The 249,445-nt window shown below is 32.5% G+C and overlaps 15 protein-coding genes and 1 long non-coding RNA gene across 27 annotated transcripts; 10 read left to right on the forward strand and 6 right to left on the reverse strand.

Annotated features, from left to right (window-relative positions):
- Window positions 1–12,613: 12,613 nt before the first annotated feature.
- LOC148616030 (alpha-protein kinase 1-like) lies at window positions 12,614–19,371 on the reverse strand. 2 transcript variants are annotated; one of them, XM_088582666.1, is made up of 5 exons: window positions 19,107–19,371; window positions 18,314–18,434; window positions 17,984–18,031; window positions 15,719–15,784; window positions 12,614–14,166 (listed from the first exon to the last, which is right to left on the reverse strand). In XM_088582666.1, exon 5 carries the CDS (start codon window positions 14,160–14,162, stop codon window positions 13,254–13,256), a length of 909 nt encoding a protein of 302 aa, XP_088438792.1. In that variant the 5' UTR covers window positions 14,163–14,166; window positions 15,719–15,784; window positions 17,984–18,031; window positions 18,314–18,434; window positions 19,107–19,371; the 3' UTR covers window positions 12,614–13,253. The 2 variants fall into 2 exon arrangements, with proteins under 2 accessions (XP_088438792.1, XP_088438793.1); XM_088582667.1 differs by having other exon boundaries at window positions 15,719–15,794.
- A 3,574-nt stretch (window positions 19,372–22,945) lies between these two features.
- Window positions 22,946–34,382, forward strand: LOC148616031 (uncharacterized). Of its 3 annotated transcripts, XM_088582665.1 has the most exons (8): window positions 22,946–23,011; window positions 25,738–25,812; window positions 28,427–28,576; window positions 29,334–29,444; window positions 30,058–30,135; window positions 30,619–31,505; window positions 31,611–31,936; window positions 32,508–34,382. In XM_088582665.1, exons 1-8 carry the CDS (start codon window positions 22,969–22,971, stop codon window positions 32,548–32,550), a joined length of 1,713 nt encoding a protein of 570 aa, XP_088438791.1. In that variant the 5' UTR covers window positions 22,946–22,968; the 3' UTR covers window positions 32,551–34,382. The 3 variants fall into 3 exon arrangements, with proteins under 3 accessions (XP_088438791.1, XP_088438788.1, XP_088438789.1); XM_088582662.1 differs by having other exon boundaries at window positions 30,619–31,936; XM_088582663.1 differs by having other exon boundaries at window positions 30,058–30,108; window positions 30,619–31,936.
- A 1,741-nt stretch (window positions 34,383–36,123) lies between these two features.
- On the forward strand, window positions 36,124–50,241 carry LOC148616032 (ATP-binding cassette sub-family G member 4-like). 2 transcript variants are annotated; one of them, XM_088582676.1, is made up of 14 exons: window positions 36,124–36,398; window positions 37,716–37,833; window positions 38,660–38,849; window positions 39,616–39,761; window positions 40,229–40,352; window positions 40,828–40,942; window positions 41,184–41,428; window positions 41,847–41,861; window positions 44,400–44,495; window positions 45,058–45,226; window positions 45,559–45,659; window positions 46,580–46,735; window positions 47,021–47,139; window positions 47,466–50,241. In XM_088582676.1, the coding sequence occupies exons 1-14, from the start codon at window positions 36,188–36,190 to the stop codon at window positions 47,695–47,697; spliced, it is 2,037 nt and encodes a 678-aa protein (XP_088438802.1). In that variant the 5' UTR covers window positions 36,124–36,187; the 3' UTR covers window positions 47,698–50,241. The 2 variants fall into 2 exon arrangements, with proteins under 2 accessions (XP_088438802.1, XP_088438803.1); XM_088582677.1 differs by lacking the exon at window positions 41,847–41,861.
- A 1,765-nt stretch (window positions 50,242–52,006) lies between these two features.
- Window positions 52,007–53,397, reverse strand: LOC148616033 (uncharacterized). The gene is made up of 2 exons (XR_015922095.1): window positions 53,259–53,397; window positions 52,007–52,098 (listed from the first exon to the last, which is right to left on the reverse strand). It is a non-coding gene; the product is annotated as an uncharacterized LOC148616033 (long non-coding RNA).
- Window positions 53,398–53,930: 533 nt separating this feature from the next.
- On the forward strand, window positions 53,931–109,278 carry LOC148616034 (uncharacterized). 7 transcript variants are annotated; one of them, XM_088582668.1, is made up of 39 exons: window positions 53,972–54,085; window positions 59,039–59,163; window positions 65,282–65,389; window positions 66,221–66,386; window positions 66,730–66,826; window positions 67,795–67,934; window positions 68,225–68,304; window positions 68,681–68,757; window positions 69,473–69,579; window positions 70,719–70,781; window positions 71,816–71,870; window positions 72,248–72,483; window positions 78,696–78,762; window positions 80,253–80,285; window positions 81,832–81,903; window positions 82,859–82,963; window positions 86,033–86,179; window positions 86,637–86,717; window positions 87,578–87,687; window positions 88,176–88,299; window positions 89,133–89,255; window positions 89,550–89,651; window positions 90,415–90,504; window positions 90,701–90,771; window positions 91,159–91,304; window positions 92,063–92,178; window positions 92,632–92,747; window positions 93,608–93,736; window positions 94,104–96,168; window positions 100,371–100,510; window positions 101,431–101,499; window positions 103,049–103,145; window positions 103,341–103,444; window positions 104,028–104,130; window positions 104,683–104,835; window positions 105,272–105,549; window positions 106,299–106,434; window positions 107,908–108,147; window positions 108,811–109,278. In XM_088582668.1, the coding sequence occupies exons 2-39, from the start codon at window positions 59,082–59,084 to the stop codon at window positions 108,898–108,900; spliced, it is 6,318 nt and encodes a 2,105-aa protein (XP_088438794.1). In that variant the 5' UTR covers window positions 53,972–54,085; window positions 59,039–59,081; the 3' UTR covers window positions 108,901–109,278. The 7 variants fall into 7 exon arrangements, with proteins under 7 accessions (XP_088438799.1, XP_088438794.1, XP_088438797.1 ...); XM_088582669.1 differs by lacking the exon at window positions 53,972–54,085 and adding an exon at window positions 54,115–54,237; XM_088582673.1 differs by lacking the exon at window positions 59,039–59,163 and having other exon boundaries at window positions 53,931–54,085.
- Window positions 109,279–125,891: 16,613 nt separating this feature from the next.
- LOC148616035 (tyrosinase-like protein) lies at window positions 125,892–132,400 on the forward strand. Its single transcript, XM_088581567.1, has 4 exons — window positions 125,892–126,051; window positions 127,686–128,164; window positions 130,580–130,692; window positions 131,139–132,400. Exons 2-4 carry the CDS (start codon window positions 127,688–127,690, stop codon window positions 132,010–132,012), a joined length of 1,464 nt encoding a protein of 487 aa, XP_088437693.1. The 5' UTR covers window positions 125,892–126,051; window positions 127,686–127,687; the 3' UTR covers window positions 132,013–132,400.
- A 41-nt stretch (window positions 132,401–132,441) lies between these two features.
- Window positions 132,442–141,535, forward strand: LOC148616036 (tyrosinase-like protein). 2 transcript variants are annotated; one of them, XM_088582679.1, is made up of 4 exons: window positions 132,442–134,891; window positions 136,542–137,011; window positions 138,712–138,824; window positions 140,094–141,535. In XM_088582679.1, exons 2-4 carry the CDS (start codon window positions 136,544–136,546, stop codon window positions 140,974–140,976), a joined length of 1,464 nt encoding a protein of 487 aa, XP_088438805.1. In that variant the 5' UTR covers window positions 132,442–134,891; window positions 136,542–136,543; the 3' UTR covers window positions 140,977–141,535. The 2 variants fall into 2 exon arrangements, with proteins under 2 accessions (XP_088438805.1, XP_088438804.1); XM_088582678.1 differs by lacking the exon at window positions 132,442–134,891 and adding an exon at window positions 136,232–136,293.
- A 4,654-nt stretch (window positions 141,536–146,189) lies between these two features.
- On the forward strand, window positions 146,190–150,636 carry LOC148616037 (tyrosinase-like protein). Its single transcript, XM_088582680.1, has 3 exons — window positions 146,190–146,704; window positions 148,285–148,397; window positions 149,663–150,636. The coding sequence occupies exons 1-3, from the start codon at window positions 146,240–146,242 to the stop codon at window positions 150,543–150,545; spliced, it is 1,461 nt and encodes a 486-aa protein (XP_088438806.1). The 5' UTR covers window positions 146,190–146,239; the 3' UTR covers window positions 150,546–150,636.
- A 3,716-nt stretch (window positions 150,637–154,352) lies between these two features.
- Window positions 154,353–158,531, forward strand: LOC148616038 (uncharacterized). The gene is made up of 4 exons (XM_088582681.1): window positions 154,353–154,523; window positions 154,765–155,346; window positions 155,594–155,706; window positions 156,426–158,531. The coding sequence occupies exons 2-4, from the start codon at window positions 154,768–154,770 to the stop codon at window positions 157,801–157,803; spliced, it is 2,070 nt and encodes a 689-aa protein (XP_088438807.1). The 5' UTR covers window positions 154,353–154,523; window positions 154,765–154,767; the 3' UTR covers window positions 157,804–158,531.
- Window positions 158,532–174,436: 15,905 nt separating this feature from the next.
- On the forward strand, window positions 174,437–176,820 carry LOC148616039 (uncharacterized). The gene is made up of 3 exons (XM_088582683.1): window positions 174,437–174,515; window positions 174,753–174,863; window positions 175,893–176,820. The coding sequence occupies exons 2-3, from the start codon at window positions 174,753–174,755 to the stop codon at window positions 176,373–176,375; spliced, it is 594 nt and encodes a 197-aa protein (XP_088438809.1). The 5' UTR covers window positions 174,437–174,515; the 3' UTR covers window positions 176,376–176,820.
- Window positions 176,821–184,602: 7,782 nt separating this feature from the next.
- On the forward strand, window positions 184,603–189,999 carry LOC148616040 (uncharacterized). Its single transcript, XM_088581568.1, has 4 exons — window positions 184,603–184,627; window positions 188,446–188,547; window positions 189,056–189,275; window positions 189,561–189,999. The coding sequence occupies exons 2-4, from the start codon at window positions 188,455–188,457 to the stop codon at window positions 189,614–189,616; spliced, it is 369 nt and encodes a 122-aa protein (XP_088437694.1). The 5' UTR covers window positions 184,603–184,627; window positions 188,446–188,454; the 3' UTR covers window positions 189,617–189,999.
- Window positions 190,000–192,770: 2,771 nt separating this feature from the next.
- On the reverse strand, window positions 192,771–194,034 carry LOC148616041 (thiopurine S-methyltransferase-like). The gene is made up of 2 exons (XM_088582684.1): window positions 193,904–194,034; window positions 192,771–193,586 (listed from the first exon to the last, which is right to left on the reverse strand). Exon 2 carries the CDS (start codon window positions 193,581–193,583, stop codon window positions 192,909–192,911), a length of 675 nt encoding a protein of 224 aa, XP_088438810.1. The 5' UTR covers window positions 193,584–193,586; window positions 193,904–194,034; the 3' UTR covers window positions 192,771–192,908.
- A 1,276-nt stretch (window positions 194,035–195,310) lies between these two features.
- Window positions 195,311–199,775, reverse strand: LOC148616042 (uncharacterized). Its single transcript, XM_088582685.1, has 2 exons — window positions 195,512–199,775; window positions 195,311–195,397 (listed from the first exon to the last, which is right to left on the reverse strand). Exon 1 carries the CDS (start codon window positions 199,773–199,775, stop codon window positions 195,852–195,854), a length of 3,924 nt encoding a protein of 1,307 aa, XP_088438811.1. The 3' UTR covers window positions 195,311–195,397; window positions 195,512–195,851.
- A 41-nt stretch (window positions 199,776–199,816) lies between these two features.
- On the reverse strand, window positions 199,817–203,326 carry LOC148616043 (uncharacterized). The gene is made up of 2 exons (XM_088582686.1): window positions 203,214–203,326; window positions 199,817–203,099 (listed from the first exon to the last, which is right to left on the reverse strand). Exon 2 carries the CDS (start codon window positions 202,204–202,206, stop codon window positions 199,819–199,821), a length of 2,388 nt encoding a protein of 795 aa, XP_088438812.1. The 5' UTR covers window positions 202,207–203,099; window positions 203,214–203,326; the 3' UTR covers window positions 199,817–199,818.
- Window positions 203,327–219,570: 16,244 nt separating this feature from the next.
- LOC148616044 (uncharacterized) lies at window positions 219,571–224,734 on the reverse strand. The gene has a single exon (XM_088582687.1). The coding sequence runs from the start codon at window positions 224,442–224,444 to the stop codon at window positions 221,523–221,525; it is 2,922 nt and encodes a 973-aa protein (XP_088438813.1). The 5' UTR covers window positions 224,445–224,734; the 3' UTR covers window positions 219,571–221,522.
- Window positions 224,735–226,611: 1,877 nt separating this feature from the next.
- On the forward strand, window positions 226,612–246,400 carry LOC148616045 (calcium-activated chloride channel regulator 1-like). Its single transcript, XM_088582688.1, has 13 exons — window positions 226,612–226,835; window positions 227,932–228,220; window positions 234,170–234,296; window positions 235,847–236,015; window positions 236,557–236,689; window positions 237,265–237,374; window positions 237,651–237,872; window positions 238,582–238,869; window positions 239,631–239,849; window positions 241,845–242,118; window positions 242,677–242,835; window positions 243,479–243,685; window positions 245,409–246,400. Exons 1-13 carry the CDS (start codon window positions 226,683–226,685, stop codon window positions 245,870–245,872), a joined length of 2,814 nt encoding a protein of 937 aa, XP_088438814.1. The 5' UTR covers window positions 226,612–226,682; the 3' UTR covers window positions 245,873–246,400.
- Window positions 246,401–249,445: the final 3,045 nt, after the last annotated feature.

Genomic DNA, 249,445 nt, shown 5'->3' on the forward strand with positions numbered 1-249,445 from the left:
TTCTCTACACAAGCGTCTGTAGTTATAAACGTTAAGGAATCAACCCGTGGCCCATGAAAAACGATACGTGCAATGGGTGTCCAAGAGAGTTGATTATAATTGCAAAATATATATAATAAGATTTTGTTCACAATTGGTTACATTGAACTGAATATACGTACAGAAAATAAATACAAAGCGGTCGCTTGGAACAAGAACAGAAGGGCTGTTCAGTCTTGTTGTTTATTGCCTCCACCAAAATTGTTTCAGAAGGAATTTATAGGACATGATTATTTGTGGAAGTTTCCAAACCATATTGTGTGCATGCTTCAGGAGCATGTTTACCTAAAACGGTATATTCTGATATTGGAAATAATGCAATGTCAGAATTCAGTAGAATTATGGGGACACCATGTACGAAGGCATGCGTAAAAAGCGTACTATTTTAGCTTCCCCTTTTTAACTGTATAAATGTAGTATCAAATAAAATACATTACTCTAATCAAACAAAATGTTACCTGCCATTTTTACAAGTCATTATTTTGTTTAACATTCTCTTGAAACAATTGCCGAGAAAAGCAATATGAGAGTTAGATTGATTTGCAACAATTAAAAAAAAGTTTTAATATGATGCAAGTGTTATTGAATTTTAATGCATTTCACTGCTGTACAATTTCCCAGCCTTGTTAGGTGAAAACTGAATCCAAATTACATTGATGAGTATGGTAGACGTGCACAAAGTATTTAATGGCATAACAAACAAGAAAGGTACACAAATTTATAGATGTCCTGAAATAGTCTTTGAAACCTCGTTACAAATTATTAACACAGAACAATAAGTATATTGTAACGAGCATTTTATTAAATGATTAAAATAAATTCATTTTGTCGTTTTTTTTGTTTTTTGTTTTGGCTTATCTTGTTAAGTTGGTGATATAATTACCTACACTCTAAAATAATTCAATTAAAATGGATGTGATTTTTTGTGCGGTATTACATTTCAATCAAGCAATGGCGGTCTGGATCAAGCATGTCAGAAACTGCAAGAGTACCTGTGTTGCCCAAATGAATTTTTACTCTGACCTCTTCTTAAAGAGTTTTGTGTAAGTTGTTACCTGTGTTTGCTGGAGGTACAGGATCCTAACATCATTCATTCACCACTATACCGTGCATAGCTAACAATCATTTGTCCGTTCTAACGTCCTTTGCTTTTTCTGTAATTTGTTTGTGTGGCTCTCCCTTTTATTTATTGAATATCTTAACATCACAAGACCTCTGACAAATCGATATCTGTCAAATGCATAACTTAAGCCTTTCCAAAACTCCTTATTACTTCATAGTGAAAACCTTATATTATCTGGAAGATATGGAATGAAAGACCTACATTAGTTTCTTTCCTCTGGTAATCTTACCAATTTATAGAATAACAACTTCGATTTAGCTGCCGTTTACACAACACTACCGAGTGGTAAGCTTAAGTCAGGTATGTGTGATCTATCCCGGTGTCTTATTCACCAATGTTTCTATACAAAAAATGGCACCAGAAGATATGTTTATAAAAAAAAATTATTTAGTGAATTTCCAGTCGACGATAAATTTGTTAAATTTAGAGGACATGTGCTTCAACGGACCACTGGAATACCTAGGGGAATAAACTGTGCCATAATTGGTCAATCTGTTTCAAAATATGTATGAAGATAAAATACTTCCTAAAGTGAATGAGAAGCGTCTAGCCCATTCTTGAATTTTAGTTTCAGTTCTGTAGACGATGTATTATCCCTGACTAGTTCTAATTTTAAAGATTATTTGCAGTTGATAAACCTACAAGAAGTTAAAAAGGCAAATAAATTGATACATCTTCTTGTGCCTCATATCTATATCTTAAACTTTGCATAGATATTACATTGCGTTTGGAATCAGTGTTCTATGTCAAACACAATGATTTTTACTTTTCAGTTGTAGGTGGGTTATTCCTTTAGGCTATTGTCTATAGTTTATCAGGTCGGTAATTTTATTGTTTGTCTTCATTGAGTAGCAATATACCAACATTTCATGGTAGTATACATTACTGTCGTGATTTGTATATTGCCATTCTACGCAGAACGAGGATGCTCTCAAAAATGCTTCTGAGACAGGGATTTTTTCAGCCTTTGTTGATATCATCATTATTGATTGACCGGTGTGAAGTTTCTTGCTCTGTATATATCAGTTTTTTTTTTTATTTTCCTGTGATTATTATATATAATTTTCTCGGGGAAGCAATGGTAGATAATATTTTAAACAATGTTTTTTTTTCTTTTATAACAAATATTTATGCTTGAACAAATAGAATTGATCAAAACCATGCAATTCCAGTATTCCATTAAACATCGAAATTGGGGGCTCAAATGAATTATATTATTCCTTTACCAACAATACACATGATTTTATCTTTAATGTTTTTTATTCTTTTTTGCGGTGTCTTGCTTTTCTTATTTTTGTTAAATGTAATAGTATTTTATTCTTTTCACTATATTGTGTACTTACGTAGAACATCGTTTTCCTGTTTATCACGTTTAGATTAGATAATTTGAATTCAATGTCTTCTTCTATGTTTTTTTTAAATGGTATTCCAACGAAACAAACCTAAAAGATATTCCTAATAATAAATAAACTTGAATTTCCTGTGTTATTCACATTAGTCCATGGGCTGGGATGGTCCATTAATCAATTTTAATCAACTTTACAGTGGTACTACGAAAGTTGCGGTAATATTTTTAAAGTAGGGTTTTGGAGTAAAGTTAAAAATGTATCCATACCCCACCGAAAAATCGCTTAAATTGACATAATTCTCAATGTCTTGGGGTATTTATGCTTCAGTAAAAAAAAAACACTTTTTAGTATCTTCTGTTTGGTATCTTCACAATTAATACTTCTACGATTCTTTTGATGACATTCCCGTAAACAGCTGCATAAATTCGACTCTAACTGTGCGTGCGAGTTACTGCTCCTAAAAAACGCCTCAAACTTTGTATCATTCGATGAATAATTTAGTTTTCTACATAAATAAACCACGAAAAAAAAATTTATAAGAAAGAATTTTCAAAAAAAAGTGTTAAAATATTACCCCTACTCCTAGAAAACTGGTCTCAGTATAAACTGCATTCTCATTCACAGCATACCGATACAGTAAACCTTATATTTTGAGAATTTATAATTAAGATAATGATGTGCCCAACATATTTAATTGATCTTACAATTGCTATAAAATCATTAAAAATTGAATTTTCAGAATTTCAGAATGTCCTCTATATCACCCGTTATAGTCATTTTTTTTTTATCGAATACTGTAGTTTGAAACAAGCTTTTGTGTGATACAATACATTTATATAGTATCTTAGCCTTAAAATGAGCCCATGTAATAAATACTTGATCTTTTTGAAGTCAAGTCAAGTGAAAAACTGCCCAATGGACAAAAATAAGTTTTTTTAAAAAAAAGCGAAAATTTCGGATTTTCATATTTTCTTCCATTTCACCGGTAATATATTAAAATACAACAAAGTGTAGTAGCTTTCTTATGAGCCCTACCGATGAACAAATACCTCAACATGAACCCAAATGTTAATTTTTAACATATAATCGATATAAAATAAAACACGTTGGGTACTAGTGTTTAATCATCGATGTATTCAGCATATCTGCTTATTTCAGTGGTTTTTTTTCAGTTTCAAGGCGTCATGGTTTTAATGAAAAAAAAAAAAACATCATTGTCACCTAAAAACTGAAAAATAGGCGCATGTAATGAGCAGATATGTTCAATATACCAGTACTGAACATGTCAGATGAGATCAGACAAGCTATAAAGCAGCTGCAAAATGGCAAAGCGTCTAGAACAAAGAGTATTCCAGTGAAGGCATCAAAAGTAGACATTGAAACAACAGTAGATATGCTTTATCCATTCTTCATCCAAATATGGAACAAGAAACAAAAAAGTAAATTAAGATGGTCTAGTGAGTTGTTGATGAGCTTCTCAGTTTTTAGGCAATTTTGACTATATTCTGATGTGGACGTGTTAATTTTTTTTTATATACTTAGATATTTATTGATGGACTATTAAGTTACCATTTTTAGAGAGTTGGATGCACAATTTTTGAAGATATTTAATGCAAAACTTCTTTTCATTGCGAAAAATAGTGAATATAATATAACTGACTACTCATCACAATTCTATAAATTGGACATTATTATCAACAAAAATGCCTTCAGATAGATCAGAGAAGGATAAGCCAAAAGTACAACAATTGCTGACAGCTAAAAAAGGTGGTAAAAACGGTGAACTTGCAAAATCATCCAAGCAGTAAAAAAGAACTCATTCAGAACTCTCTGAAGAAAGCCTTAACCTGTTAAATGGCTAGATTGAGATTAAAGTAAGCCTCAAGGACAATGTGAAAAGATCTGACCTTCAGGAAGCAATTGACTCATTAGTGAAACAACAAGATCTTAACTCAATTATCATTGATGTTATAAGAAAATTATTAGAAACCTTTAAACAATCAATGATAGAAGATCTTGAAGCAAAACGTAGATACAGGACAGGTAAAATGCAAGATCAGCTTGGTTTATTGCTAATGGAAAATGAAATTATGAAAACAAAAATGAGAGATAAAAATAAAACCATGCAATTAATGGAAGAAATATTAACTTATTCGGAAAATTGAGCAAAAGAGGCAATAAAATTGGGAAATTATAATGAACAGTACTCTAGAAAACACAATATCAGAATTGTAAATTTGCCTGAACGAATTGATGAGAACCTAAAAGAGAACTCCCACACAATTGTAACAGATCAATTGAAAATCGACATCGAACCTCAGGATATACTAGCAGTATATAGAATTCCAGGAAAAGACAATGATATTAGACCAGTCATTGTTAAGATGAGAAATACCGAAGTCAAGGTGAAAGTGATGAGCGCTAAAAAGGGACTTCAGAAGGGAGTTAAATTCCATGATGATATAACTTTAAAGAACTTGGGACTGATGACAAGACTAAAGAACACTGAAAACTTTGAAAATGTATGGTTTTATAACTGTAGTGTTTACGCTAAGACTGAAGAAGGGAGAAGAAAGATAAGATTTATTTGACAATATTGAGGAGAAGTTGAGAAAAGTTTAAAACTTTATAAAACTTTCATTCTGAATATGTGTTTAATGACAGTTCAATCAAAATGTAAGGAATGTTTTGTTTTTCAATATATTTTTCTTTTTAGTTACTTTATATTAGAATGCGAAATGTTTAAATGCTTTAAGATAAGTCATTAACAATTCAATTTTTCTATTTAGTAACTTGAATTAACAGCAACTTTACAGATGAATTTGAAATAACAGGTGAATAGTTATTGTCAAAGAAAGTAATTTATGTTAATACGTTTATGATAAAAAATTGCAATTATATACTTTATGAATCAACTGATCATGTGATAAAGCCCCATTTAATTGTGGAGGTCTAAGTCAAAGGGAGATAATCATATTGATAACTTTGGTTTTCTTAAATTTTTGACAACAACCAAAATCAGTGTTTCCTTCTGTTCAATTTATTCTCTTATTTTAATGAGAAAAGGTCTTTACCTCATGGTCAATGGTTATATTAAAGAAAAATGAAAACAACACTTTTAATTCTTCATCTAAGATGTAAAATGCCTACATAAGTAAATAAACTGACTCAATATAACAAACAGTCATATGGTAGAGTTGTGCGAATTGCGACCATCTTTTTGGGTGTGTGTGGGTATATGTGTGTTTGACTTTGTAAGTTATATGTTTTTTTTTTTTTTTTTTTTTTTGTTTTTTTTTTTTAGTTTTTTTTTTATCAACATGTAATAGTGTAGAAAATCCTTTTGCAAATGTGTATACTTTGTTACCTATAATCTATGAGTGTTACTACTACAATTTTATCTATGAATGTTAGGGGTATAATGTCAAACCCTAAGAAGAGAATAGATATTTTTAACTGGGTTAAAAGAAAAAACGCATCTATCTTGTTTACAAGAGACACATAGCACTAGTAAAGTTGAAAAATTATTGGGAAATGAATGGGGAGATAATTGTTATTTTAGTCATTGTAATAGTAGATGTGCTGGTGTTTGTATCTTATTTTAAAAAGGTCTTGATGCAGGAGTACATAAATCTGTAATTGATAGTAATGGTCGGTTTTTATTATTTGATATTTGTTTACATGACCAATATATAACACTTGTTTATATGGTTATAACATACATAAGTCTGACTTTTTTGTTGAAATCCATAAAAAATATTGTCATTAATAAATACTTCAATCATTGTATGCGGAGATTGGAATACTGTCCAAGATTACAGCTTAGATACTTATAATGTACTTCATAATGGAAATCCTAATTCGAAGGAAAAGATAGAAGAGATGTCTGAATCTCTTGAATTAATTGACCCATGGAGAACTTGTTATCCCGATGAAAAAAGTTTACTTGGCGGCATAATAAAATCCTATAAAGCAAAGTAGACTTGATTATTTTTTTAATAAGTGAGGATATGTTTTGCTTTGATGAAAAATACAAAAATAATACTAGGTTATCGAAAGAGTAATCAAGGGAACCAAGGTTATAACGGTAATCAAAAGAATGTAATCCAGGGACAAAGACCAGACATGGAAAACAGACATACAGAATTTATGACATAAAGTAACTAAAATCATACATACAAAGTAACAAAAGTAAATGAGCAACTCGGACTCCACTGAAAACCGGGAGCATGGACCAGGTGCAGTGTAGGGTAATCATCCTCTGCTTTTCTACAAACACCCGCCGAGTTGTTCATAAAAAGTCAAGTCCGGGGTAGACAAACGAAAAAAGGTAAACTATGACCCGTTGAATAAATCGGTTTTCATGGTGCAGATGGATACACCATAACGATCGACGAGTCATTCTGCCATTTGTTTCACCTTTTCTGTAAGTCTTTCAAACAGGGGTAGATGGTATTGGAAATTTAATTCTCAATTACTGAGAGACACATAATATGTTCAAATTAGTAAAGTCTTGTATAACTGATACGGTATCAGAATATTATGATTCTGGATATATTGATGACTACCTTACTGTGAAGCTTAATTGTAATGACCAATTATTTTTTGAAGTTAAAAAGATGAGTTCGTCAATATTTTACAGCATATCAAAATTGAAAAATGAAAAAATTGAGTACAAAATAAATGTGAGAGATATTTTTAATTCAGAAAATATGAATTCTAACCCCTCATAGCAAACATACACATTATTGAACAATGAACAAGATAAATTTGAAAAAAAAGGGAAAAATGGTAGAAGGGTTATTACTTAGATCAAGAGCCACTTGGCATGAGCATGGAGAGAAATGGTCACAATACTTTTATAAATTAGAAATGAAAATTTTTGTTAAAAAAACTATTTCAGATATTATCAACGATAATGGAGAGCATATAACTGATCAGAATAAAATTTTGAAACAGCAGCAAAACTTTTATAAAGCTTTGTATCAAAAGAAAAATATAAATGCTAAGGATAAAACATTCTTTAATCACAATGTTAAACTTACTGATGACCAACGGGATTCATGTGAGGGAAACATAACTTATGTTGATTGTGCTGAAGCTTTAAAAAAATATGACCAGTGGCAATAGCCCAGGGTCGGATGGATATACAGTTGATTTTTTTATAAATTGTTTTTGGAAAAATATTGGACCTTTTGTATATAAATCATTACATTTTGGCTATGAAACTGGAAATCTTTCACATATCCAGTACCAAAGTATCATTACATGTATTCCAAAAGATGGTAAAGATAGAAGATGTATAGCTCAGTGGAGACCAATAAGTCTCCTTAATATAGATAAAAAAAAATAGCATCAGCAGCAATTGCAAATCGAATGAAGTTGGTCTTACCAAACATTATTAGTAATACCCAGAAAGGTTTTATGAAAGGCAGATTTATGGGTGAAAATACTCGGTTGTTATATGACTTAATGCATTATCTAGAGCAACATGATATAACTGGTTTACTACTTTTAGTTGACTTCGAAAAAGCTTTTGATTCCTTAGAATATGATTTTTTGCTTAATGCTTTCAAAAGCTTTAAATTTGGTAACTCCTTTTGTAAATGGTCTGAGACTTTTTATCGTAATGCCCATAGCAGTGTTATAAACAATGGACAGATTTCTAGTTACTTCAAGCTTGAGCGTGGTTGTAGACAGGGGGATTCATTATCCCCCTACTTATTTATTATTGGGGTAGAACTTTTATCCATAAAGATGAAATCTGACCCTAGCATTACGGTCAACTACAAAGAGTCACTCATAAGTCAATACGCTGATGATACATTTCTGGTCTTGGATGGGGGCTTCACATTCCTTAAAATCTACATTACAATGTTTTGATTCTTTCTATAAAGTCTTTGGGTTGAAAATGAATGCATCCAAGACTAGAGCTGTATGGATAAGTAATAAAAATTATTCCGATCAAATAATATGTCCAGAGTTCAATCTTTAATGGTCATATTCTAACTTTAAACTATTAGGCATAGATTTTTCACTTGATCTATAAATATTAGACATAAATTGTACCAAAAAAATAAAAGAGGTATCATCCATCCTTAAGAGGTGGCACCATAGGAAGCTCACTATGTTAGGAAAGATTACAAAAATCAAACGTTTGGCGTTGTCAAAACTTATCCATTTATTCACTGCTTCATCAAATCTGTCAGAGTTAAAACTCAACAAGATTAACTATATATTTTATAATTTCATGTGGGATGGTAAAGCTGAGAAAATTAAGCGAAATACTTTAATAGGTGAATACTTTCAATGTGGTTTAAAAATTGTTCATCTCCAGTCATTCATAACTTATCTAAAGATAAGTTGGATTAAAGAAAAATCCAAATGGAGACTGGCAAAATATTTTACTGTTTGAACTTAAAACAGTTGGAGGAGACTGTGTTCTACATCTCCAAAAAGATAAATTAAAAGAAGTTGCATTCTGTGTAAAAAATCCTTTTTGAAGAGATGTACTTGACGGTTTGTCAAAAGTAAAACCATTGGTAAAAGAGAGCCCAAAAGATGTACTCTCATTAGACATTCTCAATTTTGTTAATATAGATCAGTTCAAACATTTTCTTAACTGGAAGAACTATGGTGTTCAACATATTAAGGATAACTTCAATTTTAAAAATAAGAGTTTTCTTTCATATCCTGGAATCAGGCATTTAACACATACAAACAACTTTTTATATTATTACAGTCTGCTATCCAACATTCCAACATGGATGAAAGGAATGTTGAAAGGATTGACAAATTTTAATGCTAATACTTTTGAACCATGTGATGTTTTTCTTGAAAATATCAAGAAACACAAAAATTTTTGTACAGACAACTTGTTCAAAATGTAGTTAACTTGCCCTCACATTTTTTTAAGTGGGAGCAAACATTGGGAGTTGAGATCATAGACTGGTGTCAATATTACAAGGAATTGCAAAAATCATGTAGATATCCTTATCTGAAAAACTTTCTGTTTAAACTTCATCATAGAGTTATTGCCACAAACTCATGGTTATGCAGAATTAAACTTGTCAATAGTAAGTTTTGCCCTTTTTGTAAAACAAATGAAGAAACCATTGAACATTTATTTTTTTATTGTCCTATTATCCATTTTTGCGTATCGTTTACACATCATCTTCAGTTGTATTATGAAGATTTTACTTTAAAGGAAGAACAAGTGATTCTTGGATATACTGATGATAGATTTTTTAATTTACTGTTTATCATAGCCAAAAACTATATATACAAATATAAATTTGATTTAAGAATGCCTACTATCAGAGAACTGATAAATAGAATTAAGAAATATCATTCCTTTGAGGAATACATAGCATGAAAAACCACACTATACACAAATTAAATAATTTCTGGACCCCGCTACATCATATTTTCCCCCACCCACAATAAGATTATATTTAATTTCATGTATTTCTTTATTATGTCTAATAATTTTTTCTCAAGACACAAAAATAAACAAGAATGAATGTGTGAGCGATAGATGTATGAGAGCAAGTACCCTAATAGATTAAAAATATATTTTTGATATAAAATGAAAACAGTATATATAGCCAAAATATAAGAAATAGTGTATATACTTTGTTAGGTTTCATAAACTACCTTCATATTCATATTTGTAAAATCCTAATACACCTTAGTCATGTGGTTTTGTAGAGGATATTTGTGAAATCCGGACTATTCTTGAAAACAAATAAAAAATAAAAAAATGAACAAAAGCCTATCGAATTGAAACGGCATCTGATCAAACTGCCAGTTAAAAGGAGACTTTAGTAACTGCAACAATTACAGAGAAATTATGGTATTATCAGTCCCGGGAAAAGCTTTCAACAAGATCTTGTTGAACAGAACGAGGGAAAGAGTAGATCGAACATTTAGAGACCAACATGCAACGTAGATTTCCATTGACCAAATTTCAACAATGCAAATAATTTTAGAATCTTCTGAATCGAACTTTTCTCTGATCATTACATCTATTGACTACGGGAAGGCGTTGGACAGTGTTGACAGAGACCATATGGAAACTAATTAGGCATTATGGTGTTCCCAGTAAGATTGTAAACAAAATTGGAAGTTCATGTGAAGGCTTAAACTGTAAAGCTATCCATGGAGGGCAGCTGACAGAACCATTAAATGCCAAAACTTGTGTACGACAAGGCTGCTTACTTTCCCCTTTCTTTTCCTTTGGCAATTGATTGGATTATGAAGACATCAACAAATCGTTCGCAAAATGGTATCCAATGGACACCCTGGACACAACTGGAAGACCTAGACTTCGCAGATGATAGAGCTCCCACTTCGCAAACTCATCACCAAATGCAAAACAAGATCGACACAATATCTTACATATCAGCTCAAACTTGATTGAGAATAAATAAGAAGAAAACCATGCAAGGTTCTAAGGACACACCATACAGAACACATTAAACCAGACGGAGAACTTCTAGAGGATGTCACAAATTTTCTATATCTAGGCAGCATAGTGGATAAGAATATAAAAGACAGAATTCAAAAGGCCAAGATAGCTTTTAAACAACTAAGCAACATCTGGAGCTCCAGAGATCTACAAAGACACACAAAGCTTAAGATCTTTAACAGCAATGTCAAGGCAGTCTTGTTGTATGGTGCAGAACCATGGATAACCAATCGCTACAGTGAGAAGAGTGCAGATATTCATAAATACATGTTTGAGACGCATCCCTCAGGTCTTTTGGCATACAATCAGCAACGCAGAACTATGGGAAACAACAAAACAAAAATATGTTGACCTAAAGCTTCTACAGAGACGCTGGAGGTGGTTAGGGTACTCACTAAGGAAACCACCAAACAACTTTACACGACAGTCCCTAACGTGAAACCATCAAGAAAAAAGGAAACGAGGTAGACCCGGTAACAGCTGGAAAAGGGATTTGGAGACATACATGGAAGGTTTGTGAAAGAAATGCACTGAACTGGAAAGAACAGCTCAGGACAGGGTGATAAAGAGACATCTTGTAGGTAGTCTATGCCCCAGGAGGCATAAAAGCAAGTTAGAGTGACCCAACATGTCTTTTTCACATCGATTATATGCTAAAAATTAACATTTGGGTTCATGTCGATGTATTTTTTTCATAGGCATTGGTGGCAATGTTCTCCCTAACTGGACTTGGGAAAGTTCAGATATTCATAACTTGGGCTCATTAGAAAGCTACTACACTATATAATTGTATTTGAATAAACAAAAGTACGGTATTTGAAAAAAAAATGCCAATTACTCATTATTGTCACTGTGAAACTGAAAAATACGCGCCTGAAATGGGCAGATATAATGAATACATCGATAATTAAAACAATAGTAACCAACGTGTCTATTTTATATCGTTCATTTGCTAAGTTTCGACTAAAATTAAACACGTTGCATATAAAAGTAGATCGAGCGACAATGCTGTTGAAAGTTCAATGGAAAACCTATCAACTAGTTTAAAATAGATTTCAGACATCAGACACACCTTAAAAATGCCTAACTGAACCGAGAATAACTCCTGGAAAAAATATATCTAGAAAGTATTACATAAAATACGATGAATGACTATGAAGATTAACAAGTTTAAAGCTGCAAATAAAACGAAAATAGGTATGGTGTTTATGTCAAAGAGGCAACAGCACAACCGAGATGGAAATGTCAGCCTAATGCCATGCACCCACAAGTCTTCAATGAATGACTAGGAAAACCTCATACCACAAAGCAGACTGTAGCTGGCTCCAAAACATCGTTATACACAGGTACAGCGAAATAGTTGCCCCTTTATACTCTAGTAACATAAAAAGTAAACTAAAGGTGAAAACGAAACAAGACATACAGAGGCAAGGAATTCCTGAATATGGACAGGCGCAAAAATTGCGACGGGGTTAATGTACTTTTGCGTGATCACAACCCTCCCTTTTAAAATCTGGCATTTAAACACCTTTAAATGAAGACAAAGACCATTCAGAAATCCTCATGGCTAATGACCTAGAAACTGTCGGAGGCATTTTACAACAAATCTTAAAAAGTATAATCAACAATATATGTTGTTCTGTGTTTTTATTCTTCTTATTAGTTTTAAATACACAAATGAAGATGACATAAATGGTACAAATAAATGTAATAATGTAATAATGTAATAAATTATAAACAAATATGCGTATACAGTTCAATAAACTATGAATAAAATGAACAATGTAAAAAACAACCAGTAATTGAATTGCACATATCAATTGCACGTGTTATAAGTATCACAGCTATAGCGATTGAGGCCAAGTAACTTACAACGTCAAAAAAAAAATGACTGGAACATATAAACATTGTTAAAATTGGGTGAAGTGTAAAAAGTATGATATTCCTAAACGTCAAGATAATGCTTGGTCAACTGGTTAGGTAAATGAGATAATTAGCGTTTTAAGCGCTTACGAGAATGTCATCAAAACTTGACTACATTTATGAAGTCAGCTGCTTTGCGTATTATATGCATGGAAATGTATGTTTTTAATCTATTTAGATATATGTTATTTGCTTAATGAAAAGGTCAAATTCAGAATAGAACTTCATAAAATTTCAAAATTATAAGTTTGAAAAGAAACATTAAAAAAATTAAAACGACCATTAATGAAGCAAGAAAATCAAACTAATGATGATACGAAATTAAAAGCTAATTGCATGTGTAGTAACTTTAGTTTTTGCCATGAACAAGTGGTCTGTCGTTTGAAATGGGTGTTTTTGACATTTTTGTCAGCTGATCATAAGGTGGTGGTGGGCTTGTGTTATATAACGTACAAAGCTGTTCTACGGAATCTGTGGCTTCAGGCACATTTGAAGGATTTACTTTATTTCCAGATAACACGGGTGCACTTGGAACAAGGCCAAAGGTCGGTGTAGGCCAATTCTTACATAAATCGTTACATTTGTGATTTTGGAAAACATTAAGGATACCCATTTCTCCCTGGTCATGTTGTCCAAAACTTTGTCTTCTCGAATGAATTATTACACTAGACAGTTTGAAGTCATTCGAGCGCTCAATGCCTTCTAACTTCGTGACGACCAAATCGCCATTGCTCTCAACATATGTATAGTGAAGAAAGGCGTCTAAAATGTCGGACTCCGTAACCTGAACACCATCATTGTTTACGAATGTTTTGAAGTCCCCTTCTACTAATTCTTCGATAAGAACATGTTCGCTTTCTGCGAATTGCTTTTCATATCCTTTTATGAAACGAAAAGGTGTGTTAAATACTGAAATGGAATCCATTTCTGCAAGACAAGGCATGACAAAATTGACTTTTTTTAGATTGGGGTATTCTGCTCGGAAACTGTCAGCAAACCATCGCGCTCTTTCAGAACAAGACACTATAGCTTGTAAATTGACCTCAGTTCCTATCTCATTATTGAGCGTTTTGACTGCTGCCTTGGATTGGCTCCAATACCCGTGCTTGTTGTACATACGACCTTCAAACACCGTCATGTTGTCACCAATGGCAAAAGGGTAGAATTCAAAACTGACCCACCATTTATGACCATCTTCACAAGCTGTTTTTGAGAAGAATGTAGAGTTGTTTGTCTTTATTTTTGATAGAATTCCCATTATTCTGAAAATGAAACACTCTCATTTATAAATAATCACATTTACTTTGCGTGTAATTAAAAACGCTTATCTTGTTGGATAAACGGCTTTACGTGCGATGTTGCACAAGTCGATGAAACGCATCTTCGTGTTATTTAAATACCATTCTGCGTAAGAATCAGGCAATGGGGGACACATCATAATTCTCAATTTGGTCTTATTTGTCTCAATACATCTTAGAAAAACAACTGCAAAAATGCAGGAAAATTATCCCGCCGGTTTTCAATAGTATATTTCAACTAAATTTGATCTATCAATACCTCAAAAGGGCAAATTTTACAAACACTCCGATGGTTGTTTCTGGATGTTATGAGACATAAATACTTGGGTAATGCAATTAAATCTCTGTGTTTTTCCCCTTCATGTACCACACCTTATACACATTTTGGCCGATTCTTAGACGAAGTACTTAAATAGGCCACGCCCACAATTAAGTGGACTACTTTTATTTAACACTGTGTATTGCCTACTGTCTATGTATATCTTAAGTAAGATATAAGCATATCAAATGTAATTATAATAATAATTGAATGTTTTTTTTTTTATATTTTTTTAAGTTTCATCCGCGTGTAAAAGCATTGACCGGTCACACATTTTGGACATAAAAGGCTATCGCGCTTCATTGAAAATGTGCTACGGTATAAATTATAAATTCTAGTACACGTTTTGTTTTTTCTGAAAGCTCTATACTAGTATCACCATTTGGGATTTTGTAACAAATGGTTCATTGCCAAGAACTTAATCGTATCAGTTTATAATCCAGCATAAGTTCAAGATCATGACATCAACACTTAGATAAAACTTTAGTTTGGAAGTTCAAGGTGACATATTAAACTCGTGTGACATTCCAAAGAGCAGATGCACAAAAAAAAAAAAAAACAAAACAAAACAAAACAAAACAAAAAACAACAAACAGAAAAAAACGGAGACACCAGGGAATAGAAAATTTTAAGAAACTTGAGCAGCCTGTATTCCACAAAAAAATGGGTTGAAATTTGATGCGATAGATCAATTTAAGAAGAGATAAGAGAGTTCATCGGTAAAATATGTGACGAAACAGTATTCGGTGATCGTAGAAGTATTAACAGAAGGGAATACTCTCTACTCGATCGTCAGTAACTGAACCGATCGTCAACTTTATGACAAGTATCTGTAAATCATAGCAAAATCGTATACAGTGCATTTTTAAGCATTTTCACATTTTATAACGAATGTTTCATTTTGTGAAATGATCAGTAGACTGAATTTTAAATAGATGCTCGATCACGTGAAACAAGTCAGAATTAAATGAACCATAAAAATGGTGAATTACATAAGGTAAAACGGATTCTAATTTTACTGATAAGAAAACATAAGTAACTATTTATAAACCAGTATATATCATACACTAAATTCATATATAGTAATGACGCAAACTTTACACTTGATCGTACTATTGTTGTAGGTAAGTTATCTTTCTAGTGAACTCATTACAAATTATCGGATTCCAGTGATGTGCAAAAGTACTTTTAACTTACATAAAGCTTAGATTCTGGTATATACGTCTCCTCTACTTGAAGTCTATTTCGTCGAATAGTGTTTATCTGGAATAAACTATAACGTGTACGGTTTTGTAGCTGGTAATACAATGATATTTTTTTAAATAGCTAACACTCGCATTGCAATTAGATTAGTGATGCTCATTTTCAAAACTGTTTATTTCTGAAATGAATTCAATATATTAAATTGGTTGAGCATAACTTAAACGTCGAATTTATAACAATAAAAAGGCGGTATAAGCTTTACAACGCTGTTTAATAAATGACATTAAGCACTGGTCCATATAAAATTCAAACACTGTCCATGTTACAGGTGATTCATGGTGTAGAAACCCACCAAACAAACAATGCGTTTACGGTCTTAAGATTCTATAATTTTAGGTAACATTACTTTTTTTTCTCTATTCAGATCTGCACTTTTGAGAAAATCATACATTTATTTTACGCTAAAATCAGCCAAATCAAAGCAAATCAAGAACAATAACTCTTGTAGCGTGCTAATTTCATATACAATCAATATAAATTTCATCTCAAAAGCGCAATACCCAAATTAAAAACCAAGACTAATAATGTGGTCTCTAACTGATTTTGAATAGGAAATAAAAGCAAAGTTGGTGGGGTTTTGACATGCATGAATCTACTGCCTGATTTTTAAGAAGACTGCTACTTAACATAACTAAATTGAGTAGCATTCAGTATCGAAATCAAAGGGTGGAATACCCCTTTTTGAAAAAAATAGATATTGAGCAATATCTTTAGACAAAATTGAGCTAATAATAGTCTGAAACACTTTTTTTGGAACCTCTTTGGACCACTCCCCGCTCTCTTAAAAATCTCCGCCCCTGCATTTAGTGACTATATACATTTCGGTGTGCAGTACATCACTTCAATATTGAGCATTCCTTATTGTCAAATATTACTCGATGCACGTGTCGGTGATTAGAGGGGGATTATGAGCATGTGAATACTCTACCAATAAACATTTTAAGACCAGTGTTATGTAACATTAACAGATGTTGCTGCTAAGTAAATAAATATCAACAATCGATATCTCTCATATGTACTTAGTGGAATACACATTTGCATTCTAAAATCAATTCGAATTAACCTTTAGTACAAAGTTCACAACTTATCGATTGTATGACCGTTACAGCAATTTACTTTATAGCTATATTACGTAGCCGTCAGAGGTTCGATATTGTCCAATGAAAGGCCTTAACCACCACCACCACCCCTTTTAATGTAAAGTGAACAATGAACTGAAAGAACGAAAATTAACTCAATAATACATGATATTAGAAAAAATGAAATATACACTTACAGAACGCACACAGTTACTGATGCTAGCTCAGAACATATTAAAGAACGCTCACAGTTACTGATGCTAGCTCAGAACACATTAAAGAACGCTCACAGTTACTGATGCTAGCTCAGAACACATTAAAGAACGCTCACAGTTACTGATGCTAGCTCAGAACACATTAAAGAATGACAATACCATCAAAATTACCAGCATTAGATGTAACTGGTCATTACAATTACGATGAGTATTTAGCGCAGTAACGTCAAGTGTCAAATAGGCAAGATTTTATAAAGTGGAATATAAACTTAGTTATTCTTAGAAATACAATAAAGGGTCATAATCTTTTTTTTGTCCTAATTTAAAGTGTCCAAAATTTAATTCACTTGAACTTATCGCCACCTTTTAGTTCATTAATTTTCGCTATTGTCGTTAAAATGAAGACGAATTGTTTTCGTATGAAGTTAGGAAATGTGTACATATAATCCAAGGAAATGTAGTTTGATTTAAGAAATTGTACATTTAACATAATTGTTAGTACATAAATGGTTATTGTAAACATACGTGTTTTTTTAGTTTTCTAAACTTTGTTAAAGGGTTCAAACATTCAGTTTTTTTTTATCATTATTTTAACTCAACTTCATCAGATACCTATAGTAAACGCACGGTGGTAAAGATTGAAATCTTCATTTCTTTATGAAACTATCAAACATCGAGATATTTTTGATAAGTGTATCAACAAAATGAGTAAAAGATACATTAATTGTTCATGTTCAGTATGTTGTCTACCAGAATAACAGAGTTCCTTTGTTTTGTACCGACTCATGCTGAAAACGTGTGAAGAGCATGTTTTATCTAAGAGTGGATCATTATCTCTTATGAGAACTCCTGCTTTTACAAAAATGTAATTCTGGTAATTTTAATTAATCAACTTACACCCTTACCTCTCAGATGTTGTAGTTTGTTATCTTATATTACTGCATCTTTTTGTTCTGAAATGTAGATAGATTAAATTGTTAAGCTTGAATTCAAAATATCGCTTTAATGAAACGGATTTTTTTTTTGTGTTTTTTTTCTAAAAATTCAGACTTGTATTTATTACTTTATTTCTCTCTCTTCTTCTTTTTTTATTTTGATTGATGATACTTTAAACTACAAACTTTTATTAACTTTTAACTTCCGTTTCAAATTATGTTTAAAAAATCAACTTGCATACATGATTTTGTTACGTTTGGAAAAATCGAAATAAAATTGTAATGTAGAGATAGGCTTACCACATTTATGATATTCATCCTGTACTCCTAACTTCTTCATGTGTTGCTCTACTCTTATAAAATCTGTTCTTCTTCTGTTTCCTTTCACCTGCCTCTCTGGTCTTAGACTTACGTCTCTGATCTATTGAAACAAACATTAACATTCATCAGTAACGAGGCTGCGCGATCAATCATTACACAAAACAGTGAAACATACATTGATTTGTGTATTGCCTTGACGGATATTGACGTAACACGTCACACACAGAATCATACTATTGGTATTGATTAGGGAGGATATGAAATATACATGATAATCTGGTTTCTTTGTAGTTTAATTATTGGATAATTGATTCACACCAGGTCTATTCAGTTCTGAGCAAGTGGAAGAAATGTTATCTTATTGATGGTATTCCGATATGCTTGAACCAATGCTCCGACCCGCTAATTGACAGTGATGCTGTCCATAAACGTGTTAATATACTAACTTAACTTAAATGAATTAATAATTATAACAGATGACATATGAGTATTCGATTGCGTCTCCACCGCTTTTGTGAAGTTTAAGGACAGCCGAGGTCTCCATCAGTAATTGAATTATGTCATCACCGCGACAATTTTAAATTACCGCTCATGAAAAATATACACTAGCATACTTGTCACCCCTTTTTCCATTATATTCTAAATAAAGTTAAGATATCCGTGAACAAAACTTTCGACAAAATGGCATACACGTCCGCACTGAGTTATAATTCAACTGCGTCGTAATCATCTAAATTTGACCATTTAGACAACAAAAATATTTTTTACTTACCTTTATCCATTTTGTTCTCCATATTCTTTTCAGTTAAAGATCTCGACACGGCATTTGTAAGTTAGTCTACCTTTTTTATGTTAGTTAAGTGGAAGGGACGGGGGTTGTATTATTGATCACTGAAGGGGATATACTTTTACCCAAAATCAAAACCAAAGCAGGGTATATGTGTTTTCCCTTGTGAATTTAGAAAAAAAGAGGAATAAGAACACTGAAGTATTTGAACGCGACCGGGTTGAAGGGACTGGGAGGGGTAATACGTTGTCGTTGGTAACCCTTAACCATCAACGTCATAACTAGACTCTCGATCGTCTCCCTCTCGAAAATCTGGCATGCAGCTAGGTTCGCTAAATTAACGTTCGGCATGACCATCTGTCAAAAAAATGTTCGTTTTCATCTTGTCATTTGTTATCTTGTCCATGCTCCCAGTTTTCACTGGAGTCCGAGTTGCTCATTTACTTTTGCTATTACATTCTTTTGATTACCGCTATAACCTTGGTTCTCTTGATTACTCTTACCACGACTTCCTAAAAACGAAAAAGTATTTATTTGGTGGAATCGATTCTATTTTTTTTAAAAAAAAAAAAAAAAACAAACAAAAAAAAACACAAACAAACAAAAAACTAAATCCATGCAGGGAATACAAAACAGCTGCGTAGACAGTGGGCCTGCATTCGCCTATAGGAATCTTATGAATACTGCATGTCATTACTTGTGAACACAACTTATTTTCATTTAAAAACATATGTGCCGACTGATATTATAACTAAAAACTCTGTCATGTTTGAAGCATTTCAAATAAGGCATTCTCAGGCACGTTACGGCATGCAAAAATCAGCCTTTTTAGAATGATAAAGGTTAATAACACAGAAATGAACAATTGCATGCTAAACCGCTCTTTAAAGTTTGAGGCAAAAACACCATTTCCCACGGCCCTATAAGGAGAGCTCGGTATATCTGAAACTATTTTCTTTTTAATATTCACTCAAAAGTATACATTGACATCTTCATAATTAACATATATTAATATAATGTTCATTGTAATTCAGTACATGCACTGAAGCATATATCCAAGATTCAATATTCAATCTGACATAGATGATACATGTACTACAGATATATACAGTATGTTCAATACTTGTGGGTGTGACTGCCTGTTTCACACCAAAACAGTTGTTTGCATGTACATCCATACTGCTTGGAGAAGCTGAGTCCAATGTTTTTTGACTGCTTAGTCACTTAAAATGTCTTACATTATTTTCTAATTCTAGTTTTTTTTTACTACACTTTAATTTAAAGAAAGTAGGTGGTAAATGTATTCCATATTATTCCAAAAAGCTTTATTAAAGAAAATGGTGTATTTTTACCGATACGTTTTGAGATTCTCAGATTTTTATACTTGTAAGAAGGGGAAAATGTTCATCCTTAAAGTTAATAAGCATTTAAGATGAACAGTTCCTTCATGTGTAAAATGTTTGGGCTTCTGTTTGACTGAGTAGTACAATCTGAATATTATTACACATATGCAGATAGTTTACATCAATCAATACAAGTACATGTACATGTATAGAACAAAAACAATGAAACACAAAACATTGATAAAAACAAAAATTATGATATTAATGTTTTATAGTACAATGAGGTATTGAGTTTTTTTGCCCCCATTAAATGTCTTTTTTTTAATAGATATGAAACATAATTAAACCAAAGATATGTACAACATATAGCCCTAAAGCCAGGTCCTGCTAAGTAAAAAGTAAGTGATTTTGAAAAAGGGTTTACGGAAATTAGACTCATTGGAGAGAATATCAGATTACTTTATGACCTGATGCATTATTTGAAGAATAAAATAAGGAGGAAGGTCTATTGTTACTCGTTGATTTTGAGAAGAGTTTTATTCAACTGAATGGGATTTCATTAAAAAAGCACTTCAAAATTTTAATTCTGGTGAATCTCTTTGCAACTGGGTTAATATTTTATCAAGGGGCAAAAAGTTGTGTGATAAAGAATCATGGACACTTTTTCTTTTGAATTTCTTTGAATTAGAAAGCGGATGTCGTCAATGTGACCCTCTCTCACCTCTCACCTCTTGGTAGGTAGTAAAAAGTTTCAAATTTGATCTTATGCCCTGACATAAAACTTGATTGGTCATTTAAAAACTTTTGGTATCTTAGCATAGATTGTTCATTAGAGTTAAGCTCTATGGTATTATTATACATGTAAGCAGACAGTTCACGGTAAAATCACTGTAATAAAATATCTAGCACTTCCAAAGCTTATACACTTATTTACTGCATTGCCTAGTATAAATCAATCTTTAATTAATGACTTAGATAGAATGTTTTACAGTTTTATATGGAATGGAAAAACAGAAAAGATAAAGCGTAAAACACTCATAGCTGACATATAAGATTGGGGATCAAAGATAGTCCATCTGCATTCTTTTATTATGTAGTTGAAAAATGGGTGGGTGAGAATGCTCTTTTTACAAAAAGAAGGAGAGTGGCAAAGTTTGCTTACTAATGAATTGAAAGACTTTATGTGAGGGGTGAGCCTTTTCTTAACAAAAAGTGAAGTTATTAGAAGTATCAAAAATATTAACAATCCATTTTGGAAAGATGTGTTTTATGCTTTATCATTATCTAAACCAATACAATAAAAAATATGCAGTAGTACTTTAATATTTTGCATACAAAAAGTGACTAATGGTTTTAGATCCCGACTTAGACTAGAGCTTAAAACCTTCTTTATACATGTACATGCACCAAGAATGAATCTTGGATACATGTATGTCATGAATGAAGGGGTTATTTTGATGAATTTACAAAGATAACTCATCACTGGACTTAATACTGTCATATTTTAGAAAATTACAAAAAAAAAAAAAAAAAAAAATTGGCAACCAGTTTGGCTTTAATTTCTGGAAATTGGCGACTAAAACTGGCAGCTGGTGATTTTTCTGGCAACAGAATTTTGAAAGCCACAGCAGCACTTGATTGTTGGCCACCTCCTCCATACCAAATTATTGATATCAATAATTAATCCTAAATATCAATAATTTATTGGTATCAATAAATGGAGAATAAATTCCACAACGGCTTGCCATATTTATGTAACTTCTGTCCTTTCTGTTACTCGAGGTAGATGTTGACAAAAAATCAAACTAGGGAAAAGCACCCGTTCGTACTAAGTCTATAAGGGACTCACTGTCAATACAACATCTACAATTTCTTTTGAACAACGCATGGAATCCTACTTTCCTAACTTAAGTAGTATACGTAGTTAATGGAAGGGGAAATCAGGGGACTTGGGATTCGAACGGTTATCAAAACAATATAATCCAAGGATACCCAAAAATAGCACCTACAAAGAATCAATGGTAAGGATGAAACTGAATACTATGGCAAGCCAAAGTGGACAAAAAATGAGCATTTTCTAATATTAAAAAAATGATTTTTTTAATATTACAAATTAGATTTCTTATATCACAAAACACTTTTTTAGAAAATGGATTTGTGGTATTCGATGACCATTTTCTAATATTAGAAATTCATTTTGTAATATTAAAAAAATGTGACTGATTTTCTAATATTACAAATTCATTTTCTAATATTAGAAAAAAAGTTTTTTTAATATTAGAAATTCATTGTTTTTGTCCACTTTGGCTTGTCATAGAATACCCCTCCTGAAAAACAGGATTATAATAATAAGAAAAAACTGTTTTAGTGTCTATGTATGGTATCCGTAGACAATTGTTTGATCATTATTATAATATTTATATCTTTGTTTTTCGGGTCAACAATTTTAAAATCTAAGAGAGACAATCCAGGTTAAAAAACCACCATTTCCGCGCGACCGACAGATGGCGTTACTAATCAATGTTGACAAGATGGCTTCCCATGCTGGTTTGTTTATAATATTTATACAAAATACAACATAAATCCCATATCGCTGCATAAAATCAATTTATTCTGAATAAGTTATATTAAAAAATGATTACTTGAAGCAACAAACTCCTTGTCAATTATTGTTCAACCCAGGAAAGCATATCTTTACACCTGAATCAGTTTATTAAGTGCCAACTTGACGTTGTTTCTTCTATTTTGTACACTTTTCCTATGCAATGTAAATATTATTCATGTACATGATATGCAACCAGATAGTGTAAGTTTCTAGTGGAGAACACTGCAACATTACACTTAATTTTTTGTAGCATTTGTCTGTGTGTATACAATCAGTTCAAGACCATTATCTGAATATAATAGCATTAAAACCTATCATTTTTCAACACTGTCTACTTCTATTCCCCATACTCAGTTAAAGTCCCAACTTGAAAACATTATACATCGTTGTTTTTCCAAAAAAGATGATACACCTAGGTACAAATATACAATTTTTGATAGAGATTCCTCATACTTTGTAAGAAATAATTCCAAATCATCTTCCAAATATACAGAGGAAGATATTTACAAAATGCTGGAATTTTTAATGAACAAACGTGATGGCTTTTCATTCAGAATTGTCAACTCTCCTTTCATCTGTGGCAACATCCCTTTAGCACCTGCATATGGAGTGTTCATATCACAACTCATACGTTTATGCAAGAGCTTGCAGAAACTATGCAGATTTTTTTTATCGCACTAGAACTCGAACAAATAGGCTTCTGGAACAGGGTTATGTTGCTACAAGATTGAAATCATCACTACAAAAGTTTTATGGTTGTCATCATGAACTTGTGAATCGTAATGGTGTACCCATCTGCACCATAAAAACTGATTTATTCAATGAGTCATAGTTTTCCTTTCCTCGTTTGTCTTCCTCGGACTTGACTTTTTATGAGCAACTCGACGGATGGTTCTAGAAAAGGTGAGGATGCATAGCCTACCGGTGCACCTGGTCCATGCTCCGAGTTTTTAGTGGAGTCTGAGTTGCTCATTTGCTTTTGCTACTTTGTATGTATGATTCTAGTTACTGTACCTTATGTTCTTTGTTGTGTATGTCTGTTTTCCTTGTCTGGTCTTTGTCCCTGGATTACATTCTTTTGTTTACTGCTATAACTTTGGTTCCCTTGATTACCCTCCTTTAAAATCAATATAAACTAAATGATCTTAGACATAGACGTAAAAAACTGTATTTTGATTCGGCATGATTATAACATACAAACATCAGCTCTCCTGAGCTCTTCACCGAAAATGAATAACTTATACACATAACATAAAAACAAATGTTCATGTACAGTACAATGTATATATAGTTAGCATTTTGCATGGCTTGTGTTTCTTAAACCTGTTTATAACTTAGCAGCAACATCTCTATGATGATACATAACATGCATTGTACATGAACAATATTTAATAATAATGTATGTTTGTTAGATTATAGTTTTACAATTCTTGTACATGTACATCTTAACTGACTCTCCTGCTCCAGTGTTGGCTAGTATTATTGCAAGAAAGCAATTTCCAAATATGCTTCACAATATATTTATCTCTTTATAAACAACAGTACAATAACAATGTTAATTGTTTTGTAGTAGTCTTTGTAAGAATAATGCTAAATCTGATATGTGATACACCCCAAAAAGGCTACACATCTTAGTTTTGTTATTAAATTGCGTTATAGGAGAGTTCGGCAATCTCATTAGTGATGTCATATTCACTAATTTTCATATCATTAAGTGTCAGATTGGTTGGCAAGTAAACAAATAAATAATGAACAATTTCATGATTAGAATACCAATTTCCAAAACTTTATAACTTTGTTATTTTATATCCAATTTTAGTTCTGTAAAATGTTTCAATTAGATAAAAGAATTCATATTTTGTATGTGAAATCATAACTTTTTTACTTGAAAAATAAATTTGAAATGATATTTATATGTAAACCTCTATTTTCAAATAAAAATTATTTAAAAAAAATTATGCTTAAATAGTCTAATTACTGAATATTTATTTAAAAATCACATCGATAAAAAGAGTTTTATCGGCAATGTAGGGAACCAAAAGATTTTTCAATTTTCTTTAAAAAATGAAAAAGTTATGACCATTTAAAGTTAATGCTCAATGCCATTCAATGGATTTTTTGCCAATCAAAACCAAATCACAGGTAAGTGATGACATCATGCAGAACTCTCCTATACATGTAAGTATTTATGATGAAATGAATAATTATTCATTACAGTCTGTCTGCTTATAGGAGATAGTCCACATTGAAAATCCAATAGTTTCTATTGTATTTTTAGTGTCATTTGCATAGCTACATGTGTCTCTATTAAATTTAAAATCATACAGTACATTTTATACATTTTTTAGCTCGTATAAACGAGGGTTTTATAAAAAAAAAACACGTTTATTTCTGTTTACTATAACATTTTAAACAAAATATCAAAAATTATAATATATATACATGTAGTATGGGCTTTCCAACCATGAATCACAATTTGCATGTAAAGTAGATGGAGTGCTACATGTACTATAAATAAACTTAACTTCAAATATCATATAGACAAAAAGTACAGAAACTTTTTTTGCGAACTTTGAATTTGTTTTTGTTATTATTTTACTTGTTTACATTTGAAAATAAAGACTCAGTGGAATTTGCAATCATAATTTAATTAACTTTTGTTGTGCAGGTTTTGTACAAGACAGCTCAGACAGAACTTTAGAGAAGACAAGAGCAACAAAGAATGTAATTGAGGTTTTCACAGGTAATGCACCATTAATGTAATTGCATGTAAGAAGTGTGTATCCCCTTCAAATTCTCAACCTTACAAGTCAACATGCTCATTGTTATACACATATGCATATAGGTTACAGTCGAACTTCACTCGGATGGCTTAAACACCCTGGATTTCTCGAACACAATTCAAAGTACCAAAATTTTCTCCTAAATAATCAATATAAATAACCATGGATTTCTCGAACACTCGAACTGACTAGTCGGTACGTTCGGTAGTAAATCTTAGAGAAACTAACTCGAATTCATCAGCCATTTTGTGAGCTTGGATAATAATAGGTGTGAAAAACTGAAACCCTATCATTAGTCCGTGTCATTTTAGTTAATTACAGGTAATACTTAAGTCATCACTAATTAGGTAGTTTTGATCTTTACATAGTACTGATTAAAGTTTGAGAATGTTCTGACGTCGGTATGATGAAAGTATGAAAGAGAATCAGATAAAAACAAATTATTGACCAAGGAACTCGAAATCTGAATGTTTTTAAAAGCGAACACAACATTTTTAATGTCCACAAATTAACATCATCTTCCGAAAGCGAATGAAAAGGATACACAAACTAACACAACTTACTAACTTTCTAACGATAGTCAAACTTGAACAAAATCCGGAAATATTCGAACTTCAATTTCTCCAACTCCTGATAACTCGAACACATTTCAATGGTCCCTTGGAGTTCGAGCTACCGAGGTTTGACTGTACATGTTGTAGTTCATTGTACATTTTTTTATTACTGTAAATTATTAATTTATTATGATGGTATAATGCTATGACACTGTCATCTTTGTCTGTGTTAGTATCCTTGCTGTCCTTTGACACTTGGATTTTGTTTGATAATATGAATATTACTAAATGGGTCTTGATATCATACAATTTTACTACAAGGTTCCAAACCACAAAAGGAGGTTGGTATTGATTTTCAGGTATGTATGGCGCCATCTGTTAGAATCCTAAAAGAGGTCTGTAATAATCATTTCATGACATTTAACTTACTACCCAATTAAAAGCTGATAGATCTGTATGGAAACGTACCACAAGGTGCCATACAACAAAAGAATTTGTGACTTAGTCACTAGAGCTGTTCAAGAATTATAAAAAAAATGGCCCGGAACAAGCATTTTCCAGAGATGTTATTGTATATAAATTCTTATCACGAGGTTCAATACCACCGAAGAAGGCTGGGTTTGATTTTGAGGGTTCTGACTTGCATAGATTTCAGAATTAAGGGCCAAAAAGTGTCCACTGTGATTCTGGCTAACTCAGTCATACAATTTATTGCTATCAAAATTCAGAGCCATATCAAGTTTGAATGGTGTGTGTATATTCTCTCTGCTGTTAAGAGTTTGACCTGTATGGTCATATGAAGCTGTGTCCTATGTAGCATTTTATTGTACCTGTATGTGGTAATAATAAGTTATACCACTGAAAACAGTTTGGGATATACTGTAAAAGTATTAATTTTTGTGGTTGCTAATTTTTCGTGGACTCTGTCAAGTGAACATAATTGCTGGTATAAATTTTTGCGGTATCAAATAATTAGGAGAAGCGTTATATTGTTTCAGAAATCAGTTTGGTGGATACTATTTTTCATGCATTTCTATTTGCAATGAAAATAGTGAAAATAAGTACCCAGCGAAAGTTAATACTTTCACAGTATTGGAGTCAACTTGTCTGTTTACCTGTCCATATTGTAAGCACAACTCCTAAACTGCTTTAAGGATTTTACTGAAAATTTATAGGAAGATTGGGCATCAAAATTATGTAGTTGTGCATATGGAATATAATTACTGTTGTTGGACTCTTAAAAGTTGGTTAATCCAACTCAGGGGGTTTTATATGTTTAAGCCTCTCAAGTGCAACTCCTCCTTAACCACTCAAGGGATTTCTATGAAAATTTAAAGGAAGTTTGAACATCATATGCATTTGTGCATGATGTAATATAATTTTGTTGAAAGACTCCAAAGGGAGGTAATCAAACTTGAGTTTTTATTTAACTCGATTTGAAGCAGGAGTATTCTCTTCTTGGCTACTCTTAGTATCTCTAGTTTTTACCTAATTTTCTAACATGATATTTGGAAAGACAATTGGGAAGTTATATTTTTATTCTTCATAGAAAGGAAAAAATGTAAGTTGAGAATACTATCCACTTTTAGTTACTATCAATTTACAATAAAGATGAACAATTTATTACAAGTTGATTAACTTATTTATTAAACTTGTCTATTTCAAAAGGTTGAAAAGACCATTATACACCATAGAAACATTCCATGATGAATTGAAAAACAATTATTTATTGGAGTTAGACTGGTTTACAGTTCAGTGTAAATACTATTTGATATTCTTGTATTCCACCTTAACTACTTCTGCTTACTTCAACTTCATTTACTAGCTAATGAAGGCAATAAATTTTACGAATAACTATCACATTGTTTCCTGCTATAATTAACACTTTATATTCCCTGAACCAATTGCCACAGCAGCTATTTGTTAGATCAGTTTTAATTGTACACATGAACTATGAACCTGTACACAGAAATATGATTTGCGGGTGAAAAAGTCTGACACTTTGTTCATTATATTATAGGAAACCCACCAAAAGACTATGAGCATATCTATGATGTAAAAACTCTAATAGAAAAGTTTCCACACCCAAATGGTACTTGTAATTCAGCATCAATCCATATACATAGTACAACACCTGTTGGATATGGGGATGTCTGGCAGAAAATGACAGGTAAATATGAGTGTTACAAATGTACTACATGTCATAACTTCGTCAAGTGGCAAATACATGAGTATGTGTATAGTTGGTAAGTCATTCCAGTCAAAATATACCTTCATGTTTCTTTTGGGTTTATTATGAAGACTTTCCTGACATGCAAAATGAATTTTAAATAATGGAATACATGTACAATACCATTAATATCTGTCAGACAAAAATAATATTAACTTGTACAAAAAGAAGCATTGAATCAAAAACTAACTTTATACAAAAATGTATTCTCAGTACAGTATTTTTTATGTCATGAAAAGACCTTTTGGAAATTCACCAACCTGTTAAGATTGGATTAATACTTCTCTCTTTTGACTTACCTATACCTGTTGCCACAAGTCGAAGAAAAAGTCAAACATGATTTTGGCCAAGTTATGAGGATGTATTATTTGTTCACAATGTCATGTATTGTTTTTTTTTTTCATGGAAGAAAGGTTTCTTTTGTTTTTCATGTATTTTGATTTTTGATTATTATGTGCTTTAATACAGCATTATATTGATTGATAATTGGCTGTAAATCCTAGCTCAAAAAGTTTTTTGAACTGAAAACATCTTAATCTTGGAGTAAATTTAAACATGTTTTAAGAGAATGTATTTTTTATGGGAGCCATACACACACTGTATATAAAATATAAATACAATGTAATTGATAGAAAACCTATGACATGCATTTATTTATTTAACCTTCTTTTATTTTGCTGAACCTATTGTATTTTAGACTGGCATCAGTTGTCCGAAGGAGAACAGTGTTCAGTTAAAGCTTTTCTAACGGAGAGGTTTTCAATCGAGGATTTAGAACTTGCATATGACGAGTATTACCCCAAGTTTGGTAAGTTTATGTAGACAATCTGTCTTATTGATAATCCTGACTAAAGATTACTGTAAACCAATGTATTTTCAAGGAATTTTTTTATGATTTAGCATGTATTCTAATTTCATTAATATTTATTTCTTATCTAACACTCCCTCAAGAAGTATTCTAACATAAAGAGATTCATTTGCGACAATAATTTTATGTTCTTTTCTTGTTCAAGAAGTTCTCCAAAATAAATTGCTCAAGAAAATGGGTTGGTTTACAGTGCCTTTATTCCTTACTTTCTTAACTTTTGACTTCGGGGTTAAAAATGTTGTATATGTTTTATGGGGTCTAATATTTTTTAGCCCTTATTTTTCTTATTACATACTTACTGTTTTGAACTAGACAATATGGTTTGGTTATAAACATTATATAAATTTATTACTAAACACTATAGTTGATTTGCGAAGTTGATCTAATTCAAATGTTCATTCTGTCACTATTGTGTATTGATAAAAAATATATGTACATGTACTATGTCAATTAGGTAAGATATATTTTTAGACACAATACTGTTATGCTTAATTGTATTTTTATCTTTATTAACCAACTATGTGTATTATCCAAATTTCAATTTATTATTCAGGGAGACATCCATCTGTTCATGATTTCCGTGTATTTATCCTGAATTGGGAAGGTAGGCGACAAAAGAAACGTTCTTTAGGTACTTCAAACTCACTTCACAAGTATTAGTTTTATGCTCTTTCAAGTAACTACCATCTGATGAATATCTAGAGGGAGAAATTAACAAAAACCTCCTTGTTTGGGCTCACTTCTCCCATTTGTTTTTGACACAGAGACGTTTTGTAATAGATAACATAGACAAAAATGTCAACACAAGTATTTTTATTTTTCTAACAGAATTTACTAAAAATTCTCCTTTAGATTTGACCTTAATGAACTTAAGATGGTATAACATGGCAAATAAAACTGGTTTTAGTTGCTGATAATGCTATGACAAATAAATAAAACAAATAGTCAAGGAAATGTTAAGAGATACTAAATCAAATCTGTATAGATATAATAATATAAAAATTTAAATATAGGAATGATGGTTAGCAGATGAATGTACTACATGTACATATAGTCTGTGTACAATGTCTGATGTATGAAATGATTGTATAACAATTGTGTCATCATGTTTCAGCCCAGATGAAGGCAGACTTAGAAGTGAAGGACACCAACATAGAGCAGCTTGCTAACAGAGAGAACAACCTTAAGATAGCTTTAGACTTTGCTGTAAACAACAGTGTAAACCAACAACAACAAATAGATACTCTAGTCGGGGATGTTGGTACACTTCAGGAGGAGGTTGATCAAGTCAAAGCAATTAATAACCAATTGTGTCAAAGCAATAGACAGTTTGTACAGCATGTTAGGCAGCTAAGTGATGACAATAGCAATAAGGATAGGGTTTTAGCTCAGAAAGGCAGAGTTATTTCTTATTTGAGGAGAGATGTGGAACAGCAAAAGACCATATGTGTTGAATTGAAAACAAAAAATAAGCAATTATGCATTGAAATCACACAGAAAGATGACACCATCAGTACATTACAGACAGAAAACACACAACTCCACACAGAAAACACACAGAAAGATGACACCATCAGTACATTACAGACAGAAAACACACAGAAAGATGACACCATCAGTACATTACAGACAGAAAACACACAGAAAGATGACACCATCAGTACATTACAGACAGAAAACACACAGAAAGATGACACCATCAGTACATTACAGACAGAAAACACACAGAAAGATGACACCATCAGTACATTACAGACAGAAAACACACAGAAAGATGACACCATCAGTACATTACAGACAGAAAACACACAGAAAGATGACACCATCAGTACATTACAGACAGAAAACACACAGAAAGATGACACCATCAGTACATTACAGACAGAAAACACACAGAAAGATGACACCATCAGTACATTACAGACAGAAAACACACAACTCCACACAGAAAACACACAGAAAGATGACACCATCAGTACATTACAGACAGAAAACACACAACTCCACACAGAAAACACACAGAAAGATGACACCATCAGTACATTACAGACAGAAAACACACAGAAAGATGACACCATCAGTACATTACAGACAGAAAACACACACAAAAATAAGAAGGTCAGTAATTTAAAGAAAGACAATGTACTGTTACGTCAAAAGTTAAAAGAAACCACAGAACTTTGTGAACGTAAAGATATGCAGATGAAAATTCAGAAAATGAAAGAGGATGAACTTTTATATCAAATGAGTGAAACCAGTGAGAGAATTGCCCGGTTAGAAAAAGTGAACGAGGACAAATGTGAAGAAAATATGCAACAAGCTCAACATATCAGGGCTCAAGATAAAACAATATCAGATCTCAGGACAAGGTTACAGGAACAGGAAAATATCAATAAAGATCTCTACTCACAGATTGCTGAACTGAGGCAGCTGTAAGTATCAGAATAAATGATTTCATTAGTTTGTGTAAGATGTTAGTTTTAGAATGTCATTCAAACATTACTATACCAAGTATACACATTTTTGTATCTATAAAAATAAGGAGGATACATGTCATCATATGTTGTACTTGCTTTGTTTGAAAAAAAAAAACTACAAAAAAAGAGAATTTATCATGATTGTATCCAAAATAGACAAGGAGGATTGGTCCATCCCAAGATACGTGTATTAAATTATTTTAATGAATTTATGCATGAACACTTTTTTTAGGTAACATTTCAATTCTACATGAACATTGCATTGAATTTTGATGGTTTTGTCTGTATTACATATGTATGCATTGTTTTATTCAGTAGCTGGTATGTTTAAGCCATTTTGTGCTGATAACTGGAAATTACATTGTCCTTTGTTTTTGCTAGTGTTTCTACAGTTTGCCAATTTCAGTATTACATCTATTTCATTGTTTATACTCCGTAAACTGGTTACTTCTAATCTATGTTAGTATTTTTGATAAATGTGAAACATGTTCTGTATTTTTACGCTCAATTTGTTTTATAATTTTAGAGTTTTGCAGCAGATAGAGCATGTAGAGGCAGCAGAAACATAGAATCTTAACCTGACCCATGACTTCATCCATATAAATGGCATTGTACAGAACTTAATCATCCTGTTGAACCAACCTATTATAGATAAAACCAAATGAAATGACTTATTTTATGATTGTTTATATCTATGATGATCAATTTTTATACATGTACTACATTAAGTCTATTTTTCACCATTTTCCTCTTATGATAGTGCTAAAACTTTTTCTGATAACCAACTTTTGCATTTTGTTGTTTCATTGTACATATACACATTTTTAAAATTTCACACTCATTTGTTTTACTACAATGTATTAATTTGTTAAGATATTTATGTTAATGATATTCTTAATGGCCAGCAAGTCAGTGTATTTACATTAGCATAATGATTAGATTCTATCACCTACATATACAAGTACAATTTCTATGTGTTGACATACATGTAAAAGCAAGTTTGATAAATAGGGTGATTCTTGATTTTCTTTTTCAGTGAGGTATTGCTTTTTTTGTAAAAGCATTGATAATAATTTTTATAAAATAGTACATGCACTAATCTTTGTTATCTTAGTCCTACATGTACATGTTTAAATTATTTTACTTTCACTGTGACTGTAAAATTCTACTGCTGTTGTGGTGCTAGGTTAAAGTATTGCACTTATTAATGATTAACTCACTAAAATCATAATTGTTTTTATGATTTTGGATGTAGAGGTAATTTTTAAACCATTACACTCTCTACTTGAGTTTAGAGTCATTTTATAACTGTACTTGAATAAAGACTGTTTTGTTTAGATAAATATATTATCTAACAGGAGTGAAATAGAATATGTTACAGAAGTATATAAGTATTTTTTAAGTCTGCTTTTATTTGTGTCTCTTGACTTTTAAAATATTTTTTCTTCACTATTTGAAGCGATTTCTTATTTTAAATTTATGTGTTTTATGTAAACATTTTGTACATAAAAAAGTATATTTATTTACAGCTTGAATATAGTTGTATTAATAGAAAAAGTCTTTTATTTGTGGCAAATTTACATTACATTTTATACATTATACATATTGTAAATAGACCATATTTAAAGAGAAATCATAATGTAATCGTTCTACATAAATGTAAACTTTGTAAATATGTAAATATGTATATATATTTTAAAATGCAGCAATACATTTACATTCTTAAATACAAAACATAAAATTCCATGTTAAAACCATTTGTTTTAATTACATTACGATGAACAGATCTTAGTGGTGATTCCAGGGGGTTCCAGTATTGACTCTGCTCCATTTGATTGGAAAATTTTAATCATGGAAAATTAGATGTTAAATGAGGTCGGACCCCCCTTTAAGATTTCTGGATCTCTCCTAAATCAAATAGATATATTTTAAGAGTTGATTCCTGGAGTATTCCATATTTTAAGAGTTGATTACTGGAGTATTCCATATTTTAAGAGTTGATTACTGGAGTATTCCATTTTCTTTGATAGTTGGGCAGTGAATGAATTGTTTTTATGTTGTTTTATGAAATAAAACTATTTAGAAAAGTAATTTCTTTAGGAAAAAAATTATATATATAAGTTTTCTAATTTATGGTTGGAAAAATTTACAGAATTTTTCATACATTTTATTACTTTAAAGTGGAAAAAAGTCAGTGTAAAGAATTTCAACTCTACCATTCAGAAACATGTAAAAAGATGTAAGAATAAACAAGCATGAAAACAATATTATATATAAATTAAATGAAGGTTAGAATTCAGGTTGATACACATAAATTGTTTACTGAATATATTTTCATACAAGTGCTACATTTGTTCAAATACTATAATAATAAAGAAATAAAATAACTATTTTATCTTCATGTATTTCTGATTCAATAAGTGTGCCTAGCTCTCACATCAAATTGTCTCCCTTTTTCAATCAATTTAATTTGGTCTTTTAGTTTCTGTCTCGTTAAATTCTGTTTTCTGATTTCTATACTTCTGCACATGTATTGAACATGTTTTGATGTTTCCCATTCATACCACTTTCCTTTATTTCCAGGCTATGAAGTTTCAAGCTTATTTAACAGTTTATCTTTTTCTGATGTGCATGTGATTTTTGCATAGACTTTCTTTGAAGAGTGAGGATACTTTTTATTAGTTTCAAAGACATGGGTATGTTTAGCCTTTGTTGATATCACCACTACAATAGTTTGATGGTGGTCATAAGAATGTGATATGACCTGTATTGAATTTTTATCTCGAAATCGTCTGGTAGATTTCACGTTTTATGGGATTGACAATTTCACCCACAAAACTTGACGCTTACTGGATTTTACTTACTTGAGATGTGACATACTAGTGTCACTGGCAGAGCAGTACATACTTACCCTTCCAGGTCACGGGAGGGGGGGTTATTTTTATGCTTTGGTATTTCTGCCAATGTCACTGGTGTTGTCATTCATAGTCATTAAATTAATTAAGTATAAGTAAGTGAATGGATCGATAGGATGGATACATTATTATACAATAGACAGGCTTTCAAGTGGGCCCTTATTTTCCTAATTTTCCTTATTTTTCAGAAGCAGCCCTAATTATCCTAATAAAAGCAGAAGAATCCTTAAAAAAGCCCTATTTTTGTTGAGAAATTTCTTATTTTGAAATTTTTAGATAGTAATTTCCCTTTAAATTGTTTGTATTAATGAAATCTAGCTTAGTATACATTCAGATAATGAATATTATGATCAAATAAACACCTCAGAAGACATTTTGGTGGTTATTAGCAGTTAGCTGAATACAATTATTGATGGCCACTGACATGATCTTCTTGGTTGGTAAATAGCTTTTATATTGTTGTCTTTAGCCAGTGGTAAGTAACTTGTTTTTCTTTTAGTATAATAATTGAAAAAGAAAGAATGTCATCCCTTATTTTTGTGTCAAAAGCCCTAAAAAATCCTAAATTTAGCCCCTATTTTTTTTTTTAAAGAATTTGGCCCTAAAAATAGCCCTTATTTTTTTTTTACAAAAAAGTCACTTGAAAGCCTGAATAGAATATGACCAGAAAAAATGTTTTAAAATTATTTTCTAAGTAGTGGAGACCAAAATATTTATAATTTTCCTGTCCTTATGAAAACAATGCCAGCCCCCCCCCATCAACATCACATGAGCATCACCCAAGGAACCTATATTATTCACTTGATTTATTTTGATTTATTACAGCTGTTAAAATAAATAAATTAAATTATTTTATTATTAGAAAGCTCAAATAATGAACATGACTAGATAAAGATACAAACGACACGGAAGATGATATAAAAAGGTTTATACACAAAAGATAGCAGATTAAACTATAACTTTACAGTCCATGTGAGACTAATAAACCACAATCCAGTTAATTTATGAGGGTTTAATAATCAAATCTGCATTGTCCATACAATTTTTTTTTCAATTTGATAAAAATCAAAATCTAAAATTATGCTTTGTATGATTTTCAATTCAGAGGAGATGTTATATTTTATTTATTTTGGTTATTGGTTAAAACATATGGTAGAGAGTTATCGTTCTTAACGGCAAATTACGACAACATTCGTCAGAAATCAAAGGTCAAGGGCTCGTAAAATCATAACAAAAATGGCGAAAATACTCATCTGACAAAGAAAAAATACCCTGGTGGAATTTTAACGCAATGGCAGAACTTTTGGCATGTCAATTACACATCCCAGTTCATCCAGATGTCTCCACCGCGAGGTCTAAACATCTGAAATCAGCGTCAGGTGGTAGCACTCCCTCACGAGAATCCAGTCGATTTGAACAATTTTCCAACCTGCCAAGTCGACGGGCTGTCGACATTGAATACAGGGATTTAACGTATAGAGTCAGGGAAGGTCGCCATAAAGGTATTAACATTAATTGACACATCAGCTTATTAAGATTTCTATTTCTGTCAAACTGTTCAGCGTTGAACACCTCAGTGTCTGGATCTGTTTTCTGATTTGGCTACCCCAACAGTGAGGACCAAATCAAAAAACAGTTCCAGACACTGAATCCTAAAAGGGGTTAATCGTACAGAGTAGGAATAACTTATAATTACCACAAGCTGCTCAACATAAACAGACTGTGTACTCTTCATAACCATTTACACACATATTCACAGGCCCATCCCTGGTAAACACAACAAATAATACTTTTCAAGACACCCCAAATATGTGTAGAAGTATAAAAAGTAACCCCTGGAATGTTCTCAGACTTGGATTAATACTGGTATATCAATGCTGATCTGGTGACATTTTCCTTTCATCTTTTATTTTGTCTCTTTATCTTTGAGAATTTTGCCTTATCTTAAACATCTTGACAACTATGTTACCATAAAAAGTAAGAGCCTGGTACCAAAGGGTACTCTTTGTGTCTATAATCACATAAGTACATTTTGTATATGTCCTCTCCTTACTTTGTACCCCGAAAATTGCTCACGATAGAAAAATAAGCTATAAAATATGGTATTCCTCTTCATCTAACTAAAGAAATGGACATAGGAACATTAATTTCAACTTTTGATCTACTCAATGAATGTTAATGTTGACAGTATGACTGAAGTATAAAATTAAGGTACATGTAGTTAACTTGTAATATTAGACAGGTGAAACCTGAAATGATTCGAAGAAACATAAAGTTCATACCCCCAATCAGTCTCAAAGTTGATTGGTTCGATAAAAACTTGACATCATGTAAAGGCAGTAGTTTGAAATAATTTATTTTGCTGTCATTTTGCAGATTTTTTGGGGTCCATGAATTTTGATTGTACAGTTCAAATTCAGTTCCTATGTGGTGAATTTGTTGCTCTCATATATAGCAAGAGAATATTGAACCAATATAATGACCCCTATATTTGAAGAAATGCATGTGTATGGCTTTAAGAGTTTCAGATTCCTTTATATTTATTGATGTCGCTGGTAGAAATAAAAAGGTAGTTTTCAAAGTACTCATTTCATCAAGAAATGTTTCTTACAATATTCTTAACTATGATAACCACATGTGTATTTTTGTGGATATTTGAGAAGGTTTGAGATTTTTATATGTTGAAGCGAGAAAACAAAAAACAAAAAAAAAAGAAAAAAAGCAAAAACTGAGTTTTGAAACCACTGAGGAAAATAAACTTGTCAATGAACCAGCAGATTGAGGTGATGTACTCCTACTTATTTACAACACTTTTTTAGGTGTCAAAGATATACTGAAATGTATCTCAGGAAGTTTCAAGTCAGGACAACTGACTGCCATTATGGGTCCCTCTGGGGCTGGAAAATCATCTCTAATGAACATCCTGGCAGGTTATAGGTAAAACTGAAATAAGTTTATGGTGTCTTAAAATTCAGAAATAGGAAGTACATTTGTATGTGGAGCAATAATATGTGAACATTTTCTTGTATATCTTATTGCTGCCTTCAGGCAGTGACCATTACATATGTAGCATTCATTTTCATTTCTCAAGATGTGCTAAATGTTAAAAAAGCTCTTGTTTTTGTACTTTTGATGTAAAAGAGTAAACTAATGATAGTTTTTATATTAATAAAAACAGCTATGTTCTAAAGTTAATACAACAACTGAATGTTATCCAAGTTAAATGATGAACAAAATGACACATCTTGCTTCTTTCATGTTGTTTGAGACTTGTGTGGGTAATCAATGGAAGTTACAATGTATTTTGTCAACTGGATTTTAAGTAACTTGTGGAATACTTTTCTGATGCTTTTCAACCTGAAAACTCTGTCTGATTTAGTCTCAAACTCATGCAGATCAATTCTGATGAAAAGGCAGTAACAGTACATGTATATTGATAATTTGAATATGAACATTATATGTAAGCCAAAAATTGAAATTGCCAAATACATGTATCCATAATAATGTGGGTATTTTGTCTAGTAAAACTTCATTAACTTGAAAACCTATCAAGGAAATAATTTGAAATTTTGTATGCAAGCTTAACATAATAGAAAAAGACAGACATTTTGTCTTGTTCTTACTTGAACTTTTTGGTAAATGGGTGTTAATTTAAAAACTAAATCATCAGTTAAGTCAAGAGATATTTTGCTATGTTATCCTTATGACTTTAAAAGTCTATTTTACTAATGTGTAAAACGCACTTCCATTCATTATTTTGTAGGACTAAGAACATTTCAGGACAGATATTAGTTAATGGTAGAGAGCGTGATCTGAGATCATTTAGAAAAATATCTTGCTATATAATGCAGGATGACCATCTCCTCCCACATTTGACAGTAGATGAATCCATGATGTGCTCAGCTAATCTAAAGCTTAATGAAAAAATGTCAATGAAAGAAAAACATGAACTAGTATGTACTCATAGCAGTTCTGAAAAGAACTTTTAGTCTGGTGTGTGAAAAATTAGTTAAGTTAAATTACATTATAATATTGTGTTAGTTGAAAACAAATGTGCCCTAAAACAACTATGGGAAAACAGACAAATTACACAATGCATTTACACCAATTCAATAGTGACTTTTATAGAACTAAAGTAAATTTAGATGTACTACTATTTCACAAGATAGTTAATACTAAATATTTAATACTTCAAAAATGTTGAATTAAACCCATCAAGATATTCATTCTAGATCTTGTTTGAAGATTTATTCATGTGTCATTAGTCATCCAGTCTGCTCAGTAATTACCATATTTGGTTGAGGTGAATAGGTGTTTAGAGCAGGCCTTAGCAGTGGATAAATAACTACTTTGGAAACATCAGGAGCCTGTTCCCCACCTATGACCAACTATGATATTCAAACATTACTTATAAAAGCAAATTAAAAATGCCTATCTTCAGAATCAAATATTTACATGAACTGTAAGACCACTACTAAGTACATGTAATTTAAAGTTCTTGATATTGCAAGTAGCCTGTTTTATTCTCAGTGGAACAAGTGAAACAGCTAGGCCCTGATCATCAGTATATAAATTCTAACCACTTTAATCTGCAACCCCATTCTACAACTGAAAGGTTGTTCAGATTTGTTTTAGTGTAAATTCAATATCTGTTCCGCAAAAAATGTTCCTGCCAACAGCATGTTTTCTGCTAGCTACTAAAATACAATATTTTTTTAGGTGGATGATATCCTGTACACTCTGGGTCTATCTGATCATAAGAAGACAAGGACCATCAATTTGTCTGGTGGACAGAGGAAGAGATTATCTATAGCTCTAGAGCTTGTCAATAATCCTCCTATAATGTTCTTTGATGAACCCACTAGGTAGGACTAGGTTCAGACTTGCCAATCATTTTAGAATTGAATAATAATAGAATTGATGCAGCAGTATATGACTAACACAGAACTGTAGCTAAGCTTTTATATTAACTACTACAATGGTACAAAAAGACTTACATTTACAATGTCAATGGAAGACTTAACTGAATCCAAACTTAATCCAGTTATTTAATATTAAGATAGAAAACAACTTTGTTTATTATGGGTGACATTATAGTTTCTCTAAAATTGCACTGCAATAAAAAGCATGTTTGGTTTTTAAAAGGGACCACTTATCAAATTTGTATGATTTTGTTAAAAGCTCTTCTCCTCAGTTTTCATTATCCTTATTTCAAAAGCTTTCCTTGGTGTAGATTTGCTGTATTACTAACATGAATTACAATAAATGGTTATTACTAATGACACAGTCCCCTTGGAAGCAACAGAGTAAATTTAGATATTTTAATTTTCAGTGGGTTAGACAGTTCCTCCTGTTTCCAATGTGTCTCCTTGTTAAAAGCTCTGGCTGCCGGTGGAAGAACAATAATCTGTACTATACATCAACCTAGTGCCAAACTTTTTGAAAAATTTGATCTGGTAAGAGACAATTGTTGTTATTTGCATACACACACTTATTATCATGTCAAATAAACAAAATAATTAAGAGTGCGAAAACTTAATGAATGAAAGAATTACATCCATTAAAAGTGTAACTTTTCAAAATAAGATGAAAGAAGTAAATCTTCCTTGGAATTTTGCCATTGGCATATTTCACCAGATAGATCATGGTTTTAAATTGCAACCACTGATTGTTAGCAATGTGTCCATATGCATGATACATACATTGTATTTTCTTGATTTGTGATATGGACCAATTTCGTCCTCATAAGCAACATTGTGCCGTCACAACTTACTCTTCTTGACCAATCAGGGACAGCATGAAAAATAGCAATCCCAGAATTCCATTTAGTTTCTGAATCGGTCCATTGGTATCAATATGCATATGTCATATTCTTTTAATTGTTTTCTTTTCATTGTGATTTTAATAACCTTTCCTCTGTTTCTTTTGTAGCTGTATTTGCTGGCAGAGGGAAGCTGTGTATATAAAGGATCTATAAGGTCATTGCTGCCATACTTTGAATCCCATGGAATGGCATGTCCTGCTTACCACAATCCAGCTGATTTTGGTACGCTTCCATATTGTTGTACATAAATTCTTGTTAAATGTTTCTTTGTTTGCTATGAAGTCTGAATGATTAAGTATGTGATCTTTTCTTGCTAGATCATTTATATTAACAAGTCTGTGTATGTGTAATATCCATAAAAGGGATCTACTGATTGATCTCTATTTTTTCATAATTAAGACTGAAATATTAAAAAAAAAACAAAAAAAGCAAACAACAAAATTTATTTCATTTGTCTTCCTAGTGATGGAAGTGGCATCTGGGGAGTATGGGGATGAAAAGGTAGAGAAACTAAAGCAGGCCGTCAGGAATGGACAGTGTGACCAGCTTCCTGAAGTAGTACCCAGAACCAATAGTACAGAGTTAGCTACGGTAACTACACCTTACGGTGGATCACATGGTCAATTACAGGCTGTACAGGATGAGGAGGTCCATATAAATTGTTCAACAGAGAAGGGGATGGTTAATGGATCATCAGGGAGTGTCACGGTATGTATAGAGAGAATGATGATGATAATTATATGGATTATGATAACACTCTATTCTAGGAACATTTTCTAATCTGCTGTATTTTATGTTGTGCTATTTAATATGGAACATTTTATGATGGTGGTAGTTTTCACAATGGAGCCGGTATTAATGCTGTGATTTGGCTTAAAAAAATATGATATTGGCATGTATGTTTTGTTTCCTAAAGTGTGTTTGTGTAATAATTTCTGTCAGTTGTTTCACCAGAAATTGAATTACTGGAATTTCAATGATAATTATTACTTTTATTTATTTATTTAATAGCAAAGTATATGGACATGTATGCTATCCTTCAGATACATGTGTCTTGCATAGTTTTGATATTATAACATGTTTTTAAATCAACTTTGTTTGTGATGTATTGATATGCACATTTTAGATTGATCCATATGAGGTAATGTACTAATTAGGGTGATGGTATATGTTCTAACTCACAGCTGTAACTTTTATATCACAGCTAATGGCTTTGATACATAAAGATTGTGTTATATTATATTTACTTTATACATCTACCCTGTGTTATTAGCATATGACATTTTATAGTCTTAAACTAAAATGTAAACTGTTTGAATAATGCATTGGTTACATGGGTTTTTATATCCTTTAACCAGGTTTCCAAACCTTTAAGAAAAATTACTGTGGACTACCAATTTTCATGGTTTTTGCATTTCTGTCAGACCACAAATTCAAATTTCTAATTAGGAGTTAGAAAATTTCGATTGAAAAATGAAAAGGTCTAATAAAATACATGATGTTTATGGATACACAAAATAGTGAATTTTTTATAAACCATGAAAATTGATACTGACAAATGAAATTACACTTACAGCATTGAAGGAAATGTATTGATGCTAATTTTCTATTGCTTTGTAATGTTTTTTTTATATTCATTTACAAACCTGACAACTTAAACAGGATTGATAATATTACTAGAATAGTAATATTTCTACCCACTGTGTTCATGTATCAGAAAATTTTTAGGAAAGTAAAGATTCACTCTGACATGAAAAATAGACTCTTACACTAGTTGAAAATGACCAGTTCCAATTTCAATATAAATTTGGGTATGCTAGTGAGTACTTTAAATAGCTCTCTAGGTAAAAATCCACCCAACATTATACCAATGTGTCCTACTTTTACCACCGAACACCTATGTGATCTTTTTGACACTGTCTTTTTATTTTGAATAGCTGTAAATTATGATGACCTTAATCTTCAAATTTGCCATCCACCATCATATTCGACAGATATTCAAACTTAGAAGACAGTCCCTAAAAGATCACACAGGTGGTCTGTGGTAATTAAGTAGGACACATTGATATAATGTAGAGTAGATTTTTACCTAGAGAGCTGTTTAAATTACTCACTAGCCTAGCTAGATTTGTATTGAGATAGGAACTGGTCTATTTCAACTAGCTGTAAAAGATCCATTTCAGTTTTTTTGTTTGGTTTCATACATTTAATTAGGAAATTAAGAAAACAACCCAGCACCCATCTTGAAATTATACACAAGCATCTTTTAAAGTTCAAGTGGCTTTAAATCACTTAAGCTTAAGCATCACAATATGTATTTGATAGCTCAATAATAGGCTGATGCATAAGCTTGCTTTTAAATGCTTGAAAATAAAGTTTGAAGAAATGACTAAATGTTAGCCATTAAATACAACAGTCATGTAGCTATCACAATTAACTGTGAATATTTGCCATATAGTGATGTTGATTAGAAACTGACAGGAATCCTCATTGATAGTTCTGTACTAATTACAGTGTATATATATACATTTGACCATGTCTAATCTGACTCCTAATAAGTGGTTTCTGTAGACTGGTAAAATGACAAAAATTGACCAACCAAATTGCTGGAGACTTGTTAAATATACATTACTATTCTCTTTTCATCACTTCTGAACAATTTTATCTATCTAATCAAATTTCTAGTCCAAAGGAGTGTCTGAATTGACAAGTTCCACTATGTGTAAAATCAGTGACAAGTTGTAGATGTATTTATAGGCTTGAATTCATATATTCTTACTGAAAACTGTAGTACAAGTTTCACTTGCATTGTTTATTTGTCTGTTGCTGGAGTTCATTATCGGAATAAAAAATAAATTTAGTTTAGTTCGACTGTAAAATGTGTAACAGTCAGTTAACTAAGCTGACTGTATTTCTTTCCAGAAACTTACAAGACATGCAACAAAGAGTTAAATTTGTCAGTGTCATTGAATTTTAAAGTACTTCTTTGTCTAAGAATCGGGCAAAATGTATATAAGACATGGTAATGAAGGAAAAAAATACAGAGATTTTATTGCATTAACCAATTAATTATACCTGATAATCACCAGAAATAACCATCAAAGTGTTTGTAAAATTTGCCTTTTTAAGATATTGATAAGTCAAATTCAGTTGAAATGCACTATGGAAAAATGGCGGGAACCTTTTTCCGCACTCTTTCCTATATAAACAGTAAAAAAAATCTATGTCACAAATGTTTTAGGATAAGCTTAAATACGTTTTTTGGTCGTTTTCTAGATGTACTGAATATATTTTAGGCAAAAATGACTAAATTGGGGAAAATGATGTGCCATTCATTGCCTGATTCTTACACAAAATGGTACATAATACTGTCACAACATGAGGCATATTTTACATTTGGTCTATGAGTTAGGTTGTACTGGTACACAGGAAAAATTGCAACATATGTTTAGGAACAGTATTGCAAAATATGTTTTTCTTGTGCTTTTAAAATACATGAAATATATATGATAAACATATGTTTTTCAGCTGTTTTCAAAATGTATGAAAAACATGTTGCAATTTTTCCTGTGTATTATTTACCTTTAAGTAAGCTAATAAAGTTTATCATACTGATTTACAATGCATACAGAAATTAATGTAGTTCATCGAACAATTGTTTATTATTTTGATATTACAGAGGTACCCAGCAGACCAGAACAGTTTTGCTACCAGTAGTTTTACACAGTTCTGTATTCTCTTTATCAGGACATTTAAGTCTATAATGAGAGACACTGTAAGTTTAAAAGTAGATGTAGGTAAATTCCTCAAGACTTAGGTAAACCTCTCAAGACTTAGGTAAACCCCTAAAGACTTAGGTAAAATCCTCAAGACTTAGGTAAACCCCTCAAAACTTAGGTTAACCCCTAAAGACTTAGGTAAAATCCTCAAGATTAGGTAAGTCCCTCAAGACTTAGGTAAACCCCTAAAGATTAAGGTACAACCCTCACACTATCAACTGAAATTGATATATTGCACACCTTGCATCTGCCTAAGGAGTTCTCTCATGGAACTTGAACTTCCTGGAACTTTTTGGATTCAGCAATAATACATGTATTTGAAAGTTGAAAAATGCATTGAGTATTCATTCATAGCTACAACTTCCTGCGATGAAGCTGGAAGTTGGATAAACTTTTCTGTTAAGATTGGTATACATGTAGTTACTTCTTGCACTACACTTTAGAAAATTCAGACTGTAACATCCTGTATAAATTACCACCTGACTTACATCACCTTTCTTTATTAATACTTTCAACAATGTCTCTGTACCTTGATTTAAACTTTGTTTTAATTTTTAGACACTGACAAAGTTGAGATTGATATCGCACTTAACAGTAGGTATTCTGATTGGTCTGTTGTACCTGGGGATTGGTAACGAAGCGACCAAAGTCATCAACAACACAAGCTTTCTGTTCTTCTGTATACTGTTCCTGATGTTTACAGCTCTCATGCCAACAGTCATGACTTGTAAGTTAATAGAAATACACTAGATATTTGTGTGAATTTATCCCTATAGTACACTTGGATTTTATCATACCATGAGAGTAGAATAGTCTGTGATTAATACAATGCAATGATTGTAATTTAAAAGAGGAAAGTTATTGACAGTATTTACAGATGAGAACTGGAGCTGTTCATTACACAGTGTACATGTACACATATACTCTCACTCACATGCCACCCAAATTGTTTATGTCATTAATTAAAATCTTACTGGTATTATTAAGAGGTTTTATGAATTTTAAAGGATAATTTGGGCAACATTTTTACATTTTTTATTGCTCTATCTCACTTTGTAGTTCCATTAGAGATGGCAGTATTTGTGAGAGAACATCTGAATTACTGGTACAGTGTAAAGGCATATTATCTGGCCAAGACTTTTGCTGATATGCCATTTCAGGTATGCCTTTTAAAACATTTGTTCACTATAAAAAAAAGATTGCTGGATTGATAAGAGATTAAATTATTTTTTTTTATTTTGTCAATTGTGTCCAAACTTAGTCTGTGTAATATTTAGCTGGTAATTTAGTTTTTAAGGCTTTCCTTTGTGAACTTTAGTTAAATGTTATATGTCAGCTGCTTTTTCTTTGTTTATGTTCAGAAAACAATATTTTTTTTTCCTGACCAACTAAAATATCTAAGACAGGAGACTTCGGTTGAACAAAACAGGCTTCTAAATGGAAAGTAATGAATAATAACATTATAGTACCGGTACTTGTTATTGTGTATATTGTATATATCTAAATATAAATGTAATCTTTTTCACAACATTGGTCACACATCATGGAGTAACTCTTGTTTTAGTTAAACCTGTGACATTTTTATCTCCCTTGAAACAATGTAAATACAATTTGAAAGCTTTACTGCTTCAACCATTATTGATGAAAAAGGACAATGTAATCAGATTTTTGAATGACAGTTACCGTGTGTTCACTATGTTTAAGACATACACAATCTGTGGTATAGACATTGTAGACTATTTTGGGGGAAATATTGCAAAATAATAACATTCTGACTGAGAAAGAATTTCCTCTGATTTTATTTTAAACAGTTTTGTATTGAGCAGAGATTTGGAAATATTTAGGTACTAAATTGACTTTAGTTTTACTGTGGTCTTTTTCATAGTAACTATAATATGTTGTTTTTGTCACTTTATTATAGAGAATATCGTAACTACAGTGATAAGCAACCATAGAAATATAAAAATCTGTATTCCAATAAGTTACTATAACATTATATCAGTGTTAACAGTACAGACATATGGTTATGGTTTTCCTAGAAGGGTAATGTATCCTGAACCAGTTACATTTTATAATTTAGATTATTTTTCCACTGATCTATGGGAGTATAGTATATTGGATGACATCCCAACCAGAAGATTTTCTACGATTTATAATGTTTATGACACTAGCAGTTCAGACCTCATTAGTGGCACAATCACTAGGATTGATAATAGGGGCAGCTACCTCATTACAGGTGAGAAAAGAAATCCTTGAGAGGTATTCAATGATATAATGGTATCACAGTAGCCCAGTAGAAAAAGCTTAGTATGAAATATGGCAGTTGAATCTATGTGTAATAATATATGTTACCTAGAAATATTTAAAAAAAAAATATCTTGATTATTTAAAAAAAAAAAAAAAAGGTGCCACTGGTAGATACGATACAGGAAAAATATTGAGTACTTACTTTATAGAATTATACATCATGAAAGTACTTCAAATCTTTTGTAACCTGATTTGTTTGATATTGTATTTTTAGGTAGCAGTATATCTGGGACCAGTCACAGCTATTCCTGTCCTGTTATTTAGTGGATTCTTTGTCAACTTCCAGACAATGCCAGTCTATCTACAGTGGCTGTCTTATATTTCATATTTAAGGTAGTATTAACTCTTCTGAAAGTGCTGTAGTCCCACAATTTCATATAGTTCTGGCGATCTTAGAAAAAGTATAAATTTGATTCTTACATAATTTGAGCAATATAAATTCTTCTTTGTTTTTGAAGAAAATATCTACTGCAAGTTTCATTCAAATGTAATGCTTAAAGATTAATTTCATTTACATGATTGATTTCAAACGTCATGTAAAAAAAAAACATGATTAATGCTACTGTATTAGAAGAAAAAAATGTCTTAATATTCCTTTTTCTTGTTGTTTTTGAAATGAGCGTTGTGTAAATGTATAAGCATTTTAATAATACTTTCAGATACTCATTTGAGGGAGTACTCCATGCTATTTATGGCTTTGACAGAGAAAATTTAGACTGTTCTGAGGACCATCCAATGAAATGTCAGTTCAATGAACCAAAGGATATCCTAGAGCAGTGGGACGTAGAGAATGTGTTTTATGTTGACTTCATTGTTCTCTGTACATTCTTTGTTCTACTGCGGGTTGGCTGTTACTTTGTATTAAGGTGGAGGGTTAAAGCGGAGAGATAAATGGGGGAGATAATTTTTGGTAATAAAGGGAGACAATCTGGAGATGATCTTCATTTAATGTTACTTAATAGGGCACTGTAAAATGTTATCTTGTACTATTTTGAACTAAATGAAGTTTGGACTTTATGATTGATGTTGCTTTATACATGTTTTTGAGACTGATATTAAGTTATATTGTCATTTAAGTTAAGTTTTTTTTTTGTTTTTGTTTTTTTAATAACTCACAAATTGACTCAATTTTACAGATAAAATGTAACAACACATTCACTAAATCTAGTTCACTAAGTGAATATACTTAAGTATTGATTATTGTACCATTCTTTTTCAAATAGGTCTCCGCTAGTGCTTGCAATTTATTACATGTTTTTGTTTGAAAACATGATAGCATACTTTTTCAATTGTATTGAAAATATTTGGCCTAAACCATTTGATTAGAATTTGTAACAAAAATTACACCTTACATAAAATTTTGTGTGGAGACTATAAGTAGTGATAATTGGTTGCATTCATACTGGGTAATTATGGAATTTTAAAATACATATATATACATGCTTTTAAAATTTTTGTTTTTGTGTTGTTGTTATAAATGTAGGGTTTTTGTTTCATTATATATAGTAAATTATTTTTCTGGAGCAGTTTTAATTTAAATGATAAATTAAAGTTGTTCGAAGAGAGGTTGAGGTGGTATTATGGTAATTTTGCTGTCAACTTTTCCACAATGAAAACTGAAATTTTCATATGAGTACAGCAAAACTTCAGGGCTTTTTTGTTATAAAATTGCAAGAATGGATACTGGACACATTCTCTAATCAATTATTTCATTACTTAAAAACATTTTGACAGTATTAGCCATAAGATAGAGAGGCTCATTCTCTTCAATAGACTTAAACACACAATTGTTTCTATTGAGATTATTTTTTTTTGTTTCATGAAATATTCTCACTATTGCTTTATAATTCAAAAGCTCATTCTAAAAAAAAAAAAATGCAATCGCATAACTTTAATAGAAAAAATCTCCAAAATGACTGTTTTAATCTCATTGTTGTTGGTTGGTTGTTCAATGATCAGAGTGCTTAATGAGTTTTTTGTGTGATACTGAGAAGCTGTGATAGAACCATTCCTATGTCAGACCATCATGTTCCAATGTTATTTCTATAATGATTGAAAGGAAATAATGCTGTTTTATGAGAGATAGTTCTTGTTGCACTGTACATAGTATAGCACCTTGTTATCATCGGCCATTAGATGAATGTTTTTTTACATTCTGTAGGATTTTTAGATTGTGTGGATGGAGAGTGCTTTATATGATTTACTACACAACACACATGAAAATATTTTAAACAATTTGTTGACCATGTCTACATGTATGTAGGACCAATTGATTTCATATCTAAATTGATCTAAGTAATGTTTCTATTATATAAAATTATAATATCCACACTTGATGATTTACATGAGCTAAGGGTTTCATGTACATGTATGTCTTATTTTTAAGTATTTTAAGTTTTTTTTCCATTTTTTTTTTATTGTTACTATCTATTTGTTTTATAATCTGTCTCTTTAGATATTGCAAGATTGTTTGATGTAGATAGAGCTCACAAGTTATTGTTAGTGTTTTGCACATTTTAGCCAAGTGGTCATATATGTGTTTTCATGAGGAACAATATTTTGCAGTGTATTGAAATAGATATGATAACATTTACTTTTAAAGTTTATATGAGTGATATTGTTGGGTAGATATACTAAATGGTGTCCAAGTAATCTATGACAAGACAGTATTTTTACATCAGAAGTGCAATATTATCTATAAATGCATATACATGTACTTAAATACAATTTCCAATATCTAGTAGATAGAATTATGGTGAATCACATTGAAATTTAAATATGTTGTTGTCATAGCGACTGCTATGTCTAGTTACATACATGTGGTTACCATAGTGTTAGTCATTTTCAATAGTGTTTGATTGATATTTGGTACAAAATCATTTGTCTTGAATCTTTGACATCAGACATCTACTATTTCATCTGTCTGAAATTTGTCGCAACTATCTCAATTTCCAGTAGTTTGATAGATTTCAAATTGGTACTTTGCTTTATATAGAGAGTATATTGTTAGTGATTTTGGTTGTTGTGTGTTAATATATATCTACTTCCTGTTTCGTGGGACTTTGCCACTGCATGGAAGAGTTGGGTATAATTTCACATTTCTTCATTTTTCTACATGTATGTTATTGATTAACTACATGGAAAATTTTAATCAAATGAAAGGTGTAAAAGCTCAAATTGAAAAAATGGTGATTATGCTGTTAGTTATACTAGAGCTTGTTGATTGGGTACATTTTTCTCTTTTTGTATAATTACTTGCATGTCTTACCAAACTGTTTATTGATATTTAGATGGAATCATATTTTGATGTACAATTGTTAGTGGTGAAGATTGTTATTGTTTGACCTTTTGACCTTATGATTGTTATGACACTGTAACACCTTTAACTTGATTGTATAGGTATATTTTCTCTCATTAATAAAATATTACAACTTGGATCTTATTATTACTCAAGTTGATGAATTGAATGATTGTAATATATCCTTTCAAATTTGATCAATTTTAGGCCACATCAAGTTAATTTGTAGATTCTCATCAACCAGCAACTAAAAAAATAGGGCGGGTGGGAGGATTTTATTATTTATTTTTCCAAGATTTGTAAAATCTTATTCCTGCTGACAAAATGTTGAAGAAATCTTGGAAATGTATACTTTCAGTTATGTTTTTGCCATAACAAGGCTTTATTTCTTCAATTCCTCTTATAATGCAACTAAAAACGAAAACCATCCTGAGATCTGCCAAAGATCAAGATATTATGTAAACACACACCGCATTACTCGTTTTTTGAGCAGAAGTCTATAGTATTGTGTATGAGTAGAGTCGTGATGGATACGGACATAAAAGAAATCTGGAAATATGAACCACCTTTAAAAAATCAAAAATAAAAGGAATTGGGCTGGCCATTTCGAGTAGGGATGGGCGGGGATCTACAAATTAACTTGATGTGGCCTTATAAAGCATACAAAATATACATGTTCATAACTATCTGAGGAAATTCAAAACTGAATTACTTTGAATACTCATGACAATTTCGTGTCTTGTTTTAATTGACTCTATTTCTTATATACTGTGATAACTGCTATATGGAGAGTAAAATGATTCACAAAAAATATATATTAAAATTATACAGTTATATGAACACATGAGTACCTATGTATTGATATAACGGAGTAGGTTCAGAAGGGCCCTATTTTGGCCCCTATATTCAATCTTTTTGAATGAATTGTTTTGGTTTATATCAGTTAATTTATTTGAAAGGATAATGGAAGTAGTAAATACATTTCAGCTGATTTTGGCGATATCATGAATGTGTTTTGACTTAATAGCGGTCAAAATTAACACATTTAAGTGAAATCTTCAATTTTGTTGCCATTTTACACATATTTTTTGATGGTTTTTGTCTAAAACGGGTGTGGCCACATCTGTGTTTATCCAAAATATTGATATATATGTTGTATCTTAAAATACTACAGAAAATATATGAAGATCAAGAATGAAAACGCATGCGGCCACATCCGTTTTTCACAAAAACCATAAAAAATATGCTGAAATATTTAGATTTTATGGATTTTTTATCATGAAGGCAATTTTGTTGGTGCTACAATGACGTATTCTTTTCTGTATTAGCCTAAATCTTATTGAACTAGCTGGTGTAAACACTTTAAGTGTACAAAAACGATAAAAATCTTTGTAATGAACAATTTCAAATTTTGAGGCCAAATTGGCCATAACCGAATCATCTCCTTTGTATCATTCCAAATACGTAGGAGATACAAAGTTGACATAGAGGCAGCGACTTTAATTTGTTGATAATTGTTTGGAAGAATGACAAATGTTAATGGATTTTTATAATTTGACTTAGTATCAATTCTTTCAATCTCCACAGTAGACCTATAACCACTTCCTTATTTCATACTACATATCACTCAACTAGCTTATAGACTCTGCCATATAGGATGTGAAAAATATTCATTAGGCACGAGCTCTACTCATTACAAATTTGTTGTCTCAGTTATACTTAACTAATTTGCATAAAGAGGTGGGGTTAAAGACAGAGTGTGGCAGTGGTGTAAAGCTTTGAAATAGTGAATATACCCTGTGTGTAGGAGGTTGCAATTTCTTCTGTTTTGGAGTCTATACTGGAATTCAACTATGTGTTTCTATTCATAAGAGCAGACAAATAACTTAATAAGGACCAGAATTCACTGTCAAAGACTTTTCCATTGAACACAAATATGGTAACTTCTTTTTATGTTCCCTTCTTGTTGTTCCAACTGATTAGCAATCTTTAATCTACAAAAATCAATAGAATTTTTACAGTTTCTAAGGTTTCTACAGATTGCATTGGCAAATTGGATTCCCCTTAAGCCTATCCTTGATTCATATTTTTTCCCATTATATAGTAAATTAAAGCTTGCATTTTGAAATTTTTAATTTCACCATCTCAAGTGAAGAAATAATTAAAACCACTCAAGAAAAATCTACATTTAAAACCAATATGTCATAGGCACAGACCATTTTGTTCTAGAGGGGAGGCTGGGATTTTATGTTGAGTTAGGAATATTTTTTTCAGTAACAGCCCAAGTTTTAAAAAAAAATATTTGAAAATCTACATTGTTAAGTAATGGAGGATATATTGAATCATATTTTTTTTCTGTCCATGGCTGAGTAAAATAATTTTTTGTTGTTGCTCACATTTGGAATAATTCTTGTTTTTTAGAAATAATCCCAGCCACCCCCACCCCCCAGTATATAAATGTTTGGTGCCTTAGAAATATGATAGTTTTATTGAATTTGCATAGACCAAGTTGACTTCATATAAAAAACAATGGTATTTTACAAAATAGTAACAAAATTATTTAACAGTACTGCTAAAAAGGTTATGTGTATCAGAGATAGATTAATCAAAAAGTTAAATAGAGACAAATTATGTATTATGAAAATAGGCAAAGAGACAACAACACCACCGGGATGATAATGTCAGCCCAAGGTCACCCATTTGTCTTACATAAATAACGAGGAAGTCCTCACACCACTGGACATGCAGCAGCTCTGCCAAAAAGTAGCCTACTTATTGTAACGTAATAAAAAAAAGTGTGTTTTGGCAACCACAAGCCTCTTATGAGTTTGTCTGAACTAACGGTCGTTACCTATACATGTATATTGACGACGAATACAAGTGACACTGACCAAATTAGCAGACAGACAGACGCCAAGTGATACTCTTTCAAGAAATTCCAGCCGAACTAAAAGGTAGCTCTGGAAATTCAAGGTTACAAAAATAGGAATGCACAGTCTGTGTTCCCAGAAAATTGGATCCTCAGTTAAGTCTCAATAGATTTAAATGAAACAAGACAAGAAGTCGTAAATTAAATCAACTTTGTATTAAAGAAAAGTAACAGTTAACAATTTATAAAATGTACATAACACTTCCACTCACTCTAAGTACTTACACTCTCAGGTTCATCTGCACTCGTTCATAATGTTCTCCTTGTCTTCTCTCCTCTCTTTCTAACTAAGGGGGTTTTTAACGTCCTTAACTACCCTGTCGGTTCTCGCATGGATGGTCCTCTCTTTCACTCTCACTTCCCCTTTTATATCCCCCAATATTGCCCTATGACAACATAATTTAAAAATAGTAGAAATATGGTAATGAATCTGATGCAATACACAATATCTGTTATCAGGGCACTAGGGCACCATTGGTAGGGCTCAACAGGGCACCAGATCTTAGATAATGGCTCTTTATTGATAATTAGTGTTCAATATGGGCTAATTAATCTTATGATTTCTGATGAAATGTTTGGAAATACAATAGACCTATTATAATTGGCTTATGTAAAGTGTTTTCAAAATAGGTCCTAATACTAGTAAATAAAATAGTAACAAAAATATACATGATTATTTATCAAAAATCATTACAATATCCTTTAAATATTGTTCATGCTAATTACCTAAATTATACAATATAGCTACAGAATTCCACAGTAAAATTGGCAATTTGATCCTTTACTGGTGGGAAGGTAAATACAATGAAAAATAAATGTGTAATATAACAGTCATGAACTAGTGATAATCACGTGGTGATAATTAACTAAATAAATCCCAAATACGACCGTTGTTGTGATCTATGGGTAAATAAATTGCTAATGGTTTTCGGTTGGATCTGATTATCAGAAACCGCCATTTTGATAACAGTGTAGACATGTGAGAATTTGTTGTCATTTATAGCACAAACAGGAAGAAAAAATATTGAAATCCAGATATATTTAGTTCTTAGGTAATAACATGTTATTATAACAACGATTGTGCGGTGTTACTTAACTGATTTACTAAGGAGCTTGTCATAAAATGCCAGTTGCCAACTGAGTTGGTCACCAAATCACAACAAAAACAGACTATTTAAAGAGAAGAAAGAATATAAAAGAACAAGTAACGAACAAGCTTATAATTATTGTAGTCATTCTAGTTGTAAACAACCATTTCATTTGAATGTGAACATTACAGTATGACTATGAGCTTGCATTTCATTACAGTGACCAAACTTACCTCTAAATTGGAATTGTTGTATACAGTATAAAATGCACTTGTGTGTGTACTTAATAATTTTTAATAATTCCTGCAACATCCAGATCTCAAGTTACTAATTATCACTTAAGTTTTTTTATTTTACTGAATGAAAATTAGTGGACCTACGTAAATTTTCCTTTTTCTGGCCCTTCTTTGTAAAATTCGCACGTAAACAGCAATTGACCAATGTATTTCAACCTTTACATCAGATAATTGAAAACCTATGAAATGCATGTTGCATGGTCACATGGCTAATTAAAATTGGCTTGGTTCATCAGCAGATTTAAACCACTTTTCTTGAAACAGGCAGTTATACTAAAAGTGCATTTTTAACATACATGCATACTGCTTTATCCTCATTCTTATTATAACTAGTTTCATTGTATTAGTAATATCCCTTTTTGTACAGAACTGATTGCATGTGCTTGAATCAGAAGTCAAAGGTTGTGGACACTGTTCCATCAAAACAATAACAAAGGTTAAATTGCCATCATTCAGGCAATTTTTAAGTTTTAAACTCAACATAGAATATTGCCTACTATTCCAAAACCTCTGTTTGCCATATTATTTAATCCCTTTTAAAAATGTTGATAATACACATGGAACTGATCAATCAATATTGATTTATTGCCTGCCATTTGTAAAGCTTCCCAATCAACAATCATGTGCCTCAAATACGTCATTTATCATTAAAAAAAAACTATGGAAAGCCTTCTAACAAATAATGGACATATTTTGAGGATTTGACAAATTAAAATATCAAACATTTTTTCCCTCATCTTAAAAACATTTTTTACTTTAAAAAATTCAGTGGAAATGAATTGATATGCAATATTTAACTGTAGGAATGTTCATAATGGACAAAATTAAGCTCTTTTGGGATAATTATTTACAGATATCTCCAAAATGAAGAGAAAACAGTATGACATTGATGCTTTGAAATCTGCCTTAATGCATTATTTTGTTAATGATATCTCCATTGTTTGACAAATATTTCCAACAATGTAAATTATAAGATATTTTTTTGTTTGACAGGTTTTTTTGTTGTTGGGTTTGTACATGTACAAACTTTTCTTCAGTCTCTGTTGTATCCAATTTGTCTTCCAAAGGAGATCTGCACTCTTCAGTACTGAGGGAACTGTAGTGTTTCTCATTCATATATCATTTCCAAAAATAGCGATTTTACATGCTTTTTTCCCCAATTGCATGGGCCCCAGGCCCCTTCCCAAAAACAGTAGGAAAATCACTGACAAAAAATGGTGTATGAAATATTAGAAAATTACTCTACAGTATATAAATTTTAAGTGATCTAAAAAAAATGTCTCAAGGATTTCAACTCTACATCAATTTCAATCGAATAATTATTTTAAGTAGGAACTGAAATAAGATAAACATAATTTTGAAATAATTTGCCTTAAGTAGCGAAGTGTTTAAATTCAAACATATAAATATTTCTCTTTTAGAAAATAGATTCTATACAGTCATTTTTGTCCAATGCTATATTTTCATCAATAAATCAAATACTAGCATATTTCTGTTGGTTTAGTAGAATTGTTTTGTATCCTATAAGGCTCCCCATACTTGTTTAATCTCTGCACCAGAAGTAGGGTACAACAACAATAATGGTGGGTAGTTGACATCTTATTTTCATTCACTGGTGTAATAATTAAACAAAGACAGAAATATATATGACATAGTATACAGAAGTGGAAAGTAAAATGTCCGAATTTAATTTATATAAATAACATAAGCATTGTCTGGTTAGATTGGTAACTCGATTGGACGAATAACATGTTGGCTACTGGAATGGGAATAACCCATTATACCTTTATATTTCAGTTTATCAAAGTTATTTAATAAAAAGTTATATGATTTTTATGTCTCATTTTAACTGGACATCAGTTCAAGTTGTAATTGATTTAAATAGCTATAGATATGTACATGCAAAATCTGAAAAATGTGATATACCCCAAAAAAGGCTACATATTTTTATTTTTTGGAATTGACTTGTTTTATGGGTCTATATTATGAAATGTATAATTATTCATTCAAATCTGCCTGCTCTAAGGAGATAATCAACATTCAAAATCCAACAGATTCTGTTGTATTTGAGTGACATTTACCAAGTTATCTCCCTTAATTTATAAATGTACAGTGCATTCTTTATAATTTTTATCTCCTAAGAACACAGGTTATATGAAAAACTGAATGTTAATTTCTGTTTACCATGCCAATTTAAACAAAATGTCAAAAATAAAAATATGTAGGCTTTTTTTTTTACCTATGAATCACATTTTGCATGATATGTAGCTGGAGTGCTACTTAAGATTAAGTGTTATCCATTCAACAGTCCTATTTTGGTTGCAAAGTTGTCATTCTTTTGTTATGTTTTGTGTTTCTCCATACATCTATAATTAGATTTCATACCCTTAGTAGAATTCTGTAATTTCTTACAAGAAATCACTTTGTTGTTTTGCTGTTGTAAGCACTGATTGTTGGTAAATATTGATCATTGGATTTTTTTAATTTCTGTGTTGACTAAAATGTTATTTTTCACTATTTTTAAAAGAAACAAACATATGGTAGTAGCACAAACTATCAAAATAATTTTTAGACATGAATTTAGGGGGCAAATTAGGGTTTTGGTCAAATTACCAACAACTTTAAATTGTCTTTGTGACAGAATCATGACATGATTTGACAATGTAAGCATTGTGATACTGGATTGAAATGACATTGGATTTGAATAAATCAAATATTAGGGAGATGTCGTCTTATGATACAGTTGAGCCGTTCGTACAAAATGGTATAAAAATGATAGATTACAGTAAATTTGTAGTATTTTTATTTTTAATTTTAATGGTTTGGACATTATTCAATGCTGTGTATAGTAATTGATAAATGTGCATTTTATAACTATTGTTTATGCTTCTTAAGCATCTTTTGCTAACTTGTCTGCATTTCCATTTCCTCTAAATTTAGATTGTCTTGGTATCAACTCTATATAGACATGAATATCATTTTCTTTCAATCATTTCATTTCTTGTTATAATTTGAAATAAGTTTTTTTTTTATTCTCCTTTTATCAGATTATCTTTTCCCTGTTTTTATGGTATTATTTGCAGGTTGAACTTCTTTTTAAAATTTGTATGTCAAGAAGTATTGAACCAAAATTATTCTTACTTTCAACTTATGGTAGCACAATACAGTTAGGTCATTTCTGAAAATTTGGTCTCATTTTGTTGAAATAAAGCTGTTTTGAGGCTGTCCACACAGAAATTTCTAGTGTTTTGTCATAAAAAAGTACATATTTTTTAAATCCTTGGTGTGTAGAGGTTCAAGTCATTTATAAGTAATTTAGTGATTGTTCTTATAAAATCCAGTAGCGATGGTAACACACTGAAAAAAAAATATTACTGAGTTATACAAATCAGGGGTGCCTTTCCAAAACTAACAGCCAAATACTATGTTTTATAAAATATCAGGCACTTAGACACTACCACAGGATGAAAGCATGCATGGCATAGGTGGAAAAAAGGTAAAAATAATAAGACTCTTTTCGATTCATTCTCTCACAATTTTAGTCCCAAAAGTTGATGCAAAATCAGGTATTTTGAAAATCAGCCATCTGATGCTGAGGAGAGAATCTAATACGGCAGGGGACTGAAACGTTCCAGATACCATTTTTCATTTAAATTACACCTGTTTACCATAACATATATTACATCTGTCTATGTATAAATGCTTATCTAGATTTAAACAATATATCCACCAAATTTCAACTTTTAATTTTAAGTTTTACAAAATTTGACCGGGGCAACTTGGTGTGCGAAACAGTGCGCCTTACTGTAACTGTATAGTGCACCCTATACACACAATGAAGATTTTCACCTTCTATGGAGAAATAAAAAGAAAAGTTTTAGTCTGTTGAACTTTAAGCCATTTTTGTTACTCTTGGTTATGGACAGTATCTTCTTTGTGTTATCTGTAAGTCAAAAAGTAAGGAACCATATTCATAATTTGCACAGTGTTTATTCCATATTTTTTTTAGGATGTGCATGTTCTATTATTGGAAAATATCACATTAATATGTGTTGTAAACCATGTACATGCTATCATAAGAACATACTTACTTAGACTGTAGTGTTAACTTGATTGTATTTTTATAGGTATTGAATATATTTATGCACTGACAAATATACATTTTGTATCATGAGTTACAATGATGCTGGTCTGTGTTTTTTGAAGGGATCTCTATTTTGACTGCTGTTGTCTCTGTTTGTGCTCGCTTTTTCTGGATCTTTGTTTTTTTTTACTTTCAAATTTTGACATTTCTCACTAACCATGGTTGCCCTTGATCTTACCTAGATGTCATCAATTAGCATTTAGCATCCTGTATTGTAAACTTTAAAAAGAAAAAAACTTCTCCTCTGAAGCAAACCTGTTTTTAAATGTAGATCATTTAACTTCAACTTTGACCAAAATCATCTTTTAATGTATTTGGGTAAATTTTAAGTTTTACTGATAAGGCAACAAATATGGCTGCCACGTTTTGCATGCTCATATGTCTTGTATGGCTTGTTCAACATACATGTATCATCTACAAAAGTATGTGTATTCATGGCACATCTTTAGTTTGAAAAATGACTTCTCCCACTTTCAGGCCAAAAAGGGAGAAGTTTCGGCAGTTTAGAATCTGGAGTGTTATGTATGTACGGTTAGGTGGATCTAAAGACAAAACAAAAATCAGTAGATCTGGACAAAATATCAGGTTTTCATCAGAAACTGGTAAGTCAATTTCAGTTCTATAATGTTGTCTGAAGTTGCTGGATTATTTAACATATAATCGTTTTGCTTTGGTGTTCAATTACAAGGTACATATTGTAACTTCTGTTGTATATTTCGTTAGCTTAAATGTTACTTTATAGAAAAAGGAACAGATATGGTGAAATGCAACAAAAGGTTCATTATGACCTTCTGACAAATAAGGGCTCAGTATTACCATGAATTTCTTATTGACTACAGACAAACCTGTGTATCTTGATTTTTTTATGGCATAGCCAGCATGCCTTAGATATGAGAAGTTACAATTATTTTTTTTTTAATTGAATAAAAAATGACCTCACTAAATCAAATCTACAGAAGATGACAAAATAAACATCTGAAATCCTCATGAAAGGTCCACTCATTTATGCAGTTTAAATCACCTATTGTGTATATGTGGCTGTTGCTCTTCAAATAACTTAATTGTGTATTTGAATAGAGTTCCCCTTTAATACATGCCGTATATGGGGAACATTTGAAAACATTATCTCTTGGTTAATTTTGGTATTCTGCAGAATTGATAAAAACAGTACAGCCAAAGTCATTCCAGTTTTTCATTTAATTATACATAAAATTAAGGTAACTTTTGTATGCTATGCCCTAAAATTTTTCTAAATACACAGTAAAAAAGATCCGTTCGATTAAGTCTGTGGTCAGAGGACTGAGCCCATATTTGTCAAAAGGTAATACATTTTAGCTTAAGTGTTCAGTTACGTAATATTATAGTTCAGTTGCATTTTTTGTTAGCTTAATCTTACTTAGATATGCTTAGCTCTGTTGAACAGTGTAACAGGCAGGTCGTATGTCTTTTAACAGGATTGATAGCTGTATTAAGCCTTACAAGCTGATGTGTTGAGGAACAAAATAATCCCACAATGCATTGTGGCAATGATACATGATAATTACCATTTACATCAGCAGCAGTCTGCGGCTTTAGTCTTATGTCCTATGCGCAATCTAGTAGGCATTGATTTAGGCTAGGAGTCATTCAATGGAAATTTGCTTACTTGCATAAGAAACTGAAAATTGTATAAGTTTATGATTTCAGCCTTTGGCAAATACTGTGGTAGAAGCATTGCTGTCTGACCATCTGTTTGTCCTTAGCACAGTTTCTTGACCTTTCAGGAAGTCCAACCTTTATACAGTTGAATGCACTCTAAACATTTAGAAAATAGAAAATAATACCACATTTTCAATGTTTGGCTTCACAAGTTTGTGTTATGTATATAAGGATTGTATTGGTCATAGACATAGTATGTATGTTTTATTTAACCAAACTCATATAGTATTTTAAGGGTCAACTTTATGATTAAAATATCTTTAGAAAATCTGGGACAAATCTTTTTTTACTTTTTTTTTTATAAATGAATAGGTCTATTTCCACTTCATATGAATTATAACTTTGAGCACAGGAGAACTAGCAGAAGATATTCTTTCATATCCATTTTATAAACTTGCAGTGATGATCACTTTTAAAAAAAGATGTTAGCTGATAATAGAGAGACTTTATCTACTGTTAATATCAATTGTCAGTTCTTCTGCCTTTTGGTCTGGATAATTATTATTAAACCTCCTCTATAAGGTAAAGTATAGCTCTACCCGTGTTCAGGGTTCAACACTAATTTTATGCCTACATTTGTACCTGATTTGAGATAGACTTAGGACTACCTTGAAATTATAATTGGAAGTCCTTTGAGCTCCAGAAACTAATTCTTTAAATTTCATTAGTCCTAAGACAGAATCCCAAAATATGTGTTGCTTTTCATGAATAGTTACCAATTTAGCTACTTTTAAGTACATACATGACACAGAAGTATGACAGTTGTTGTCATTTTATGCCAAAAACATGGTCTTGTTTCCTGCTTCCAGTGTGAAAGAAATAGGGTAGGTAGGTGAGGAAAATTTATTTTCATAAACATTTTACATTGAATAAACGAAGTAACAATCGAGATTTCAAGAGTGCTCTAGTAAAAATGGCCATAAAATGTTAAGTGTAAGCACAAAAATAGGGTAAGTAGGGTAGCTGGAAACAGACATATATTATTTTTTGGCTTATATGTAATGACTTAACAGACTAAATAATGACGATGTGACTTTTTTTTTCATGACCATCTTGGATGAAACCTATGATGCATGCATATAGAACTGTTAGTATAAATTTGCTTTAAACTCTTTATAATTGTCCATTTGTTTTCAGATAAATGTTTTGATACTTTAAATGGCTTGGTTATTGATACTGTGAGTATCTAGCTTTAGATTTAACACATTTTATTTTATATGGACTAATTGGCTGGAACAAAAACTTATTTGTGAATTTAATCAAAATGTGTGAATGTATTTGATTTATTTTGAATGCAAATATTTAAGTAGATATGATTTCTAGCTTCTCAATTAAACAATTGAACAGTCAATTTCTTGGTTTAAGGTAGATACTGATAAAATTAGACTTGGAGATTTACATTTATTTTTCTTTGTGTTTGTCTCAAGGAAATAGAAATTAGTAGATTTTTCCGTGTGATAAATATAAATTTATGGGAAAATGGCTTTAAACTCAAATGTTGACAGGAAAAATGTAAATTAAAGGAAAAGTCTTCACAATTTTATATATCTGATTGTATACTGATAGATAGTACCAGTAGTATCCTTGATTCTAAGGTAGTACTCGTTGACATATTGCCATTAGTACTATAAAGTTACGTGTGAAACATGGAATGTCATAATTGCATGGTTGAGTAGTGCTCTGTGTTTTTTTTATGGTCATTCTCATTCAATTCTGTATGAATAAAACTATGTTTACCTTTATATTCTGGACATTGAGCATGGTGCTTTAAATTTTGGGAAAAGCCAAGTTAACTGTTTTCTTTAAAAAAAATTTAGAAGTGTATCCATCTGTAATTCTTTTACAATAAAATTTGTGCCATATTAACTTGACCATAAATTTTTCATAAAATGTGGAGTACGCCAAAAGCAGGCTTTCTTTAGCCTTTAAAATTTTCTTGAAAATAAAATACAGTGAAAATACTTTTATTTGTGGATACTTATTTTTGTGGTTTATTAAAAAAAACGTTATTTTGTTGATTTGAGAAAGTTCTCTGTCAAATAATTGAATGAGAAATTTTCATTTGGTTGGGAACTAAAATTTTTTGTTTGCAAAACTAGTAAAATCACAAACAATAATACTTTCACAGTATGGTGTTTCTGTTGTTGCAATACAAGTCAGATTTGACTGATTGTTATCACTATGCTTGAATTACATGTACATGAACAGTTATTTTACTTTGAAAGTCAATAATAATTGATGACAGTCTGTAATTTGCATTGTATAATTAATCCTTTATATCTACATTTATATGTTTTACCTTTGGTTGAAAGATATAATAGTACAGGGGAGGTTATCAATATCTTGACAATTCACATTTTATACTGTGAGTATTTTTGGTAGAGGGGTTTCCCTAGATTTCCTGTTTCTATAGAAAGACTGGTTAAGACAATTTGAACATAATTGTGTTTATTTCAAGTTTTTGTTGTTCCATGTGTTTATAACATGGACATGCTTTAGAGAATATATTTGTTAGAAGTAAGTGTTCCTTTGAATTAAGCATTCTGACCTCACAGTTTACTGAAATGTGACTTGTATTAAAATTTTGATATTACGCAAAAGCTGTTTTTCACAATTTCAATGGGTGATTGTTTAGCATTCTTTGTAAAACATTTTAATTCTAATGGGTCAAGTTGGAATGGGATGAATGAAGCATGGGCACCTCTCAAAATTATTTATACTGGTATAATTTTCCCCGCAGTGCAATATGCCTGATCTGTTCATAATTTTGTTGTTGTTTTTTGTTGAGTCAGAGCAGAAATTAAAGATTTTATTTATCATATTTGTTTTTTTTTTTTGTTTAACTTCCATACGATGGCTTGAAAATGTTTTGATAAAAAGGGAATTTAATCACTTTTCTTGATATCCCTGGTATAAAATTAAATTTTACAATGAAATGGAGCAGACACACACATTAATTGTGGTTGATTAAACAACTTTTGCCGTTTTCTTTAAGTCCGTTTCAATTTATTTATAAATTGTTTAGCCTAAAGTAATGATGGATTGTAAGCAATAACCTGCCCATCAAAACTTGAGTGTTTTTTATACTACTAAATATGGATTGTAAAGTCATAAAAAAGAAGGTTTTAAAATGCAAGGAACCACAATGAACTGGAAAGATGAAGACTGTTGGGAAGGTTCAATTTTGTACAAGGAGAGACAAGCTTAATTAAAGCTTTGTTCCTACAATGTTCAGCTCAATAGGATACTAATGTTACAGTTCAATACATTTGAGTCTTTTTGCTCTCATAATGAGACAAATTCAGATACATGTGAATAACGTTTTTAATTGCTTTTGTTGAGCCTTGTTAAAAGGCATGTACATGTATGTATGTTTCCAGATGATTGTTTTGGTATTTCTTTAAAAAAATATTCAACCATGTCAACATTATGACAAGGATCTATATTTAAAAAAGGGGGTTCCCTAAATGATTATGCAATTTTTATCTATGGATATTGTCTGACTTCTCCTCAGTCAGCTATACCGGTATACATGTATAACTCTCATAGATACTAAATCGTGTGAAGTGTAAATGATTTTTAACTTGTCACAGTACCAATCTTACGGTCACTGGATTCCATCCAATAATCCTATTAATTTAAATCTTTGCATCTAGATATATGGGGTAGCTTTAGATTAAATAATGTGATTGACCTGGTTGTTATGTGGTGTGGTATTTTATGTAAACATTCAACTGTTTATGGGTGTTTCAAAGTTTTTATCAGTACAGTTACTGAAAATATAGGTAGATCTTTATATCATATTTGGATTTCCCCACTACAATGTTATTCTTGGATAGTATTGGATGGTTCATTAGACTTGTACAAGTAAGATTAGTTTCATATGATTTAATAATATTTTGTTTTTACTTTTTTAAATATTTTTATATTGTTGATAGAAGTTTTGTAAGTGTAAAGTTTATAATCAGTTTGACATAGATTTGTTTAGTCATGATATAATGTCATATCTGAGATGATACATGTACATGTATGTGAAACTGTTACATTGATAAAAGTGTTAATGTTCATCCTTGTTACTAATAACACAATGGTGTATTGTTATATCATTTAATGGTAGTTGGTCCCTTATTTGACAGGAAGGGTGTTGATTCATAAACAGGAATTTTATTAGGATTTCCTTAATTTTCTTACTTAAATGTTGTGTCTTTTTCATTAGAAAAAATATATACCATCATTTGAAGAAATCTTTTTATGGTCTTGCATGATGAATTTAATTTGTGTTGGATATCATTAATTGTTACAAATTTTAACGAGTGTTGCCCTTGTTTTCATGTTTCATGTTTAGGGCCAAGTATCATAGGACACAGGGACCCTCAGTTAGTGGCCTCAGTGGCCTAGCATTGACAGTGTCAAGGTTCAAGATATGCTTTTAAAAAACTATCAAATTTTGCCAGTTAAAGTGATTTCCTTATAACATAGAGTACACACATTTTGAGTGCCTTACCTGTTAATTGTCTTCCATTTTAACCAGTTTGTTGGCAGGTGGTTCAGTGTTTGTTTATTACTACTTTCTACTGAATTAAACTGTATGTTTGTATATAAATAGTCCATGGTATATACTGCAGAGTTTTTTATTAGATGGTAAAGTACATGCAAGTGAAGTTGTAGTAAGAAAGGTTTAAATATTTTGGGGTCTGGGTCTGGCACTGCAAAACTGGAAACTTATATCTGGGAATGATATAAACTATTTGTTTTGAAATTCAAAAAACTTTGCCAACAGTCAGTCACTCAGACTTAACATTTATTTGTGGTGCTTAGGCTTATTGTTAAAATTGTACATAGTTTACTGACCTAAAGGTTAATAACATGTTGAACTGTAGATCCCTAAATTTAGGGGGAATGGCCATAGATATGGTAAAAAAAAAAACAATGGAAGTAAGAAAAGAGTTTTATTACTATTTTTTTTAAAAAACATGTTCTTATTATTCTTGAATATAAATTTATATTTGTTTCTTATTTCAGTGAAGAGTTTAGAACATTTGAACGAAACCATGTCAGATTCAGATTCTGATGTTCCTGAGCTTGTCCCATCATCGGATGAGGAGGAAGTTAAACCAATCAAAACTAATGGTAAGTTACTGTTTTGAAATTCATTGTCAGATTAATGGTCTATAACTTGCTTTGTGTACTTTATGCCATGATATGTGGAGAAACATTTTAGTTTTAATGATTGCAACAAAAAAAAAATCCAGTTGTATAATGATATCATGCTGTCCTCGGTGTTGTCCACATCTGTAGATGTTTTATGGCTAGACAATAACAAGTATAAAAGAAAGAACTTAATGACTTTTTTTGTCATAAGGTGCCATATCATTAAAGGAAAGCTGGGACTGATTTAATAGGTTGGGACTTGAGCCATTTATGAATTAGGGACCAAAAAGAGTGCCTTTTGATTCTGGTCAAATTCTTACCCTGTGTCAGTTGAAATTCATCTCTGTACCAAACTTGAATGGTGTGACCATACTTGTCTAACTGTTCAGGGATCTACCTGTGTGATCATAGCATCTGTGCCGTGTAAAGTATTGTATTTTTGTAGAGATAGAGTCATTATGCATTATGTACTTCTGATCCATCAATATGAAGTGATTTTATATGGAATGTGTTCTTATGTGGTACAAGCAAGTATTGTTATAACAGGTTAGCTCATTATAAAAATGGATATCTCTATCAGTTGGGTGTAGCAACTATGATTTAATTTGTGTTTGCTTTTGCATGATGAATTGTACCGTCCTTCCTTTTCCTGGGTTTGACTAAAAGGGTTGAGTGGGGGTACTCTTAGCATGACAGAGTGTGCAGCATCTTGTCTACACGGAACATTTTTCACAAAACAACTGACTATGGGATTGAAATTTTAGAATAAAGTTATTAATAAAATGAATTACGTCATTTTTTTTTTTTCAGATGAATGTGTGGATATATGGTTATCAAAGAATGTAAAGTTTTTGGATAAGCAGGAACACAATGTTCGTATCTTCTCTTTAGGACCTTTAATGTTAGGGTTGGACTCCTTTATATCTAAACCATGGCTATACTGCATGTTTGAGGCAAAACTAATAGGAGAAAAAAAGTAAGTAATCAAGGTAGATACTAATAGTTTTTATGCATTGATGTCAATATAGCCATGGTCCATATTGCCTACTTTAAGACAACTTTCATGTTTGATAACTGTTACTTGTTACACAGACCAAAAACAAAATTGATAGTACATGTAATAAATATCCATTGCAAGTTGATGTGACCCCATTTCAATCAGGTCAATATTCTGACCTCCATGTTATCAGAAAATGTACTTGTTTTCAAGATTTATCCAAATTTAAAAAAAAAAAAATTGAAGGACATTTTAAAAATAGCACGTTGGAATGAAATGTAACCATACAAATTATGCTAACCTTGTCAATCTTTTGTTGCAGATTTAAAGAGAAAGCTGAGTATACTAAGTTATCAGAGGAAGAATGGCAAAATCTAGAAATTATAGAAGTTGTTACAAAACTAGTCATTAAAAAGATGGTAGGGTGAATTGAATATCATAGTAAAACTACACATTAAGTGTCAGTATCTGTAAGAATCAGGCAGTGGGTGAAACATGGTATGAAATAAAAACCCATTTTGATATTTTAATTTGACAATTTTCACCATCAGAATCAAGGAAAACAGACAAGATTTTCCATATGGTGGCCCATTGAGTTACAATTTCATTGAAATGTACTGAAAATGAACATTTCAAGGGCGGATAACTGTCAAAAACCTCATTTTTCTAACATTTGTTTGAAAAATTTCTGAGCAAAGCCAGTGATGCAGAAATCAAATAATGGTCTTTTAAAATGGAGAAGGTAGCCTTGAGTGATATTTTATTGTCAGATCAGTGGGTTTTTTCTATTTTGCCTGATTCTTATAAACACTTACACTTGAAGATGAATGAATTGCTTGAGACAGTCAGGATGTTTAATTCTAAAGCACAATAATTAGTTAACAAGTGATAAGATTGTCAAATATTACATTTTAGTCTATAGAACTAAATTTGGCTTCATGATTGCTTCAATAACATCTATTTTCAAATTCATAGTCTGAGTGGCAGTACCTGAGATTTACAAAAGAAGGTGGGCCCAAACATGAGGTCCCAAATTTTTTTCTCCAGGAAAATGTGAAAAATTCTGCATTATACATGTTATATTCACTTGTGTTATTGATACAATGTGAAATTAACATATTTGCTTGATAATCTACTGAATGTATTGCTTTCTGAATATTTTTCCACGCTTTAACATAATAAACTTGTAGCGTATATAACATTTAAAACATTTTTCAATTTCATTTATTATCTGGTAAGAGCTGTTGAGGAAATCAGAGTATAATTGTAATATTATACTGAACTTTAAGGGCTAATTCACATGTTTGAATGCTCAATTGTTCAATGGTGAAAAATCTTTGCACATAGAATTAAATTTAAGTTAATATATTGCCCTGATTTTTTTCAGAGAAAGAAAAACTTTTTGATTAACACACTGAATATGATAGATGATATAGAAGCCAATAACAGAGGGGATGGAATTGATGTGAAACACTCTATACAAACTGCTACCAGTACCAAATATACACAGATTCAGAAAAATGTTTGGTATGTTGGAGGTTCATGTGACATTGATGTATGGTGCTAGTGAACAAATAGGGCTTTCAATTACTTTTAGAATATTGTCTAAAACAGACAATTTGAAAATCAAACATAATCAATGACTAAGCCTGCCAGTGATTTCATAGAAAACTGCTTCTTTTTAATTGTTAATTTTAACTCCAAGAAAATGTGACATGTGGCACAAGACCTGAAGAGTAAAGGCTTTATCTAAATAAGAATGAAGGCATCATGTAGGTTGCTGTTTAATTTCATTTTAATGATTTTTTTCTTAACAGGGATGTAGCATTGTCTTATCCTGAATTTAAAGAGAAGAAACAGAAAGTCAAGTTCTCAACCCTATATGTGTGTAAATTATGTAAGTAATAAAAGGTTTTTAGCCATGTTAATTGATGCTATGTTTTGTAGATTCTCAATAATTTCCATGATTTTCCATTTCTAATTACACTTTATGGATTGTTGATCTATCCATAGTCAATATGTTCAAATTCAGGATTTTACTAATCATTTAAAATACAGCCTGGATAACAGATTAATAAGTGACATGTACAAGTCTGCACTGTTCACTTTTCCAGGGTGGAAGATAATTTTATTGAAATTATAGACCTTTGATGGATAATGTATTATATCTTGACTTATTGGATCAAAAAATGTTAGGATGCAAAAGAATTTAATAAAATTGGAAAATCTTTTATATGTATAAAATTATATAAAAAATGTGTTGCATGCTTCAGGCCACATGATGATAACCAGTCTAGCCAGGGAAGGTAAAGATATGGCTGAAGATTTTAAAAAGTCTGTTAAAACAAAGGTAATATGTCAGCTGAATATATATGTGTAAAAGATAATCTGGATAGTTATTTTCATTGGTATTAACTTATGTGGTTATAGAGAAAATCACTTGGCTTAGTATTAGATTTTTTGTTTACAGTTAAAAATTGACAATCATGTCTGCATTTCCAAAAAATATATATTAGTAAAGCAAAGCTATTTTTGCTTAAGATATAATACTAAAAATAAATAAAAATGAAAACACAACATAATTTTAGGTGGTGTGGGGGCTCCCTCATTGTTCATGGAAGACTCGTGGGAGGCCTTGAGCTGGTATTTTTCATCCCAATGGGGTTGTTTTCTTTTGATACATTCACCATATCCATTCTCCTTGTGTTTTATATCTACACTCAACAAGTCAGTCACCTTGCCTGGCCACCTGTCCAATTTTTGGGAATTATCAATTTCCCCATTGATGGATTGATATCAAATTTGGTGTGTGGCTGTATATAGATATGGCATAAAAGTTATTTGTAGGACTTAGCCATTTTGGTCTAGCCTTCATTACAATGTGACTCACTTACACTTTTTTTAATTTGAATTTGAAAAAAAAACTCACTCCCCAAAAAACAAACTTCAGCAAGTTTTGAGTTAAGGAATCACTGTTGAAATTCAATCCATTCTACATTGTGTTCAAAAGAGATACAAATTTATATTGTAATATAATTTTCAGTACACCTTAATTCATTTTGCAGAGTTGTGCGGAAAAGGCTATAGGCTTTAAAGACCAGGGCAATGAATTTTACTCCAAACAAAAATACAAAGATGCCATAGAAAAGTATACCCTTGCTGTTAAAGCAGAGTGAGTATTGTGAACACTATACTCAGAAACTTCAGACCTGCCAAAATCGTTTTTCAACCTGTCGGACATTTTGTCTGGCAACCTAACAAAATCTGCTGGACCGAACAATTATCTGCTGGACTGAAATCATTTCTCTGATCCAATTTAAATTTGCCTCGATTCGGACACCATCTTGAAACCTGAAGTTCCGGTTGAGGCGTGTCTAATAAAAAAAAAGTAGCAGACACCTGGTCCAGAAATCTTGCAAATTTTACCGGACCAGCAGCTAAAAGTACCGGTCATGTCTGACGAATTTCGCCATGACTGAAACTTCAAAATCATATTACTCAGAATTCCCTTATATTTTCATTTTTGGCAAGATCAGTCTGTTGGACAACTTTTTTTTATAATTTGACCCAATGATTTGTTGAGGATTAAGCCTTTTAATTATTGAGTAATGTATACTTTTTTCATCGTTTATTTTCACCATTACACATTGCAACACATTAATAAATAGTTCATATGCTATATACGATTCTCTGAAATAAATGCATAAATACTATTAATAAAACGAAACATAAATAAGTATTATTACATCTAAATAAACAAACTTTCTTCAATAATTATGGCACATCTGAAGTCAGTTTCTTAAGTATCTGACAAACAGTGATATATTATTTAATGCGAGAATATACATTGTTGGTAATTAAATTAGTTAAATACCATTGACCATATGACAATATTTCTCTATATAAATAAAAGATAAATTAATCTCATCAACTATGGTCTTCAAATCTCTAAATCCCCAGCTGGTGTACAAAAATCGCCTATACCCAATATACCTTACAAATGTTTTGCGTAAAGTATATTTCACCGGAAAACGTTGTTTCACGCTAAACTATCAATTGAAAAAAAATTAATTTATAGTATTAACGAACCCATACAAATTAAAATTAAAAGCATTTTTTACTAAATAGTGTTAAAAAAAATATGAACAATTATACGAAAAAGATGAACAAGTGAGTACCTTTTAAAAATGGTTCTTACGTGATTACTTGGGTGTATCACTTCTAATAACAGTATATCAGAATTTTCCTGCTGTACATTTCACCCCACTTCTTTTCATTACTATTTTAACTTTTTGAAATATGTACTTTCAGCCCATTTAATCACCTGTGTTATGGAAACAGAGCTCAAGGTTACCAAAAACAAAACAAGAATTAGTAAGTACTGTGTTAAATTTAACTTTTTTTTAGTGCATAGGTACTTTTTAAAAGCTTCTTCTGGCGGACATATTATGGTGCATTATGGTCAGTTAATCTGTCCATATTTTATACAGTAAATTTATATGATGAGTTTTTTTTTTTAAACTTTTAGCACCATATCAGTCTTCCTCATGATGGCTTCCTTTTGTTTGTATTGGTAACCAATTTTATGTTTTTGTGTGTACTTGGAACACCCTAATATGAGGGACTATTCAATAATCTTCTGGTTATCATACAAATTTTATAAGCTGATAGACTATGAAAGGATAGTTAATACAAGTTTTTACATTGTAAAAAGGATATGATCTGGATGTAGAAATCAACATTTAATTTTAAGTAAAGAATGAACAAAAGTACAGCTGTTCTTAATGCTTAAAGATCAAATTACCAACATTTAATTATTTACCATCTGTAATTTATTGTAGATAAATAATAAATATATGGTTTTTTTTTAGAAATGCTATTAAAAGTTCAAAAACAAGTCTTTAGGAATGAAAAAAAAGAGTTGTTTTTCCTCAAATTTCATTTTTTTTTTTCTCAAATCTACAATTTTTTAAGCAATCTAATATAATATATACTGAAGACCCATTCAGATGCTGGAAATTGTGCAGCTACTGTTTCAACATGAAATATTTGTATAAATCAACTTGTAGTTCTAGTTAATTTGATCTAAAAGCATGTATTGTATAGTTGTTATATTGTATCATTTCTACCAAACATTAGTCCAGGTTTCTAAGAATTACATTGTTCTAGGAATTTTGAAAATTTGAGGTTTCACAGGAAAACTCCAAATAAAGATTAACTTTCCCACAGTCTTAAAAAATTCAAGTTTTCAACTTGCCTTCAGGAAAGTAGAATATAATATACATGTACAACTTCCCCACACCAAAATTGCATTTGCCTTGGGTGACAGGAAAGTGGTATCATAGAAGAATGCTGGTTATTGCCATGACCTCAGTATATCTCAGTGATGGTATTCTTGTCATTTACAGTGAAGCATTGGCAGATGGAAGGAGAGCTGTGTTAATGAAACCAGATTGGATTAAGGTAGGGAATAATTCTTCTTAACATTCACTTCATGATATACAATTGAATTGTGATAAATTTTAAATACTGTAAACCAACATACTTTATTTTTTGTCTTTTTGAAGTTTTATCATTTGAAGTGCCCTTTTTTTTGCTTGACAACTAGATTTATGTTAATTTTTTTAATCATTCAAATGTCATTCTTGTTTTAATAAAATATTGATGAGAACAATTATAACAGCAGAAGCAAAACTGACTGGATTTGAAATTCCTTATATTCCAAGCTGTATCCTTAACTTCTGAAAATGCTGTATGTAAAAGTTCAAAATAATAATAGAAATCTTTATCAGTCATATTTGTGTGATTTAAGAATTGGTATTTTTATTTATTTGTTGTAGGGATATTATAGATATGCTCAAGCCTTTTACCACACAAATAACCTTAATATGGCCATAGCAATGAATAAAAAGGGACTGAAAATATGTGAAAAGAGTAAGGACAATGATAAGATGTTGAGTGAACTTAGAGAACAGGGTCACAAGCTTCATGCTGAGAAGTTAGGAAATGATGGAATAGAGAAAATTGAACAACTTATAGCCCAAAAATCCAAAGAAAATTACAACCCATCTTGCAGGTATATACATATATATATATATATATAATATTAAAATGTATCTACCAAGATTCAAATCTGGGATCCTAATACTTAGACTAGATGTCTAATCTAATGATAAATTTTTAAATACATCTAGGTATGTAGAAGTACAAATGATTCTTGTTAAATATATTTCACTCCACCGGTTATGGGTTTAATGTGACATGCTGTATGATCAGATAAAGTTAATATTCTGTTAACAAGCAATCATTAAATGGTGGAAGGGTTATGCTATAAAGGTGGGAGCAAAGTCAAATATGACATCAAAGTTTTAAAGATTGCAGACCTTAATAAAAATACCATATAGTTATGTTAGTAGAAAGCATGTTCATCTCAATGTTGTTTATTGTTTTTTAATGAATTGTAGGGGTTTTCCATTTTATCAAATTGACATAATTGGAATTCTTGAATTATAAGTGTGATAATTTAATGTCAATATTCCGAGTCTTAAGCATAGCTATTTTTTTCTGCATTGCAAATAGAAATTTTGATAAAAGTTAATAAGCAGAGTGCTATGAGTATGACACATTGGTTTTTACTCTGTGTAGGTAACATAAAGGCACAAATCCCACAAATACTTAATACTTGTCGAAATCCCTAACTAGATATTATTATGGGCATTATCGTATATACTTGCCTTAAAGTCAGATTTTTGGAACTAAATTTTGAACTGCTAAGAAGGATTCTAACTTATAGGCAAGATCTAGCTTATGAACTGAAATATCAAAAGCTTGATAAAAAAATGAGTTTGACACAAACATTTAACAGCAAGACCAGTGCCATTTTGCCCCAATGTTAACTTGTAAATGTCAGTTTTTGGAAGACTGTCTTCACCGTCTACCTTTTACAGCTAAAATATGATGCAGTAAAAGAATATTTGCTGTTTAGTCTTCATTTCACCACAATACTGGCCTTTTATGATTTTATTTGTATTTCCCACTCTTCCATTTTGTGTATTGATTTTTGCTTGTGTACACACTCATACAGCCGAAAACCCAAAGTTGTGATATAAACGCAAACCAATAACGTACCATCATTCGTGACAAAAGTAATCAATATTTTAGAATTCTTTTTATGAATTTCTTTTTCCTTAAGCTAAAACCTTTTAACTTACTTACTGAAAAATCTTCAAAAATGAGTTGTTAAGAGTATCATAAACTTTCTGTTTTGTTCTTTGTTGTTCCCCATATTTATGATTTTGTACCAATGAATAAATGAAAAAAATGGTCATATTTAAACAGTTCACAAGGCTTATCAAGAATTAAATTACTTACTATTATAAAAACAACTGGTTTGTAATTATTTATTTCAACATTTATTGATGTTATCAAAATAAATAGGTATACTCATTGTTATTAAGGAATGTTTTGCAATGCAGCTGTCAGAAATCAGTCTGACTTAAAAGTGGGTCAAGACTAGGTTCCAAACATTTTGGACTAAAAAGGGGGTCGACTTATACTTGAGTATATATGGTATGTGTTCTGAATGCTTCAGGGTGCTGGCTTAATCTCTGGCTCCATCGTATAAAACACTTGAATATTAAAGTTCCTGCTTTTTTTGCCATGCATTTTGCATAGGAGAAACTGCAAGCTTTTTGGCTTATTGTTAGGTGGATGTGTCTTGAGTTGACGACATGCCTTGTAGTTATGGAAATGTCGACACCCATAGGCTTTGGTTTCTGCATATAAGTAGAGTTTTAGTACATTTGTAAATGAATCTACACGAACCCATTAGACATTTGGTTTCTAGTTAATATGTGGGGAAATAGTAAACGGATCTACACAAATCCTGTCAACATTTGGTTTCTAGTTAATGTGTGGAGATATACTGGAATAGCCCTAACAAAAGAGGGCTCTAAAGGAGGAAATGAAATTTATATGTGTTTGTCGCTCATATTTATAGTCTGAGTATAATTAGTACCAATGCTACCCACTACTGTATAATGAAAAATACTTTTTTAACATTTATGTATAAGAGGTAAGTAGATCAAGAATTTCAACACTTAGGTGTACTGTCTTACTTACTCTTTGTTAATTTGAAAACTATGTTGTGTTTTAAGATATAAAATCAGAAAAACATTGAGAGATGAATCATTTTTAGATCCTGTTGCTAATCCATATGAGGGACCCAGTAAAGGTGTGTTTGTGTTTGTCCATCACAAATTCTTGTGGATGTAACCCCTCCATAAAGACTATTGATTAGAATATTTATCAAATTGTGTAAGATTGTAAGTCATGATATGTTTATATTGATGTGCTAGCATTTTAATTAAAGGAATATTACTGGAACATATTTTGGTGTTTGTGATACATGTAGTACTGTTGAAGTTCTATTGTTCGTGGGCTACTAATTTTCATGGTTTTCATTGGAAGGCCAAACCATGAAATTAAGTTCCTGAAGAAAAGGAGATTTCCCTTGATGTGTATACTGAGGACCTAAAAACCATGAATTCAAGAATCCACGAAATTGTGTTTCTTCCCTATTTCACGAAGTGTTTCTTCCCTATTTCACGAAAATTGGAATCAACAAATTAAAGTACTTTTACAGTATATTAAAGTGAAAAGTAGACAAAATATTATACTAGGGTAATTAGTAGACACATTTCTTCTGATTTGACAGATCAAAGAACTCCAAATTATTTGTGCATGTGATCGACGATTGTGACATTTTGAGAAAATTTTGTCCCCTATGGCAATATGAAACATGAATGCTTGGCATCTGTTTGTCATAATTTGTGAGTAATCGTACACCTATGTTTTTAAATTGATTTGGATAGTATTAACAGTAGATTGCCTCTATGGACCTCTCCTATAAGTCTGAAAAAATATTTTTTGAGTTATTTCCCTTTAACTATGTTTATAATGACTCTCATGTCCAAACTCTTAATATAATTTTGGTACAATTAAACCAGAGGTTGCTTTTAAGGATTTAAAGAAAATTTAAAAAAAAAACTATGACTGGCAAATATTTTGTGAGTTATTTCATGGAAATTTAAATTTTGAAGTAGGCACTGTAAGCATTCTCACTTTTCATTTCCTTATAGAGTTTGATAGAATTTTTAACAAATGTTACAATAATGAATATTGGATAAGTTATAAAGTCACGAATGATAATGCCTATTTTACTTTAAAACAAAAACTGAAGTGGATGGATTAATACATAGGACATTCTTTTTTAGCTTGATAAGTTGTTTGAGTTTTGTTGTTCTTTAACAAGGTCATAGCTAAGACCTTATCAGTAGTGAGGCAAAATACTATTACTGAGTGCATTGAGATGAAAAAATGGTATTTTTTTTATGATTTTTTTTTTTTTAATTTTCAATGAAGAAAAACCTATTTCCTTATTTCATTGACTTAATAAATATAAATAGCAACAAGGATTCAGTAAGTATGTTTCCTTTTTCAACCAGCATAGGATGAAGGATTACAGTCTAGTGAAGTGAGCTAAGAAGTTTTCTTATTTTATTTTATTTTTTTTTTTGGGGGGGAGGGGGATTTCATAAAAAGTCAAGGTTTCATACAAACTTTTTTTTTGGGGGGGGGGATATGCAAGCCATTGCTGGGTCTACCCATATGAATTCATGTCTTCAAACAGCATAGAAAAGTAGAAAAATCCCTCCAACTGAAAAGAGTATTTCTCTAGTTTGTAATAAATTGATGGTAACTTACTTGCATTTTCCATTTCTATATTATTTTTTATTCATATCTTAAACTTCATGCATAGACATGCAGGGGTGGATCAGAGAAAAATCATTGTGGAGAAATATCTATTGGATTGTTTCAGTAATGTATACTATTGATCCATTAAAACAGTTTTCATAAAGTATGTTTTAAAGTCATGAACTCAGTTAAAATTATTCTTATGAAAAATGAAAATCATATTTGGTTTAAATTTTAGTGAGGCAACTGCCTCAAATGGTGCTACAGTAACCATGGTAACCACTTTCAAACCCCTGTATTAAAAAAGGATTTGGACAGTTTTACCATTTTTTTTTTCATGTTAATGAGTGAACATGCTCTTTGATTTGCATCTTTTTTCTTTGTGTTAAGTATGTATAACAGAGAGACATAAATACTAAAACATGCAGTTAATATCATTTCACTCATCAATTATCACTGATGATCACACTTATACTGTAATATTGAAAGATTGATCAGGAATAAGCCTATTTAGATGACTTAATGTCTTACAAGTTATTATTTTACATTATTTTGTCATAGAAGGGTTAGACATGATATTTCTGTTAGTTTTCATTAGCATCTGATTGCAGGTTATTCACTTTTCTTCCCACATGCACCTACAAGATCAGAATTTAGAAATTTCGAGAAATTCATTTCCTCTCCAATTTCTTATGTATTTCTTTAGTTTTGAATTTGAAAAAAAAACAATTAAGGTCTCTCCATAGCCTTTTTTTAAAGTTCATGAAGTTTGAATTTTTCTTTTTAAGTTAAGGTAATAGTCAAAATGTCTGCTGCTTCCCAAGTACACATTTGTTTGTCATCAGTTTTCGCTTTTTTGAAAAGTTATTGATGGACTTCTCTTCATGAAGTTAGTTTTGAGTGGCAGTAATGAGAATTATTATGATATGAATACTGATTGTACTATCCTTATTATTGTAAAGACATTGTTGAACCAACCAGTGAAAAACCAATGTATATACCCCCCATTGGTTTTATGCTTGCCTAGTTTTTTCCGACACAGTCGGTATAGTTTCTCTTTTTACCCTTTGACCTTAAAGATGCTCTTCCATGGAAAGGCAAGTCACCTGATGGTGATTCTGTTTCCCGATTGAACAAATACTGATAACTGAGTGGCGTTCGAAAAAACTATGTCAAAAATTGAAATTGCTTGCCATGTGAACAGTAATCGGGCGGCTGGAATTGAAAGGTTGTTTTTATTTGAAATATGTAACTAAAATTGTGAAAAATTGGCCAATGTACGGTTTTAGGGGGTGGCCGGTCTATTGAAGACAAATTACACAGGTTTTAGGGTATATCGGCTGGGACTTTTGAAAATGACCGGTTTTCTGAGGGTCCGGTTTGGAGAAGTTTCAGTGTACTTGTTTATCAGATGTTTAATCAACTTCTAGATTAAATGGTTACCAGACTGACAATATATTAAAGATCTGGTTTTATACCTTGAAGGGGAGAAGGCAGCATTAAATGAAAGTTCAAAGTTTTTAATGTCAGGACCTTGATTTGAAAATTTTCATTTAAGAAATACATGTTCATTGGTATATTGTTTAGTTTTATCCAAAGTTAGAGAACCAATGTGTACAATGGGTTGTCTTTTTTATGTCTTTTACCATATTCAATCTATTTCTCTACAGTATTAATCTTATTAGCTCATTATTGTCATTATACCTGCTATTGATTTTCTGTGATATACTGTTACAGTACTGTTACAGTAGCAGGGTAGGGATAAACAATAATTTGTCAGGTATTTTGCAAGTAATTAATTTTCCACCTGATAGACAGGTGTTCACAGCTAGGTTTGGTTTCAATCTTTCAAAGGAATCGATTGTTTAACAGATTTTTCCTTCCTGTTCTTTTATTCACACATTATGACTCTGTTTGGAGCCTATTTCTATCTTGGACAAAAGGAATGCAAAAGGTCAGTTGAACACTTTTGCTTATTTTTTTTCAGTAAAAAAGTTATTAATTTTCCATTTTAAAATAAAGGAAAAATATTTATCTTGGAATTCTGTAGGTGGTTTAAAGTCATGTCTGTCTGTACATTGCATAATGTTTTAAAATTCTTGTGCCAAAAACTTGGATATATAAATGTAATTGTTGCTTTTTCAGGGTAAAGACTTTGTATTGAAAATAGTTTTGAAAAAATACTGTATCCAACCAAGCAGGTTTTTATTGGCTGTAAGGCTTATGTTTCTGTCAGTATGTGTGTTCATACCAGTGTTTATCTGTCCACTGAATTAATTTGTTACTTGACCATCTTCTGTAGGAGTTACATCCCTTGGGAATTTTAATTTTTTTTTACTAATTTCTAAGACAAGAGACTATCATTTAAGTAAAATGAGAATTTTTGTGAATGTTTTGTTCATGCTGATAAAGAAATTCTACAATTTTCTTTTGTAAGTTTAAATAATTAATATGTGTTATGGTTGATATCTAATTGTATTAATTTGATATTTTATAAACATATTAGTTTTTACTATTTTTTGAAATTTGCAGTGGGAAAAGGAAAGAACAAGATGCATCTGCACTGGTATCCAGTGGTGATCAGGATTCTACTGATGAGGTATGCTACAAATAGTTTTTTTTTTATGAACAGGTCTTAGTCATTTTGATGTAACATATTGGTAAAATAATACAACATTAAATATGTAGTAGGGAAACAAAATACTAAAAGTACGGATTTGATTTTGCTGTGCTAATTAGGTGGTTTCAGTTGGTTTTGTCATGCAAATTTTTGTTTAAATCTGATTTAATAGGTCTTGACTCATAGGAAATATTACTGTAAGGAAACTTACATGTTTCTGTTATTTGTAATGGTTGAAATAATTTATGAAGTGTGATAGAATTGAGATTGATATTTAATTGTTTACTTCCTTTTGAAACTTTTATGATAGTGTAAGACAAAAAAAAAATTTACTGTCAAGAATGAGATTTGAAGTTCTTCGATCAGTCTTCATTGAGTAAGGAGTATAAACATCTGATTTTAGGATATTTCCTATTTCATCCTTTGTTTGACTTAAATTATATTTCCCTCCTAATTTACACACCTAAGTGATCTCATCTTCCTGCATGATGCCTTTGTTTTTTTCATTTTTGGTTCAATTTAAAACTTCTTGTCACTTTTATTTTCTTTACAACTACTTATAACAGCCCCCTTAATCCTTTAACTATAGCTTCATATATCATATTAATTTAGACATTTGTAACATTAAATACATGTTTACTTTTGTTACAGTATGGTTGTAAGTTTTTTAGGCTATGGTTAAATACAATACTTTTTATACAACCGTTAAAAGTTTGCAGTCGTATAACGTTATAGTGCTGTCATTGTCTCTAGACACTTGGTTTTCATGTGATAACTTAGATATTAGTTAATTGATTTTTATAAAATTTCATCACGAGATTTGAACTTCCACATAGCCAAAGGAATGTTGGTATTGGTATTAAAGAATTAGGGGCCAAAATCAGTTTCTCAAAGAATTAACTCCAGTAAAAGGATATGGGTATCTGGAATACTGTTCCACAATTTTCTATACCATTATGGTAATTTTTTTCTGATTTCTGGATGATAACATGTTAAAAGGAATGGATCTCTTTGATATTGTACCACAAAGTGTCACAGTCAAAAAGGAATTAAGAACCAAAAAGGGGACAGTTTGATTCTGGTCAAGTACAACAAGTTACATACTCCTAAGGAAGGTTTTGATAGATTTTGGACATGACATTTTTGGTTATGACATCAACCATTCAAGAATAAGCCCCGACTATTCAGGGTTTGACCTCTGCAGTTTTCTTGGCCACATGCATTGTCATATCACAGATTTTAGTCCTGGTGAATATCACATTTTTGTTTAATTAAAATTTTAGTATGATGAGAATGCTAGAGTGCAATGGCATTTGGTATATCTTGTTTTTTTTTTTGTTTTTTTTTTTTTTTCTGAATAATGATGAAAAGGTACATTAAAATATACTACCTTATATACTATTATTGTTTACTTATGCTGTCAAGAGGAATACGTAGAGGATTGATATGATTCGTTATATCTCTTACAGGAGTCAATTACAATAAAAGAAGAACAGAACAAGGTAATGAATTAAGTGTCAGTATCTGTAAGAATCAGGCAATGGGTGAAACATGGTATAAAAACACCCACCATTTTGATAGTTTCATTTGACTATTTTCACCATTGGAATCAAGGAAAACAGTCAAGATTTTCTATATCTATATATATATATTTTTAAATAGAGAAAGTATCTTTGAGTGATATTACATTGTCAGATTGGTGGGGTTTTGACATGCATGTTTTTTAATTTTCCTATTTTGCTTGATTCTTACAAACACTTAGACTTAACTGTTAAACATGGTGAAAGGAACAGTTACATTAACAAAAACAAATCATACATCAAGAGTTCATGTCAAGGTTTCTTATAGGAGAAACAATGTACTCAGCCTGAAAAGGGCCTAAAAATATTAGCATTATTTTTAAATTTACTTGGTTGTGTAAGAGCTGGCTTATTGAGTCTTTTTCTGGTATAAATCCTTGTTAATTTGCTATGACAGGCTGATTTTAAAAAAGTTCTACATAGATTTCAAATTTTGCTTGTAGTGAATTCAGGTCAGGTGTGCTTAAGAAGATTAATATATTTCATGTTTTTGTTTGTTAATAAAAGGCTGTTTTTGGTAGAGTACCATATAGCTGTTTTGGGGTTTTTTTTTGTGGATGTAAAATTTTGCGATTTTGAAGATAAAAGGTATAAAAAAAAAAAGAAGAATTTTAGCATTTGGCGGATTTTTTTTTGGTGTTTTTAAACAGACTGCTAAAATGGGCCAAAATTAGCACCTCACAAAAATTACCCTTTATCCTGTATTATATTTCAGTTATTTGTTACTTATCAAAATTAATTTCTTGGTTCTTATGGACTGATTTCATGACAAACTTTAAAATGATATTTTCCTCAAATTCTTCACATTCCTACATTTTCAACCAATCAAATCACTTGAAATTGAAGATTTGAAGAAAATCTCGGGTAGAGATTGTTTAAGTTATCCAGGCCAGGTCCTTTTTTTTTTTTTTGATATTTATTTCTGGAGAGGAATTTTTTTATTATTGGCCTGGGAGGTCCGAACACTCATGCAAATGGTCTTATAGAATGGTGAATGTCTGTTGGATAGGGGGGATTTTTTAAAAAACTTTTCTCAAAACTATATATTACAGTCATTAGATATTTGGTACGCTACTTAAGTATAGGGTTAAATATAGTGGGATGCGATTTCAGGTCTGTCACATTTCTTCTTTCTGTTTATGGAAAGCCAGCATTTTGTCTTTGACCCATTTTTGATGATTTAAGTAGAAATGTGCTTTACTGGACAAGATGTGCTAACTCTTGTTTGTAACAATTGAATTTTCTTGATAATTCAATAAAAGAAAATGAGTACAACATATTAAGTAGTATTATCTTTCTGACAATACTGATAAATTTTAGAAAGGAAAAACAAACTTTTAACATAGGTTAGTGCATGGATCATGTCAAAATTGTTGAGGCATGTACTAAGAATCATTAAAATCACCCATCATGCCAAAGAATATTCAAAAGTTATACATTTAAAAAAAAATATTATGTTTTACAACAGAAAGAGACAGAAAGTAAGAAGCAAACTAAAGATCCAGATATAGAGAAGTTAACTCTGAAACCTCAGAGCAAGGTAGGTTCATTGGGGACATCTAGAGAAGTTAGCTCTGAAACCTCAGGGAAAGTTAGGTTGATTAGGGACGTCATACAGAAGTTAACAATGAAACCTTAAGGCCAGGTAGGTTGATTATAGACATCATGGGGTTAAATCTAAACCCTCAGGGTGAGGTAGGTTGATTGGAGAAGGCATACAGAAGATAACTCTGAAACCTCAGAGCAAGATAGGTTGATTTAATACATCATGGAGAGGTTAACTCTGAAACCTCAGGATCAGGTAGGTTGATTTAGTACATCATGGAGAGGTTAACTCTGAAACCTCAGGACCAGGTAGGTTGATTTAATACATCATGGAGAGTTAAACTCTGAAACCTCAGGATCAGGTAGGTTGATTTAATACATCATGGAGAGGTTAACTCTGAAACCTCAGGACCAGGTAGGTTGATTTAGTACATCATGGACAGGTTAACTCTGAAACCTCAGGGCAAGTTAGGTTTATAGATAAGTTATTTCTTAAACTTCAAGGTTTGGGAAATCTCAGGGCAATTTAAATGAATTAATGGAAACCTCAGGGCAAGGTAGGTTAAATAGAGGAATTCTCAAGGCAAGACAGATCAATTTGTGATTTGAATTCTGTGAATAAATAATGGAAATATTGCAATATTAGATTTTTAGTTATTATTTATGGAAAACAAATATGAATGAAACTGATATTTCCAGTGAATATCCTGTAGAGTTAAAGTATATATTTGTAGAAATGTTGAAATCCTTTCATCTATACATATTAAATATCAACTGGTGGCACGTTGTTGTTATTTTGCCTAATGAAGTGTTATCCTGTTTATTTATTTTTGTTTATATCCTTTTGGTCCATTGGGAAATATCACTAAATCAGATTTGTTAATTGTTTTGACATTTTAAAAATTACATACATTGCTCACCAGCTTGTTCATCTCTTAATGTCATTTCAGAAATCTAAAGGTCGCAAGTCAAATCATCAGGAAAAACAGACAGCGCCACCTGTTTCACAGTCCGCAGTTGTTACGGCAACACAAGAAAAAGTTGTTAAGAAAGTGGTAAGCATTTTCATTAGTATACTTAAATACTTGAATTTAGAATTTATTTTTGCAAATTTGAAGTTTTTGAATGGAGTGTGTTATTAAATTTGACTTCAGAAGTTTCAATTGCATACCATTATTGTAAACTTATTAATTAATTGACAGTAAAGATCATGAAAGAATCAGATTTTTCTTTTATGATCCTATGACAGCTGTCTCTATCATTGCTGTAAATTGTGATGGATGAGTTATTCCCTGCTCCAGGCAGATGGGTTTAATCTGAGAGCTGAATTCATATGAATGAGTTGTTCCCTGCTCCAGGCAGATGGGTTTAATCTGAGCTCTGAATTCATATGAATGAGTTGTTCCCTGCTTCAGGCAGATGGGTTTAATCTGAGCTCTGAATTCATTTGAATGAGTTTTTCCCTGCTCCAGGCAGATGGGTTTAATCTGAGATCTGAATTCATATGAATGCGTTATTCCCTGCTTCAGGCAGATGGGTTTTATCTGAGCTCTGAATTCATATGAATGTGTTATTCTCTGCTTCAGGCAAATGGGTTTTATCTGAGCTCAGACCTATGCGCCACAAACTTAAAAAATAAATTACTTATTTCTTAAGTCTTAATTGTCAACTGTTTGTGACGTCATCAATTTCAAAGAATTTGATTAAAGTTACCATGGAGGTTAAGAATATTCTCAGACTTAATTTTTTTTTAACTTTTGTGGCACCAGGGCTTGAATTCTAATGGATATGTTGTTGCTTGCTTCAGGCTTGTGGGTCTGAATTCAAAAGTATGTATATTAACCAGTTTCAGATGGTTGGTTTTTATCTGTGTTCTGAATTCTGATGGATGTGTTATTACCTGCTTCAAGTTGATGGGTTTCATCTGACCTCTTAACTTTTGTTAATTTGCTATGATCTTCATTAAGCAGGTAGATTCTTTCTGAGCTCTGAGTTCTAATTGGTGGGTTATTACTATGTAAGTGGAATCTATCTGAGCTTCAAAAACTTGATGGATGTGTTATTGCCTGCCTAAGGCACATTGGTTCTATCTGAGCTCTGAATTCTGATGCATGTGTTATTACCTGCCTCAGGCATGTAGGTTTTATCTGAGGTCTGAATGCTGATGCATTTGTTATTACCTGCCTCAGGCATGTGGGTTTTATCTGAGCTCTGAATTCTGATGGATGTATTATTACCTGCCTCAGGCATGTAGGTTTTATCTGAGCTCTGAATTCTGATGGATGTGTTATTGCCTGCCTCAGGCATGTTTGTTCTATCTGAGCTCTGAATTCAGATGGATGTGTTATTGCCTGCCTCAGGCATGTAGGTTTTATTTGAGCTCTGAATTCAGATGGATGTGTTATTGCCTGCCTCAGGCATGTAGGTTTTATTTGAGCTCTGAATTCTGATGGATGTGTTATAACCTGCCTCAGGCATGTGGGTTTTAACAGAGCTCTGAATTCTGAAGGATGTGTTATTACCTGCCTTAGGCATATGTGTTTTATCTGAGCTATGAATACTGACATAGGTGTTAACCCTGCCGTTTTTTGCAGGAGTGTCCTGTAATTTTACCTTTCAACCAGCAAAAAAAAAAGACTCCTGTGCGGAAGGCATCGATCTCCCGGTTTCAAGAATTCCTCCAGTAAAAACCTCCTGTAATTGAATTTATCAAATATTCGTCAATTTTTGTCTGCCATTTTTGTTAATGTCAACAACAGTGTGGGTCGCAAGTCTTTCTAGAATTATCTTCATTCTTATTGACAAATTGCATGATTTATAATTTTGGATGGATAGGTATGTCAAGATTTTAAGAACTTTGTGACAGAACACAAGTTGCCGTTCCATGTGGCTGATCATTTTACTGAACTTGTGAAAAAAAATTCCCTGACAATAAAATTGCAAAGAAATTTTAATGTAAAAGGACTAAATGCACCCAAATCATAAAGCAGGTTATCGTACCAAGTCTTGAGGCTTCAAACATACAGTGATTGAAAACTGTAAACAGAAACCATTCAGTATTTTATGTGATGAAAGCAATGGTAGGGATGCCAAAAAGTTCTTTGCTACTTCTGTTTTTATCTTAGCTATGAGTTCAGATGGATGCGTATTGCCTGCCTTAGGCATTTTGGTTCTATCTGTATTCTGATGTATGTGTGATTATCTATCTCAGACTGGTGTGTTATACCAGTATCTGAGCATCAAACTAAGATGAATGTGTTGTAACCTTCCTTTGGCAGAAGGGATCTTTCTGAGCTCTGAACTCTGGTTGATGTGATATTACTTGCTACAGGCAGGTAGACTCTATTTGAGTTTTGAATTCAGCTTCATGCAGGTGTTTTTTTTTAAATTTTTCTGTGCTCTGAAATTCTCTACAAATCAATATTATTGATATAATAAGAGTTAAGCTGTTTACTATTCTACATGTATAAATAATCTCTTGACATAATAGTCTGTTCAAGTTTTTTAAGGGAGAACAAAATGTGTTAGCTAATGTAAGATATCATATAATACAATAATTGCAATCTAATAAGCAGTTGTCTTTTTTTGTGTATTATAATTGGTTGGACATCTTCTATGGCCTTAATGATGATATTTACATAAGTGTGAATTCCATATACATTCCATAAGCTAACATGGCTACCACTGCTTCAACAAATGATAGCTGTTAAAGAAGTGGTTTTAACTGTTTTATTGAATTCATTTTCAATGTTGTATGTTCAAAACAATAATTTTTAAAAGAATATTAGACAATCATGTCAAGTTGTCTATTGAATGCCACCATTTGCAATGTCAGTTTTGGTTGTCAATTTCACAGAATGAGAGTCTACATAAAAAACAATAAATTATTCAGATAGTTTGGGATTGGAAATATTTAACACTGTTTTCCTTTAATTTAAGGTGTAAAATTGGACCATTCACTCTCAAACCTGACATAAAAGTCCTTTATTTGTTTTATGAGTGGGTGGTCTGATTTTATACTTTGAAAGATATCTTGAAAAATCAGTGTTAAATCCTGTATTAATTTTGACACCTGAAAACATAGTATCAACACTGTATCAACATTTTTCCTGATCTATTTTTAGCCAGATAAAGCTTACGCTAAAAATGAAAATACAGAGATCGAGAAGTTAATGGCAGAAGGTTCCTTGGCATATTTAGATGGTCTAGGAAAGAAAGCAGTATCTAGTTATCTGAAAGCATTAGACCTTCTCAGTGGTAAAAAACCTGAGGTGAGTGAGCTCAATGTATGAAGGTGGGTATCCAAGTGCCAGACATTAATCAGTATCTGGTGTAAAGTTGCTGATTCTGATATATACATGTACATGTAGTTAATTGATGAAAAAAGTGACTATTGTTGTTATTTAATACATACAAGTCTGTGATAACATTTTTCTTTAGATGTAGATGATGTCGTTGTTTTGTTTTAACTGTGTGTTTGTAATATCATTTTTATTTTTAGAACAGGATGTGTAATTCTTAAGCTGTTAATATTGTATAATAATTATGCATTTTTTCTGGACTGTCAAAAAAGGGGTATTGTGTGAAGATTCTTCAATTCTAGCTATTACAAAAATGATAAAATTATCAATTTTTCCTACTTGAGCTTTGTTTACATCCTCTCAATTATTAGATGACAACTTGTAAAGGCCTGCTTTTTTTGTTTATACATTAATGTGTATTTGATAGGATTTTGGCTTAGACGATCAAGATGTTGCTGTATTAGAATATGCATATGGTGTGGCTGAAATATCTACTGGTATTTTTAAGGTAAATTATTATCAACTTTAAAATTTTACTGACAATTAACCTTTTCTGTGAAGAAATTGTATGAAGAAATGAAATGTCATTATTGACCATAGTGTTGACACTAGATTCTTCTTGTTTGAAAATTGAATTTTTATCTTTTGTACTTAATAATGATATTAATGAAGATAAATTCATTATCCAATATTAAACTACTTTATATTTTACTATATATGTAGCTACAGAGGCATAAAAAGTGAAAGTCTGTTGCTTCTAAGAGGTTTTTTTTTTATAGTTATGTTATGTGCTTAGATATTTTGTATAAGGCAAGCAAATGTATGTCTTGTTTCTGGGATAGTAAGTGAAGGTTTTTATTTTTATTTTTATTTTTTTTTGGACAAATGTCATATTAGATAAGTTCAGTCAAATGTACTTTGATGCATTCCTTATGTTTATCCTTAAAACCATTATACACTCACAGATGTAACTGTCAGACAGCATGTTCTTACAGTTAAAAGCTGAAATCCGCCTTTTTTTTTCAAATCCAGAATTTACTGTTACGGTTCATTTCTTTACCGTATGTTTACTTCAATTTCAACAATATCCACTTTTCTTTAATGGCTCTGTAAAACCATGTCTGAACTGTGCTAGCTTTCGTAATGTGCTACAGCACTGCTGGAAGCAGCTGTTTTGTTAATGAATCCAATCTGGATTGGAACCAGATACAAGCTATCTTATGTATCTCTGGATTTTTTTTTAACAAACTTGCTACCAAAATCAGAATGTTGCCAGAAGAGTTGGGTAACAGGAAATAAGAATACATTTTTTTGCCTGAAGTAGAGGAACTAAAAAGTCTTTAACTTCTATACTTTTTGAATTTACAGCATATTTTAGAGGGAATAGATAGACTGAAGTATATAACTGAGACATTTAAAGACAGTAGACTTCCTCTGCCTTACTTTGGATTGGGTAAAGCTTACGTCACACTCAACAGGTTAGCTCTTATTTATTAGATTCGCATTGCATAAGTACAAAACAACTTCCAGTTCAAAGTTTATGTCAGGATTTGTCTCTTGGCTTCTTAATTGATACTTGCCTTGGGTTTATATTTACTTTCAAGAGTTAAAAGGTCCTCGATTTTTTTCAAATTTTAAATCAATGGTCCACTTTAAGAATACCAATAGTCCTCAATAAAGTGACAAGGCAGATAATTAAAGGTTCATGACCTAGATAAATAAATTTTAAGAAAGTGAATGTCTCAGACCTCAGACCATCACTGATTTGAACCTTTATGACTTCAAAACCAGTACCTCGTAAGTCACTGTTCATGTACATGTATTGTTCTTACTGAACAAAACGAATAGTTTGAATTTTCCTGGTATTGTTCTTACTGAACAAATGAAAAGTAGTTTGAATCTTCTGGATTTTTAAACTGCTTTGTAATCTGGAGTAATTAACACTCTATGCTTATTAATCTTTCAGATTTGAAGAAGCAGTAGAACCATTGAATAAATGTTTAAAGATGGCTGCTAATTTAAAGTTAAATGTATTAACCTGGCCTGGTACAGACACTAAAATGGAAGAAAGCATGTCTGATAAATTACAGGTAAGAATTGCATTCCTTCTTGTTTGCACTGGTAAAAGACTTACCATCATTCTCTGTGGAATTTTTTTGTCAAGCCAGGGCTTTAAAATACATAAATTTCACTACTTTTGTTCATCTTATGTGATCACAAGCTACTGGCTTCAACTACAGAATTTAAACCTTTTGTACGACCACAAACATGTTTTTTGTTGTATAATGGTATCACTCTGTTGCTGTCAGCATCTGTAAACTTTTGTGTATTTATGATAACATGTTAAGCTTTTTATTGGTCTAAGCAGTCGGATACTTATGTTGTCTACTTTAGCTTCTAACCCCAAGTCTGTACTCTATAGAAAAGTTTTCAAGTTCACAACATTTACTCAAGGTTTCATTGATGTATAAAGGAAGTTAAAAAGTGAATAGTCTTCACACAGATTGTTAATGGTAACATAATGTAGATTTGAAGGTGAAGAGCATATGCATGCGGCAACACATTTGACTAAGAGAGGAGCCTATGTTTCATCCTTGCCTGTTGTCCTTATGTATGTCACACTTTTTTATGTAATATTTATAATTGGAACTACTTATCACAGCCGTTTTATATTTTGACACCAAGCTTTATATAAGTGCTGTATTGTTGGATAAGACATAGTCCTTTGGCATCAACAACTTCTGGTATGCTGATGTGTGGATGTAGGTTATAATCACTAGTGGGTGTTAGGGCGTAGATTTCTTATCTATTATGTAAGCTAGCATGACTTCTAAATGTATTGTATTATTGTTATAGCTTGTAAAATAGCGCAAACGTGGGTTGCATAACTATTTTTTTTTAAATGTCTTCCATTATATTTCAGAGTGAAGTAAAACAGTTGTTGACATTGACAAAGTATCCTCCGCCACCTGATGGTGTGTGTAAGCTTCACACTGATGTAGTAGAACCAAGGACAGTCATCTTCTTCTCAGATCCCGACTTTAAGGTATTGTATACTTTAAAAATGATTCAATCATTACTAATACCTTTGCTTTAATTATTAGAATTTTATACTTTCATTGGGAAGTACAATAAATTTCTACTGCAAATTGCTTTGGCTATACTTAAATAAGCTACAATGATTATGATAATGAAAATTTTGAATTGTATGCAGTATAGAAGACTTAACTCAGTACTTGTTAACTTTTTTATTATATGTAGTATATACTGTGTCTACATTCTTGCCACTAAAGCAAAATTCAAAAGTTACTGTTGATTGAATAATGTGTTTTCTGTTTAGGGCTTTATAAGAATAGCTTGTTCCACCAGCTGTATAATAGAGTTCCATAATCAATGCTGGAGAGATTATAAGTCCAAGTTCGGAGAAAAGACTTGTGATAAGGTAGGAATTTTTTTTCAAATTTTACATGGTAAAAATTGTAGTATGATGAATATTGGTTGGGCAAGCTGGTGGGGAAATTATTTTCATAACGCTTTTCTCAGCAACTAATAACTACAGCCTCTTAACATTTGATATCCAGCATCAGGTCCAATATTGTGGGATCCAATTTCAAGCCTGTCAGACATCTACTTCCTGTTTAACTAGATTCTGCCATATCTGTCTTTGACCCATTTTCTTCTGCTTAACCGAATAAAAATATGACATTATTTCAACTTTGTTTTTAACTTTGCTTATTGCAGTTTATGACAATTAATTGATGTGTAAGTAAATGTTAACTAACACATCAACTATCTTGATAAACATGACAACAGATGTCTGATTGAGAAAGAAAACTGGAACAATTTATTATGTAAACAATAATTGAATGTTTGCATTTTACTTCCTGTGAGGTAGAAATGTAATTATCCAATAAAATCAGATTTTTTTCCCTAAATTTATCAGTTCAAAATAAGAATTTAGTAAGGTTAATGTAATTTAATTTGTATTTAAGAATTGGCAATAATAAAAATTTTGTCTATTGAAAAATAACATAAATTTTCCATGTGCATATTGTTTATTGTGTGAAGTGCAATAAACACAATATGCACATGGAAAATTTATGTTATTTTTCAATAGACAAAATTTTTATTATTGCCAATTCTTAAATACAAAATTATTTTAACCAATCAGATTACTGTATTTATCTCAAATTAATTTATTTCAGGATATTTTAGATAAACCATGCCCTACACCAGATTGTATGTCATGCATTGTGAAAATTGTCATCTTTAGACAGGATAGTCTGCAGAAAGAGGTTAGATTTTAAAAAATCATATATGTCTGAAATAATATATATACTCATTTAGATTTTTTAACTTAAGATTTTATATTAAATGAAAGTACAGTTTAATATTAATACAAGTAAAACTTTTTTTGTACATGTATGATAAAATTGGTAATCAAATCCTATTGTGGCTTCAGAATGTATGGTTCATCAATTTTTTTTCCAGATTGTATCCGATAAAGCAGAACATCCACCTCCCAAACCCAAGAAACCATCTCAAAAACATCCACCATCAAGGTAGGTTTTACACCCACTCCATTAACTCGATAAATCAGCTTAAAAACATCCACTATGGAGATAGAATTTAAGTATTTCATCTAAGAAGAAAATGTTAAGGATATGAAACCTTGGTTTCTTAACAGGAATTTTATATTTAGAACTTCTTTGAATCCTTGAGTTTTTCCTCAAATTATCAATTTCAATTGATCCAGTTTCTAGAACTTTGAGTTAGGGAAGGATTTAAGGAAAATTTTTATCATCCTAGTCTATTATGAAGATAATTAAAAAAAATGCCTCTACATGCTTATATGTTCAGATATTTTATTGATTTGGACTTGAAATTTTGTAGTTCAAATCTGGGACCTATTTTAAATAGACTAAAATGTCATGTATTTAATATTTCAGTCTTGACAAGATTGAGAAAAAGAAGGAGAAGAAAGAATTGAGAAAACAGAAAAAGAAAGAACTGAAGGAAGAAGCCAATGATTTGCTGGATGATTTAGAGACTGATGCTCCTACAAGGGAGGGGATCATTGATTCTGATGATAAAGGTATATATTGTACATGTAGAGTTTTGTCCCTTTGTTTGTTCTCCTGTTTATCCCCCTGTCACAAAGTGACTGTATACATATTGTTTTACCCTTGTCCATCCTTTCACAATAAACAATTTTCAGGATTTTCTTCTTGATGTTTCATTATTGAAGAGATTTTGTTTTGTATGTTAGTATGTCTTTATGAGTACAGTTTACAAACCAAGTTTGCACTCCACTCCTCTAATTTTTACAGCCCTTGTTCTAATGTATAGCAATTACCCATTACTGCTTTTATTCTAGACCCTTCACACACTTTTAATAGTATTCATGTGTATATTTATGAGTTACATATTTTTTTTACATTTGTTCTTGTTGGTTAATTTTTTGGAGGTATGCTTCTTGAACTTAGAAAATACAACTTAGCTCATATCATTTTTGGGACATTTTTTTATTGCCTTGAGTTAATGAACTGAATTTTGGTAAACAATTGAATGTTAAATGAGTAGCTGACCAAAACCTTTGGCTCTTGTTTGTTGATTTTTAACAGGACTTTGAAAATTGACATATTTTGATGGCCGTTGTACATTTGACTTCACTGCTGTCTAATAGAAATTTCTGTATAGTTCTTCATATTACATTATAAGAACTTGAAATGAAAATATATTTACACAAACAACATGAGCTTTATATATTTTTCCTTTGTTTTTTATTAGCATAATGTTGTAATTCACATTATGTCCGTACTGAATTTGGTATTTTCTGATTTTTATCTGTAGATCTTGCGAACGAAAGTACCAATCAGAATGCAGTTATTAAACCACCAGCAGCAGAAGAAAATACAGTTCCTGTAGTTAAACGGCAGAATGAAGAATATAAAGGGAGCAAGCCTAAGGTAAGAAAAAACTGTTAATATACCCCAACAAAAGATGGTATATTATGATCATATTGTTCGTCACTCAGTCTGTCCATCCATCCTCAGTTTCAGTCCACAACTTAGAGACTGTGGAATAGAATTTTATAACTTTCACAAATTCTCTGTCACATTATACCATTGTGCACATCCATTATTGTTTTTCCCTCTGAATGATTTTTGGTGTTTCCTGTATGATTTCTGGTGAGTACTCGCAGTTTTAATTTTTTTTTTTTAGAGTTTATTAAACTGCAATTGTAGTACCAGTTATAAAATAAGTTTTGATTGATTTTGTTGTACTTATTATCTTCTTCCATATGAAATCAAATTTTAATTATGACAATTGAAAAAATATTATATTTTTGATATGGTAACAGAAGAAAAACTGAATAAAAAATGTATTAATGATTGACCATTTGAATACACATATTATAGGCAGGTAAGAAGAAAAACAAGAAGAAGAAGGAAAAGGGAAAACAAGTACTAAATGTTGAGGTTAATTTTGGAGATGACAGTGATAAACAGCTCCTGGGTGAAGATGATGTTGAAGAGTAAGATTTGTAGATGACCTTAGTATGGAATTTTTTATAGGGTTCATAGAATTAAAGAATACAACGATATTCATTAGTATTTTTCATTGCAAGAATCTGGATAAAATTTTAAAATTTCATGTGAAATGTATACTAATAAAGAGTTTTGAAATAATATTGAAATAGTTAATGGCATTTTTTTAAAAGAGATATATTTACACTTCACAACAAAAGAGATTTTTTTTATCTAATTCACTCATGTTTTTTTTTTAAATATTCAATCAGTTGGAGACGAGAGCTTCATCTATAAATTTGCTGAAGGATATTGATATGTTTTAATTTAATGTTACATCATCATTAGATTCTCAGAGAAAACGGTGACCTCCCTTTCACTTAGTACACATGAATTTGAAATTTGCACCAAACACAAAATTTGCTTGTAAGAAATTTTTATGTACACTTCACAGCAAAAGTTTTTTTAATGTAAAACTCTTGAATGGATGTCAGTTGTTTATTTTTAAAGTTAATTAATGGTATACATATTATTCTAACAGCTCAGGCTTTGGTGTGATGTGATACATTGATGTAAAATTTGTAAGAACTAATGACAAACCTTTTGTTTCATATTCGAAAAGTTAAACACTAATTAAAGATCAATATGGGTATTTTGCATTCATACATCTGGCCCCTTTCAACTTAAAAAAATGAAAATGGAGAATGGTGAGAGGGGTATCAATTTTATCTAGTGAACTTAATTTTTGTCTCTTTTTAATTCTGAAATGATAGCTTTTGATTAATTTTGCAGAATTAAGAATTTTTATCAGTTTGTTATGATCTAATTATAATTATGTTTCAAGTTTTATTTTTTACAATACTTCCAGTCAACCACCAGAGCCTGTTATACAACCAGTTGTTCAAATTGAAGAAAACTTTACAGCTAAACAGCCAAAGAAAAAAGCCTTTGTTCCCAAAGTTGATCCATTTGATGAAATTGTACAGAATTTGTTTTTGTAAGTATGTCACATCACCAATGAAATCTTAAATTGAATTATTAAACCATGAACATTTTTATGAGAACATATATGTAGTGGACTTACCTTGAAATTTGAAATTTAAATCTTTACTGCAGTCATTCAGGAAAATGTCTGAATATGTTTTAATAAATGATCATATATGTTATGATTTAAAGAAACCAACTTGTGGAAATTAAATTGATACATGTTTTATTATTCACTGTCTTAATTCCCCCCCATTCTCCCCTAATTCCATGATCTTATTGGTATAAAGTTATAATTGTTTTTTCCCAGCTTAGGGCTTGTAAATTGTTCCTTACCATTGGAACGAACACAGAAAATTTGTATTACAATTATTTTACAGATTCTTTGAAGATTTGTTAAAGGCACATGGACCACTCCATATTCATGATGCTAAAATAACAACAATGGTTGATGACTTTCCTCAAGATGCACGTGTAAAAATTGAAAATGCCGGAGGTCTAAGTAAATTTCTTCTTCAGTCAACAAAGTTTGCTATGCACGGTGAAGTTGTTTGTATGCGTGAGGATGCTCATAAAGCTAGTAAGATTTCTCGTCAACAAAGCGAAAGCTTCGCTTCCAAGGCTTCTAAACTAAGTTCTAATAATGAACAGAAAAATTCACCACAAGTTGACAATGTGAAAGGAATGGGTTCTGAAGTTAAAGCCTTAAAAGTTGAAGATAATATTCAGAAAGCTGATTTTGATTTGGATTCAATAGATTCTTATGATATGGGATTGGATAGCTTTGAAACTTCTATTAAATCACAAAAAGTGTCTAGCATGGATACTTTGGATGATTTTGACTTTCCTGTTGGAAAAAGTAAGGATTATTCTAAGAAAACTTCAGAAAATTCCAAGGACTTTCCAGAACTGCCAGTGGAAAAAACAAAAGTTGTGGAAAAATCAAAAGTTGTAGAAAAAACTATAAATATGGACATGGATGAACTGGATGATATTGACCTTATTCCTGTTACCAGGAAAAATCGAAGGAAAAAGAAAACTAAAGGAATGGATGACCTTGATGACTTTGATTTGAATATTTCCGATTCTGAAAGTACATGTATAAGGGAAAATATGAGGATATCTGATATTGACAATATAGGTAGCAAGGATGAAACATTTAAAATTGTGGGTAGGGAGAAAATGGACCTCAATAAACTACCTAGAATGGACCCAAAATCTGAATATTCAATGAGTCGTAGTAGTTCTAAGTCGGATCTTAGTGAAAGGAGTGACTTGTCTGCCGAAATGAAATTTGGTGGTAGGCAAAAAATGCCAGACTTGAAACCTCAACAAAATTCAAAAAGTATGTGGCCTGCTAGGAACTCTCCAAACACATTTGGCCCAATTGGCTCTCCTGTGCCTTCTGAGAAAAATGAAATTAGGTTAGAGAACAAAACTTCTATTCCTCCTTATTCATCATATATGAACAGCAAAAATGAATCTTTGTTATTGATGGACCCTGCTAAAGCAGCAGAAAGAGAAAAATTTAGAATAGACTCACAATATGTGAAAGAACTTGCAGATCAAGTCATGAAAGATATAACATTTGGAAAAAATTTCACTGAAAAGGAACATTCTGACATGTACAAGCAAGTCACTGAAGACATTTGGACCGATTTTAAGAAGTCAAATGTCAAAATTGACAAATGGACTCCAAAAAGTGTTGAAACAGGCTATGATTACACTACTGGGAAAAAGTCATTCAATGAGGAATATATGAAAAACTTCTATCAGAAAAAGACCACTGATCCTAGTCTTAACAGTGAAACTTTCTCTGTAGAGACGCCAAGTTCTTTTCTGTATGGAAATAGTACATTTTCAAAAAATGTGTCATCAGATTCTGGTTGGCCAACAACTATCACTAGCAATACAGGTGGATTTTCAAACTTTCAGAATAGCTATTCCTCAAATCCGCCTTCGTTTTCTTCAGCGACTACTGTTTCTTCGTTTTCACCAATTGGAGTAGTAACAACAGCGACTGCTTTTTCTAGTTTAAGCACTAATTCATCCTTATTTACACCAATGACTTCAAAATCTAATTTTCAGTCAGCATTTTCTTCACCAAGTACAAATTCAAATTTTTTTGACAGATGGTCGTTTGGGATATCTGTAACAAGCAGTAATTCTTCCGCACCACCAGCAGGCCAATCATTGAATTCTTTTCCCTCAACTTATTCATCAGTTTTCAGCAATAGTTTTCAAAAATTTCGTGAGGACAAAGCTGTTCATGCTGTTGTGGAAACAAGAACAGTTTTTGTGAACACCGATCCTTATGAACCTTTGAAGGAAGAATTCCATCGTATGAAAAAGGAATATCAATTACTTCAAGAGGATCTTGCAAATGCTTTGACACAAAAACAAGAACTTGCTTCCAATTTTCAGGAATTAGGTCATAGATATAAGGTAACTATATGTATATAGTGTTAACTTTCCTTATCATATCCATGCAGTGATTTAGGTTATAGGGGGAGTGGGGGCATGATTTCGTTACCCTTTTATTGCAGCCGAATATTGGCAATATCCCTTGAGACTTTTCCCAAAATTTTGAAAAATATTTTTCCCAAAGGGAGGAAAATTTCCAATTGTCAGGCAGAATTTTTGGAAAACCAGGTGAAGAACCCAGTGATATGTTTCTTGAGACGTGACTTCTCGGCCCAGGACTTTGTTCACATCTGGGGAATTTTTTTTTTTTCGACAAGCCGTAACCTAATGAATATTGAGAGTACGTATTTGTTAGTTTGGTATCAGTTCTCAATTCTTGATCGACATTTCTGTTTCCCGTAAAAGATTTTCCCAATTTGTTGAAAATACTGCAAGAATTTCCCAAAATTAAAGGATTGTGACTGCTTTTAAAACAAGGAAGAAAATCACTGTCATTAAAAATGGTCCTTTCTTGAAATTTTTATCCTGATCACTGTCAGTCATGTAATTACATGGATTATAAACTAAAGTGATTTGAACTATATCACTGTCTTTTCAAGCTTTTAATTGAATGTTTAGTGTTTTTAGAACTTTAGGCCAAGAAAAAACTTAAATATCAAGATCATACAGTACATACACATGTTTAAGCAAACTTGTTCATTAGGGTATCCTGTAAAAAATGACTTTTAGGTATTTTGATATGTGAAAAAGCATGGCCACTGTTACTAAAAATGGAACAAAGGCCTTGGTAGGCAATATATTGCTATTAACTCAAAAACTGTTGACTTTAGTAAAATTCTGGCAGAGGTTATTGTTGTTCAGAATTATGAGTCGGACCTATTAAAAGTTGATTAAAAAAAAAAAAAAAAAAAAAAAAAAATTTGACAACCAATATAAGAGTATGGTCCTTGAAACTATTTGTTGTTGTTGCTGTTTTTTTAGCTCACCTGGCCAAAGGCCAAGTGAGCTTATGCCATCACTTGGCATCTGTCGTCATTGTCGGCAACGACGTCATGGACAAATGTAAAAAAATCTTTTTGGATTTTTGATCCATGAAAAAAACATGGCCACTGTTACTAAAAATAGAACATATAGGTAAGATTGCAGTTTTCTACAAATAACTCAAAAACCGTTGCCTTTAGCAAATTTCTGGCACGGCTAAAATTGTTCAGCATCATGAGATGTACCTATGCCAAAATTTTGAAAACAATTGGTCAACTGATGTAAAAGTTAAGTCTCCTGAAACAGTTTTTTTTTGCATTTTTCGCATGTGCAACTTTGAAAATCTTCTCAAAATCCATTGCACAGAATTCAATGATAGTTAGCATTTATGTTCCTTAGGGTATCCCACACAAAATGACCATTGGGATTGTTGATTCATGGAAAAACATTGCCGCCGTAACTAAAAATAGAACATAGGGGTCAGACGGCAGTTTTTTGCAGATAACTCAAAAACCGTTGCCTTTAGCAAATTTCTGGCACGGGTAATAATGTTCAGCATTATGACATGGACCTATGCATCATGAGAAGGACCTATGCCGAAATTTTCAAAACCATTCATTGACCAATGTAGGAGTTACAACCCCTGAAACAGTTTTTTTGTTGTTTTTTTTTTCACATGTACAACTTTGAAAATCTTCTCTAAAACCATTTAAGATCATTGAATGAAAATAAGCATAATAGTTTAGTGTATTGTGCTCTAAATGACTGTTGTGATTTTTAATCTGTGAATAGATACAGCTGCCTATACTCTGGTGAGGTACCAGTATTGCATTGCTTTTCTCTGAGCAGGTGTGCATCAAAACATTAAGGGTATGAACATATAATGCATTTTCTTTTTGCCTTTTTACAAACTAATATTTTGTCATAAGATATGAACAATGACTTATAAAATAGAGCAAACATCACACTGTAAGTTGACAAACTTTTTGTTCAGAAAATTTAGCATTATAACATAAAAATGTACCACTGAAATGGTTGGTTTGATGAGAGCAAAATGAAAGTGAAATTAGAGAAAATGACTATTCATAGTTCAAGACTACTTTTCTGTCTGATCTTCATGGACTCACCCTACTTTTTTCGCAGGAAATTAATTTTTCACATGTTTTTAGAAATAGAAGTCTATGGGAATATCAATTTTACTGAGACTGTGAATAAACTTGTAATTTGAATATTTCAATGTTTGAGCTCAAAAAGTATGCAATACACATAAGATGTTTTACACAATCAGTGTTGAATCAGGCTTGCCAACTTTTGAAAACAGAAAAGCCCCGTGCAGGTCCGGGTGTTAAAAGAATAGGCCTGCAGCAGCGTTAAGCTTGTCGTATAAGGCGACTAAATAGTGCTCAGAAACCTAGCCGGGGGCTAGGCGCTCTGCCCACAGAGCAACTGGGATGTGTGCCCCAGGTGGTGGAATGGGGTACCCCTGGCATGTTACATGCTGGGGTTGTCAGGCTATAATATGGAAAACCTGACCGCAAACCATAGTGGTGCACCGTGTTGGGAAAGATGCCAAGTTCCTCGCACGTTAAAGAACCCTGCTGTGGTATTTGATAGGAGTAGGAACCTTTGCGCTCCGCCACAGGAGGCTAAATTGCCCGACCTTACCCATCCCCCTTTTTCCAGTGGCAATCAAAATTTGTCGACCCTATTATCCTTGTGACCCATCCTTTTTTTTTCATTTCATGTTCATTTTATCATCCATTTCATGTTCATTGTCTGAATATAGCTGAAATATTGCTGCTCGGACGTTAAACCCCAACAAACAAACAAACAAACAAACAAGAAAACAGAAAATACTAAAAATAGAAGATAGGGGTCAGAAGGTAGTGTTTGCAAATACATTTTTGTAACTCTAAAACTGTCGCCTTTAGTGTGGTAATTTTATTCAGCATCATGAGACCTACCAGTGCAGAAATTTTCAAAATGATTTGTCTACTGATATAGGAATTATGGCTCCTGAAACAATTTTTAATATTTTTTTTTTTCACATGTACAACTTTGAAAATCATTTATGATGTAAGCATATTGGTTCTTTAGTGTATTGTGTGCTCCAAATGATTTGTGATTTTAAACCTGTGAATAGATTTGGCCGCTTATACTAAAAACCAAACATAGTGTTCAGAAGAAATAAAAAAAAAAAATTAAAATAATTCCAAAAGTGTTGCCTTTAGCAAAATTCTGGTTCAGGTCATAAAAATGCTATTAAAAGCATTTCCTGCTTTTGACAGTCAGTTAATTATAACTTAGCCTGTCTCATTCCTCAAGTTTTTCAAATAAGCAAATGGTTAACCAGGTGACCTTATGTAACTTTATTTTTTTTTTAATCTTTTTTTTTTTCTTCTCGGATTTTGGTATGACAACCTTCAATTTCATATGGCACTGTAGTAACAACACAGAAATGTAAAGATGTCTGTTACATTGTATATATACTTAGTGCAGAACATGCAACTTAGATTTTCTTCTTTTCTATTATTAATATAACTAGAAGTTTGCTGATTATCAATGTATAGTCTGTTCTATAAATGCCATCATATGTTACATCTATCATTTGACTGTACAATTCTTCATGTCGTTAAATTAAAACAAGTGTTGCATTTATATGAAGTACACTGTTTTCTCAGTGTTGTGTTTCAAATGCAATGTGTAATGCTAATATTCTCTCTAAAAATACAAGGAGTTTTTCCTTCCACACTAGGTTTTTAAGGTATTGGTAGGTACATGTAGGTGGACAAAGTTTCTAGTAAGAAGTACCAAATCTCAGATGGCTTCATATTTGATTTAATTCATGAGCTTTCTTCAATTTTTTATTGTTACTGTCAGAGGACTCCAAAGGGAGATCATCAGACTTTAGGGTTTTTACATGTAAAATATTGTAATTGCAACTCGTATTGCTCAAGGAATTTTGACAAAATTTTCTAGTTAAGGTGGGCATCATATGCTGCACGAAAGACTTGAATAAATTTAATTTCTGTTGAAGGACTGCAAAAGGAGAAAATTCAACTTAATATGTTTTACATTTAACTCCATTTGAATTACGGGTTTTCTCTTTGTGTGCTTTGCTTACACTCAGTATTACTCGTTATATTCTCCAAAGTGGGGATTATTTTGTTTTTATAATTTCTAAATTTACTGTACAAAAAAATACATGAATATGTATAATTGATGTTATTTCACAATTATAGAATTTTGAACAAGAAGTAAGCTTAAAAAATGAAGCGTATGGAAAAGAACGTCAATCGATGCAAGAAAAACAAGATATGTTGTTTCTGGAATGGACTCACATTAATCAACAATTTTCACAGATTTCAGAATCAGAAAAAGAGTAAGTTTGTTTTCATACATCAGTAGATCACTCTTCTGTTATAAATCTGTGTCTTTCTTTATAACCATTTTATATCAACTTTCTAAGTACTTGGCAGTAGTACCTTAATTTACATTTGAAATAAGGCTGTTTATCCTAACAATAGTTTCCAATTTGTCAAAAATGTCTCAACAATAATCCCAAATAAGATAAACTGCATTTATATTACCAAATCACAAGTCAAAGGGCAGAATATGGTGTTTCTGTTAAAATTACATTGATGAACTGTTTATGACTTATCCTTTTTTTGACATCTTCTGAAAAACTGATCCTTTTAACTGCATATTCAAGCTTTTGTGAGATTATTCCAAATTTCCCAATTAAAAGAATTGATGCATATTTTTCCAATAGAACAGGGTGAGGTACTTTTGAAAAGGCCAACAACAGACATCTCTTTCAGTTTTCATATAAGTAAGGACCAAAAACACCCCCCAAAAAATCAACTTTTTAGCTTTTTGTTTGGTTTTCAATTTTTTTTCTGATCAGATTCCTCATGAAAATCCTTGCTTGCATTTTCCTATCAGATTTCAGATATTTCTATGTTTTCAACATGTTTTGGTGGTATCAAGCTGCACATTTTGAAGCTCGTTTATTGAACTGTCACTTATTTCATTGAAATGGTTATCATGAATCAAACACAGTCAAAATTTTATTTTAACTCCATTCTAAACCTTTAATTGGCACACATGAACACTGAAAAAAAAACTTGTGTTTGCAGACTTACTAACTTAATGCACTTAACTAAAATGGCTGTCCAACGACTTTCAAATAAGTACAAGTTCAAAATGGGATGACTGGCAAATGATTTAGTACAGAAACATCATATGCAAATAAACAAAACATGCCATTAACATTTATGCAGTAAATGTTTTATGTTCCAGTTTAAAGATAAAGGTAGCCAAGCTTGAAGAAGAAAAAAAAGAACTCTTACAACAAAAAGTTCTGGAAAGGTCGGTAGTATATTTGGTTTGATGAAGACTTTTATTACACATAACATTCACAAAAAACGACAGGTTTAGTATGAAGAATTTTAATTAGTTCTTTTTAATATAATGAATTGAAGAATGAGGAATTAAGCCATGTTAATTACATGGCTATTATCATGATTATTTTAAAGAAACATTGTGCATCAATCTTGTTGTTTTATGATTAGTATGATTGGAATGCCTTGTTTTACCGTATATGCTCGAGTATAAGTCGATCAGCCTATAAGTCTGACCCCCCCCCCCCTTCTTTAGCCCAAAATTTCTGGAACCTAGTCTTGACCCACTTTTAAGTCAGACTGATTTCTGACAGCTGCATCGCTAAAATTCCTTAATTACAATGATTATACCTGTTTGTTTTGATAACTTCAATAAATATTGAAATAAATAATTCCAAACCAGAGTTGTTTTATAGTAGCAACTTAAATACCACTGAACAGCTGTGTGATCCTTTATACTCGGCGTCACATAAATAAGATACAGTTAAAATTTGAATGAAAATATTTTCTACGACTTTATTGACTCCTACCATCGTTTAAATTGTATTAAATAACTTGCTCATTCGTTTAGCCAAACGGCTTCTCCCTAAACATTGAATCGTTAAATTCCGGTGAGATTTTAATTCTCTGTCCCAATATTTACATTGTTAAAAGTCAGCCATGTTTACAGTGATCGGGTTGCTAGGAGATGTTGTTTACGTTTAATTGGTTTGTCCAAAAACCGAAGAACCCAGAATGCATTTTGGCATAAGTTCGGATATCTCGGATTTATTTTACGCGAACAACGTACAATACTGAGAAGTTGATCAAGCAGACGATTGTCACCGGAGTTCGACGGGAACTTACAAACTTCGTTTGTAAACAAATCGTCTCGTAGAAACCAACATGGCGCATATAAGTATGGGATTTTCCCGTAAGGATTTTTTACGCACGAGTTGAGCCAATAAGCGACTTGTTGGTACTAACACGTCATGCATATATGCGAACTATCTTCAGATTAAATAAAAGAGAGACAACTCTAGCAGTAAGTCCCGACGGTTTAAAAAGTAGAGCTTTAATTTTAAAATTTGCTGTATGTGACTTCGAGTATAGACACTCTTTTTAATTTTTGTAAATGCTGTCAGTTATGATGACCTTACCCTTTAAATTTGCCATACACTATCATAATTCAAAGCTATTCAAAATTAAAAGACAGTGTCTAAAGGATCACACAGGTGTTCAGTGGTAGTTAAGTAGGACACATTGGTACATGTATAATGTATGGTAGATTTCTACCTGAAGAGCTGTTTAGATTACTCACTAGCCTGACTAAATTTGTATTGAAATTGGAACTGGTCTATTTCAACTAGCTGTAACAGGAAAGATTCACTTCATGAAATTTTGCAAGAAAAACTTGTGTGAAATCTATCTTTGTATGCCAGTTTACATCTTAGACAAGTGATCCTTAATTTGAATGGTAAAAATAGATAAGGATGTTGTCAGTTAGTAATATATATATGTCGCTTCTTTGTTAACAGCCAAGGATTAAAAGTATCAGAAGAGGAAAACAGGAGACAAGCTGAAGAATTTAAAAGTTTATATGAAAAAGAAAAGGAAAGAGCCTCAAGGGCCGAGGTGAATATCAACCTTAGATATAATGTTTAATCAGAAAATATTTACTGTTTATATAATTTATTACCATTCATAAATAATTCCATGCCTCTAACACATATAAATTTATTTTGTTATTTGTGGCTATTAATTTTAATTTGATATTTCATTGAAGAAACATAAGATGTATGAAAGTAATAAAAATATAAAGTCTTTTAGATTGAGATTACAAACCAAAAGAAACAGTCTGCAGTGGCTATGCTTGAAAGATCTCTGAAAGAAACTAGTTACCATGTTCATCACTTAAAAGGTTTACAGAAAAAGTAAGTAGACTTTAACTTTACAACATCTGTTACCAATTTATCTGATGAATTCAGCCAAGATAACGTTTCATTGGGCACACAGAAAATTAAGAGCCTATGACCACTGATTGTGCAAGACAGAGAAATCTCAGACACCCAAGAGTAAGATTTGAGTTCTCTGCCCTTGAGATTTCCTTGACTTGTATTTTTTTTGGTGGTGTTTGATTCTTTTTCTCCCTATTGAAATTGCTTTTGTTATTAGTCTGTCAATTCAGAAGGTACTGCATGCCAAAATTCCTTTGAATTCGCATTTTCTCATTAAAAGTTTTATTGTGATGTCACAAATGTCCCTTGTTTTATCTCATCAGTGGGTAAAATAAGGAAATCTCACTAGCCTAAAAATAGAAATGTCATTGTCTCTTTAGTGAAAAAAGAGAATGTTTGATCCTTATGGCAATGGTTCTTTTTTTCCCTTTTTTTTCTTTTTCTTTTTCATTTTTTTTTTTTTTTTGGTTCAATTTATAATCTTGATTTTGATATTGGCAATTTATTTGAAAATTTTGTGAAAGTTTTCAGGCTATTGTAACCTTGATTTTTATTTCAGACACCTGAATCAAGGGAAGGAAATCCCTTCACAGATGATCCAAGCTTTAAGTTTTTATGAGAATATTGTATCAAAGTGTGGTGAAACTATTCCTAAATTAAAGGTTAGTATAAAAAAGGAAAAGACAACTTGTCAGATTTTTAAATACAAGTAATTGATTTTTTGTATTTTTTTTTTAATTATTTCACTGAATTTAATTTGATCAATGCTTTTTTGAGCAAGAATGGATTTTCACAGAAAGTACATCATTAAAATTGAACTTCCTGTGAATCCAAAATCTTTAGTGTATATTCAGCATGGTTCTTTTTGTGGTTGCCTAGAGCTGTTTTTCACTCTGTGGTAGAATTTTTTTTTTTTTTTTAAATATTCTCCATGTTCATGTTATTTTTTTGAAAGGGAGCTTACACCAATTTTTAATTCTTTATCATCAGAGGGAGCCAATATTTCACTATGAAAACTCCGATGTTTCACAAATAGGAAGTTGATATTGGACAACAGCCAAAATTGTTAAATACCTACAACTCATACAAGTGAAATTGCAAACCAAATTCCTTATTATTCACATCTAAGGCATCCAAGAAGTTTTTTTTTCTGTCATCTTAATCTTGTAAATTACTCAAATTATATAGTTTATTGATTTGGTATGTGCTTCCAGAAGGATTTTGATGAGCAGGTATCAGAGATACAGAGTGGTCGATGTTTAGCAGATTTACCTGCAGTTTTTGTCCCACCGCCGCCACCAAATTTTCCACCCACTTCCTCTGCTGATTTAAAACAACTTGCGGGGTCACTGCCAGAGGATGTCAAGGTATCTTTTCACATTTTAGCTGGATAACTTTTGAAACCTAATTGTTAATGTTAAGCTTATTTGACAGCACAGTATTGGTCTTTGCCCTTAGAAAAATTATCTTCCAATCCATGCAAAACTCTTTAAACCACTTCAGGTTTGGCTATATTTTCTTTTTCAAAACATAGATAGGGACTTTTTAAAAGATTATCAAAATCACTTGATCATTAGCAGTAAAAACTTCAAATAACTGACTAGATGACAATATACCTTCATTCAGTACAAGAAGGAACAAATTTCAGTCTTCTATCCAAAAAATAATGAAAATCTTGATTTTTGAAAATCAATGAACACTTCTTTTAAAATGTGCTTTTCTTGTGCGTGTGTTTGGCACATTACCATGTTATATTAAATTTAACTTAACTTTTTGATTTTAAAGGATTTGCCATATTTTCAGCTATCCAAATTTTCAGCAGTAGAGCCATCACCACCTAAAGTTCTAACTAACTCATCAGGCCTTAGTCCAATATCTGTGAAAGGTCCTACACCACAGCCATCAGCCTCTATACCTGCTCAGCCTAGACCTTTAGTCCCACCTCCAGGGATACAGGCTCCCACTATGAGACAACAGATTCCCAGGCTGGCTAATAAACAATCAGTAATTAACGGACAACCTAAAAATAGTTTTGAGAAACTTCTACAGAGACTAGCAATAGCGTTTCCTCAGTACAACAGGTACATTCCATTACATTGATATGTCAAGTTCCACATACCATTCTTTGATTGACAAAATTCTGTGGTACATGTATTTTTAAGTTTCTAATATTGTAAGCGACTTCTTGCACTCATAATTTTAGTACTGTACAATCGTATATGATTTGCATAATTATATATCACTACACCACCTTATGTTGCTGATTGGTGCAGCAGAACTATCAATTCAAGCTTAATATCAAATGTACCTATTAAATACCATACACATATGTTTTACGTGTGTTTTTTTTTTTACTTGTATGAGAGCGGGAAGTTTACATTAAAAGATGAAGTGATCGGTTTGAACATAATTATGTATGAATGATTTGAAATGGAAAAGAAAATGAATGTATGTTATAAATTGTCATCAATCTTGCATAGTCTTCCTTAAACCAACCTGAAATCTTTAAAGGAAAAAAGTTTTTGTGATTTTCTGAGCTCTTAAGTCCAGAAATATATCTAGGCCAGGGTTTATAATAATATGAAGAAATCACTGATTGATTTGGAGTTAAGTTTAGTAGAGAATTGAATTTGCCTGTATGTTGAAAGCAAGCCTTAATCAGTGGAATAGAATATTTGGTGATTAGTGACTGTGAAGACCTCAGTTTTTGATTAGATAAAGTAATAGTACAAGACTTCAACAATAAAGTATTCAGAAAGTTTATGCTTCATTTACCTTTTAAGACAGATAAGTACTAAGTCTTTCTAAACTAATACTTTGAATCTTTTAGAGCCATATTTACTCAGTTAATACAACAGCTACGACAGTCTCGTGGTGGATCATTGTCAGGACTTACTATTGAGGAGATAACCCATCAAGTCACTGCTATGATTCAGACTCATGAGCAAAAACAAGGAAAAACACAGGTAATACTATATTATAAATAATATTTGAGTGATCAATAGCCACATTTAAAAGGTATAAAGGAACTAAAAACAAATAAAACAGAATACAGAAAGTGAGGCCCAAATTTTCAGCCTGAAGGTCATTCATTAGGGGCAAAAATCTGAAATATTATTTTATTTTGTACATACATAATTATAGCTCACCTGGCCGTAGTCGTCGTTAACAGTTTCTTCAAACATCTTTTCTGAAACTAGGGAATGGATTTTGATGAAATTTAAGATGGTTGTTTCTTAGAGTAACCTGCACAAAATGACTGTTTGGATTTTTGATCTGTTAAAAACATGGCCACCGTTACTAAAAATAGAACATTGGGGTCAGACAGCAGATTTTTGCATATATCTCCAAAATGGTTAGGTTTAACCAAATTCAGACATGGGAGTAAAAGTATTCACCATGATGAGATCTATCTGTGGTCTAATTTTGGTGAAAATCTGTTGAAGCATGTTGGAGTTATTGCCCTTTTTGGACGTTATATTGCCGTTTTTGATGTTATTACTTAAAAAAAATCTTATCCTCAGAAACTAATATACAAAATTCAATGAAAGTTGGTATTTTTGTTTTATAGGGTATCCTTAACAGAATGACAATTTGAATTTTTGATCTGTTAAAAACATGGCCACTGTTACTGAAAATAGAACATTGGGGTTAGACAGCAGATTTTTGCATATATCTCCAAAACGGTTAGGTTTAACCAAATTAGGATGGGGTAAAAGTATTCAGCATGATGAAATCTATCTGTGGTCTGATTTTGGTGAAAATCTGTTGACCTATGTTGGAGTTATTGCCCTTTTTGGACCGCTACTAAAAATAGAACATTGGGGTCAGACAGCAGATTTTTACATGTATCTCCAAATCTGTTAGGTTTAGCCAATACATGTATCTTTCAATTGCTGAAATGATCCTTACTATAAGGCTAACACAAGTCTCCAATGAATCAAATGGAGTCAAAATTGTCGGACAACTCCTTAATAGAGTTATTGTCCTTGAAAGGCAAAAATTTGTCCAAGTGAGCGAATCAGGCTTCTTAGAGCCTCTTGTTCTTAACATCATTTATCCTGTACATCTTCCATTTGTTTATCAGAGCACTTATTGGTTTCTCCATTTTAGTATTTTTTAATAGTGTTTTTCATAATAAAAGAATGGCTATTTTTTTTTATCCCATGTGATAAGTGATATATCAATTAATTACAAGGATTAAAAATATATACAATTATCAAGTTTTGTTGAAAAATCAGTGCCCAGCAAAACATCATGTAAGTTAGCATTGCATTTAATGTACCAAATAAATTTGAGGATGTAGACATTCAGTTAAAACTGCCCTACTTTTTGCCCTACATTTTGTCATTATGATAGAATTGTCCATTTGATTGTGTAATGTAATGGAAATAAATTACTGCAATTTATACTATAAGTGTATAAATTATATGTTATAGACCTCAACAGTGTCAACGCCTACATCTAAACCATTATTTCCTGGCTCTGGGCCTGCTAAGTCAGTAGCCCCACCACCAGGATTAAATTCCACTTGGGGGTTCTCTGAACCTTCTGCACCATCAGCCTGCAGGGGAGAAGAATTATTTGAGGAAGAACAGGACCCATGTGTTATTTGTCATGAGGAAATGACCCCTGACACAACAGTTAAGTTGGAATGTCATCACCGATTTCATGACGAGGTATTGTAAATTTAGGAAATATTGGAAATTGTTGTCATAGTAATAATGAAAACTGACATTCAGAATTTTTAACTGCTATTTAGTTAATTTAGATCACTTGTGACAAGTAACAAATGTTTTATGAGACTGTTTTCAGACTGTTTATAGAGTGAACATCAAGTGTATATTAAGTAGCACTCCATCATGCTCAATATGATTCATGATTGGAAAGTCTACATATTTTTATTTTTATTTTTTGTTTAAAGTGTTATTGAAAACAGAAAATAACATTGCCTTTTTATTTAACCTTTGTTCTTAGGAGATAAAAATTATATAGAATGCACTCTAGAATTAAAAATCTGTAAATGACACTTAAATACAATAGAAACTGTTGGATTTTCAACGTGAATTATTACCTAACAGCAGACAGATTGGAATGAATAATTATACATTTCACCATATAGTTCAAATTTTACATGATTGTTAGTCAAATATGTAGTTGATCATATTACATCATGATTTTGATTTTTCAAGTTTTGTTTTTGTGACAGGGAACATAGGGATACACATAGCAATCTTGTTTCATTTGGAAATTTATTTTAATGATGTAAGAAAATACCATATTTGTTTCCAGACATAAGATGACCTTAATAAAGTTGTAAATGAATTATTATTATATTTCAGTGCATCAGAAAGTGGTTGAGGGAGAACAGTACATGTCCAAACTGTAGAATCTATGCCTTGTTACCTGATGAATTCCCAACACTTAATTAGATGATAATGAGTGGCATTACTGCTATCTATGATGAATATCATATAAAAAGATTGATTTTAAATGCAACATTACTTTTGATTTAATACATGTACATATAGTATTGGTAATATTTATAAATGAGGAGACATGTCTTCATAGTCTGACATTTGTCCTTATTAGGTATTCTGTATATACCTCCAGACATACCAATGGATGTCCTGATTCTTGTTTTAAAGTCTATATGGGTTGAAATAATTATAATGAATAGTTGTCGACTATGTGTATGTAAATTTATTCAAGGCTGATGTGACTTACTTTAAGAATAGACATGAAAGAAATCTAAGAATGCATAGGCATTCAGTCATGACTCTAAATAATAAAATGTTATGAAAAAATAAGTTGTTTATTTCTATAGGGATGAATTGTTTTCACCATATGCATTTTTTCTGCATTCATATTTATTAACAGCAGATCATAGGTAAAAAAACTCCTAGATTCTCATCCATCTTTTCTGAAAATTTTGGGTAGTAGGGTGGGTACAATATTTTTTTCCCTACAGTATCTGTCACTCATGTTATTATTTTGTTTTATTTCCTTTTTGTCCTCTTTAACAGTTTAACAAGAAACTCTCATCAATTTCATTATTAAGTACTAGTGGTATGTGCAACAAACATCAAGAATTACAAAGTGATCACAAATTAAAAGTAGCCACTACAATGTTGATAAGCCATTATCAATAAAAGACGAGTGAGACTAAAAGTATTGAAGAAATGGTCCTATTCTTTTATTCTGCATGACGAAATGTTCTTAAAATGGTGGTGATTTATGACCACTGTTATTTCTTTAGTGTTTTCAGTTGATAAAACTTACTCGGATAAAACCTATGGAAAATTTAGAGAGTCCCTTATCATGCCAAACATTTAAATGCTTAAATCTCAAAAATGAGTGCATTAACCTATCTATTTTGTCTATATCAAAAGATTTCAAAACCCTTTGAAATTTTACTTATTCTTAAAAAGAGCAACGACCATCCTTAATCATTTTACTCAGTCTAGTACATGTACATCAATTCGGAGATGAGAATGCATTTTTATACAAATCGGCAAAAGGTTAGGCATCCTAATATAAGGATAATAAATAATAGTCTAATGCATGCAACGATGGATAATCCAAATAGAGAGATAGACAATTTGAAGTTTTTCGCAATATTTCGAATTAAAAAGACTTTATTTTAAAAATGGTAAGTATTGTTTATATAGTGTTTCTTTACGATATTCAGTGGTCACCACTTTCAAAACCATGAAAACATTATCTAATAAGTATCAATTTTCATAAATTTGAACAAATTACTAAGGATTTCAAAACTATAAACCTAATTTTGAGAAAACATTCTGATAATCTAAAATTTATTTTCACATGAGATAATTTTCAGCAGTATTGAATTGTATTGACAATCTCAAGTAGTGTCAATAAATGACCCAAGTCCGTTTTCAACTATCATAAGGCACTTGAATGCTTTTCCTTACAGCATGATAAATATGTTGTCACCCCTGCGGACAAAGCTTCAAACAACATTGTATTTGTTCGTAAGGAACCATTACCTCAATTGCTTAATCAAGGAATTGGGCTTAGGTAGTAACACCCGCGGTAATGCCCCCTACAAATGTACTATTTACAAAGATGAAATCCTCACTACCATAAGTCCTTCATGTCTCACTATGCAATACTATCTACTCTAGTAGTAAAAATTTTTGTTACATTTTGAGGAGTTATTTTTCAGCAACAAGTTGACATTCCAATGGACACTAATTGTGCTCCTCTCCTCGCCGACATGTATTCATACGAGACTGAATTTCTTACGAATAAAAATATAAAAGTTGATGAATCCTTTATTTCATATACAGATATATAAATGACATTGTCCATTAACCTCCCTTCTTTTGGTAAATGGTTACCTTCAGTTTTTCCCCCAAGAGCTCGAGAAAGAATACTAAAAGACTACAGAAACAACTTGTTCTGCATCTTCTTTGGACCTACATCTCGAATTCGACAACAGTGGTCATCTCAGTACTAAGATTTATGATAAATTAGACGACTTAGTTTTAAAATCATATTTTTTTCCTTATCCGTGCAGGAAATATACCTTCATCTGCATATGGTGTTAATATCTCACCATTATGCGCCATTTTATGTTTTGATCCATATGAATTTGCAGGTCTGAAGGTGCATATCAAATAGTTGATTGTTTGGGGTCGAACGCCAATGGACGCCAATGAAATGGATGATAAAATGGATATGATGATGAAATGAAACAAGGGATGGGACACAAGGATAATAGGGTCGACAAAATTTGATTGCCACTAGAAAATAGGGAGATGGGGAGGGTCGAGCAATTTAGCCTCCTGTGGCGGAGCGCAAAGGTTCCTACTCCTATCGAATACCACAGCAGGGTTCTTTAACGTGTGAGGAACGTGGCATCTTTCCCAACACGGTGCACCACTATGGTTTGCGGTCAGGTTTTCCGTATTATGGCCTGACAACCCCAGCATGTAACACGCCAGGGGTACCCCATTCCACCACCGAGGGCACACATCCCAGTTGCTCTGTGGGCAGAGCGTTTAGCCCCCGGCTAGGTTTCTGAGTACTATTTAGTCGCCTTTTACGACAAGCTTAGCGCTGCTGCAGGCTTATTCTTTTGACACCCGGACCTGCACATTGGTGCATATCAAATAGAGGATTTAGGGTATTAATTTAATGAGCATTGCTGTTCTAATTCTGTGTTGTAATCTTAATTGAAACAACAAATTCATATTTAACAGACTTTACTATTCATTTGTCTTCCCACTTCCTGAATTGATTTTAACAAATTGTGGCAGCAAAATATTCGACCCCGGGTTGGATCTCTACGTATAAACTTTTTTCGGTATTACACTACATCAATTTTTGCCTGTATAGCGCTTGGTGTTGCTACACCAAACCTCGTCCACAGGAATTGTAGAGACCGATCATTTCTAATGCTGGTAATTTGGATAGTTCTGAGCTAGTTTTCAGTAGCGGCGAGCATTCTATATAAGTGGATATCTATTTCTGTCTTTGTGTTGTATTTTGAAGTATTCCATGAAATTTGGTAAAGTATTAATTAAACTATTTTAACTCTACTGTAGTTTTCAAGCACAGTCCACATGCAGTCAGGAGATGTTGGTGCGTCTTATATAACTTTTTAGTTTGATTATGAGTGATTGCCGTCGTTCATTTATCGTGGTATTTTAAGTCTTGTCGGGCATTTCAGAGCTAGGTTAAAGGTGGGTTTTCACTTGTTGAAGACCTTATGTTGAACTCTAAAGGTTTTTTTTTTGTTTTTGATTTATACTGGTGTATTTGTTGCGGTCACCACGTCCGCTATTATTTGCAATACCATGTAAATGTCATTTAATCACCACTGTTATTTTCATGCCGCAAATAGGGAGGTTTATCACGCTATAAAACCTAGAATTAACTCATCATTTCGTTTGAAATGCCTGTACCAAGTCAGAACCATTGCGGTACCAGTTGTTTTGGTGTTGTTATATTTGTTTTGGACGACTTGATAATGAATCGGATTAGTGTTCGGTATCTTTGTTGTTGCCCTAATTTCCATGAGGTCCAGACAAATACTTCAATGACAATGAAAGGCTCTCTTTGAAATTGTAAAAGATTGTGATTGATTTATGGCGTTACGAGTTATGACTGTAGGGGCAGTTTTTTCTTGATGTTAAGGTTGGGATTAATTTCGGAGATTGCCACTTGACCCATTTACAAATTAGGGACTTAAAAGGGACCACTTCAATTTGGATCATTTCTAATCCTTTGTCAGATATCTAATAGCAATCAAATTTCAAAACTGTATCAAGATTGAATGCAGTGTCAATAGCAGTACCATCTGCTCAATGTTCGACTTCTACAGTCGTACCAATTAAGCTACACCCTGCAAAGCATTTTATTACATTACAAATGCAATTTGTGTCAGAATGAATTTTCATTGAAAGTGAAGTAGTCTAAATTATCAAGTTAATCTTTTGTGTTTATATTAATTGAGTAATGTGAAAGAAAAAAGCAATGAATATGTATGTGTATACCACACTCGAAGTATTTTTTCTTCAATAGTTGCTTTGAGCTGTTTTCACTTTTTGTATTTCTAGTTCTAATAAACAGAAATTTGATATTAGGCAGAAGCTTAAAACGTAAGACTCATTCCTATCAAGGTGCTCAAGGAATTTGTTTATGCATAGACTCTTTCGCTGTACCTGTTTATAATGATGTTTTGGAGGCAGCTGCAGTCTGCCCTGTGGTATGAGAATTTCCACCAATGTGTGGCCTTGGGTTGACATTTTCATTCCGGTGGGGGTGTTGTCTCTTTAACATACACACCATGTATATTATCATTATGATAAACAATCTGTAACCAACCATAAAGTATCTTTGAAAAAAAGAAACCTTCTACAGGAACTAACTATAGCAACAGGTGTATTCCATTACACTGTAAACAAACCATCACACCTATAAAGTCCCACATACCCTTCTGTTGGTGACAAAAAATTATGAAATGAAACATGTTTTTCATATATATAAAGGAAAAATCATGCATTTTAGAAGCATTTTCTGTTGTGTGCATCCACTAACCATTTTCCTGATACAAATTAGTATTCTTTTTATTATTATTATTATTATCTAGGAATGGCTTTTTTTTTATCTTTATTCCAGTTTTTTCCCCTCAAAATATTTATTTGTTACATTGTAATTAAACTTCTTACTTATATAAAATATTTTGTTATATGTCGGAGGTCACAAAGAAATTTGATATATTTAAACTCAGTTAACAACAATGGATCCACTAATTATTTTCCTGGTTCAATTTAGTAATAATGTTTTTTACATAAATTAGGAATGGCTTTTTTCATTTATCTTTATTATGTCGCCCCAGACGAATATCGGGGCGACATTTGTTATTGTACTGTTTCTTCTTCTCCTTCTTCTTATTTTTTTTTCTTCAAATGATTTTTGTCCAGAGTTTTTAGAGAGCATCACTAAAGGGAATGAATTGAAACTTGGTATGGAGGTAGATGGTATTGAGAAGGGGTGCACCAGAACTTTTGGCGAAAAAATGGCTACCGTTACCATGGAAACTTAAAAAGTTCATAATCTAGGACATTGCAATATCTCGGAAACCTAGATGGCTAGAAACTTGAAATTTGATATGGTGGTAGAACTCAATGTGCCTTATAATATTCAGGGAAAAAGTGAATCGATATTTGCCAGTGAAAATTTCATGGATACCAAAATCCACTTTTTTCACACCTATAACTTTTTTATTTAGTAGGAAATTTTAATGACATTTTGTTGTATGCTGCGTCTCATTAGTATCTCGGAATTCGTAAAAAAAATTTTGCCAATATGCCGCCATTTTCCAAATGGGTACCAAAGTTCATAATCTAGGACATTGCAATATCTCGGAAACCTAGGTGGCTAGAAACTTGAAATTTGGTATGGTGGTACAGTTAAATAATCCTAATGAAATTCAGCAAAAAAAGTGAATCGATATGTTGTCTGTTCCTATGGCAACGAAAAACTAAAAATTTCTTGGATTCCGAAATCCACTTTTTTCACACGGTCACAAGTTTTTTATTCATTGAACAAACTTGATGAAACTAAGTAATATAGTGCGTATCATGTAGACCTCGGAATCCAACCTAAAATTCTGACGAAAAGTCGCCATTTTCAAAATGGCTGCCGTAAGTCACAGTCTAGGACATTGCCTTATCTGCTACAAATAGGGGTTGTATAGGTATAACAATACAATATTAAAATTGGGAACTTAAATGGTTGCTCGCAATGGCAATTCTAGTTTTATTTTGCTTTTGTTTTGTTTGGTTTTTTTCTTCAAAAAAGTTGTTGCATCGGACGGAAACTTATAACAAGTAAAATATTGTCGGATATAAAAAAAAATTGATTTAATTTCAGTAAACAACAAAGATCAAAATGTACAATTGTCATATTTTGTAGTTGAGTCAGTGCCCAATAATCTATTATCTAATTGGCATTGCAATCAGACTTACTTTTGATGTAAATATTATATAATTCGTATAAAGACATCCTGTTGAAACTGTCCTGCATACTCAGTATCTCATTACTATCAAATTACTGATATATTCATCCTCAAACATTTATATAACTGTAACTTATTACAAATAAATCCCTTATACATGGTAGAATTCAACGGTGTCAACTACAACATCTAAACCATCATTTCTTGGCCTGGGTTCTAGGCTAAAAACCACTAATTCCACTTCCCATAGGCTTCTATGCTAATTTCACAATATTCAATGGCTTCTCTGGACTTTACCTTAACTTTAACCTGCAGAGTACTATATATCAGCATTATTCTACATATGTCAGCTTACAATCCTCAGAATGGCATGTGGGGTTAGCAGACTTGCAGTGCAGTACTGGTCACCGGAAGTGAAGTGTCTATAAATAGCATGGGAAATCCCAGTGTTTTCACAAGATAGGGGTATATTTAGAAATCATTATGGAGATTAGGTTTCACATCACAAGAAGCAAAATGCACCTATAAAATGTACAGAAATGTTTTTCCTTTCAGAAACTGTTTAAATTTTTTAAATGAGATGAGAACTTTTTTCACAGCACTATGAGGAACAGGGGTAATTTCTGCGTAGGACTATTTTTGCGTACGTTCCAAATGCTCATTGGTTGAATTGGTGGTCTGTAACCTCTACCAAGTCAGTTCACTCACCAGTATATCTGACAACAGAGTTTAAGCTCCATTGTTACTAATTCAGTAAATGAATACATTTAACAAAACTGGCACTTACTTTGGACTGTTCCAGTTAAAAAAAGTTGAAGATCACAGTAAACTCACTGTAATGAGGTATTGAATTTAGGTATTGAGATTATAAACCTGATTTATCGGACATGCTTGTACCAAGTTAGGACTATTGCAGTGGTTTCCAACTTTTCGGTTTTATCCTGATATTGTCATTTGATATAGGGATTTCCTTTTGACTTTTCCTTTTGACTTTTGCCTAGATTTTATCAGTTCGGTAATTTTGCTACACCCTTCATATGTTAAAAACATTCAACCCTATCATAAATGAATATCCATTGTAAAACGAAATCCAGGTTACATGAGACAGATGGTCTTCATATTTACAGGTTAATATAACAAAGAATGCATTACAAAGGGTTATTTTTTAATCTTTGTATTTTACGAAATGTTATTGCTGAGTAAAGGAGGAAAGTGAAATATAACTTTTTACTTTGCACTGATAAAGTGTAAAGTTAACACTAAAAAAAATAAGATAAAATTTTACATGTAATGCATAGTTATCGACTACTTGTATGTAAATTTATTCAAGGTTCTGCAGGTGAACGCATCTGTATTGAATCATGCCTATATAATAAAATTTTATTAAAAAAAAAAGATCTTCCTTTTTGTACTTGTACTCAGTTTTGCTTTCACTAAATGCACTCTGTCAGCCTGTTCATTTATATACATTAGATGTAGATGTATTAACAGTCTGTTTTTAGAAATTAGAACATGATGTTTATGATTTATTATGAAGTCTGCAAATTCTTGTCCTAGGCTTATTTTCTCATGTACCTAAATACGGTTTTCATTGACTTGGTATTTGACAGCTTTGAAGGAACAATGTATCTTCAATGCATCTTTAAAAATAATATTTCCTATTTACAGAATATCGAGCATCTATTTTACAAAAAGTGTCTTATATTAAAGAAATGTTTCGTGTAATCTCCATGATTACTAAAAAATGTTTTCACTACATGGTAAAGAAGATACATGTTTACATAAAGTGTCAAATTAATGGTGTGGTAATACATACTTGCCCCATCTGTTCAGGATTCGACCCTTACGGTCACATTAATTTATAAATTTGTAGTGTGTGCAAAAATGATTTTTTTTATTAAAGTAAAAATGTATATAACAAGAATGGATATGTGTGAATATGTCATAGAGACAACCGGGTTGTTAAAATGTCATCTCAAGGCCATCCATCTGTAGTGAACGATGAGTTACCCTCAAGTCACAGGGCAGGCTGCACCTGACCTCAAAACAACATTGTACATTGGTACAGCATCATGGTTGCACCTATAGACTCGAGCAACATAAAAGTCAACTAAAAATGAAAATGAAACAAGACATGCAGAGATTAGGAATTCTTGGCTTGGACATACGCTAAAATGCGGCCGGATTAAATTACTTTGGAATGATTACAACCCATTTTCTTTTAAATCTGGCCACTGTGGAAAAATACTACACAATTAAACACACCTTAAAAGTATGAATCATTAATATGGAACTTCCTGGGAACTATTTATTGTATAATGAGAGAGAAACAATGAAGGTGTTGTGTTGTCCAACTCAAAGTATTTCTTCTTCAATACTTTTGCTTTTTGTACATTTGAAATATTCTTCTTTTCATTGAAGCAGGAAACCAAATTCCACACCATTCACACCAAAGGATTTCAATACCAATCATATGTGCTTAAAACAAGTCCATAGTTCTGCCTAACAGGAAGTTGTTATTGGACAGCAGCCAAAATTGCAAATTTATCATCGTGTTACAAGGGTTTTTCTTATTCCTTTCTGAAAGTCAAATTTTACCTTTAGAAACTGCTCTTACCTTAGAAAGTTAGTTTTTCATAAGTAATAACAAACAAATATATGCATTAAAATTGTAGTAGAGAAAATAAGACCTTCATCATGCAGATTTCTCAAAGTACAAAGTTTATTGATTTGTGTTTGCGAAATGATTTTAATGAGCAAGGATACAGCATGGTCGAGGTGTAGCGGATTTGCCTGCAGCAGTTGTTCCATCACCCACACCATTTTCCCTTCCACTTCCTCTGCTGATTTTAACAACTTGTGTCAGCAACACCAAAAACCACTAAAATTTTAATAAAGGCTATAGGACAGTATACTCCACCAGAAGTATGAACATATTTTAATATTCTATCAAACAGTATAAAAAATGATAATCAAGGAAACCGAACGAAAGAATTTTTGTGAAAGTGGCTTCAGTGTTAATAAAACTTAGACACCAGACCTGTCAAACCCTTCTGTGAGTGACAAGAACATACGTTTCATATAAAGTAATAGGGAAAATATGTTCCGTAATTATACGAAGCTATCATTTTATATACTGTACATCCACCGACATTTTCATGATTCAATTTAGTATTCATGTTCTTCATATATTTAGTTTTTAATATTTATTCTATTTTTTTCACATATTCATGAGCTGCACCATAATTAAACATGTTACATAAATAAAATCTTACGTAATATGTGGGATATAAAAAGAAATTGATAGATTTAAATTCGATAAACGAAAGGATCAAAATTATACAATTGTCATATTTTTTTTGTTGAGTCAGTGCCCAAAAACATATCTAAATTAGTTTTTGATGTACCAATTATATAATTTGTGTAGACATTCTGTTAAATCTGTCCTGCATACTCAGTATACATTATGATCAATTTGCTGAAATGCCCTACCATCAATTTCTGGTCTAATGCCTGCCAAGTCAGTGGCCCCGCCCGGGGATCAAATTCCTCTTAAAGGTTTACTACCTCATCAGCCTACAGGGGAAAAGAATTACGTATTATTTGTCATGAGGAAATGACCCCTGACACAACGGTTGAAATGTCATGACCGAGTTCATGACGATGCTTAAATTCAGGCAATATTTGAAATTACTTACATTCTCAAATTTTAACCATTATTAAGTTTATCAAGAACACTTGCACACTGCATAATACAGATTTAAACAAATTAAAAATGTTTATATGCAAATACATGTATGTTGATTGGGAAGTTTTATGAGAGTTTTTACATGTAAAAATAGAGTAAAATCATTTTGTTTTAATCTTAAATTGATTTAAATTGAATGCGCAATCCTGCTCACCTTAACATGTGGTCTTCATATATAGGTTTTTTTAATATGATACATATGATGCACTGCTTTTATAAATATTTAATCTGGCGAATATTCCCAGTCAGGCTAACCTTGTTACCGATGTGCTCAAACGAAAATAACAACTGAAGAGTAATAACATTACCGAACTGATCATCTTTAGGCAATAATGCAAATAAAAAAAGTCTTAATGGAAAGTCCATAAAACAAATAGCAATATCATAATAAAAACTGGAAAGTTGGAAACCAACACAAAGCTCTTGGGTTGGTACAAGCATTTCCCATAGAAATGTTAGATTAAACAAAGATTTATATAGTTCGCTAATTTTCTCGCTTCCATTACGGTAAAATATTTTCGGTTTATATCAACAAAATCGGGCAGCACAAAATGTCACCGGTCAAATGGTATGTCAAATGACTGACAAGGCTTTGCCTAACTTGATGGTTGAAAAGTCCCCTTGACGTTACAGGCATTCCATTTGTAAGGCTGTTTCAGTTTGCAGAATCAGAAAAAGTTATTTTTCCTGAAAAATTCGAAAAATTTTCTGGAAGCCCTCAATTCAAGATTATTATCAAAATTCAATAGATTTACGACCTATGAATTTACAGCTGTTTACGCTTCTATTCCCACATACAGTTAAAATTCTGACTCTAAGAGTAATCAAGGGAACCAAGGTTATAGCGGTAATCAAAAGAATGTAATCCAGGGACAAAGACCAGATATTGAAAACAGACATACAGAACAAATGACATAAAGTAACTAAAATCATACATACAAAGTACCAAAGGCAAATGAGAAACTTGGACTCCACTAAAAACTGGGAACATGGACCAGGTGCACCGGTAGGGTAAGCGTCCTTTGCGTTTCTAGAAACACCCGCCGAGTTGTTCATAACAAGTAAAGTCTGGGGTAGACGAAAGAGGTAAGGAAAACTATGACACGTTGAACAAAATCAGTTTTCATGGTGCAGATGGATACACCGTAACGATCCACTGTAGTGATTACTTTAATCTTGTAGCAATATAACCTTGTTCCAGAGGCCTATTTGTAAGAATTCTAGCGCTTAGTTTCGGCAAGCTCTGGCAGGTGCTAAAGGGATGTTGCCACAGATGAAAGGAAAGTTGACAATTCTAAATGAAAAATCATTATGTTTGCCGTAAAGTTTGGTCAATAGTTTTTCTTTACCATCGATTTCTAAGTGTCGGTCAAGATATGAGGTTGACTTCACAGTGTTTGTAGTATCCTTTATTTCAAGTTCTTTTGGGTAGATGTGATGTATTAAATACCCAAAAAAGGTTTGTTTAAAAATAACACGTTCTCTACATAACGGAAACAGATTAAAGGATCTACCTAAACGATATTCCTTCTTTCGGATCAGATGAGCTATAAAGTCAGCCTCATAAGAGTGAGGGAATAGGTCAACAAGTAGAGAAGCACAATTTGTTCCCACTGGAATGCCGAAAATGTTGAAAAACGCGTCCACCACACTGGATAAATATTGTCGATTAAAAATGCCAGCATTTTGTAAACATCTTCTTCTGTATATTTGGAAGATGATTTGAAATTGTTTCTTACAAAGTATGAGGAATCTCTACCAAGATCTATATATTTGTATCTAGGTGTACCATCTTTTTTTGAAAAACAACGATATATAATGTTTTTACTAACATACTTCGTTGTTACTCCAAAAAATACGGCACACCTATATATAAGTATGTAGTGCTTGGTAGAGATTCTTCATACTTTGTAAAAACGACTTCAAATCATCTTCCAAATATATCGAAGATGTTTTCAAAATACTGAATTTTTTTACCAGTGTGGTGGACTTGTTTTTCATCTCACGGTCAGCATTCGAATGAATACAAATTGTGCATTTCTACTCGCTGGCCTATTCCTTCACTCTCATGATGCTGATTTTATAAAATGTAGATAATTTAATCCAAAGGGAGGAACACCGTTTAGCCAGATCCTTTGATCCCAGTTTCCGCTATATAGATGACGTATTTTCGTTATACAATTCTACATCCGGGGATTTTAAACACTGAATCTACAGAACTTGTGATAAAGGATACTACAGACAATGTGAAGTCAGCCTCATATCTTGAACTACACTTAGAGATCGATGGATAAAGGAAACTATTGACCAAACTATACGACAAACGGAATGAGTTTTCATTCCGCATTGTCAACTTTTCTTCCTGTGACAACATCCCTTCAGCACCTGCGTATGGAGTTTTCATATCACAACTCATACACGTTATGCCAAAGCCTTTTGTAAATACGCAGACTTTTTGTACCGAGCTAAACTTCTGACCATTAGGCTTCTGAAACAGGGTCATCACTACAGAAGTTTGATGGTCGTCATGACCGTAGATCGTTACAGTATATCCATCTGCACCATGAGAACCGTGTCAACGTGTCATAATTTCCATTTCCTCTTTCGTCTACCCCAGACTGAACTTTTTATGAGCAGCTCGGCGGGTGTTTCTAGAGAAGCAGAGGACACTTACTCTGCCGGTGCACCTGGTCCATGCTCCCAGCTTTGTACGTATTATTTTTATTATATCATTTTTTTGTTGAGTGAGTCTATTTTCCATATCTAGCCTTAGTCTCTGGACTACATTCGTATTTTTTTTCAAGAACCTTGGTTCCCTTGATTACTCTTTCGCCCTCTTATTAAAAAATGTTATAAGCTGACTGTTATATTCGTTTACCTCTCAAGGACTTGACATGAACTCATAGGAGATGACGTCTATAAGCAGTCCATTTTTGGTTCCATTCAATTCAATGAAATGGACAACAGAGTCTGTCTTTGGTTGTGATTTTCACTCATTAAAAAGCTCCTTTAAAACTGAAGGAGTTTCAGTGTTTTTGAAACTTCCGAGGAAGGTATTTATAATATGGGATAAGTTCTGTAAAGTCTTGTCAGGGTATTAAAACATTTGTCAGAATCTAAGCCTGAGATTTGATTCGTGTTTTTTTTTTTCTTAATAATTCTTCAATAACAGTTGGTTTAGGTAGCCATCAAAACTGATTAAAATCAGTAGTTGTTACATTATGTTCATGTCATATACTGATAACAATGTACATGCAGTTACTTTTAACAAACTATTCAGACATCTTTGCAGAATGACAGGTTATGTTTAGCCTTAAGTTCAGATTTCATTTACTTTATAAAACTGATGTTGGATTTTATAATGGTGAACCATATTTCGATATGCGATTCTATTTGGCCTTTAACAAACGTGTATATGTCACTTCAATGTGTGTATACATAAGACTAATTATTGTTCTGTTATAGATGTTTCTAGTCAATTGTACGTTTTGAGATAATGAAATCCCAACATACATGTATACATATGAATGGCATTTTTTGTTATAAAATAACTTGTTTGTTTTACAATTCCTTAGGGGATGTTTTGTAGTAAATTGCTTATTTCAACCTTCGAAAAACGTTTTGTTCATATGCCTTCTACAACTTTCAGTTAGTGCACGTTTTTTGAAGGTTGAATATGAATATGAATAAGTATTGTGATTGGTTCTAGAAAGGGGTCTTAACACGCTTTATATAACCAGGTACATAAAAATATCTGGATGAGTTACAGTTTAAATTCGAATTTTGTTCCAATCAAATTTATATTTGCTGAGTAATGACTCCTTAACTTGTGTATATATATCATGTAGTAAGTTGTATAGTAAATTTGGACATCATCTAAGCTATTGACTAGATAGTTGATATAATTAAATTTCAAATTTATTTCCCGGCAAATCGTAGGGAATAGTCATTGATAATTTCAAGGGGACTTTTCCAAACACTGTTCAGTTAAAACTTCTATTTAAGTGGTAAAAAAGGAGAAACTAAATGATGGTTTAATTTCTACTACTTGAGAAGGGGTATCAAAAAAGTAACCAAAAAAATGTTGTTTTTAAGTCATTATATAAAACCTGATTGATAACTTAAACAAAATCTTGTTTTACAGAAATGTTACTGATATCATGAATAGAAAATGATTCAATGCAGACATGTCATATCAAAAGAAGAGATATATACCACTTACCATTATGCAATCACCTGGCATTGACTGAAATAGGGCATATGTATAATGATACTTTAGTTAACTTTTGTCTCCTGACATGTCCCAGTTTAAAGACAAACGTAGGAAAGCTTGTAACGAAGAAATGAGAACTCATATGAGTATAACATCATAGTTGATTGGATTGATGAGGACTTTTATTATACTTTTAAATTGATAAAAAAAAACGACAGATAGTTATTAAGAATTGCAATTAGTGTTGTCTTTTATTTATTATTATTATTTTTTTTCTTTTTGTAAATTGAAGAATTTAGATTTAGTACTATCAAATAAATAAATAAATGAAGGGAAAAAAAAACACGCATCCGTTTTAATGTTAAGTTGATATTTTGTAACTTCAAATTAATACTGAGTAAGTTCATTCTTTCTCATTTTGTGTTTGATATTTGCTGCACAAACCTTGTTTTACATGTTTCTTTTGCACAGGAAAAGTACCTGTGGATGACATACATATTAAATTTATATAAATTCGAATATAATAAATTCGATATAAAAAAAAAAACAATACACTATTTTCAGATGAAAAGTTTTGTGTTAAGGCGCAGTTGACAGGATGCAAGTGAAATAGTGAAAGCCATGTAAACAACTTATACTTTCGTGGGCCTTATCATAAGACAGACATTTAAATAAGGGTAAAAGTAGATTAGGATGGGTGTGGTTTTTTTTATTCATTTACACGGCTTCTTTGTAAAGAGCCATGGATTAACGCATCCGAAGAGAAAAATGTGAGAAAAGGTTCTTCAGTTTTGTGTGGATGGATTGAAATCACCAAATGCACTCTGTTCGCATGTTCATTCATATACATCACGTGTAGATGTATTAACAGAATGTTTTTAGTAATAAAAACACAATGTTTATGACTTATTATGAAGTCTGCAAATTCTGTAAGACTAAAGATTGTTCTAGGCTTGTGTTCTCCTGTACTTAAAAGTGGCGTTAGTTAATTTGCTTAATGACAAGGTTGGAAGATTTAATATTTCATCTTTATAGGAATTTTTTCCTTTTTCCAGAAAACTGATCAAAAGTTGTCTTATTTCAAAGAAATGTTTAATATTATGGACAAACAGAAAAAAATAATACTCCATGTTTTTAAATCTCCATTTAATTTCAGGGCATTAGTTTGAGCTAATGTGTAAATCTCAATGGACTTGTCTTGCTATGATTAATACCACAAACGGAGGGTTTTTATTGATTTAATGAGTTATGCCTCTTACCTCTAGAAAGGGTTAAGAATCAGTGGCTAATCCCAACTAAACTTGAAAGGGGCGCGCTGATTGGCCTAACGGGGAGAGTCGCCATTGAATCCGCCTTTTTTTTCATTTTTGAAATTTTAAAGATCTCTTAACTATCTCCGGTTAGAATCGTTACTCGTGTTATACATTTAATTGCAATCCATATCCAGCTTTGTTATTTTGAATGTTTTGTCTAAACTTGCCCTAACTGGTTTACGGGGCGCCGAATAGGACTTCATCTTTTTGTAATCAAAATCAATTTTGTGTACATAAAATTGAATTCCATCACAACAAAATTATTTTTGTCGTACAAAACTATGTTTATGATCACTTCATTTTGTAATAAGAAATTCAATTTTTTGGAGACAAAATTTGTGTCACAAAAGTTAATTTTGTGTGCAAATTAGTTTACAGAATCCTTCGGATATGAAAATGAATTCTCTCTCATTACGAGTTTTGTAACAAGGCTTCTCATTGGATAAGGTCACCGCGGGTCTCGCAGGTTTCCGATTACTTCAAGCCAGGGAATATCCAATGGTTGATGCGCTATTCAGCAAAAGTAATACTGTATTAATTACTTTTGCAGAATAGCTTATCAGCCATATGATATGTTCTTGCTCGAAGTAATCGGAAACCTGCGTATGCGAGACCCGCGGTTACTATATACAAAGAGAAACATTCTTACAAAATCGTGATGATAGAATACATTTGCATACCCAAAGGATTCTGTAGACCAACTTGCACACAAAATTGACTTTTGTGTCACAAAATAGACTTTTGTCTCAAAAATTGGATTTTGTCTCACAGAATTGAATTTTTAGTATAAAACCACAAGAGTCCCTTACGGCGCCCCAAAATTAGCTAGAAATTAAAAAGACGATTGCTTTTGTCTTGGTTTCAAAAAATGTCATCTTTAATATCTGTAAAAAAGGTTTGGAAGGTTGGTGTTGACAGCTGCTCTAGCTGCGTGGTAGTTATAAAATCCATACGTTTTAATTGAAAGATTGATTGCTGCATATTTCGCAATTTACCTGGAGTACTGAAGTAAACAATTGTGGAAAACCACAAAAGGGCTGTGATAACCTAAACAGGAGTGAATCTTGGTTCTTGTAAATATAACAGCAATTTTGACCTCGGTAACATATCAAAATATCTTTCATATTGACGCAATCATTTACTACGTGATGCATAAATTGAAGAGTAAGCTGACTATATTAATGTTCCTAATATTTTTCTCGTTTAACTAACACTACGTGTCAAATATCGATCATTATAATTTATGTTACGAATAAATGAACGAGATGCAGTGTCAATTACTAAACATTGCTCCACAAGGCCAAACAAACTTTAAATTAAAAGCTCTTGAGGTATTTTCAGTTATATATGCACGATTCTTTAAAAATTTCCAAATTTCAAATATGTAATTATTTTCAACATGTTCATATATTGCGTAATTCACGTTGCCAAAAAAAAAATTAATACATATAGAAAAAAATACCACAATCAAACGGGAGCAGAAAAGTTACAGACGTCAATGACAATTTCTATTTCATTATTATTTTAAGGCGTTTCATGAAAACAAGTTTATTATTTCTGAGTGGCCTTAATAATGATTTGAATAATTGATAAGGGTCTTGTCCCATTTTTATAATATATTTTTTAAAATGTTGTACACGTCGGAGATTAAGTAATAAAACTTGTTGGTCAGGGAATATTAAACTGTTAAACGGAAATATTCAATGGAGACTAACCTACTGTGCCATTCATCGAACCATTCTGTAGTGCGTGTAGTTAGAATTTGAATTACATTTCATTGCATTTCTTCTACCCACAGTATCAGTTACATTGGAGGTAAGATCCAATTTCTTATGAGTAATCAACATATTTGGCGGATTCAGAATTTCAGTTGTGGGGCGTTTATAGAAGTAAAGTCCAGGCAAAACAATTTGTGGGGTGGGAATTGTAAAAAAAATAAGATTTCATCCAAATAAATCTGATTCTAAGGTGACGTATGCTGCGTCTTTTCTTTGAATATGCGCTAGGTCACAATTACAGTACAGCGTACGAAAATTGATGAAGAATTTTAAAAAAGTAATGAAGTTTTAACAAACAAATATAGAATATAGTTGTTTTTTACCAATAAGCTTGTCATTTTTATAACAATTTCAGACAAAAATAAGCATATTGTAATGTTCTTTTATTTATCATCTTTTCTAAAGTTGTTTATTATAGTTCCTTTCCATTGCAATTTTCTTTGTATTTGTTATTTTCTGAGTTAACAAAAATGGATACTATACAATGTATAACTATATGCACTATAGAAAAGATACATTGTTTTTTCTTTTTTTATGTTTTTCTTTGGGTTAGTTCGATTTTTTTTTTATGAATAGTTTCACATCATTTATTTGAGGCGTTTTACAGCTTGCTTTATGGTGTATACATTGCCCATCATTGAAGACCTTGTAGTGATCTGTAGAATTGTTTCGTGGATGTCTTTCTAATTGGTAATCCTATCACATCTACTTTTATATACCATTCTACAGTCTTCTTTAGAAATTATGTGAATCCTGGTCATTATTTTTAAATTAACATACATTATCAGTAACCAAAAAGAAATGTTTCAAACTAAAACAGAATAGGTCGATAGACTTCTAGAGATGTAAATGTATATATTATAATAAAACTTTACTTATTTATCCTGTCACGTTGTACCCCTGTATGAACATCAAATAATTCATTGGAAGACAACAATTGTTCACTTTACAATAAACGACAACTAACATGACTTTAAGTGATAAGCCATAAATGAGATACTAAAAAATCATTTTCCTACAAGTTATTTTAGATAGTTAATGTTTTTAATTAATGTATATGCACTCATACCACCAAATTATCTTGACATGATAAATTTTCAAAAAGTTGTCATGGAATTATTGAAAACTACACTACTGACACGGCTGTACTCAGAAAGGGAGAGTCAAAGGTGTCAAAATATTGTCCATCGCCTTTTTGTTCTGACAAATGCTGACATCATAATGTGGCATGCATGTACGAATGTCGTAAGAAAAAACTTAAAATGTAATTGAATTCAAATATGACAAGCGATGTCGGAATCATTTGCCACATATAAACAGTTTTATTCCGTAGAGAAGGCCGAGGATGATAATATTCAGGTTCTGTCTATTTATGACGGGTTACGAACTTTCATTTACGAGATATAACATGTTTAAGACCAGTTCAAGTTCAATATATGTTTGAAAACGGACCCGGATACACAATGTTCATTTTCTTGGTTACCAGTATGTTGGCGATGTTTTCACTACCAGCATAGAAAGACAGCAATGTTATTTTGATTTTAGGAGGCAATCGTAGTTATCAGTTTTTTGTATGTTTTCATCTTGTACAAGTATTCTCCACAGATTTTTTCAAATATCATAATTGATGCATGTGGATGAGAAGTTTTAAATAAATGTATTTTATTCCAGGAATGCTTCTAATCATATTAATGCTGACAATCGCACCATTTCCACTGAATGGACAGTTAGATAGAAATGGGTTTCCTGTTCTCATCTCAAGATGCTATTTACAGAAAAAGACAAACACCGCTCGGATAGTCAATTGTCTAGAACGCTATCTGATGTCTCTAAAAAGTCAAGGTCGTGATGGCGCATGGCGAGTTCTGGACAAAAAAGCAATAAACTGGATAAATTCTCTTGGCCGTCAAGCGCTTGCGAGAACTAAGCTTTCTAGTGGGAAATGCAAGAAAAGAAACATATATTTCCCAAACCTTAGTTCATACAAAAATCAAATATATGTAGGAAACAGAAGAACAAGCAGTATAGGTCGAGGATTCAGAAATTCAAAGTACATCCCATTTAGACGTGTTAGAAGAGAAATCAGAACATTAAGTGATGATGAAAGACAGGAATATTTCGACGCTGTTAATGCTTTGAAGAATGACAAGGTAAGAAAGCAAAATCTGAAGAAAAACGTCTTATAGAACTACAATTTAGTACTCGATATTAGCACATTCTTCCAGATTAAAAAAAAAAACATGTTAAAAAAGTAAATTTTTGGAAGACTCATCATAATATACTAGTTTGTATTGTTCTGTATTTTCGGTCAGATTTTATCATGGTTTCATTTAAGTTTTTGCATGATTGTATTATTTTATAAGGGCGTTATAACACTAAATAACTTGCAACTAAAATTTCATAATAAAAAAAAAGAATTAATATTTTAATCTTTTAATGGTTGTCACTGACTTCAATCAAAACGTTTTCTTTATGTGTATGTCGTGATATCTTGTTTTACAAAAGGATAAGTTATTTTAGACGCGTCAAATATGACAAGACCGGAATACTTAAGGAGAGGGAAACCTCTTTAGGAATAAAAGTTCTAATATCCCGAAATGATTCCAACAATCAGTAGTACCATCATTGTTTTAATTAGTTTTAAGCGGAGTAATTGTAATACAATGTATTCGAAGAAGTCGAAAAGGTGTTACCGCTAACAATTGCAACCACCTCAGTTCAGTCTGTTACATATACATGCATATACATGTATTGTGCGTTACTCTAAAGAGGATGGTACTTCATAAGAAATTGACCAACTAAGTAAGAATGGACTTTGATTTTAGGAAACGCAAAAGTTTGTTCGAACTGTATTTAGAATTCATTTTGCTGTCTTTTTCATTCATTGTTATTCGTTTGAAAATATTACAATTCGTTCTGTAAATTCATAATTGATGTAAACACATAAACGAAGAACATTCACAAATTATCAAGAACTTGAAAAGAAAACATTATGCCATCATCTCGTTATTTGTTTCGATCGATGTGCACTCCTGAACAGAAGGTTAACGAAATGCTTAAAACGAGTAAAAAATATGTGTTTGCTAGTTTGAAAAAAAACAATTTGAAACATGCCGGAGTGCTTCTTTCCTGAACATTTTCTTCGGTGTCAAAAAAGATCTTTGTGAGATTCGAAAAGAGAACTTTCCGTAGTTCGATAGAGGAAAGATTAATGTATTTTTTAAATATCATTAGATTAAAAGCAACCACGTAACGTTTTTTAAAAGCTCATAAATATTACTATTGTAATTTACATGTAAGAAACTTTCATACATACCAGTAATATATAATAAAAAATGATAGAATGAGCTCTTAATATCATCATCTCATGCACCTGTGAGAGTAGAGATGGATTTTTGAGGTTCCTCCACCAGTAATGCTAGCAAGGTTCCATTCGAATGTCTCAATGCTGTTACATTGGGTTTTTGATTTTTTTTAAAGGGGACCACTAAAATATCTTTGTTTTGTCGAATAAGTTCTAGTTGACTCACATTAAATTCATTATTCAATCTCTAAACATATGTTCCTCGCTCCGATTGGTAGTGCATTTAAATCGTAAGCAATTTAAGTTCAACAACGTTTATGTTCAGTGAGTATTTGCTTTTGGGGTCGTTTTTCATTATTTCATTTTTAAAGCGTTTCATTCGTTGCATATTAATTTTAAGCAGATTCAAAACATCAACTTTTCTTCCGATATGTGACTGGCAGACGCATTCTATTTTTTGTATTAGTTAGCAGTCGGTTTTTTTTTCTATCTTATCTAGACATGTATAACAATTCAAAATTTTGTCATGAACAATAGTTATTCATCGGTAAGGGTAATCAAGAGAACCAAGATTCTGGCGGAAATCAGAACAAGGCAATCCAGAAACAAATACCAGACAAGGAAAACAGACACACTCAACATTGAAAATAAAATAACCAAAATAATTCGTACAAAGAAACAAATGTAAATGCGAAACTCGGACCTACTAAAAATTGAGACCATAGACAAGGTGCATCAGTAGAGTAAGTATTCTTTGCGTTTCTAGAAACACCCGCCGAGTTATTCATAAAAAAATTCAAGTCTAATGTAGATAAAAGAAAAAAGAAAACCTATGACACGTTGAACTAATCGGTTCTCATGGTGCAGATTGATATACCGTAAGGATCCACGAGTTCATGATGACGTCCATTAAACTTGTACAGTGATGACTTCAATCTTGTACCAACATAACCATGTACCGGAAGCCTAATTGTAAGAGTCTAGGGCGGTACAAAAAGTCTGCGTACTAACGACAAGCTATGGTATAACGTATGATGTTGTGATATGGAAACTCTAGACTAGACGGAGGTGCCACAGATAAAATAAAAGTTGATAATAAGGAATAAAAAGTAATCTCGTTAGTCGTATAGTTTGGTCAATAGTTTTCCTTTTCCATCGATCTCTATGTGTAAGTCAAACTTTAAAAAAACACCAATATGATGCATCTTAGTATTTATGTTATGTACCAGCTGATCTTGTATCACACCTTTGTACATTTAAGTCCATAAGACCGAACAAGTACGATGCTTTGGCCCTTCTACACCAGGATGACGCTATCCCGTCAGCTCATGACGGACCTAACTTCGTTGGTTGGCACAGATATTATCTTCTTCTGTAAGTAACTTCAGCCTACATTTCACCTTTATATTTACTCAATATTCTGTCCACAAAAACAAAATCCTATCATAAGATTTGATTGTGTTGGGTCGAGAAATGCAATTGTATCCTACGTATATTGCTATTGAATAAAATACATACAATAATTTAAGAATCTTGATGTTTATAAAATTTATATCAAAGCACAGTATGCTAGAATCGTGGCCATTCTTTTCTTCTTCAAAAGTACTAGAATGTCTAACTTCAAACATAATACAACATGATTTCAGTTATTAAAATCATTTTGATTGATTCTGAAATAGCGGAAAAGAGTAGATACAAACACAGACATAGGTCAGATTTTAGCACATGAATATATGTGCTAAGAAGTTTTTCTTTACAATCTTAAACCCTATCTTCCTACTGAATTAGGAAAAGCTTCACAGAATATTATTGTTTTGTAGATTTGAAGAAGCATTGAGAACAAAAAATCCGAAAATAACTTTGCCATACTGGGATTCAACTTTAGACTTTAGAATGATGGATCCGTCTAAATCTATCTACTGGACCGAGATATTCGTTGGAAACCCTACAGGTGTGGTATATACAGGACCATTTGCTAACTGGATAACACCTACAAACAACTCTTTACTTCGACGTGGAATTCCAGGTCCGAGAAGTTCCCTGCTGAACCCAGTGTTGTTACAAGAGGTATTTAAACAGAAATACCATTACCAAAATTTATTTCCCACGAATGTTTCTTTATATAGCAATTTTGAAACTCACCATGACGGTGTCCATCGATGGATTGGCGGAGCAGACGGTCACATGGGCGGTCTTTCAACCAGTCCACAAGAACCAGCTTTCTGGAACTATCATTGTCACATAGACTATTTATGGGAACAGTTCAGGGAGCAACAACAAAAACATGGGGTAGATTCGTCGATGGATTATCCATTTATGGACATTCTTGTTCATCAACCGTACAGAAAGATGGACAATCTTTGGCCACCATTACGGAATATAGATGGCTACAGTAATGTATTCACTCAGTATATTTATAGATACGAAGCAGCACCTACCTGCAGAAATAAATGTGGTGGAGCCAAGACTGAATTTCTATACTGTAATAGGAGGATTAACCAGTGCGTATCAAGATCAAGATCAGAGTTCGAAAGATTGAAAGGCTTTCGTCGAGTTCAGAGTTCATACATATTGTCTCGTGGTGGGACGGCCTCTTTTCAGCCAGATAGAAGTTTGTTTCTATCGTTTATTTCCTCGTATCCCAATGTACAACCGAGTTTTAGAAGTGGAGTTATAGATCCTAGAACTACATAAATTTAATTTTGCTAAATAACATGGATTGTAGCAATCCGAAAATATCCCTGTTCAAAGTTTTCATATATATTAAGATTTCTGTTATTGACAAGTTTAAAAAGTTTCCAACCATATGAATATAAAAAACATTCATTTTTTGACAACGTAAAAAAGAAAGTTGTTGAAATTCACAACATATTTTACGTTTTATGTTAACTGTACAAATTGTTTTGATATGCATTACATTTTGCATAACAGCTGACACGTATTAACAATGCAAATAACTATTTTGTTCTAACGTCAGCCCAACAATTGTATTAACATTATGACATACACTATAGGTAGTTTGACAATCTCCAAAATGTTTGACAAGTTCTCGATTGTTTTGTGTTTTTTTTTTGTTTAGAAAATTGCTCTTAGTGGCACACGAGTATTCTATATTATTATCACTGAAAAAGCAAAAGAACAAAAATAGTGTCAAATGAAGGGAATAAAATAAAGCACACGACCCAACATACAGAAAAAAAACGTCAGATGAACAAACATTTTTGATGAGCACATGAAATAAATATATAAGAACCGGGTTACACCAGAAGGTTACACAAAGCGTACGATAATTGGAATTAGAGTGCTGTAAGCATGTCAAAAGAAGTCCAATTAATATAGTTTTTATGTTTTTCGTTACTGACAAAATGATCTATAAGAATTCAAACAAATATATTCACATCCCGATCTATTGAATGACAATTTGATAAGATATATGATTTTTTATGTGAGGTTATATGGAAATGAAGTGTATAAAGTTGAAAAATATTGAACAGATTCGAAAGATCCCACATGAGCATGTAATTTATCAAGCATTTCAAGCGAGTTTTAAACACTTCAAAAATAGTGAATTCCACTATTTTCATAAGTTTTGTTACAAAAATTTATAATCAGATTTTTTATAGTATTGATCGCACTAGTAAGTAAGATAGAAAGTCTAGTTTTAGAGCAACTACTTGAAGTGGAAATGAATCTATGTTTAAAAAGTGATGTGTGAAGTTTGGGACCAGTATATAGTAGGAACTTCAATGCTACTAGGCTTAGCTTGTAAAGAGGTAGCGACGAGTTTGTAATTGTTCACAATTTCACTTTCTGAAAATTTAGTCAGTTGGAATGTCGGTAAATTCGTTATATCTTTTCGTAGAATTTCAACATAAACCTTACGACAAATAACAATAATGTTATTTGCAGCTCTATCAGCAGGAACAAAAACAAATTCCTTGCTGAGTTATTTCAATTTGTGTTTTATTCGAGATTTATTTGATGTTGTTTATTAGGAGTAAAGTATTACTCGAAATGTTTTATTCGAGTGTCATCTATTTTCCCAACTGTTTTGAAGAAAGAATTTAATGCTTCCTTGTTTACTTTATCACGTTTTATCCATTTAATACAATACGAATGAATTGAGTCCTGGATCCTGTTACATTTTTTCAATCGATATTAGGTGGAGGACGATATTTAGGTTCTTTTCGAAGAAATGTGTTCAACTCCCTGTCTTTAACGACGTTCAAATTACCTGTAATACCTTTACCGCGGAGCTGGAACCATAAATACATTTTGAGTAACTTCAATTTCAAGATTGAGATTTTTTTTAATGTTCTCATTTATGCATAATTAACTTTAATTAAAGTTATATTTACGGGTTGGCTTTTTGTAAACATCGCAAATAGAAGGGAGTTCAGTATCATCAAAATAAGCATGGATAGCTTCCTTAACTGTATAATCATTTGAAATACCAGAAATGTTGATGAAATCAAAACCTTTTTTTTTTTTGTTTAAATATATTTAAGTTTTAGAAAATGCTTTTTGTGATTTTCTGGACTTTTAGTTTTGGGGAAAAGTTTGGAATAACAATAGGCAACTATAATTTGAATATATTTTTATTCTATACTGAACATAGATTCTACCATTATAAAGAACCTCAATGCGTCTCCTTTATGATAGGTTACTTCGAGCGTTATATAATATCAGCCAGAAGGCGTTTTTCTCATGTATAATTCATTAAATTCTTAATGATAGCAGGAAGGTTGAGATGATCTTTTATTAAATTATATGCATCTCAGTCGCATTTTTCATTTAATTGCTCGACATATTAAGCCTTTTACATAATGATTAATTCTTGACAATGCGAGATATAATTCATAAATATGGACAAGCATTATGCTTGATTTAAATAAAAAGGTCAGGTGAAAATAGCTACTAAAATATAAACAACTGGGATTATAGTAAAATTGTGTTCGTACTAATTAAAAATCCCAATTACAGAACGGCGTGACACGTATAACCCATGTTCAATCAGGAAACGACTATAATATTTGTAAAAAGCTGAAAATTAATTCACATTAAATAGCCTGCAACTATAACAAATTATTAGTGGGTTATCTCAAAGTTTGCTACGTCTCAGAGTTTGTTTTGCATATAAACTAACAATATGCTAGTGCTTTAAATATGAATCCAAGATGGGTACACATAATTTTTATGACTTCGACCAATTATAAAAATATGACCATGTTCAAAAATTTTCATTGATTTATACAGATTTGCAGATTATGAATGAATACCTTAATTAAAAATGTGTACCAAGTGTATACCAAGTACTTAAACTCTTCTCAGAACTGTCATATTGTCGTTTGTTGTTTTGTAATTGACATTATTGTACAGTTTTTTTTATAAATCTTTGATAACTTATGCATTTCTTTAATATACACATATAAAATTCCCCTATTTCGTTTAGGGAATTCCTGTTGCAATTAAAAAGAAAAGAAAGGTTCCTATTTAACTGTTTTTGTATTTGCACTTAACAGTTCCATATAAAGAATATAACAGTGTAATCCCTGTAATTCAGGATCTCTGAGGTAAGATGATACCACGTACAAATGTAATTTTTTTAATGTTTAAAGAGAGTTAGATGGTAAAGTTTGATACAGAAACGTGAAACGAATTTTAAGAATAAATAATAATTTATCAATTATGTCAATATGAACGTTTATGCTAATTTGACATTCCTGTCTTTAAATGTAATTTGCATTATTTCCATTTTCATGAAATATTCATTCGTGACATTGACGATGAACCTTTCTAAATTCATAATTTAAACCATTTTCAAATTAAAAAATAAACAAATAAACATAACGAATGTTTTTTCGGGTAAACTTGAAAAATGAACAAAAGAATAGCTCTTTTTTCTGTAAATCGAAATATATATATATATATGTTCAAGACATGACCGACTTTTGAGCGGTTTTATTATTTTTTTTTGTGGCAAAACTAATTCTAAGACGGTGGGCTGATATCAATATACACGATTATAAACAAAATTATTTATAACCAAATGGCGTCTTTTACACAGATAAAATTGCTACATATGTTCTGAATAAACACCTCAAATCATGTTTTTCGTATTCGTTATTGTTCATATACTAGCACGTCCATTTAAACCACCAACATAAAAACATACACGACAAACATAATAATGTACAGAAACAACGAATTAATTCATGAAAACAAGTACAGCTATTTTTTCCACAGTTTTTATATATATATTTAACATTCGTTCTTTAATGTTTCCATATGTTTAATAAATACGTCATATATAGCATTTTTTCTGTCAAGACGGTCACTTGCTACATCACATGCAATTTTTTTACCTTTTACAAACGAAGTTAACTTTTAGATAAAGGACTGTGTTCGTTTATACCAGTTTCCTGTCATGTTAACTAATGAAAACTTTACTTAACCCACAAAAAAGAGTTATTGGTACATTTTGTGATAAAAAGAGCCTGAATACAGCCCAAAACTCATTTTCGAACGCTTACAACATTTACGCAAAGTGTTTGCATTATTTTTTTTACGTTTTACATAAGTTTTCGTCTAGAACATATCGATCTTGTGCTTCGACAAACAAAATATGATATAAAATCATGTGTTTCTTTTGTTCTCAATCTAGAAAAATTTTCAAACACATTTTGGGTTCATTTGGACCTAACGATTTTTATGCTATGTGTTGATAAACTGCACAAGATAAGTTTGGTGGCAAAGTAAGCACATAATTTACTAAATATTATGCACTATACATACTGGTTTAACTCGTCCATATTAATATGCCTTGCATATTCATGAGTATCTTATGATACATATTCATGTCTATAAATGACAACTTTTAAAAATTACAAAAATGCCTCTTTAATTATATTAGATGCATGTTGCAACTGTGTTATTGATCTGACGAAGTAACAGCACTGGACGGACAATATTCAGGTTTGCTGATATTTTGCTGATAATGTTGTTATACCATCTTAAAAGGATGAAATTCAACATGATTGAAATTGATTCCATTTTTAAAGCTAGTTAAATATTTAAAACATAACTGGATGATAATTCTGACATGAATTTCGATAAAAATATTGACAATACGTTACTGCAGTGTCAGTCTATGTAAACGCGATAACTATGAGGAAACAAGTCATTCGAACAAAATAAAATTGCTTTATATTTTTTTATTCCAGGAATGGTTTATATGTTATTACTTCTGGTGATCTTACCACTTTCTCTATATGGTTATTTAGACAACAATGGATTTCCATCTGTCATCACGAATTGTTATTTACAGAAAAACACGGTACGAAAAGATAATTGTCTAGAACGCTACTTCACATCTGTGAAAGGTGTAGGTCGTGATGGCGCATGGCGAGTTCTGGACAAGAAGGCCATTGATTGGATAGATTCCCTCGGCCGCCGGGCATTTGAAAGGATCAAGCCTCATTTTGGGAAATGCAAAGATAGTAAAAAATGCTTTGATAAATCTTGCAACAAAAAGCAGATTAACCGGAAAAGGGGAAAGAAAAGCCGTAAAGATCGTGGGATACAAAAATCGAAAGATGGTCCATGGAGACGTGTGAGAAGAGAAATCAGAACATTGAGCGACACAGACAGACAGGAATACTTTGACGCAGTCAATGCTCTCAAGAAAGATACGGTAAGAAAATATCTTAACCATTGGAAATAAAGCTTTAAAAATTGGGAAATTATTAGATCTTTTTTATTCAAAGCAGGGACTTTATATAAAAAAAATTCCCTTTTTATAGAGTGTACCGCTCATTTGTGTTGTGTATTTCTTTGCAGGACGTATTCAATAATAATCAATAAAAAGCATGTTGGTACTTGGTTCCTATGACATGTAATAGACAACTCTCATTTCATCTGTGGCAGCATCCCTTCAGCACCTGTGTATGGAGTTTTCACAACACAACTCACACGCAATGCCAGAGCTTGCCGTAACAACGCAGACTTTTTGTACCTTGGTAGACTTCTTACGATTAGACTTCTGGAACAGGGTTATTTTGCTACAAGGTTGAAGTCATCACTACAGAAGTTTTATGGTCGTCATCATGAACTCGTGGATCGTTACGTTTTATCTATATGCACTATGAGAACCGATTTGGTCAACGTGTCATAGTAAGTTTGCCTTCCTCTTTACCCCGATTACCCTGAACTTTACTCTTACGAGCAACTCGGCGAGTGTATCTAGAAGAGCAGAGGACGCTAACCCACCTGGTCCATGTTCCAAATTTTTAGGGAGTCCGAGTTGCTAAATTACTTTAGTTGCTTTGTGTACGTATTATTTTGGTTATTTTATTTTCTTTGTTGTGTGTATCTGTATTCCATGTCTACTCTTTGTCCCTGTATTACATTCTTGTGATTTCCTCTTGAACCTTTGGTTCCCTTCATTACTCTTTAAGACAAACAGTACAGTAGCAGGCAGTGTCTTGTAGTCTAGGGAGACAATAAATATTCTCCTTGAAAATTTACCACATGAATTACTAAAAACTCACCAAGTAAAGTTCAAATTATTTAATTTTAAAAAAGGTCACTATTCTTCCTATCCTTAATGGAACAGTGAACCAGTCTATTAGGTTAGTGAGCTATTTCCCTTTACCCAGAATGTCTAAGAACAGGTAACTTAAAAATTTAATTTTAACCGCGTAGTTACGTAGTTTCAACTCGTTTTATTTTTACAAATAATTCAACCTTTGATTTATCTTTTTACACTCTCAACTAATGGGTGGTGTATTGGATTCATGTTGTCTGTCTTTAATTTAGATTTTTTTTTTGTAGCCTTGGTAGCCGATGTTAATATTCAGTGTTGTGGGACTTAGTAAATTTTCGCTAGGTATGTTATGATATAGAAAATTTTCGTCACAAAAATCTCGACTCCCAATCATTGATTTGATTTAAAATTTGGAGTGTGGCTCTATGTAGTGAACATTGTAAGTATTTTTTGCTTGCTATGCGATACCGATACCAATATCCCGTTTTGTGGGCTAAGTAATTGTTTAGTAGATATGCTATGACAGGGAAATTTTTCGTGACAAAAATATCGCTCCCAATAAATGGATTTATTTTAAAATTGGTACGTGATTTTATATAAATGGAGTTTACGTTGTGATTGTTTTGATTATTTTAAAATTGGTGTGTGGGTGGTTTTATATAGATGGGGTCTATATTGTAGGTGTTTTGAAAGCTAAACAATTTCAACTTTGCAATTTTCTCGGTTCTCACATGATAGATTGATATAAAATTTAGTATGTGGCATTATATTGATGGATCGTGGAGATAACACAAAACAATGAAATGTATTACTTGTTATCTACCCTCTATTTTGTATACCCGTACCAGTCCATAAGACCGAACAAGTACGACGCTTTGGCCCTTCTACACCAGGATGATGCTATCCCGTCAGCTCATGACGGACCGAATTTCCTCAGTTGGCACAGATATTTTCTTGTGTTGTAAGTAACATTAGTCCATATTCCCTTTCGTCGCTTTTTAAGTATATGACAATAACATTTCACAATCAACACCCCGACACACTAGACCAGCGTTAAAACGGTAATATTAGGAAAATCTAGCAAACGATTACAACAAAAATCTAGAAAACTGAGATAGAAATAACTAAGAACATTTAACTAAAACATGCTCTTAAAACGATTTCTTAGACTAAAAGCGCAACTCAGACGAGAAACACCGGAAAACAAAGCTAAGTAATAAGGATTTTATCAAATGTAGGGTGCACAAAACAGTTACATTGAGTTGAGATAGTACAACTGACCAGAACGATGTGTTAAAACACAAGAATAAAAGACGAAGAACTTTTTTTGTAGTAAATCATTAAAGGTTATATGCTAGTGATTAGCTACGTTTCACCAAATCTGTTCCTTTTTCTATTGTAAATAGCTGAATATAATATTTGAGATTGTAAATATGTGTTACTTGGAAATGCATCCGGAAAATGTTAAGAGTTTTTACTCACTATCAACTGTTTGCTTGAGGTTTTTACATGTAAAGACTTCGTAAGCACAACTCAAAACCGTTCCATGGATTTTGGTGTAAATTTATATACAGGTTAAACATCATATATAAAGATTATTATTATCTAAATCATGAAAAGAGGGATTTATGTGTTGTTTCCACATGAGATCATTTTCACCATTGATCTCTCAGTATAGTGTTACCTATAGAAAATATATCTGCGTTGCCTTAGAAAAAGTGGTGTTCAGGAAGTGAAACAAGGGTAAAGATACAATGTTCAAATGTTAAGGATCATAATGATTACATGAGTGCATGATTGTCCTTAGCAACCAAATATGCTGATTAGTTTCATGTTGTAAAAATGTAACGTCATACTAGTAGTTTGAACCTTTCAGTCTTATCGAGAGATGCTCTGTAAAATTTTCCCGTTTATTTCAGAATTTTAAACAGTTTAATTTTGAATATATTGAATATATTTCATGAAACTCACTAAAGATGTCGGAATCTAGATTGATAATTACATACGTGTTCATGTTTACTTATAAAATGGAGCTGAAATATACAACATAGCACACTAATTTTAAATTGTAGAAGATTTTCTCTCAGTAACAAAAAAAAAAAAAAAAAAAAAAAACTTTTAGTTCCGATTATTGGATAAATATGTAGGCAAGCATAAATATATAATATGATGGTATCCATACTATTAACAGTAAGAATAGTTTCTGAAAACATAATTTATTACGTTGCAGATTTGAAGAAGCATTGAGAACAAAGAATCCGAAGATGGCTTTGCCGTACTGGGATTCAACTTTGGACTTTCGAATGGAGTATCCGTCTAAATCTATCTATTGGACCGAGATATTCGTGGGAAATCCTACAGGTGTGGTATATACAGGACCATTTGCTGACTGGATAACACCTGCAAACAACACACTTTTGCGACGTGGAATTCCCGGCCCGAATAGCTCCCTGCTAAACCCTGAGTTGTTACGGGAGGTGTTTAAACAGAAATACCACTACCAAATTTTATTTCCCACGAATGTTTCTTTACATAGCAATTTTGAAACTCACCATGACGGTGTCCATCGGTGGATTGGCGGACAAGATGGCCATATGGGCGGTCTGTCAACCAGTCCACAGGAACCGGCTTTCTGGAACTTTCACTGCCACATAGATTATTTATGGGAACAGTTCAGGGAGCAGCAAGGACGACGTGGGATAGATTCATCGAGAGATTATCCTTTGATGGACATACCTGTTCATCAACCGTACAGAAAGATGGACAATCTATGGCCACCATTACGGAATATAGATGGCTACAGTAATGTATTCACGCAGTACATTTATAGATACGAAGCTGCGCCTACCTGCAGAAACAAATGTGGTGGTGCAAAGACTGAATATCTATACTGTAATAGGAGGATTAACCAGTGCATATCAAGATCAAGATCAACGTTCGAGAGACTGACAGGAATCGGTAGATCACCTCAGCCTGAGAGTGCCACTGGATTGATCCAAGAGAGTGTGGCGTCACTCCAGCCTGAGAGAAACGCTCTTCTTTCGTCTCTAGCTGATCGACCGAACACTGAACCTAGGTTTAGAGAAGCCATTGTCGACCCTCGAACGGCATAGATATATTTGACTTCAAAAATTAGAAATACCGGGTTTGATAAAGATCTTTGTTCATTCTGTCTTTTGGGAAATATATATAAGTAATCTTCTATTTGAAGTCTTGGATTTCTTTATTAGATTTTTGACTTTCAAATAAGAGGTAAATTTTATATTAATGCATACATTTCCATATAATGACACCATGCTTGTGACAATGGACGACAATATGACAAGTCCTCCCCGTTTTTAACTACTACCTTACTAGCAGAGCTATTCATATTTCCAATGTTTTTCTTTTTGTAATTCGTATGTTGCATAATTATAATTGAATGTAGGATTACAACTGCTCTTTTTATGACCGAACCACTCATTGGTATTAAAATATGCTGCATGCAGAAATATAGTTCATAGTAATTTCTGATTGTGGACGATAAAGATTGATCAGTATAGTAGTTTATTTTGTTTTTTTGGATATGATGATTTGTCATGAGTATTTATTTATTTATTTATTTTTTTTTGTATTTACATTATGCAAAACACTATATACTAATTCGACAATCTCAAAAATGTTTGACAAGTTCCCGATGAACAAACATTTTTAATAAGCACATGAAATAAATTTGTAAGAACCGAGTTACATCAGAAGGTTACGCAAAACGTACGAAAATATTGTCTTACAGGAATTCGAGTGCTGTAAGCATATCAAAAGAGTAATCAAGGGAACCAGAGTTATAGCGGTAATCAAACGAATGCAATCCAGGGACAATGACCAGACATGGAAAACAGACATACAAAGAACATGAAGTAACTAAAATCATACATACAAAGTAACAACAGCAAATGAGCAACTCGGACTCCACTAAAAACTGGGAGCATGAACCAGGTGCACCGGTAGGGTGAGCTTTTCTAGAAACACCCGCCGAGTTGCTCATAAAAAAGTCAAGTCTGGGGTAGACAAACCAGGAAAGGAAAGCTATGACCCGTTGAATAAATCTGTTTTCATGGTGCAGATGGATACAACATAACGATCCACGAGTTCATGATGACGACCATAAAACTTCTGTAGTGATGACTTCAATCTTGTAGCAACATAACCCTATTCCAGAAGCCAATTCTAGCGCCATACAAAAAGTCTGCGTAGTTTCGGCAAGTTCTGGCATAGCGTATGAGTTGTGATATGAACACTCCATACGCAGGTGCTGAAGAAGTCCAATTAATGTAGTTTTTATGTTTTTCGTTACTGACAAAATGATCTATAAGAAATATATTCACATCCCGATTTATTGAATGACCATTTGATAAGATATGTGAATTTTTTAATGTGAGGTTATGTGGAAGTGAAATGTATAAAGTTGAAAAATATTGAGCAGAGTCGAAAGATTCCACATGAGCATGTAATTTATCAAGCATTTCAAGCGAGTTTTAAACACTTCAAAAATAGTGAATTCCACTATTTTCATAAGTTTTGTTACAAAAATTTATAATCAGCTTTTTAATAGTATTTATCGCACTAGTAAGTAAAATAGAAAGTCTAGTTGTAGAGCAGTTACTTGAAGTGGAAGTGAATCTATGTTTATAAAGTGATGTGTAAAGTTTGGGACCAGTATATAGTAGGAACTTCAATGCTACTAGGCTTGGCTTGTAAAGAGGTAGCAACGAGTGTTTGTTCACAATTTCACTTTCTGAAAATTTAGTTAGTTGGAATGTCGGTAAATTCGTTATTGCTTTTTGTAGAATTTCAACATAAACCTTACGACAAATTACAATAATGTTATTTGCAGCTCTATCGGCAGGAATAAAACAAATTCCTTGCTGAGTTATTTCAATTTGTGTTTTATTCGAGATTTATTTGTTGTTGTGTATTAAGAGTAAAGTATTACTCGAAATGTTTTATTCGAGTGTCATCTATTTTCACTGTTTTGAAGAAAGAATTTGATGCTACCTTGTTTACTTTATCACGTTTTATCCATTTAATACAATACGAATGGAATGAGTGCTGGATGATTGGACTTGATTCAATTGACAGTGGCTGGAGGACGATGCTTGAGTTTTTTGTTTTTGAAGAAATGTGTTCAACTCTTTGTCGTTAACGACGTTCAGTTTACCTGTAAAACCTGTACCGGGAAACTGGAACCATAAATACGTTTTGAGTAACTTCAATTTCAAGATTGAGATGCTTTCTTTGATGTTCTCATCTATGCATAATTAACTTTAATTAAAGTTATATTTACGGGTTGGATTTTTGTAAACATCGCAAATAGAAGGGAGTTCAGTATTATCAAAATAAGCAGGAAAAGTTTTCTTAACTGTAAGATCATTCAATGTAATATTAAGTCAGTAATACGGTGTGATATACAGTTCCAAGATATTGGCATATTTTCTTCTATGCATAATTCACTATAATTAAAATCATATTTACGGGTTGGATTTTTGTAAACATCGCAAATAGAAGGGAGTTCAGTATTATCAAAATAAGCAAGGATAGCTTCCTTAACTGTATAATCATTTAAAATACCAGAAATATTTATGAAATCAAAACCTTTTTTTAAATATATTTAAGTTTTAGAAAATGCTTTTTGTGATTTTCTGGACTTCCAATTTTGGGGAAAAGTTTGGAATGACAATAGGCAATTATAATTTGAGAATCTTTTTATTCTATACTGATCATAGGTTCTACCAACATAATGAATCTCAATGCGTTTCCTTTATGATAGGTTTCTTCGAGCGTTATATAATATCATCCATACGACATTTTTCTTATGTATAATTCATTAAATTGTTAACAAAAGCAGGAAGGTTTGAGATCATCTTTTATTTAATTTTATGTATTTAGGTCACATTTTTCATTTAATTCCTCGACATATTAAGCCTTTTATGCGAAATATAATTCATATATACGGACAAGCATTATGCTTGATTTAAATTAAAAAGGTCAATTGAGAATAGGTACTAAAATATAAACAACTGGGATTATAGTAAAATTGTGTTTGTACTAATTAAAAATCCCAATTACAGAACGGCGTGACACGTATAACCCATGTTCAATCAGGAAACGACTATTATATTCGTAAAAAGCTGAAAATTAATTCACATTAAATAGCCTGCAACTATAACAAATTATTAGTGGGCTATCTCAAAGTTTGCTACGTCTCAGAGTTTGTTTTGCATATAAACTAACAAAATGCTAGCGCTTTACATATGAATCAAAGATGGGTACACATAATGTGTATTACTTCGAACAATTAAAGAAATATGACCATGTTCTTGAAAATTTCATTGATTTATACAGATTTGCAGATTATGAATAATTCAAAATGTGCATTTGTACATGTATACCAAGTACATAAACTCTTCTCAGAACTGTCATATTGTCGTTTGTTGTAATGTAATTGACGTTCTTGTACCGATTTATTAATCTTTGATAACTTATGCATTTCTTTAATATACATATATAAAATTCCCCTATTTCGTTTAGGGAATTCCCGCTGCAAAAGAAAAAAGGTTCCTATTTAAGTGTTATTGCACTAAACAGTTCCATATAAAGAATATAACAGTGTAACTCCTGTAATTCAGGATCTGTGAGATAAGCTTATCCCACGCACAATGTAAATTTTTTAATGTTTAAAGAGAGTTAGATGGTAAAGTTTGTTACAGGAACGTAAAACGAATTTTAAGAATAAATAATAATTTATAAATTATACTGATATGAACGTTTATGCGAATTTGACATTCCTGTCTTTAAATGTAATTTGCATTACTTCCATTTTCATGAAATATTCATTCGTGACATTGACAATGAACCTTTCTAAATTTATGATTTAAACCATTTTCAAATTTAAAAATAAACAAATAAATATAACGAATGTTTTTTTAGGTTAAACTTGAAAAAAGTAACAAAAGAATAGCTCTTTTTTCTGTAAATCGATATCTGTATGGTCAAGACATGAGCGTTTCTTTTTTTTTTTTAGCAAAACTAATTCTAAGAAGGTGGATTGATATCAATATACTAGATTGTAAAGCAAAATTGTTTATATCCAAACGGCGTCTTCTACACAGATAAAATTGCTACATATGTTCTGAATAAACACCTCAAATCATGTTTTTCGTATTCGTATGTATTCATATACTAGCACGTCTATTTAGACCAAAACATAAAAACATACACGAAAAACATAATAATGTACAGAACCAACGAATTAATTAATGAAAAAAAGTACAGCTATTTTTCCACAGTTTTTTTTATATGTATAATTTCGAAAAAAAAAACCAAATCATGATATATTTCCATTTCACTGATTGAGGTTCTTCATGGACAAAAAATATTTAACACTCGTTCTTTAATGTTTCCATATGCTTAACAAATAAGACAAATATAGCATTTCTTTCTGTCAAGACAGTCACTTGCTAATTCACGTGCAATTGTTTTACCTTTTACAAACGAAGTTAACTTTTTTAGATAAAGGACTATGTCCGTTTATACCAGTTTCCTGTCATGTTAGCTAATGAAAACTTTACTTAACTCACAAAAAAGAGTTATTGGTACATTTTTGTGTTAAAAAGATGCCTGAATATAGCCCAAAAATGATTTTCGATCGCTTACAACATTTACGCAAAGTGTTTGCATTATTATTTTACGTTTTACATAAGTTTTCGTATAGAACATATCGATCTTGTGTTCGACAAACAAAATATGATACAAAATCATGTGTTTCTTTTTTTCTCAATCTGGCAAAATTTTCAAACACATTTTGGGCTCATTTAGACCTAAGGTTTTTTATGCTATGTGTTGATAAACTGCACAATATAAGTTTGTTGGCAAAGTAAGCACATAATTTACTAAATATTATGCTCTATACACACTGGTTTAACTCGTCCATATTAACATGCCTTGCATATTCATGAGTATCTTATAATAAATATTCATGTCTATAAATGACAACTTTTAAAAATTACAAAAAAATGCCTCTTTAATTATATATAATGCATGTTGCAACTGTGTTATTGCACTAACGAAGTGACAGCACTGACATAACAATATTCAGGTCTTGTTCTGATAATGTTGTAATACCAACTTAAAATTTGAATTTGAATATGACTGAAATTGATTCCATTTTTATTGCTAGTTAAATATTTTAAAGCATAACTGGATGATATTTCTGACTTGAATTTCGATAAAAATGTTGACAATACGTTACTGCAATGTCAGTCTATGTAAAAGCGATAACTATGACGAAACAAGTCATTCGAACAAAATAGAATTGTTTTATATTAAATTATTCCAGGAATGGTTTATATATTATTACTTCTGGCGATATTACCACTTTCTCTACATGGTTATTCAGAGAACAATGGATTTCCTGTCATCACGAATTGTTATTTACAGAAAAACACGGTACGAAACGAAAATTGTCTAGAACGCTACTTCACATCTGTGAAAGGTGTAGGTCGTGATGGCGCATGGCGAGTTCTGGACAAGAAGGCCATTGATTGGATAGATTCCCTCGGCCGCCAGGCATTTGAGAGGATTAAGCCTCATGTTGGGAAATGCAAAGATAGTAAAAAATCCTTTGTTAAAATTTGCAACACAAAGCAGATTAACCGGAAAAGGGGAAAGAAAAGCCGTAAAGATCGTGGGATACAAAAATCGAAAGATGGTCCATGGAGACGTGTGAGGAGAGAAATCAGAACATTGAGCGACACAGACAGACAGGAATACTTTGACGCAGTCAATGCTCTCAAGAAAGATACGGTAAGAAAATATCTTAACCACTGGAAATAAAGCTTTAAAAATTGGGAAATTATTAGATCTTTTTTATTCAAAGCAGGGACTTTATATAAAGAAACTCCCTTTTCATAGAGTGTACCGCTCATTTGTGTTGTGCATTTCATTGCCGGGCGTATTCAATAATAGTCAATAAAAAACATGTTGGTACTTGGTTCCTATGACATGTAATAGACAACTCTCATTTCATCTGTGGCAGCATCCCTTCAGCACCTGTGTATGGAGTTTTCACACTACAACTCATACGTAATGCAAGAGCTTGCCGTAACAATGCAGACATTTTGTACTTGGTACCTTCTGGAACAGGGTTATGTTGCTACAAGATTGATGTCATCACTACAGAAGTTTTATGGTCGTCATCATGAACTCGTGGATCGTTACGTTTTATCTATATGCACCATGATAACCGATTTGTTCAACGTGTCATATTTAGTTTTCCCTCCTCTTTACCCTGATTACCCTGAATTTTACTTCTTATGAGCAATTCGGCGGGTGTTTCTGGAATAGCAGAGGACGCTAACCTACCGGTGCACCTGGTCCATGCTCCTAGTTTTTAGTGGAGCCCGAGTTGCTAAATTACTTTACTTGCTTTGTACGTATTATTTTGGTTATTTTAATTCCTTTGTTGTGTGTGTGTCTGTATTCCATGTCTAGTCTTTGTCACTGTATTACATGCTTTTGATTTCCTATTGAATCTGTCTTAAAGACAGACAGTACATTAGCAGGCAGTATCTTGTAGTCTAGGGAGACAATAAATATTCTCCTTGAAAATTGACTACATTAATTACTAAAAACTCACCAAGTAAAGTTGAAATTATTTAATTTTAATAAAGGTCATTATTCGACCTATCCTTAATGATACAGTGAACCAGTCTATCAGGTTAGTGAGCTATTTCCCTTTACACAGAATGTTTAAGAACAGGTAACTTAAAAATTTAATTTTTACCGCGTAGTTACGTAGTTTCAACTCGTTTTATTTTTACAAATAATTCAACCTTTGATTTAACTTTTTACACTCTCAACTAATGGTGGTGTATTGGTTTCATGTCGTCCGTCTTTAATTTAGTCGCAATCATGGATGGATTTTTTTCTAGCCGATGTTAACATTCTGTGTTGTGGGACTTAGTAATTTTTCGCTAGGTATGTTATGATATAGAAAATTTTCGTCACAAAATCTCGACTCCCAATCATTTGAAATTTGGTTTGTGGCTTTATATAGTGAATATTGTAAGTATTTTTTGCTTGCTATCCGATACTAATATCCCGTTTTGTGGGACTTGGTTATTTTTTAGTAGATATGCTATGACAGGGAAATTTTTCGTGACTAATCAATGGATTGATTTTAAAATTGGTGTGTGGTTTTATAGAGATGTGGTTCATGTTGTGGGCGTTTTCAAAGCTAAACAATGTCAACTTTGCACGGTTCCCACATGATAGATTGATATAAAATTTGGTATGTGGCATTATATTGATGGATCGTGGAGATAACACAAAACAATGAAATGTATTACTTGTTATCTACCCTCTATTTTGTATACCCGTACCAGTCCATAAGACCGAACAAGTACGACGCTTTGGCCCTACTACACCAGGATGATGCTATCCCGTCAGCTCATGACGGACCGAATTTCCTCAGTTGGCACAGATATTTTCTTGTGTTGTAAGTATCATTAGTCCATATTCCCTTTCGTCGCTTTGTAAGTATATGACAATAGCATTTCACAATCAACGTCCCGACACACTAAACCAGCGTTAAAACGGTAATATTAGGAAAATAGTCTAAAATCTAGCAAATCAAAAGATTACAACAAAAATCTAGAAAACTGAAATAGAAATAACTAAGAATATTTAACTAAAACATATGCTCTTAAAACGCTTACCTAGATTAAATGCGCGAGAAACACCGGAAAACAAAGCTGGATAATTAGGATTTTATCGAATGTAGGGTCACCAAGTAGTTATATTGAGTTGAGATGTGTTAAAACTCAAGAATAAAAGACGAAGTCATGAAGATCTTTTTTGTAGTAAAGCATTTTGTATTTAGGATATAAGCTAGTGAATAGCTACGTTTCACCAAATCTGTTCATTTTTCTATTGTAAATAGCTGAATATAATATTTGAGATTGTAAATATGTGTTACTTGGAAATGCATCCGGAAAATGTTAAGTGTTTTTACTCACTATCAACTGTTTGCTTGAGGTTTTTACATGTAAAGACTTCGTAAGCACAACTCAAAACCGTTCCATGGATTTTGGTGTAAATTTATATACAGGTTAAACACCATATATAAATATTATTATTATCTAAATCATGAAAAGAGGGATTTATGTGTTGTTTCCACATGAGATCATTTTCACCATTGATCTCTCAGTATAGTGTTACCTATAGAAAATATATCCGCGTTACCTTAGAAACAAGTGATGTTCAGGAAGTGAAACAAGGGTAAAGATACAATCTTCAAATGTTAAGGATCATAACGATTACATGAGTGCATGATTGTCCTTGCCAACCAAATATGCTGATTAGTTTCATGTTGTAAAAATGTAACGTCATACTAGTAGTTTGAACCTTTCAGTCTTATCGAGACATGCTCAGTAAAATTTTCCCGTTTATTTCAGAATTTTAAACAGATTAATTTTGAATATATTTCATGAAACTGTATTCGAAACTCACTAAAGATGTCGGAACTAGATTGATCATTCCATATGTGTTCGTGTTTACTTCATATAAAATAGAGCTGAAATATACAACATAGCACACTAATTTTAAATTGTAGAAAAGTTTTTCTCAGTACAAAAAAAAACCAAACGATTTTAGTTCAGATTATTGGATAAATATGTAGGTAAGAATAAGTAAATAATATGATGGAATCCATACTATTAACAGTAAGAATAGTTTCTGAAAACATAATTTATTGCGTTACAGATTTGAAGAAGCATTGAGAACAAAGAATCCGAAGATGGCTTTGCCGTACTGGGATTCAACTTTAGACTTTCGAATGGTGGATCCGTCTAAATCTATCTATTGGACCGAGATATTCGTGGGGAATCCTACAGGTGTGGTATATACAGGACCATTTGCTGACTGGATAACACCTGCAAACAACACACTTTTGCGACGTGGAATTCCCGGCCCGGAAAGCTCCCTGCTAAACCCTGAGTTGTTACGGGAGGTGTTTAAACAGAAATACCACTACCAAATTTTATTTCCCACGAATGTTTCTTTATATAGCAATTTTGAAACTCACCATGACGGTGTCCATCGGTGGATTGGCGGACAAGATGGCCATATGGGCGGTCTGTCAACTAGTCCACAGGAACCGGCTTTCTGGAACTTTCACTGCCACATAGATTATTTATGGGAACAGTTCAGGGAGCAGCAAAGACGACGTGGGATAGATTCATCGAGAGATTATCCTTTGATGGACATACCTGTTCATCAACCGTTCAGGAAGATGGACAATCTTTGGCCACCATTACGGAATATAGATGGCTACAGTAATGTATTCACGCAGTACATTTATCGATACGAAGCTGCACCTACCTGCAGAAACAAATGTGGTGGTGCAAAGACAGAATATCTATACTGTAATAGGAGGATTAACCAGTGCGTATCAAGATCAAGATCAACGTTCGAAAGACTGACAGGAATCGGTAGATCACGTCAGCCTGGGAGTGCCACTGGATTGATCCAAGATAGAGTGGCTTCACTCCAGCCTGAGAGAAACGTGTCTCTTTCGTCTCTAGCTGATCGACCGAACACTGAACCTAAGTTTAGAAAAGCCATTGTCGACCCTCGAACGGCATAGATATAATTGACTTCAAAAATTAGAAATACCGGATTTGATAAAGATCTTTGTTCATTCTGTCTTTTTAGAAATATATATAAGTAATCTTCTATTTGAAATCTTGGATTTCTTTATTAGATTTCTGACTTCCAAATAAGAGGTAAATTTTATATTAACGCATACATTTCCATATAATGACACCATGTTTGTGACAATGGACGACACTATGACAAGTCGTCCCCGTTTTTAACTACTACCTTACTAGCACAACTATTCATATTTCAAATATTTTTCCGGTTTTTTCTATAATTCGTATCGTTGCATAATTATCATTGAATATAGGATTACAACTGTTCTTTTTTTATGACCGAACCACTCATTGGTATTACAATATGCCGCATGCACATATATATTTCAGTCATATATGATTTTGGATGATAAAGACTGATCAGAAAAGTAGTTTATTTATTTATTTTATATTATTACTATTATTTTTTTGGATATGATGATTTGTCATGAGTATTTAATTTTGCATTAATGACTTTAAAGAACTCATTTAACTGAATATTTTTTTTAATTGGATTACTGCGCGATGATGCTCGGTGTTTATTTTGACAGCCATGTTTTGAAAAATTATGAATGCGTAGATTGGTGTTTACAATTCCTACTCTATATGTCATATAGGGTGTAATTCATCGACACATGTCTTCATCTATATATCACATGTATGCAATCGTCGAAATGAAATCTTGCTTTGCATTTTCTAAGCCACGTGGGTTACAAATGTTTCTATAGTTTCTTATATTTACATACAAACGCCCACGTATTTTAATGCGCTGTGATCATTGGTCGACATTAACATGAATGATTAAAAAGTTCGTTACTGGAAATGGGAACAGTTTGCAGTCGTTTTTTTTCTTTTTTTCTTTTTCTGATGAAAAATTTGCAGTATCGTTCATCCCGCATTAAAAATATGACCTGCACTTTTTTTTTGTCCTGACGCCATGCACATTTATTCAGGGACGACCCCAAAAAGGGGGAGGGGTACTCACCTACCCAGGCTAGGTCAAGAGAAAAATATTCGACCATCAAAAATATCTTACAAAACCTTTAAAAAAATACCTGAAAAATGCGTATAACCCCTATGAAAATACCTACATTTTTTTCGACTGCCTTAGGAAATTCTGACAAAAATTTGGACCCCAAAAAATTACCAAAATTGAAAATTTTGATTCCCCCCCCCCGAAATAAAAAAATAGTCGCAGCCTATGTATGGCAAACCCCCTCTGAAGACGGATGGGGGAGGGGGGGGGCTTGGCTTCTTTTTGATTAAAAAATTATCCTGAAATTTGAGGAAAACATTTGCTGAGAAAGGGTAGGAAAAAATAATGCGCAACAGTTAATTTTCTACTGAACGCTTTGTTAATATAGAAAAAAATATTTGCTGCAACTTATGAAAAAAGTAAACTACATCAATATTTATAAAGATCCATCCCCTTCTCTGAAGTGAAATGGAGGGTCCCTTAGAGGAAGAACCCCAGGGCCGCTCTCGTTACTGGGAGAGAAGATAGCCTGTTCTTACTGAATCGTCTTATCACAGTCAAAATTTAAGGTTTAAGTTGCCCGTGGAAAGAGACACATATTTGCAATTTTGTGTATATTTACCCAGAATTTAATAATTTTAAGGTTAAATATGAATTACCCAATGATATGTTTTACCCATATCTTTGCGTGTTTAAATAAATGTCTCATTCGATATTTGCTCAGTACATGATTTCTTTGAGTTCAGTTTAACAGAGAATTGAAAAGCAAAGTAAGTCAGTATTTGAATCAAATAATGTTTATCAAGTCATTATCTGTAAAATTAATGCTACAAAAGACGACCTATTATTGAAATAAGATAAGAAATAAACTACTTTTCCCGCGTCGTTTACAGATTTACCTTCAGTAATGAGTGGTTTAGATATTTTTTTTTATACGAGATGATAAAATTATAATTTCAACTTGCGAGCTTCAGCGAGTATGATAAAATCTTAATTTTACCATAGAGAGTGGTGAAATAATTAAAACCAAGAATAGGCTGAAGGAGTGAGTCAGTATTGGTTTTTCCCATAAAATCTGTAGAAAACTCAGAAATGTAAAGTGGCGAGAAAACTATTGCAGAAATTAATCACCGCCCGGTTATCACGTGTATTTTTAATCACCGGCTTAGAATAGGAGAAAATGTGTTGGATAGCGGGTACATGATTTTTGTTGTCGACAGCTGTTATTTGAATAGACGGTTACAAATTTCTACGTGAGTTAAATGTATATGAAATGTTTACAAACAAGACCCCCCAAAAAATAACTTCTGATTCAAATAGAAAAAAAATCGCACGTTTTATTATTGGTATTTTCTGAAAACTTGAATGGATGTTGCGTATACCTCGCTTTCCACGAACCTCTTTAGCTGTTTCCTTCTGGTGTTTTAGCAGAAATCCAAATAACACAGTAAAATCTTTTCTGTTTGGAATATTATTGAACTAGTATTTATAACCTTCTTAAAAATGTAATCATCCCTTAAAAAGGACTACGCTCGGGGACCTTGATAATGTCAATCAACCATAACCAATACGAAAACAAAATGCAGTTGGGTGGGGAAAATTTCAAGGATATCCAGAAAATTCCTTGACGAAAATACATACATATTGATCTTGAAATACACAGACGAAAATAGGTTACTAAATATAAGTAAGAATATATGAAAATATATCCAAATATTTATTTTGCGACCAGAATATGCTATCATTTTGATTTTTGCTTTTTATTAAGTTACCATGACTTATTAGCAATTAATGACATATTATTTTTTTCAAAACTTACATAGTGTACGAATATGACATTTTGTAAAAAAATCATAATTGTATTTCTACAACTAATTTATTTGATTGGATTTTTTTTTAAAAAGAAGCTGAAACATAATTACCTGTAAAACGTACCTAACGTTTCTTGTTAACAACAGTAAATGCGAGGAGATAGTGGACACTCCTGTCGTGTAGGAGTTTGAACTGTAAATGATCCATAACAAAGTACGTAATGTGGTTATGTAAATTTATGATTTATTATGTAACAATCAAAATGAATCTAGCAGTGTAAAAAGCATGTAAAAAGGTCACCTTTCTAAATCATACAATGCTATCACCTGTTAAATATACAATTCCATGAAAGAAGCGTGCAATTAAAACGTGTACTACAAAATGTACAAATGTCGCCATACGATTATATTAACTCTACAAATTACAAGATATTATATAATTATCAGTGGTTTAACTATGATTTGTTTTCCGAGTAATCTCTATACTTATCACACTTTATTATTTTTGTTTTGTTTTTAATTTTTCATTCACCATGCATTAGCACGCAGAAAAACAAAATATAGGTAAAACTGACAATAAAGGTATTCCTTATTAGTAGAAACTTATCTTAAAAATATGGTACTCTTTTCACAGTAAGCTTTATCTACAATAAATCTGTAAATTTAATTAACATAGCCGTGATATAAATTTCGTCCATATAAAACTGTGCCAGATCTTCGTTCTACGCGATACAAATAAGTTCAAGGATATTTATTCAAACATGATACGCAAAACAAATACTAACGTCCTCATAGGTGTCACTCGTACACTGAAGTAAAGACAATGATTGGTTGTCGTTTTTACTTCTGTTTTTACGTCAATACATTATTATATACGTGACAAGCGAAAGAAGTGAAGACTGATGACTTTTATACTTAGATGTACAATGCTTCAATGATACACGTGTTATTATTGAGTTATTATTAGAAACACATATCCATTAATAGGACTAGACCACATTGGAAATTTGAAAAATACTTTATTTCCTCGTAAAGACCAAAAATCCCTAATGGCGTTCTAACGTCATTGATCTTGTCTATATAAAGTTCAAAAAGAGAAAAAGCAAAATCAAACTTCATACAGTACAGCAAGAGAAGTATACAATGTAAATATTAATAGATTCTACACTTATGGTATTCATAAATATAAACTTAACTAGTTGCTTAATTTCGTTAAAAAATAATTCAGCTTGCAAATTTAATATTCTCGTTCAATATTTCATACTTAATTAATGTGAAAGAATGTAACCTGTTATTCTTATTGTATACATTTGTGTTCGTTTCTAAATGAATTTAAAATAAAATTAAATATATATATGCATTTGACATGTGTTTCTATTTCAACAGAAAATGATTTTGATACTCTCAGTGCTTGTGGCACTGCCAATGTGTGCCCATGCCTTAGTAGAGGAAGATGCTATACCACAGATGTTACAGGATTGCTACACACAAGAGGTATTAGGCACTGGTCACGATTTGGAAGCCCAATCAAATTGTCTACAAAAATATCTTACGCATGTATTAGGCAAAAACATACAAGAGTCTTTACCCCAGCTTGACCAAAATGCTTTTAACTGGATCAATAGCCTTGGAAAGGAAATTCATTTACGAATGAAGAGGCAAACTCGTTTCAACAAATTTAGCAGATACAACTACCAGTACAATCGATACAACAGGTATAGAACAAGACCAAGACCATTACCAACTCTCATTCCTAGACCTACTGATCCAACTAGACCTCCAGTAACTCCACCACGACCAACACTTCCTCAGCCAACTCAACCGAGACCAACACCACCAATACCAACTCGACCACGACCACCACGACCTAATCCATGGGGAATTAGAGTGAGACGAGAAATCAGAACCTTGTCAGACGAAGAAAGAGAGGATTTCTTCGATGCTGTAAAAGCACTAAAGGCTGATACTGTGAGTAGACAAACAGTTTTGGTAGAATGTTTATCATAATAATCACATCAATTGCTCGTTGAAGTCAAGGTATTATTTAAATTATCGGTCAACGGTTTTAGATTCGTAATAAAACCGGGACAAATGTGAATTAATGGCAAAAACCTACACAAAGAAAACGTATAGATTGGTTACACCGTTTGCAGAAAAAATAACTGACGATTTAATTGATCATACTAAAACAGAGAATTTACCTATTTACTTACAGTCAGTGACACCAAACAAGTATGATGCCATGGCTCTTCTACATGAAGGCCCTGCTATAGCATCAGCTCATGGAGGACCTAACTTCCCCAGCTGGCATAGATATTATCTTTACTTGTAAGTATACGCTGTTAAAATAGACATAGCCGCATCTAGCCTAATTGATACATGTACATATCAAAATGTGAGACTTTCAAAATTTGTATACTGATGCAACCAAACAACCACTAAAATAAAAAAAAAAAACCAAATAAAATAGATAAGGTTATAGATACTGTTACAATATAACTGTAATAAACAATACAACTCATGTAAGATGTTCTTCTCTAAATACTTAAGGTTTTTAGTGGAGTCCGTGTTGCTCATTAACTTTTGTTACGCTATATGTTTTATTTTAGTTACTTTATTTCTTTGTTGTGTTTGTCTGTTTTCCAAGTCTGGTCTTTGTCACTGGATTACATTATTTTGATTTTCCCTAGAATTTTGGTTCCCTTGATTACTCTTTTAGTATTCACACATTGAACCCTTAACATATAATAAAACCCTGGCAGAAGTTATAGAATGTGTATTTATTTTATAATTAAACCCTGGCAGAAGTTATAGAATGTGTATTTATTTTATCATTAAATCCTGGCAGAAGTTACAGAATGTGTATTTATTTTATCATTAAACCCTGGCAGAAGTTACAGAATGTGTATTTATTTTATAATTAAACCCTGACAGAAGTTACAGAATGTGTATTTATTTTATCATTAAACCCTGGCAGAAGTTACAGAATGAGTATTTATTTTATCATTAAACCCTAACAGAAGTTACAGAATGTGTATTTATTTTAGGTTTGAAGAAGCTTTAAGAACAGTTAACCCATATGTTTCTCTACCTTATTGGGATTCGAGATTAGACTTTAGAATGCAACGCCCTGAAGAATCAATTTTATGGACAGAAATTTTCTTAGGAAACCCGAAAGGTGTGGTATACACGGGTCCTTTTGGTAACTGGAGAACACCAGCAAACAACACTTTACTTAGACGTGATATTCCTGGACCAGATAGTTCTCTCATAGATCCAAGCAGAGTCAGGAATATTTTTACCAAGCGTTTAAACAGTGAAATTCTTTCACCGACAGCTGCAAGCGACGATGATAATTTGGAAAGACACCATGACGCCGTTCATCGATACGTTGGTGGCAGAGATGGTCATATGGGTGGTGTAACAACAAGTCCACAAGATCCTGTTTTCTTCTTACACCATTGTTTTATAGATTATCTTTGGGAGGCTTTCAGAGAACGACAGGAAATGTTGGGAATCAACCCAGAACTAGACTATCCAAATACTACTATGATGAACCACCTACCAAATAATTTAATGGATAACTTGTTACCACCAAGAAGTAATTTATTTGGTTACAGTAAAGGTTTCAGACGATTTGTATATCGATATGCAGAAGCCCCGACATGTGATAACAACTGTGGAGGCGATGTCAATATATTTTTATACTGCAACAGAAGAACCAACGAATGCGAATCTAGAGCCAAGTCAGAGTTTATTAATATGGATGGATTTTCTCAAATCATGAGCTCTTATGTAGGCCATCTTGATAACAATGGTAATTCAAGAGTAGACGGTGGTGGAATAAGATTTAGTTCTTCTTTTGACAGAGTGTTGACAAGCAGCAACCCTTCACCCAGTATAACTTCACATTTTATGCAATCTAGTATTGTGGATCCAAGAACAAGCAGCGGCTCAAGAGGAAAGAGATCAGTCGTACATAGTAGTGCCAATGATCTAAGTCAAGAACAAAAAGACAAAATAGCTATGCTTAAAATTGGTTTTGTTAATATGCACCATCCAGATATTTCAAACTTTCCATCTCCGTCAGAGAGAACATTTAATATATCAATAGATGCTGTAGGCTTCTCTTACAATGGGAGACATATAGATCATATATCAATTGACAAGAAAACTCGTTACACAGAGTCGACAACACCAGTAGTGATTAAAAAGCCAGTTAAAGACACGACAAGTACTTACATAAGAGCATTTGATTCTTATGGTGGTATTTGTAGACCACAATGTCTCAGTACAGATGGTCAGTATAAAGACTGCACAGGAGTACTTAAAATTACAGACGATCAACCATTGATGTATAATGATCTGTCAGAATCCATTCAAACTCAAGAGGACCCAATTATGATTTTCCAGTGTGAAAATTGAAATAAATATTTTCCTTTTACATGTAATAGAATTCCAGGACAGGTTCGTGTTTGTTAGAAGAAAGGAATGAACATTTTCTACATTTTTTTTATTTTAAGCATTTCCAATAGCGCTTTCGAATTTACCAAAATGTTTCCAAAGAAAGGGCGAACTACAGAACTAGGTTGAGCGTGTAATTAAGTCCTATGTTACTTCATTGAAAGTATTGCTTCAAAGTAATGATAACATTGATAACAAATTCTGTTATGAACAAAAGTATTGTTTGTTGAATTATATATTATATAATATTATACTTCACTCGCGAGCTCCTGCATTATTTAAAATACTAGTTTTAATTTAATAACCCAAGTTCAACTTTGTTAAACAGTTTTAGTAGTTTAAACTGGAAAGTTTGGACCTCTCAAAGAAGTAAGAAGGACCATTTCTTTTTCGAAAGCATCGAATCATATAATTATTGGAAAAAAAAACACTCATCTCCGCATTGCTTTTTTCGAAGGATTCATCTGAATAACAAAATGCCAAAGTGTTTGTACTGATACCAAATTGAATATCATACATTAATGATGTGACTGACTGGAAGAGAGAACGTGATGAGGGAATGAGTTTTTTTTATTATTATTTGATAGGTGAAAAGAACATTTTATTTGTATTCATTTCACTGTGATATGTTTGTTATGTGCAATAGTATATTTTTATAATGATATTAATAAAAAAAATAATGAATCATATATCTTCTCCTGATATATTTCAGAATTAGAAAATATACTTATACGAAAAAGGTAGCCCTGCACTGTCTTAAACAATTTCCCCAAAACAAAACAATAACAATAATTAAATGATAACAAAAGTATTAAAATATTGAAATGGAGGTATTTTCCTTTACACAAACATTTATCACTGTACTTAAGCCGAAGAAACGAATTAAATAAGCTGTCTATCAAACAGAAAGTAAATAATTAAATGCGAGTACAATGTATTTGTAAGAATCAGGCAAAATCGGAAAATCAGAATCATGTCAAAAATCCCGCCGATTCGACATTATAAATTCACTCAAGAATGCTTTCTTTTTAGATACCGTATCACTGGATTTGTACAGAAGTACTTCAATGAATGTAAGAAAAATGAGGTTTTATTTTTTTTACAGGAAAGTGATATGAAAAATGTTGCCTTTTTTCTTGATTATGGTACTGCAAACAGTTAAATCAAACTTTCAAAATGATATTTTATTTTTCATACCATGTTTCACCCACTGCTTGATTCTTACAGAGACTGATACTTACGCAACATCTACATCGCCGTTGTTCAACACTGACAAAAACAAATCATGCAATCAAACTAAAACCACATAATTTTTCCGTGATATTTCCTTGTACAATATTTATATCAATTATATAATTAAAAACCATAGCACACATTAATGATTGATGTCAGAAAAAGTCGAGTTGAAGCGAACAATGTTTGTTACACATCTATCCATTGTAAAACGTCACTACAGAGATACTTGTCAATTAATCACTCTGTCTACAACATAGTGTTGTGGTTATTTTTTTCACCAGAGAAAAAGAGGAAAACCGATCATATGAGCGGAATCTCAGGGAGAGTATCATTTTGATTCCATTATTTCGTAATTTCACAATCGTTTTTTAAGTCGCTAGTAGTGTTAGCGACTTCTTGCACTCGTAAAATCTATATTTAATATTCGCATATGATTTGCATTAATGTGTAGTAACACGCCACATAATCCAGCAGATCTTCACCATGTTCACCGCCACAGCGTCGAAGTTCTAGCTTCATACGAGATAAAAATGTACCTCTTAAATATCATACGCGTACATGTGTTCTACATGTGTTTCTTGCTTGTCTGGGAACGGGAAGTTTACATAAAATGATTAGCTAGCTTTGAAAATTACCAGATTTCCGATTCAGGCACTGAAGCTATATATATATATATATATAGGTCATATACATTAAAACGCCCCGATATTTATGAATATTGATTGCCAGCTGCTAAATCTGGTTCATAAACTGGTTCCCTATCAATAACAAACGCTACAACGTACATTGTTTTTAAAAAATATCACACACATGTCTTTGTGTATTTTTTGCTTGTATTAGAACTGGAATTTACAAGATAAAATGATCGGTTAGCATTGAATTTATGTAATATTACCCATTTTCCGATTCAAACACAGACGTTCGTTACAATTGATTATATAAAGGTCATATAAATTACCAGGACACCGATATCTATATATAACCACCGGGCCCAAACGGCTACGTAAGAGTACGCAATAATATCAAGGGAACAAAGATTTTAGCGGAAGTCATCAAATTTTGAGCATATCATATTTGTACCATTTCGGGTGTTTAAAGTATGCCAAAATCAGCGACAGTGAATATTTGACGATTAGCGATTATGAAGATTTCAGACTTTGATTTTATAAACCAGCCAAACCTTTTGTATTCATCAGTAACACGACCAAGCTTTACATATTTAAACGAATACTTGTCTCCAGTAATATTTTCAAACCAATTCCCAAGAACGACTCTTATGCTTTAGACCCTCTAGTTGCAGTGGTGAAATTTTCTTCGGTTCTTACCTCTTTCCACTCGATTGAAGATAAATAATAAATAATTGCCAAAAGCCGTCACGCTTAAACTATATTACTTGTAGTTATAAAGTATAACTGGTTGCTAAACGATGGAACTAAAATAAGTGTACACTTAATTTTAGATTGCATAGAATGCATTGTAAACTCTCTCTAAGTACCCTTTTAAAACTTTTGTTTTGAACTATCTCTACAAACATTGAACTGTATATACATGTATCTATTTTATTAAAAATATGCATAGGACAGATTCCCCTAGTAAATAAAATGAATAAAAAGCAGAACATGAACACAATAATTTCGTATGTCAATATACTGTTCCTTCAAAAACATTTATGCTAAATTATGAGGGTTCAGAACTGGTATTTCTAAGACAAAGAAAGATAATCAAAACTTTGCTGTATATGAAAAAACGCATTTGAGAACTAAACAATGGTTTTTAGCTACTTTTTTGTTTTTGGTTCTTTTAAAACGTTTTCGTCAATCTTTGTTCCTTAATTCATGGATATGATATTAATCCATAACAGCATACATGAAGTAAGATCACGAATTTGTGAAGATACATATCGAATGGATATTGAATATGAGGTTAATATTTCACAATAAAAACTTGAGTGCTTACACACAAACAACATTGTTATATGAAAAAATAGCTGGTTGCTTTTTAAATGTAATAGGCACAAAATATTTATGATTTAAGGTAGTAGGCCTGGGGTAAGGGAGGTAATCCAAATATAAAGGTGTTCAGTCACTAGATCTTTTGAATGACTCCCGATATTCAAGCTTCGAAGTTATAGATAGGGATGTAAAAGGGAAATAACTCCAAGTAAGGGTTAAACTTCTGGATGTAATGACAGCATCAAAACTATAGGAAACCTTTCAAGCCAATATAACAATAGCAAAAATGTGATGAATTTATTTGACAAAAATCCAAGACGGGAAAGGAGTCATGGCCACCCGTCACTATACATGTATGTCACCTAAGTTTTATGATGTCTCCTTAGATGATCTCCTTCCTTTCATACAAAAATCCTCATGGACTTCATCACATTAGAACCAAACTATTCTATACCTTTCATTCTACTACTCTCCTTTTACAAAACAAGTCTTGACACATCTGTTTCTGACCCTACCTCATCATTATACAGACTTGTTGTCATCATTTTGGATATTGGTTTCCACAGACTCTTTAAACCAGTTTGTGTGAAAAGTCAAGATGAAGAAAAACGACAATTTCTCCCACTACCGTTTGTCAACAAAGGTATAGATGCAACTAATTTGACTAAAATCCTCCATCACAAATACGTTACCAACAAAATTCCCCCATATTTAAAAGACAAATCCATACCAATTATTTCATATTCCTATACTTCACCCATTGCATCCAAAATTTTCAATTATAAAAGGCTATTGCAGAACCTCGAGGTTGAGGACTTCAAGGCTAAACCACCTGACTGTTCGTGCAAAAACCCTCCATTCAAATATGGTCCTTCCGGTCACGTCATTGCGGAAAATTTAAGTATCACGGAAAAAGAATCTCTCCGTAAGGTCTTTTCTAAAGGTCCGAAGTACCGTGAACCACGCCCATAAATAGGAATCATAACTGTACAGTTCTTATGGATGCCGTGGAGGACTACTCAAGAATATGGATAAAACGAGAACAAGAAGATATTGATTCTCTGTCAGAGTGCTTAAAGGCCGTGAGGTCTTCAATTTTGAAACGAATGAAAGTTTTAACTAGGTCAATGAGTTTTCAAAGACCCCAATGTAGCAAAAACATTGTCTACTATACATGACAAATATGTTGTCGTACCAGCAGACAAAGCCCAAAACAATATTGTTTTTGTCTGCAAAACGTTTTACATACAATGTTTATTATCAGAGGTAGACGTAGAAAATAATAGCAGTGATAAGACCTATACTGCTACCACACTCTCCAAAGAAGAGATTGTGGAAAACCATGAATCTGTGCTATCCTCTTTTGGCCTCTCTACCAAGGACGATGATTCACCGTCCATGTACTGGATTCCTATACTCCTCAAAAATCCATAAAAACAACGTTACATAGGTGGATCTGCAAAATGTACCACCAAACCTCTTTTAGTCATCACTACAGAAGTTTTATGGTCTTCATCATGAACTCGTGGATTGTTACGTTGTTTCCATCTGCGCCATGAAAACTAATTTGTTCAACGTGTCATAGTTTTCCTTTCCTCTTTCATCTACCACGGACTTGACTTTTTATGAGCAAATCGGCGGGGGGGGCGTTTCTAGAAAAGCAGAGGACGCTTACCCTACCGGTGAACCTGCTCCCAGTTTTTAGTGGAGACCTCGTTGCTCATTTGGTTTTGTTACTTTGTATTTATGATGTTTGTTACTTTATGTTCTTTGTTTGTATGTCTGTTTTCCATGTCTGGTGTTTTTCCCTGGATTACATTCATTTGATTACTGCTATAATCTTGGTTCCCTTGATTACTCTTTCTTTAACAAAGATGTCAACCTCCAGCAACTTTCCACTTTGTAATCACGAAATTAAAGTATTGATTAAATGTTTCAAATGCATACATTGAGAATATATCTTTTATTAAGGGGGAAAATGTTTGAAATTACATACAAAGATATAATTATAATAATATATAATACTATTATAAAAAATAGTACTCGGTACTCCAAGTATTTCGTATTTTGTACTCAGTGCTTACATTAAGCAGTACTCGGTACTCCAAGTATTTGGTATTTGGTACTCAATGCTTACATTAAGTAGTACTCGGTACAGTTTTACTGCTAATTTAAAAACTTAATGGCATGTCTATTGATTTGTTCAATTCCGCTGGAGTTTTTTTTCAACGTTATTTTGAAATTATTTTCTGAAATACAAAGTTAAGGCATGAAATAAGTCCTCAAGCTAGGAAACTGTACGGGTGCTTGCTGATTTACAAAAGCAAGGCCATGGAACCAACCACAAGTTCAGACAGTTCATGGACATAAATATTAGTAATACATGACAAAATATTTCTAGTTAATAAAAGACCCTTCTAAAGTGCATGCACACCCCACCAACTGATCAGAAATGCCGATTTAGTATTGAATTTCCTATAAAAGGCTCTATTTAAGGTATATTCCTTCTCCCCTATCTACACGGAGAAATGTACCCCGAGTCGGTTCTCGCAATATTTGGATTTTTGCGTCTAGGGACGGCTTTAAAATTCCTATTTTGTTTTGTTTTTGTTTTAGATCGTTCTAGAGTGGGCTCAATAAAAGTTGAAAGGAATGGGAATTAAACATTTCATATTGTTCGCACGGACCCTCCCCCACTTTGAGTTGTTGATATGTTCGACCTTTTGCGAAACGCTTTTACCACCAGTAACACATTGTAACATACGCTTGATAATCATAGAGTTAAATAATCGCCTGTTCAAATTACTATCTCATTTTTTTAAATCAAGACCTGAAAGTCGATTTTCTGTTTTCGTACGGCCTCGATTTTGTATTCCCGGTATCCATACCCCCAAATATATTCCTGTACAAAATATGTTCAAATATAATTTGTGTGGAATAAACTTATTGGGTATTTACTACTGTTGAGAGGATTTTTTTCTTCTTTTTGAAATGGATTTTTTTTTTAGGGAAAAAAACTTTTTAAGGCTAATATTTTGTCAACTTTTGTATTTCTGTCTCATAAAATTACCATGATGTGATGTTTTTTTTTATCGATGGGATTTCCTTCTTCATCCTTCTGGACATCTTCTGACTGTTTTCCCTTTTTCCCCATTTTTACAACTTTTCGAAATTTTGCGCCAAGTATACTTCTGATCGGAACTTCTTATGCCTTGTCTTTCATTTCAGCAAATACGGAACATCTCAGGAGTCAATCGGTGTTACTTCCCGTGGAAACATTTTTCAGCCCATGGAAAGGAAAATTCCGGATTCTCGGACCTTTACAATACCATTGAACTAAAGTCAGACTTCCGAACGGTATTTTGTGAAAAACCATGCCGTCAGATCGGGGGGTCGTCTGAATTTGAGTTTCGTGTACTCTCATATGGATATTTATTCAAACAAAAATTAAGTACCACATTCAGTTAAATACTAATGAATCTAAAAATCGTAGTTTGAGATATGGTACACAAAAAAACTTCTTAAGCCTTATACGTGTACTATATACATGTTCCATAGTCCATATAAACATTTTTATAAAGACATGAAGAGTTGTCGTTGTGTCAATGAATGTTGATTTTCATTTAAATTAAACAGACTATGATACAAATTTGTTGAACATGATATGAGTTGTACAGTTACTTGATTATAGAGTAACACAAACAAAACCTTACAAGAATCTGTTACAGTACCCCATATTTCATTTTTGAGAACAAAAATAAATTCATGTACAAGGTCAAGGAAACTCCAATGAAACAAGTATTGCTGATTTGTTGACCAAGAGCGATCAAACACAATATTTAATGTTCAATGGTATTGTACATGTAAAAGTCATATGAGAACATTTCATACACAACTCGAGGTAAACTACATGAATTATATGATTTGGAAATTAATCTAAACATTAACATATACATTTGTATGACCTTATATAAGACACAATTTTCAATTTTTTAAGGAGTTTATCGTGCTTTATTTTTTTTTAGATTTTTAATAGATCCATAAATACAAGCTGTTGACTTACATTGTATGTCTGTAACTAAGGATAAGGAACTAGTTTTGTCAGTCATCAAATTTCTTTTGTACAGTATGTTGTCATGCACATGTACAATTATAACATAGTCATGACAGTATGATAAAAGTCTATCCATGTTGATTTTCAGTATCTCTTTCCATACTAAAAGGAAATATGTTTTGATATTTTCCAGAAAATTTTGGATGCAGCCATCATGTTCACCTACCAATGATACAAGTTACCAGACAAGTCATACATAACAGGAAGCTCTGTTCAAATGAAGTATGATAATAGATTGTGTAGGTATTTCAGGTTCTGTATACAATATTTTTATGCCTTGTTATTTTTTTTTTAAATAATATTGATTTGGGGTGTTCCAAAGGTAGGAACAACCTCTTTTGTTGGGAAATGTTGGAAGTAATGTGGAAAATTTTTGCAAAAATTGAGGAAATTAATAGCTTGGACCCCCTTTAAAAGTCTTTTGATTGTTCACTATAAACCCTCATTAGTCAATTTATTTTAGAAATGTATTTGTATTATTTCTACATGTGTAATGTAAATAGATCCCACATGTGTGTATCGCTTAAAATGTAGCACTATAGTTCCCAAGACACTTAAATGAAGGTTGTAATATAGACATAATATTTTAACATAATGGGATGTCTTGTTTGAAGAAAAAAAAACATCCAATGCGCCATATAATGTAGGGTTTACTTAAATAGAGGTCTACTTCAATACAGGAATCACGAATCACAATAACTTTGAATATGAGTATTATGTATATTTATTACAGATTTTTATACTTCCAGGTCATCAATGGCATATATATGACAGAAAAGAATTCATACATCGTAGAATTTAGATGATCTTCAATGCTGTTCAAATCTCTGCTTGCACTGTAATGAAAGCTGATATGAAGCTGAAGTTTGAAAGTAAATTTTTTCAAATCATATTTCTTATGCAAATGTACAAGGTTTAAATGTGTTGTGCTTCAAAAGTAAAAGTCACTTTCATACATTTCAAACAGCCATCTATACTTCTTGACGGTACAATCCAGGAATACAACCTAGAATCCTTTGCACTGCAAGCTATCACTCTATCAACTGAGCTAAAAAATTACTTCATTGTTTTCTGTAGATTAGGTTGATTATGGTCTGTTGTAAATAGTTTTACTTTATTTGTTTTTGGGCCTTTTTATAGATTGCTTAATGGTATGTGATTTGCCCATTATTGATAACCATGTGGTGATTTCACTTGTAGAAGCTTAATCGTTACTTGTTTGGTTTTTTGAATGACTATCTCATTGGCAAACATTAATGGTACATGTATTTAAGTTTTCTACTTATGACTAGTGAGTGCTAAATCTTTCAGTGCTTCTCAAAAAAGTAATTTTGTGTAACAACTATTTGGCTAATTCATTATAACGTGTTTTTAGTGGTATGACATGCCAACAAGCAACTGTTGATTCTGGGAGGTAGCACTATGAAACCGCCTCAAAATGTCATAATAGTAGAGTAGTATAAAGCGGGATCATTTCATACAGTAAGACACTCTTGTCCTGAAATGCAAGAAATAATTGCAATATGCATTGAAACAACAACCAATCAATGAAAAAAACCAAGATCCATGGGTAAATAGAATAAAATATAAACATTCACAGACATAAAAATTTTGAAAAAAAAGGATTTATTGTTGAATGTTGAGCTAATCATAATCATGCCATGTACTTGTACCTATAATTTACATTGAATTGATCTGAATTCATGGTTTCCGTGTATAAACTCTACAGACTGGTAAATTGTGATTTTTTTTCACAAGTTAAGAGAGATGTTGAGGTGAGGATAATCATACCATAAGCTCATGATGCACCTGTTTAATAGGACATCTTATCGAATGATACTTATTAGTCAACTGTGCCTGAAATACCTGTACATTGATTAGAGGGGGTTGGCACCCCTCCTTTTTACCAGAAAATTAGTCATTTTCATGTGTAAAATTGACAAAAAACATGGCAAATAATGTCTTAGTATCACCATCACAATGTCTTGCACCCTTCCTTTTCAAAGTGTCTGAAGCCGTCCCTGTTCACTAACCTGTAAATAGCTTTCCTCATATTTTGCTTTAACCGTTTAGCATGAAACAAGTTGCCTGTTTTGAAACTATTTTACCGATAATATTTTCCATAAAAGCAATAAAGAAATATATAAAAAAAAGCGATACAATGCTTAGGTGGCAAACCATGTTGTACTCCAGCAATGCTAGAGGTTGTCTGGCAAGCTATTTTCTTAGTTGGTCCCATCCTGGGGTATAAAGGAACGGAATTCCAACATCTTTCGTTGTAGGAGTAACAGGGACGGATCCATGATTTTAGATAGGGGGCGCACAGTAAAAATTTTGCCGAGCGGAGCGAGGTGACACAAATTTTGAGGTTAAATTTTTGAAATATTATAGAGTGGGTGCAATGTAGATATCTTTTGTGGTAAAATTAGAGAGAAATTTAAAGTTTCAACTTAAAACCGCCTAAATCTACCCCTGACAACCTATGCTTTGCAAATTTTAGGGGGCGCACGCCCGCCACTCCCCCACCTGAATACGCCTCAGAGTAACCATATTGAATTTTGTGAGTGGGGGTCGGGGCTAGGATCACATTTGAAATAGAAAGGCAGGACAATGATATATGATTTTATATAAATACAAAAATGCAATAGGCGAAAAAAAGTAGGTTCTGGTTTGAATGTTACATAAAAAGATCCAGGACACAAAATTGACTCTTTAGCTCCCCTTTCCCCCCTTCCGATTCAAATGGATATAGAAATTTATCATTATTTACCTGGGATGGGGGACTGGTCATTTTGAAATCATATGGAATTTTCTTGACCCCCATCATATTTTCTTACTCCCCTTAAAAACATTTTTTAAAAATGTGATACCCCCTCTATTAAACATGCGTATGGAGTTCATATAACAACTCCTACGTAATGCCAGAGCTTGCCGAAAATACGCAGAGTTTTTGTATGGCGCTAGAATTCTAACAAATAAACTTCTGGAACAGGGTTGTGTTGCTACAAGATTGAAGTCATCCCTTCAGAAGTTTTATGTTATGGTCGTCATCATGAAATTGTGGATCGCTACAGTGAATCCATCTGCGTCATGAAAACTGATTTGTTCAACGTGTCATAGTTTTCCTGTCCTCTTCCGTCTACACTGGACTTGACTTTTTATGAGCAACTCGGCGGGTGTTTCTAGAAAAGCAGAGGACGCTTACCTTACTGGCGCACCTGGTCCATGCTCCAAGTTTTTAGTGGAGTCATAGTTGCTCATGTGCTTTTGTTAATTTGTATGTTTGATTTTAGTTACTTCATGTTCTTTGTATGTCTGTTTTCCATGTCTGGTCTTTGTCCCTGGATAACATTCTTCCTATTACCGTTATAACCTTAGTTATCTTGATTACTCTTTGAAGCAAAAGCAGTCGATTCCAAAACTTGATACTTTGAAAAAGTCTGATCAAAATCAAGCAGAATCAGACACAGCTCTTGAGATTCAAGATATTGGTAAGGAAATTGAATCGTCAGCAGATAAGTCGGACCAATTTGATATAATAACTGTAAATGTTTTAGGTCCTGATGGTTATGTTGATGTGTGAACTTGATTTTACCAGAGATCATGCATGTGACAATGAAATAAAATGTTTAATGGTGGTAAAATATATTTTAATTTGACTGGTGTAATGCTCTGCTTAACTAAAAATTTGGACCTCCCTTGAAATCCATGTGCAAAAAAATGACCCCCCCCTCTTTGAAGTTATAAAAAAAGACTGACCCCCCCCCACATTTTCCACTTACAGAAAAAAACCCTGCATATATGTACTTGCTTTGTTTAAATTTTCAAATAAATGTCTACGGTTTGAATATTATTTGTAAATTATTAAATAAAGCATGCCGAATCTAGAGGTTTAACCTAAAAAACAAAGCTGTTATGCACGCGGCTAATTACAATATTCGTTATGTTTCGGCTAAGTTTACAGCCAATGAAATGAACATCTCGTTAGCGAGAACTAAGCGTTACTTTATATATTTATCGGGCATTTTTAAAGAACCCAAAGCGGCATATTTCTCTGTTTCCTTCCCCTTTCCCTATGATATCCCCTGACATTTTCTATGCATTCGAATTTTAAAATTTTATTTTTTGACTATAAAGACACTGTCGTGCCGGAAATAAGTATTGTGCAAGAAGGAGAATACGATAAGAAACGAACGATTCGTCGATACCGACTGGAAACATATTCTAAGAGAAAAACGAAGCGGAGTTACCGTTGGCTAAAAATGTTCTATTTTTAAAATTTATACGGTTTCTGGCCTTGTTAGAGAAGTATATAGATGAAAACTAGATATTGTATAAACAGTAATAAATAGCAAGCGGACATGTCAGAGAACATGCATAATAACTCAAATATGGAAACGAAATGATTTAATGATTTAAAAAAGCACTGGTCCCAAGTGCCTGTGAGCACGGAGGAATTGATCAATATGTGTGGGTACAAGGAATATGGTCGATATGTATTTGTACGGGGAATATGACACTGATGGATATAATCGATATTTATCCTGCAATGAGGTTATTTGTTAAACGAATGAAGGTATACGGTTATTGTTTTGCTGTATCCGTACATTAGCAGGTTATCGACTTTCTGACTCCTCCCACTCACGTGATCGGCGGATCTACTTTTTTCTGGTATGCGTAAATTAATCATGGCCGCCACCATAGATACGATATAAACAAATTGCGATTGCGTATCCGGTTAATCTTTTTTTTTTTTGCTGTTTTGTTTCGTTTTCACCTGAATGAAATAAAAGATTTTATGTAAACTAAATAATGATTTTGTTTGTATTTTTTTCACCGTCATATATATGGCAAATCCCAAATCTCGTTCAGATTTGATTCATTATCAGTTTGCAGACGACTTCCCTTGTCAATTCAGTCATGTCGAAGCCAGAGTGTCCGTCACAATTTAACATAAACTGGTCCCCACTTAAAGAAATTGAAGCATTACAATATGATAAAACTCTTGAAAAGACAAATGACCAAATGATTTATTACTGCCTAAACCCCAAGATAATGAATCAGAGGAACACTACATTATAGATCTGCCGATACAACAACTTCCTCTTCTTCAAAAATCTCAAACAAATGTTTCAAATCCCAAAGAAACTAGCGAACAAATTTCACCCCTGAACTCTACTGCCATATACCAAAAAGAAAGAAGTCGCGAAATTCAAAACTTTAATGTTCTTAAAATCGACTTTACAACATTCAAAATATTTGTATTTATTGTTCATTTTACTTATTTGTCTCTTGGAATTAAATAAATATTGATACATTGCTTATATTCTTCAAACAGCTTTGACGGATTATATGGTGCGGATTGAATTTCAATGTTTACTGAGTCATGCGTCATGCATATTAATTTTTTTCTTCGGGTTTAACGATCGGGGCTCCTGAGGGGATATGCATTTTAAAATTTTATTTTAAAAATGTACACACACACAAAACTATTAATATAACAGGATAAAAACAATATAGGTACATTGTTGAAAATTTGAAGATATGTGTATTCGGCTTGGAACGGGGGAAATAGCTCGGCGGAGCCTCGCATTTCCTACCCGTTCCGCCGCCTCATCACATATCTTCAATAATTTTGGACAATGTACCTATATTGTATATATATGTGTCCAGGGAATGGTTACTGCAACTGGGTCGATATGTGCGTGTTCGAGGAATAGGCCACTGAGAAACAGGGTCGGCATGTGACATGAGTAGAGAGTTTGTATGAATTGATTTAAACAGCTTTGTTAATATTGTTTATTTATACTAATATTGTTAATATTAAGTAATGAATACTATTGCACTCAAAATATTGTCGAACACACCGAGGCATCCAAAACAGAAGGAAAATCATAAGGCGATATAATAATCCAAATACATGGTGAAAACGTGAAAAAAAACAAAGAGAATCCACATACAAATACTTTTTATATTTTTTTAAATTGTTCATTGTACAATTTACTATTATGAAAGCAGAAGGTACAGCGCGCTATAAAACATGATTTAACAGACCATTTCCATCACAACTGCCTGTACCAAGTCAGGACCATAGCGCATGCTTCCAACCCTAAGTTTCACCTTAAAATTGTCATTTGTTATGCGGACTTTCTTATTTTACTATTCCTTTTGACTGTTGCCTAGATTTGTTCAGTTTTGTTAGTATCCTTCGTTTTGTACACAATACAATCTCCCAATCATAAAATGTCTGTTTTAGAAGGCATTATATTGTCTTCTATCAAAATGTATAACTATTCCATGCTTTCCATACTTTTGATCAGTGTTTGATGAAAGCCAACAGTTAGGGGTCTTTGTCCCTGAATTACATTCTTTTGATTTCCGCTAGAATCTTGTTTTCTTGATTACCTCTTCTTCTACTACGGACTTGGCATTTTGTGAGCAACTCGGCTGGTGTTTTTAGAAAAAAAAACATAGAAAGCTTACCCTATCGGTGCACATGGTCCATGCTCCTAGTATTCGATGGAGTCCGAGTTACTCATTAGCTTTTGTTTCGTTGAACGTGTAATTTTGGCAATTTCATGTTCTTTGTTGTTTGTGTCTATTATCACTGTCTGCTCTTAATTCTAGGATTATATTCTTGTGATTTAATCTTGGTTCACTTGAATACTCTTTATTAAATGGGTCACCACAAAGTTGGAACCGACGTTATTTGTATTTTTTGTTTTTAAAATTTAATGCTATAACTTCGGTAAAGAGATGAACTAGAATTAGTCGGGATTTTATTTGAAAATTTTATAATTTGGTATTTAATGACGACCATGCACTCATAATAAGCAAATGGTAACCAATAACGGATTCAAAAGAAAAAAAAATGAATAAATAAACAGACTAACGTTGCACAGGTAGGGTTACAAATAAAAAGAATTTACTGAAATGAAGTAAAAAAATAAATAAGAATGATGAGTATAGGACGTGGACAATATAGATATTTTAATATAAATGATTAAAAATCTTCAAACAACGCAATCTATAAATAGAATAACAATCAAGATATGACAGATTAAGTAGCAGTCCGCCTAAGAATCATGCAATTTTCACTGAAAGTGATTTATTGATGTCAGATATTTTATCCAAATTGACTTTAAATCAGTTGGATATATTAGAAAAGCAATGAATAAAATGTAAAATGTTTACACCGTTACCATAGCAACAACCACTCCTTAGCAACCACCAATTTAGGGCCTAATAATCACAAAAATGTCACAATTTGAATGTATTTTTTTTTATATCTGATGGTGGAAATTTACCAAACTAAATAATTATATCAATGAAGTGTGTATTATGGAAAACAATTTACAATAAAGTACAAATCAATCTGATTGGTTAAGATCTGGTTACCATAGCAACCAAAATTCTTAATTTCTGACAATTTGAAATATACGAAAATAGGCTATGTTTAGACCGTTTTGCTAACAAGAGGAAGAAGATATTATCCAAATGTATGCATGAATGTGTAGTAGGTGCTCTCCACTGAAACATATCAAAAATAAAAATATATAGCATATCTTTGTTTTTTGCTCATTTGGGCCTTAAATCACCCCCATAAAGACTTTTCTTTTTTCTTAACGCTTTTTATACAAACTTTCTCCAGACCATAACTTTTTTGTCTTTTGACCTAGACTTCTAATATATGGTATGTTGGTATATCCTCTCGGGGCAGAGTGTCGCGAACCAGAATGGGTGACCTTTGACCTTGACCTTTATATCAGGGTCAAATAACATACAAACTTTGGCAAAATACGATATACAATTTTTTCTGTGCCATTACTTTTTGGTCTTTTTACTTAGATATCTGACCTGTTTGACATTTAAGTAAATCACATCAAGTTAAATGTTCTAGATTGGATGACTTTTGACCTTGGCCTTTGACTCCAAGACCAAATTTTGGCCAAATATCATACAACATTTTGTCCGGGCTATAATTTTCTTTTGTCTTTTTTCTTAGACATCTGATATTTAGTATGGGGTTATGTTTTGTCAAGGCATTTATATTAATTCTTGTTTTTCCATTAAATCCTACATATTGTAAGTCAATTTGGTTCAAATGTCTGACAGCGATAAATCACTGCATGATTCTTAGGTGGACTGCTACTTAAGCTGTGAAATAGAAGGATAATCTAATGTTAACAAAGAAAATAAAACGAATTATTCTGAAGGTTTTTCTGTCATATATGTTACCCAACTAAACTATCAACGAAAACGTTTGAGGAAAGAGCAAAACAGATAATTACATGAAATAAGAAAATTATACGAAAAGAGGTAGAACAAACATTAGGGAAATGAATGTATCAACTTTTGGCTGGCCTTCAGCTGGATACGTGGAAATGAAGGACGAATCTGGCATTGAGTGTATGCGAAAAAAATAGGTGACATGGAATACACTACAATAGTTAGTATGGAATTAAAGAAGGGTATTCGGTTTACCAAGGTATCTTTCATTCTTATTTTGCATTAAATATTCCCCAATAAATCTAGGATACAAGAATTTTTTTCTCTAAAGGATAGGGACACTTAATTGATTTAATTACATTAAGATCTTTCAATGTGCAAATATTATCACTCATCTTATATATTCATCCAAATATAAAAAAATGCCTCAATAATGTTTTGTTTATATGAAATAAATTAGTTTTGAAATTCAACCAACGGTTATTACAGCAAAATGTCGTTTACACTTACAAAAATAAATATATAAGCACAAAAACAAAACAAAAAATATATTGATGATACTAAAAAGGAAATTCCGTAATTACTCCAAGAACAACGGATAATTTTCACAAAGAGAATGAAGGTGGTGTTACATTCAACAACCGCGATTATATTAATACAGCTTTAGTTCTAAAAAAATCTCCGTAGGCTCAAACGGATGGAGTTTCCCCAACATATCCTGACCCTGACAGTTAAAGGAAAAGGAAAAAATGAAAAGCATCCTTGATAAACATGGTCATATCAAAAATAAGGAAATAAAGAAGATATCAACAATCTACATTAGATATTCAACGATTCACACTAAACACAGAATGTACATTAAGGAAATAGGAAATAAACAAATTTCAGGAAATACAGAATTATTGCTTAGAAACGATGCATTAAACAAAAAAGGTGTTCTACCAAATTTTTCCATATAATTACTACATTGTAACGAATAAATAATTTTTTAAATGTTTTTCTTGTGTAATAAATGACCTCCTAGATATTCACCTTGTTAAGTGCACTATAATTATATAATCAACATTCTTGACAGTATATAAAGAAGGGAATCTCGCCCTTGTACAACATCGTTTTCAGAGGAAAGAGGTTTAGATTTACAGGTATGATTAACAAGTAGAACATTGCTAGTTTATTCTTTCCATGATTTTATGCTATAGTATTTTTTGGAGACTTATCTCTTGATATAAATGGTGTTATAACAACAAACATTATCCTAGGAACTTGTTGTTTTAAAGTTGTTTTGAATGCTAATTATGGCTATCAGCTTCTTACTTCAATATATGTTTTGATGATTAAGATACTATAAAAATAATGTTAAGTCTTCTTTTTGTATGTAGATGTGTTCCTGTAATAACCTTTGCTTTGTTATTACGATTGCTTTTTGTTGTGTTTATGGCTACACAACAACTACCTTATCAACAAATTATAGATCCACAGATAGAATCAAGGTAAGGTTGTCAAACAATGTTTCTTCTGTATATAGCTTTTTTTTTATTATTAAGTAGCACTCCACATAAGAATCATGCAAAATGTGATACATGGTTGGAAAGCCTGCATATTTTTATTTTTGATATCTTGTTTAAAATGCTTTAGTAAACAGAAATTTACATTTGGTTTTTCTCATAGGAGATAAAAATTGTATAGAATGCACTGTAGAATTCAAAAGTAAGGGAGATAACTCTGTAAATGACACTCAAATACAATAGAATACATTGGATTTTCAATGTTGATTATCTCCTAAGAGCAGGCAAATTTGAATGAATAATAACACATTTCATAATATAGACCCATAAAACAACTGAATTAAAAAAAATAAAAATATGTATCTTTTTCGGGGTGTATCACATTTTTCAGATTTTGCATGATTCTTACAAAGACAGCTACTTAATTTTTGAAATTTACCATACTGCAGCAAAACATCCGTAATCGCAAATAAAATTCATGGTGATAACAAGCACTATGTAAGGAAATATTTTGCATTTGATTATTATTTCATTTATTTACATCAGTTACTGCTAAGATAACTACAAGTTTATCACAGACTTTGAAAATAAACATTTGTTGATTTTTTGCAAAATGAATCCAAACATAACACTAAAATGAATTCCATGAAAAAACAGTTTTGAATTCTCGCATTCCTCTTAAGGACAATTATCAAACCCAGAATGCCGTGAGACAAAAATTGAGGTAACATACAACAACACAAGACAGCTTAAGAACAAACTATACACATAAGCAAATTTGAGTACATATACTTATTGTTCCGGTAGATAAGCTTTTACGTACTTCAACATGGATGTCAATGCAGTATTCCGTTCTATATAGACATTGTGACATTTAATTCACCATTACTTCTATATAGATGAATAAACTATAAAGATCTATAAATGCATGACATACCTTTGGATTTATAACTCAGATGAAGCTGTTTGTTTTATTTAAAAGTTTATAATTTCAATGTTTTTCTCTGCAAAAAGGAAATCGCACCAAGCGCAATAAACAAACATTACGCAGAAACTGTTAAACAAGATGGTAACCGAGGGAGGCATTTAAATCTGTCATTTTCAGCAGCAGCGTCACTCATTGACCCAAGAACAGGAAAAACCCACAGTCAAAATGAACCACAGAAAGCATCGAGGTTTGAAGAGATTATGAAATTATACCGAGAATACAAGTCGGAAATTTCAGGGGGTAGGCGTACTTCTCGTTTGGGAAGTAAGAAACTTTCCATCAATCCTTCGGTCGACAAGAAATCAGATAGTTTCAGGATAAAAGAATCCAGTTTTAAAGAATACCTTGATAAGTATGCACCAGCACCCGAAATAAAACGACGGTTTAGGGTCGGTATTGTTGATCCAAGAACACTTCATAGAGCACATGTTTCTGTTAGTACAAATACTCCATTTATAAAAAGGACTTTTGAAGCCCGTATCATTGACGACCGAACGACCGGTTACTAGGGAGTGTAATAAAATGTCTGATATATGTTTGACATGAAGGAAACAAGATTAATTTTACTTTTTGGATATATATATATATATATATATATGTAATGCTATAATCGTTCTATATTCATTGATAACGTTTCTTTTCGCAATTAAAGTTGTCATATTCTTAAAGTGCAGTCAATACGATGGACATCTTAAAGTGCAGTCAATACGATGGACACACTTAATAATTGAGGATTTTTCCAAAATACATTTCCTACATTACGTCTGACTGTCATAAATAAAAGTGTAACGTCTAAGGAGATTTGTAAATCAGTACTTCGTTTTATTTTTTTTTAAATAGTTGTTAAATCAATATTTGTTGTATTTCCTTGGGTCTCCGAAATACGGTTGTGAATACTTGGACTATTTCATGTCATTAATGTTAATCATTTGTATAAAAGTCTTCACCAAGTCATTTCGAAAAGCAATTATAAGATATAATAACGTGTGAATGTTCATGTAATACATTAAGAACAGTTCATACAACAAATTATTTCTTTAAAGATGATTTAACTGTTGAAATGTGAGAGAAAAATGAAACAAGCACTTAAAAATCGACTGAATTTACAACTAATTTCAAATTAGTTGATAAGAATGGGATGAAAATTAGGGGCAGCGAGTTTGACTAAAGCTCAATCTGAAAACTATGGGGAAAACGCTTTGTAAGTATACTTTAAATGCCTGAAATGATAGGGAAAATTATGTTATTTTGATGAATAATATCTGTTGAAGCTGATAAAAAATATGCACGGAATCAAGTTGCATTTTACCTTTAGGATTCCCCACCACTTGTATCATTTAGATAGCTATATATAAAGAAATTAAACGCCCACGATTTTGCAGAAGTAGCAGTTAATGAGTATTTGTTTTGCCACAAAAAAAAATTGCAATAATCAAGTATAATGTTTTTTTTCCTATTTGTAGTTTAAAAGATCAAATCCAAGTTGCTTTATTAAATTTAATAAAGAAACTCGCACTAGCATGCCGTAATGTCAGGGAGATTTTGTTGATTGCACGGACATGATTTTAGAATAAGAAAATATTGCCTTCAAATCTAACTTTGAAGCATCTGCAATGAGAATCATGTATGAATGCATATGGGTTTCACATTTTGTTTGAAAAGCATATAAATTATTTTAACAGTTTTATTCTTTATTATATGGTGGTTCCAGGCATATTCAGGTCATATCCTTATTTTAGAGTAAATACGAAACAGGAATATTAAATAGCGAATTGTTGCTTGAAATTAAAAGAAAAATGAATGAATATGGTGAAACGCAACAAATGCACAAGCGTGTGACCTAAATCCAAAATAGTAAATATTTTCTTGAAACATGTGTACAGCATACCGAATACCGAAGTTTGCAATATATATGATTGGTATAGTTTGTAATTTTCACTCAATAATGCTCTCCATGAAGTACCTCAACATACACCATATTGACAAAATGAAATATGCACTTAAATAACACTTGCAGTTACTGCCAGCTGAGCTTCGACATATTAAAGAATGACAATACCATTAAAACTACCAGCATTAGAAAAAAAATCGGTCAATACAATTCCAGTAGACTTGATTTGGAGTAGTAACGACAAGAACTTTATAAGAATAATTTGATGTAGTGCCATATATAAATATGACTTAGTTTTTACAAACATCTTAACCTTTACGAATAAATCTATAAAGGGTAGTTGATAAATCTATCGGATTTTGTTTGAAAGAATTTGCTTACTATTGACAATATTTCCGTAAACAAATAAGGGAAGTGACATCATTTTTAAGTGAGTACCTGCACGATCTTTTATATGTTTTAGTATACATGTTTTGTAACGGTGAAAAATACCATTTAAATGTTTTAGACGTTTGTGATATCAATACCCCTGGTGCAAAAGCTTTTCTGTTAGGAATATGTTGCGTTTACTACAAATGCGAGTAAAAAGGAGCATCTGTGAAATGCAGATACCGTAGGATAATGCTTCGGGAATTTCACCAACTAGGAATGGAAAATTTACCATAAGAAACTGCAAATCATAAATATTTGTATGTAGGCTGTCATTCGCTGGTGTAATTTCTTAATAAAGAAAAGGTGTATGAGTACTATTATTGTTAGATTTGGTCTACTTAAGTTCTTTTGGGTAGATATCTTGAACATAGTTTTTGAAGTAGGCCAAAATACCATCAAAATATCTAAAAGTATTATCAAATTCACGCAACAAATCACATTTTGAAGGATCTTTAAGGAGTGTTACAGATATAACCTTCTGTCATGATTAAATAAACCAGAACTAAGGAAATATATTTGACGCTTCAATCGTACTATTCATCAATAAAGAAAAAATAATTATGTACTATAATAAAACGGCACACTGACCTAAAAATTGAGATATTAGGACTTATCTTTGAAAGTGTACAGTCTTGTATTTCTTAGACTTTTATGCCTCTTACTTTATTATAAGCGTTAAAGTGAAGTTAGCGTATTGTTATATTCAATGCAATAACCCACAATGCGCATGCACATTTAAAATAACAGAAATCAATTAGCTTCACTGTGAAGATGATAACATAAAGAGTAATCAAGGGAATCAAGGTTATAGCGGCAATCAAAAGAACGTAATCCAGGCACAAAGACCAGACACAGAAAACAGACACACACAACAAATAACATAAAGTATAAAAAATCATACATACAAAGCAACAAAAGTAAATGTGCAACTCGGATTCCACTAAAAACTGGGAGCATGGACCAGGTGCACGGGTAAGGTACGCGTCCTCTGCTTTTCTATAAACACCCGCCGATTTGCTCATAAAAAGTCAAGTCCGGGGTAGACGAAAGGGAAAAGGAAAACTATGACACGTTGATTAAATCAGTCTTTATGGCGCAGATTGATACACCGTAGCGATCCACGAGTTCATGATGACGACCATAAAACTTCTGTAGTGATGACTTCAACATTATAACAGCATAACCCTGTTCCAGAAGCCAATTTGTTAGAATTCTAGTGCCATACAAAAAGTCTGCTTAATTTCGGCAAGCTTTGGCATAACGTATGGGCTGTGATATGAACATGCCATACGCAAGTGCTGAAGGGATGTTGCCTCAGATGAAAGGAAAGTTGACAATTCTGAATCAAAAGTCGTCGCGTTTGTCGTTCAGTTTGGTCAATAGTTTTCCTTTGCCATCGATTTCTAAGCGTAGGTCAAGATATGACTCTGACCTCACCGTGTATGTAGTATTCTTTATCCCAAGTTCTTTGGGATATACCAAATTTGAAAAATTAAGCGATTAGTTTTTAATTATTATATATAAAAATATACCAGTTTTATATAGTGTTAATTTCGATATGCTGTACACGTGTTTCAAGGAGTAACCTCTCATCGGTAGCATTAAAATCAAATATGTAGGTAGATCATAATCAAATTATTAGTTGTATACAAGAAGTACTCATTACTAAAACTATCGAAAAAGGAAGCCAGATCCATCACCGAGTGTTTCTACCATAAGGAATGCAAGGAATGAAGCCTTGGTGTTTTACGTGTTCTTAAATTTGGAATACTGTAACATTTCATAAATACACATCTTGACAGTGACATTTAACATTGCAGCTTTCTCATCCATGAATGATAAAGTTTTATTCATACGTTAAACAAGGCTGTTCGTCACCTGTGCTTATATTTAGTAATTCACCTTTCTATACTAATGTAAACTTGTTAATAATTAAGAGAACAAACTGAAGTTACTCCTTTAAATGATAATGAATTACAGGGACACCACGACATAACATTTATACTTGTTATGAACAAAGTTAAAAGATAAAACAAACCCAACTACATTCAAATTAGGAATAGACAATAGGCAGTACATCCTATGTAATATATTAAATCAGATACATCTGCAAGAAACCTGCTCTCAAATGATGTTTCGAATTACATGTATGAATTCATTTGTTCATGCCTTTTAAAAGTTCTTTTTACTATAATAAGGTGTTGTATTTACTAGTTGGTGTATATAAAGTTGTCAACGAATTAAATTGAAAGTTGCCGACTTACAAATAAAGGAAAAACAAAAAGAACAGACGGAATAAGAAGAGGATCTCAAAGTGATATCTAAATATTAATATTACTCGGAACAGCTTCTGTATTATTAAAGATATTAAAAACAAGAAATAAAAAATCACTTATATCTTATTTGCCAATAAAGCAGCCAAAGCTCAATTTGACCTTATCCAATGACAAATATTTGATTTACTTAATTGTGTAATAATTGTAATCGGTATGGAATCAGATTATGAGAATCTCCAATGATTTCCTGTGAATCTATAAAATGGGAAGGGAAGAATATCGGTTTCTTTACAACCTTGGTGGACAATCAGAACGTCGACGGTAAGTTTTTCGTGTGTGTTTAAGGACCTGCTAGATTGGCTATCAATAAAGCAACACTTATATTTATTTATTGTTTAGATGTTGTCATATTCATTCTTTTTTCATTCTTAAAAAGACTGTTAAAGAATTATTTTACCCACATAAAAGCAAATGGTATTTTGGACATAAAACAAATCTTTACTTCAAAATTTAAGAAGATTGCTAACTAATTAGATTCGTTGCTCCTACTAGAAGTTTAAAGTATTGCACTGATGATTACAGCATAATCAAAGTTGTCGAAATCAATTATTAGCCGATATTTTGAACAGTTCCAATTAATATTTGTATTAAATGAACATGTCGAAATATGTTAAACTCGCGTCTTCCTAAAATTTGGTATCCAACCGTTGTAATAATAATCAATTTTAAATTTACTTTTAAATAAACAAGTGTCAAAGGTCAGACAGCAAGCCGTAACTAATGGGACAACTTGTAGTAGAAAAAAATCAGTTTTCAGGTCAACGACCGAATTTATTTAATTGCTGAAACGAAGGAAAACTGTTTTTGCTTTAACAAACACCTTCGAGTGAAAGTAAATACAACAAAAACAGATTGTTTAGATTGAAACAATGTTTTAAAACTATTGAGGAGATATATCAATTAACCTACTTTTTAAAGAAAGACATTAACAAGTATTAATTTGACACGTCCTATATTGTATTTAAATCGTAGTTTTTTCATTGATAGGACCACAGTATAATGTTATTACGTCTTAGATGTTTTTAGACTGAAAATAGCCTTTTAAATAAACCACCTTATCACTAGTACGTGAAAATGCAGCAATTCCCTTAAAATTTTGATCGTGAGAATAAAATCTTTTGTAGAAAAGTTATCTTCCACCGTTTTGAACTTTTCTTACGCCATAAATGACGTTTTAAAAACATTTTCTTGAAATGTCATAATGAATGAAAATTTTACTTATTAGTTTTGATTAGATAATGTGTAACGTCAATGGCGTGTTTAATTACTTATCAATTTACAAATAAGTTAAAATGCCGTTCGTATTTTTTCACAGAGTCTAAGGTGCTTCAATATTTATGACACATATTAAAACTTGATTGTTCAAAATAACCGAACTACCAATTAAACCCGAAGCCTTAGCGACAAATGCATATACAAGTCGAATCATCTAACCACTTAGCCTTAACCCAAGTTCCTGGAGCACCTAGCTCCCGATAATTCGATTTCTGAGACATCTAGTCTCTGAACAACTTTGCTCCTCAGATACCTAGTCTCGAAACATCCAGCTTCTACGACATCTAGTCTTTGAAAATCTATGTTTCAAGCAAGTACATAGAAAGTTAAAAACCACCTGTTCGAGGGACTGCGACCATTCCCAAGCTAGAGAAATAACAGTATCGAATCGAACAACCCGGTAACTAGCAAATATCCTACAAGCTTTTTAAAACTGCTTGCTTAAAACCACAAGCTTTCCAACAAGAACTTATAGGCTTTTGTTTCTCAAACTACTACTTCTGGACTTCCCAAGTCTTCCACGTTTGTTGCTTAGGTTAATGAATTAGCCGAATCTTATCCTCTCGACGGTCTACCAGCAAACTGAATCCAATTTCCTGATTGGTGGTTTTTAGGGTCCTGACTATCCTTGCGGATCTCGCACGACTGCCCCTTGTGGGGATTGTGTAATTAGATGTCTGTTAGTAGTTTGAGGTAGCGGAGACCAGCCTTCGGGATACCTGACCAAAGACCTCAGTCAGTGTAGTTCCTACTAGCGACAAGGCTGCTCTGTTGAGGCTCCTCTGGCTTACTCCCAGGCCCCATGTAGGTCCGAGAGCGTTTCCCCACTCTAAATGTTTAGGAGTACTTCAACGTGAAGAGTGACCCAATTTCCAATGAATTCCCGCTTTATATTCCAAAAGCGAGCACCTCGCCGAAAACACCCAGAAACCGAGACAGCGTCAATAACAACCGAAAACACCCAGAAACCGTGACAGCGTCAATAACAACCGCAAGAGTAAAGTGATGATTTCTAATAGTGTTTCCGACGGGTAAACCAAACAAATGAATATTTTATATTGATTTGAGTATTTTAATAATCTGCAAAGAATTTCTAATAAATAAACTGCATTTTTGTCACAAGTTTTGAAATTTAGCCTCGACAGGATTCATTTATGTTTTACGTTAGGGTTCTTTTTACATGTATAGGGTATGACGTTTCCATGTACATGGTACATTTTAATAATATAAACACGATAACATGATGTCTTTAAAACTGTTCGAGATGGAACATCGATTTGGATAGGCGTAGTTATTGTCTCTAAAGAGATGCAATATGATTTTTGCTCTTGTTTTTCGTTTAGGAAAATAAAGAATCAATTCTAATTCCAGTTTCATTTATACATTTACTATTGATACTTTAAAAATGAGGACCTTAAAAGTTTTTATGCAAGATATCATGCATTTTGAGTTTGATTTTAATACAATACGTGACTATCAAAGATAGAACGAAACAGTTACTGACATGCTATTTATCTGATTGAAACACACACGTGAATCATAGTTCCTCCAATTGTAAGGTAAGTAAAATCATTATTTTTATAAAACAAGCATAAACCGTGTTATGGAAAAATATGATTCAATTTCTAATATGACGTGCTTCAAATCTCTTTAGACCACAGCCATGGTATAAAATTGTGATAAACACATGACGTACATTTCTTGCACCACATAGGCTGCGCCTATTCAAATATATGAAGAAACACGTCATATTAGGATCGAAATAAATAACGGAAAATCCATTTTACCATTGTTTTACTACAAGCAGGCCATTTCTGTCGTTATTCAAACCCTCGCTATCGCTTAGGGTAAAACAATGTGACATAAAGGGCCAGCCTGTAATAAAACAATTAAAAATGGAGTTTCCGTGATGTAATTCTTAAATAATTAATCATACACTACAAATACTGTAAATTTCGAAATGCTGAACAAGTGTTTCAAGTAGCGACCTCTCATCATCATTATTAGAAGCCTATGCCTAATACGTTTAAAACTACTCAAATCCAAAAAATGTCGAAAAGTGAAGACAAATACGGAACCAATGAATAAGATAACAAACGATCTACGTTATTGAAGTTATCATGCGTAATACAAAGTGAATCAGGGGTTTCCAATTCTGTGCTACATGTACGGTATATTTCGGTAAATAATCTATGTTATACAGTTTGGGCCAGATAAGTCTGACTCTATTTAATGTCGGTATAAATGGCACTCAGTTAAATGGATGTTCATTCTGGACCGTGATTTCCAATACAAAAATGAGCCGAGATCAATAAAAAAGTACTTATCATAACATCGCAACTTTTGCACATGATAAAAACTCCAGTTTAATATTGCAATTTTACATATATAACTACCTTGTCTTTGGTTTTAAACCAAATAATTAAGCAAACAAAATCAAAACAAGACAAAAAAAAAGTTAAGAAAATTAAAAAGTTATTAAAGTTAGAAAAAAACCAGTTAATTAATGTTTGCGATTTAAAAAAAACACTAACACTGATTGCATAATTTAGTCTTCAGGATTGTTATTTATATTGAATTTGAAGTAGAGTTTGGTTGTAACTTCACCTTTTTAACATTTGAACGAGTGTTGATGTAGATCTATGTTAAAGGTCAAAATTAAGTACAGCCTACAACGGTGTTTGCGCGTTCCTTTAATTGCTTAAATTGTATGTAATCGTCAAATTACAAAAACAAGTAATGTATATAAATTGATGTAAATTTTGTTGAACAATATGAACAAAGTTTATATTGCATTTAAGAACATTCAGAACAACACATTAACGTGGTAAGGTTTTACAACATTTTAAATGGAATTTTATTAGAATAATTAAAAGTGTCAGATATTAAGACAGTACAAAAATCGTTAAAAGAAGCATTTTTACTTGTTTTTTTTTTACCAGTGCTGATATATACAGATACTTATTATCAGAAAGAAAGAATATCGTTTGGCTAGATCCTTTAATCTCAGTTTCCGCTATAAAGATGACGTATTTTCTTTAAACAATCATAATTTCGGGGATTTGATACATCGCATCTACCCAAAAGAACTTGAGATGAAGGATACTACAGATACTGTGAAGTCAGCCTCATATCTTGACCTACACTTAGAAATCGATGGTAAAGGAAAACTATTGACCAAACTTTACGACAAACGTGATGACTTATCATTCAGAAGTGTCAACTTTCCTTTCATATGTGACAACATCCCTTCAGCATCTGCGTATGGAGTGTTCATATCACAACTCATACGTTATACCAGAGCTTGCTGAAACTACGCAGACTTTTTGTATCGCACTAGAACTCTAACAAATAGGCTTCTGGAACAGGGTTATGCTGCTATAATGTTGAAGTCATTACTACAGAAGTTTTTGGTCGTTATCATGAACTCATGGATCGTTATGGTGTATCCATCTGCACCATAAAAACTGACTTATTCAACGGGTCATAGTTTTCCTTTCGTTTGTCAACTCCAGACTTGACTTTTTGTTAACCCGGCGGGTGTTTCTAGAAAAGCAGAGGACCTTACCCCACCGGTGCACCTGGTCCATGCTCCCAGTTTTTAGTGGAGTCCGAGTTGCTCATTTGCATTGTTTACTTTGTATGTATGATTTTAGTTACTTTATGTTGTTTGTTGTGTATGTCTGTTTTCCATGTCTGGTCTTTGTCCCTGGATTACATTCTTTTGATTACCTCTATAACCTTGGTTCCCTTGATTACTCTTGTATAGTAATTTTAATAAAATTCTTTCTTGTGTTCTGCGCCGCCTCCCCTGCTTGTTTTATGATGCAACTGACTGTATCTTAATCATTCATGAAGCAAACAGACATTTAATGTATTGCAAAAACTGAAACTATGAAAATAATAATAATTATCAGAGTATAGATATAACATACACTTTAAACTTTATTCTTCTGTGATTAAGGCTTTAAAACGCAACTTATTTTTGTTTTTAATTTTGAACCTATAGCATCAAGTAATCTTCGACGTTATGCTGTCATCTGTATGTACCACTTAAGAATGCGATATTATTCTGGGGATTTAATCGTATCAACTACTTAACATATAGGTTGAATAAAAAGATGATTCCATGTGTTTCATTTACATTTGACACTTTTGAGACTACTAGCATTCGCGACAACTGTCTGTACAAGATGTTTCCTTTCTTATGAAGTCATTCAATTTGCTTCTAATTAATCGATATGGTGCGTCCATAATTGACAAAATGACCTCCATTTATCATAGATTATCTTCGTGTTTAACCAGGACTGACTTTCAACGAGCAGCACGGTGTATGTCTTTCAAGGAACAGGACCTGCTAACCATTCCAAAGCACTCGTTTTTATCCCGTTTTTTTTTCAGTTTGGTTAAATCAACAAGCTTTCTTGTGTGTACTTTTTAAGTACTTCTGTTTTATTAAATTTGTTCTCCTTGTAGTGCTTTTGATGCTCCCAGTGTTCTTTTGTTCAGGGATTCCACTCGATTGTTCTTTCATTAATGCTGATTTTGTATATGAAAACATGTTAAATATTTCTAGCCAACTAATGCATTGCTTCCTAAACCACTCGCTTTGAGTTTTACATAATGTTTGATTTATTCATTTTATGGACAATCAGCAATAACTTAACATTTGGTCCTCTATTGTAAAGAATTTAAGTCTTACACATACCATTGTTAAAAGTCCTTATCAAATTGTCTTTTAAAACCATATTCTATCCAAGCCAATGTGCAGCAGCATCTTTCTAAACAAACAACACTATCTTTATTCGTGTAATTGTGAACATGGAATTTTCATTTGCATGAAGTGTAGACAAATGAACTTTGTATGACGAAATCATAAATCTCTAGCGACCTGAATAAAATATGTTTGCCATCTTATAGAAATAATAAAATTATATGACTTATAGGGAATTCTAGTCATGTTAATTAAATAACGAAGGGAACAAGAAGCAAGAATGAAATCATGAATGTGTTGCTATTTCTTTTAACATCAATCAAGGCTTGCATAATTAACCAGTCATTGATTAATAATATATTGTGGATAAAAAAATATTTTAATAAATGCTTGTATATAAAAAAAAGAGATAAGATTTATTACTTACAAGAAAACCAAAATCTGAATTGCAACATATATATACAGATTGAGAAAAAATAAACGTGCTCTTGGGTAATTAAAATTAAAAACCTGCAATACGGTTGTTTTACTCTATGGAAAACTAAAAATAACTATTAATGTCGAAATCAGCATATACTGAATACTAACTAATGATGCACAAAGTACAAGTGAACATACAAAAAAACCCCAAAAAACAAACATACAAACAAACAAACAAACAAAAACAAACAATACAAACAAACAAAACAAAACACTTCAAAATGAAAAATGAAAACAAAACAACATAAAAGTGTTCCGCATGCTTTTAGATTTCCATTCGTATTGTAAACAAATGAACACATTAGAGCGGGTAAATATTACGCACAAGTTAAAACAGTTTTAATGATATTTTAAACAAAATGTTATGAGACAAATGTATCTTGAACGGGTTGCAATGCCTAAAGTACAGAGGGGGAAAATCCTTTATAAAAACTTTAACTGGGAACAAAAGCATAAAATATATGATGAACATTACGTACAAAACAAAGAGTTTTAAAACAAATACTCTGACAGAACGATCAACATTGATCCAATTAACTACCGGACTAAGACTAGGTGCATCAGACGAATAAGCAGTTCAAATTCGGTGAAAGAGGGAAATCAATGAAATTTAGAGGTCTATGACACTCCATATCTGCCAACCGTGTCTGATCTGTGCTCCCAGTTTTTAGTGGAGTTCAAATTGCTCATTATTGCTTTGAAGGTATTATTTTGGTTATTTTATTTTCTTTCTTTTGTGTGCTATTTATCGTGTCTGGTCTTTGTCCCAGGATTACATTCTTTTGATTTCCGCTAGAATCTTGGTTCCCTTGATTACTATTTAATCTATGGATAATATATCTGAGTAATTTTTGTGTAAGTTGCTAAACCTGCCAAGAAAATAGTAAAGGCGTCAGACATTACTGTGTCAACAGAATTTTAAATTTCAAGCCTTTTGGGGTAGATGAGATTATAACAGTAATCAAATCTAGATTTTTTATATACAAAACATCAAATGTATTGGAAGATGAAAATAAAGGATTGTGCCTCCTGTTCCTTTTACTGGAAACAGTTCTTGAAAGGAATGTATCAGTTTAGGATAGTTAAGCAAGCAGAGGTGCACAATTTTCGAGAATCAGATGTCAATTGTTAGGTAAATTTACAAGTATCACCCGTATTTAGAGTCCAAATTAAACTAAATACGTAATATCAATTGTATAATTCAAGGGGTAGGGTCATCGTTTGTCGAGTAACTTTGTAATCAACTTATAGGTTCAATGACTCCAATTTGTAGCATGTAACATTTTATTTATTTCTCTTTGTTTGGTTTTTATTTTGGTTTCTGATGTTATTTTGATGCATTGATTCTCCTAAAAAATATCCTGGATAAAAAAAAAATTGAAGCATTGTTTTATATATAACCAATGTAAACGATTACACAACATAATAAACTGTTCTTTTTTCGGATTCAGAATAGGAGAATGTATCTAAAAGGATTACTGTTTATAAGTTTAACAGCGTGTTTGTCCCGTCATGTGGCATTTGGTGGGAAATCAGAATCCCTTGGAAAAACAGTATGTATAAAACGTAGTTTTTAACAACTTTAATGTTACAGGTATTTTATAGAGTATACAATATCAAACACCTGTAGTAAACTTCCGTTTACTCTAAACTATACATTTTAAAAAAATAACTTTGGGTTGACCCGTGCACAGCTCTCTCTCTTCAGCTTACAAATACAAGGGACTAGCCAATAAGACATAATCAGTGCAGAAAGTTTATTTAATTGTTTAAACTAACATACATGTAATTAGCTATGTAAATATTTTTTGACAAGGTCGTTAACAATATGATATACTAGTTTAATATTTATAGATTGCAAAAAAATATCAAGGTGTAACTTAGCGTTTGTATTTGTTCCATAATAATGCTTGAAATTACTATGATTTAAAAAATGTAAATATTTTAACGACGTACATATTAAAATAATTCATGCTTCGTTTTTTTTTTATGGTTTGACGTCTTTTACAGGTAAACACGTACAAGATTGTTTACTGTATGTTAATATTCTTAAAATTTCAGAATCATGTAATGAAGAGACAGGATCTATTTGGTGACTTTGCAATGGCAGACTATCTGTTTAAGTTGGGAGATGTTAACAAGGACAAATTCCTCGACAAAAATGAAATATATAACTTCTACAGGCATTTCATTAAGTTTAGTTTTGACCAAGCAGCTCAGATGACATACAAACTAATAGATATGGGCGATTTAGATAAAAATACAAAACTTGACGAAATTGGTAAGATATAATGAAATAATTGATTTGCTGCTTCATCATAAGGTTTGATATAATAATTTTGATCGTTGCTCTGTCACTATCAAAAGTTGCAATTTAAAGTACACAAAACTCAACAGTTTAAACCGAAACCCAGACAAAATTGATGTATGTTCCGTAAAGTCCGTCTTATCCGTATTTGACTAACCGTTCTTATTTAATTTTACAATTTCTTGCACTTTAACAAATTATTTCCATAGAAACAATTAGTCTCCAAACTAACGATGTTTTTACTCTTGTTTGTTTCAGAAGCAGTCATAGCACTCAATAAAGTCACAAATCGGATTACACGCAAGGAAAAATAAAATTCTGATTGAACGGAAATATCAGGTTGACTCAGGAAATCCTACGGTCAAATATCACTGTGTTGTAATTTGATTATTTTTAACACGGGATTTTTGTAATATATGAGATGAGATATATCAGTTTATATGTTGCTCTATGTTTGATTATGTTGATATAATTTGCTTAATAGTGGTACATCTATGGAGTGACAAATAAGACATTGTCGAAATGGTCATCGTTAATTAACATTTTTAACAATGATTGTTTTCTAAATCGCTTGAAATGCATTGTTTGTAGACGAATTTTGTAAACATTTGAATGAGGAAGTCATTATATTCAAATTGCAATTTATAAAATGCATCACATTTAATTATATTTGAGTTAAACAAATAAAGAACTACAAACGTTTATCACATTCACTGATACAAATATACCCAATGTCACAAAGTTTTAACAACCCTAAAAAATAAAAATGAAAACAACAGAGTGAAAATCATTAGCAACAAAGAAACAAAATATCTTGGCTTCGGCAAACCATCAGCGAATGCTATGACAGTTAAATACGTCACTAGTAAACAATTGTTGGATTAAAAACTCTGGAATAAAATGCGGTTTAACCTTGATAGTAAAAATAATTTGAACTGTCCTTTGACAAATTATAGATAATTAACTATTGATACAAAGAAAGGGTATAATAATAATAATAATAATAATAATAATAATAATAATTATTATTATTATTATTATTATTATTATTATTATCATCATATTTATATAAAAAAAAACACAGAAGATAAAAAAATCATTATGGCAGGATTAGACACCAGGTAAAACCTTGTTTTCTACAATGAATGCAGGGTTACACCTACCAAGTCATTTTGGCTACGTGTAAAAAGTGTCGCAATAAGTTACATATTGTTAAGTGTTTCTGTTATTTAAACCAAAAGTAAGTTTTCACCTATAAACACCTTAAAACCGTCTTGTATTTAAGAATATTAGTTTTTCCTAGCTAATCTAATCCCAAAGGAGGAACATCGTTTCGTCAGATCCTTTCATCTCAGTTTCGCTTTATAGATGAAATATTGTAATTAAACAATGCCAGATTCAGGGATTTAGTACATAGCACATAACACAAAGAACTGGAGATAAAGTACAGACATTTTGAAGATAGCTTAATATCTTCTTGACATACCCATAAACAAAGATAGACAGGAAAACAATAACTAATGACCAAACTATACGAATTTCCGTCACCTTACCTTTCATCAGAGGCAATATTATTTCAGCACCTTCGTATAGAGTTTCATATAACAATTCAAATGTTATGCCAGAGCTTGTGGAAACCGCGGGCTTTTTGTACCTTGCTTAGACTTCTATTAATAAGGCTGCTAGAATAGGGTTATGTTACTACAAAATTAAAGTCATCATTAAAAAAGTTTATAATCGTCACCATGTCGTTATAGTGTACCCAACTGCACTCCGTTCGAATCCAGGTTTCCTTGATTTTCTATCCACACTTTTAGGTGGTTGTATTCTAGTATACACCAAAACTGTATATAATTAACTAGGAATTATAGTAATATTTTATTGTGAAGAAAAACAAAATTAATCTGATCAAAAATAAATACATTAAAATTGTATTACAATGGAAAAACTTGTTTTCTGATTGAAATATTGGTTTTTCAACAAGACTGTTTTTTTTGTAGTAAAATTGACTTTGATACGCCATAAATTTTTCATAATAAAAATAATATGTAATTGAACAATCTTTAATTCTGTGATAATAGGAAAAGGAACAGATAAAGCGAAATACAACAAGTGCACCATCGTATACCCTTTATATAAACAGTAAACACTTTCAGAGATCATAAAAAAGGTTTTTAATACATGTAAACACAAAAGGCCCGACCCACAACAAAGGTAATAAAATTCATGGTAACAAAACTATGACAGTTCTTCAGAATAGACTAGAAGGTTATATACCGACATGAAAACACAGTTATGACAAAAATCTCACTGCAGAGAACATGCACATGTCTGTGGTGGGATTGAACTAATTTTATAAGGCCTTAACCTTAAGGTCAAAATTGAACGTAAACAACAAATAAACACGCCATGAAAATTACTCATTAATATATCTATATCTTCTGCACAGAATGTTTGAGCATACAACATATAGCCAAAATAAGATTTCCATCAGCCATATCCTAATAACCTTTCGATTAAAGTAACCTGAAAACTTTTCAATTTTCTGTTAGAAAATGACGAAGGAAGGCAGCATACGACAAAGCGACAACAACAAGGGGAAAGAGAAAATATTATAGCTTTCTGACAAGTATGTCTCTTAAGGCTAAAAGTTGATTGTAATATAGGTTAAAATGTTTCATATCAGGGTCGCAAATCTTTTGCTAGCTTATAGTATCTCCCTGGGTACATCATGCAATAGTATTCAGACGTTGGACGAATTATTTTGCATCGTTCAAAATATAAGAATACGAATGGAAAATTGCCATGCTACAGAAAATGGCCTGAGTGGTTATCAGAATGTATTTAGTCAAATTTCAGTAAGTATAATTACTTTTTGTGTAAACACTTTTAGTACATTGTTCTGTATAAGCTTTTATCTTTTTGAAGGTTAAAACAATACCAAAAAAAAATAAGTAACGAAAATAGACGACGATACGGCAATGTAAATATTTTCTTCAAATGCTTCTTCATTCTTTAAATTATAAATGTTGCATGTTTTTCCATCTCTTTGCTTACTAAGTAACTAAACATAACTTAGTTTGTTTAAAAGTATGTACTGTAATTTTAGAAGTATGATTCAGTTGGCTGATTTTAAACTATTTTATCAAAATTAGGTATAATCAAAATTGCTAAGTGTTTATGATGTAATATTATTGAGGCAAAATGAGACAAAATATAAAATACTTTTTGGTTTATTTTACTACAATAATAACAAGTAAAATAGCAATGTACTAAGTTTGATTCTAGGTACAAGTACAATACTTCTTACATGATCTTCATATGAATATATTTCACCTAAATACAGGTCACCCAAATTTCACATGCGAGCTCACTTCAGAAAAATATTATGTAAATATTTTCCTTATACAGTGAAATCTTTGTGACTCGAACCCCTTCGTGACATTAAAACTGGTGTGTTTTAAACAGGTCACGGGTTAAGCAAGGTTCAAAATATAATTAAATGATCCAATAGAAATGTTTAAAGTGTCTGATTTAGAAAGGTTTTCATATTTTCAATTGTTCAGTTTTTTTATACATTTAAAAGTTTTACTGTAATAAATAAGATCAATCGTTTCTTATCATTTTTAAAAAATGGAACCCTTTCAATCCCATCTTTTCATATTCAGGTGCGTAACATTCAGCCAGCCCTAAATCCGTGACTTTAAAATAGTCTTCATTAAAGTATTTCTTAATGTCATTGATGTCTACCGTTGTATCAAATATAACTAGTTCAAGCAAAATGCAAGACTGGGGTTTGGTTATAGTCTTAAGTATGTCTACGTAATCGCTTTTGAATTTTGAAATAGTCAATTCGTTTGTACCACAAGTATCAAGTGTATTGAATGAGCCACGGTCCCATACACCATCAAAGTCTTTTTCTAGGGATGGGTCGAACAAAAACATATCTCCACAGTAGATTTTGATGCTCTTTGTTTTACATTGATATAAGTCACCCTTTATTTGATCACATGGTACGATGTCGTACTCTAAATTATGATCCTTGAAAAATTTTTCAACGGCAATTTTAGCTATTTCTAGTCCAATGACTTCGTGACCTTTCTCAGCTAGCCAGAACATGTCTGCGACGTCCCCACACATTGGAAAAAATACTTTAGCGTGATCTTTTCCCAACGTTATATCACCGATGTACTTTTTTATATAGGGATTCACGCCTTTCATTGCCCATGGTGCAGAATCGGGCTTTTCATCCCATGTCTTTAACCATTGTGTATGATCCATTATCTAAAATAATATACATGAAAATTATATTTTTCCATGGTAATTTTGAAAGTATACATACCCACTAAAAAGTAGACAAATCCTTGCATTTTGCTCACAGTAACAGAACAATTTTAATTATAGTACAATGTAAATGATATTTATACGCATTTACAATCGGGTTTGATAGCAATAAAAATAGCTTGATCCTTAGTGTGCATTTATACGCCAATCGTTTTAACGTCCTTGATTAAGTATTAAACTTTTATTTCTCAAGAATGTGTCTCTTTCGAATTGTCTTACTTGAAAGGGTGCACGTAAAAAACAAGTATAAAACTGACCTGACTTTACAATATCTGGAGTGTACTATCCTTTACTTTACACAACTACAGTGTGTATATGTGTAGTAAACCATAATGTTCGTATCGATCGACATGTCGTGGTTTACTGTGAAAGGTGTGTGTAGATAAACATAAAAAATGCTAACTCAAGCATTACCAACTTATTTTACGATGAACTCTAATGAGTATAGTTTTACCTCTTAATTCAAAACGATGACTGCAGTTATTGACATATAAAAGAGGCATTTCCTGTGTCATTTTAATTTATATCGTCTCCAATTTTTCATATTTGTTTTTGAAGGGATATTGTTGAATCTGTTTTGTATATGAATTAATTTGTTTATGTTACTATTTTGTAATCTTACTTTAAGAAAATCGCCAAACTGATTCTTCAGTGATATTAATTAAAAAAAAAGAAAAAAAGAAGTGGACAGTTTGCAATTACAATTATATAAATGCTTTCATTTAACCGTAACAGTAAGTATTAAATGAAACTTTGATCACCCTTGAATATTAAAGGGTAATGAATAACATAATATCTTCATTAAACATAAATTATCCTATTAGTTTTGATAAATTTCTACTGTTACAATTTTGCAGACAGTATGAAAATTGAGCAAATGCATAATGACATAACCCTTATGTGTCTTGAATTTATCAACCCTGACTTATCTCGCTTTGAATGTTTTGCAATGCAATATGTAATTTCACTGCTACCATGAAATCATTAAATCCAAAGTAAGCTTTGGTTTTTGATTCTATTGTTTATATCATGTTTCTGGCAGTCAAGCAGTGTGGTATCACCATAATTATTCCATTTTTTACTACTAAAGACAACAAAGACTTTGAAAACGACACAATGATGGTGAAATTAAACAAAATCATTAAAACACACATATATACACTGAACGCCTGGCATACAGAGTCCTGCTTGTTCTTGCAACGTTTCATATATTATGATAAAAAGTAGGAATAAAAGAAACGTTGTGTTTCAACATGATCAAAACACTACAATTTTTTAATATTTTAGATAAGTAGGAAACTGATTTTCATTGAATTCAATTGCTATCCATGTTTATTCTGTGTCGCCGTCATTGAACTTTGTTTTATTGTACATTCACCAGCCCATAAGTCAGACTTGTCTGACTTGATCTATATCATAAATTATTTACGGTAATTGTCAGATAACGAAATTATTTCTAGTGTTTCACATTGTATAAGTTATCGGTGCTTGAGTTGAATTTCTTACTCGATATTGTCTATTTTGAGTTCTTCTTGTGTACAATTTAATGTTGGATTTCGATGTTCCTTTTTGTATACTTGGAAAAAAGGTAGGCATTTTTGTGTTGTGATGTACCTGTAGCAGCCATCGCACTGTGGCTATAAATTGACGCAAATAATATTCATATTTTATTCTGCAAAACCATTACATCGCATGTACGCATACAAAGTTACACAACTGAAGTTACGCAAGTTGCTGAATGTACGTAAAACCTGAAAAGATCAAAGAAACATTGTTTACAATTCTTGAAAATGTATCAAAGTTATCGAAGATTCATATAACAAATTCGAATGATATGGAAAATGTATAGAACAATTATTATTTACCTCTATGGGCCATTTATGATGCCTCGTGTCGAACGTGTCGAGTGAACATTTACAAAATCATTTAACCGGAAATGGTGAAATCTCGATTAAAATACAGTTGCTGCAGCGTGGCAGTTACATGGCTCCCTAAAATTAGTTAACTAATTTTCCCACGAAAGTAAAGATACAAAAACTACGCATATAAAAATACTAGTACTCTCGACTATGATTATCATAAACTAAGAACGTCTGAATAGATTTACCAAAACTGAAAGTTCTAGCACTTAACGCACGATCTCAAAGTCTATTTTCGCATAATCTAAATTCACTATCGTCAATACATAGTCTCTGAGTCAATCAGTTAGCTCCTCGGCTGGGAATCATCCTCGGTCTCGTGAAGTAACACCAATTTGTGTATAGGTCTTTCAAGTTCCGATAGTTTGAATTTACGAGCACCTCTACGATCCAATTTTGGCGAACCAACGATCAGTTTAACTTTACGAACTAAAGAGTCATTATCCTTATACACACCACACACTCGATCTAAGCGCCACAAATTCCTCGCTAGGTTGTCATCTTTAATTAAGACAATATCACCAATACGCAAATTTCGTTTCGGAGCAATCCACTTCTGTCTAGCTTGAATGTTCGAAAGAAATTCTTTCCTCCATCGATTCCAGAATTCGTTAACAAGAAACTGTACTCGCCTCCACCTCTTTCTTGAATAGATGTCGTTTCGCATGAACTGTCCGGGTGGTGGTAAGATAACATTAGTTTTCATAGTCAATATATGATTCGGTGTGAGAGGTTCGAGAGAAAGCGGGTCGTTTAGATTTTCTACTGTTAGTGGTCGGCTGTTCACTATAGCTGTAGTTTCGGCCATTAAAGTCCTCAAGGATTCATCATCTAACTGGGTTCCAAGTTGTGAAAGAATATTTCGCACCGTACGTATCTGCCTCTCCCAGATACCACCCATGTGGCTAGCTGAGGGAACGTTCATTTTGAACTGTACAAAATCGCAATTTCCATCGAGTAGATATTGACGAATTTGATCGAAGTCTAATTCAGACATGGCGTTTCTGAATTCTGTTTCAGTACCTACGAAATTAGTTCCTTGATCACATCGAATATGCCGTATAGGTCCGCGCAACGAAACGAACCTTCGCAAGGCATTGATGAAAGAGTCTGTGTCTTGGGAGTTTTCGAGATGAATAGCGCGTGATGACAAACAGGTAAACAAAACTCCATAACGCTTGAGTACTTTTCGAGATTCTTTAATGTACCAAGGCCCGAATAGGTCAACTCCGCAATATGTGAACGGCGGTACATCTTCAAGTCTGTCGGATGGTAAATCTGCCATCTTTTGGATTTGTGTCTGACTACGTAACTTTCGGCATATAACACACTTTGACAAAAGGGATGAGACGATAGAACTGCATCCAATTATCCAAAAGCCATGAGAACGTATCGTGTTCGTAGTAATTCCACGTCCTTGGTGTTGTGACTGCTCGTGGTAATGACGTATGACAAGGTCCGTGATATGAGAACGTTTTGGTAAGATAATTGGGTGCTTCAAATTTGAGTCGAGATCTGCACGTTGTATGCGACCATCAACGCGAATTAATCCATCCGGATCCAGAAAAGGGTCAAGTCTATACAATGACGACGTTCCTTTCATAACACCGTTTCGCTTTCTAGCCGACTCCTTATCACTAAACTCTCCGTTTGAACGCAAAGATTGCAATGTTTCCTTTTCATCTTTGAATGCAATGCTTTGAACGTGTTTAACAATTTCAATCTCAGCGCGGTGTAGGTCATTCACAGTTATCGGAGCACAAGCAACTTTCTGACGTTTCGCAAGCAACGTATCCTTTAGATTAAGGCACATTGCAATCACACGTTTGGCTCTGCTCCAACTCGAAAAGTATTCCAGACTTTGCAGTATCGAACTCTGACTAGGTAAGCTTGTACTTGTGGAAAACACTTTGGCCTTTCTCACTTCCGGGTCGTTCAATAAAATGTGTGAAGTATCCGGATTGTCCTTTCTGAAATCGATTTCGGTCTTCCATAGAAAATCTGGTCCAGAAAACCAACTCGATCGACCTAATTCGATTGGCGTTGATCCTCGAGACGCAATGTCAGCTGGGTTGTTAATAGAGTTTACGTAGTTCCACTGAGAGGGATCTGTAACGCTACGGATCTGTTGAAATCTGTTTGCAACAAAAACATGAAAACGCTTCAAGTCATTCGCAATGTACCCGAGGACCACGTTACTATCAGTCCAGAAATAGTCAACAACATTCGCATAGTCAAGTTCGTTGTGAAGTAGTGTACTGATCTTCACGGAAGTCAGAGCTGCAGTAAGTTCTAACCTAGGAATAGAAATGGACTTTAACGGAACTACACGAGACTTTCCTATGACAAGTGAGCAATGTACTTGTTGCTGAGCGTTGACTAGTCGAACATAGGAACACTGTCCATAACCTGTTGAGCTCGCATCAGAAAAGTGATGCAGTTCAATTGTCTTAACTTCTCCAAAATCAACGGGTTTAAGGCTTCGGTTTATTTTCAAAGATTCGAGGGCTAGCAACTCGCGTTTCCATCTTTCCCATTTCATCTGAACACTGTCTGGTAATGGGCTATCCCATTCAATTTGATCCTTGCACATTTCTTGTAGCAGTTGCTTCGCAACGAGAATAACTGGTGAGATGACACCTAAAGGATCGTACACTGAACTTAGCGTAGATAACATTCCACGACGTGTAGGTGGTTTGCTACTAAGTGATATTCTAAATTGAAAAGCGTCCAATTCGATACACCATTGAATTCCCAAAGTCTTTGTCGTTGGTAACGTTTCATAAGAGAGGTTCAAATTCAATTCCTTGGCGCAATCCTTCTCGGGCATTTGAGCTAATACTTCCTTCGAGTTTGACAACAACTTATGTAGTCTAATTCCACGCTTACTGCACATTTCGATGCTTCCCTTGATAAGACTTATAGCTTCTTCGCCACTTGACAGAGATTTCAACCCGTCGTCAACATAAAAATCACGCTTAATGAAGTTTGCTACTTCCTGTCCAAAGTCAGCTTCATAATCGTTCGCAAGTTGTTTAAGTCCAAAGTTCGCGCACCCTGGTGACGAAACTGCACCGAATAGATGAACACTCATACGATACTCTACTGGGACCCGAGTAAGATCTCCATCTTCGAACCACAGAAATTTCAGATAATTCCGACGTTCAGTATTTACTTTAAATTGATGGAACATTTGTTCTATGTCACAAACGACCGCAATAGATTCTTTACGAAATCGACATAATAAGCCTATGAGAGAGTTCGTAAGGTCTGGGCCTTGCAGTAGATGATCATTTAACGACTGTCCCATGTATCTAGCACTACAGTCGTAGACTACTCGCAATTTTCCTGGTTTTTGCGGGTGATAGATTCCGTGATGTGGAATGTACCATTCCTGACCGCTATCCTGATTCAGTTCATTTTCCGGGACTCTGTCCGCGAACCCATTTCGGATTATATTGTTCATAAAGGTTTGGTGATGATCAGCGTACGTTGCATCATTACGGAGCCTTTTCTTCAAATACGCCAATCTCTGTATAGCAATACACTTGTTGTTCGGCAAGTTCGGTGGACCAACTCTGAACGGTAAGGGCATTTCGTAATGTGAATCGTTTACATGAATTCCTTCTTGCAAGGTTGTTAGAAACTTTCTGTCATCGTGTGAGAGCGGTCTCTCATAGTTTTTATGTTCAATGAAGTCCATCTCGAACATTCGGGTTAAGTCTGAAGGACTGATTATCTCCTTAACCTTTGACCTCATGGACACAATAAAACGATCGTTTGCGTTAGGTACTTCTTTCGGTACTTCAAACGTTAGCACTCTATGAGAATGTCCAATCGAATCTAATTGATCATCGTCGTTTCGGGTCGAGTCCACTATTCCAACGATACCCCATCCTAGGTCAGTTCGTTGACCATACGGACCATCCTTCAACGAAGGTATTACCTCTCTTGGTATAAGTGCACGTGGACAATTGTATTCTATAAGCAACCCTATATCACAGTTCTGTATAGGCAATAGTTTATCCGCAATTCTGTTTAAGTGATGCCAGTGTCTAGCCATGTCGGAAGTTGGTATGTGTGATCTATTTGCAGGCATCACATCTCGTGTAAATACTGTCGGAAGAGGAATCCGGACTGAACTATCAAATCCTCGTACTATCAATCCCTTCACTTTACAACTATCTACAATTTGGTTTTCGGCAAACATCGTTGACAACGACAACTTCACATCTGTTCCTGATAGACCTAATTTACGATATGTATCGCTTAGATAGAATGAATGTAGTGTCTGATTGAGTGTCAAGTAACGCATAGACGAGTACTTCTTCGCTTGGAGTGTCAACATGTGAAACGTATACGGGAACTATCATCGAACTTTTAGCACTTGATTCCGTATTACTCATAAATACTGTTCCAGTTTGAGACGAAAAACGTTCGGGTTTGACATCCTTTGTGGCTGGTTTATCGATAGATGAAGCACTCGGAGACGGGGTTGTGTTAGACGTATTAGGGTTTCGCAAATCACCGTGTAAAGATGTTGGATGGTACTTCTGGCAAATGTTGCATTGTTTACGTTTGTTACACCGCTTAGAAACGTGACCAGAACCTAAGCACCCAAAACAAAGTCGGTTGTTCCTCGCAAAGTCTTTCCTATTTTCAACTGTTTTTGCAAGAAACTCCTTACAAGTGTCCATTTCATGAAACTGATCGCAACACAAACATTTGACTTTCGGTTTCGAATCGGTGCGAGACATGTTTGTTGTGCTCCTCTCTGAAGTGTCTGTCATGAAAGTACGTCCACGAAAAGTTTGGTTGTCGTGTCGTCTTTCTGTGAATCCGCGACGATTATCGTTGTTGCGAAGACCTGGAACAAAATCTCCCTTTACTGATTGTAACGATGTCACAGGATCACACGCAATTCTCGCCTCTTGCGAGATAAACTCCACAAATATCTTGAACGGTGGAAATTGTTTCTGTTCTTCTTTGTGTTTGACGACTATTCTGCCCCAACGTGTCACTATCCAATCTGGTAGTTTTGTTAACAACTTTCTATTCTCCCGATCATCGTTGAGCATATTCAGCGTTCCAATGCTCTCCATCGCGATTTCACATTGCTTTAGGAAATCAGAAAATCTCAGTAACGATTTAGAATCTCTCGGTAGAATTTTAGGCCACTTTTCAAGCTTATCACGGAAGGCATTACCAATGACAAATGGATCACCGTATCTCTGATCTAGTAGTGCTTTCGCTTCTGTGTATGCATTTTCGCTCGACAATAAGAAAAAGTTTTCGACGACATCTCGAACAGATTCTCCTAAGTATTTTCTCAGATAGTGTATACGTTCAGAAGACGGAATCTGCCTTTGATCGATTAATGTCTGGAAGGCGGACTTCCAATTCGGATATTTTAGTGGATCTCCTTGGAAAATTGACGGTTCCGGAGGTGGAAGACGGCTTAAATTCACTTGCTCGGCAAACGACTTGGCGATATCACTTATCGTAGTTAGTGAAGAATCAAGATTGTTAACATTTGACGCTACTCCAGGACTTGACGTCGACGTTAATAACTGGCCTTGTATTGATACTGGATTGTTGATCGGAACGTAGTGGCTTCCTGTCGGTGGATACATCCGCGTACCTTGTACAGGAACGTTTGCTGAATATGATTGCTGCGGTACAAAGTCACTAATGTTTGGATTCAATGTTACAGAGTTTGAGGACGCATTTATTGATGCTCCATTGTTGACTGCCATTTTCGAAGGCTGATGGACTGACGCACTGACAATTTCTGGAGCAGTTCCTGCGGTACGTGGTGAAACCTCATCGATCATTACATTTGGCTGTCTACAGCTTGGTGCTTCATATTTCCAATCTAATGGACTATATGTGATATTTTGTGTTTCCTTGAATTTGACAGTACTTTCAAGAAACGGGCCCAACCGGTCAGCTTTAGGCAACGATTTCTTAGCTTCATCTAATTCAGACGCAACATCTTCTGTGCCGTCAATTATTTCTAACTTAGCCTCGGCAATGTCTAAATCTCTCATGGTTTGAATCTTTTCTAATCGCAGCTTTGCATTTGCTTCAACATCTAGGTACTTCAGTTTCGTTTTAAGTTCGGCTGCCTTAGAGGCTGTTTCAGATCTTATTGAACGTGTGCTTCTATGTGAATGTTGAGAAGATTTCACAGAACCACTTCGAGATGACCTTCGTGACGATATTTCTGAAGAATCCTCCTCCAGTTCCTTTAATCTTAAGGAAATTCGCTTCATTATGTCTGAATGAGCATTTTCGCATGCTTCATACCGCTCAATAATGTCATCTTCAATATCTCTCCCTAAATCAACATGTTCGCCGGTCTGACACTCCTTTTCGATTAGCCGTGATAATTGTTTGTATATGCTAATGACGTGATCTGCGCGCTCTGATAAATTGTCGCGTTGACTTCTTATAGCCAAACAATCTCTACTGTCACTAAGCAAGACTTCTATCTTGTTACAACAAGTTTTCCAGGTAGACAAAGTTCTTTTAAAGTTCTTTTCTAATGTATCTAATTGCCACCATATACCCTTACTTGATGGTTTAGGCTGACGTGAACTTTTGCGAATAGGACCTTCAGGTAAATTACTATCAGACATTTTGATTTAATTACCATCAAATAAAACCTCAGTTTGGATTATTAAAATTGGTTCAAAATAGTATCTTCAATATAACGTAATAACCAATGCAAAATGTACAAATTGCCTTAACTCAACCACAAAATAATACCCATGTGAAAAATATAGCAATGCATAACATATAACAAATGCAAGACATAAAACGCATATGATAAGGCAAAAATCAAAACATCATAGTAAAATGTCAAAAGGCAGAGTTTAATGTCAAGACTGGTCAGTACTGTAGTTCAAAACACTTTATTTGTGACGTTGAAACAGGCACACTCTGTATGTAGAAAACTGTTCATAAATAACGTTATGACAGGTCCGTACTGTAATTAAACTCGCTCTCTTTGTAACGTTGTAACAGGTCCGTACTCTATTGGAACGCACTTTTATCGTGACGTCGTAACAGGTAAGTACTGTATCAGAATTCACAGTTCGTACGGGACGTTGAAAAAGGTAAGTACTGTATTTATACACACATTTATACGCGCACGTGTGCATCAAGTGTCAATCAAAATACGGGCATGTCTAACTGTACAAATGTTTATAAAGTTAATAAAGGTCACTTACAATTAAAATCGAATCCAAATTGTTAATCATATCCAAAAGTATGTAAAACGCACTAAATAGTTCTCATATCTTCTCACCCGTATGACTTGTATCCGTGTCCATTGAATCGTTTGTTGTACACAACTCATCTTCTGTCGGCTCATAACTGTTTGAGAGGTTTTACTGTAGCAGCCATCGCACTGTGGCTATAAATTGACGCAAATAATGTTCATATTTTATTCTTCAAAACCATTACATCGCATGTACGCATACAAAGTTACACATCTGAAGTTATGCAAGTTGCTGAATGTACGTAAAACCTGAAAAGATCAAAGAAACATTGTTTACAATTCTTGAAAATGTATCAAAGTTATCGAAGATTCATATAACAAATTCGAATGATATGGAAAATGTATAGAACAATTATTATTTACCTCTATGGGCCATTTATGATGCCTCGTGTCGAACGTGTCGAGTGAACATTTACAAAATCATTTAACCGGAAATGGTGAAATCTCGATTAAAATACAGTTGCTGCAGCGTGGCAGTTACAGTACCCATATACATTTGTACATACATAAAAAAAAAACCATCCCCGCTAAGGTATTGTAGAAGTATTCCTGAGATTATAAGCAAATATGATTATAGATATATACTACATGTACTAAACGATATGCTGACTACTCAATATTATATCTCCCATTTTGATATATGATTGTAAATAAATCATTTACATCAAGATACGATGTATGATGTTTCAGTTTACATGACACAGTTAAATACTAGCATGTAAAGGTTTTTGTTAGGAATAAAAGTTTTAAATTCTTGCTTGTTTTTTAATCCAATGATAAACTATTATACCCCTATTTTACACTTGTGAATTTTTTTTATCTATGTATAAATTAACCATATATTAAGTTTAATATTAGCAGACTGTGTTAGTCTTTTTTGATAATAAAAGAAAGCTAAACGAGCTCCTGCACAGGTTAATTTGTTCTGTGGCATAAAAACTGAATTAATGAAAAAGTGTGTTTTTTTTTTTTTTGCTGCATCCAAATGACGATTTGCAAACCAAATTAAATAAAGACTACATACTTACAACGACGTAATAAAACATTGATATAGTCATCCGGGTTTACTATATTTGAAATGACTTATTTTCAGTAAACGATCTTGTAAAATAATTCTGCTAAGCTTACGATGAAAGTGTTAGATTCAGTAAGAAATCGCAATGCAAAAAAGTATAAAAAAAAAAAAAACAAAGCGAAAAAAAAAACAAAACAAAACAAAGCGAAAAAAAAACAAAAACAAAACCAAAAATTAAAAAAAACAAAACAAACACCAACACCAACACAAACAAACAAACAAAACAAAACAAAACAAAACAAAACAAATCAAAACGGAGTTTCCTTTTAATCGACAAGGAACCCAAGATAATGTGTACAAGAGTAAGAATAGTTCAGGTTTGATATTTTGATACACAAGCCTGAACAAAAACGTCAGAATGTTATTTTGAATATCGCAAATGTTCGGTCTGTTTTCGAGTCAAATTCTTACTCATGGAAACTACAATTGTTTGAAGGATAATTTTTGTTTTTACATCTTATGAAGGGGACCAAGATTTAAGCAGTAATTAACACTTTCAACCCTGAATTAATATTTTTCGCAAAATTTCAGTGCCGCGTATATCAATGCACGTGATAACAAACGAAGAAACGTCGCTTCAGAGAATAAATTCAATATGCGTTTTAGCGAGAAGGATTAGGGATCCATTTTACAAAAATAACAATATATATGCTGGATAAATTAAACTACTTTATACTCAATACAATCGAAGTTTACAAGGAAACAAAACAAGTACCTGTGATAATATTGAAAGTTTTGCTATGTATTCTGCGTCCCTGATTAAACCATAAATTGTACCCATTATTATTACAAAGCATGTTGAGGAAATGATTGATTGTTAATTATCGACGAACTTTTAAAATCAAATGGTTCACCTTTCTGGTGGCGCTTTTTCCAAGGAACTGCCGTTTCACCATAGTTATCTCGCGACTTGTTTGCCGCCATAATTGTTTATATTTAACCTTCAGCTTAAGCAGCCAAAGAAAGAAAATTCAATTAGATAAATGGACGATTTGGATTAGATCGCTGCCTGTGCGCTCTGTACCTAAAAACGCACTTCCGTGTGAAACTTACATTTGAACTTCCCAAATTGTAATTCTCAGTAAATCTTTTTCTATTTATAACACACTACAGAGAGACATTGTGGAACATTGTTCTTCCAGACTGGGATTATTCAGAATTTATTTTTTTATATTTATAGAGCTTGTACTTTTAACATTTACAGCATTAACTTTCAAATTAAAACATAGAGATAAAACTACATACTGCAATGCAAAATACCAACAAGAATCTTTATAACATTTAACTGTAAAAAAATACATTGTAGGAACAAACCAGTAAAATTGAAAAAAATAACGTTTCTTTATACTTTGATTTATCATTCTTCTATTTCATACATGTTTATACATGTACATTGAATTCATACTGAATGCTAGTACTAGCAATTGCTTAAGGTTTACAAAGTATTTATTTTCAGTATTTAATTGGCCTGCATGTCTTTTTTCCTTTCACAAGGTTTTGTTTAGAGTATTCCCCCTCGTTCTAAGACTCCAATTATGCATGAAAAATGTGAATGATTATTTGTTGTATGAGCAAAAAAAAATATGGATAGTAAGGAAAGTTTTGATTTGCAAAGATTATTCTCAATAAAGTTAAGAAATAATAAAGTTTTAGTAACTGTACTAATTAACATAAATGTAACAATGTACAATGAATTCATCCATGATAGATATACTTTCAGTGTCTTAATTATAGCAATCCCTCTTGGTGTGAAATTTAGCAACATCCTCTGCTAGTGGTAGATACATGTGTTTACCACATTTAGCAACATCTAAATTCTATTTCATTGGTATTGCCTCATCGTTCTTATGTCTTTTATAGCAGTGGTGGCATTTTTACTACTTTTTAAAAGCTGTAAGCATGTACATCTGTGTAAGACGGTTTTCAACTGGTGCCAATGTTGGTCTCCTCACATGATGGTAGAAGTAGATTCATCCATCAAATCCTTAGAAAATATGATGGAAACGTCTAGAAATGTCATGCTAGAGTTTGTTCTCAACTGTAATAACTTGAAAGCATTCAGTTTCGAAATTTCGATCAGCATAAATAAATACGTTTACTCCATTTGTTTGTCTTGTCTTTGAAGCAGTAATACTGGATATATTGATCTGTCGTGTCTACTCCTCCCATGTAAGTTGAATAATCTTTGGCAGACTTGGGACATGGAAATGGTTCTCTAGAGAAAATTTTGTCCTGGTTCACGATTCTTTGAACTTTTGTTGTTGCATTGTCATGTATAGTTGGCAACATGTAGACATTATTCTTATCTTTCCATACTGAGGCAACAAGACATCCCTTTTGTTTAAATTTCATTTCACACCTCTCATTGATGCCAACAGGTATCGGTATAAACATGATAACCCCTGTTTGTAAAACTGAATTCTGTATGCACCTTATATCTACATTTGACCCAGGGTTTTCTTGTGGATTTCCATTTCTACCGGAATAAATATCAATATAATAAACATAGGAAGTTGTTGACTCTTCTAGCCTTTCACTCCCCATATGTGAGTTCTTTAAGGCATAAATTGTCAGAACTGTTATTTACCTTAAAGTCCCATCTATAGTTATGTTTATTCTTGGGGTGAATTGTTGTTAAAAGTGAGAGTTGAAGTGGTCAACAAGGGAGAATCGAAATTTGCTTTGTCGGGAAAAGGTTCATGTTCAGAACTGAAAAAAATGGTGTTATCTCATAATCTGTAGAAAGCGACCTTTGCTTAAATTTGTGGAAATAAAGTAGAGAGAAGAAATGAATAAGATGACCAATACATCTTTGTTGAAGATTTCCGATCAATTGCCATCATGAAACAGAGCCCACGAAGAGCACATCTCATATATATTGTCGGACATGACCATAACATTTTATTTTTATTTGGATGCAATCCTTTTTGATACTATGCACACCTGTGAGTTTCAGTGACTGGAAATTGAATGAATGCTGTACTCATTAATATTTCAAGGAAGTCGAGGGGCTCTTTCTATTGCTCCATATTCCCTGAATACCCTGTTTTGTCTTTGGGGTCGAAAGGATTAGGAAGACATCCTTCATGAAAAGTAAATACGGCATGCCGACCATTTTTTAACTGGCATCTTCTTCTAGACAAAGGAAACCATCAGTATCAGATTCTTCTGAAATAACTTGACCATCAGCATCAGTATCATCATCCCCTAGTTTACCTTGAAGTTGCCATAAACTTTGAAGTCTAATTTCAGCTTCCTTAACCTCAGCTTGATAAAAACCTTCAAATTTATCAATATCAGAATCTGACGACATTTTGACAGGAATTCAGAAAATAATTACAGAAACAACAAGTGCAACCTTGGCACATGTATCACGATAGAAGTAACTTCCTTTTCCCACAAGTCTGTGATTGTTTTATTCCAAATTTATTTTAAAATGCTACCACCAGAAAAGTAAAACCGCTTATAATTTGCTACTTTCTTCGATCCATTGAGTGTAACTGAATCGCGGACCGCAATGTTGATTACGTAATTACCTTAGCAATGGGTCATTCCAGTTCTATTAATACAACACCTTTTGCGCCTTGAGAAATGAATTTAACGAGATAACAACTGCGTTTACTGTTCGTATTCTTCTTATTATTAATTAACTCGTTTGTGTCGAATGAAAGTATTTTATACGATAAAACTCTATACTGAATAATTCCAGATGAAAAATGGACAAAACGGGCACGAGTCTAAAAGTTTGTTCGATTATATTTTGCGGTCTTCACGAAGAAAAGCCCTTTCGGACGACTGGATTTCCGACCACAAAATGCGGTTAATTTGTCCTTGGCAATTTCATTAACCAAATTATTAAATGTAATACAAACATTGCCCGCCATTTTGTGAAATGCTCGAATGGAATTCCCCATTTGTTTAGTAAAACAACGAGCTATTGATGTTTAATGAAATCAACAAGATCAAGATAATCCTCAAATGTCATTTTTGACATTTTGAGTTTTTTAGCGTACGAATTTGTATTTAAAAAACAATGTCTGAAAATAGAAATTCAAGTTTCCTTAAGAATAACTCCAGCCTTGGGTCAAAAGTGCTTAAAAATAATTTCGGCTTGGGGACGTGGGTGCCAAAAGATCATTTCGATATGAATGGGTAAAAAGAATATATTCAAAGGGTGGAGACTAAACTGGTTAAAACAGACACACACGACAAAGCCCAAAACAACAACAAATAACATGCACATAGAAACATTAGTAATTGAGCAACCCGGAGTCCACTGAATACATGTTTTATGAACAAAGTAATCATACATCACAATGGTTCGATGAAGTAATAAGAAATTGCTATTTTAATCCTTCCTTCTGCTGTCTATTTATTTTTATCATTACATAGTTTTATAACTCAAGAAGGTATCTTTAAATTGAATAAGATGATTTATAATCCCTTCATTGCTTTCTTATTCTTGATCATGCAAGTTATATTTTACTCAAGTCGACAATTAATGATAGATGTTTTCAATAATAGTAGGTGTATTTTCGTTCAACAATCAAATGTCTTAGCCAAAATGTAAATAAATGAGTTTACAATGCTCCTTCATGTTTTGTTTGCAACATCATAAGAAATCAATTAAGGAAAGACAAAGTATAAATACTAAACTAATGCAGGTGCTTCCATGTGTTTAGTTCCAGAGATCTATGAAACAGCGATGAAAGTTTGTTTTTATTGTATACTAAGAGTAATCAAGGGAACCAAGGTTATAGGGTAATCAAAAGAATGTAATAAGGGGACAAAGACCAGACATGGTAGACAGACATACACAACAAAGAACATAAAATAACTAAAATCATACATACAAAGTTACAAAAGCAAATGAGCAACTCGGGCTCCACTAAAAACCAGGAGCATGGACCAGGTGCACCGGTAGGGTAAGCGTCCTCTGCTTTTCTATATACATCTGCCGAGTTGCTCATAAAAAGTCAAGTACGGGGTAGACAACCGAGGAAAGGAAAATTATGACCCGTTGAATAAACTAGTTTTCATGGTGCAGATGGATACACCATAACGATCCACGAGTTCATAGTGACGACCATAAAACCTCTGTAGTGATGACCTCAATCTTGTAGCAACACAACCCTGTTCCAGAAGCCTATTTGTTTATACAAAAATTCTGCGTAGTTTCGGCGAGCTTTGGTATAACGTATGAGTTGTGATATGAACACTCCATACGCAGGTGCTGAAGGGATATTGCCACAGATGAAAGGAAAGTTGACAATTCTGAATGAAAAGTCATCACGTTTGTCGTAAAGTTTGGTCAATAGTTTTCCTTTACCATCGATTTCTAGGTGTAAGTCAAGATCTGAGGCTGACTTCACAGTGCCTGTAGTATCCTTTATCTCAAGTTTTTTTGGGTAGATGCGATGTATCAAATCCCCGAAATTAGGATTGTTTAAAGATCATACTCATCTATATAGCGGAAACTGAGATTGAAGGATCTAGCAAAACGATATTCTTTCTTTCTGATCAGATCAGCTATAAAGTCAGCCTCATAAGAGTGAGAGAATAGGTCAGCAAGTAAAGGAGCACAATTTATTCTCATTGGAATGCCGACCGTTTGTTGAAAAACATGTCCAACACACTGGACAAATATGTCGTCGATTAAAAATTCCAGCATTTTGTAAACATCTTCCTCTGTATATTTGGAAGATGATTTGGAATTCAAGAAATATATATTTGTATCTAGGTGTACCATCTTTTTTGGAAAAACAACCATGTTTAATGTTTTTAAGTCGGGATTTTTTAAGTATTGGGAATAGAAATATACAGTGTTGAAAAATCATAGGTTTTAATACTATTATATTCAGATAATAGCCTTGAACTGATTTTCTCCGAAAGATCTTTCGAATTTTCAGGATCCACATTGAATTAATACCACTACGGGAGTAACAAGCGTTGTGGTAGGAAATACAAATACTAATTCATGACCTTGTTTTGTCAACGTAAAAAAATATGCGGTGATTCCGCGCATGAACCAATAAGTTGTTTGAAGGCGTGAATAATGGAATGATTTCAATTGCTTATTTTTTCAAATTGAAAATCAACTTATTTTCGGAATCACTTTTTTTTAAACAACTTTTTATCAATATAGTTATAGGAACAACTCTTCAGAGGTAAATTTTCCCTTCGCATTTTAACAAATTTCCATTGAAATGAACTATGCCATGCTCTACTTCCATTATACGGTGAATTTTGCATGTAAACGTAGGCCGCGCGAACATCCAATATACTATTGTATATGTTATACAAAAACGTTGGTCAAAAAAGTGAAAAACTAAGTAAAAATGCTTTGATTAGATTCCTGTTTTAAGGTATTTATGTCATTTAGTCGCACATGCATTTAAAGTCAAGTAAAACTCTGTGTGCAGTATTCAATATACATTGAATGTAGTTTCTTCTTTTCTGACATTTTATGAGCACCTCGGCGGGTACAAAAAACAGTGGACGCTTTCCCTACCGGTGCATCTGGCCCATGCTCCCGTTTTTTTTTATTATTGGAGTCCGGGTTACTCATTTACTTTTTATTTACTTCATTTAATACAAAGTGATCTTCACATTCTGTTTTACCCTTAGTATCAAAATTAAAGAAGCCTACATTCCTTGAAAAAAGCAATTGTGCAATAAACAAATAATACAAGACCTTAAGGTTCTATTCAAGATTGTGAAGTGTTTTTTTTTCTTTTTTTTTTTACATTTATCACTTAAAGTGATTCTGTTTATTAAGTTGAATAGTTGAAATATGCAATACAACAATTATGCTTGTCTTAAGTACAAATACATATGAAATTCAGAGACTTACTATTGTAGAGAAGATTCATAGCGTAGAAAAAATACATAAAAAACAATGTATTTTCAGTGTTCGAATGCTGTATTATTTGTATTTAGATCTGTATTTGTGAGACAACCATATATTCATCTTCAACCAAATTAAGGCCGATAAATCTTGAAAAGAGCCAGTTTCATACACAATCGAATTTTGAAACAAGCAAAACACAAATACTGGTTTGTGGTCTGTAACTCTTTCTGAATTAATGTAATAAATGTATTTGATGTTTTTATCACATGCATGGTCGCCTACTGCCTGATTTATACAAAGACTACTAATATAATAAAATAATACAATTTGCAATAGGCTTCTTAGCTAATGTATCTCCCTTAAATCATTACTTTGTGTATCTTATATAAGATCCTATCAATATTGCAATTTATTGTCCTTATATCATATATCATCAGTGACTTTATGACTCGTTTACTGTTAGTATTCTATAGCAGCCATATACAGAGATGGCTTCTCAGAAAATAACTGAATTTGAATTGTCGATACTTACGGGGATGCAGCGGCGACTAACTTTAATTAGTAGGATGTGTAGGCACTGACAACTCTCTAATCAGGCTAGACGAAATGAGTTGTAAATATCATTATTACACTTTAGAGAAAATTTCCTTCAAATTAGTGTAGCCTCGTGCCACTGTCGGAGCAGGAAATACTTACTCTTTCGAAGCACTTGATGTCAGTCCCGAATCTGTTTTTCTATTGCAAGTGCTTTAATTTTGTTGTATACTGTCTTCAGTTTTTACATTTTGTTACTAAATGATTGAAGTTGTCATTACTGAAGTTTTATGGTCGCCATCATGTATCGTTATATTGTATTCATCTGCACCATGAGAGATGATTTGTTCACCGTGTCATGGTTTTCCTTTTCTATTTCGTCTCCCGCAGATGTGACTTTTTTATGAGTTACTCGGTTGTTTTTAGAAACGCAGCGGATACTTACCTCACTGATGTACCTGGTTCATGCTTCCAGTGTTTAATGGAGTCAGTATCTTTCATTTACTTTTATTTTTTTTGTTCGTGTTATTTTGTTTTTTTTTTCCTGTTTTTTTGTTGTGTGGAATCTGTTTTCTTTGTCTATTCTTTATCCTTTGGATATTTTATTTCTATTTTCACTCGAATCTTGGTTCTCTTGATTACCTTTTGTATCAGTTCGGTAATTTTTCTATTATCATTCATTGCATGTAAAGATGGTCTGTTTCCTGTTTTCGTGTATAGACCGTGTATTGTTTGCTTATTTTATGTTCTTTGTAGTGTGTGTCTTTTTCCAATGTTTTGTCTTTGTTCCACGATTACATTCGTTTGATTTCTGCTAGAGTTTTGGTTTCCTTGATTACTCCTTTACAAAATGTGATTAATTAAAGATAACAAATGGTTCATATATTACAATCAGGTGCACAATAACTTAAAAGTATAGGAATTCGATAGCTAGTCTGAAGTGTGATATAAATATCATAGCCAGACCTTGCTAGCTGCATTGCTGATTCAGTGGGAATTATTGTCTAAGCGATGTGGTAATTCCATTTGTACTGGGTCCGCGGTACAAATTACTCGAGGCAAATAGTACGTTTGTTAATGGAAATAAATGACATTCCATATTTACAGATTCTAAATTTATAGGAAACAAATGCTAAGCTATGTGATTTAGCCTGAATATTTTCTACATTGATGAAGTATTACCAAACAACAGATTATTTTTTATAACACAAGGGTGCAAACATTCTTTAGAGATGAGACTGAATATTGTCTATTTTTACAAGTTTTATAGAGTATATTTTTAACGTATTATCAAATACTTAAAAATTTTTACAACATATTATATACAAGACATTCATTCACATTATAGAAATAGAAATGTGGGTGACTTTCTTCTTCTTGTTATCGCAAATAATATAATTTTCCACTGCATTTATATTTTCCCATCAATTACCATCCGATTGATGTTGGTAAGATTAACATTGTTTAAGTCTCTGTCGAAACCTCTCTTAAAATATCTGTCTTTAAACACCTAGTTTCGAAGATTTTTTACATCGCATCTACCTCAAAGATCGTGATATAAAGGACACTACAGACACTATTAAGTTGGCCTAATATCTTGACCTACACATATAGATCTATAAAAAGGGTAAACTCTTCAACACACTATAGGAAAATGCAATGACTACTCATTCCATTTCATCAATTTTCCTTTCATTTGTGACAACATCCCTTCAGCACTTGTATACATTTTATTGAGTTTTAATATAAAAAATCAAACGTTAATACAGAGCTTGCAGCAACTATGCAGACCTTTTTGTACCGTGCTGGACTTCTTATAAACAGACGTCTTTGATATGGTTTTGTTGCTACACGATTTAAATCCTCTTGAACTCGTTATGGTTTATCCACTACACCATAAGAACCGAACTGCTCACCGGGTCATAGTTTTTTTTTCCTTTCATCTATTCCGGGTGTTGCATTATATGAAATCGGCGAGCAAAGGAAGGTTTCCCTACCCCTAACCCGGTCCATGCTCCCAGTTTTTGTTTGTTTTTTGTTGTTTTTGTTTTGTATTTGTTTTTTTGTTTTTCTAAGTCCGGGTTGCTCATCTACTTTGGTTTGTTTGTACGTGTCACGTTTTTCATTGTGTGTGTCTTTCTCCCATTTCTTGTCATTATTCTTGGACTATATTCGTTTGATTACCGATGATTGTAAAGAATATGAACTGAATAAACCAGATATGAGAAAAAATGGACACATACTAGATACAGTTTGTAAGTTTTTTTTCCCCGTCTGCTTTCTCTTGTTTTTCTCCTGTATTGTTCACTTGACGCCTTCTTAAATGCCGAATTAAATAAAACATTACACATAATTTTGTGAGAATCTGGAAGTAAACTTTTTTTTGTTAAAAATTACAAATCATAAAAACAAGATAGCAGAAAAAAAGTAATGAACAAAAATCGCCAAAGACTTCTCATTACATGATAATGAAGACAACTTTTAAAATGACTCAACGAGACTTTGGAGAAATTGGTGATGAGTATGAGTATAGTTCTTCCCTGTTGGTTTGTATGCAAATAAATTGATAATACACCAAACACTGAATATCATGTTGAAGCGCCTATTTTGTTGAGTGACAAATGAACCTTATGAATACAATATATGAAATATTTAATTGAAATAAAAGCATTACCAAGTAATGGATCCCTTAATGCGAGTTCAGCTGCAAATAACAGAACGCTTGCATATGATGTTATTATTTGTTTTTTGCCCTTAATTGATAGACAGAGTGGTATTTTCCATATTGCACGATATATCAAATTCTTACATGATTAGAAGTAGTTCAATATTCAAGACGTATTGAATGGTAATCGCTTTGTGAAACAAGGTGTCTGACCTAGGAGCATAAACACATATAGAAAAATATTTGTCTAACTCATCAGGTAGAAGATTTCTAATTGATTATCCTATCTACAGATATGTGAATTCCTTGTTATGCTTGTCTCCTCCATATCAAAATTACAGCTTGAATAATTTACATACACTGTATTTACATATGACTTTTGTTTCAATTAATTTTATTTCAGATTGATTTTTGTAGACATTTCTGTTCAAAATAATATGTTTTTTTTTAATATCAACCTAAACGACTAAAAAGGTGTATGTTCGAATGCCGTCTAAGTAAGCTTTATGTAATAAATAACGTGACGTGGCTTAACCTGAATAAATAATAAAATGACTTTTTGAACAGCTTAAAAATAGATATTTGAAATTACAGTTAATATCATATGAAAATTACTTATATGAATTGAAGACACTTGATGTAGTATAATTACTCTCTATAAACGCTCTACTACGTGCGCCTAGATAAATACCTAAATTTATAATACCAACTCGTAAATTCCCATTTAGAACGTGTTATTCCCTAAAAATACATGTATAATTAGAATTCAGAAAAAAAAACCAAAAAAAAACAAAATACAAAAATTTGGGTCCAAGGACTCAGTAGAGGATAAGCAACAGACTAGACTATCACCAAACCCGATAATTCTGAATTCCTTTATCATCGAAAAAAGGAAAATATTTAAAGGCACCAAACATCATATTAAAGTTGATAGATTGGGTCAACGATGGGCTACCCTCAATCCCTCGTGGATTACAACTTACAATAAATTGAACAATAAAGGTAAAAATAAAGCTCAATACATCCTAGACCACTAGTAAGGTTTGGCTGAAACCCTATTATTTTTAAACAATCCTAATTTCGGGGATTTCATACATCGCATCTACCCAAAGGAACTCGAGATAAAGGATACTACAGACACTGTGAAGTCAGCCTCATATCATGACCTACACTTAGAAACTGATGATAAAGGAAAACTATTGACCAAACTTTACGACAAATGTAATGACTTTTCATGCAAAATTGTCAACTTTCTTTTCATCTGTGGCAACATCCCTTAACCACTTGCGTATGGAGGGTTCATATCACAACTCATATGTTATGCCTGAGCTTGCCGAAACTACGCATACTTTTTGTACTGCGCTAGAACTCTAACAAATAGGCTTCTGGAAAAGGGTTATTTTGCTACAAGATTGAAGTCATCACTACAGAAATTTTATGGTCGTCATCATGAACTCGTGGATCGTTATGGTGTATCCATATGCACCATGAAAACTGATTTATTCAACGGGTCATAGTTTTCATTTCCTCGTTTGTCTACCCCGGACTTGACCTTTTATGAGCAACTTGGCGGGTGATTCTAGAAAAGCAGAGGACGCTTACCCTACCGGTGCACCTGGTGCATGCTCCAAGTTTTCAGTGGAGTCCGAGGTGCTCATTTGCTTTTGTTACTTTGTATGTATGATTTTAGTTACTTTATGTTCTTTGTTGTGTATGTCTGTTTTCTATGTCTGGTCTTTGTCCCTTTATTACATTCTTTTGATTATCGCTATAACCTTGGTTCCTTGATTACTCTTTCCTAGAAAGAAATCTTAGATCACCAGTAAGGTTTGGCTGAAATCCTAGATTACCGGTTAGGTTTGGCTGAAATCGTAGATCACCGGTAAGGTTTGGCTAAAATCCTAGATCACCAGTTTCGCTGATTCCAAGAATAGTAGATAGTCAAACACTGGTTGTGTATATTGGTTAGTTTAATTTAGATTTTGTTCGCAGTTTTTTTATCTGATTTTTGTGCTAATTTTATGATGCTTCCTAAAACAAGACTTTGTCTACTTTATTTACATGGGCCATGCTCGGTTACCTTCTAGTACAAACTAATCAGTGTTGCACTCTTTTGAATAAAATCTTAAATTGGTAATGAAGAATACATTGTTTATTTTACGAATCATATAAATGTTTGTTTGTTTGTTTGTTGGGGTTTAACGTCCGAGAAGCAATATTTCAGCTATATTCAGACGATGATCATGAAATTAATGATAAATTGAACATGAAATGATGATGAAATGAAAAAGGGATGGGACACAAGGGCAATGGGGTCGACAAATTTTGATGGCCACTGGAAATAGGGAGAGGTTGGTAGGGTCGGTCAATTTAGCCTCCTGTGGCGGAGCCCTATGGTTCATACTCCGGGAGAATACCACAGTAGGGTTCTTTAAAGTGCGAGGAACGTGGCATCTTTCCCAACACGGTGCACCACTATAGTTTGCGGTCAGGTTTTCTGTATTATAGCCTGACAACCCCAGCATGCAATATGCCAGTTGCTCTGTGGGCAAAGCGCCCTAGCCCCGGCTAGGGTTCTCAGCACTATTTAGTCGCCTTTTACGACAAGCTTAGCGCTGCTGCAGGCTTATTCTTTTAACACCCGGACCTGCACGGGGCAACGAATCAATAAATAGGTATTGACTTGATGTTTATGGATATCAACGATAATTGTCCGATTAAGTTGTAGCTAATCTGCTAAACAATTAATACTTAGTGCAAATAGGACAGAAAAATCTTTAATTGTGTATATTCAAACATTTACGATTGTACTTGGTCTCTCTACAACAAGTAAATCAATACAGTGGTCAGATATTCTGTCACTCTTCATTTAAGTGTCTAGACTTAGAGTTCTACTTGCGGCGTCTGCAGTTGAAATAGTAGCAGAACTAGCACTACCTACAAGACGAGCAGTTACGGAACTTTGATCAATAATAAAATCATCTTTAGGAATGTACTCTGTCATTTAAATATAATGTATATCCCAAGCCTGAATGAAATTCTCTATCTTAGCCTTGAAATTGCTTTTGAAACTTAAATTTTCGGTGTCAAGTTCTGGTGGGTCTAGGAAGAGAAAATTTTCAAATACCCAAGGCATAAGACCACCAGCAAGAGTCGCTATCATCTGGTTGATTCCAGATACTTTGTATTCATCACCAAACCAATATATATGTTGGTCTTGTCGGCCAAGAAACAGAATCAACTTTCGAATGGACCATCCTGTCTTTACAAAGGAGTTGTTTTTCTGTTCATAACTCATAGTTATTACTCATTTTAACATTTAGTGAATTCTATTCACTTTCAATGTAACGGATGCCTTTTGGAAGCCTTGAAATTAAGCGCAGAATAATACCTATTTAACCCACCGTTCCTATATGAATGCCAATACCAAGTCAGAACCATCGCAATGGTTTCTAACTTCCCGTACCCCGGACGAGATTTTTTTTATAAAGAAATCGGCAGATGTTTCCAGAAAAGCAGAAGACGCTTAATTTATTGCACCTGGTCCATGCTCCCAGTTTTTAGTGGAATTAAGATTGCTCACTTACCTTTGTTTCTTTGTACGTGATTATTTCCGCTCGAATCTTGGTTCCTTTGATTACCTTTTTTTCGGTGATTATGTAATAAACCTTCATTTTGTGTATAGATCGTGTGTTTTATATTTTTATACTTAGATTTGGATTTCTTTGATTGTTCTTCTAGTTTAATGATTTCATTAATGAATATCAACAAATGATTCTCCTCTTGAAGTGCTTATTGCTTTATAGTATACTAGACTTATTACGCATTTTTTTAAATGTGATTATTTAAAGCTGACAGATGATTCATACATGTACATGGCAATCTGATGCATAATGACATTCAAAACGATTTCCAAATATGGGAATTCCATAGCTAGTCTGAAGTGTAAAGTAAATACCACAGCCAGACTAGCCTTATTGCTGATTCAGTTGATATTTTTGTGTAGGCGATGTGATAATTCCATTTGACTTCTATATCTGTACTAGAGCTAGCCTTGTTTATCAATTAAAAATACATTAGTTTTCAGAACACACTGCACATGATAGTTCTGGTATATAATTCCAGTGTTATGACTTGTATTCTTACATTGTTTCATTTTTAGATCGAAAATATCAAAGAAAAAAAACAACATTAGTTCTTTTATACAGAACAGAACACACTAAAAGATTAATTTCAAATAACAAGTATCATTATACTATATTTTGTGAAACTGCCCGTGTGTTAATAATTGACATTGCCAGGCAAAAGATTCTAAATTTATCGGGAAAAAATGTAAATCTAACCATTGATTTCTAAAAACGAAACAGCATTTCAGCCTGGGTTATTCGATCTAGACAAAATAATGACCGACATGACCATTCACAGTCGTTTTTAGATTCATACAAACACAAAATATCTTATTTAACGCATTGTCTGTCTGGTAGAAATACATTTTGTTTACCACAACGATAAAATATATGTTGCATCAGTCGTTTTTGTCAACGCTTTTTGGGTTGAGGTAGACAAAATGTCTACGTCAACACTTTTTGGTTGAGGTGGAAACATTCACGCACAAAAACGTTGTATTAGATATTTTTGTGTCCTACTCAATACTGAATTTTTTTTGATATTTTAAGACAATTCATTTATGTGTTGAGTATAAATTGTGTTTTAAATGACAATTTTGTAAGTGTTGATATGGTCAAACGATCACTTAGTTTAACAATATTAGCGTTTAAGTAGACATAATTTGTTAATTTGTTTTCCTCATTTATATTTTGACTGTGTGATCACTGCAGTCAATATTTTAGCTAGCCGTGAAATGACGCTACATTGATGAAGTGCAACAGTTAATTTGTTATTTAATTCGCTCAATGGTACAAACATTGTTAATAAATGATATAGCCTCGATATTGGGTATTTTTATAAGTTTTTTATAGTATATAATTTGCATACTGTCTGGTCTACTAAATTTTTTTTAATTTAAAAATTGTATTCTGACATTTTTTTTTTCATATTATTAAAAGTACATTGGGGGTTACTTTTTTCTTGATATTTCAATTACAATTATTCCAACTGCATTTATATAAGTCATTTTCTCACCCATTATCACCAAATTGTTGCTAGTGAGTTCACCAATTACAATGTATAAATCTTTCACAAAACTTCTATTAAAATAACTGTATTTGAATAATCCTAATTTCGGGGATTTTATAAATCTACCCTAAATATCTTGAGTTAAAGGACACTACGGCCACTATTAAATTAGCCTCAAATATTTGGAGATCGATGGTTAAGGAAAACTCATGACCAAACTATACGACAGACTGGATGACTTATCATTACCTATCGTCAAATTCAAACGTTACAACAGAGCTTACCTGAACAATGCGGAATTTTTTACCATGCTGTACTTCTTACAATTAGTGTTCTGGACCAAATTAAGGTCATCACTACAAAAGTTTTATGGTCATCATCATGAATTCGGAAATCGAATGGTGTATCCATCTGCATCATAAGAGTCGATTAATTCACCATGTCATAGTTTTCATTTCCTTTCCGTCTACCGCGGTTGTTCATTTTTATCCGCAACTTGGCGAGCAGAGGAAGCTTACCCTACCTTTTTACCCGATCCATGCTCAAAGTTTTATATGGAGTATTGGTTGCTCATTCACTTTGTTGTACGTGTTATTTTGGTCATTTCATGCTCTTTATTGTGAGTATCTTTATTCTCTTCTATTACTTATCCTTTAATTACTGATCATTGTAAAAGATACAATCTATCTTAACCATTTATAAGATAAAAAATAGAAACATAGATAAAGTTCCCTTTTTCTGCTTTTTCTCTGCATTTTGCTTGCTTTTTTATTTTCCTATTCTGTTTAGAAGACGTCTTTTCAAATGCCGACTAAAATGATACACATGTAATTATTTACATTCAATGTTTTGGTAAAAGATTAAAAATCATGTAAAAAAGTTGTCTTAAGTATAAATTTAATGAACAGAAGTCATAAAAAGAAAGAATAATCAAGGGAACTAAGATTCTAACGTCAATCAAAAGAATGTAATCCAAATGCAAAGACCAGACAGTGGAAAACAGACACACAACAATGAACACAATGTAATCAAAATTTGAAAAAAACGGACTCTTATAAAAAAATCTCATATAATTTGTTCTAATGACTCAACGATTCTTTGAGGAAATAGTGCAGAAGTTGATTTTAGCATAGAATTTCCCTGTTGGTTTTTTTCCTTGCAAATAGGTTGAAAATACATCAAATATAGAAAATTACGTAACAGCGCCTATTTAGTTGCATGACCTTATAAATAAAATATAAAAATATTTAATTGAAACAAAGATATTGTAAGTTAATTTCTCCCTTAATGTAACTTCAGCTAAAAACATAACGCTTACAGGATGTAGTTATTTGTTTTCTGTCCTTTATTGCTATGCAGAGTGGTATTTTATACATTGCAGAATACATTGAATTTCCTCATGATAAAAACTCTCTAGTTCAATAATCAAGAAGCACTTTGTAAAATAACGTTGCTGACTATGGAGCAAGTATAGAATAATATTTAACTTATTCATTATGACCTGTATTTCAGTTTGTCTCTTATATTTTTGACTAACTGTCATATGTATGACTTTCGTTTCAATTTGAATTTAGATTAATTGTGTTGACGTTTCTATTCAAAATGCGACTGAAAAGTTACGTGTACGTATATTATCTACGTAGCTTTAAGAAGACATTTCTTTTTTATTCAGCGTATAAATGTGTCACGGCATGTAAAAAATAATGTGACATAGCTAAATATGAATAAAAAAAAATAAAATGACTTTTTGAACAACTCTAAAAAGATAATTATTTGAAATTACAGATAAAATTTCTTATATGAATTGTAGACATTTGATGTAGAATAATTTCTCTTGATAAACGCTAACGTACATTATCCTATGTTAAATACTTCAATTTATAACACCAACTCATAAATTCACATTTCCGTAATAACAGATAACAAAAAATAAACATGGTACATGTATGATGAAGAAGCATCTTTTCTCAATTATCTGAACAACTACAGTGACTGGGATTTTCTTACATTTATTTCTAAAGTCAAATTTTCTCCAAAATCACTTAGAATTCAAAAGAAAAAAAATACATAAATCTGGGTTAAGGGGCTTAGCAGAGAATAGGCAACATACTAAAATATTAACAACATCAATAATTCTGAATTCATTGATATCATCAAAATAGTATACTATTTAAGTATACCAAACATTAAAAAAAAACCCTCTGTCAATAGTTAATTCATCTGATAATTTCATGATACTCCCTTAAACAAAACGTTGTCTACAATATTTGCAAGAATCAATAAACAATAAATTAGAATCAACATAATATAGATATCAACGATAATTGTCCGATTGAGTTTAATTTAATCTGCTAAACAATTACTACAGAGTATAAATAGAGCAACAAAAAACTTTAATTGTGTATATAAGCATCAGACGTTTACGATTTTACTTGGTTTCTCTACAACAAGTAAATCAATACAGTGGCCAGATATTCTGTCACTCTTCAAATCATTCATTTTAGTGTCTAGACTTGGAGTTTCACTTGCGGCGTCTACAGTTGAAATCACTGCCGAACTAGCACTATCTACAAGACGAGCTGTTACGGAACTTTGATCAATAATAGAATCATCTATAGGAATGCACTCTGTCATTTCAATATCATGTATATCCCAAGCCTGAACAAAATTCTCTATCTTAGCCTTGAAATTGCTTTTGAAACTTAAATTTTCGATGTCAAGTTCTGGTGGATCCCGGTCTCGAAAGAGAAAATTTTCAAAAACCCAAGGCATTAGACCACCAGCCAGAGTGGCTATCATCTGATTGGTCCCCGATACTTTATATTCATCACCAAACGCTAGTACTATTAGTACAACAAACATTAAAAATGCAAATATACAAATAAATTTCCACACCGCTTTGATTACATTTGGAATGAGTGGTCCCGGCGTACCGACTGTGTCCATGAAACATGTGGAAAAGAAGAATTTTTCTGCGACGTAAGGTTGATCCTGTTGATCAAGAAACAGAATCAACTTTCGGAAGGACCATTTTAGAAGCCCGTCTTTACAAATGAGTTTGACATTGTCAGGTGTATGTTCATCGTCACCTTCATCCATATCAATAGTAAAGGCAGTGTTTTTCTGTTCATCAAAATATGATTCTGCGACGTCCTCGACCTTTTGTCGGTTCATGTCCACAATCAACCGGTTCATAATTTTATTAAAATCCATGTATTTATCAGTAACACCTTTGAAACAATTTCGAGCATACACTCCTAACATGAAAACTAATGTCAGGTATTTTAGCATGTCATCGGAGTTCAAAATTATACCTATCACAGTGTACAGGATCATTTCAACATAGAATATGAATATCTCCATGCTTAATAGAACTAACGTTAGAACAGTGAGTATACACATTGGTAAGACAAACAACTGTAGGACTCGTGACTGGCCACTTTCAGGTTCTTTTGATTTGCTCGGAACACTTTCTAAGTGGAAAAAATCAGACAGAAACATACATCTTTTCTTAAATGGTAAAATCTCTTCCCTCTTACATCTTCCGGTACATTGCGTCAGATATTCAAAGAAATGCGAAACCAGACGGAGAATGACATTGACAGTCGGTAAACAATAGAATGCAAGAGAAATGATAATGACCGGAACCGCAAAGATAAAATATAAAGGAGACAAAACAAGTCCGATGATTCCGCACACTTCACATGGTACCAGTAAGAGGACAATGGAACCTTTTATTTTACCGAGCTTTGATACTTGTCGCATATCACGCAAGGAACGCCGCATTAATGATTGGAGTTTCTTTTTAAAACGGGGATTAACAGTTGCAAAAACGATAACGTCTATTACAAGAACAGCATAACATGTCAGAAATATCGGATGAGTCGGCGTAAGTGTATAAGTTAGACTCCATGAAAAAATTGGAAGGGTTAAATTATGGAACTCAGCAGCTTTTCTTTGGTCATAGGCTTCACTCTCTTCATATGAATAGAAGAAATAAACCCTTAAGATCCATGGTACAAATACAGCTATCAATACCATTATTCTCATTGACATACGTAAGCATCTATGCCACGGATACTTCACAATACGTGGTTGGTCTTGCTCGGTCATGCTCGAATACATATCTTCAAAGTTATCATTTACCGATTCAGACTTTCTTTTTATGGTATGTTTTGAAATTATACCGAGATTAAAAATACTACTTTTACAGCACTGATAGAAAGACTTCGTTTTACGAATGTTACACTTGACGAACAGTGAATAGAAAACCTGGAAAATTCCAACAGGGACGTAATTTGAAGGTACCAACTTCTCATAACGCACAACTAAATCAAGTTTGTTCAGTGATACTTTGAGCACTTTATCTAAAGGAGCGTTTTTCATTGCTTCGTAAAACTTTTTCATTTTATTGACTTTATTCCATTCACTTGTATCTTGAATAGTTTTTAATTGACTCATAGTTACAGCAGCAACCCCATTCTCGTTGTGTTTAGGGAGCCTGCCTCTCTCAGTTGAAATTTTTTTTATTTTTAACTCTAACGGTCTTGATAAAATGTGCTCGTAAATACTTTCTGTGTACTTTTTTCGGTAGAGGGATTCTGGTACAAACAATGGACAAAATAGTATGACAAGCATTTTGATAAGGAACACACACGTGAAAAGAAACTCCATCCAAAAGTCTTTAGGCATTTCTTCACATTCCAAATGAGAGTTTCCGATTTTATGGCTATGCCAGCAACATGTGTACCGGAACGCAACGTAAGAGTTTTCATTCTTGATATAAACATTACAAACTTTTTCTTGCTCTTCTTCCTTATCTTCTTCAATGTTCATTTTTATATCCAATACGAGCAACCGTCGTAAATTTGACTCTATAACTGATATGTTATGTTTCGTTAAACAATGTGATGGTGATTGTATTAACCGGATGTTGATATGAGCGGTCTCAAAAGACAATGTTGTCAGCGACAAATGTTCAAACTGAGGTCTTAGGAACAATAAACTTCTACCGTGTCGACCATAGGTTCTAACCCACTGTTTAATTTTGTATATGTTTCCATTATAATTGTCAGGGGGAACATGTTCGTGGCCGACAAAGTCAAGTTTGATGAAGATAAGCTTCTTACCTTCTTCAGCGAGAGCTGTAACTTTTTCCCGCAATTCACTGTCTTCCGGCTTGATGTCACAGTTAGCTATCTCTAAACCTTTGGCAAAGACATGTAAAATTTCCGTTCTATTATTTGAATGTGAATGGTGAGATTTATTGGATATCACTGACTGTAGCAAGCATATTAAAATAACGACACAATATAAATTGCTTTTCCTTTCCATTTTACTTTTTTGACTGGAAAAATGAACATGAATCGATAAAGAATATCCTACACATATAGTATCTGTACGAACGTTACACTGAATGATGCTCTCGGAGCAGAATATCGATCAGAGAACTACTATTTCTACTTTAAACCATTATTGATCGAGCATAAGTGTATAGTTTGGTCACACAGTGGGCAATAATATTATAAAAAGGCTAGTCAGTCAATGTATTCATAAATTATTGTTTTACGCTGAGTATGACATTTAAGTGAAAGAGTCGTTTTTTTTTTTTTTTTTTTTGTTTTTTTTTTGCAAATACATACACATTTTTATACATTTTACCCCATTTTGGTTACTGAAAGACAGGCAATATAAATGTCGACTTACCCTTGATTTGTTTCATGCTTCATGCAAACGAAGAATTATTATAACCTAACAACTTGGTATTCTAAACTACTGGTTTTCTAGATAAAAATCACATCACTAGTCTAAGAAATATTTAGACCTTGAGGACAGAATACCAAAAAATCTGATATATCGTAATGCAACCTTCAATAGAAATGACGGCACATCCAAAACTTTGATTCTCTTTGACAAAGTTGAGACAATATATGAAAACGACAAAAATATATAAATGTAGGAAAGCGAATCAAGGGTTAAATGAATTTAGCCGTGCCTGGATACAACTGATGTAGTAACCAGATTTTACATTGAATGTTATTTCACATTGATTTACATCTAATTAGTTGTGATTATTTACTCATAGCTGATTTTTTCCCTTCATAATAAAAATCTGTTACAAGAAGAATGATTATATAGCATCGAATTTCACTTAAGTTCCCACCTTTTCAATATTTTGGTATTAGAGGTATTTAGTATCAAAGACGCAAATCTCTTTAGTTTAAACACATTATATTTGCTCAAAACAAAACGGATTGGACAAAAATAAATCATAGTTCTTTAGTCCTTTTCTTCATACTATTCATACATATACGTATATAATAAGATAGCATGCCGCTTTAACAATATATGAACTACACATTACTATAATGAGGGTAAAAAAGTCAACTGGACAGAAAAACAGTTTGGGAATGGTGGTGTGCTGGTTACGATGTTTAACACAACAAAACCACAAAAAAAGAATATCAGCTTCATTTACAAATCATACAACAACAAATCTTTTAACCTTTTTAAAAATTGAAAAAAAACAGCTGAAAAATACAAATATTTTTCTTTATATATTAATTCTTGGCTTCCAGATGGTAAAAATGCTTTCGTTAAGTGTATAAGTATCGCAGACCCATCTTAAACTATTAAACTTTTGGACTACATATAAAGTACAATGAAAGAGGTAGTGGTTAACATCTTCCATGTTAGTACCACATTTACATAGCAGATCTATGATGATATTTACTCCGTGCATGTCATAATTAAAAAGAGATGCAAAATGTTAGTTGGGTTATCAGTATATTTAACTTAGCTACTCGCTGCCGTGACACGCGTTCCTTTTAAATATAGTATACATATTTAGCGACTTCACCTTTTTGTACAACTAGAATAACTTCCTCGTGACAATTGCTTTTTGTTTTTGTTACGGCCAGTATTCACATATATGTGAGAGAACAAAGGAGAGTTGTTGTATATAATATAAGATAACCTCGTTTAAGCCTAGCGTGAATAAATTATATTTTAATATTGACGTTTGTCAAACTGGTCAGTGAATAGGTGCAAAGATGTGGTACAATGAATTGACCAGATAAGTAAATCTTAATGAAATAGAATTATTATAAAATTTGAAACAATTACAACCAAAACAACAATAACAAAAAATCAGCATCGACTAGAAGTTGATTTTTTTTTTCAATGTGCTATGATAAACCAAACGTAATATTTGTTTCAAACAGTATATGAAAAACAAAAATTACTTCATACTTTAATCATAAAATGACAGAACCTACCATACCATTCTGTTTTACATATCATGCCAGTGTATGAATTTAACTATTTCGTATGAGTTTTCCCCATATCCAAAACTGTTAAAAAACATATTAAATGCCAGTGTTTGAATTTTAAATACACAAGTGCTTTGTAATACATCACTGATCTTAGACTTTTAATGTGATTGCACAAATATATATAAATAGTTTGAGTCCTGAACCAATGGTCTTACGAAATGATTTAAATTGGAACTTCCTCTTCCTAGTCAAATCACAGCACTTTCATGCTAGTTACGGTGTCATCTTAAGATTTAAAATGAAAACCAATTTTTTGATTTTGACATGTTTTTCCCTTAGCTATAGGTATTTGGATGCTGAAGTTAAGTTAGTAGATAATGGATACGAAGGAATTATTTTAACTATTGCGGACCATGTCAAACAAGACACAGCTTTACTGGTCAAAATACAGGTATCTATTATTATTTTTTACTGAAAGATTAAAGTCGTATTTACAGTTTGTAGAAAGAAATCACAGTGAATCCGACTTCTAAGAAAGCTTTGTAGAAATTAATAAAACACAGAAATAAGGACACTCTTTCAAATATTTATGAAGATGCATCCTTGTGTCATTTAAATTGCTCTTTATGTTGTCAAAGGTCCGGTTTCATAAACAAAAAATGCTCAAATTGAAATTGTCCTCAAATCCTTGGGTTGTCCTCAAATCTTCAATTTCAACCGATCTGCATGATTGGTTGAAATTTGAGTCGAGGAAGGATTTGAGGAAAATCTCAAATTCCTAATATGTAAACCTGGTTATATACTCCTATTTATTTTATGGTTGGTGAACCAAACCAATGCCATTTTATCAGGAATCATAATGTAGCATTTCGGCTGTTCCATGATTTGTGTATCCCGTTCTCCGTAATCTATAATCTGGTCTTTCTGGTTAGTTACGGTTGTTTATATTAAAATAATTGAAACGATACATTTTAATTTAATAATAAAAAAACAATAGATGTTTGTAAGCAACATGGCTATTCTAGGAAGTGACATCACGGCTGTTCCGTGAATATTGTTACACACCCTTCATAATCGGGCTTCTCTGCTTAAAGCCAAAAACCAGAAAGTCTAAACCAAAAGCACATCGGGAAAAATGAAATATCTGAATTTCGATATATGTTTTGTTTATTATTATTATTATTATTATTATTTAAAAGATATGAAACTAGATTTTTATTCGATATTGCTTGTCAATTCCTTAATGCATGCATCCTAAAACTAACGGCGATCATTTTTCATGAAATCTTATACAAATTATTTTCCGTATTGAAAACTCGGGTCTTTCATTGATCAATATTTGCATGGGTCCTATATTCTTTGAGTCAGTTTGTCTATCAAGTACCAAAATAATCAGGGAAAAATTGTGGATAAGATTATATGTTCTGAATCTAACAATAGGACATGGAACGCATAGAAACCAAACATTATAAACAAGTAGTGTGTTATTTTACTTTAGACGTTTTTTGTGATTTCATTGTAAAGCATATATTTTGAAAATTGAACAGGACTGGTTGACAGACTCTTCCAGAAAACTTTACATTGCATCAAAACGCCATGTCTTTCTAAAGGAAGTTACAATCCGTGTTCCAGATCACTGGAACAATACTGGTCAATATAATCTAACCAGTGTATCAACTACAGGGAAGGGAGATATCTATTTAGAGGACCATCAGCCTGGTGCAATATCTAACCCATTTACCTATGGACTTCCGGGCTGTGGATTAAAGGGAAAATATATACGGTTCACAACTAAATTACTGAGACAAGGAGCTTCATCCAGCTTCGGAAATCTTGGTATATATCACTAAATATATAATTAATATGGAGTGGGTATAAGGTAATGCATGAGAAGTGCTTAGTTTGCCGAGAAGGTCTGCTATTCATATTCTTAAAGTAAATTATCATTATTAGAATACATATATAATATCTGTTTTGAACAGCGAATGCTTTTAAAAATTTTGGGTTTCTGCTCTCGGAACTGGGTTTGGGACGAAAGTAAAAGCGACGATATTGATTGCAATGTGACGTTCTCATTATGTACAAAAAACGTACTTCCGTTCTAAAAATCATTTTATTGTTTAAAATAATTATTGGGAACCGTTTATTTTACATTCTCTCCGCTACATATCACTTTCGGACGATGACATTCTGCACCCCGTTAACTTGCACGTAAGTGCTATCCGCTCTCGCTACGTTCTACATATTAGATTATCTTTACTCTCTACGGTAGTGATGTTTTTTTTTATCGCCTCCAATACACATTTGAGAAAAGAGTTAAAAATACTCTGTAAAATATTAAAAGAAACATGCGTGTTTCAATAATTCACTGTGACATCAGGTTGTTTCCAGACGATTCAATGTAAAAAAAAGTAAACTAATTAAACCCCTACTTACCTATCCTATTTTTTTTTTGTGTGTGTGTTATTACTGACTAACTTGTCCAAGGTTTTAATATCAAGTGTGTGTGCGCATATATTTGTATTACCTATAAAATGACCCTTCTTTATGCATTGAAGAGAATAAAACGTCTTTTAAAAACTAATACAAGCTAACAGGTTCTATGCCCCGTGCAGGTCCGGGTGTTAAAAGAATAGGCCTGCAGCAGCGCTAAGCTTGTCGTATAAGGCGACCAAATAGTGCTCAGAAACCGAGCCGGGGGCTAGGCGCTCTGCCCACAGAGCAACTGGGATGTGTGCCCCAGAAGGTGGAATGGGATATCCCTGGCGTGTTACATGCTGGGGTTGTCAGGCTATAATACGGAAAACCTGACCGCAAACCATAGTGGTGCACCGTGTTGGGAAAGATGCCACGTTCCTCGCATGTTAAAGAACCCTGCTGTGGTATTCGATAGGAGTAGGAACTTTTGCGCTCCGCCACAGGAGGCTAAATTGCCCGACCTTACAAATCCCGCCTTTTTCCAGTGGCAATCAAAATTTGTGGACCCTATTATCCTTGTGACCCATCCTTTCTTTTTTTCATTTCATGTTCATTTTATCATCCATTTCATGTTCATTGTCTGAATATAGCTGAAATATTGCTGCTCGGACGTTACACCCCAACAAACAAACAAACAAACTGTTACACATACCTTTGATAATACGAGTATACGTAGTAAACATATCCTATTACAACACCATTCTTCTAATCAGTTAAGTGTCAGTCCGTGTAAGAATCAGGCAGTAAGTGAAACATGGTATAAAAAAAAACATCATTTTGAGAGTAATTTGACTATTTGCACCATCAGAATAAAGGAAAACAGACAAGATTTTCCATATCATATTGGACTATCGAATTACAATTTCATTGAAATGCACTGAAAATGAACATTTCAAAGGCAGATAACTCTTGTCAAAAACCTCATATTTCTAAGATTCTATTGAAAAACTTTTGAGCAAAGCCAGTGATGCAGAGATCAAATAATGGTCTTTTCAAATAGAGAAAGTATCCTTGAGTTATATTATATTGTTAGATCGGTGTTTTTTTTTACATGCATGTTTCAGATTTTTCCCATTATGCCTGATTCTTTCAAATACTTACACTTAAATAAACTTGTTCACGAATAAAAAAAAAAACATTCACTATATTTGCTTGGCAAAAAGAAAATGTATACAAGAATTTAAAATACGTCCTTTTCCACACAAAGGGTTTTGGTTCTTGACATTAAGGGCGATCTTTGCTAAATAATGACACTTCAAAGTTGTATGTGTTATGTCATGAACTATCAGTCACCATTAAAAACGAACCTATATGGTAATATCTCAACGAGCACGTGATTTTAATAATACTAACATGTGACACAAGGTGTAGAAATACCCACCGAACAACCGATGCTTTTTGGTCCACTACGCCATACTGTATGTAATACGTAACTAGGGTCTCCTTTGCATACTGATCTGTTGATCTGTATTTTGGAGACAATCAACTATTCATCATCCACTTAAATCTACCAAAATCACGAACAATAACTCTTACAGAGTTCCAATATCTTACATCATCTACATTGTATATAATTTTCGCCTAAAAGGTGCAACAACCGAAATGACAAACTTCCTGCCATCACTTTTTATCTTCGCATTTGCACGAACATCTTTTTTACTTAGACATTTTTACATGTTTTCAATATCTCATTCGGTTAACATACAGACAGTTGTATATTCAATCGAAGTAATAAGTTCTTTACTAAATTTATTCCATGTTTTCTTGTATGCCGGTGGTGTTTCATAGTTCTTTTATAAAGTTCAAGATTAAAGAGTTTCACATAATAGTTTCATGTTAATGAGTATGTGAACGTCATTACTTTGCACGAAGACTTTGTCTTAAATAGACGACCTGTGATATATTTTTGCTAAATCTGTAACAAGACATGTTGTCCCTAATATTATTGATTGGTGTTTGTTCGTAAAATTACAAAACTTGTGATAACTCCTGATGAAATATGTTCAGCCGGTGATCTAAATTTCCACCTTGACAACATAGAAAATCACGATTCTCGTCGTTTCCTAGAAACACTAGATGATCACGGATTAGGACAGCACGTGCACGGTGTGACTCACATTCGAGGCCACACACTAGATGTTGTCATAATACGTGATAACTCGAGTATCTTGTCGGATGAACCATCAATTGAAGATACACATCTGTATGACAATCATGGAAACTCAGCGTGTGATCACCTAGCTCTTCATTCTCAACTTCAGATAACAAGATCACCGAATCAAACGAAGCATGTGTCGTTTCGTTAGTATCGAGATGTTGTAAAATCATGTCTAATTGAGGACATACAATCTAAATCATGTCTACAAAACCTAGGTGCATCGGTTGATATTTAAGTGGATTCATATAATTCTGATCTTAAAGCCATCTTTGACGACCACTCTCCGATTACAGCAAAAAATATAAGAGTTCATCCCAACACCGAATGGTACAACGATGAACTTAGAACAGCGAAATCAAACCGACGAAAATCTGAACGTCTCATGAGGAAAACCGGTTTAACAATACATCGTCAAATATATAACGAACAGTGTATACAAACAAACTTCTTCTCAAATGTAAGCGAGATTATTATTCAAACAAAATCGAGGAAATTGGAAACAATCAAAAAGAACTTTACAAACTTACGGACCATCTAATGGGAAATAAGCGAGAAACGATCTTTCCTTCGCACACGAGTGAAAAAGACTTGGCAAATAAATTTGGAGAATTCTTTCTTGGAAAAATTGAAACTATCCATAAAAAACTTAGTGAGGAAAAAACTGATGATGATGTTCTTCGAGCTGACATCGAATTTACAGGCGAAACACTAACTTCGTTTTCACCGACGTCATGCGAAGAAATTTGTAAGATCACACTCTCTGCTCCAAGTAAATCATGAGAATAAGACCCGATGCCAACTTTCTTAATTAAGCCATGTTTAGATGCGTTGCTTCCGACCATCACAAGTATAGTGATTAAATCGCTATCCGACGCAACCTTTCCATTAACATTTAAAAGGGCTACAGTACGACCACTGCTGGAAAAGCCGGATCTAAACAAAGGTGTGTTAAAAAACTTTCGGCCTGTTTCAAACCTACCTTTCATATCGAAAGTTGTCGAGGTGTATTTGATAATAAAGCCTCATGATGACTGGTCCGAGGTGTCTGCGAAATTAGAGCGATGTGTTTCCGATATAAGTGCATGGATGAGCTTTAATTTACTTAAACTGAACAAAGACAAAACTAAACTTATCGTTTTGTCTCCGAAAAATCGTTTAACCAACTTGTCAGAATTTCGGCTTGCTTTCGATGGGGCTATACTGACTGACGTACCATGTGTTAAAAACCTTGGTGTCCTCTTTAACAATACATTGAGTATGGAAAATCAATCAAGTGCCGTCAGCAGATCGTGTTTCTATCATATGCGTAATATTGGTCGTATTCGATCTCATATAACAGAGGACGCCTGTAAAACTTCAGTCTCTTTAGAAACTTCTCGGCTGGATTACGGCGATGCTCTATTGTATGGTGTTAATGCAGAGATTATAACGAAACTTCAGCGAATACAAAATACCGCTGCAAAACTAGTGACAAAGACGAAAAAGCTTGAACATATCACACCAGTTCTTGTTGCTCTCCACTGGCTTCCGATCGAGTTTCGTTGTCAGTACAAGATCTTAATGTATGTTTTCAAAGCTCTACATGAGAAAGCACCAACATATCTGCAAGAACTTATTTCTGTTTATAGACCTGTACGAACCTTGCGTTCTGAAAATAGCAACCTACTACAAGTGCCGAAAGTAGGAACTGAATTCTACGGAGAGAGACGTTTTGATAAATCTGCGGCCACTTTATGGAACAGTTTGCCCTCTAAACTACGAAATGTGAATTCCCTGGACGTTTTAAAAAAAGATCTCAAGATTCATTTTTTTAAACTTGCTTTTTAAATAACATACATTTTATTCATTTTTATCTGAATCATTATATTTTTAATTTTTAATTTTGTATGACAGTTTCCATATCATTTTTATTAATGGCTTCTTGATTTGATTCTTGCTTAAGGTTCATTTTAATTGATCTGTGTAAATATACAATATTAATTTCTTTTTTATGTATCCATAATATTATTTTTATCATTGTTTAAGTTGTGATATTTTATTTTGTACATTTTTGCATTCTTAATTGTGATTTTAATTTATATAAAGGGCTTAGAGTAATTGTATTATATAATGCGCTATATAAATGTTTGTAATAATAATAATAATAATAATAATAAATTAAAATAATGTAACACTGGGGGTAAAGTTTGGACGATCATTTCAAACCGTTCGATACCTTCGCAGGGACTTGCTCCGACTATCAAATATGCAGCTCCACTAGTATATAACCTATACAAGGGTGATACAAGATTTGGGGGTGCCTCGCTTCAACTCAATCATTTTCAAATAAAATCGAATATATCGCTATTTACTCCTCAGCAATCATTTGCGATACCTGTGATACCTTTGGAAGGTTTAATATGACTCTTACGAAAAACACTTTCACGTTCCCACTGACAGGGAGTTATTACAGTTATATATATATACACAACCATGTTCTTATATCACGGGCTTTTTAAAATAAACGACTATTTGTGTGGCGTGTTTTTATTGATATTTTTGTTTGAGTAAACCATGTGTGTTTATCAGTTGCTCTTGGGTTTTGAACTAGCTTATAGAGAAAACGAGTACTCTTTCGAGGTAGATATAGTTTGTTGTATTTTGTTCTATTTGTTAAAGTGTTTGTTGTATTTTGTTCTATTTGTTAAAGTGTTTGTTGTATTTTGTTCTATTTGTTAAAGTGTTTGTTGTATTTTGTTCTATTTGTTAAAGTGTTTGTATTATGTTTCAATATCAAGAGTTAAATCTGAATTCATATTTTTTATAGTTCACAAACATGTTTAATACTTTATGTGCCTTTCCGAAGTCAGGAACCTGTACTCCAGTGTTTTTTTTATTGTTATTCGCTTTACGTCGTTCTATAGGTTAGACAGATTTTCGTTTAAATGAATAGCTGCACTTCGCTTATTTTGGGGCCTTTTACAGCTTGCTGTATGGTATGGGATATTTTCAACATATTAAATCAGTCTTAATTATTGTTCTGAAAGACTTGATATTTGAATAATTATTATCTTAATGTACATTCAATTATTTCGTATTAGCAAAAGAATAAAAACATGTACATCTTTAATATCATAAAGATTGGTCTTTTTGCTCTTATTCCTTTTCAGAAAATGTTTTTATACACGAGTGGGGTCACTTTCGTTGGGGACTGATGGACGAATATCCAACTAGTAAAGACATTTTTGGCAAAATCATCAGGTTTTATATGTATAATGGAAATTGGGAAGCAGTAAGGTACAGACTTTTTATATTACTATTGTTTTGAAAACACAGATAATAAGTTTATATATAACTACCTGGCCCGAAGGCGTCTGTCTTCGATGTTAGAACTCTTCTCCATTGAAACTACTGTACCAATTGGAACCATACTTATTGTGAATGTTCCTTAGGATATTCTGCATAGAACTGATGCAGGGACTTCTCGTGGCCGCTGTAACTGAAAATAAACATAGGGGCCAGACTGAAGTTTTTCGCATATATCTCTAGAACTGTTTTGCCAAATTTTGACTGGGGTAAAATTGTTCAGCATGATGAGATCTATCTGTGGTCTGATTTTCGTATGAAACTGTTCAGCCATTTTTAGTAATTGCCATTTTACGACGTCAACCTTTTTGCTATTTTAAATGTTATTACTTTTAAAAATTTTCTCCTCGGAAAACTAACGGACAGAATTCAATGAAAGTTTATCTGATTGTTCCTTAAGTATGAATGTTAGAATTTTCATCCAAGAAAAAAACATGGCTGATTTTACAAAAAATAAAATGTTGTTTATATATAATTATCAAGCCAGGTGAGCGATTCGGGCTCTATATATCCTCTAGTTCAACCTCTTTATGGCTTATTCTCTACTTGTTTGTTTAATATAGCAAAGTTGTATGTTGCTATTTGTTGACTCAAAAACCCACCCATCCACATATCCGTTTGTCGTGCGTTAGGACGTTCATGCGTCCGTTTGTCCGTTCGTTCACTTGTTCGTTCATTCACACATCCAACACAGCTTTTGAAGACAAGTAAGCTTTCATATGAAAAGAAATTCTGCCTGCTAGGTGGAGGACATGATTTATTTAATTTTTGTATGGGTTTCTGTATTTAACTAAGATAATAATGTAAGTTATCCTTAGGGTTCTTTCAAAGTCAAAGTCAAAGTCTGGGACGCACACATTCACATAAAGTATCAATATATCAATTATTTCTATATATTCAAGGACGAAACATTTTGAAAAGTTTTGGTATATTGCATACTTCATTTTTATGCACAAGTATTTTTTTGTGTTATTTTTGAATTTTAAAAAAAACTGCACCGGTAAAGGAAATTGATGTTTCGTTTCAAAATAGTTGTTTACCACTTTGACATCTTTCAGAGATCCTCAAAATCATTTTTATGGGAATATATTTAAAGTGAAATTTTTTTTTGTGTGTTTGGATTGCATGTCCTCGACATAGATTTACATTGAAAAATAAAAATGTTTTTATTTAATATACAATATTTGTCAACATTGGGCGGACCTCAACACAATGTCAAGTTTACATATGTTTTGCCATGAAACATGCAACCTCCTTGCATTTGAAATTTTAAAACAAATAATTACCTGAAAAATCCCCAAAATCCATATTTCATATATTTCTGGTGAACAGAAAAATTATATTGAGAATTTTTCATTCAAAATACAGTAAAACATTGAACATTTTATGGGTATATGTGTATCCTAGATTTTGACTTAAGAAGTACCTCAAATGTACATCAGTGTATATTTGTTTTTTATACTATTACAAACATTTTGCAGATGCACGACTCAAATAAAAGGTATAAACCGGAACAAATATACTGGAACCTCGTGTAATTTAGATAACACAAGACTTCCCGAGCCTGACTGTTACTTCTTCCCAATAGTAACCAGCGGAGGGCAATCAGCTCCAGTTGCCTCAATTATGGGCGATGCTTACATTCCTACGGTAGGTTGCTAACGACATTTTTTATTGGCATCATTAAGGCCTGTTCTAATCTCTCAGGGAAACTTTTATAAGAGAAAGTTATAAAAGTAACAAAGAACAGTTTTAGAGTCGGCTCTTTTGAAAGTTCTGAGCCGGCCTTAAATCTGAGCTCGACGAATTTACTCCGTGAATCCTTTAGAACTGTCTACAGAGCAGCGTCTATAAGAGCTTTTGTCCTACAGCTGGGCACTTCTTGTAAACAGAGTTGATGTCATCACAATAGTTCTAGTATAGCCTGCTGTCCTTCCTGTTCTAGCAGAGGATGTTCTACAATACAGTTGATACGATGGTAGTCAATTCAATCAAAAAGATACGAGTAACATCGGTTTGCGGTTTATTGTCGATTATTTTTTTATCATGAAATGTTACCTGACAAAATGACATAAAAGAAAATATATCAAAGAAAAAAAACGCAACTTCAAAAATTATTATCATAATTGTTATTATTATTATCTTATTTTTTTTTTTTTAGAGTAAAATGGATTTCGTCTTTCTTTTTCAGTTGTCACATTTTTGTGATAACACCGCTACTGACGACGCATTACGTCACAATGATTTGGCACCAAATAATCAGAATGATCGATGTGGCGGCAAAAGTAGCTGGGAAGTAATGAGGGAAAATGATGATTTCAAAGGTATAAATCAAATATAAAATAAATTGTTGAAATGTGAATCAAAAAAAAAGGGAAAAAAAAAAAAAACTTTTATAATTTTGGTTGCCCTGGTACATAAGTGAACTATAAAAAGGGAAAAACAGATATCATTTATTATATCCACTGAAACAAACCCAAGGAAAAAAGTATATGATTTCGAAATCAGAAAATTTTACCTTATTGCAAAACTGGTCGGAATCTCTTTTCGTCTAGATGGCGGAAAAATAACCATTTTTATTTGTTCTGGTTGCATTTTTTTTCTGTGAATGCTGATAATGCAAATCAATTTTCAGAATGTTACAACTCCCTGAATAATACAATATTATTACCATTTTATCATACATTTACTGTGTATATCATTAGAAAACGCTTTCGACTTATAAATAATGTTTCATCAGGCGATGCAACACATTTTTAAAAATATATAAATAGGCAACGCCCTTGATTACCGTACTTTTTATGGTTGGAAGAATAGCTCGCATCAAATTTTGAATGAACCTCAATAATCTAAACTCCCATGTGAAGTGATTTTACACAATTTCATCGTCTGATTTTAGGCAGATCCCCTGGAAGCCCAGATCAGGATACAACGCCACGGTTTTATTTAGAACAATTAAAAGTTCAAGGAAGATTCTGCTTCCTTATAGATGTATCAGGAAGCATGTCGGTAAACAATGATTACAGTTGATCAAAAAAATGTGTTAATTGAGCTGGATAGAAGAAAAATAAAACCGATACAAAAAATAAATAGAAGAAAAAAAAAGACATTAAATGAAAGAGATTTTCCCACACAATTATATTCTATCATTTCTTAAGTTTAGATAAGTTACACTTGTGAAAAATGTGAAAAGACCCACACATAAACGGTATATACTTACTCATTTCATCCAACACCCTTAAAAATATAGTTCTGTTAGTTAATTATGCAACTTTTTCCACATAGGGATACATAATTAAAGCTAGAGATGCAGTTGCGACAGTTATCAGTAACGTACTACCTAACGGAAGTTACGCTGGTGTTGTTATTTTTAGCAGCTCAGCTTCAATCAGTAAGGAAATGACAGAAATTCTGTCAGAAAATGACCGAACAGAATTGGTACGAAGTCTCCCAACCACTGCTTATGGATCAACGGGAATTGGTGCTGGACTGCAAATGTGTATGAAGGTATACTAAAAATATGACACGTTGGTTAACATACAGACATTTATATGATCAATTGAATTAATAAGTTCTTTACAAAGGTACTATATTTCATGTTTTCTAGTATGCCGGTATCAATCACGAAGTTCAAGATTAACGTAATTATGTGAATTGGTGCTTTTTATCTTGCCATATGGATGACGACTTCGTTTTACTTATGAATCTCCAATTGTTTTACAGAACTTTCACGGTTAAAAAATTCAGAGTTGCGGTGAACTTTATGAAACGTGGCATTGAAGTGTTTTTTTTTTAATTGGAAACAAGAACACGACGTTATTTGTTCAGTCATTGACTGTAATAACTATAATAAATAATAGTAAACCCATATTTTAAACGTTACTATACTATAGCCCTACTATTTGCCGTTCTGAACCCTATTATTGAACTTATACCATGTTTAATCACTAAAGGAATTGCGAATATAGGTTTAAAATAGGCCAAGTTTTTACCATATGTTTTATTGTTAAATATGCATGTATATTGAGCTATGCATATCGCTTCTTGTGTTTTATACGACTCTAATTCGTATGTATGTTCGTATTTGTTTAATTGATCTGGATATATTTGCAATAATAAAAAATGTCTCAAAATTTTGAATAGTTGTATGCCATTCGAATAATCAAGAAAAACACACAAAATACGAAGTATCATATATCCTTTTTTTTATTTACAGGCTCTTTCACAGCTTTCGGACATACGTGGATCTAAAATATATCTGGCAACGGACGGTCAGGAAAATAGTTCGCCTTATATAGCGGATGTCATGCCTGATGTAATAAGTAATCAGATTATCATAGACACTTTAGCAATTGGAAATTCAGCTGATTCAAAATTACGACAGGTTGCTCTTGACACTGGAGGTTCCAGCTACTTCTTTTCAACATCTTCACAGAACTCGACAGCTCTTCTAGATGCTTTAGTTGAGCCTTTCACATTTGCAACAAAAGATCCATCAGTTAGGGTAAATGATATCGTATTTTTTTATTACAAGCTAATTAATGACTTGATTGTTCACGCATGTGTATTCACAAACGTTAAAAAAACTTACTTTTACCTTCACCTTAACAGTAAATGAGTTACTCATAGAAATGTTTCGTGAATACCGAATTGCGCGATACTTACACACATGTTGCTGATATAAAGGGTATTTTCTTGCGAAGTGAAATTTTATTCCTTCATTGATATAGCCCTCGCCTGTTGCTCAAGGCATTATAAACGTTTTAGGCAAAATTAATGTTCCTTGGGCAGTCAATTTATCGATAATGCCCTCTACATAAGCAACTAGTATGATTATTTCATTTAAGAATCTGAGGAGCACATTATCGTGTAATAATGTCTCCGGTATTACCACATCATAATGCCCTACGCACATTTATAAATACCACATGTCCGTATTTTTACCAATAAGAATAAAGTTTATTCTTTCCTGATATAAAATAATTCGATTTTGTTCATGAATAATACCCATGCGCAATGTGTTATTAAAATTCACGCCATTGTCTTCATGAAACGTCATTATATTGTATTTTTTTCAATACTCGCGATCGTTTTTTTTTTTTTTTTTTTTTTTTTTTTGGATATACATTGTATGACATACTCTTCCAGCAAAAAGACATTTAGTTTGTTCGTTATTTCAGTACTAAACCCATGATATAATTTATCTAATGTACTACTAAATATGCAGTCATGTTACGAAATATCAACAAGTTTAATGATTTGCAGCTTATGAGTGAACATATTGAAAAAACTGCTGCCGATGAGGGTGTTGAGAAAATGTTTTACATTGACGAATCAATCGGGAGAGAGACCATCGTACAATTAACGTCGGAAAACTTGAATAATGTCAACTTAACTGTCAAGGGACCGAACTTGACACAATCTATCATAGGAACCTCCTCAGACACTGCTGTAATAACTGTAAAAATACCGGGAAAAACACAGGTACATGTAATCTTCACAAGTCAATGCAGAATTAATAGGAGTTACAAACTGTACTTAACGCACGATCACTAATCAAAATCATATTCTATTTGAACCTCATTAAGAAAAAAAGAAAACAGAAAGAAAACAAATAATTTTATATGAAAAATGAGGTAAGCATGAAACAAAATGAAATACTTGAACTACAGCAATGATACTTGGGTATTACACCAGAAACAATGACGACCTTATTATAATCAATTAATGTGTACATGTATATATAAACTAAATGATAAACTTGAAAGTCACTTTTTATATTGGACGATATGCTAAGGGCTTAATTTTAGGCCAGCAACTGGGTAAATGTTATGAACACTTATGTAGTTGTAGAAATATAAATTGGGTAATTGATGGAATGTTGTTTTGTAAAACAACTTATTTTAACAGTGAACATTCACTATTGTCTATGTTACCCTAAAAGCAGAGTTATCTTATTTGTCCGATAATATTTGTCTAAATTGTAAGCGTTTTGTTAAAGCCCATTGAGCTCATTTTCGTAGACTAAAAAGGGTTATTTTGCTTTATAACGCGAAACTTACGCGTAATAACTCGAAATGTTTTATATATATTATGAAAACGTGCATTATCGAGACCCAGATTTTTTTTTTCAAATGTTTATCATTTATTTGAAATGTACATAGCAGGGAGTTCCCTCGCTGTCATGATGGTCATGAATAAACTTCCCCTTGAAAGTTTGTCTGTTTGTTTGTTGGAGTTTAACGTCCGAGCAGCAATATTTCAGCTATATTCAGACAATGAACATGAAATTGATGATAAAATGAACATGAAATGAAAAAAAAGGATGGGTCACAAGGATAATAGGGTCGACAAATGTTGATTGCCACTGGAAAAAGGGGGGATGGGTAAGGTGAGGAACGTGGCATCTTTCCCAACACGGTGCACCACTATGGTTTGCGGTCAGGTTTTCTGTATTATAGCCTGACAACCCCAGCATGTAACACGCCAGGGGTACCCCATTCCACCACCTGGGGCACACATCCCAGTTGCTCTGTGGGCAGAGCGCCTAGCCCCCGGCTAGGTTTCTGAGCACTATTTAGTCGCCTTATACGACAAGCTTAGCGCTGCTGCAGGCCTATTCTTTAACACCCGGACCTGCACGGGGCTCCCCTTGAAAGAGAAAGCAATTTAAATCGATGACAATCAAGAACCTATTTAGCGACCGCCATTTTTTTTTATCAAAGCTTCATTGTGATCGTTATATAATCATGGGGGACAGCTGGGTAATTTTTATGCCCCTGCATTTTTGTTTTTTGGTTTGTTTTGTTTTGTTTTTTTTTTTTTTTTTGTTTAATGTTTTTGGTTTTTTCGTCCCATTTTCACTCATGGTATAAAAGTTTCATAAATGACTTCGTTTGACGAAACAAAACAAAAGTACAACTTTATATAAAGAACAAAACAATTTTAAATCTCCCCATTTCGACCTCCAACACAAAAAGGGATAACTGAAAATTTTAGGGGAAAAATTGGAAAGTCCAGGTGTAGAAATACAGGCGAATAAATCAAAGACAAACGTTTCGCTTTATTACGTGAAAAAAAGTCTTTGAATATGAAACCATTGAGCTGTCGTAGTTTTGATATTCGCTACCAAAATAAAAAAAAATGCAACAGATAACTTTATCAATAGCAGAACTTTCTCCTGCAAGGTCTCAAATAGAGACCTATAAAAGATGTGTTTGTTGATTTTGTACATGCGTGTTTAAGGTATTATTATTATTATTATTATTGAACACAGAAAGAACTAGGACTTAACATTAGTTCACTTTTACATAAAAAAAAACTCTGATGAAATCCTTTCATGTGTGCCTTGGTGCTGCAAAATCAATAAGTTTAAAGATGTTATTAAATTTCGTGATTACTCCAGTCAAAGTCTTTATGTTTTGAAGTTTTTTTAGGTCACATCTATGCAAGACTTTACTTTTACTTTTCTTATCAAAGGCGGGAGAATATAGCGTGACATTGTCATCTGTGTCATCTGCTATTTCCGGCACCCTAAGTATACTTTCAAAGGCGGCAACACAAGGAGAAGCAATTCTAGAAACAAGTGTGATAGAAACCCCATCTGCTTTGAATTATAGTTCAGATTTACACATTCCACTCTATGTTACCATTTACAAAGGAACGTCTCCAGTGTCAAAAGCATCGGTAATAGCTTATATAGAAAATCCTGAAGGAGAAACGACAGCCATTAAACTGAAAGATAATGCAGTCGGTAAATTGAAAAGTTAAATAATAGTTATTGTTTATTTCGAGGTAAAGTCTTTTTCCGGGTTTAGAGTATTTCGGGGATAGGAGTATAATAGACGTAACGTACGTAACACATTTATGATGTACCGAAAACTTTCCTATAACAATGTATTTTATTTGTTTTCACAAATAACTAGCTAGATTCCCAAGTGTTAATGAATATATATACATGTACATATGTATAAGAGCTGACCCAGTTTGTACTACATCTTAAATGCAATATTCATTGACCCTTTCAAAAATGTAGCAGTTTTGGTATTCATATACATGTAGTTCTATACAACCCAAACTTTCTATGAGAGAAAAGTTGTTTTTTTTTTTTAAGTTACAATGGTTTTCTTTGATCTCATTGAATTATAGAATTATAAAATGCATGCTGAAAATGAAAAATTGTGTGTAGACAATGAATTAGACATTTACAATAAAGAATGCCTGTTGTCATGTTAACTCTACACATCCAGTTTAAAATACTAGTCATTTGCATAATTTACTTTTAAAATATAATTAAAATCAATTTTAACAGGTGCCGATATCCTCGCAAATGACGGTATATACTCAGCATATATATTACCGCAACACATTACGTCGAGTGGTCGACACAGCGTGAAAGTGATCGTATTTGGTCAGAATTCATCTATCATTGTTCCTTCAGCTCAGGCCCCCGGAAAAGATTTCGAGGGACGTAAGTAATAATAAAAGGATAATTAACTGGAAAGTATGAATAACCAAAAATTATGGTAACGAGTGCCGAATAATGCCTAGATTAACAACTTTGCGAAATGTGTCGAATTTAATCTTTATGCATTCTTGACTTGAGTGATTATATTTTGTTTATTCGCGATATCCAGCTGATTATACTATTTATTATATAGATTTTCTACGTATTATATCAGTCGTTATTTTCAAAATAAATTTTGAATTTTGTGATCTGCGGATACTTATCTATGTTGTGACTTTTTGTCGATAGTAAGTCCAAGAAGGAAATTACCGAATTTATTTCACACTGTCAATTATTTTTACACAGGGAACATTCAATAAATCACTGCTATCTATACAATAAGATAGAACACTATGCCCTTAATGAGCAGTACCAATGTACAAATGAGATACAAATTTTAAGAAAAAAAAAACAACAACAAAACAAAGCGACAGAAAAACAGGAACCGCCACATCAGTTGATAGACAAAAATATTAAACAAAACAAAAAACGGAACAGACTTTCTTGTCCCATGCTTTTAATTGCATAGAATACATACACTGAAAGAAAGGCATAAGGAAGTGTAGTCTGTATAGAATACATGTACAGAATATTCTTAATAATTCAGAACAAGTTACTGAACAGGAGATAGGTTCTTTCATGAGAGTTGCGTTATCAAATGAAATACTAGTGAACGGGTACAGCCCAAGTTACTCCACAGTTGACACCATACCACCGTCACCAATTTTAACACTCGTCCTGGCAGAAACTAGTAGCAACAATTCGTTTACCTTGTTGTGGCGAGCTGTCGGAGATGACTATGACAGTGGGAAAGGTAAGATACCTCAGGCCGATGAATTTATCTTGTTTTTGCTTAAGACTTATCTGTAAAAATTGAAACCGAAAAGAAACATAACTTGACAGAAACGAAACACACGATGTATTTAAAGTTCGTGGATTTGGAGAGCAGTAGTAAAATTACTGCCAACCAAATTGCGGAACACAACCGAAGTACAAAAATATAACTAATTCTAAAATAACTCAGCGTTCAATTCATTTTAAAAAAATGAAATTAATCTACGTTCACACGATTGTAAAATGATTATGCCCATTGCAATTCGAATTTTACTGCACATTGTCAAAAACGTATAATGAATGCAAATTGATGCATGTTAGTATAATTCAAATTAATTCGAAAACGGAATCTTTACAATGAGTAAACGGGTTTGATTTTGATCTGAACATATCCATCCAAGAAAGATTGTATTGTAAAAAAATACATCCATCAGTCACAATTTGAGTAACAAACACCGTATACTAGATTCGCTGAATTGGTACTGCAATGCCTTATATGAGAAGTATGTGAAATCCGTCAATAATTATACCCACCCACCCTGCAAAAAAATTTAAGAATAAATAGGATATTGCTCGTCTGTCTGTCTGTCTGTCTGTCTGTCTGTCTGTCCACATTTCTTGTCAGCGCAAGTCTTCCTTAACAGCTCAATTGATTTTGATGAGAGGATCTGGGCAAACTTTCCCATGATTTTGTTCGTGGAAAAGTATTCACAAGTTAAAACTATAATTAGGCTCTTTAAAACGTTACGAATCGGTTATGTATTTAGCCGATCGAGGAATACCGGAACAGTATAAAATGAAATCATGAAAATGACAAATAGGAGAAAACAGTTTCCGAAAATAACAAATATAATGAAATTTTGACCAAAAACACAAAATGAAGAATATAAGCCTGAGTCGTGGGTTTTCTCTTGCTTAGCTTAATCACATGTGTCTTGTTTCTATACCAAAAATAATATGATGAACTTGTTCGGCAACAACCATGACAATAAAAGGAGTAAAGACCAACACTATACGTCACCTATGTAGTAGTAATAGGACTAACAATACTACCATGCTATCAAACCAAGATATTTTTGATGACCAGAACTCAGTTAATGTGCAATTATTTTCTTTTGATGGTGGCGGTTGTAGTTTTCCGTCAGTGCATGATGCCTAAAATATGCAAAATACATTACCAAGTTTCTTTCTAAAAAAAAAACAAAACTAACAGCCTTTCCTACCATTGTCAGAAACTGTTTTCAGTATTACAGAAACACGTGTTTTTCGCGAAGGGATATAGGTATCCCTTGTGATTTAACGCATTTTCTGTTTCGGCTATAAGTAAACGACGTCTAAATAGAAATATCAAAGGACCTAAATCCCATCTTGCGTTGATAAAATTATCGTTACCTACTGCATAACATATATACATGGACAAAACAGCATGATATTATTGGTCCACATTTTCGACAAAATATCACGTTTGTCTTATTTCCTTTTGCTTCATTCCATTTTTGCTTTATTTGGTTTCCTTATATTATGTTTTGATGAAATCACACTTTTACTTGAAAGGGGTAGACCATATTTATGGTAACTGATGCATACAGATTATTATGACAGATAAATCATTTTAAAAAAAAATCACGAAATTAGTAAACCAAAATGCCATTATGTTATAGGAATTCTACTACATGAAATAATACTTCATTGTTTTATGTTAGCCTCAGAATACGATGTGAGACTCTCAACCGACTTAATAGAATTAAAGACGAATCCTAACAATCAAACTAATCTTATCGTTGCCATGGAAGCAAAGGAACCAGGTGAAGAGGAGAGAACTAATCTTACCGTTGCCATGGAACCAAAGGAACCAGGTGAAGAGGAGAGATACAACTTTACTTTGGAAAATATCCAGAGTAATACTACCTATTTCATTTGCGTGAGAGCAGTTGATGAGGCTGGTAATATAGGGGACATATCTAATATAGTGACTGTATCAGTTCTTACAGATCAATCCTGGACACGACAATACTCTCCTCCACCAGAGAAAGAAGATGGCAGAAAAATCAGTACTATATTTATAGCAGGGATTGCAGCCGGATCGGTCATCATAGCTCTCATGTTTTTCTTGTGGCTCGTACATTTGATAAATAGTAGACGATCTAGTATCCCAAGGCTTGCGTAGTATTGACAAGTAAATTATATAAATTTTAATGACTAATAGAAATACAGAAATATAATAACAACAGTGAAATGATATAGTATATTCTGTATTTATCTGGAAACATTGTAAGCGCTTCATTTGTTCACACATATACTCCGATTGTAATGTAAATATCTACACCCCTCTTATCATTATTTCTACAATACACTAACTTACTGTTTAATGTACAAGGGAGATAATCTAAACTTTAAGCCCGACTTTAAAAACATATACATATCATAATACCTTATGACCTTTTTATTAAATATCTTTTCCTTACATAAATAAATATTTTAGTTAAACAATTCACCATGATTAATTAAATATGCTGCTCCCTCTTCAACAGATTACATTATAATTTTATAAATGTATTTGCTTGCTTGTTAGTGTATGTATGCGTCTCAGAATCCTCTTGTTTCATCGTTCATCGATCAAAAATATGTAACACACAACTATTTACTTATTGTATTGAATAACTGCATTTATAAAACATTAAATATTGAGTACATATTCTTCGCATTTTCCTTTGTATTATATTAATATTGACTTATTAGAAATGTATTCTTATACCCTTGAGGCACAGGAGTAATACTATTGAGGGAAAACAATACTAATTTCTCTTAAAGATTAAGTAATTTAAAAACACTAATAAAGACGAAGAAAAACACACGTAGAAAAAAACTAAATAAAAAAAACATTATATTATGATGGTGTAGAAATCACTATATATATATATATATATATACGTTCAGAAGTGACGACTCTATTCGCTACGCTGCTCCATCGGATCACGATGACACAGGGAAGATAATATTGAATCGCAAATTTGACAGTTCTAACATCGTTGGAATTTTTCAGACCTTTCTATACGTTTACATATCTTCCCTGTATCAATTTGATCCGATGGAGCAGTGTAGCGAATAGAGTCGTCACATTCTGAGACGTTTGTATAATATTGATTTGTTGTGACATGCATCATTAATTTGATCCTCTATCCTACATAATAACATCTAAATGAACTGTCCCGTACTACCATACATCGTGTACTAAGTTACAGCCTTAAATTAATCCTACGAGGAGGAATTACCCGGCCAGCGAAAGCTATATTTTTATATAGCCTAGCTGGCCGAGTGGTCTAGGGCGCTGGACTTTGTGCTGGCGGTGTTGCCATAGATGTCACAGCGGTACGAGTTCGAGTCCCGCAGAGGGAACGACCAAACATTTGCATCGCAAATTTGACAGTTCTAACATCGTTGGGAATTTTTCAGTTCTCTCTCTATATATATTTGCTTCGTTTTAAGTCCGATTCTTGCTTTATTGGTCTAAAAAAATAGCCTTAAGTATAATCAGGTAAAAATCCCAATACTTTTTGCACATACAACACCTAATTGGGCCAACGAAGGTCTGCAAATACAGGATCAAAATCGGTCATCATAGGGTTGGTTGTCGATCTGCATATATAAAGAAAAGCTGTGCTGGCCAACTTCAGCGACAAATATCAGTAATTGTACCAGTAGTGATCAACGGAACTACTCGGCCATTTCCGCTACACTAAGATATAACATCGGATGCAGAAAGGAGAATTTCTTTTAAAGAAAAAATACCGGAATCGTACCCATACGATAATCAAATTAGTTCTATCTATCAGGTGACGCTAAAAAATGTTAGATATGACTAGAAATAAAGAACATCTACCAAGAATTTTGGCGCGAAGCGAGCAGCTAAGAAAGAAAGTAATGGCAAAAATCATCTAGTTTAACTATAATTTTTGAATCGGATCGGCCAAGTTTCAAACAGATGCTTCCGCCAAGTACCTCTGAGATTTTTCTTTTGTGTAACGAGAAAGGCTGAGGAGTTCCGATTGAGTATTGCTAATACTCAATATCCCTTACGCCAAATGTAATACTGTATTAACGTAATAACGTATTAATTAACGGTTGCTAATTTCGAGGATTCTTTCAAGTGAAAATTTTCGCGGGTATCAACTTTGTAGGTCAGCAACAAAGGTACGCCATTTCTGGATATCCCTTGCAATCTTTTGTAAGCTGTAAATTTCCGCATGAGTGATTAGGTCATTTCCGTCTGAATGTCCTATCTTTATGCCGCTTTTAATCTGGTGTCAGGAAAGGACTATCTTAGTTTGGTGGTCTAGTTCTTGATTTCTTCTCCAGACGTTTTCAGTTCATCTCCACCTTCTCCTCTTCAATATGAGGATCATATCTTCCCGTTTGCATCTACTAAAGTGATCTTGGTATGATATCTTACTATTCCAAAACAGTTGCAGAATTCTCTTAAGGCTCTTTATATGAAAAACGGAATGGATTTGTTGATCAGTCTCACTCATTCTCCAGCCCTTTCAACCGTATGTAATGGAACTTATAAAGTAAGTGTTGTATTATTTCAATTTGACGCATGTGGTATACTGGCCAGATTTCCAGACATTCTACAAGTTGTGGAATGCAACTTTTTCGCTTTTGACAGATATGTTTTATGTCAGAAGCGGCAACACCATCTACTATAACTGTGCGGCAAAGTAAATGCATTGTATGTCCGTTTGAGGCAGTCGATGTCTATCCATAAGTACTGACAATAAATTCGAGTTATTAAAAATTGGTACGTTGAATGATTGTTTGGAATTCGATTGTATAATTGTAAGGCATAATTATCAGCAATACAAGATCTCTCAAGATTTGAAAGGGCCGCCATGCAAAAACTAGGCTGTGGGTTTTACATGACATCTTTTGTTTTCAGAAAATGTTTATCCATATATCATAAAAGCATCCTTTCTCAAAGTTGAATGTTGGTTTTGATAACGATTAATAGGAGAAACAAATAAAATCGAAAGCATTGTTATTCATTAAAATGTGAGATAGCTTTTTATTTTGTCAAAAATTTGATTACTTTCTTAAGGAACTTTAAAATCATTTACTGAGCCATCCATAAGCGATTTAAGTTTTTATATACTATTTGACATATACATGTATATAAAAAATACATTGAAAAAAAATAAAATCAATGGGGAAAATATATTGTGCCCGTTTTTTTTTACATGGACAGCTTCTTAAAATGTTCCCCAGCTGATACCTGTTGGGGTATCGGCAGTTGTTTCCCACGAAACCCGGTAATTGGGTATGACTATAACTGTTAATTAATCCATACAGTGAATTCTGAGCTATCATGAATTTATCTGATTGGGTAAATGCTGTTTAATCTTAAAAATATTACAAAAACTGTGTATGGATGTTGTTGGAGGTCCCTATAAGTTAATGTAATTGGTGTAAAGTTGCCTTTGGCTTTGCTATTGAGTGCATTGTAGATATATCAAGTTATGAAAATGTATTATATAGAGAGAATGGACATGATGAATATGCCAAAGAGACACCAACTAAACCGGAGTGAAAAATGTCGCCTCATGGCCACCCATTGTCTCCAATGACGATGAGGACATCCTCACACCACTGAGCAGCTGCTGCTCTTAAAACATAACGTACAGGTACAGCGAAATAGTTAATCTATATACCCCAACATGAAAGTAAATTGAAAGTGAAAACGAAA

Source organism: Perna viridis, chromosome 5 (assembly GCF_037379345.1).
Source record: "Perna viridis isolate PV_CMFRI_1.1 ecotype Kerala chromosome 5, ASM3737934v1, whole genome shotgun sequence".
In the NCBI taxonomy this organism is placed as follows: domain Eukaryota; kingdom Metazoa; phylum Mollusca; class Bivalvia; order Mytilida; family Mytilidae; genus Perna; species Perna viridis.

Coding starts and splice junctions, on each gene's coding strand:
- LOC148616043 (XM_088582686.1), bottom strand. CDS start 202,206: ATGTCTGATAGTAATTTACCTGAAGGTCCTATTCGCAAAAGTTCACGT.
- LOC148616044 (XM_088582687.1), bottom strand. CDS start 224,444: ATGGAAAGGAAAAGCAATTTATATTGTGTCGTTATTTTAATATGCTTG.
- LOC148616036 (XM_088582679.1), top strand. CDS start 136,544: ATGGTTTATATGTTATTACTTCTGGTGATCTTACCACTTTCTCTATAT. Junction 137,012..138,711: donor ATGCTCTCAAGAAAGATACG/GTAAGAAAATAT, acceptor TACCCGTACCAG/TCCATAAGACCGAACAAGTA. Junction 138,825..140,093: donor CACAGATATTTTCTTGTGTT/GTAAGTAACATT, acceptor ATTACGTTGCAG/ATTTGAAGAAGCATTGAGAA.
- LOC148616032 (XM_088582676.1), top strand. CDS start 36,188: ATGGCAGAACTTTTGGCATGTCAATTACACATCCCAGTTCATCCAGAT. Junction 40,353..40,827: donor TTTTTGAAAAATTTGATCTG/GTAAGAGACAAT, acceptor TTTCTTTTGTAG/CTGTATTTGCTGGCAGAGGG. Junction 45,660..46,579: donor TTGCTGATATGCCATTTCAG/GTATGCCTTTTA, acceptor TTTATAATTTAG/ATTATTTTTCCACTGATCTA.
- LOC148616041 (XM_088582684.1), bottom strand. CDS start 193,583: ATGGATCATACACAATGGTTAAAGACATGGGATGAAAAGCCCGATTCT.
- LOC148616045 (XM_088582688.1), top strand. CDS start 226,683: ATGAAAACCAATTTTTTGATTTTGACATGTTTTTCCCTTAGCTATAGG. Junction 236,690..237,264: donor GGAAAATGATGATTTCAAAG/GTATAAATCAAA, acceptor GTCTGATTTTAG/GCAGATCCCCTGGAAGCCCA. Junction 237,873..238,581: donor GACTGCAAATGTGTATGAAG/GTATACTAAAAA, acceptor TTTTATTTACAG/GCTCTTTCACAGCTTTCGGA.
- LOC148616042 (XM_088582685.1), bottom strand. CDS start 199,775: ATGTTTGCCGAAAACCAAATTGTAGATAGTTGTAAAGTGAAGGGATTG.
- LOC148616031 (XM_088582662.1), top strand. CDS start 22,969: ATGGCGTTACTAATCAATGTTGACAAGATGGCTTCCCATGCTG. Junction 25,813..28,426: donor TGTAATTGAGGTTTTCACAG/GTAATGCACCAT, acceptor ATTATATTATAG/GAAACCCACCAAAAGACTAT. Junction 29,445..30,057: donor CGAGTATTACCCCAAGTTTG/GTAAGTTTATGT, acceptor TTTATTATTCAG/GGAGACATCCATCTGTTCAT.
- LOC148616030 (XM_088582666.1), bottom strand. CDS start 14,162: ATGGGAATTCTATCAAAAATAAAGACAAACAACTCTACATTCTTCTCA.
- LOC148616039 (XM_088582683.1), top strand. CDS start 174,753: ATGTGTTCCTGTAATAACCTTTGCTTTGTTATTACGATTGCTTTTTGT. Junction 174,864..175,892: donor GATCCACAGATAGAATCAAG/GTAAGGTTGTCA, acceptor CTCTGCAAAAAG/GAAATCGCACCAAGCGCAAT.
- LOC148616034 (XM_088582668.1), top strand. CDS start 59,082: ATGTATGTACGGTTAGGTGGATCTAAAGACAAAACAAAAATCAGTAGA. Junction 88,300..89,132: donor GCATGTCTGATAAATTACAG/GTAAGAATTGCA, acceptor ATTATATTTCAG/AGTGAAGTAAAACAGTTGTT. Junction 92,179..92,631: donor ATAAAGGGAGCAAGCCTAAG/GTAAGAAAAAAC, acceptor CACATATTATAG/GCAGGTAAGAAGAAAAACAA.
- LOC148616040 (XM_088581568.1), top strand. CDS start 188,455: ATGTATCTAAAAGGATTACTGTTTATAAGTTTAACAGCGTGTTTGTCC. Junction 188,548..189,055: donor CAGAATCCCTTGGAAAAACA/GTATGTATAAAA, acceptor TTAAAATTTCAG/AATCATGTAATGAAGAGACA. Junction 189,276..189,560: donor TACAAAACTTGACGAAATTG/GTAAGATATAAT, acceptor TGTTTGTTTCAG/AAGCAGTCATAGCACTCAAT.
- LOC148616038 (XM_088582681.1), top strand. CDS start 154,768: ATGATTTTGATACTCTCAGTGCTTGTGGCACTGCCAATGTGTGCCCAT. Junction 155,347..155,593: donor AAGCACTAAAGGCTGATACT/GTGAGTAGACAA, acceptor ATTTACTTACAG/TCAGTGACACCAAACAAGTA. Junction 155,707..156,425: donor CATAGATATTATCTTTACTT/GTAAGTATACGC, acceptor TATTTATTTTAG/GTTTGAAGAAGCTTTAAGAA.
- LOC148616037 (XM_088582680.1), top strand. CDS start 146,240: ATGGTTTATATATTATTACTTCTGGCGATATTACCACTTTCTCTACAT. Junction 146,705..148,284: donor ATGCTCTCAAGAAAGATACG/GTAAGAAAATAT, acceptor TACCCGTACCAG/TCCATAAGACCGAACAAGTA. Junction 148,398..149,662: donor CACAGATATTTTCTTGTGTT/GTAAGTATCATT, acceptor ATTGCGTTACAG/ATTTGAAGAAGCATTGAGAA.
- LOC148616035 (XM_088581567.1), top strand. CDS start 127,688: ATGCTTCTAATCATATTAATGCTGACAATCGCACCATTTCCACTGAAT. Junction 128,165..130,579: donor ATGCTTTGAAGAATGACAAG/GTAAGAAAGCAA, acceptor TGTACATTTAAG/TCCATAAGACCGAACAAGTA. Junction 130,693..131,138: donor CACAGATATTATCTTCTTCT/GTAAGTAACTTC, acceptor ATTGTTTTGTAG/ATTTGAAGAAGCATTGAGAA.